The sequence below is a fragment of the Rattus norvegicus genome, chromosome 1, assembly GCF_021556685.1.
Source record: "Rattus norvegicus strain SHRSP/BbbUtx chromosome 1, alternate assembly SHRSP_T2T, whole genome shotgun sequence".
Lineage (NCBI taxonomy): Eukaryota > Metazoa > Chordata > Mammalia > Rodentia > Muridae > Rattus > Rattus norvegicus.
Window position 1 is genome coordinate 226,586,447 of NC_141534.1, and position 266,054 is coordinate 226,852,500.

General features: G+C 37.8%; 2 protein-coding genes across 6 annotated transcripts in view; one reads left to right on the forward strand and one right to left on the reverse strand.

The window, feature by feature from the left end:
• Gna14 (G protein subunit alpha 14) overlaps positions 1 to 11,333 on the forward strand; it is a 182,411-nt gene extending 171,078 nt beyond the window's left edge. For both annotated transcript variants that reach the window (NM_001013151.2, XM_087563755.1), the window contains exons 3-7: positions 151 to 305; positions 3,129 to 3,257; positions 5,624 to 5,753; positions 8,568 to 8,721; positions 9,961 to 11,333. In NM_001013151.2, coding sequence (NP_001013169.1) covers positions 151 to 305; positions 3,129 to 3,257; positions 5,624 to 5,753; positions 8,568 to 8,721; positions 9,961 to 10,151 — 759 coding nt within the window. In that variant the 3' untranslated portion in view covers positions 10,152 to 11,333. The remainder of the gene's footprint in view (positions 1 to 150; positions 306 to 3,128; positions 3,258 to 5,623; positions 5,754 to 8,567; positions 8,722 to 9,960) is intronic.
• Positions 11,334 to 15,896: 4,563 nt separating this feature from the next.
• On the reverse strand, positions 15,897 to 242,513 carry Vps13a (vacuolar protein sorting 13 homolog A). Of its 4 annotated transcripts, NM_001100975.2 has the most exons (72): positions 242,232 to 242,482; positions 229,843 to 229,886; positions 225,681 to 225,723; positions 223,519 to 223,614; positions 223,166 to 223,267; positions 216,965 to 217,074; positions 208,408 to 208,467; positions 206,341 to 206,400; positions 206,000 to 206,080; positions 199,817 to 199,874; positions 192,245 to 192,372; positions 191,956 to 192,062; positions 189,486 to 189,657; positions 187,702 to 187,764; positions 187,129 to 187,258; positions 185,917 to 186,011; positions 185,487 to 185,629; positions 177,864 to 178,050; positions 177,664 to 177,778; positions 164,647 to 164,783; positions 161,360 to 161,492; positions 160,127 to 160,244; positions 158,094 to 158,232; positions 151,506 to 151,584; positions 148,395 to 148,549; positions 147,873 to 148,029; positions 138,689 to 138,768; positions 137,487 to 137,546; positions 137,137 to 137,290; positions 136,290 to 136,406; positions 136,105 to 136,208; positions 130,439 to 130,606; positions 128,209 to 128,513; positions 111,717 to 111,864; positions 107,953 to 108,103; positions 104,219 to 104,343; positions 103,299 to 103,468; positions 102,071 to 102,285; positions 100,947 to 101,179; positions 98,260 to 98,352; positions 97,363 to 97,719; positions 94,918 to 95,019; positions 93,153 to 93,311; positions 92,775 to 93,030; positions 90,473 to 90,633; positions 84,978 to 85,081; positions 80,121 to 80,403; positions 78,000 to 78,395; positions 77,490 to 77,594; positions 77,236 to 77,382; positions 71,144 to 71,272; positions 70,558 to 70,691; positions 65,302 to 65,431; positions 60,534 to 60,766; positions 59,849 to 60,002; positions 58,915 to 59,061; positions 58,378 to 58,459; positions 57,248 to 57,317; positions 55,897 to 56,002; positions 52,185 to 52,298; positions 50,547 to 50,692; positions 49,305 to 49,386; positions 47,104 to 47,217; positions 46,352 to 46,427; positions 46,107 to 46,270; positions 45,768 to 45,813; positions 45,558 to 45,681; positions 40,582 to 40,693; positions 21,715 to 21,800; positions 20,403 to 20,526; positions 20,108 to 20,182; positions 15,897 to 17,436 (listed from the first exon to the last, which is right to left on the reverse strand). In NM_001100975.2, exons 1-72 carry the CDS (start codon positions 242,329 to 242,331, stop codon positions 17,386 to 17,388), a joined length of 9,504 nt encoding a protein of 3,167 aa, NP_001094445.2. In that variant the 5' UTR covers positions 242,332 to 242,482; the 3' UTR covers positions 15,897 to 17,385. The 4 variants fall into 4 exon arrangements, with proteins under 4 accessions (NP_001094445.2, XP_087419904.1, XP_087419895.1 ...); XM_087563769.1 differs by lacking the exons at positions 15,897 to 17,436; positions 20,108 to 20,182; positions 20,403 to 20,526; positions 21,715 to 21,800 and adding an exon at positions 37,453 to 38,034 and having other exon boundaries at positions 242,232 to 242,513; XM_087563773.1 differs by lacking the exons at positions 15,897 to 17,436; positions 20,108 to 20,182; positions 20,403 to 20,526; positions 21,715 to 21,800 and adding an exon at positions 37,453 to 40,408 and having other exon boundaries at positions 242,232 to 242,513.
• Between the last annotated feature and the right edge of the window lie 23,541 nt (positions 242,514 to 266,054).

A 266,054-nucleotide genomic window follows, 5' to 3' on the forward strand; every position in this document is an offset into this window, starting at 1 on the left:
CTCATCCTGCCCAGTCTTCTGGTTTCTGAGGGCTTGGCTGTGTACAGCCCAACACCTGTCAGAACCCTCCACCCCAGGAGCCAGGGCAAGATCATCCCGTCTGTCGTCTTTTCTTTCACTTAAGGGCAGTGTTTTCTTTCCATTGAATAGGAAAATGCCCAGATCATCAGAGAAGTGGAAGTAGACAAAGTCTCTGCGATCTCCAGAGACCAGGTGGCAGCCATCAAGCAGCTGTGGCTGGATCCGGGAATCCAGGAGTGTTACGACAGGAGGAGGGAGTACCAGCTGTCAGACTCTGCCAAATAGTGAGTACCTAGCCCGCCAAAGCTGCCTCGCTCTTCCCATTATGGAGAAGAGGCAGCTGGGCTCCCCTGACTTCCTAGCATGGCTTAGTCTCTTCTCTAACTCTCTGTGGGGTGCCAGATGTCCCCTGGGGTCATCAGTCATTCAATTAAATTGGAGACTCTTTTAGTGGAACTGATTTAAGTTTTGGTGCAGAGGTTATGATTTAAGCAAAGAGCACACCTGCCTGCCTGTGGTTTTTCGTTTTCTTCCTTTCTGTATCCCTCTGGAAACCACAGGCTGGCTTTGCTTAAATCAGTCGCTGATCTTGTTGTGCCCTCTAGTGATAGACATCGGCATCTGCAAGACCAGCACACAGGACTCTCAGCGGGTTTATTTGGCTCTCTTAGAAAGTCAACAGCTTATGTATTTGGGATCTATAAATCTCTAGATTCAAATCCTCAACCTATGAAAATTTCTGTTGCAAACTATCCTGGAGATATCACAACATTTTTCTTTCTTAAGTGTCCCCTAGGATTGTGTGTGACCCACAGATGACTGAACACAGTTGAATTCTTCTTGGGGTTCCTGCTTGTTCATGCTTCTGTAACTTGGTTCCTCCTCCCTGGACGGTGAAACTCCTCAAACCCACTCAATTCCTTTTAAGTGTTGATGTCAGGAAAGGCATGGCTCCTTCCCATGGCCTTTAATGTCTTTCCCTAGACATTTGTCCCAGGCAGTGCTGAGTTCAATCCAGGTTGGCACAATCAATCCAATTACATCAGCAGAGAAGTACGATGTCAGGAAAAGGAAAGAAATTACTAAGATGTCTGCCAGGAACGAGCCTGTGGATTCACATCCATTTGGAGGAAGCTTGCCAGTACTGCTGTAAGATTAATTCAGTGTATATCTTGAGAACAGAAACAAGTCCACTGACAGGCGTGCCAGGGATGGCTGGGGAGGTAAACAGAGCTATACAGAAGACAATAGCATTAATAAACCTTGAGAATCTGTGGATATGGTGTGTACCTAGATACCAGCACCGGGGAAGTGAGAGCAGGGAGGGCAAATGCTCTCAGACATCCTCAGCTATGTGATTTTCAGGTCAGTAGGCGACCTAGGTTAGATCATGTCTCGAAAAAGCAAAGCAAAGCAAAACAACAACCCCTACCCCATCCCAGGTCTATGACATAAGTTACTTAGGCATTTTCTTGGTCCAGTTCAGTGCTTTGCAGTTATCTACTAGTAATGTTTGCATATTTAGATGTCATTTATACTGCACAAACGAGCGTACCAGGTAGTATGCTAAGGGCTATGTGGCCACCAATCAATGCCCTCTAATCTCAGACACTGTGGTGTGCTGGTTTAATCAATCAATCACTGTAGTGTCTCCCTTATCTCCCACCTACCTACTTTTGGACCACTTTCCAGAGTCCCTAGTAGAAGTCCTAAATCACTAATGATATTGCATTCTATTTTTTCTATACATACATAAGCATGACAAAATGAACTTATAAATGAGGAACAGTAAGAGACTTACACAAGCTAAAACTAAAGTAATTCCCTGGGGCACATTAAATTAGAGCTACTCGTTATTGGCAATGTGACCCCCTGAGATGTGAGAGCCGTGACAGCTATTGAGTATGTGGCAGGTGGGCAGTGTACAAGTGTGGCTACACTAGAAAAAGTGTGTTTCACATCTCAGAACAGCCACAGATTTTATCCTGTTACTCGTAATGGCACCAGATTGAAAATTTAGGAATTCTTGCCCATAGCTTTGCAGAACACAAAAATAATTTTCAAGATGAATCTTTTATTTCTGGCATTATTTTCACATTACTTTTGGGTCATAAATGGCTGTGGGTATTTGAAACTGTGGAGTGAAACACTGGATAAAGGGAGAAGATTGCCATAAAGTACAATAATAAACTTGGGAGTGGGCCCAGCATTTTAAATCTCTAGGTTGGACATCTAGGTTGTGCTACAGAAAGCAGCAGAGCCACCAATGCCACTGCTAGTGAAGTCTTTTGTAAGGACTTAGAGTAATTAAGCAAAATTTTAAGACACAGTCTCGAGCCTAGGCTGGCCTTGAACTCTCCATGTCATTCAGCACAACCCTGGACTGATTCTCTTATCTTTCCTCCGGAGTGTCGGGATTGCAGACGTGTCATCACATCTGTTGCAGGAGGCCCTGGGGCTTACCCCAGGTTGTGCGCATGCTAGGCAAGCACTCTGACACCTGAGCTACACAGCATGCCTGAAGGTTTTTTTTTTTTAAAGGAATTCTTTCATTTCACTTTAGAAAAAAAAATAGATGTATTTTAAAGTCAGAACTTAATTACATAGTTCCAAATAGCACGAGACAAATTTTGGATGGTTTTAGATGTCTCATTTTCAATGTGCTTAACAGGAAAATATTATTTTGGCTTTTAGGGAATTTTTTCCCATGGCCTGTTGGTCATCTGTGTATTTTCATATAAGCTGCTCTTACAGAGAACAGGGTCTAGATTATTTCAGGTTCTTGGATGAAGTCAAGTGGGTAGGTCCTTTGGGTGAGGAGCCAGTGTCATTTTCCACTTCTATGGCCTCTTAGGCTGCTGTTTTTCTCATGGCTACATAGATGATGCTCTGAGAACTGAGATGGGGTGACCTGTATCCTCAGAAGGCTCACAGATGTTCTTTTGAGTCCTGGTCTCTTCAGAACTGGCTCAGTAACCTCCAAATATCATTACTCGCTTCCATTTCTTGTGGGTACCCCATGGTCAGGGAGGACTTCTCTTGAGCAAGGAAGGCTATTTTCCCTTCTCAAAATGGAGCCTTGGCATCTTGACTTTTTAATGTCACAGTTACCTGACGGACATTGACCGAATTGCCATGCCCTCTTTCGTGCCAACGCAACAGGACGTACTTCGTGTTCGAGTGCCTACCACTGGCATCATAGAATATCCATTTGACTTGGAGAACATCATCTTCCGGTAAGTCTGTCTCCAAGACATTGTTCTTTAAGGATTTTTCTGTTCAGGGGGCAAGTGCCAAGGTGAGTCTTAGATATTCAATTCCTAAGCCCCTCTTAGGTTGTGATAGCCTTCTGGGCTCTCATGCTCCTCAACAGAAGGACTTCTGGTCTCTTACCAGGAAGAAATCTTCTTATGTGTAGTCACACAGATGTGCGCTCCTGTGACCATACCATCTACTGATGTCTTTCCCTAATGTTGAATAGGATTTTTCTTTTCCCTTATTACCTTGTATGAAATTTATCCTTAAAGAAAAACCAATATAAACATGTGTGTTAAAAGTTTATAATACATGGAGTACTCATAGTTGTATGTGTGTGTGTGTGTGTGTGTGTGTGTGTGTGTGTGTGCGCGCGTGTGTGTGTGTATGTGAGCATACAACACCACTCAGGATGAATAGATATTTCTTGATCTTTGTACAGGAAAAATAAATGAAAGTATAGGGCATTTAAAAAGTATCACAAATCAAAGCACTTTATAAAATTATTTTGTGTTATGTGTGTATTCCTCAGTGTATATGCACGTGCAGCACGTGCGTGAAGCCCTTGGAGACAATAAGGGACCCCTAGGACTGGAGTTACAGGTGGCAGTGAGCCATCATGTGGGACTGAATTCAGGTCCCTTGTAAGTGCAATAAGAGTTCTTAACCAGGGGACACCTCTCTAACCCCTCAAATCTCATGTACATCTAGTATTCTCCTATCCTTTTAAACAATGTTCATGTTACACATGTCTAGCCGTCCCAGATTAAATCCAATCTTGCCACAATTCTGTCTGGGAACTCCTGCAGTGCTGTCAATTGGAGGGGGGAGGGGTGGTGTGAAAACACTCTCTGCATCTTAGTTACAGATGTCCAATTTCAAGGTTGCTTTCTCCCGAGCTGCCTTGTGGATTTAAACCTTTTCAACTTCAAAGGCTGCTTGCAACCTCCCAAACACCTCCGAACCAGAGTTTGCTAAAGCTTTGGTGAACAGGTGTTGCCTTTCCAGAGCCTTAGGACCGGGTTTAATGTGGTTACCTCGGAGTTTGTGGCACCTCCCCCATGCAATCTTTCTGGGTGAAGAATTCTGATGCTTGAAGTGGAGGTCTTTGCAGAATGTCTTCATGCTAGTCGTGATATTTCTGCCCTCTCCCCCAGCTCTGTTCCCCTCTGCCACATGCTGTATGCACAGCATTGCAGGCATGTCGGTACACCTGGAACCTGGCTCAAAGGCCCCTTTCCAACCAGTAGTCACGGGAGCCACAATGAGCCTATAGACGGTCTAAGGAAACTGGCTTGGGGGCTTCAGAAATTGGTGTGTGGACGATGAAGTGTAGGGGTGGTGGGTGTGACCTGGCAGTTTGTGTGCTTTAACTGACCCATATAGTCTGCTAGGGTGTTAGTACAAATATCTACACTAACACTTAAGAATAGATGTTTTACCTAAAACCTAGTTTTCTCTAAAGTGTCCACAGACCTGGTAACAGTGAGCCTGCATCTTCTGCAGCAGCAGCAGAGCTCAGTAACATGTCAGCTATTCCTTTAGACAGGGTACCACTGGACTTGCAATAGTGCTTGGGGCTGTATGGCAGCAGTCACTGCACTGAGTCCATGAATACCTCCCGGTCACAGATAATGTCTTTGGATTTTCATACTGAGCAGAAAGCACATGCAGATGGGAAGAGGGGGTGGGGTCCAGCTAACACAGAAAGGATCTGTGGATAACTGAGATGAACTGTGAAAGCAAGACCAGGATGGAGAGGGAGTTCGAGGGGTGGCTCAGTGGCTAAGGGAGTTAGGTTACCAGTACCCACACCGAATGACTCAAAGCTATCTGTAACTCTAGCTCCAAGAAATCCAATAACCTCTTTTTGGCCTTTAGTGCATCTGCACTCATATGTGTGTCACACACACACACACACACACACACACACACACACACATATAAAAAACAGAATACAAATTATACAGTTAAATATAAGACATGAAGAAAGCAAAGGTACCAGGAAGATGGCTTCCCTGTGTCCCTTTCATGTCCAACCTGACTGTATGTGGGTGGCTGGAGTTAAGCCCAAGTGGATGTTGGTGTTTTTGTGCCAGGACTACTGCAGTAGGTTCTTATCCAGTATCTCCAGGCAGGCAGGCTCCGTCTCAGTCCTTTGCTTGGAAACCACCAGTGTTCTTCAATGCCTGCACATCCAGCACTGTTCTAACACACTAATTCTAAGAGGCCCCTTCCTCTAAAACTCACTGAGGACTCCAAAGACACTAACTCAATGATGCAATGGCTTTATTCTCTCTCTGGAGTTGTGCGTTCCCACCTTTGACCGCCTGCCTCTGTCAAGCAGGATGGTGGATGTTGGTGGCCAGCGATCTGAACGACGGAAATGGATTCACTGCTTTGAGAGCGTCACCTCCATCATTTTCTTGGTTGCTCTGAGTGAATATGACCAGGTTCTGGCTGAGTGTGACAATGAGGTATGCTGCTGGAGGGTGGGGTGGGGTGGCAACTATGGAAGACAGTCTTATTTCTTCAATGTTTCAAGAAGCTAGCTAGGTGAGGAAACAGACCCTCCTTCTCTGCCAGTACTCAGGTGTCTCTTACCAATGTAACCTACAGGTGCCCTGCAGACTTGGGACTAATGTCCTGTGTAACAAATTCAGTCACTTGTCACTTAACAAAATACATTGAGATGATATCATTAGATTTCATAGCCAGGCTTGGTGGCACTTTTAATCCCAGCACTTGGGAGGCAGAGACAGGTAGATTTCTGTGAGTTCCAGGCCAGCCAAGGCTACAAAGTGAGACCCTGCCTCAAAGAAACCCAAACCAAATTAACAATAAACAACAAAAAACCCAAACAAAGAAACAGAAGACTTAATCGATTATTTTATGACTAAATTAGACAGTTTGGCCTACTGCACATCAAGAGTCGTGGACCAGAACACTGGATCTTTAGTTGCCCACTAGAATTTCCTAAGTATCCTTGGAGAAAACTGAATGTCCCGAGTCAAATAGCAGACTCTGGCTTGCTTGATTGACAGTGGCTATGGTCTGAGAACCAGGACTGTTCAACACTCCCCAGGGTAAATGTAATGTATCACGAAGGGTGGAAACTAGGAAAAGGCAGAGTGCTGGGACTGGGTTAGGGAGCTCAGCTTACCAGGCCAGCATTTATACAGTCTTACTGCCAGTGGCATGCTAGAAAAAAATAGTCTTTTGGACTCAATACTATTTACTGTACATATACATATACACAGTATATTTACTGGGTTCCATTGGGGCCAGTTTTATTCCCAATTCCCTTCAGAGACCCTAATACATACAGTGTTGTCTAACAATTCTCTCCCAACCACACCCCTTTTAAGACTGGGTCTCATGTCTTCTAAGATGGCTTCTGATCCTCCAGTCTTGTACTACCTTCCAAGTGCTGGGATAATACCCATGCGCCACTGTATGGTTTGAACCCAGGGCTTCATCACGCTTGGCATCCCCAGCCCAAGCAATACTGTTTCTAATAGGTGCCATGAGCAGACTCCTCACCCTCCAGAGAATGACACTCCCAAACCAAGTTCCTAGCTGAGTTGTCAGGGCTGAGCTGCCCATCAAATGGAGCAGGTCAGGAACTACTTGAGATTGCTTTTGTCCTTACTCCCCGCAAGGGTCTCACACAGGGCATCCAGGGCTGATCCAGCCCAGACAGGTATTGTGCCTCCTGCAAAGACACAAGGTGCTGGCTAGGTCTAGTTCTGTTAGATGCTCTGACAGAAAGTGACCAGGGCTGTCAGTCACTTTGTGAGGTTACTTTCTGAGGAATACCAGTGTCCTCTTAACGGTCTTTCCCTCTGACATTAATGGAAGATTTCTTGACTCTTGTGTCAAGGATGTGAATGTAAATCATCAATGGCTGGGATCTGGTCATGACCCATGAACAAACCTTATGTTTAGTGAAGGTTTCTCTCTGACAAGTGCTACTATATTAGTTAATTAACTCATTTACTTGTGCCTTACTTGTGCCACTAGCTCTCCCGAACAGAATTTCAAAAGAAACACATAAGTTACAAAAAGTAAGGAATTCTTAGAAGTTATTTATGGTATTTATCAGAAAAGTCAAAGGATTGGGTGCTCAAGGGACCACAAGGTCAGTTCGATATTCTTAAAGATTAAATATAGTCTCTTCTCATAAGAAACCACAGGTGTTTGGAGAGAACATAAATGCTGTTATTTTGGCCCTTTCCTTCCAGCTGATACACGTTGGGGCTGTTCACTGTGCTATATAGATTTTTTTCTTTCCTTGGAGGTTAAGATAATACTATACTTCAGAGAGTCTAAGTGGATGAGTTATTTCTCTGATAACACTTCTGGGTCTGTCTGTGGAGTCGGAGAATGCACAGGTCTGGGCTTGTTGGGAAGCAGATTCATGGCACGGCCCTTTGGAGTATTCCGTGAGCTTTGATGTTGTATTGGTTGCTTTCTTCTCTAAAGGAAAGTTTTTGCCTTTTTTCCTCTTAGAAAGACTTAAGAGAAAATGCTGTCAACAGTAGTTGTCATGTGATACATTGTTTCTGAGCTCTTGTCCCCTCAAATTTGAGAGCTTTTAGTATTTCCTTTGAAGGGTGTTATTTAAAATTACTGTCTGTAGCATAATTGTCATCAGACTCACTTCTCTGTGGATTTGGGAAGGTTAAATTTTTAGAATACAATGCTCATCCACCAAACTGGGACAACAATCTTCACATAGCTAAGGTGCTCTGCTATGTTAGTTTACTTCTGACCAGAGTTTAACATGCCTGAGGGCTCAGGGTTGTGTTCCCTGGAGATTTCCTTCTTCCTGAGTTGCAATATACCTGAGGCACTGTTCAGAAGCACACATCCACTTGAAGCTGGTATCTCACCACAATTAAGGAACACAAACACCTTGTCAAATGAGGTAAACTTTCTGGTCCAAGTGCATTTAAAAGGCTTGTTCAGGGGGCTGGGGATTTAGCTCAGTGGTAGAGCGCTTGCCTAGCAAGCAAAAGGCCCTGGGTTCGGTCCCCAGCTTCGAAAAAAAGAAAAAAAAAAAAAAGGCTTGTTCAGGGCAAGAGAAGAAGAGTGCTCTAAAGAGTCGGACCAGGAAAGTCAGTTAGGCAGGTGAGGGTGAAGGGAAATAGAAGCTGGTCTGGTGGGATCACATGCTTTGTCTCAAGAACAGTGGCCCAAAGGGGATAGCTACACTCAGTCACTTAGCGTGCTGTTTCCAAGTCTTGCTTTTCTTCCCGGCTTACCCCAACTTCCTTGTTTCTCCCTAGAACCGTATGGAGGAGAGCAAAGCCCTGTTTAAAACCATCATCACCTACCCCTGGTTTTTGAACTCCTCTGTGATTCTGTTCTTAAACAAGAAGGATCTTTTGGAAGAGAAAATCATGTACTCTCATCTAATCAGCTACTTCCCAGAGTACACAGGTAAGTTACTCATTTGGGAAATGGGGCTTTCACACTGACCTAATGCACTCCTTCTCCAGGATCAGTCTTTAGTCTTCAGCATGGCATTCTGGGGCCTCCCTGATGGGCTCTCACTTGCCAATTCACAGTTCTCATTGCCCTGCTCATGGTCTCACCTCAACATCGGTCACTGCGAGGCCTGAATGCACATGCCAACCCACTTGGCTGACTCCACTTTTTGGGTCCACCTCAGGTACCACACCTAGGAAAAATCTTCTGGCCTTCCTGTATCACAGCCTTCCATTGGTGCCCTGGCAACTCTTTGGAGCAGAGCTGGCTCTTTAGTCAGCTTTAGTTGGCAGACTTGCTGCTTTGTGGGGTCACAGGATGACATCATCTTAGACATAGATGTGTGTGAAGTCTTCCATGTATGCCTTGCTCTAGGAAGGACAGTTCTCACTCTTGCTAATCACTCCCAGCACAAGAGGTCTCGGATAGTATACTCTTGACATTGATATTTAAACGTTGGTATTTCAGTGTATCCCCCTTTCCTTTGATTAAATACTCTGGTATTTAATGGCAATATAATTTAGGACTTGTCAAGCTTTAAAATCAACCTAGTAATATCAGATTTTGCACCATGCCCTGTGGCCCCAACCCCCTGCTGTCTGTCTGTACAAATTACAAAGTATCACTTCAAAAGTGGTTAGAAACAAAACTAGGCAATTAGGTCACTATTTTTAGACAAACCACTTTACAGTATAATTATTAGATAAATCAGTAGACACTTTAAAAAGACCAAATATTGGGCTAGGGGATGGCTTAGTACAAAATGCCAGAAACCACCTACAAAAGCAAGGCACAATTGTGAGGACTTGTAATCACAGAGCCAGGACAGGGAGACTGCAGATCCCTGGGATTTGCTGCCCATCTAGTTGAGTCTAGTTGGTGAGCTGTACGCCAATGAATGACCCTGTCAATAGAGGTGCATGAGTAACATGACATTGTTCTCTGTTCACATGCATGTATACACATGCGTGCACGCACACGCACACGCACACACACACACGCACACACACACAAATGAGAAGCATTTTTAAAATATTATTTTATGGATTCATAATGAAATGTAAATTACTTCAGGTAAACTTTCCATAGATATAAGGTAAGATGGGTCAGAGAAGGATCCTGGATAAGAACAAAAATAGATTGTGAGAGGACATGGTAGTAAGTCTGTATCTTTATTTTTCTCATGATCAGGACCAAAGCAAGATGTCAAAGCTGCCAGGGACTTTATCCTCAAGCTGTATCAAGACCAGAATCCTGACAAAGAGAAAGTCATCTACTCGCACTTCACGTGTGCCACAGACACGGAGAACATCCGCTTCGTGTTTGCTGCTGTCAAGGACACGATCCTGCAGCTGAACCTGCGGGAGTTCAACTTGGTGTAAATGGAGGTCGAGCTGAGCTCTTTCTTCCTGCCCAATCTACAAGTGCTTCTGACCACCTGGACCAGGACCCAAGAACATTACATAGCCTGCAGCACAGAGATGGACAGTGCAATGTGAAAAATACTTTACCAACCCTTTTAAGTGTCTTTAATTCTTGATGGTGTAATTCTTTTCTTACCTTTTGGCTCTACGATTAGGTATAATTTTTGAGTGATTTCCTCCCTTTTTTAAACTAGTGCTCAACAGCTATTAAAAATCACGTAACAGAGGGACTTGTTAATTTACAAATCATGGCTTCAGACCTCTGAGATTCATTTAGGTGCCTAAAACATCTTCATAGGCTTGATAATTTTAAAATAAATTTTAAGGAAACATTTCTAACATTTCTTCCCCTTAATGCTGAAGTATGACTCATGTAACATTTTGTTAAACCAAAAAGCTTCTTTCTATGCCTTTTTTGGGGTTATTTTTTTATTTAAAAACAGGCTTAAGTAGTCCAGGCTGGCTTCCAATTCAATGTAATTGAGCATGGCCTTGGTCCTCCTGCCTGAATGTTCCATGCTCAGCTAGGACTTTTTTTCTGAGACAGGCCTCATGCATTCCATTCTGGTCTCTCACACACTATGTGGTCGAGGAAGACCTTGGACTTCTGATTCTTTTGTCTTCATATACACAACCTATTTAAGGCAGTTCTCCCATGGTTGCTAATTCCTAACACTAAGAGATCTCAAACAGTGTGATTTCACATTGACATTTACAGGTTAGTAATGGTTGGATGTATGTGTCACATAATAATTTAAGTGATGCATGGGATGGGACCCAGGGCTTTGTGCATGCTAGGCAAATGTTCTGCCAATGGAGCTATACCCCCAGTCAAAGATTTAAAAAGCAGTTCTTTTCATGTCAGCTTTCTAATCCAAATTATTATTATCCAAACATTAATTTTGCCACAATTTGATAACACCAACTGTGACATATGATAAGTGGACTCTAGATATTGCATTGTGTGTGTCCTGATGCAACATGGCCGGGTCTTATAGCTTATGGAATGGTTAAAGCATAACTTGTTTAGCAGATGTTATATAAACCTTGTCAAAGCTCTGGTGGCAACCACAAATGTGCTGTTTGAACTGTGTACGCTGTGCCTTTCTGGATACTAAGAATACACTGTTCTACCCTCAACACCGATGATGATGTGCTTCTTAGAGCTCACGGCTGATGGTTCTGTTCAAAAGGAAAATGCTACAGTCTTAACAGCTCAGCAGCTTTCTTGCTTCCTTCTTGAAATGGTCTCCACTCATCATGGTGTGCTGGAGCTCCTTAGTGCCTGGCTCTGTAAACTGTGCAGGTCCTGATCCCCAGGACAGTAGAGTACTTCATACTTAAGGGCTCCGGTGGCTTTTGCTTGGACTGCTTACCCAGAGGAATGTCTGTACTTACTTAGACAGATCCACCTCTCATCAATCTCCAGAGGTCCCCAACTTGAAGTGGTTTAGCATTTACAACAGTGAGAAAGTGACATGTATCCAGTACAAACTGTACTTTGAATTATGATCCTTTCTCAAGCTAGTGATTTTTGGCCTGGTACTGTATTGAGATGATGGGCCGTTGTAAGCTGCAGCTCCCAGTCAGCCATACCATCATGAGGGGAAACATTAACCTCTCCGTAGTGCACTTCTGGACTGGATGTTCCAGAGGGTCAGTCGACTGACTATGCATTTTCAGCTTCAATGCCTTTGGTTGGTGTGGGCTTACTTAGTTAATTCTCAGATTGGCAACATCTGTTGCAGAACCACATGGCTTAACTCCTAGAACTGAACTAAGCCAATCTTCCACCCAGGGATGGGACCTCCAGACTGTCAATTTGTTGGAACAATTGCAAACGTGAAACCACTCTACCAAAGTAGCATTATGTTTTAAAAGTCATGAACAATTGGACAAACGAATGCTAAATCTCATTTGAAGGAATTAGTCATCAAGACAAAGACAAAGGAGGAGCTTTTCAAGATATTAAAAATGATAGAGCTAGCATTCACTTTTGTAATCCCTGTCATTTGCCATGGCTAAAAGTGACTAACTGGGTCTCATTAACCTAATCTAAAAAGAAGCATGCCCATGTAGTCAGGACTAAGGGTGTTAAATAATATGGAATTCTTTTTTCAAGTACTTTCTAGCACTGAGCTATTGAGAATTTAGCTTTTGGTTGATATACAAGAAAATGATGTCTTTTGGGGCAAAAGAGTTGTATGGAATGAATTAAATTTTGGTAACAAATACCTTTTCCAGTTACAAAAAGCCAAACTCTCCACATCAGAGATAACTTAGTAATTTCTGTTGGTATTCATTCTGTTTGTAGACATTCTCCCTTAGCCCTTCTTTTAGAAGAAATCAGCCATCTGAAGTTGGTGGCTAGAAGCTACTGGAAAGTCAGGACACTCATCTCTAGGAGTAACTTAGTTATTAATCTAAAAGTATGACTCTAAGCATTAATTAAATACTCAGATCTTAGATAGGCAGGAGAAGGTGAATGTTCCTGATTCTACTCAATAACAACCAGACCAGATGGAAGCCCAGAAAGCTTTATTGGATTCACATATGGTTAGACTAGGCAGTCATCTTAGCATGCAATCCAAACCTACCCCTTCAAGAAATAATGTTTTCAAGTGTTTGTGAGGATTTCCAACAAAGTTTTAGAAAGAAAAAGAATAAGGTAAGTTTTAAGAATAAGAACCACACTAGAAATGCCTGTGGTTAATAACACTATATCAAAACACAGAACTAAGGCAGCCACTGTGTAATAGGTAATTAGGTCATGGAATACTGAGAATAGAAAAGTGAAGGAAATACGGACACGGTAAAGAAGTAGGTACTTAAAAACTGTAATAACCAATGGTCATGTTTGCACCAAATAATAAACATACCAAAGAAGTGCAGGCTATTTAGTCAATATGAAAATAGTGAAGACACTAGTCTAGACATTTCATAAAAATGGAACCAAACAATTTCAAACCTATGAAGAGAAAGTATTTTCAAAGTTTACCTTCTCTGGCAATTTTGTTAATTGTAATACACTTGTATACATAGATGACCATTTAAAAATTTTATATATGGTGTTCTAATAAGTCCTAAATATAATCTATAATTATTGGTGGTCATGAGTGTATTCTCATTGACATTTAGAACATTGTATTATAAATGACAGTATATTGGTTTTGAAATGTTTTTCTGCCCAAATACTGGTGACTTTTGGACAGTCAATTAATCAACAGTGGTGTGAAGACGTCATCAGAAACACTGATGCTTGACTGCACCATGCTCTGCTCACTTCATAAGAAACACTGATGCTTGACTGCACCATGCTCTGCTCACTTCATAAGAAACACTGATGCTTGACTGCACCATGCTCTGCTCACTTCATAAGAAACACCGATGCTTGACTGCACCGTGCTCTGCTCACTTCTAATCATTAAACCTTTTTACTTTAACAGCCTTGTCACAAAGTTTTACTATAAGGATATTTTACTGATATTGTAAAAATATGTTCAGTGACAGATTCGAAATCAAGGCAATTTGATATACATCACAGTAAGTGTTAAACTATAACCCAAATTTTACATTTGTATAAATTACTCCATTTTGAAAAAAATACTCTATTGACCTATAAAATCTGAAGTTAGATTTCTTATGGGTCAAGCTTCGGGTAACCCAAAGTTTCCTTTTTTACAGAATGTTCTAAGGCTTAAAAAGGAAAAAAAAATCAAGGATCCATAATGTTAACATAAAAATATTTTAAAAGACAGAAGTTATTTTACAAGAGAGGCAATAAAGTAGAAGAGGTACCAATTGAACAAGCATTCGTGGAATTTCTGAGTGAGATGCAGCCCCTTCAAGTTTAGCAAGGCAGCACCTCCTGGGTCAGTGGGGGAGGTCATGCTAGTGAGTATTAATGCCCACATCTCCATGCTACATAGAATAGGTCATAAGGAACAGTTTACCCAACTAACGTAAACTTAGTAGGTTAGCATTACCAATGAAGAATAAACTTAAAAAATACATTAAAATGGTCAGGCGAGGGCAAAGGGTTCCTTTCTAGATGGGGCAGTAATATGTGATTCTATGGAGCATCAATGGAAATCAGACTGATGAGCTCATATTCAAACTGGTGTAAGGCAGTCAAGTCTTTTCCCTTTCTATTTGGGTCATAGGGAAATGAGGACATGCAGTATTTATAGGCTACTGATACTTATATGGCACCCTCTGCAAGTGAGTGCTCTGGCCCCACAAAAACATCTCCTACCTAGCTAGCTACCCATTTTCAGGATATTTTTGCCACCTGCATGATGAGCCAGACAGAAGGCAAATGACAGTAAGGTGCTTGGTAGCCGGGGACTCTACCGCAGCCTGTGGGCTTTCTCGGTGCAATCTGCAGGGTTCATTTTCCTTGTCCTACTGATCTCCTATGAGGGAAGGGAAGTAATAACACTCGTATGCTAGAATAAGAGCTCTCTTGACTGTTCACCCTAAGGATGACTGCTGTGCTCTAAATCTGCTCTTCCTTACCAACCTAAGCCATCCTATTCCCAGGAAGGGGAGCACAGTTCCAATAGTTACCAGATGGCCCATGTTGCTTCCCTAGTCTTTCAGGTTTTTTATTCATTTTTTTAAAAGTGGTTATTCTGCTTTAAGTTATGAACAAAGTTCTTATGTGTTCTCTAGTTCAAGTACTTATTTACATTCCAATTTTGAAATATGATTGTCTTTAGCTATTAAACCCATGGGTTAAGATCTATAATTTGAAAAACACTGCCACTGAAGATTTCACTTGCATCAGAGACACAGAAAAGCCCCCAAAGCAAAGGCCTGCAGCACAGACAGATCTGATCACTCCAGGCACCTCTTCTATAAACATACATGGCTCATGCGTTCTGTGCTTTTGTCTCAGTATTTTTAATGCAGAGGCCTATGCAAGGGAGCAATTGGCACGTGGTGAAGAATCAACCAACATGGCAAGAACACACTACAGGACATTCAGTGCTGAGTATTTTGTTTTTTAAAACCAGGAAGGATTGGACACCACCCTGTGGGATGCTTCTAAGAGATTGCATGCTAGCATAGTGACACTCACTGGGATCCTACTGCTACAGCACATTACCAGAAGAGAAGGAGACAATCATGACAGAGATCATAGGAAACTCCAAGGTATCAGATGCTAGGGAACCCACTCTTGTGCAACACACACACACACACACACACACACACACACACACACACACACACGATAAGCTTGAACACTGTGACTCCAGGATGATTTTTCTAAAAAGATTCTGGATTCTGAAAAAGACTATTGAATGAAATATGTAACCATAAATTATAAGATGTTAAGCTAATGCCTCATTGAATGGCTAGTATTCCTAATTTTCATTGTTTAAACAGATGATCTAAAACAATCATTCTACGGCACAGGCTGAGAGAGTGATGGGTATAAGGATCAAGAGCTATGCCTTGGGTTTCACTGATAAAGGAACAAGCAGGATAGGCATGCAAGCTATGTGTGTGCATGAGTAATACAGCCCGCCCTGCGAGCTGCCAGAAGGCACAGAATTGCTATGGTATTACTTTTGTACTTTATCATGGCATACCAAGGGAGTTATGGGTCTACTGAGCTCATTAAAGAAGTAATCAATGAGGAATTTAACTCTCAGCAGTGACTGGGATGCAAGGAAAGCAATATTCCAGATTCCAATATACCAATATACCAATCTTCACAGGTTTAATCTGGAACCTTGGAGGGGCTCAGCAACAACACAAATGTGCAGCTTACCTGGAAGAAAGGTCGTCTTCAGGATACACAACTACAACAATGTGAGATGTGCCATCGTTCGATCCAATGTTATGTTTAGAAGGGAAAACATTCTGAGGGATGCTACAACAGCACTGTTTTCTTTGTAATGACATAGTACCAATTAGCAGGACTTGGACAGCAACAACGGCAAGTTACTGTCTGGCGCACTATTCATTCTAACTTTCATGGTAAAGCAAAGGCTGGGTGAGCTAAATATCCATTGACCAAATAGACTTTCAACACCAGTTTATAGCAATTTGGTAACATACAATATACATTAAACACTGTGTGTTATTTAATAACCGATTAAGACATTCTGTTTATAGCTCACAATTGGACATCCAGTTCATTCTGTTTAACATAAACAGTCATTAATAGTAAAGAGCAAAGATCTTGGACAGAAGCCAAAGGGGAGAAGCCTTCAGTCTTACTTTTCGATTATTGTAGATCTCACAACTCTTGTAGTGACGAGCTTGTATGTTTAAACAAGCACTTTTCCTTGCCTGGATAACTACCTTAGCCTAAAGTACAGGGTAGGTGACTGGTTAAATTGTAGGGTTTGCAATGTAATTCAACAAAGAGCTCTTCATTTTAGAGCATAATTTATTATAGCTAAGATGCCGGAGTTCCTCATTTTTGTATTTTTAAAATTCTTGTTACCCATAAACAGAAGGTAAACATTAAGGCTTCAAATTTTTAACTTTGAAAACAACTGTCTGTTAAAAAACAAACTGGGTAAATCCATGGAGTTCTCCTGAGGAAGTATTTATAAGGCAAAAAGGATCTGGAGGGGTCTTTATTTTTGGGGTTATGATATTCAGTTTGTAAAGCTTTTCTTTAGTCTATGGCCCAAGGGGTATTATGTTCAATCTCAAAAACAGTTATTTTTCACAGTTATACTATACATGTTTGTATAATCCAAATAATTTGTTTTTAAAAAGGAAAATACCAAAATACTTATTTGTAAAAAGAACTTCATGATTCTGCAGAAATTATCAAAGTCTTGTCACTACTGAGGCAGTACAAGTGCTCCTTCTCCATTACTCTGAAGGAGAGGAAGCAAGCATGAGAGAAGTGCTAACTGGGAAAACTACATTCTGCTTGATTAGACTGTGAACAATCTTTCTGGCACTGCTGAGGAGATCCTGGAGTAAACACTTCTTTTTATAAAATATTAAGAATCGTAACCAGATGCATGATTCAGATTAGGAAACTGAATGGACCATCTGCACTTTAATCACATAGCTGTTTACCCAATTGATTCCTTTTTTTTTTTAAAGCATCTACAACCCATAGGATCCCTGAAATGACTCCTCTTCTCCATAGGAGTTAGGAGGTCCAGCATGGGAACTGTAATAACAAATTTCCATGCCTCTGCACACTGTTCTCTCTTCACAGTCTTGGGGATGGTTCTCTTGCTTCTTCCAGCTTTGTAAGGATCCACTGTTAGGGAGATATAAAGCAAAATTTGTGATGAAACAAAATATAATGAATGGAAATCTAAAAGCCATCATAAAGTTTAGACATAAACTGATAACCAATAGTTAACCTATACACTGTAGAAGAGAACATGGACACAGCCCAGATTCTCTAATATTTGTCTAAGGTCCTTGGAACTGTACTCACAAGAGATAAGGAAAGCAGGTAAGACCAGACCACTTACTTATTAAGTAAGGAAACACAAAGACACTGAAGGAGGACTGCAAGAGTTGTCCATACTACACTGTGCCTCAACTTCAAGCAACTCTGCATAGAAAGAAGTTTCCACTCAGGGGCAAGAGAGTCAGCTAAGCAAAGGCCTTAGACTTGAAGCCAGCCATGCCAGAGCGAAACACTGGTGCCATGGCCACCAGTGCAAGGCTAACTTCTGGTCAATGGTACAATGGAGCTGTGTTAGGTGGCTGATTACAATGACCATGACTCTCCCAACTTCAGGTAGCAGAGCACTAAGCAGGATATCGCATGCTGGGGAACAGAACACAGGCTAGAACAGGCTTGGTCATGACAGACTTAGCACTCACCAGAAACTCAAGTTCCACATGGGCCACATTAAGACTGTATTTATGAATAATTATGTAGATATAAATGGTTAAATACTCCAACTAAAAGACCATGTGACTGACTGGATTAGGAACCCATACAACCCCAAACCCAACTCTAATATGTAATTTGCAAGAAACATTCATCTCGCAGGACATATTTAACCACTTACCATTGTATTTTAACAAACAAGATTAAACCAAACCTCAAATATGAAAGAGAAAGAATCAAAACAGAATAAATGAAGGGAGAAAAAAAATCAATGGAATCCTTGTTCTCTGAAAAGATAAATACATTAGACAAAGTTCTTAGCTAGAATAAAAAGAGTCAGAACCAGAAATGGCATTACACAATGACACCAGAGAAACAAAGTCCATTAGAAGTTATTATGAATAGCTATGTGCCAAAAAATGGTAATCAAGAAGATATAAAAAAATTCTAGATGCACACACCTTACCAAGACTGAGTCACACACATACACAAACCCAGGAAATATAGCTTAATAAAAATTAATGCAATTGAATCAGTAATACAGCAGCATACTCTGTCCTCTTATACCAGGTCACATGTGTATTAATTCTTGAGTGTTTTATTCCTGATTCTTGGTAATTCATTCCTTTCCTATGATTAGCATGCCAGCATTGCCTTTAATCACCACATCTTGATAGAAGTTGCACAGCATGTGCTAACCGGTTCAAGGAGGGGAACAACTAGGGTCTAGAAGAGACAGGTGAACTGGCAGATAGTCATATTCAATGGAAGATGTAGCAAGAAGCCAGGAGGTCAGTCTTTGTTCTGATTCTGGGCACACTGATGAGGTGTCTTCAAGTGAATTCCCTCACGTATTACACTGTAGCTGTCTTCAGACATAGCAGAAGAGGGCATCGGATCCCATTACAGATGGTTGTGAGCCATCATGTGGTTGCTGGGAATTGAACTCAGAACCTCTGGAAGAGTAGTCAGAGCTCTTAACCGCTGAGCCATCTCTCCAGCCCCCCTCACACATTACAATACTGTGTCAATGAATATCTTCACCACAGTTAAGGTGACATCAGTTCATAGCTTTCTTTTGTCACACTTCCCAAAGGATCACTGTATTTTTCAGTTCAGACCATTCCCATTTCAAGGAACCTGAGGTTAGCTGACTTCCCTCAGCTGTTCTAGCAAGCAATAGAGGAAACACTGAAACCTTTTCTGACTATAGGCCTGGCTTTGCTGCCTGGGCATAACTAATGGTTTCTTACTTTCTCTGCACATCACTGTAACTGCGCAGTAACGATATTAACTCTGTGGGGATGGCCTTTCTCTGCTGGAGTGGACAGATTAACATTAGAACAAAATGATTCTTAAGTTTTTGCTGACTTGTAAAAACTGAAGTATTAGAATAAGCATTTAAAAGAAGAACATGCAGAAACCTGTGACTTTAGCTCTTGGGGACTATACAGTAAGACCCTGTCTCAAAAACAAAACAAACAAATGAACAAACAAAAACAAAACCAAAAAACCAAACCCCCAAAACAAAAACCTCAAAAACTAATGAGGAACAAGGAGGGCAACCCTGTAGGAGGACCAGCAGTCTCAATTAACCTGGACCCCTGAGATCTCTCAGACACTGGATCACCAACCGGGCAGCCTACAACAGCTGAGATGAGGCCCCCAACACATATACAGCAGAGGACTCCTGGGTCTGGGTTCAGTCAGAGAAGATGCACCTAAGCCTCAAGAGACTGGAGGCCCCAGTGAGTGGAGAGGTATGGTGGGGTGGGGACATATCCTTCTGGAGACTGGGGGGGGAGGGGGCAGTGAGGAGGTATGAGATGTAGGGTGGACCAAGAGGGGAATAAAATCTGGAGTGTAAAAACAAATAAATAAAAATTAAAAAAAAAGAAAAGCCAGGAGAAGTACTGAATATACTGAAAAGTGTTGAAGGAGATAACATTTAGTTATATGTACTAAGGCTATTAAAAATAAAAGCTATAAACAAAATTCACCTGCTGTGAAAAATAATTCACTTATACAGCTTCAAAGTGAGATGCTTCTATGTAGTTTAAAATAAAAGATTAATTATATTTACCCTAGCATCTTCTGGAGTCTTGAAGTTAATTATTTTTCCAAATTCTTTGGCATGGAATACAGATTTCACCCGTTCCTAGAAACAGAATTCATAGGACAGAATTCATAACTTTATTTAAAAGAAAACCCAGTTGTAGAAACACAGTGGAGAAATGCCTTTTCTCCCTTACAGATGTTTATAACATAAAGGAAAGCTATTCCATGACAAAGCAGCATTTATAAAAGACAGATCAAAGAGGCTGTTTGAATCACTGTTTTAGAACACTAAGCATACAGAAGTCCGTCTACATACATACCTTTGCTTCGATGCGCAATCTTCTCCCATGGACAATGAATGGCTCTTTGGTGAACTCATCAAAAGTGTACTGCCACTCACATGTGAGCTGTCCAAATGTTCCCTTTGTTACGAACAACACACCACTAGAGGAAGGGGAAGAAACAATTCACTTTGAGAACTGAGGAACCTAAGTCAATAATGTGTAAGATTTTCATTCATTTTTAATTTTATATTTTGCGAGCACACATGGAATATTCACCTAGACAAATTGTAAGTCATACTAAAAGCTTATTTTTCAAAAAACTTCTGCGTGTGTAGGCCTGGGTGTATGTATGTAGGCGTGTGCAGAGAGGCATGAAGAGGCCACTGGATCACCCCGGAACTGGAGTTACTGGTGACACCTGTATCTTCTGCAATGGCAGCAAATGTCGTCCTTAACTGTTGAGCCATGTGTACAGCCCCATAACCAATCTTAATTTAATCTACGGCTTATGTGTGCTTCATTTATTATGCTTAGTGGTAAAATGACTGCCAAAAGAGTCAACACACTGAGAATCTTGGGGATTTTCCAGAGAAAATCAAGCCCTGTCACTGCCAAAAATCAGAGAGAATTTTTCTTTTCTTTTCTTTTCTTTTTTTTTTTAAAAAAAAACAAAAAAAAACCAAAAAAACATTTTAGGCCTCACATTTCAATCATTTCTTGTTCCACTTTGGGGGAGAAATTAGAAACATGCATCTCATCTATGATTCTACTTAACATATCCCTCAAAGGACATTCTCCCACAGTTGTTCTTCATAGTTGAGACATCAATTTTAAGTTGATAGCACACACTTTCAGAGACTTAATTTAAGAACAGCCCATGGCTGAGAGAGAAGCCAGTCTCTTCATTTAGTCTTCCTTCCTCATCAGTCTGAGATGCTGAAAACACCCTGCAGTCCTCCGGTCTACAGCCCTTCTGAGAGATGTCATAGCTGGTCATAAAGTGTTCTATTCCCACTGGTATGCCAGTAATGAGAGAAAAATCTATACACTCTTATGAAGAGATATCACCAAGACTACTGGTGATGTCTAGAATCAATTGAGTGGTATTAGAGGATAAAGTCTACCTGTCCAGTCAGTTACACATAACTTCTGTACCCGGTAAAGTGGCTGAAGTATGTATAAACTATCTTATAATTCTGTTTACGTATGACTGTGTTCATCTGCAAGTGCACACTGGCAGGACATGAACATATGACCGGAGTTTACAGCAATCAGTGTGGCCATATAGCACTGATGAACACGAGCACCTGTCACTCATATCAAGTATTGGAGAAGGAAAAGAAGTTACCATCTTGTTATCATGAACATATCAGTTTTATTGACCATGACGTGGGTAAAATACTTGTATTTTGCAAATCTTCCATTTTCCATGACCTATAAAAAATAAGAAAATTAAAATATTCCATTTTATGATTCTCAAAAAAAATTTCAGGTTTCTTAAGGAAATAAATCATTAACATACTTAAATATGTTAAATATGTATAAATTATTTGTTTCCTTTGTAACGGTGTCTATCAAGCTGCTTTATCTGAGATTACACAAATACAGCAATGATAATCTTTAAATAGTAGTCTTTTACAAGATGTAAGTTTACAGGTTCAAACTCAATCTAACAGGTATTACAGTGACTCGTACTACATTTATACAGAGACATTTAAGTGTAGAGATTACTAGGAAAGACACAGGGACCCATCTGTTTTTCCATGCATGATTTTCTTCACCAGTGTTAAGAACTGGTTTAAAAAATATACAGCAGAGTTTCTAGACAAACCTAAAACCTGCCAACAATGTACAAATTATGTTTAAGACTGTTAAACACTATGATATTGTCTGCTAACAATTCTTTGTCCCAGAAAAATACAACTATAACCATAAATAAATAAATGAACATATATATATATATATATATATATATTTGTTTCAACATCATTTGTTCAGAATTCAAGTGCCTTGGCTATTTAAAATATAAATTAGGCCAGACTAATGTTTTAAAGGCAAGCAAAGTATTTGTAACTAAAAAAATCTCATAAAAGATGCATATTAAGAATTTAGGCATGTTAAGAGCCATGCAGAAATCCCAAGGGGTTATAAATTAATAGTGCAGAAAATTGGGTCCCATGAAGCTACATTAAATTAAAAAAAAGATTTAGAAAAAGCTGTAACTTCCTAACATCTTGGTACAGCAGACTGATTAGAGTCTTCCCCTTTATTGGCTAAGGAAAGAAAGAAAATGCCAGGAAGCTGGGCGGGGGAGGGGGGCTTAGCAGTGCAAGTTTTTAACCCTGAGATTATAACATTACAGAAAATATCTTTATTCTCTATTTCAATATGTAAAGCAGTTAAACAGCAAATGAAAGGGGACACAGCCGCAGAGTGAGAAGAAATGGCTATGATTATCAGATAGTTTATAAGTTATGTAAGCAAATTTGAAAACTTAGGTGAAGTAGATAAACAGTTATAAGCTAAGAGAAAACAGCATTAAGTTTTACAGAGGAAGGGTAGAAATTATTTTCAGAGAGCAGTATATATGAAAAATCTAGTAACTCATTTCAAAATGGAGGGGGAAAATCCTCTTTCATAGTGATAAAGGAAAGATAATTTATTCTTGCTTTATAGTTAATATGCACAGCCTTCACAATAAAGCTATAAAACTCCAAAATCCAGCTTAACTTGGTACTGTAGGCTGAAATCGAACTCCCAATCCCCTGCCTTGGTGCCAGATGCAGAAGTGCACCACCAAGCAGCAGAGCATCTTTTACTGATGGGGAAAAAAAAAAAGAAAAAAGAAAAAAAAAAAAGAAAAAGAAAATACATGTGCTATTCTTGGATGAATGTTACTCGTTTTGGGGACTCCCCCATGCATTGGTGAATTTTCCTTCCTTTCCTCACTCTTCCCCTGCCCTTGTTCTCTGGACTTGGAGAGAGAACTGACAGCAGCAGAAATGGTTCTTTCTAACTTTGTATACTGCCATTTGTTTTTATTTGAAATAAATAAGCTTATAAACGCATTCTCTTTGCTTTTATGGCCAAACTCTGAAACCAATAATACAATTTTACACCACTACTATAAAAGTCAAAAGTCTATACAACCCATTAGTAAATAATAACCTTCAAATCACATAGAAGCCAATGTTCAACTCCCAGTACCTAGCTTCTATGTCAGTACCAAGACAGGGTATTGCAATTGAATCTTTCATTGCTTTTCCATTAAGACCAATTCTAAGATGTGCCTGGTTGAATTAAACCAATTTCAATAGTCACCACAGTATCTGGTATAAGTAAGCTACAAATCTTGTACATATATAAATAGTGCAATATTCTCTGTAATTCATCCTTAATTTTGTGAGTAACGTTGGAAGGACAAATGGACATTCTGGTCACAGCATGTTTTGAAACACAATAAACGGTGTCCCTGTTATTACAGCTGATACATTTTAATAAACAATGACGGTCCCTGCACAGCAAAGCTTTGCGGGTGTCTCCATCGTCAATGTGTAAACTGAGTAAGAACAGGTAGGCAGAGTCTAAAGCTTTGAAACTGAGGCGGCAGAAGCAAGGAGAGAATGCGTAGGTGACCAGCCTAGAAATGTATGTTAGCTCACAATATCCTGGCTCATTATTTGACTGAAATATATTCTATATGAAGATCCTTGCTTTCCTAAGCACTTTCAAAAGCCCCACAGACTTTGATATGAAAATTACTGTTCACCTAAGACAATCTTTCCTTTATACACGAAGAGCCTGAGATCAGGTGTTTCAGTCTCCACAATTGTATGGTAAGGCTACAGTGAAATGACTGAGGTGGGGTTAGTTGCACACAGCTCAGAACACTTGTTTCTGGACTTTCAATGCACATTTTCCACTATGTCATGGCACCTCTCACAGTCTCAGTGACACTTTCCTTATGCTACCTTAAACATGTCTTTGGTAAGATTATACATGGACTGACCCTGGACTCTGACCTCATAGGTGGCAATGAATATCCTAGTAAGAGCACCAATGGAAGGGGAAGCCCTTGGTCCTGCCAAGACTGAAAACCCAGTGAACGTGAATTGTTGGGGGGAGGGCGGCAACGGGGGAAGGATGGGGGGGGACACCCATATAGAAGGGGAGGGGGAGGAGCTAGGGGATGTTGGCCCAGAAAGTGGGAAAGGGAATAACAATCGAAATGTAAATAAGAAATACTCAAGTTAATAAAGAAAAAAAGAAAAAAAAGTCTTTGGTAATTCTGGTGAATGCCAGTTATGGAGTCAGACTGAAGCAACTTTAGTTAGGTGAATTTTTAGATCAAAGGTCAAAATTCTATACCCTTTGATTCCAAACAGATGCTAGTTTTAAAAATTTCTACTACAATAGTTTCAGATAGCATGTAGAAAATAAAAGACTGAGTACGATAAAAGTTAGGCACCAACAGATCGAAGACTTAGATAAAAGGTTTGGCTTTAGTACAAAGACTTTACAACAACTGGAACCTTAGGACATAAGTAGTGGAGTGCTGAGTGAAAAACACTTCTGCCCTATTCATTACTTGGTATCTATCACTTACTTATGACTTTCTAAAAGAAACAGACACAAAACTATCTATGTCAGAATTTGAAGGTAGTAAGTCACATGGTTTTTGGTAAAAAAGTTCCTGTCTGAACTTGGAAAAAGACAAGTTTCTATGGTACTTTATTAAATATAAATGAGTAAATCTACACCCAATTAAAATATCAAAATATATTACCCTCATGGAACAGTGTTTCATAATGGTATGGGTTTATGTTTTGTTTTTAAATACAGCAACAAATGAGCCAGGAATGGTGGTACATGCCATTAATCCCAACACTTGGGAACATGGGAAGCAGAGGCAAGTGGATCTGTTAGAGGCCAGCCTGGTCTCCATAGTACTGAGTTCCAGGAAAGAGAGTTACAAAAGAGAGACCCCATCTAAAAAAAACATAAACAAACAAACAAACAGACAAAGATAGCCAACATGTAGGATTAAATGAAGGTACAACATACCCAAACTTATGGGACACAAGGAAAGCTGTGCTAAGAGGAAAACTCATAGCGCTGAGTGCCTGCAGAAAGAAACAGGAAAGAGCATATGTCAGCAGCTTGACAGCACACCTAAAAGCTCTAGAACAAAAAGAAGCAAATACACCCAGGAGGAGTAGAAGGCAGGAAATAATCAAACTCAGAGCTGAAATCAACCAAGTAGAAACAAAAAGAACCATAGAAAGAATCAACAGAACCAAAAGTTGGTTCTTTGAGAAAATCAACAAGATAGATAAACCCTTAGCCAGACTAACGAGAGGACACAGAGAGTGCGTCCAAATTAACAAAATCAGAAATGAAAAGGGAGACATAACAACAGATTCAGAGGAAATTCAAAAAATCATCAGATCTTACTATAAAAGCCTATAGTCAACAAAACTTGAAAATCTGCAGGAAATGGACAATTTCCTAGACAGATACCAGGTACCGAAATTAAATCAGGAACAGATAAACCAGTTAAACAACCCCATAACTCCTAAGGAAATAGAAGCAGTCATTAAAGGTCTCCCAACCAAAAGGAGCCCAGGTCCACACGGGTTTAGTGCAGAATTCTATCAGACCTTCATAGAAGACCTCATACCAATATTATCTAAACTATTCCACAAAATTGAAACAGATGGAGCACTAGCGAATTCCTTCTATGAAGCCACAATTACTCTTATACCTAAACCACACAAAGACCCAACAAAGAAAGAGAACTTCAGACCAATTCCCCTGATGAATATCGACGCAAAAATACTCAACAAAATTCTGGCAAACCGAATCCAAGAGCACATCAAAACAATCATCCACCATGACCAAGTAGGCTTCATCCCAGGCATGCAGGGATGGTTTAATATACGGAAAACCATCAACGTGATCCATTATATAAACAAACTGAAAGAACAAAACCACATGATCATTTCATTAGACGCTGAGAAAGCATTTGACAAAATTCAACACCCCTTCATGATAAAAGTCCTGGAAAGAATAGGAATTCAAGGCCCATACCTGAACATAGTAAAAGCCATATACAGCAAACCAGTTGCTAACATTAAACTAAATGGAGAGAAACTTGAAGCAATCCCACTAAAATCAGGGACTAGACAAGGCTGCCCACTCTCTCCCTACTTATTCAATATAGTTCTTGAAGTTCTAGCCAGAGCAATCAGACAACAAAAGGAGGTCAAGGGGATACAGATTGGAAAAGAAGAAGTCAAAATATCACTATTCTCAGATGATATGATAGTATATTTAAGTGATCCCAAAAGTTCCACCAGAGAACTACTAAAGCTGATAAACAACTTCAGCAAAGTGGCTGGGTATAAAATTAACTCAAATAAATCAGTTGCCTTCCTCTATACAAAAGAGAAACAAGCCGAGAAAGAAATTAGGGAAACGACACCCTTCATAATAGACCCAAATAATATAAAGTACCTCGGTGTGACTTTAACCAAGCAAGTAAAAGATCTGTACAATAAGAACTTCAAGACACTGAAGAAGGAAGTTGAAGAAGACCTCAGAAGATGGAAAGATCTCCCATGCTCATGGATTGGCAGGATTAATATAGTAAAAATGGCCATTTTACCAAAAGCAATCTACAGATTCAATGCAATCCCCATCAAAATACCAATCCAATTCTTCAAAGAGTTAGACAGAACAATTTGCAAATTCATCTGGAATAACAAAAAACCCAGGATAGCTAAAGCTATCCTCAACAATAAAAGGACTTCAGGGGGAATCACTATCCCTGAACTCAAGCAGTATTACAGAGCAATAGTGATAAAAACTGCATGGTATTGGTACAGAGACAGACAGATAGACCAATGGAATAGAATTGAAGACCCAGAAATGAACCTACACACCTATGGTCACTTGATTTTTGACAAAGGAGCCAAAACCATCCAATGGAAAAAAGATAGCATTTTCAGCAAATGGTGCTGGTTCAACTGGAGGTCAACATGTAGAAGAATGCAGATCGATCCATGCTTATTACCCTGTACAAAGCTTAAGTCCAAGTGGATCAAGGACCTCCACATAAAACCAGACACACTCAAACTAATAGAAGAAAAACTAGGGAAGCATCTGGAACACATGGGCACTGGAAAAAATTTCCTAAACAAAACACCAATGGCTTACGCTCTAAGATCAAGAATCGACAAATGGGATCTCATAAAACTGCAAAGCTTCTGTAAGGCAAAGGACACTGTGGTTAGGACAAAACGGCAACCAACAGATTGGGAAAAGATCTTTACCAATCCTACAACAGATAGAGGCCTTATATCCAAAATATACAAAGAACTCAAGAAGTTAGACCGCAGGGAGACAAATAACCCTATTAAAAAATGGGGTTCAGAGCTAAACAAAGAATTCACAGCTGAGGAATGCCGAATGGCTGAGAAACACCTAAAGAAATGTTCAACATCTTTAGTCATAAGGGAAATGCAAATCAAAACAACCCTGAGATTTCACCTCACACCAGTGAGAATGGCTAAGATCAAAAACTCAGGGGACAACAGATGCTGGCGAGGATGTGGAGAAAGAGGAACACTCCTCCATTGTTGGTGGGATTGCATACTGGTACAACCATTCTGGAAATCAGTCTGGAGGTTCCTCAGAAAATTGGACATTGAACTGCCTGAGGATCCAGCTATACCTCTCTTGGGCATATACCCAAAAGATGCCCCAACATATAAAAAAGACACGTGCTCCACTATGTTCATTGCAGCCTTATTTATAATAGCCAGAAGCTGGAAAGAACCCAGATGCCCTTCAACAGAGGAATGGATACAGAAAATGTGGTACATCTACACAATGGAGATAGCTACTCAGCTATCAAAAACAATGACTTTATGAAATTCGTAGGCAAATGGTTGGAACTGGAAAATATCATCCTGAGTGAGGCAACCCAATCACAGAAAAACACATATGTTATGCACTCATTGATAAGTGGCTACTAGCCCAAATGCTTGAATTACCCTAGATGCCTAGAACAAATGAAACTCAAGACGGATGATCAAAATGTGAATGCTTCACTCCTTCTTTAAAAGGGGAACAAGAATACCCTTGGCAGGGAAGAGAGAGGCAAAGATTAAAACAGACACAGAAGGAACACCCATTCAGAGCCTGCCCCACATGTGGCCCATACATATACAGCCATCCAATTAGACAAGATGGATGAAGCAAAGAAGTGCAGGCCGACAGGAGCCGGATGTAGATCGCTCCTGAGAGACACAGCCAGAATACAGCAAATACAGAGGCGAATGCCAGCAGCAAACCACTGAACTGAGAATAGGACCCCCGTTGAAGGAATCAGGGAAAGAACTGGAAGAGCTTGAAGGGGCTCGAGACCCCAAAAGTACAACAATGCCAAGCAACCAGAGCTTCCAGGGACTAAGCCACTACACCTAAAGACTATACATGGACTGACCCTGGACTCTGACCCCATAGGTAGCAATGAATATCTTAGTAAGAGCACCAGTGGAAGGGGAAGCCCTGGGTCCTGCTAAGACTGAACCCCCAATGAACTAGACTGTGGGGGGAGGGCGGCAATGGGGGGAGGGTTGGGAGGGGAACACCCATAAGGAAGGGGAGGGGGGAGGGGGATGTTTGCCCGGAAACCGGGAAAGGGAATAACACTCGAAATGTAAATAAGAAATACTCAAGTTAATTAAAAAAAAAAAAGTGACCCAGCAAGCAGATCTGTTTGAGGCCAGCCTGGCCTCCATAGTTCCAGGAAAGAGAGTTACACAGACAGACCCCGTCTCAAAAACATAAACAAACAAACAAACAAACAAACAAACAAACAAAAGTAGCCAACATGTAGAATTAAAAAGTGACCCAGATGGTGTACATCTGTAATTCCAGGACTTAACAGGATGACACAGGCCAGCCTCAGTTTCCTCACAAGTTCCAGGTTAGGCTCTATTCAGTCCCAGGACAGCAAGACTGTCCCGGGCAAGACAGGAGAGTGAAGGAGAGGAAGAACAGGGACAAAGATAGGTAACCGAATGCTGTGCTCAAAAGAATCTTACCTTTAAAGAAAATTAGAAGAAATAGTACAATTATTAAGCATTTAGGGTTTTAGATGAAAGTTTTACTAAGTCACCTCATAATTTGAAACTTAAATCCATGATAAAAAAAGGAAGGTTATCAACCAAGCTTAGTAATGAATCACGGTAGGAACAAGGACTTTAACGCTCAGAGCTTTCTTACACAATGAACAGAAAGGTAAGTCAGTTAAAATGTGCGGTGTTAATGTTTTTTCATGAGTTATCCTGACTGTCAGCTGAAGCACAGGCTATGGTGATAGCTCAGGTAAGAAAGCTGAGTACAACTCTTTTATGTACAATCAAGCAAAAAGGTTAAACCTCAAGAGATGTGAACTGTTATCAACTATATAGCACATCATAGACAGTCTGGAGAAAGCAAAGAATTACGGAGTAGCTAAATGCAGTGCTCCGGGGCGACTATCAGCTCAACTAATACATTCTAGAAGCACAGCCTGTGCATGGAAATTATGAAGTACAGACTTACAAGAATGTCATTAAAGCTCTTCAAGCTGGACAGCTACTCATCAGTATTTATATATCCTTTCTATACAGACTTGAGATACCAATGCATCTCTTTTACAATACTGTATAATTAGAAACAGTCCATATGAGTTTACTGCTTTTAAACCATTAGTATTTAGAAATTATCATGGTATCTTAACTATTCTACTAACCTTGAAAGGAAAGAAAAAAGATGAGATTTTAATGATGCTTTTATCTTGGCAAAGAGCAGACAAATGAGGAATACATAATTTATTAATGGTGACCAAGAGCTAGCAAAAATTGGTATTCATCTGGAATAATAAACATACAATAGAGTTCTTATTAGGCACAGTAGTAATCATATCCACTATCGTACTTGTTTTAATCTTATCAACAATATCAAGACAACTACAATTATCCATTTTGCAGTGTGGAACAGAGGTCAGACAGGCATAACAAAATATTAAGTTAGTAAGATGAAAGGTTAAAAGTAAATTAAGGTTTATTTGGCTCAAGAAGCCAAGCTCTGACTCAGAGCTACTTAAATCTCTGGGTGAACTTGCAGTGGCACAGGATTTGCGTAAGGCATAAGTCTATTCTCCTATATATCTTAAATCATCTACAGATGACTTATAACTTCAGATTCTATGTATGTGCATTGTAAATAGTTATCATAGTTCTCAGGAACATTAGTGAAGAACATTTGTTTATCATTGATTTAAAGTTTCAATTTTTTAAAAATACTTAGGATTCCAAGGATGATGGGGTGCTGAAACTACAAATACAGAGGTCAGCTCTAACACTGTGCTAACTCATTCTGATATTTAAAATGATTACTTGTAATATAATAAGCCCTTCTGAGGGTCCTGGAACCATCCTCTTTCCATCAAGGGATGACTATTGCATTTTATAGAATATTACAGCAGATACTGTGGAATTCCACTTTGGTAATTTGCTGAGATATAGATTTAAATAACCTAGACATTCTAAGAGGTCTCTTTTAAAGAGCTTCCAAGTTCATGAAGTCATTTCCTGAGATCATCCTCTCTTTGGATGGGTATTTTGTGTTTTAATTCCTATATCCTGTAGAGCTTTGAATTTTAGTGAACAGGATGAGACTGTGAGGAGCGTTATGTTACAGAGCTGGCCTACACCATGGCATATGTTTAACCCCTATCATTTGAATGACTAAGTCTATGAGGGATCACCAAGACTCTGACTACTATGTTAAGCACTGTGACCCAAATTCCTTCCAAAAAACCCCAAATCAAACAACAAAAACAACAACCTCTAAAACAAAAACAAAACCAACAATAACAAGAACAACAACCACCAACCGTAAGATACAAGTGGCAGAGATTCACAGACAGATGAATATACAGTATTAAAACTGTAGATTGCTTTACAGTTTCACATGAACCATGATGCCAAGTCAGGTCCAGAAAAATCCAACTATACACATCTAACATCTTTTTTGTTCAGGTAATTTTAAAATTCAGAGTACCCAGGCAACGTACTCTAGAAAACTTAATTTCACAAAATATATCCAGCCTCTCACCATTGTATTCCAATACTGCAACTACCCTAGAGATTGCTAACATTGTTACTTCCTCAGACTTGAGGTACCACAGACCTATCTAAGCGTGTGTTTCTCTATAGTACATCCCAAAGGGTCCTGTATGATGTAAGACTTATATAGCCCATTAGAATTATCATAAGTGACTAAGATACCAATATCACTGAGTCTTAAAGACTTAATTGAGAAACAAAAAAATGGTATTTCTCTTCACATATGACAAATGAATAAAAGAGGCCCCAAACCAATTTTGTATGAAAATTATTTCATTTAGCAAACCAAAACTACCTTTCATAATACAAGGTGGTGCTCTGACAACCAGTGTGGTAGATCTCTTTGTTCTCAATGAGTTTCCCCATGCAAGACCCTGTCTGTTTCCAGAAACTGAGAAATAACGACCAGACATCTAGCAAAAAAACAGAGGCGTCATGGGCTTGGTTTCAGAATTTTGCACATTTAGCTTAATTGGGGCTAGTTTCTAAACTAGTACTAACAGTAGTGTTTAAACACACACACACACACACACACACACACACACACACACACACACACACACACACACACACCAATTAGAATGTGTAATGTCTCAGAGAAAGAGCTTGTGGGAAGGGCACTATCTAGCTTGGATATAATTCTGGTTGCTACTCTAGCAGACACTTGTCACACCAGGTGCTGGAGAAAGTCCTGCTACATTTGTTTTCAATGAGGAGACCTCTAACTAGAACTTTCTAGTATTGTGTGAAAAGTGCTTTATAAACAAGTCTTTGAAGTTAATTGTGTCATCTTTTGAAGTGATGGCTCCACTTAGGGGAGTTTCCATTCATTTTAATTGAAAATTTATTAATATAAGTTACCTTTTTAAATACAGTAAATAGAACAAGACTATTTGACTTCTAGATCTTTTTTAAAATTTGTTACCACTACAGTTGTTGTATTTGTAAATATAATAAGAACAGGTGAATATAATAGAAATTCAGTACATATTAACATTTTTAAACTCTTGAATGTTAAGCTCAGGTAGGTTCCATTTGAACTTTGCCCTTTTTTTTTTTTTAAAAAAAGGACACATATATAAATGTGTCTCTTCAGTTTTCTCCTTTCATTCAGAATTATCTTTCTGGAGAGGGAAAATTACAAAAAAGGAAGAGTGGAACTAAATAAACTATGTCTCCTACTTCTTGTCCACTTACTCAAAACTTTAGATGAAGCCAGAAGTGTGTCCAGTACTATTCTGGTGGTCTGACTGCTATTTTTTAAGCCCTTTCTTCCAGATTAACTGTACTTTTCTTCCTGAAGTAAAAGGAAAGACCACGACGCTGAAGGTAGTTATCCTCCAATGGCTACTAAGGCAGTGTTGGAAGCTAATTAAACACCTGTAATTCTGAAAGAAAAGACATACAACAACAACAACAACAACAACAAAGACTCCTTCCTACAACTTACACAATTACAACTATTATAACTCTGTACAGAATTCAAAGACAGTATGGATCAAGTAAAAACTCCGAAATGGTAAATTATATCCTATTGTCCCGAGACAACAAAGCTCTCAATGTTTATATACTATGGAAGTATGGACCATATAGAGCCATGAACTCTCAGAATACAATCTAAGAGATTTAATTTTTAAAGGGAAGAATTGTTTTAGAACAAGAAACGTTGAAAGGTAAAAATACACTTAATGAAAAAGGGAAACTTCTATGCATCTCACATTTGGGAATTATTCTATGAGTACAATTTTAAAAAAACTGTTGAGTTAATAATCCTGGGGGGATAACATTTGAAATGTAAATAAATAAAATAACCATTAAGACAAACAAAAAAATTAAAAATGTCCTCACTTAACTGGAAAAAGAATTGTAATACAAACACAAAATAGGAATTCATGTTTCTCAATCTGTATGAATAAAAAAATGTTAAAAAGGAAATAACCCATAAATGGTAAGAAAACACAAAATGAAGAATCTTTTTCAGTCAATTCTTACTTTAAAAGTTGTGTGAGACAGGTTACATATTGCTGGGGGAGGGGCATATGCCATGGTGTGTGTGTGTGTGACAGGTTACATATCACCTGGGGGGGTGCATATGTCATGGTGTGTGATAGGTATATATACTGTCTGGGGGAGGGGCATATGCCATGGTATGTGTGTGAGACAGGTTACATATTGTCTGGGGGGTGAGTCTACGCCATGGTGTGTGTAGGATCAGAAGACAACGTCCCAGTATTGCTTTCCTCTTTCTCTACACTGACTTTACCATACTGACTGGTAATTATGAATATGAAAGCGCTTTCCATATTAAAACCATAAATCCATGAAAATCATGAATTATTCTAAGTTCTCTAATTCAGGGATACTCTGAATCATGTACTTTATTATCTTTTGATTCAGCATTTCCTATGCCTTTTATTCACTTATTTACTAAACTTAGACTAATTAAGCATGTAAGTTTCTAACTGATCGTGGTTTATTACAAAGCAGCAAGGTGAGAATAATGACTAAAACAGTCATTCTTTTTACACACTCATCATTATTTAACTTAATTAATGTCTGTACTTGACAGTATTTTACTTAAGCCTCTTGGACCTTTTATATTTGGAAGCTATGATAAATTCATTTTTATGGAAATCTGTAACAAAAAAACCAAGGCTTGAAAATGCATCAGAAAGAGACCCAGTAAGAATGGTGCCCTGTTCTCATCCTTTTCCATCAGTATGGCAAAGTTTAATGTGGAATTTTACTATAGAATTTAAGCGAGACAAAACAGTAGGAACGACAGTAATAATGTTTTTCAGTGTACATTGACCTTGAGACATAAATACAATAGAATATTTTTCATATCAAGTATAAAATATCACAGTTAAAAGACATCCACAAGGCTCCAGTTTGTAAATTTTATATCATTATCATGATCTTAAATGTGAACCCAGTGTGACACCAATCAATTAATTTTTACTGATTTCACAAAAAGTTGAAGTTTGTTTGTTTGTGTGTGTACCTATGTATCTGTTTCTGTTTAGGCTGGGTAATGTGTGTGGAAGACAAACGTGAACTCTAGGTATCCAGGTCAGGTCATCAGGCTTGGCAGCCAAGTATCTTTACTCATTAAGCCATCTTGGCTCAAGGATAAAACTGGTAAGAGAGTGATTAAACCGAGATTTGTTTTAGCTTCTTGGTTCAAAAAAATATTGAAATTAATGTTATTCTGGATTTGTATTCACCTAACTATAATGCAAGTGCCAAGTGATTTAATTTAAAGGTTCTTAGAAATGTAATTGTTTATATTCATGATGTATAGAATTTCAGAATTTTCATCTTGCTGGTTTTCAGTACATTATTCAAATGCCAGGGAGCCACTCCTGAGAATAAGAATTCTCAATGGTAATCACTCAGGGAAAAGCGATTATTCCTACTTTATTTACAGAAGAGAAGACCATGAAGAAATTTAGAATATAAAGTTAAGCTACATAAAAAGGTACAGTATTACAAAATGAAATTTCAAATATTGCTTTTTTGTAGACTCTCCTACTAGAAACACACTATCACCTATACACTGCCCATCCGTGCTTGTCTACCAGGACCAGCCATCTTGCTCTACTGCTCTGCTTTCTTCCTTCCAGAGGAGGGAAGCCATATACATCTGAACCAGGGAAGTCATCTACAGATGACATCAATTACCATGATGCCTTGGTAAGGTGGGAGTACAGCTCATAGGCAAAACACTTGCATAGCAGGAACCTGTCTCTGAAATGCTACTCTTCACAGATAAAATGATGACGCTGAATGTACGTGGAGAGTTTGTGACTGGTTATTTCACTTTCCTGTAATTTTGTTTTTCAGTGTACTTATGGAAACATGCATTGGTATTTTTTCTTTTGGCTCAATAATATCCCACTTAAAAATTGGAAGAAAAAATTTTCATTTTAGAGGTTAATGGAAATTATATTCACTTTTTCATATTTTTAAACATTGCTTCTATAAACACTAAAATAAAATCTATGTGAGAATGCATTTTCATTTTTCATAGGTGAAAATGGTTAAATCACATGTTTACTGTGTTAAATAATTGTATAACACACAAGTCTATTTTCCAAAGTATGTGTATGTACACTTTTACGATGTCACCAACTTACGACAACGTCCTTCATTTAGGTTTACACTGTATTGGAGTGCATCGTACTGTATTGTATTATATTATGTTGACTGTATTGGTGGTACTAGCTGGCCACAATAATGCTTATTATACATCTGAAGTTCATCTTTCCTAATGAGAAACAACAACGAACATTTTTTAACAATTAAAAAAACACTTGCTCATTATACTGTCATAAAGAAAGAAAGGAACTATTTACCTCATAAGACTCTCAAATGTGAACACTCTCTCTATCATTTAGGTAGGTGCAGAACAATAAAGTACTTGTCTCTCCAGTTCTACACTTCCAACCAAGATGACAGTGGTACAGAGCAACAGAGCGATTTTCATCATTAAACTCTTTCTCTGATAAAAGCAATGCTTTTTAAAAAGTAAAACTGGAAAACCAATTAGCACTTGAAAAGTTTTCACTGTGGCAGAGAAACAGAAAGGGGCGATTATACGGCTAAGGATATACCTAAACTAAAGGGACTAAACTAAATAATGAGGACCCTTAAGAACACAACGATAATGATTACAGACGACTATGATGCTTTTAGTCTTACTGTTAAGTAAATGTGATTCTACTAAAATGGCAAGCCATTGCCAAAATAATCGGAACATTTTCAAGATAGATTCTTAATAGGTTAAGAACATCTCCTTGGAATTGGGACCACAGACATAAGCATCATGGATCGACAATAGGAAAACTTAATGACTTGCAAACCAAGAGTCTGGCACTTGCTGTATGAGAAAGGCCTTATGCTTATAAATCTCCAATAACAGAAAACAAGACATCTTTACTCTTTTCCTCCTTTATGCAAAAAAGGTGTGACAATTGTGTTCTTATCAGTGTCTAGCAGAAGAGGTAGCCTGTGAGGCTGCCCACTGGTTAGGAAGCAGTAGGTGTATGTCAGATTCAGTGTAGTACTGTAGCTGCTACTTTACAGTCACTATACTCACTTACATATTTTCAACAGGATTATTGTATTAAAAACAAATTCTTTGAAATTTGCTTATTTTTAGGTCTAGCCATATATGCACTATTGCGACAAATTTCCAAAGAGCTGACCTTTTCTGCTGTTGTAGAGTGGCCATACTCAAAGAACATAGAAGATAATTATTATAGGAATGAAAGCTTGGTAAATGTAGGAGTTAAATACAGAAATCAAATTATCAGTTAAAAATTCTAAAATATGAAACAGGTTATCTCCTGAAACCTAGTAAGTCCAATATAAGCCAAGTGTTTAGTGTACGTTAAATACTCCTTATTCCTTTCTTGATCAAAAGACAAAATAGTTGTAAGTGATGATGTATCACAACTACTATGACTACTAAACTCAGCTTTGTAGGGCATTTGGTTTTTGCTGGCTTTAGCACATCCAATATACTAGCAAAGTAGGACAAGAGAATTGTCTGTCTGAACTTAAAAAAAAAATTCAGTGCTAAAATATAAAACAAATTTGCTTGTAAAACTAATAGACAAAGATATCCTTTCTTCATAACTTTTTAAAAAATGTCTAAATTTATATTTTATTACACACATTCCATTATCTTGAGTTAATTCATAGTATTTTGATAGGGATATAATATATGGATATTAAGTTAGTTAATAAATGACTATCCAATCAACTTTGTTAGCTCTTTCAGAAGTATATGAGAAAATATGTACTAATAAAACGACTAGTCTTCTATGACAATTCATGGATTTTTATATAGTAGTTCAACTTAGATGATTCTGGAATAGAAAAAAATCCACACAGTATCAATTTATGCAAGTTTATTATGAAAAGAAATTTGACAAAATACCTTTAAGTGCTAAATACATATAAAACATTGAACAGTATTCCTATTCTTTCTCCCACCCACTCTTTTTTCTTTAAACAATGATATTACATTACAGCACAAAATTTCACAGAATATCTTTGTTTTAAAAAAAGATGTTTTACTAACAAATATGCAGATGATTTAGAGTAGAGCTCATGAACATTAAAACTACATTTAAATCTCACTCCGGATCTTAATGACAAACTGTGGGATACAAAGCTAGGATATATAAAAGCAAATTTATAATATGATATACTCCACACATTTTTGATAAATACATTTTCCTGTATGGAAATAATTACTTTGCTTTATCATGATGTTCAGAAAAACATTGTCTAAGGAAACAGTACTAACTTCCCTAACAATGGACACACGGATGTAACGACAGCAGTTACACAAACATTCCAGGGACATGAAAGCAAGCATATGCACTTTCTCAAGTAAGCTCTGACTAAGCCTCTTCCTCCTCATCACTACTGCTACTGTGAGTCAGAATCCATTCCCTGTAGGCCTTAATGTTCTGTAAGCATGGCAAAGGAAAAAGAAGCATAAAGGTTAGTTAAGTAGCAGGAAAAGATGTTAAAGTTATGAAATGTTAAGGTGTTAGAGTAATTTTAAAGCAGATTTTCATCTGTAATTCATGTTGTAATTGTGGTTATAATACTTCTAACTTAACAGGCCTAAAGACAACTTCACATACAAAGTCATTTCAGACCTGGCTCTGTGTATCAATGAGGTGTTCTAAGAATATATTGATAATTCTACTTCTTTATAAGTCATTTAATTGGCTACTAGGGAGCAATGAAATAATATCCTGCTTTTTGGATAGAACGGCATGAAATGAATATATTTTATATTTAACTATAATGCATAAGCATATGTAATTTAGTCAAAACAGAACCTTCTTGTAGAAAAACAGAAAAAACAAGGAGAAACATCAGAAGGTAGAACATAACAGACACTTTCTAAAGCACTGGCACTAAATCATTTAGGTAAATCTAAGCAGATGACATTCCTAGTTTTTAAGACAGGGTCTCATTATCATAGGCTGACCTTAAACTTGCTATGTAGTTTCAGATGACCTTGAAATTCTGATTCTCCTGCCTCCACCTCCCACCTGTCTGGTTTATGTAGTGCTCAAGATAAAACTTAGGAGTTCTTGATTGCTATAGAACTTTACCCCTTTTATTTTATATTTTATTACATTGTATTTTAAGAACTGTGCTAAAAGTTGCAGTTTTATTTTACAAAAGCACTATTACTATTAGAACAGCAACTAACTTTTTAACATCTATAAACAAATAATGCTAACTGTAAACACACTAAGACATCTTATAAATTCCTGTAAGTATTCAAGCTACTAACATGTTTTTCTTGCTGAAAATTATACAAGCTGACAAAGATCATGAGATTTTATTTACTGATACAGAACGTTTAGCAGAGGCTTGTCTACTAAAGATATGTTTCTTTAAATATGAAAAATAGAAATTCATAGTTTTAAATTCCAAAGAAATAAATTAATTAAGGTGTGGGATACACTTTCTTGCCACTGAAGTCCAATTATTAATCACAAGAAACTTTGAATATAATCTGTTCCTGGATAATGAAGACAGTAGATTTCTAAATTCTCCTCACTACAAATTCATATTTTGTAGCAAATGTATTAAAAAAGCTCTTGAGAAATATTCTTATTTTTTAAATTATGTTATGAAAACCATTCAACTTTCAGTATAGTAAAAAGTTAGTATGTTACTTCTTGTCTAGAAAGGGCAGGCAGATACTAGATAGAAATGATTCAACTGGATTAGACAGACAGGACAACTACAACTTTTCTGTCTGTCTTTGAAGAATAATAAACTCTCATAGTAGAGATTGCAGAACACGTCCTTAAGGGACAACCTCCCAAGTTATTACCAATTCTATCTCAATTTGCAAGGATTTTGGCACTTTAATAAGATGAAAAAATCAAGGTAAAAGTTACTTTACTAAATACTACACTTCTATGCTAGAGTTAGATTTTAATATATTAAACAGGAGGTTCAGAGAAGATGTAAAGTACATTTAAAGCAATAATACCTACTCTATGTGCAGTAGTAGTAAAAGTTTCAAATTTTTATTCTGGTGATTTTAAACTTGAGAAGCTTCATGTTTCAATAGTTTATTATTATCATGAATTTTTTCAAACCTATAAAATACTGACTCCTTACTTTCAAGTATATAGCTTAATTTAATATTCCACACCAAGCCCACAGAAATGACCTTAAAATGGCATAACCTGGGATATGAGGTATTATTTCTACCATAATCTAAGTTTTAAAAGATGAGTTATCAAGTAACAAAGTTGTCAGGACTGACAAATCATTCTAGCCTCAGGCTATCTATTGTTACCAAACTGTATTTCCTTGTGAGAAGATACTGCTTGCTGTGAACTGTGCATCAAATCCCACACGGCTCTGCACAAACTAATCAAAGAATGCTTAAGAACCACAGATGATCAATAGTGGCAGTGTTCTCAAGTTTTATTTTCCCTTCCTTCATGAATAAATTAGAAATGAAGATTATATTTCATATAAAAACTAGTAGTGGTACGAAAGGCAGAAGAACCCCAAACAGAAACAAGCTAAGTGGGTAAGTATGTGCTACCAAGTCTAAAGGGCATATAAGGCACACTGGCTTTGCCAGATCTGTAATACTCAAAGCAGAACCAAGACTACTTTATGGAAAGATTAGACTGACTGATGCTTGTAACATAGGCTACCAACACAAAATTTTTTCTTTATGTTCAAAATACTGAAACAGCTGCACAGTTTGTAAAAGTTTAAGACTAAAATCTACTGTTGGCTTTCACTTGCAAAGTCATGCATTAACAGTTTTCACATCAAACTTTTTGATGCCTGTAAAAAAGAAAAAAAACTCATAGTAAATAAATGTACTAAGTAAATAAAAGTATAAATAAAGTTAAATAAGACAAATAAAAGCCTAATCTATCTTAAGGTATTGTGTAACTATTTTTAAATACCCTAAATTGTGAGATTGACTTTAGTTTGTAAAACATTTCTTCACTTGCCTGTAACATTTGATTTCCTGTACCATCGCGCAACCTGTAAGGTCTGATGACTCCATCTTCATTAAAGAACCTGGGAGGTCGTAAACTTTCTACTTCAGAAGTCTCTGTAGCTCTAAAAACAAAAATGAGATTACACATATGACATATATCTTCTTATATGTATATAAATACAGAAAGCTTAATTTTTACAATCTGCCCTTCTAGTTCAGGGAACATCAGGGAAAAAGAAATGGAAAGAATAATAAGAACTGGAATGCAAGGCATTCTGTCGCCTGTGGGACAGCTTCTCCTAGAATGGCTGTAAAAACAAGACTATGACCACCGCAGTATCAATGGACATCTTAATGTAGCCGGGAAAGATTTCTTGGGGTCCCCTCCTAGACAAAGAACTGGTGACTGCTGCAAGAAAATTAACCTCTCCAGAGATAAGCTCCCCCTATTGGTTGTCTACACAGAGTACTCAGCCTTAAAACCAGATCAAACAAAGAATGAGCAAATTGTATTTATATTTATTTGCATATATATACATACATATGCATGTAAAAGTACCGAAGGAAAAGTGGCTGTGAGCTTGAGAGAAGGGGCATAGGAGGAGCTTGCAGGAGGGTAGCTGGGGAGGGCTGGAGGAAAGGAAGTAATATGCTTCTATTTATTTCAATTAAAAACATCAAAAACACTTTAAAACAGTAGAAAACAAGTATGAAAATAATCTTAATAGTAAAATAATAAAAATAAAGACTAAAATGATCTTAGTTAAACAAGAACACCATATAACATATCAACTTTTAAATGCTTTTATGACATAAATAATGTAAATTTCCTAGAAAGAATTATAAAAAAAAATCTGTTAATTTCCTTGTAATAATAACCAGAAAATGGATTTTGTCTTGGTTTATTTTAAAAACGGGAAGTGCATATTTGGCGAAAACCCACATGGATGTTCAATATCATATGCCATTAAGAAACTGCAACTTCAAATGTCAATGAGATACTACTTTATACCTAATAGCTATTAAAAGCAGGCAGAGTGAGCACAGATAAGACCAGAACCAGACAAAATCATAAAATTCTGTAAGGAAGGGGCATGAGGCACAAAAGGTGTTAAACCCTGCTCCTAACTGGTTACAAAGGTCTCTGCTTTGTGACTATTCACTGACACGAGCAGGGAAACCTTTCCATCCTCATGCTGCTCTTGTCAGGACTATCCTACAGAGGAATCAGAAAAAGGCAGTGACTAGGTGAAGAGTGGTGCTTGTCGTATTTGTAGAAAGGAACCTTCCTCAGTCAATGTTACTTGGAGGGAAACTATTCCCCTCACGTTGAAGTATAAACAAGTTAAACTGTGGTTAGTTCCTGCTCATATTTTAACCTGAAATATTCTGTCATAGTTTTTAATCTGAGATTTGGCTAATCCTCCAATGGAATGAATACATTATAATATATAAATAACTTGTTTTGGATAGGGATGTGATGTTTGGGGAGGGGAAATCTTATCCAGTGAGTATTCTGTACTTTCGTAACTTGTTTCTTCTTGCTTTCCCATACGCACCCAGACCTAATCTTTTACCTCCGGCCATTCAGCCACTACCTCCACATCAAGTTCACAATCATTGCTCACTGTCAGCTACCCATCTGAGAGCAAAGGCTTTTCTGAGCAGGGAGTGCTGAGTATGTTTTTGTACAAAGAGCTGGGATACCTGTAGAACTGTGTTTTAGAGAGGGGTGGAAAATCATGGGGAAAGGGAATAATGGAAAAACAGACACTATTTGCCCATAGAAAGCTGCATGTGCATGTTTTCAGTGGCATATGACTAACATGGTTTTGTTTTTTTCCCCTCAAGATACAGTCTTACTGAAACTCATTATGTAGACCAGGGCAACCTCAAACTGTGAGAATTGTCTACTTCCCAAGTACTGGGACTAAGGATATATATGCCAACATCCTTAACCGTGGGTGACAGTCTCAAAAAGTAAACAAAACTTAAATATTCATCTGCTGATTAACAGGTAGCCAAAGATGGTTTAGATAAAGTGTCTCCCATAGGCTCATGCATTTGGACACTTGGCCCTGAGCTGGTAGTACTGGTTGTAGGGGAGGGGTCTGAGATTTTAGGGATGTGGAACACTTTGCAGAAAGTGCATCACTAGAGGTAGTCTTTCAGACCTTATAGACTTGCCACATGTCCACTTCATATCTTGTGGGTAGAAGCGTGACCAGAACCTTCCCACTCCTGTCGAATGTTGCCAGGCCCTCCCCACCACTACATCTGGAACTAACAACCACTGTAAACCAAGGCAAACTCTTCTCTAAATAGCCTTTAGACTTGGTAGTTTATAAGAGCAACAGAAATGAAGCTAAGACAGTGATAGCTCTACATAATAAATCATTACTCAATAAAAGGGAAGTTCTACTTTGGGTACATCATAAATGAACTCTGAAAACTTGTTAGGTAAAAGAAGTCACTCACAAAAGGCTCCATATTGTAGGATTCCATTTACATATATTATCTAAACAGGCAACCCACACACACGAAGGAAATCGTGATGGCGAATGCTAAAGGGAATTAGAAATGGTGAGTGGCTGCTAACAAGCGTGAGAATTCTTCTGGGGAAGGCGAAAAAGGGAATCTGTTAGTGATGGCAGCAGCACAACACTAAAAACTAGAGTATGTGACATACGCTTCAAGTTGAAGATTTTTACAGCATGTTTCCAGAATGTATAAAGAACTCTTACCACTCACCGATAAATGATCAACCACTCCAATTGAAAAACCAAAAAGGGTTTAAAGGCAGTTTTTAATCTAAGTATAAAAAGAACCAGGAGAGATTTTTTTTTTTTTTTTGGTATTGGAACTGTTTATCGTTACTATAGCTGTAGCTACATTAACCTATAAGAATGACAAAAGCATGCACAATTGGTACATAGACAAGTAAATTAGTATGTCAAACTGGGAAATTCTGAATTAGATCAGTAGACTCTGCCAACATCCCTTTTGTCTCATTACATTGTAATTTTACACAATGTCACTGTGGAAAATAGAAAAGGTCTCTATAATGTCTGGATGGTGTATCCACAGAAGTCTAATGTTGTAATCTCCAGAATGAGTGAGTGTTCCTTTATACCTTTGTGGAAGAGTATGTAGTGTGACTGGAGGGGTGGGGACATCTTCCTGGAGACAGGGGAGAGGGGAAGGAGGTGGGATGTGGAACAGTCAGAGGTTAGACCAGGAGGGGGATAAAATCTGGACTGTAAAAAAAAGATTAAATAAAATTTAAAAAATAAATTAAAAAGTTAAAAAAAAAAAGACTGCAAAGTAAGGAAGTAATACAGGTACACTCTAAATGGCACCAAAAATGTCCCTCAAAGAGAGACCAGACACACAAAAGACAAAGGAATATGAAGATGAAGGCAGAAGGCAAAAGTGTAGCTATGAAGCGAGGAGTGCTACCAGACACTAGCACACTCAAGGGACAAATTCTCTCCAAAAGGAATTGTGAGGAAAAAGTCCTCTTTTTTCGCCAGGTCTACGGTAATTTGCTGCAGTGGCCAGAGGACGTACAATGATGTAGGATGGGTGGGGTCCCTCTGCATTATTTCCCACCACTGCATATAAACGCACCATTTGTTAGCTTGATCACAAACATCACTCCCACCACCACCACCACCAAACCCCCTACTACCCGCATGTTCACTGATAGTCCTCGTGTCATGGGAAGAGGGAAGAGTTACTACATTCATAAAAGTTGCATTTTAATAAGAGACAGTAGGTAAAATATATAGTATATTAAATATTGGTCAAAAAACAAGATAAAAATAAAGGAAAAGGAAATACAAAGTATTTTGAGTTAAAGTACAGGTAAACTAAAATTTTAGAGTGGTCACAGGAGTGAGCTGTGTGGGGTGAAGTGAGTTCTCCTTTCTCTTCAGCAATAGTACAAACTCATTGTCTACTTTGTATCTTTAAAATACTGCTTTTGTGATTATCATCCACCTTCCTGACCATTCTGTTTTCTATCTCTTTTGCTGGGTCCTCATTCCTTAACTCCTAAGCAATGTTCCCAAGTCTCGAGTCCTCAGACGTTTTCTCTTCTCCATTTTTATTCTTAAGAACTCACAAACTCTGTTATAAACATTGTATTATAGGACCTAGACTCAATTTTTTTTTTGATTTTGTGAAAAATAAGGCAAAGGAACCTCATCAGTATCTAGAGTTAATCAGATCTAGAATACATGCTAAGAGATCACTAGGAGTAATTGTTAACAGTCAACTTCACAAACACTGTTTAAGTTGGACCATGATAATAAATGAAAACAAGTTTGGAAAGCTTAATATAGTCTGCCAACTTAAAATTTTATATCTTGATGCTGTGTAGATTTCTAGGCTTGAAACAAGTTGTATAGTGCTAAGACTTTTTCTTAATTCATATATATATATATATATATATATATATATGAATGTATATATATTTACTTTTAATGGTACCTTGGGATCTCTCTTCTAAACTCCAGACTCTCACACTAAATAACTTACTTGGCCTTGTGTAGCAGAAATTTAAAGCTCAGTAAATTTACAAGACATCTTTCAATTCTGTTGTTTTCACCCCTTTCCTAGCATATTCACAGAGGAAAGAACATCAAGAATGCGAGGTTTTACCAATGGAGGCAGACTGTGACCAGTCTGCAGAGCTTGCTCCGAGATTTGCTGCTTTATAACTAAGCTGCCACATACAGCATACACTGATGCAGTGAGGTTGAGTCAGAGCTTAGCTGGCCAAAGCATTCCTGACACCAGCTACTGGAAACAGATGACAAAGAGAATGCTACATTTCTGAAATCGCGTAACAGCAACTTAGAATCAAAATTAGTAGGGCACACAATCTACATAGTGTTCATGATGAGAAGCCTGCAAACCAACAGTAGATATATGTTAAGGTTTTGAAATGTTATTCATCTGTCAGTCATAAAGGGAATTTACCTTTTGATTCCCTGAAAGGTACTGCTGGCCATATCTATGATGCCACCCGTTGGCCTTGCCACTGCTCCAACTAAACCTTTTCCAACACCTTTGAAGAACCCCGCTGCTCCTTCCTTTTGAGCACCTATAAAACACAACCTGCTCAAGCAATTGGACCAAATGAAAATAGAACTTATGAGTTATGTGACACAGAGCAACTATAACACTTGCCTTTAATTGGTTTTGTAACAATCCCTGTAATGCCACTTACAAAACCCTGCCGGAAAAGCACAAGTGAAAAGTTATATTTCCATATGGTGCCTACAAGGCCATTTTGCTTCAATACAAAAATTGTACAGTTCTTTCTACCTACAGATCACAATGATTAACACTTCTATTTCCTAGGTGTTTTATTTAGATAATGTTTTTGGAGATCATGGGAACACTTTATATGCCACATTGCAATGGTCAGTCATAATTTAAGGAGACTTGTGTACCTTTTTCTTTACTCATACAATTGTGACTTAAAAGCCATTCCTGCATGTGTTTATAAGCCCAGGGAAATCTTACAGAGACAAGGCCTTTCCCTCCTCGAGTGATGCCCTCTCGAAGGCCAGCAGGCTGCTTATTCATGGCTTCTCTTCTCTTCTGCTGGTAGTCTTCATCCATTGTCATGGCTGCTACCCCTTTAGCCATAGCACTGGTGATTTTGGAGGCGGCGCCAGCTAGTCCACCTAACAGGGAGTAAGCAGTGTGTTAAGCAAAGCTCAGCTGTCACTGGTTCTGGCAGCACTGCTGGGCTTTCTGCTGCTTACCAACGGCTCCGCCAACCAGGGCTTTCAATCCTAGTGCCATTCCCTCCACAAACTCTTCAGGACCCTGGATGGCCCCCTACAGTGACAAAAGGAGTGGCATTAAAGACACAGATGTGATAGTAACAGGAAGAGCAAAGGAAATGATGGCAGCAAAACCACAGCCCTCGGGTAACGTTAGGATACTCAAAGGCTAACAGGTGAGATGGAACATGGCCAGACAAAGGAAGGACAGAGTTTGCTCCTCACCGCCCACTGTAGTGACAGAGCAGCCACAGCTTACAGAGAGTCTAGAAAACTAAAACTTAAAATCCTTATCATTTCGAATTTTGAAATCAGAATGTATAGAAAAATAGTTCTGCTTTGTTTTTGCTACACATTTTATAAGTAGGGACACTAAATATATTCATGAAAAGTTGAAGAGATGTAGAATAATTTTCTACTCCCTTATTAAGACTTTTATATTCCCTTATTATTACATACTTTTGTGCAAACAAAATTACCATATCAGTGAGCTTCCTTTTTTTTTTTTTTTACAACCTGAACTATACTTACTATTATTAAAAATCAACACTTAATATTTGGGATCATAAGAAAATTTTAAGCTGAAATTTTTCAGGAAAAAGAAATTTCTCCTCTGGGTCTCTCAAATGTACATGTTTACATGAATAGTTCAAGTTAACAACTGAAATACAGTATACATTAAGAAGACACTATTTATATTATTCATTAAATAATACAAATAAATATTTTACCTGGTAAGGTTCATAAAAAAATGCTTCTACTCCTTCTGAAAATTCTCTAATTAAGCCAAAGGGATTTCCCAAAACATCAAGTCCAAGAATGAGTACGTACATTTGTTTAATAGCCTAAAAAAGAAAATATGTATATGAGTCAACATCATGAGACTACTATCCTTATAATTACTTAGTATTCAGATCTAGTTTGCCTAGGCTAATGTTTTACTAGAAATTGTAAGGCCCAAACCTTATCACTATTATTTTTGTTTCTCAGTTTATTTTATGTGTATGGTTGTTTTGCCTGCATATATGTTGGTGTGCCACATGCATGCAGTGCCCTTGGAGGCATGATGAAGGTGTCCCATCCTCTGGGACTGGAGGTACAGAAAGCATGGGCAGTATGTAGGTCCTGAGAATCAAACCTCGTCCTTTGGAAGAAGATCAAGTACTGTCAAACCCTTATCACAATTCTTCATTTAAAATACAATGATTAAAAATGAGTATTAGTGTGGGGGTGCATATTATGTGTGGGTAATTATGGAAGGCAGACTTTAGCCTGCCTGAAGTATCATCTTGAGGAACACTATCATTCTTCTTTGAGACAGGGCCTAACAGCCTAGACTGATGTCACATGAACCCCAGTGATCTTGTCTCACCACTCAGTGCTGAGATTTCTAGTATTTACTAGCATACCTGGCATTTTAACATAGGCTCTGGTGATGAAACTCAAATTACTAAGCTTGCAAGGCAAGCCATCTTCAGTGATTGAGCCATTCCTCATAGCCTATTAAATTTTTGAAAAGTAACTTGGAAGAGATAAAACTCTAGATTCTAGAGTCTAGAAAACAGAAAAAGTTCTCGGTGTTCCATTCCTTGTTGAGTTACCACCGTCTGCATCTTACAGATTTCCCAGGGTCACAGAGTGCATGGCAGAAGCAGATGCCTGCCTAGAACTCAAGTCTGAATCCTGAGATTTAGGAATCTTTCTAGACTTGACAAGATCTACAGAAACAAGGCATGTAGCTGACTCAACCCCACAGTAAAAAGTATCTGTGTTCATCACTGACTAATTGTTTCAAGGAACAAAGTATGATGAATTCAATTGTTATAAAAAGTTCATATATTGATAATCTACACCTATTCAGAAAAAATTCTAAAAGTGTTTATTTTTATTTATTGCTTTGTTTTAAGAACAAGGACAAAAAATTCAAATGGTGGTTGGGTTTAAGTTCATGTGAATAAATTTGAGGGTAGAGAAAAACCCAAGTTCAAAATTTTGAAACTTGTTATTTGCTTTCCTGACAAATCTGTACTATACATGCATGGAGAGATGTGGGACAGTGGACTGTGCCGCCAGACAGGAAAACTGGTAAGCAAAGTTCAGAACCCCAATAAAACTCATACTTAAGAACAGCAGGTGTTGGGACTAGCTTCCTTACAGATTCTGGTCCTGTAGCAGTTGACCACAACACCCTACTAAGAGGACCATGACAACCGGTCATGTAGCATAGAGCCTAGAGTTCTCCATGCCAATGAGGAGATAGGTCCCGAGAGGGTTTAGCCAATGAACATCCCTCTCTGGGCATCCCTTCCTGCAAGAGGTATTTAGTCTCTGGTTCACCCTGAGTAAGTTTCATACCCATCAATCTGCCATGAATAAAGCAGTCTGGACAAGAGAGGACTGTCTCCTTTACCAAGGACTGCTGGGAATAGGGCGGGAAGGCTTTTGTAGTCCAGAGCCTCATCTAAGTCTCTCACTGATGGCCCCTCCACACTCTTGGCACTCACTTGAAGCTAAGCTGGATTTCCCCACCCTGCTCATATAGGTCTGTTCCCATCTCCCTGCTCTTCCCAGCAGTGTCTTGGTACACCGGAGGATGGGAGCCCCCATTCTCAACTCTTTGCAGATCCTAGCTATATGTGGGTGCACAGGAGTTTGAAACCCACAGTCTCCATTCCAGCCCCCGTTTCTCACCTGGAGAACACAGGTTGGGACCCCTATTTCACTCTGCATTTTGCTTCCTCTGAACTGTGTGCTGGCGTCCCATGAGCCCAGCACCCAGTGGTGAGGAAGAAAAGCATATAGTGTCATTGTGTTTTGCCTCCACTAGCAGCATCCTGACATCCCAGTGACTCGTAGAAATACAGAAGCACAGGCAGACACAAGGTTTCACTCAGCTTACATCTTTCTCTTTGTAAGATAATCTCGCACTAACCTGTTTGGAATAGTGTCTTATTACTTCAGATTGCAATTCAGATGTTGTATGGAACTGGTAGTTGAGTTGAAAAAAGGCAAGCCTGAAAAAACATATTAACATATATATCTATATAAACATGGTACGCATAGAGGGGGAAAATGTTAACTATTGATTACTTGGTTTTGTTTTCTTTAGAATTTTCTTTTCTAGATCTCTCCCAATATATTTATCCTATACAATTCTTGACATATTCTAGTCAAAGAAATTCTCTAATAATCTGATAAAATCTTTAACTCTTATCCTATGCAGAAAACCACCAAAGACCAAGGCCAAAGACCTCAGGCATGTACCTGTAGAACTATGTCCCAACTTTGCCCTATAAAGGTCCCATAAGAAAATGTTTTGACAAGCTGAGGTGAATGCAGGGCCTGCCTGGGAATGGTCAGTTGCTACAGGTCTCCCTTTGGGAAGCAGAGGTGGCAAATGATGTACTATCTAGAGAGGTATTTTTTTCTGACCATGAGAACAGGAGTATATAGCTCACCTTATTTCAATTCTGTGCTCTTGTTTTTGACTGTTTCCCAGTTAGATTCAGAGCTGCCTCTGATTTATGCTATTCTTCATAAGCAGGCTTGCTGACACATGTGACCTGGGAAGGCTACTCTTTTGTAAAGCAGTCTCTACTCAGACTCTTTGAATCACTTATAGCCATTAACTTCTATTCTGATTCACATTCAAATATAAATAGGCTTTTGTCTGATTCTGGGATGAGCCACTATGTTGTTCATGCTTATCTTGCACTTCTGAACTCAAGTCATCTTTCCACCTTAGCCTCTCGAGTGCTGTGACTATGTGTGTGTCCTATGGTGCCTAGCTGAAAAATCAGTGTTTGACTACAATACATTTAAACCAACCCCTTCATTATACTCTGTCTAGTCACATACTATTTGAAAAGCCTTCCCTTCCTAACACCACATCTTAAGTATCCACTTCTTTTGAGAGATCTTTATTCAAGCTAGAGTGTCTAATGTACATAAAACCGAGTATCTGATACTTCCTTTCCTAAGAAAATACTTAAAAATTATTCTTAACTTAGTTATTAAGGACAGGTAAAATACTTGGCATTACTTTGATTATAATCCACATAAAAACAGAAACCACATTTTTTCCTATAATTTTCAGTACACTTCTTATATTTACAAAAATTTTAAATATAAATAAACCATTCATCAGTTTATAGATTATAAGTATTAAACATACTTAAAAACTACATCTTGTACATCTGTAAGGGTGGCACCAATACTCTTCAGCAAAAGATTTAAAGAATGCACAGGAATTAGTCCTCCATGTTGTTCTGTATCTTTAGCTTCGTCTCTACCAGAGCTCAGTGAAACACTCAAATGCAACTGAAGAGATAAAGAAATACATTAAAGCGCTTCCCCTGCAGCGGAACTTCCAACTTTTACAAAACAGTTTGATATTAAGTTCATTAAACCATAAATAAGATCTCAAAAGTTATCTGAATTATGCCAAAACTTAATAACTAAAAAGTTTAAGAAAGTCAAAATCCAACATAGCTCTGTTTAAAATCCATAATTTAAGATGTTCAGTTAAACATTTAGTTCAACTACACACTAGGATTGAATTCTCCTCCTGTCTATTTTTATGAGACAGGATCTGACTACTTAGCCCAGGCTATTTGGACTTGAATTCCCATTGCCCTAGCATAACAAATGCTGAACAAACACTACCACAAACAGCTTCAACTCTATTCTCTTGGCATTGTGCTCAACCTAAAAAAATATGTGAGAGTGACACTAATAATCTAGATTTTTAAGTTGTTAAAAATAACATATATCTCTGAAAGTTTACAAATTCAACTATAAAAATTAAGTTATCACAATAAAGCCACTTTTGTAGCCAGAAGTGGTGGTGCACGCCTTCCCAGAACTCAGAAGGCAGAGGCAGATAAACTCTGAGTTCCAGAACAGCCAATGTTACCCAAAAACCTACTTCCAAGCAAGCAAGCAAGCACAGGACTTTTACGCTGTATTGTATACAAACCCCATATATTGGATTATACAGTAACTTTAATGTGCTATAAATAACCTGCAGAAATTGTGTTAAGACTTTTAGATAGTACTAGCAAGATGGCTTAGTAGTAGACAAAGGGGCTTGCTACCAAGTCTGACAACCTCAATTCAGTCCCTGGAAATCACATGGTCAAAGGAGAGATCTGATTCCCATATGCCGCCATGCTTACAGTGAGAAGTGTACACACATCAAAAGCAAAATCAAAACTGAGGTTTGGGATGGTGACACGGCTTAGCAGGTAAAATTACTTGGTACATAAGTCTGACAAGTTGAGTTCAAACCCAGAACTCAGAATGGAAGGAGAGAAGGTTATCCTCTAAGTTCCCATCCATTGTGACAAACACAGCCTACACACATACACCACGCACATACACACACACACACACACTAAAACATAATATATTCTGTGCTTTCTGTGCTGCAGTGTACATGTGTGCATGTACATGTGTGTGTGTGTATACATGAATGTGTATTGCTTTGTGTCTCTTAACCCCACTTTATGAATTTCTAACTAAAACATAAAAACAAATTTTTCATAATTTATGAAAAAAATCAAAGTCAAATAACAAAGAATCAAGATATAGAATCAGGTTGTAGGGCATTTCAATACTATTTCTAAAAGGTAAAAAGATTTTTTTTTAAAAAATGTAAGGGATCAATACCTCTTATTTATTATATATAGCTATAAAACTATACAACTACTATGCTTTTAAAGGAGAGAATTTACGTGCTAATTCCCTTCAAAGAGATCAAACCAATCTGCAATTATTTAGTTTATAAAACAAAATGAAGTATTTTTCTTACCTTGATAGGAGATATATGAAAATATTCAAAGAGATTGACTTGTGATTGATCTACTGATGAAACCACTTCAAATTCTTGTTCAAATGCTTCTACATCCCTGTGAAAATATTCCACCTACACAAGGAACACAAATACTGAAAGGACTTGTTTATGTAAGATATTTAAAGCCAATGCCTCTCACATTGAAGAAAATACCTCCTTAATACCCAGTCAGCATCCTTTTATCCCCCCTCACTGGTTGGTTTAATGATTGATTTTCCCTCAAAAATAAGATGAGGAGTTAAATATTTTCCTTTTTTCCCCTTTTATTAGATATTTTCTTTATTTACATTTCAAATGTTATCCCCTTTCCTGGTATCTCCTCTGGAAAATCCCTGTCCCATTCCCCCACCCCCTGCCTTCATGAGTGTGCACCCCCACCAACCAACCAACCAACCAACCAACCAACCAACCAACCAACCAACCCCTCCTGCCTCCCCACCCTGCCATTCCCCTACACTGGAGCATGGAGCCTTCATAGGACCAAGGGCCTCTCCTCCCACTGATGCCAGACAAGGCCATCCTCTGCTACATATGTGGCTGGAGCAACAGCATCCTTAATTGAAAGTTAGGGCCTCAGAATTAACTTGTATCATTACTGCTAGGGAAATCTGTCACAAACCACACGACAGATATACCTTTTATCTTTCTATTAAATGATACCTAGCTTTCCTCATGTGACTACAGATCTTATTTTAAAAGAGCACTAATACATTCCAGCAACATCCTTTGTGGATATTTGCTTCTTTAAACATAGTTCTGTAACAGTCTGTAGCACTTTGGTACTCGTCTTACTGCAATTTAGAATCTAGTAACATAATGTACAAAGGTGACCATACTAAATAATTTCACATGAGGTAGTGGTGGTTTTATTTTTGGTAACCACAAACACTTCTTTTCCAAATATGCACAGACCTAAGCTACTTCTGTGTGCTGAAAAAAAAAAGTCTCAAGAACTTGAGGTTACAGAAATTATACAGATATGCATAATCAATCAATCACCTGTCCATCCATATATGTGAGTGGTATATAAAGTTGTAATTTAGAAAGATAATAGAACTTGGAAAGCTAGGCCTCTGGTCCATCTGGGGCATTTCTATGGACGTGTGATGTAAAGAGCCAACTCTGGAAGTGGCTGTTAGCTGGCTCAGCAGCACTGCTCAGACACTGCCCATTCCTCCATCCTTTATTTCAGACTTGTGCTCTTTTGTGGAAAAACGCACATACTTTTTTATTCCAGAAATCTGTGTTCTGTCTATCCTTTCACCAGCCTTGTTGTTTTTACCATCATGCTTTGTACTGAGTTTTATATTTGGGGTGTGACCCAGTAATTTGTTCTTTTTCAAAATTATTGAGGCTAACTTGAGCCTTTGTGATTCCATTGAATTTTAAAAGCAGTTTGTCAAGTTCTTCAAACAACAGATTATAATTTACAGAGTATAGATTTTGTACTTTAAAATTTATTAGGTATTTATTTTTTGCTGGATTATATGTAGGAAGGTTGTTTATAAAGTTTTGATGTGGGGTCATAATTCTAGTACATAAGAAATAGGACTGATTTTGATATGTTGGTTCTTGTCATTTATAACTTACATAATTCATTTGCTGCCTCTAACTATGTATCTTCTTTTGGATTTTTGCATGTAAGATTAGATCATCTGAGAAAAGAGGTAATTTGATTTCTTTGGTTTTGATGTCTATGCTTTTGCTTTTTCATTCATACTTGGTTTTCCTGAAGCTAATGAGATGTTGGATGAGAACAGGCGTCAGGGGGCTGCTTCTGATCTATAGGGAAGATTTCCAGTGTTTTACCCTGAGATCTTTGTAGTTTTTGACTGTATATATATAATACCTATATTTATACAGTATTGTTCTTATACATCATGACAGACAGACAGACTTGGTTCCTAGTATTTTGCTGAAGACTTTTATGTTCATATTCATGAAAGATGACTCTGGTTTTAGAGTGCAGTTTTAGTTTTGTCTTGGTGTTGGAATAGTAATGGCTTTATAGTACGGGTCAACAAATGTTCTCCCTTCCTGTTTATTGGAGAAATTTGTGCAGTGTTTACTAGTCTTGAGGGGTGATGTAGTTGTGCTAGCATTGCCCTTCAGGTAGATTTAGGATCATGCCTCACATCTTAGGATCATGTAGCTCTAGGGTCACAAATTGTATCTTAGAGATCAAGTAAATTGAGGGTCAGGCTTCACGTCTTAGGGATCAGGTAGATCTAGGGTCATATCTTATCTCTTAGGGATCAGGTAGATCTAGGGTCACACCTCCCATCTTAGGGATTGTTTTAAAAATGCTTCTTCTGAGCCATTTTCACCACTTCTCTGTGACCTTAATATTTTGTCCATTTTTTTAAGTATTATAATTTATTGTCATAAAACTATTGGTATTATTTCTTTATAACTCATTTATCTGGGTAAAGACAGAGGTAAACTTCCTTCTGTGGTTCTTTCAAAAAAATATGTCTTTCACTTTCATTGTTTTTTTTCTACTGTTTTACTCTTTTAGCAAATGACATTTAGAAAGCACACTAAAAGCAGAATAATAAAAGAAAAATTGATTTGTACTCATTAACATTAAAAACATCTATGCCACTAAAATCATGCCAGAACAGTAGAAAACACTTGAAACTGCACAAAGAATCTGGAAATTCAACAGTAAGAAGACAGATACCCCATTACACAACCTGGAGAGCCCGAGCAGAGAAGATACACACACATTATTAGCACATTGAAAGATTCTCATCATAGGCTGAGATGGCTCAGTGGGTAAAGATACATCCTGCCAAGACTGCCAACCCGAGTCTGATGTTGGCACTCACACGGCAGAAGAGAGCCAATGCCTGTACGCTGTACACCAGACTTCCATAGACATGCCATGGTTCTTCTCTACATCTTCTCACAAACAAATGTTTAAAAACATAGCATCATTTCAGCCATACAAGCCACAGTGAGAAGCCAGTTCATACCCGCTAGTATGGCAAGACACAACCCACAAATAATAGTAACTGTTGTAGGGAAGGCTGAGAAATGACAGTGCTCACACGGTAAACAGATGAGAAATGGTGGAGTCACTGTAAACCACACTTCTAAAATGACTGGACATGGAAAATTGTTAGAGTGAATTCGCTGAAAGACTAAATAGATTAAACATTATTATTACAAGACTCAGTAAACACACTCTTAGGTACATGAGAAATAAAAAGCTTAAGTTTACATAAAATATGTATATGCCAAACACCATCATACTTGTAAAATGTAAAAGCAAGCCAGATTTCAAGTGACCAATGAATCAGCAGAGTGTAACAAACTCATATAATGAATTATTACTTGGTCATAAAAAGGAATGAAGTACTAATAATACATGTTACAACATAAGAGAAACCTTAAAAACATGCTAAGTGATAGGGGTATAAAGGGACCTTGAGGGGAAATGGGGATGAATAGGATATATCACTGTATACATGTATGAAATTCTCATAAAGAAAAAATATGAAGTCCTCAACACCACACACTAAGAGTTTGTATATATAAATATTATAGGCAAAGGTTCTTGAATTTCGCCAGGTAATGACAACTTTATCTACAGAGTTTGTAATATTTTCTTAGACCTTCTCTTTTCATAATGTTTTCTATCAAATGCTGTAATTCCACATCTTACCTCTGTTTTCTCAGTCACTTCGGTTTTTGGGACAAGGTCTGCTAGGGCATACACAAACCCAAGATCCAACCTGAGATCCATTTCTTGAATCAACACTTTGAAATACCTGTATTAAAATGTAGGAAACAAACAAACAAAAATAAAGAAAATACACTAAGAGAATTAGATAAGGTAGAAGAGATCAACTTTAGAGCTTTGAAACTTGGGACTAAAGGAATGAGAGCGATGAACCACACTGTAACAGCAAGAAACTCCAAATATGAAAGTAGCCATAGAAAAGAAACTGACTGCTGACAAGAAGTCCAGAACAGGCCATTACAGCACAACAATAATGAACGTACAACTACATGTGATAAATCATTACATTTAAATAAAAAAAATAATTAAAAAAGCAAGTCCTAAAAGTATTTTATAGTTTGAAATATTTTGAGAAAATCAGACATTAACCTAGCTAGCTAGAGAGATGGCTCAGTGGTTAAGAGAATTCACTGGCTGCTCTTCCAGAGGACCAAGGTTGAGCGCCACCATCCATAGAGGGCTTATAATTGTCTATAATTCCAGTCCCAGGAATCACATGTCCTCTTCGGGTCTTAGCAAGCACCTCATATATATAATGGTATGCAGGCAAGACACTCAGATACATAAAATAAAAATAAAGGGAGAAATTAAAATGAGAAAATAAAAATAAGATGTTTAACTATACACATACATAGTAATACTTATTTATTTTAAAATGTTATCTATTTATCAGTGTGCATGTCCCCAAAGAACACTGCAGAGGCAGCGGTTTCCTTCCACCTTTGTATGGGCTCCAGGGGATCAATGGTAGGTTTACTAGGCTTGTGCTGCGAGAGGCTGCATCCATTGAGCCCTCTCACTAGCTCCATAATACTGCATTCTTAAAGTAGGGAAACATATACAGTTCATTTCAGTGATGAGGAGAAAGAAAGACAGAGGGATTATCATTTAGATGGATGCTGTGCTCTAATCTGCTTCTTAGAAGGAGTGAGTCATGAATAAGATGGAAATCTTACTTTTGTCACTGTTCCTAAAACAATGTAGTCATTATAAATAATTTACAACAGGAAAAATGCATATAAAAAGAAAAATAATAAAGTACCTGAGGTCTAGAGACAATTATTGTTAACCTGTACATATATTTTATCCAGAATCTCCTGACTTTCTAAGATTACCAAATACTATAATAGATTTTATTTTACCTTTAAATTTTATTTTCTTACACTTAAATATCTGGCTCACATAAAATTTGGTTTTAACAGCAACAAAATATATTCAAACGATCAAACAAAACAATTAAATAAACACACAGGAACTATATGAAAACACTTACTTAATGCGTGATATTTGGGAATGTCCTGCAGATCTCATGACAATACTGACATCTGTAAATGGCTTTGGTGCTGTGAAAGTTAAAAATACGATTATACTCATCACATTTTAACCCAAAGGATGGGCATTTTCTTTAAATTTAATTTATACATCAATGGAAAATTAATCAGGTAGTAAATCATCATCAGCAAATAAAATTAATGGCATCTCCATGGTCACCTAGTCTTACTTTCAGATCTCAGAACTACCTTTATGAATTAGAAACAAGAGCGAATTGTAAAAATAGGGTCTGGATGCTTGCACAGTCCAGCTTCTAAGTGGACTAGCATCTGTATGTAAGAGGGTGAAAAGACCTGCAAGGAAACTGTAAAGAAAAGCCACTACAAAGTGTGACACCCAAGGTTTATGGTCTGTGGTGGGCACACAGAACAGGGAAGCAAAGAGGTGGAATGCACAGGTGGTAGTGAGCAGAGAGAAAGTACAGTAAAAAGGGTAACAAGAAAGGGAAGAAACACAAAAGAACAAAGAAAGGTTGAAGACAGAGTGCCAGTTACGTTCATTAGAATACAGGACCATTCAGAAAATACTGAATCTGGGTGCTGGAGAACCAGCTCAATGGCTAATAGCCCTTACTGCACTTCCCAGCACCTACACTGGCAGCTCACAACCACCTATAGCTCCAGTTCCAGGAGCTCTGATGCCCTCTTCTGGTTGCTGCAGGCACCAGGCATGCATAGGATGTACACATACATTCTTAGGCATACACATAAGGTAAATGATAAAATCTTAAAAAAACAAAACAAAGCAAACAAACAAAAAAAAAACCACTGGATCTAAATGTTTTCATTGTTTACTCAGTTTCTAATATTTTAAACATTATAGGTTATTAATTAGTTCATGTATCAGTAATATGCCTTAAAATTCCTATTTCTAAAAACTCCAATACATTTTAAAATAACCTTTCTCAAACTCGAGCATTCACATGGTGTTGCGATGAATAACTCCTAGTCCTTCATTAAGCAGTTTTATTATCTATTAATCTATAAAAACTAAATTTGAGAATGCTACTGTTATAGCCAATAAACCAACTAGCCACATAACTGTATACCACAATCTAAAAGTAGCACAAACCTGAGTCCATGGTGACAGACCTTGGAGGTTTAATAGGATAAAACACGAAAGGAAAAATAGCACCATGAATCTGATTTTGGATCTAAGGAAATGAAACAAGAATTAGTTTTAGCATATCACGTACACAGTCTGACTGCAGTCAGACAAGTCAACATGCCACTGGGTACAGAGTGAAGCCTCAGCAGCCCTCCCGACTGCAGCCTCCCTTCTTTCTTTCATCTTCTTCCTTATCTTTTCTTCCCTTTCTTTCTTCTTTTTCTGTTTCTCTTTCTCTCAAACTGACCCTCCCTGATCCATGCCATCTTTCTTCTTAGACAGAGAGTCTCATTACATAGCACAGGCTGGCTTTGGACTCATGGTGATCCTCCTGCCTCAGCTTCTCAAGTGCTGGGATTACAGACATATGTAATTCTGGCTACTTTTCCACTTTGTTTTTACTCAAGGGCGTCCATCTTGTCTTCTTGAGCTTTGTCTGAGATAAAACAGACCAGGGGACACATCTGGGCTTTTACTGTTTTACATACACTTCAGACTCACCTGTATTCTATAAATCTGAATTCTGAATGATGACTGATGCGCAGATGTGTTATATTCTACTTTTAGTGCTGGGAGGTAATTTCTCCGGACAGCTATCACATGTGGTTCCAGAATTTTCATGTCATTGCCACTAGGTGTTAAGAGAACCTGAAAAATATTGCCCCTTCATAATAAAATGGGTTTTTGTTTTGATCATTTATTAAAATTAAAAATTTATATAAAAATAACTTTGAGATATAGTAATTTAAAATGTAAAGTCTACAGAAGAGGGTAGTGAGGTGGGGAAATGAGTAGAAGCAAAGTATAATGATATAGCTCTGAAAGCCATTACTTTGTATGCTAACTTAAAAAATGAATTAAAGTTGAACATGCATATGTGAAATCTCAGAATGCTGGCAGCAGAGACAGAGGATTGCTATCCGCAAGGATAGTTTGGTCCACAAGGCAAGTTTCTGGCCCGCTAGGGCAAAACTAACCAAACCAAATCAAACCCCGAAGAAAAGTTTTTAAAATATATGGTTAAGATTCAAATCTTTATGTTCATTTCCCTAAATTTAGAACAAATATCTATATAAAGATTATAGCTTGGCTATATCACTTTTTATATTTAATTTCTAAAACTGGTTTTAATAAAATAATCCAATCAAAGAAAAATAGTCTTAAAATTAGAAAAATCTTGTTTCTTGTTAGAGAATTAGTTACTAGAATCTTGAGCATGGTTCGATTTCCTAATACAATTTCACCTTTTTTTGTTTCTTAAATGTTCTTTAATACTTTCAATCCAATTGCTTTCAGTTCACTTTTATGCAGCTGATATGAAGTCTATACATTTGTGTTAACTACATGTTTTGTAAGAAGTCCGTTTCTTCTTAAAATTCAAAAGTAATTCAAACGATAGTATACATTACAAGTCACATTAGCATTTTAAACTTACTGGAATGCTATTGTCCAACTCAACAACCTTGTCCTCCAAGGGCGAAGACTCTGTGTACTCCCTGAATTCCTTCTCCAGCTTCTCGGTGTGTTTCACACTCATTGGCTTCCACCTGGACTTTTTCTTTGGTTTTGTCTCCCAAACCACATCAGAACTTACATATAAAAGCAGAAATCACTGTATTAATTTATAACCATTTAAGTAGTAAATTACTTATTCAGTCAGTATTCTAGGTAGAAGAAAAATACTACTGAACATCTCTGACATTCTTCATTTTTGCTAGGGGGTTACAGATAATAAATAGTAATCATGAACAAATCAATTTGAGTATCTGGGAGAGAGAAATGCTTTTGAACCAAGAACATGTATACAGTCTAAAATGGATCTGCCATCTTACCTACCAGGAATGGTAAGAATCATTAAAGTGGTATTTAAAATGAACTAGTCACTAGGCCCCATTATGAAGCTGTCCCTTAAGGGAGACACTGAGGGTAAAAACATTTCAGATACATGAGCAGCTTTACCAAAGACCCTCAAGCAGAGGACGGCAGTGCCCAAAGAATAGAGACTAGCATGACGGGGACACACTGGGGGTAGAGATGATAGAAGCCAATGAGAGGAACAGCAAGGTAAAGCCTTTGAGGGACAGACTGAGTTTTAGTTTTCAACTATGAATGCATCTAACCTTGTAATGCCTATGTAAGCGACTTCTTGCTTTGTATAGTTATTGACAAGTGAGATCCCGACATCCTGCAATGCCAGCACAACTTCCAGCTCCGCTAACTCTGCCTTCTCACTCTCATATGTTACTTTAAACACTCTTGGATCTTCAGTGAATAAAATAATACGCTGCAGGCCTTCAAAGAACGACACTAAATAAATGGTTTTTTTCCCCACACTTATGGGCGTCATCATATCCTAAAAGAAAACAAAAAAGGGAATCAGAGTTTGTACTCTGCAAAGAGCTGCAGATACCAGCAAACAGGAAGTCTATACTTGATATTTACATGATAAGAATACAAAGAACCTTACTGCCTAAGGCTAAGGCAGCAAACCACTTGCATAGGACTTGGAGACAGTTATCCCTCACACGAGCTATTTCAGACAATTCATCACAATCTGTACAATGCCTGGAAGATTTCCTCACTAAAATAACCTCACGTCAGCTGCTACATTATAATGACACTGTTAATCATAAAGTCAAATCAGTTAAATACATTTTAGATCATAATAAACTCTAACTTAAAGTCTTATAGGCTAAATCAATAACATTTTTTTGCTTCATTTGAACTATGGTAAATACAGTACATTAAAGGTTGTTTAAGCCTCATATTCACATTTCCTTACAGCAGAGTAAGAAAGGGTATTTGCTATCCTAGTCACAAGCCTTACAAAGACTGATACAGCCGGGTGCAGTAACTCACAGTCTTCACTCTACACATCTATAACCATTGGACTTGGCAGGCAGAGGCCAAAGGACTGCCCTGAGCTCAAACGAGCCAAGGCTACAGTGGGAGGCCTTGTTTCAAGTTCTAAGACAAATAAAATTCATACGTAACAACAACAACATACAGCACTGATGTTTTCTACAGGGCTTAGGAGACTCCTTTATAAATACTGGGTTAGGAGACAATGAGATCACTCAACAGAAGCCTAGAGACCTGAGTCCATCTCCAAAACTCATGGTAGAAGGAGAGAAATGATTCACATAAGTTGTCTTCTGACCTCCTCATGAAGGCCTGTGGTATATTTGCACTCATATGTATATGCCCATATACATCTCCACATGTATAATAACAGAGATTAAAATTAAAAATTAATGGATAAACAGTGTATTGGTATCTTCTTTAAATTCAATGATTAAAAAATGAAGCAAATTAACAGTTAAGCATAAATTCTAGCTAATAAATATTCTGATCAATAGAAATTTAATATTTAGTTCACATTTATGTTACACAGAAATTAAAAATTGAAGTTACCATAAAATTATTATCTAGGTACTATAGTAGTATCCACAAAAACTTCTAAAATAAAATACATAGTACTGAAGTTCAGACAATTAATAAAACGTATATTTTCAAATCTGAATCTCTAATATACCAAATTTCAGACTTATCTTTATAAATTTCAAATACTCATTATTATTTAACTATGTAATGTGATAATCAAGATATCATCTGAGCCTTTAATCCTTGAGAGGCAGACAGGTGGATGTTGCTCAGCTGATGCCAGCCTGGTATGCATATCAGATTCTAGGACCACAAGGGCTTTTAAGGGAGACTCTCCCTGCCACAAACAAACAAACAACCCCAAAAAACAACAAAAAAAAACAAACAGTAAATTGAATCTAACAAAAGAAAACAAACCCTACTAATCAAGAATTTTTTTAAAAATAATGATGCATGTTATTTTTTTATTATTTTTTAAAGATTTATTTATGATGTATACAGCATCCTGCCTGCATGTATGCTTACAGGCCAGAGGAAGGCACCAGATCCTATTACAGATGGCTGTGGGCCACCATGTGGTTGCTGGGACTTGAACTCAGGACCTCTGAAAGAGTAGCCATTGCTCTTAACCTCTAAGCCATCTCTCCAGCCCAAAAAATTTTAAAGGATTACAGTTAGGCTAATTATATGAAATTTGCTTTAAAATAAAAATCAAATCAACTAATGCCCACATTGAAAGAAAATTAAACAAAAAATCCAACTAGTTCAAGAGGTCTAAGGAAATGGCTACTGGTTAAAACCTCAGGGCGATCTGGAGCAGCTCACAGGCACTGTATGCATGCAGGCTGAAAGGGTCTGGCATCCTTGGGAATCTGTGAGCATATGGCACACATACACAGTACTCAGGCACGTACACCAACACACACAAGTGACTAAAGTCTAAAAAAATACAAGTGTATGCAACGACAAAGAAACCCCAAACCCAGAATTTCTTTTTTTTTTTCTCTTTTTTTTTTCCTTTTTCTATTTTTCGGAGCTGGGGACCAAACCCAGGGCCTTGCGCTTGCTAGGCAAGTGCTCTACCACTGAGCTAAGTCCCCAACCCCAAACCCAGAATTTCTTTTTTTTTTTTTTTTTTATTAACTTGAGTATTTCTTATATACATTTCGAGTGTTATTCCCTTTCCCGGTTTCCGGGCAAACATCCCCCTCCCCCCTCCCCTTCCTTATGGGTGTTCCCCTCCCAACCTTCCCCCCATTGCCGCCCTCCCCCCATAGACTAGTTCACTGGGGGTTCAGTCTTAGCAGGACCCAGGGCTTCCCCTTCCACTGGTGCTCTTACTAGGATATTCATTGCTACCTATGGGGTCAGAGTCCAGGGTCAGTCCATGTATAGTCTTTAGGTAGTGGCTTAGTCCCTGGAAGCTCTGGTTGCTTGGCATTGTTGTACTTTTGGGGTCTCGAGCCCCTTCAAGCTCTTCCAGTTCTTTCTCTGATTCCTTCAATAGGGGACCTATTCTCAGTTCAGTGGTTTGCTGCTGGCATTCGCCTCTATATTTGCTGTATTCTGGCTGTGTCTCTCAGGAGCGATCTACATCCGGCTCCTGTCGGTCTGCACTTCTTTGCTTCATCCATCTTGTCTAATTGGGTGGCTGTATATGTATGGGCCACATGTGGGGCAGGCTCTGAATGGGTGTTCCTTCAGTCTCTGTTTTAATCTTTGCCTCTCCCTTCCCTGCCAAGGGTATTCTTTTTCCTCATTTAAAGAAGGAGTGAAGCATTCACATTTTGATCATCCGTCTTGAGTTTCGTTTGTTCTAGGGATCTAGGGTAATTCAAGCATTTGGGCTAATAGCCACTTATCAATGAGTGCATACCATGTATGTCTTTCTGTGATTGGGTTAGCTCACTCAGGATGATATTTTCCAGTTCCAACCATTTGCCTACGAATTTCATAAACTCGTTGTTTTTGATAGCTGAGTAATATTCCATTGTGTAGATGTACCACATTTTCTGTATCCATTCCTCTGTTGAAGGGCATCTGGGTTCTTTCCATTTTCTGGCTATTATAAATAAGGCTGCGATGAACATAGTGGAGCACGTGTCTCTTTTATATGTTGAGGCATCTTTTGGGTATATGCCCAAGAGAGGTATAGCTGGATCCTCAGGCAGTTCAATGTCCAATTTTCTGAGGAACCTCCAGACTGATTTCCAGAATGGTTTTACCAGTCTGCAATCCCACCAACAATGGAGGAGTGTTCCTCTTTCTCCACATCCTCGCCAGCATCTGCTGTCACCTGAGTTTTTGATCTTAGCCAATCGCACTGGTGTGAGGTGAAATCTCAGGGTTGTTTTGATTTGCATTTCCCTTATGACTAAAGATGTTGAACATTTCTTTAGGTGTTTCTCAGCCATTCGGCATTCCTCAGCTGTGAATTCTTTGTTTAGCTCTGAACCCCATTTTTTAATAGGGTTATTTGTTTCCCTGCGGTCTAACTTCTTGAGTTCTTTGTATATTTTGGAAATAAGGCCTCTATCTGTTGTAGGATTGGTAAAGATCTTTTCCCAATCTGTTGGTTGCCGTTTTGTCCTAACCACAGTGTCCTTTGCCTTACAGAAGCTTTGCAGTTTTATGAGATCCCATTTGTCGATTCTTGATCTTAGAGCATAAGCCATTGGTGTTTTGTTCAGGAAATTTTTTCCAGTGCCCATGTATTCCAGATGCTTCCCTAGTTTTTCTTCTATTAGTTTGAGTGTGTCTGGTTTGATGTGGAGGCAGATCGATCCATCCTTATCACCCTGTACAAAGCTTAAGTCCAAGTGGATCAAGGACCTCCAAAAAAAAAACCCAGAATTTCTTAATTGGTAAAAATACTTTTCACTGAAGAAAAGTCTGTAAAGTAAAAATGCTTATAGAGGGCAGCAAGCCGGCCAGTGGTCAAGGGCTGTAAAACATGATTTCAGGGCCTGAAATGACCATCATTTGTTTTTACAGCTTGCCTCTGAGAAATGAATTCTTTTTAGTTTAGGTACTGTACAGAACTGAAAATCTAGGGGATTGTAAGTATAGGGTATAGATTCTTAAGGAATGAGTGCTGGATGAAGACCACCATCTTTCCTAACAGTAAAAACAGATGAGAAAGAAAGTCAGACTTGCAGCTCTTGGTACTTCTGGAAGAATCAAGTGTCACAGGACTCATTTTCACAAGTACAAGGAAAGCCTGAACTCTGCTGCTTCCTCTAAAGGCCCAGCTTTCGGACACCCCTGCATACTCCTTTACAGAAACAATAGGTGTTTACTGGCTCCCATTTCTACTTAGCTTCTGGCTGGAATTTGAAAAAAGGCAAATCAAAATAAAACAGAAAGTTAAAAACATCTTCAACTGCTTTTAAACTCATTGCTAGCTTTTAAAGATTAGCAGGAAAACAGCCCTTAATCATATAGGTGGTAAAGAAACAGAGAGGCAGCTGAGAACCCCATGATGACAGTACAGACAGTACTTACGTCCTTATGTGTTACTTCACCATAGCTTTGCCCACAGCTCCACTTCAGCTTCCGAGAGCCCACTGGATCAGCCCACGTGTAATATACTGCTTTTCCAGGAGGAAGGGAATCTTCGATTTCACTCAGAGAACTGACATTAAACAGTAAAAATATGTATTAAGTCAAATGCAGTTAACAAATACATAAAAATCCTAAATAATATTTCATTCTTATCCCACTGAGATTTGTAAAAATTCCCAGAAAAGGATTTTTTCCTTATACAATGAAAAGAGTAAGTCAGATTCCTTTCAGAATGTTACACCTCTCCCAATGAAAAACATATATCTAAAGAAAAAATAATGTGAAAGGAAATATTTTTCTGAGGAAATAAAGATCTTCAAGCATCTAAAGTTACTTTTGTTTTATTTTTTTAAAGATTTATTTATTTATTATATATAAGTACACTGTAGCTGTCTTCAGACACACTAGAAGAGGGCATCAGATCTCTTTACAGATGGTTGTGAGCCACCATGTGGTTGTTGGGATTTGAACTCAGGACCTCTGGAAGAGCAGTCAGTGCTCTTAACCACTGAGCCATCTCTCCAGCTCTTGTTTTGTTTTAAAATATAGGAAAATATTCTTATTCACATAAAATCATAGATAGTTCTTATTTCCTAAGCAATGGTGTTGCTGTGTATACTGGGTAGTTTCTGGCACTTGAGACAAATAGAGTCTCTTGCAGAAATACAACCTTAACTGAGGAAGTTCTCCATCAGATTGGCCTATGGGCACGTCTATGGGGTATTTTCTTGATTAATGAATGATGTGAGAGGGCCCAGTTCTTTGTGAGCAGGTTGTCTTGGGCTGTTTAAGAAATCAAAGCAAGCCATGGAGAGCAAGTCAACAAGCAGCATTCCTCAGTTCCTGCTTTCAGGCTTTTGCCCAGTTTTTGCTCTGACTTTTCTCAGTGATGGACTGTGATCAGGATATGTAAGCCAAATAAGTCCTTTCTTCCCCAAGTTAGCTTTGGCCAGTGATTTATTATAGCAACAGAAAGCAGAGTCTCTCTCTCTCTCTCTCTCTCTCTTTCTCTCTCTCTCTCTCCCTCTCCCTCTCCCTCTCCCTCTCTGTAGATTGAAAAATGAATTGTTTTACAATTTTACATACAAGTTAGAGAGCTCAAATGCAAAATGACTAAATGAAAACAGCTACAGCATAGGACAGAAACAAATAAATAGGAAGATATAGGTCAAAGAATACAAACAAAATAGTACAGATGTAAGATGAAAGAGAGGTCTGACGTATACATTTAAAGATTAAATGTATTATATTATGGATTTTATTGAATAAGTAGACTTGAGGTGCTCTCATCAAAGACTAAAAGTAACCATAGCTAGGGATACAGTTTAGTGGTAGGTCGCTACATACAAAAAGTAAGTAGTAAGAAACAGATGTGTTAATCTGCTTCAGTAGACAAAACACTAGATTGCTTATATGTATTCCAAAACACGGAACACTATGCTGCAAACTTCTGCCTTATAGGAGGTATGGGGATGCAGCACAGTGGTGATTGCCAACAACACACAAAGCCCTCAATTCCATCCTCTGAACTAAAAAGGTAGACAAAGTCCTATACAGGAGCTGGGGAGGTGGCTCCTATTACAAGCACATGTAGCTTTTCTACAAGACCCAGGCTTACTTCCCAGCACTCACTTTAGGAGACTCAGAACAACCTGCAACTCCAGTTCCAGAGGACCAAACTCCTCTTCTGGCCTCTGAGGGCCATTGTACACACACAGCATGTACACCCACATATACAGAAAGACAAAAAGTTCTGTAATTCAAACGTAGTGCAGAATTCTGGGTCTGTTACCCAGATTCAAAACTAATCAAACAATATCAACAAAAACTGAAAATTATGAGTTTCACACAGCCATAAATAGGACAAGTTATTTTCCAAATTATTAGAAATGTATGTGATAGAATATTATGGCAAAGAACGGAGGCTATGGCTCCATGAATTAAGTGCTTACAATACTAGTGTGAGGAATAGTTTGGATCCCCACAGACCCTTTCCTAAAACCTCAAACCCAGAAGGCTGAGCGAAGGGATTCCTGGAGCAAGCTAGCTGGAAAGACTAAAAATAATCTTCAAGCTCCTGGCTCAGCCAGAGACCCACCTCAAGAAATAAAATGAAGATCAATCAGAGAGACCACCATTTTGGGCGCGCGCACACACACACACACACACACACACACACACACACACACACACACACACACACAGAGAGAGAGAGAGAGAGAGAGAGAGAGAGAGACAGAGAGAGAGAGAGAGACAGAGACAGAGACAGAGAAAGAGAAAGAGAGAGACAGAGAGAGGCAAGAGATAAAATTTGGTTACAATTATTAAAATGGTTTAAAGATTTCTGTCAAAGGACAAACAACCAAACCACAATGCAGTCCCAGTAATTAGGAGCCAGAGTTTACGACCAGCCTGGGCCATACAATAAAAACCTGTGTCAAAACAACGTAGGGCAACACTGAACTTGGGAAACCAACAAAATTCTACACAAATGCTGCCAAAAATTGTGTTTTGAAACAATTTATGACTGCCATAGTGCTACAACTTTAACAGAAGGCAGGGAGGTAGAGGACAGGAGTACAGAAAGGAATGCTACAGTCACACAAGCTGGGGTTACAAAGATTATGCATTTTTCAATTCACTAGAGAATTAAAATGAACAGCTGGAACATACAAGACATGACAGACTAATTCAACAAAATCCTAACTATATAAAAATCCATCTTACACACTGAAATCAGCTCAATTTTAGTGAAAGCAATTAGTAATGTCAATGGCTGACAGAGCACCCATTCCTTTCCTTGTTATTAACAAGAAATGATACACCTAATTCTGTACATCTCCTAGGGTCTTCTGCACTTGCTAAGGAGGCTCTTTAAACAATCCATCTTACCATTTTTTAAAGAAAAGAGAAGGGAACTGAAGAGAACAAGGGGAACCCAACCTCACTGGCATTCCTCATATACAGAGAAAAGGCATCAAATGTAAATATACTGATGATTAGGCAAATTTGGATTTAAAAATGTTAATGTCGGATTCATTACAAAATATTATTCATGCAAAAATTTAACCAAGTCTTATCTTTGATAGCAGTGTGAATTTAAAGAAAAGGGAAACTAAGAATGTTTAACTATGTATTTGTACACATTTTTTTTTTTTTTGGTTCTTTTTTTCGGAGCTGGGGACCGAACCCAGGGCCTTGCGCTTCCTAGGTAAGCGCTCTACCACTGAGCTAAATCCCCAGCCTCATTTGTACACATTTTAATCATGGAAAAACCCCTAGCATCCTTGCATGGAAAGGTGAAATAAAAAACTATGTACAGCAATTACAGAATCACAAGGAAATTCTTCAGCAGTCAGGCCATCTTGCAGGGAAACACCCAGGAAGTACAGAGAATGCTCAGGAAATAAAGACTTTAGTCTGTGTTAAATAGAGTACAAAAGGGGCACCACTTACAAATGTAGTCTAAAAACAATTTTTAAGGAAACGGAATTTCCAGTATGAAAGTATTAAGAGCTGGCTCTATCAGAAGAACAGGCATTACTTAGGCCATCAAAGCAAAGCCCCGTCTTTTTGCCAGGAGAACCATCTATGAAGATTAGAAGGAAGCATCTAGCTCATGCTCAGTTTGTCCATATTTGATCTTAGGATAGCATCAAAACTGTGGAAATAAACTTCTGTTGTTTATAAATTATTCAGTCTAAGGTATTTTTCTTACAGTAGCCAAAATATATAAAGGTGCGGTTTGTTAGGTTTATAATGTGGATAACAACAATGAAAATCCGGTTTGTCTTCTTTTCCAGTGATGAGCATGAGAGGATAATGTGTAAGGATTAGGCACTCACTAGCTGGACTGGAGATCCTAGTCAATGCTTTTGTCTTCAATCAACAATTGGAACCATAAATGGCAGGAGAAGGAAGTATACATGAATAAGTGTACTGAAGCTAACTAGACCAATGAAAATAAAAAAGAGCCAAGTCAAAGCAAATCCGAGGCAGCCTATGGTCACTCAGTAGGGAAACACACAGCCATAGAAGCTTTAGCAGCACTAAGACACAGCTTCACAGAAGATGTTAGTAGCAGTCCTAAACCACTGACACTTGGTTATAGTATTAGGGAAACAGTAAAAAATGTTTGAAATTTTTGAAAAATTGGCACATCCTATTTTTTCAAACCATGAAAAGCCTTTCAGGGTTGCACTGATGGCTCAGGCAATAAAGTGCTTGTCATATGCATTTAAAAGCATGCACCTGTAATCCTAATAACCAGAGAAGCAGAGACTGGAGGATTCCTGGAACTCAGCAACTACTCAGTCTTGTTGATTCAATGAACTCCAGGTTAAGTTAGAGACCCTGTCCATGAGATGGAGAGACAGAGAGGAAGATAACCAACATCTACCTCTAGCCTCCATGCAAATACACATCTATAACACCAGTCATGTGTACATACAAACATGTTTATATATACATATAGACCACATAATACATGTGTGCTAGACAGAGACTCTTGAGATGAGACATAGACAGAGACAGAAAGATAACACATATAGAGAAAGAGGTGAAGACAGACACACACACATAGACACACATAAGAGACACAGACACATACACACACCCAAAGACAGACACCCAAAGACAGAGAGACAGAAGAGAGAAAGACACATCACAAACAAAAACAGAGAGACAAGAGACACAGAGAAACAAACATACAGAGACACACAAAGATAGAGAGACAGACAGAGACAGAGTAACTTAGCTGAATGTAGTGGTTCACACATGTAATCCAAGTACTTAGTGATCCAAGGCTGGTGAATCTCCTGGGCTTAAGGAAGGGATCAACTCCATACAAAGTTCAAAGTCAGCCTATAGTACATAGTGAGATCCCGACTCAAATGTCACCCACCAAAACAAAACAAAAGACAAACCTTGGATACCCTTGACTGATTCTGATATACTCCTCACAGACTGCACAAAGACTAATATCTGTGGCAAGGACTTAGTTCTTTCAAGTGTCTTTACTCATTTAAAAATGATTATAATTATAAAATCAGTTCCACTTCTATATAACTGACTAAAAGGAATCATTTTAACAAACACAGTAACATTAATAGCAATATCTGAAGGACTCGTTAGAAGGAATTGAGGGTCCCTCATCCAAATATGCAAACCATAAATCACAGTTATCTATCTCCTTACCTTTGGTTGTACTGAACAGGGTCACTCTTGGTATGGTTTATTAATAGGAACGTAGCTGCTCCTTCATGGTAATCTGAAAATGTAATAACTGTAGAGTGCTCAGCCAAATTAACTTCTGCAATAACACCTCCAAGCTTAAAGGGTGGAAAAAATTTTAATGTGATCATTTTGCTCAGAATATTAGTTGACAGCATTTAATAATAAAATTATTCATAACCTTATGATTTACTTTTTGTGAGAGAAAAGGGTTCTCTTTTAGAAGAGAACACAGACTTTTGTCATTTGTAGTTAGTGATAAAACTCTATTATATGCAAGTGAAATTTCAGTATCATATACAAGTGAAATTTCAGTATATTCCAGTGTTTATTCTAGATATGCCTGCTAACTTTCTATATAACGAATTGTTGTACATTTGTTTCACCCTTTCTTTCATAAAAATGAATGACAGCTAATTTTTAGTAAAGAAGAAAAATTATCAGAAAACTATGTTACAAAAAGCAAAGTGTAGCACTAAAATGTAAACATTAGTTTTTTTCAATGATACACACGAAATAATGATCATGAACATCAAGACAAAGCACTCACCTCATTATCCAGTCGCAATAAAATACAACTATCTTGCTTGTTAAAATATATCCTTTTCGGAGGACCTTCACTCCTCTCAACTTGAATAAGAAGAATATCGGAGGCATTCTCAGGCCAAAAGGGGATACACTAAAAATATATTCCACATATTTAAATAGATCTTATCATAAATACCTATGTCATTTAATAGCTTTAGAGACTAGCAAGTAAACTTTAAACATTTCTGAACTCACTGCTGCCATCAAAATAGAACTGCAAGACTCAAAATAGAAACAATACTCATAGAAACCTATTCTCAATGAGGAACTAAATATATTAAAACTGATGTGCATCCTTTTGTTTTAGGATAGAATGTTCTATAAATATCTGCTAAATCCATTTGGTTCATGACTTCTCTTAGTCTGTCTATGTCTCTGTTTAATTTCTGTTTCTGTGATCTGTCCATTGATGAGAGTGAGGTGTTGAAATCTCCTACTATTATTGTGTGAGGTGCAATGTGTGCTTTAGTAAGGTTTCTTTTATGTATGTAGGTGCCCTTGTATATGGAGCATAGATATTTAGGATCGAGAGTTCATCTTGGTGGATTTTTCCTTTGATGAATATGAAGTGTCTTTCCTTATCTTTTTTGATGACTTTCGGTTGAAAATCGATTTTATTCGATAGTAGAATGGCTACTCCAGCTTGCTTCTTCCGACCATTTGCTTGGAAAGTTGTTTTCCAGCCTTTTACTCTGAGGTAGTGTCTGTCTTTGTCTCTGAGGTGTGTTTCCTGTAGGCAGCAAAATGTCGGGTTCTCATTGGGTATCCAGTTTGTTAATCTGTATCTTTTTATTGGGGAGTTGAGTCCATTGATGTTGAGAGATATTAAGGAATAGTGATTGTTGCTTCCTGTTATATTCGTGTTTGGATGTGAGATTATGTTTGTGTGCTTGTCTTCTCTTTGTTTTGTTGCAAAACAATTAGTTTCTTGCTTGCCTCCTTGTGTTGGGCTTTACCATTTATTATCCTTTGTAGGGCTGGATTTGTAGAAAGATATTGTGAAAATTTGGTTTTGTCATGGAATATCTTGGTTTCTCCATCTATGTTGAGAGTTTTGCTGGATACAGTAACCTGGGCTGGCATTTGTGTTCTCTTAGTGTCTGTATGACATCTGTCCAGGATCTTCTGGCTTTCATAGTCTCTGGTGAGAAGTGTGGTGTAATTTGGATAGGTCTGCCTTTATTTGTTACTTGACCTTTTTCCCTTACTGCTTTTAATATTCTTTCTTTGTTCTGTGCATTTGGTGTTTTGACTATTATGTGTCGGGAGGAGTTTCTTTTCTGGTCCAATCTATTTGGAGTTCTGTAGGCTAAACATCCTCAGGCCCAGGTTCCTTTAGAGAGCAAGTTTCATACTGTGTTTTAATGTTTAATAACTAAACATATAAAATAACAATGCAGTGTTATGTAGGGGAACTCTTAAGATTGCACAATATTCCAAGGTTTTTCTGGTTGTTTTTGTTTGTTTGTTTGTTTGTTTTTAACCTTTGTAGCTGGAGAGACTAAGCTTAATAAGACGAAATGATCTTGGCCATACATCTTAAAATAATCATTATAAGTCAAATAAGAATGCAAAATTTTATGCTAGCAAAAGAAAATTTATCTCAGATAAGATTAAAAAGATAAAATAAAAATTGAAAAACACTATAGGGATAGTTTTGAAAGACAAACAGGACACAACAGTATCTGTGAGTGATAAAATATGCAAGATAAAAATGTTATAATTTATAGAAAAGCTATGTCTACAAAGTATAAAGGTAAAAGAAAGCTATAGTAATCACCATAAAGATATATCTAGAATTCTATTTCCAAAAACTAAGAACAGATTGAAAACTTGTTGAACACTTAAGAGAAGTAAATCATGTTAAGTCAACAAACATTTATTAATGTTTAATCATGAATCAAAATCTTTTATGGTTTGTTTTTTATGTTTTGAGACATATCCCTGGCTGTCCTGAAACTCACTATGTAGATGAGGGTAGCTTGAACTCCAAGCAACCTGCCTCTGCCTCACAAGCACTGAGATTAAAGGTGTCAGTCACCACTCCCGGCTCTGTTTATTCACTCATTGTTTTTTCTCTCGCTAGTCATTTCATAGTATACAGCCAGAAAATTCTGCCATGTTAGAAAGGCCCCATTTTATCTTTAAGTTAAATGTTTATGATGGTTACAAAAATCTGCATAATTATACTTTATTCCTTCTATGGCTTTATCTTCCAATTTGTCCCACTCTGTGATGGTTTGTATATGCTTGGCCTGGGGGGTGGCACTATTAAGAGGTGTTAGAGAATGTGTGTCACTGTGGGCATGGGCTTTAAGACCCTCATCCTAGCAACCTGGAAGCCAGTCTTCTGTTTGCTTTCAGATGAAGATGTGGAACTTCAGCTCCTCCTGTTCCATGCCTTTCTGGATGCTGCCATGCTCCCACCTTGATAATGGACTGAATTTCTGAAGCCAGCCTCAATTTAATGTCCTTATAAGAGTTGCCTTGGTGATGGTGTCTGTTCATAGCAATACAACCCTAAGATACTTTCCAATAATATTGGCTTTATCCCCACCCCCCCCAAATGTCAAAAACTCTCCTTTATTAGTGTCTTATTCTGGTTTACACTGTCTCTCATGCTCATTCCCCAAATATCTGAAGTAAGAATTTCTAGTTTCCTTGGAGACTCACTTGTGTCATATGATGCTTTTCTGCAAACTGTCTTATGAGAGAATGTTTTGCTGAGAACAGACACGGGGTATTTTCTGGAAGCTGCCTGGAGAAAGAACATGTGAAGTTTTGCAGGAGCAATGATAGAGAGGACATGTGATATTTGCAGAGTATTAACACAACAGACAGTGGAAGACGTTCTGGCATAGGTTCGCCTTGATGGTCTTCAATGGGCTTTTTAGCTGATCTTTGCAAAGAAGATCATTTGCTATGGCTTCATAGAAAGAAATGCACCAAAGAACTTCTGGTGATATTCTTGTGGCTTCTTGCCACTTCCGTGGATTCCTGTGGACTCCTGCTGATTGGCGGAGCCTCATGGTCTCTTCTGAAACCAATTGCCACTGTTGATTTCGTGGTTGCTGAGTAGATTGGATTGCCTATCTGTGTACAGTGAAAGGCTAGTGGACTAGATTACTGACAATAAAGATTGGAATCACCCTAAAGAACTAATTCTAAACAGGTCCATGTCCTCCTTGACCATTAACCTTTAGTCCTCCTTTACCTTTGGTCAGTGGACTATAATGGAGGTTAAGGTGTTTAAGAACCTACATTAAAGTAGGTTTTGAAAAATCTAAGCCTAAATATATTCATGCTGTCAAAAAGTCTATCTCATGGCCCTAAACCAATTTTTTCAGGGAAAACTTCAGGTAATATGAAAGCTTAACATAGTAAACCTTAGAATGAAGCAGAATTAATGTTTAAAGAGACATTAGTTTTAAGTTTTAGAGGAAGTAGCATAATCCACTGATTGAAAGGAACTCAGGAAAAAAACCAGTAACTCATATACAGACATAGTGATATATTAATGAAAGAAAAAAAGACCATAATGCAGTAGAGAAGAGAGATTTGTTACCTCCTAAGAAACGATAGAATCATAGCATAATTTTCAAGAAAACAGAAACTGAAGATATTGGTAGGAAAGATATAAGATATTAGGACCAGAACTTGACATAAAAACAAAACAAGAACTGACATAAAAGATTATAATTAAAACTTATGTGGACAAAAAACTGTAATAAATAACTTCAAATTCAAACCTAGTAGATATTCTAAAACTTCAAGAATGTGCTCAAGATAATTCTTGTATACAGGAAGGAGTCATGAATAGAAATAATAAACACTTGTCTAATATTTTACCATTTTAGAATAATAGTTCTTTTTTAAAAAAATTATTAGATATATTTCTTTACTTACATTTCAAATGTTATTCCCCTTCCCGGTTTCCTGTCCATAAGACCCCCTCCCCTCTATGGGTATTCCCCCCATATATCCTCCATACTGCCCCCCCATATTCCCCTGCACTGGGGGTCCAACCTTGGCAGTACCAAGGGCTTCTCCTCCACTGGTGCCTCAACAAGTCTATTCTCTGCTACATATGCAGTTCGAGCCCTGGATCAGTCCATGTATAGTCTTTGGGTAGTGGTTTAGTCCCTGAAAGCTCTGGTTGGTTGGCATTGTTGTTCTTGTGGGGTTACAAGCTCCTTCCAACTCTTTCAATCCTTCCTCTAATTCCCCCCCAGAGAGGGGTCCTGCTCTCAGTTCAGTGGTTTGCTGCTAGCATTGACCTCTGTATTGGACATGCTCTGGATGTGTCTCTCAGGAGAAATCTATATCCGGTCCCTTTCAGCATGCATTTTTTAGCTTCATAATCTTATCTAGTTTTGGTGGCTGTATATATATGGGCCACATGTGGGCCAGGCTCTGAATGGCCGTTCCTTCAGTCGCTGCTCTAAACTTTGCTTCCATATCCGCTCCTATGGATATTTTTTTCCCCCTTTTAAGAAGGAATGGGAGCATACTCATTTTGGTCATCCTTCTTGAACTTCCTGTAGTCTCTGGATTGTATCTTGGATAATTCGAGCTTTTTGGCTAATATCCACTTATCAGTGAGTGCACACCAAGTGTGGTTTTTCAGTGACTGAGTTATCTCACTCAGGATGATATTTTCTAGTTCCATTCATTTGCCTATGAATTTCATAAAGTCATTGTTTTTCATAGCTGAGTAGTACTCCATTGTGTAGATGTATCACATTTTTTAAATCCATTCCTCTGTTGAAGGGCATCTGGGTTCTTTCCAGCTATTATTTATAATAGCTTTTGGCTATTATTTATAATAGCTTTTGGCTATTATAAATAAGGCTGCTATGAACATAGTGGAGCATGTGTCTTTGTTGTATGTTGGAGCATCTTTTGGATATATGCCCAGGAGAGGTATAGCTGGGTCCTCAGGTAGTGGAATGTCCAATTTTCTGAGGAACCTCCAGACTGATTTCCAGAATGGTTGGACTAGTCTGTAATCCCACCAACAGTGGAGGAGTGTTCCTCTTTCTCCACATCCTCGCCAGCATCTGCTGTTACCAAAGTTTTTGATTTTAGTCATTCTGACTGGTGTGAGGTGAAATCTCAGGGCTGTTTTGATTTGCATTTCCCTTATGACTAAAGATGTCGAACATTTAAGTGCTTTTTGGCCATTCGATAATCCTCAGCTGAGAATGTTTGTTTAGCTCTGTACCCCATTTTTTAATAGGGTTATTTGGCTCTCTGGAGTCTAACTTCTTCAGTTCTTTGCATATTTTGGATATTAGCCCTCTACCAGATGTAGGATTGATAAAGATCTTTTCCCAATCTGTTGGTTGCCGTTTTGTACTAATGACAGTATCTTTTGCCTTACAGAAGCTTTGTAGTTTTATGAGGTCCCATTTGTCGATACTTGATCTTAGAGCATAAGCCATTGGTGTTTTGTTCAGGAAATTTTCTCCAGTGCCCATGTGTTCCAGATTCTTCCCCACTTTTTCTTCTATTAGTTTGAGTGTATCTGGTTTGACGTGGAGGTCCTTGATCCACTTGGACTTAAGCTGTGTAAATGGTGATAAGAATGGATCGATTTGCATTCTTCTACATGCTGACCTCCAGTTGAACCAGCACCATTTATTGAAAATGCTATCTTTCTTCCATTGGATGGTTTTAGCTCCTTTGTCAAAGATCAAGTAACCATAGGTGTGGAATAATAGCTTTTTAAATCTAGATAATGTATCAACCTCAGTTCATCATTTTGAAAATACCTCCAGCTATCTGACACAAACTGCAAACTTTACTATAACTGACCCTTGCCTTCTTTCAAGAAGCAAGTTAAAGACATTTCCAACAGTTTCAACAAGTAACATTATATGGAAAAAATGTACGATAATTTAAGGAATGTAACATTAAAAATAAAAAGAAGTATGCTTTAATTTGTATACTTCCACTTTACAAGTCAGGCTTCCCTGTGGTATTATTCCTACATTTCTATCATGTACACTGCACACAGGAGTAGAAAGTACATTATGAAATTCAGTTACGCACCTGCTCTAAGTCAAGAGAAAGCCATTTGTCACTTCCTTCTTCTGTCACTGATATATGGTATCTGCTTTTGTTTTTAATCATATAAAAAGGAATGAATGTCACAATTCTGGTAATATTAAAACTGCTGAGATCTATAGTGACACCAACCTATATGCAAAAAATTAAAAATGTTTGAAAAGCATTGTACACTTATACAATTTCAGTATCTAATAGCTACACTGCATTGAAGTTTCTTTAGCACAGAAGAAACTTACTTGATATTCCATTTTCAGGCCTTTGCATTTAATGGCTCCATGACTACCAACAGTATCGATTGAAAACTGATCAGAAAGTTCACTATCAGTTACCATAAGCTGAACCTAGGGGAAGAATTTGAGATAAATTACAATTTATATATCATCTAGCTGTGTGTAGTGTGGAAGGCCTTGCACAGTTTAGCCAAAAATATATTAATAATGTAATACATCTTTCTTAACATTAAATGCTTGCAATATTTCTATGGTTAGATATTTCTGAACAAGGTCTCTTGTGTAACTCAAGCTGGATGTAACTTAGCATGTATGTACACACAGGCCTCAAAATCAACATCTTCCTGCCTCCCCAGTGCTGGGATTAGCTGTAAATGGTACTGTACCCAGCTATACTAACCTTTTAACCGCAAATATAATTTCTACTTGAATTTCAGATTTTATTGTTCAGAGCTATGAAAACTGAAACAGAATGTTTATTTAAAGAGCAAAAGTTAGAAAAAAAATGACACATACCTTATTGTTGTTAAAAAAGTGGTTTGGCTGAAAGGAAAAGAGAACTGGCTTTTTATAATTAGGTGGATGCTTCCGGTGAATCCCATCTGCTTTGTACTGTAACATCCGATTAGTTTTATTGACCATCCAGTATGGACTATGAAATGCCACAACTGTCTGTCCAGTATTGTAAGTCATATGGATAGCAATATCCAAATCACTCTTTTCCATTTCTGTGAGACAGGTAAAGTTGATGAAATTGATGTCTTGTTGGTTAGGATCTATCTGAAATTCACTTTTCCAGTCATGATTAAGATAGTCAAGTAATTTTAAGTGTAGCTTGGCCTGGTCCATTTCTACATTATAGATCTGTGATGAATGTCCTTCGCTTAGAGTACAAACGGTATTCTCAATGCCCTGAAGTAAGAAAGCAAAACAAAAACCGAACTTAAACATGCTTCTGAAAAATACTCTTCCAAATGCATTCATTCTTTCGAAATACCACACAAAATTCTTTTTGAAATAACCGTCAGAACAAGTCATCAGTGTTCTTCAAGCTGTAAATCTACCCCAATGCTTGATCTACATTTGGGCAACTGTACCTATAAAATGGTCTAGATAAATGACTATGAAAGATTAAGATTAAATGATATGTGGAACTTCCCAGCAAGATGTAACTATAATTCCATAATCAGTACAAATAAAATAAGCCCTAACATATAAGATAACAAAAATTTATAAGAACATTGTTATAATCCAAAAACAGCAACACAGCACAGACTGCCTGCCACTTTTAAAACACACCCTTCATCTATTATCAGTTCATGCTGTTTACTGTATACAGAGAAATCATTTATTTTCCTCTATGCACACCTTCATTACCTTACTTCTTATCTCTATAACCTTTCTACAATTTTTCCAGCTTTCTTAGTCTTAAGTAATATCCATTGTTGAACTTTCACATGGGAACAGACTATTTCACAAAACAATGATTGTGGTGCTGGTGTGCTATGTGCCTAATAAATGGCAAACATGTTCTTAAAAGACAAGGGGTAAGTCCTCTACTTACCTATTTTAATTTTCCCCATGACCTACAATACAAGTTTTATCACTATTTCCATTTAATATGAATATATAAATAAAAATATAATCTACCTAAAAAGATAAGTCAGTAACTGATAGTGTTAGGATATAACTAACTCCAAGTCATGTTGGCCAAGTATCAACTACTTATCATTACGGTAATCTGTCACGTTAAAAACACAACCACAAATAAGTTAATTCCTCTTACTTAAAAATGCATCACTGAACTGCAAACCTACTGTATATCACGGAGTTAAATATACCTACAGAGAACAGACAACAGTGAAGAGCTACTTTAGTATATTGATAAGTATTTAAAAATGTTTACAAAAAATTTAGAAAAGAGAAAACCTCTATTTAATCTAAACTACACAGTACTTAATAAGAAAAAAGCATCTTTACACGAAATAAAGCTTTTTGTAAAACATTAATTGTGTAAGTATCACACTTAAAAGTCACTTCGACACCAATGACCATGCTTGTTTGGTAATTCATTATCCATCATATTTAAACATACAACATCTGAACTACATACCAAAAGAAAGGACTGAAAGATAAGTCTTACAAATAAGTGGCATCTTCAGGGCGTGATTATAGGTCATTTATTGTACAGGACTACACACTGTTGTACAAGTTGCATATCATATTTGTATAGAATTATATATAGTTCAATAGATTTCCAAGATAAATTAATAAAAAATCTTTTCTTTTAAATTATCTTTTATGAAAACTTTTTAGTTTGGTTTATTTATTGTGTGTGTGAAAGACAAAGTTCATATACATGTGTGTGTGCACATGCTACCACCTGTTGTGGAGGTCGCAGGAGAACTTTTTAGAGTGGCTTCTCTCCATCATGTGAGTTGTGAACATTCAACTCAGGTTATTAGGCTTGAAGGACCTAAGTTATCTTTTTAAACATATTGAAATTTCCATTTTGTAAATGCCTGTTTTTCAGTAATGCTACAACCTCTGTAATAGCTTTAACCATTTTGTTTCGAACTTTAAATGAATCAAGCTACAAAGTCCAACACAGAACCATACTCAGAAGCTGGGAGGTACCTCAAGGTAATAAGCAATTTTGTAGGGAAGAAGATTCCGGATGAGGATGGGTGGCCACAAGTGCATCACATATGGTAAGTCCCAGCCATCTTCTGAATACGCTGACAGGGAAGCCAAATTGTCCTTTTCTGGGACAATATTAATAACAAACGATTTCTTAGAAGGGCTTATAGATCTACATTTCTTCTTCAGAAGCTGTCCATCATGTTTTATGATTTCTTCAAAGTCGATTCCTTCACATAGCTGGTAGTCCTCATCTTCTGGCTTCAAGGAAAGGGATGATCTACACAAGTAAGTAAATAAAATTTAAAAACATTTTAAGAGACTTTAAATTAGGCCAGGTGGTGGTAGCTTGTGGAGGAGGAAGGGGCAGGCAGATCTCTTGAGTTGAGGTCAGCATAGTGTAGACATAGTCTACAATTCAGGAGAGCCAGGGCTACATGGGGAAGCCCTGACTCCAAAAAACAGACAAACAATAAATAAGTAACAACGAAATCAAACCAAAACAGCCCCTTCCCAAAAAACAAAACCAAACAATCACGACCGCCACCACTGCTGCCACCACCACCACCACCACCACCACCACCACCAGCACCAGCACCAGCACCAAAACCTTAAATTAGAATAAAAGGTTATTGCTTGGGACACTGAATTCCTTCAGTATTGCTGCAATGAGTGTGTTTTTTTTTTATGCTTCAGAATATGCAATCTAAACAATTTTCCAGAGGCTCATCAAATTATTTTGATAATAATTATTGTTATAAGCTTCAATACACATAAATTCAATATTATGTTTGAATTTCAATTTTTTAAGAATATTGTGTATAGCATGTGCATGTATGTAGGATCATGCATTTTCATGTGGAGTGTGTGGTTCATGTAAGTATGTAAGGGTGCATGCATTTGCATGTGGAAACCATAGACTCTCAATACATTTGGAGCTCTGGTTTGGCTACACTGGCTGCCCACAAGCCATAGTCATCTCTCCAACTTTCTCAGTGTTGTGATTACAGACATGCTGCTATACATATCTTTTACATGACTTTCAAGAATTCATGTCTTAGCATTTTATGTATTGATCAATCTTTTTAGCCCTAAGTGTAATTTTTTTCTCCATCTTTATTAAATTGGGTATTTCTTATTTACATTTCAATTGCTATTACCTTTCCCGGTTTCCAGGCCAACATCCCCCAACCGCTCCCTCTCCCCTTCTACATGGGTGTTCCCCTCCCAATCCTCCCCCCATTACCACCACCCCCCAACAATCACGTTCACTGGGGGTTCAGTCTTGGCAGGAACAAGGGCTTCCCCTTCCACTGGTGCCCTTACTAGGCTATTCATTGCTACCTATGAGGTTGGAGCCCAGGATAAGTCCATGTATAGTTTTTGGGTAGTGGCTTAGTCCCTGGAAGCTCTGGTTGGTTGGCATTGTTGTTCATATGGGGTCTCAAGCCCCTTAAAGCTCTTTCAGTCCTTCCTAAGATTCCTTCAACGGGGGTCCCGTTCTCAGTTCAGTGGTTTGCTGCTGGCATTCGCCTATGTATTTGCCATATTCTGACTGTGTCTCTCAGGAGAGATCTACATCTGGTTCTTGTCGGCCTACACTTCTTTGCTTCATCCATCTTATCTAGTTTGGTGGATGTATATGTATGGGCCACATGTGGGACAGGCTCTGAATGGGCGTTCCTTCAGTCTCTGTTCTAAACTTTGCCTCCCTATTCTCTCCCAAGGGTACGCTTGTTCCCCTTTTAAAGGAGTGAAGCATCTGCATTTTGTTCATCCTTCTTGAGTTTCATGTGTTCTGTGCATCTAGGGTAATTCGAGCATTTGGGCTAATATCCACTTATCAATGAGTGCATACCATGTGTGTTTTTCTGTGACTGGGTTACCTCACTCAGGATGATATTTTCCAGTTCCAACCATTTGCCTATGAATTTCACAAAGTCATTGTTTTTGATAGCTGAGTAATATTCCATTGTGTAGATATACCACATTTTCTGTATCTATTCCTCTGTTGAAGGGCATCTGGGTTCTTTCCAGCTTCTGGCTATTATAAATAAGGCTGCTATGAACATAGTGGAGCACGTGTCTTTGTTATTTGTTGGGGCATCTTTTGGGTATATGCCCAAGAGAGGTATATCTGGGTCCTCAGGTAGTGGGATGTCCAATTTTCTGAGGAACCTCCAGACTGATTTCCAGAATGGTTGGACTAGTCTGCAATCCCACCAGCAGTGGAGGAGTGTTCCTCTTTCTCCACATCCTTGCCAGCATCTGCTGTCACCAAAGTTTTTGATCTTAGCCATTCTCACTGGTGTGAGGTGAAATCTCAGGGTTGTTTTGATTTGCATTTCCCTTAGGACTAAAGATGTTGAACATTTCCTTCAGTGCTTCTCAGCCATTTAGCATTCCTCAGCTGTGAATTCTTTGTGTAGCTCTGAACCCCATTTTTAATAGGGTTATTTGTCTCCCTGCAGTCTAACTTCATGAGTTCCTTGTACATTTTGTATATAAGCCCTCTATCAGTTGTAGAATTGGTAAAGATCTTTTCCCAATCTGTTGGTTGCCGTTTTGTACTAACAACAGTGTCCTTTGCCTTACAGAAGATTTATAGTTATATGAGATCCCATTTGTCGATTCTTGATCTTAGAGCATAACCCATTGGTGTTTTGTTCAGGAAATTTTCTCCAGTGCCCATGTGTTCCAGATTCTTCCCCACTTTTTCTTCTATTAGTTTGAGTATATCTGGTTTGATGTAGAGGTCCTTGATCCACTTGGACTTAAGCTTTGTACATGGTAATAAGAATGGATCGGTCTGCATTCTTCTACATGCTGACCTCCAGTTGAACCAGCACCATTTGCTGAAAATGCTATCTTTTTTCCATTGGATGGTTTTGGTTTCTTTGTCAAAAATCAAGTGACCATATGTGTGTGGGTTCATTTCTGGGTCTTCAATTCTATTCCACTGGTCTATCTGCCTGTCTCTGTACCAATACTGTACAGTTTTTTTTATCACTATTGTTCTGTAATACTGCTTGAGTTCAGGGATAGTGATTCCCCCAGAAGTCCTTTTATTGTTGAGGATAGTTTTAGTTTTCCTGGGTTTTTTGTTATTCCAGATGAATTTGCAAATTGTTCTGTCTAACTCTCTGAAGAATTGGATTGGAATTTTGATGGGGATTGCAGTGAATCTGTAGATTGCTTTTAGTAAAATGGCCATTTTTACTACATTAATCCTGCCAATCCATGAGCATGGGAGATCTTTCCATCTTCTGAGATCTTCTTCAATTTCTTTCTTCAGAGGCTTGAAGTTCTTGTCATACAGATCTTTGACTTGCTTGGTTAAAGTCACACTGAGGTATTTTATATTATTTCGGACTATTATGAAGGATGTCGTTTCCCTAATTTCTTTCTCGGCTTGTTTCTCTTTTGTGTAGGAAGGCTACTGATTTAATTTTTTAAAACTAAGCTACATTCAAGAATCATTTTAAGACATATCTTTGTATGTATACATAATTTTTAGTTAACTAATTGTTTAATTATCTAATTATTTTTCACAATGTTGGGGATAAAACTGCACTTACTGTGCAAGCACTTTGCTTCTAAACTAATCCTCTATACATTTCTTTCATCTGTAAATCCAGTTATGGTTCTATCTCTCTAACTATGGATAAGCTGTCAAAATAATCTCTCTCTCTAATTACTTTCCTAACATCTAGCCTTGAAAGTTTCAATATCTTCTCTATGTTATTATATTACATGTAACATTACTGTAACTTGACTCAATGGGACACTGAACCGTCCACTTTGTTGTCCTTCTCCTGACTTCTGGCATTAGTGCTCTGGAGTTAGGGGTGACACTTAACCATGCTCTTCTGATCCACACACTAATGTCAACACAGCTTATTTTGCCTTTTCTACCTCCATATTATCTCTATAACTTTTAATCTACTTTACATTCTGATTTCTAGTATTACATAAAAATTAAATCTCCTCAAATGAAAGCCAACAAATTCATACAGTTTGTCAAAGCATTTGTTTATTTCATTATTATTTATATTAAATTCTGTGGAACAAGGTTTGAAGCCTATAGTCCTGGCTGGCCTGAAACTCCCTATGAACCCTAAGCTGCCCTCATGCATATGGCACTTCTGGGCTCAAGTTCCAAGTGTTGGGATTATAGGTGTGAGACAACATGCCTGGACAGCAAACACTTACGGAATCTGCCTGTTAAGTACCAACCCAAAGATACAACTGAAAACACAACAATGAGTGTGCTCAATCGACGGTTAGCGGTAAGCTATAGTGCTGAATGCTACTGAAGGTTTGGTCCTCCAGTTGAAATTCAATCTCCAATATGATACAAAAATACAGAATGTTAAGTCTTAATTTACCATAATTTATTTTTCTGACAACATAACATTTTCATCAAGTTTAATTACTTTAACTATTTAAGATTACATTACAATTCTTTTCCTAAACTATTAATAGATACATATAAATAAAATGATATTGTTTTCTAAAGCAATTTTTAAAACTTCTATTATAAAAAATTTGAAAAGTAAATATCATTTCATAGTCTATAAATGTAGAAACCAGATCATGTTTCTTTAGACATTTTAAAACACACGAACATATGAATATGTAATAACTGTATTAATCAGTAAAAGTATAAATAATGTACAGATTAAAATGTAATAATTTTTACTTTTGAGAAGATACCTAGGTACCTTGAAATTAAGACTAGATATTTAAGAGTATAGACAATTAAAGTTTGATAATTTAAAAATATCTATAATAAATCTGAAACTGAATATTCTCTAAAATAGTTTAGGGTAAGTAAAAAGATAAAAAGCTCACCGGTAAGATGCTAATGGTATGTTGAATTCATTTTCAGGTGAAGCAATTCCCAATAAAGTATCTCCTTCAAAAACGGAAATTGGGATTGAAAAATGATTCTTAATCTGGAAAATAGCAAAATATATTTAATATTCACATACAAAAAGATATTTTAAAAATATGTCTATCTATATATCAACATAGAAACTATGAGATAATGTTCAGCTTGGTCATATAAATTAGAAGAACCAAACATACAATTATTTATCTTTTCAAAATGAATCTGATTTTATACTTTATAGAATAACTTTAAGCCAGTCAGCATTCCAACATAGACAAGGGAGGAGTGTATAGGATACCACCCTCGCCGGGGAGCTATTTGTCACTGATGGCTGCTAGGGGAGGGAGAGCCACTTTTCTTCAGAAGTGTTGTTCCTGTTCCAATGCATAGGCCTATACAGATGCACATTACGAGCAGTACTACTTGGATTCATTGTGCTATTTAAAAAAAAAAACATAAAAAGGCATGAAGTTGGGAAAGGGATTTAAGAGGAAGAGATTTAGGGAGCATTTAGAGATGGGGTGTGGGATAGATATAGTAAAAATATGATGTATAGAGGCATGAAATTACCAAGAATAAACAAAACTCATATTAAAACAATAATACTATAGCTTATTTTGGCTTATAGTATGTAGGCATATATATATATATTTCCTATGTATGAAATACAAATTAATTAAACAAATTGAGTGATTATAACAAAAAAACCCTGTATGAATGTAAGAAGGGAATGTGTGTGGAACAGGGTGTACAACAGACAGGTGCTGAAGAAGAGAGTTGAGAGATATGACAATTAAAACATACTTTATAAACGCATGAAACTGTGGAAGAATCTGTCCAGTTGTGGAAAGCCAGAGTACTGCCATGAGAGCAGACTGCATAGCCAAGGTCAGAGAGCAGGGTGTGCAGCCAAGAGACACTCGTGTCTGTGCTTAGTCTATAGAGGAACTGTCTCAAGAGGAGCTTTGTGCGCTGACGTGCTTATAAGCTGGAGCTACAGAAATAAACTTTGAGCCTTGAATTGTCTTGGCTCCATGCATCTCTTTCCTCTCTCTCTCTCTCTCTCTCTCTCTCTCTCTCTCTCTCTCTCTCTCTCTCTCCCTCTCTCCCTCTCTCCCTCTCTCCCTCTCTCCCTCTCTCCAATCGAGATTCAGAGAACAACATGAGAAGCAGGAGAGCTGCAGGAAGGAGGAGTACTGTGAAATGCTGGCCTCTGGACATGAACTCACATCTGTAACCACTTATACAAGGTCAAGACAGTTAAAAATGTGATCACATTTGTGCTGGTCATAATCTCAAATAAATTTTATATTAAATTAACTGCTGATGTAAATCCATTCTAAGGCTCCAGTATTGTTAAAAATATTCAGTTAGTTACTGAGGCCTTTGAGTCTGTCTCCTTGTTTCCCAATCAGATTTAATTCGGGAAACATTGGGACGTAAACAAATTTAGTATTTGTGAGCGGCAATGGAGCAAGGTCAGTGGCTCCCCAGGTCAGAGCTACTCTCATGGACAAGGGTTTCATCCCAGCACCCACGTGGCAGTTCACAACCACCTAGAATTCGACTCCCAGGACATCCAATGCCCTTGTCTGGCCTCTGTGGGCATCTGGCATACAAATGCTATCCAGACATACATGCAGAAAAATATCAATATACATAAATAACAATTTTAAAAATCAAAAAGACAATAGCACTGAAAAAAGAGAAAATTCTAAGAAAAAGAAAGGTGAAGAATAGTAGATAATAAAAAATGTAATCTATCCATGCACTCACACACACTCTCTCACACAGATACTAACACAGACACACAACTACAGACACTTACACACACACTGCAGCAATTTCCATTTTAATCTTTTATGCGATTTACTTTTTTATCTGTGACTAATCTGTGACTAAATACTTGACAAGAAGCAACTTAAAGGAGGAAGGTTTCTTTTGGTTTGTACTTTGAGGGGACACAGTGCACCATGGTGAGGAAGGCATGATTGTCGAAGAAGGTGGCCACTGGTTACACTGCTAGTCAGAAGCTGGGTCTCAGATATAAAACCTCAAGATCTTGTCCACCAGGAACATTTTTCTTCAGAGAAACTACAGCTTCTAAAATATTCACAACTTTCAAACAGTGACATCAGTTGGGGGCTACGTGCGCAAACATAATCAAGTCACATCATGCTCCACATTCATACTGTCCTGCTCCTTGATTTTCACTGATGAGGACCCACTGCAAGCACTGCTTGGGAAGCAGAGCATTTAGCTGCAGCTCCCATCAAACACCAGTGCTGGTGCCTCGACTCAGATGACCCAGGCTCTAAAGCGGTAGAAACGAAATGTCTGATCCTTATACACTAATGAAAAATAAGGTTGTAGCTGAGTCATTCTCACTATTCCTACATTTAGGAACATTGACAGCAAAATAGTGTAATCAACATGGACACTAAGGGGATCTAAAGGTATAAAAACCCTAAAACCGAAGCTTGACACTATTAATTACTTGCTGTGTAATCATGTATATAAATTTTATTTTTTACATTATTTTCCCTCTTTATTAAATGCAAGAAATTCATACTTAAAAACATGACAAACATAGTGAATTATAACTGTCAATAATAAAGATTATTTTGGTAATAATCTCTAAAGCATTTTGCTTCTGTGTAACACAGTGCAGCATCACCTTTTGTTAAACAGCAAAGATTGAAGGTGGCTAAACATTTAAAAAAAAACCATAGGTAATCATTTTATGTTAAATTAAAATTATATATAAAATACACAGACACACAGACACAGACACAGACACACGCACACGCGCGCGCGCGCGCACACACACACACACACACACACACACACACACACACACACACACAGAATTTAAGTCATGCCACTTTGGAAGACTATGTTTCCTTCAAAAATTGACTAACAAAAATCCCAGTACCAGGCATAAGAAACATTTTAAAATGTAGGTGAGGCAAGTAACAGAAAGTCCTCAAAACAATACAGGGTATTCTTATTGTCACTGGTGCCTTCCAGAAATAGAAATAACGCCCTATTGCCAAACACCACACACTTAAGACACAGAACTTTGAGGAATTAAGCTGATCTGGAAGTCTCCTCCTAAAGACTGGTTCTCACAGAATAGAAGAGTCCTCCTAGTTGCCGTGGAAGAAAATCCAAATCAATGTTCCTGTCCACCTTAGGCACAACAATGACGACAATGGCAAGACATTTGAAAGATATAATTCTGGGGCTAACCGAAAGCCACCTAACTACCTAACTAGACTAAGGTGTTCTCGATAGGAGCGAATTCAGGCCTGGCACTATAAAAAAACAAAGGCGAACGTATTACTGCCACGTTTCTAAATCAATATAATCTCTTAAATTTTAATGCTGTTCTTACCCTTTGTCAAAGCAACTTATCACGGCATACAAAGATCATTATAGAAAGCCACAATTGATGTAAATGCAGAGGCCAACTGATTGTGGAGTGTCTACCTCCAATTAAAACATAACACAATGTCTACTTAAGGGTCAGGAAACAAAAAACAAACAAACAAAAAAAAAGAACAAAGATTTTAAGAGGCAGAAATTCAGAACATATACTGCAAATAGTCTAGCTCAGAGGTAGAGCGCTTGCCTAGAGCGCAAGGCCCTGGGTTCAGTCCCCAGCTCCGGAAAAAAAGAAAAAAAAAATCATAACAATAGAAAAGACACAAGCGGTGGCATGAGAAGGAGATGGATCTGGGAAGTGCTGGGAGGGAGAAGTGGGGATTGAATGTGATCAAGATACACTATGAAGTTTGCAAAAGAATAATCAAAATATTGTATTACTAAAAATACATAAACAAAAATATTTTATATAGCTGAATTACTTCAAATAAAGTCTGTGGCTTATAGTCATAAAATTATTCCTAGTATAAAGCTATGTTAAAATGAGTAATTATAAATAAGTAAAAAAAAAATAAATTTGCTAACAATTGGAAAATTCCAAACTCAGAATTAGTGTAAGTACTCACTTAATAACCAGTTTCTTAGATCAATTCAAACTATAGTTTTACATTAGATCAAGATCTTTTATGAATATAAATGCAAAAATTTTAAACATAATTTTGGCAAACCAAATCTAAGAGTACTATAGAAATTTAATAATTTTAAGACAAGGATTTAAAATAGGAATATTGTTGTTTAATGTTTGAAAATCTAGGTCACTTATCACATTAATATTTTTATATCCTTTCAATAAATATAAAAATGGCAAGAAAAAAAGATCAACTAAAATATATGGAGTAAAAATGTCTTTATTTGCAAGTATAATTGTTAAAATCTACTAGAACAAGTATGCAACTCTAATAAAGTGGCCATTCTCTATGACTATATTATAATAATGTGTATTCTGAATTATAGTAATAGATAATTAAAGTAAAAAATTAATAATAAAAAGCCCATATTATTTTTTAAAAAGGAAAATACAATAGTTAAAAGAACTTAGAAAAATTAAGGTGGGGTACCATGATTTATTACTCTAAGTCAGAGTAATTAAGAAAGTATGGTATTGGCATAACAATAAACAGATTAGTGAAAAACAGAGAGTGTAGAATTAATCACTAATAGATAAAGCCAGTGACAATCTGGGGAGAAAAGATCATCTGGGAAGGAGCCTCAAACCTCACCTCTACATAAACAAAAGACTCACTCAAAATGTAAAGGTGCTATTCTCCACAACAAGATCTACTTCTCTAACCACTGCAGCTACATATGCAGCTGAATGAAAAAAGCCAAATTCTACTCCTTATTATGCCTATACTAAATTTAGACGAGCTAAATGGATATGTAGGAAGAGAAAGTGGGGACACAACAAAGTTTTTAGAGTATTAAATACATTCATTACCTTTAATGACTATGAAAGTTTCTTAAGTGTATCTTTAAATCAAAACTAAACTTCATGCTGTATTGTGTATATCTCAATAAGTCTATAATATCTTTGATAGTTTTATTAAGATATAAACATGCTATAAAGACTAAGCAAACTATGATGAAGCTTTCGATAAAATACTAAACAGCTGTATAAAGCAGCTGTATAAACAGGGATGCTGTTCCACTACTCATGTCACAGGGGGGACTGATGATGAGAGTCCTAACACTGGCTATGTCTCTGCAAAGGTTCGTAATCTTTTAGCAATGATCTGGTTGAGTATTTCTCTTTCCATTTTTCTGAAACAGAGTTTCTTGTACCCAAGGCAGGCATGAAACTGACTGAGCAAAGAAGGATGACCCCTGCTGCCTTCATCCCTGGGGTGCTGGGACAACAAAGGTATGCCAGTACAGGTGTGTGTGTGTGGTGCTGGGATCAACTCCAGGCTCCCTCAGGAAGGCTGACATTCTAGCAACTGAGCTACATCCCCGCCCACTTCAAACACATGCATACGAAGAGTCTCTACCTTTTGTTTTAACTTCATACCTGCACTGGTGAGCGGATTGTTACCTTCTTACTTCCTTCAACTGTGTCAATTTGACAAATGATAGATCTTTCAACCCCAGATTCTCTGTGTCTTACAGTGTACAGACGGCGTCCCACTTTTGTTAATGGAATCTTGTCGGCGACAGAGTGGTTAGCAGGTGCTAAATTAAATACAGATACTCCAGAGTTAATTAGAATTCGCTACATAATAATTTTAAATGTATTTTAAATACCAGATTATTTACTAAATGAAAAAGGTCTTTGAATATAATCAACATTAAGGGATTGTTTTAAGAAGTCACCTAATTTGATAATATTCACCTTAATCCTTCAAAGCATTTTAGCAAAAACACAACTGAAAAAATTTCTCACTTAGGAATTTAACCTAAAACCATGACAATTAAGAAAGCAAACAGTAATGAGAAGAACAGTTATACAATTCAACAATAATTATTGCGAGTTTGCTGTCATAATAACCACTGTCTCTATCTTCCTGAGACTGAGACAGCAGGGTGAGGACAGTTTTCCCTTTTAATTTTCTAACTCTGACACCTTCAAGATACAACTTAGATTTGATTAAAGAAAATTTCACATACACTTACCAAACTTATATATTATATTGGAAGTGAAATTACTTAACTTGTATAAATTTGACTCCTTACTCTTAAAACTAGTTCTCAGAGACAGGTAAAAGTAATAACACATCCTAGACAATGTTCCAGTAGTGTTCTATCAGTTAAACACTACTTCCTGATGGGAATAACTATATTTTTGTAGCCTTCTATGTCTAGTTAACTTTTCAGATGGCACCCATTCAAATACTGCCCTCAGTATCTTACTGAAATGCCAGAGAATCAGAGTAGATGGGTTTAAAAAAAACCAAAAAAACAAAAAAACAAAAAACCCTACGATTTTACAGCAATTAAGGAAATTACATACTTTTTTTTAACTTCCAATAAAATAATTTGTGGAAAGCACAAATGACTTCCACATCAAAAGGCAAAATATTAAGATTTTAAAGTGGCTAGAGAGATGGTTCAGTAGTTACTAGTACTTGTTGTTCTCTCAGAAAACCTAGGTTCAATTACCAGCATCAAAATAGTAGCTTATAATCATCCATAACCCCAGTTTCCAGGAATGAAATAAGCATGTGGTGTACAATATACTCACAAAGGCAGACATTTGTGCACATAAACTAAGTCTAAAAAAATTACACTATGAAAACCAAGAAAACATCTGTATTAATTCAAATATTTAAAAATCTGTTCACTTTTGTAAAATGCATATTTAGTCACAACGAACACAGTGAGAACATCTGACACTCACACCAATAAGGAAAAGCTAAGTAAGATCTCGCATTTATCATCCTTAGTCAATGTTCTAATAATACCATGCTCTGGACAAGCAAAGTCGGAAATTGAAATACCAAGATTAGAAAGGGTTTACAACACCATAGGAAAAAACAACAATATCAACCAACCAATCCCACCAGAGCTCAGGGACTAAACCGCCAACTAATGAGTACACACGGAGGGACCCATGACTCCAGCCACATACTTAGCAGAGGGTGGCATTGTCTGGCATCAATAGGAGGAAAAGCCCTTGGTCCTGTGAAGGCTTGATGACTCAGTGTAGGGAAATGCCAGGGTGTTAAGGTGGGAGTGGATGGGAGGGAGTGGGAGCATCTTCATAGAAGCAGGGGGAGGGGAGAAGGGGTATTCAAGAGGAGAAAGCAGATAACATTTGAAATTTAAATATATAAAATATCCAAAAAATAAAATAAAATAAATAGATTTCTTAAAAAAAAAAAAAAGAAATACCAAGATTTAATGACCAAAGAAATCAACATACTGGAGAGGACTATAATGTCCCTTTGGTGGTTTGAATGAAATTGTTTTCTCATGGTTCTGGCATTTGAATAAATGGTTCCTACCAGGCAGTGCTGTTTAAGAAATACTAGGAGGTGTGGCCTTCTGGAGGAAGTGATCCACTGTCATTCTGTTCTTTGCAGTTCACCATGTGAATGCTCCCTTGTTATTGCAATCTCCATGCCTGCTGCCTCTACTCTGCCCTCAGAGACTCTCACATTCTGGAACCATAAGGTCAAACAGTCCTCCTGCTGTCACTTGCATCAGGCATACTGTTTTATCTCACTAACAGAAAGGTAATTAATATAGTTTCCAATGTATTAGAAAACATATTGTTATAAAAAAAAACTACTAAGGTACTACAAATAAGTAAAATTGCTTTACAAAAGTGAAAATAACTTTACAAAGCCCCAAGAAGGAAAGATCTCACTTACTAAGGAGAATGAAGAAGAGCTTGCTGCTTAGGCTGGTCATTGCATTGAAATGATCATTGTCCTTAGTTCGGACATAATCCATACTTAAACTTTCTTCGTTTTTCAGTTCATATGATTTTGCCAAAGGAACATTAAGTACGTGAAAAGAATCACTTGGTGAAACAGAGACAGTAAGTCCAAGAGAATTTAAAATCATAAATGGTGCTAGATCTCTGAGGAAGACAGCTGAAGATCCAGTAGCAGCTTCAGTGAATGCCTAACAGGGAAATTGGGGAATAAATGACACAGGGGACAAGTTCATGAGAATAGTAACTAGATAAATAACAACTTCACTCATTGTTTCAATACCTAAAGTTTCAAATACTTGTATTTTCTTACCTCAACTAAATTACTTAACATCACAAGGCCACATTTGGACAGTGTAATGTTTAATTGGTCTCTGGAAAAAAAACTTATGGCAGTCTTATATTCTGGTACTTTGTAGTTCTCTTCTTCACTATCAGACTCAACAATGGCCTCTTTTGCTTTCTTTTTCATCTAAAGGATAAAGTAAAATTAGAAATAAAAGAATTGTCTTTGGAGTATAACATAACTTATCTGTAAAATAACAACAAATATCATTAGAGAGAGAGTTATGGACCCATGGGTTACACTGCCTGATGAAATTTCCTGGACTTACCAAGTAGTGTCACAAAGCTGACAGGAGGAAATACTAAAGGAAAATAAATTCTATACAATAAATTTGATAATTTAGAAGAAAGAAAAACTTTGAAAGTAACTAAGAATATATGGAATCTTCAGGTAAATCAAGAGCATACACTTCACAACAGTCACGGAGACAGTTTAGGGTATTGGTAACGGAAACAGAACTAGGGACTGACACAGTCACACACAAGTAGCAAAGCAACGTGGTATTGGGGAATTTGTAAGATTATGCACTATCTACTTCTTTCAAAAAATGTGGCCCATATACAGTCTAATTTAAAAACTACCAATGAAATTAGTTTAACAAAATCATCTGACATAACCTAAAGAATTAAATGAAATCATTTAAATATGATATGGTAGGCATGCTAAGATATTCAGTTGTTATTATACCTTACTTTTTGTTTTCTCTTGGTTATTCAAGACAGAGCTTCTCTGTGTAGTCCTACCTATCCTAGAACTCGTCTGTAGACAATGCTGGCCTTGAGCTCAGGGATATTTTACATTACTTTAAGGTCCTAAAGATGTGTCTACAAGTAGAGTCCATCAATAGGTAGGAAGCATTGTTATAATTAGATAATTTCTTGCTTTACAAGCACAACTTCACCTATTTAAAGGCACAGATTCTTAGGATTAAATAAATTCACAATTTATTAAAACACATGACATACTATGTTCAATGGGGTATAGAGAGGAAGAAATAGTAGAGGGGGAGAAAATTAGGGAAAGGTAGGGATGAAGGAGGGAGGTACAAAGTAGGAAGGAAAGAAAAAAGGAGAGGGAAGGAGGAGAGAGGGAGGGAGGGAGGGAGGGAGGAAGGAAGGGAGGGAGGGAGGGAGGGAGGGAGGGAGGGAGGGAGGGAGGGAGGGAGGGAAGAAGGAAGGAAGGAAGGAAGGAAGGAATGAATTAGTCCACTCACAGAACAAAGAAAATTTGGGATTGACCATAGCTATAGTGTAGGGCAATAGTCAACATTCTTTCACTTTAAGGAAACCTGTTTCATCTCTGGTCTTATATGGGGCTTAAGAGATGGCTCAGTGGTTAAATACTTGCTTTCTTGCAGAGGACCCAAGTGTGACTCACAGCTCACAATGGTCTGACTCCAGTTCCAGAGGTTCTGATCCCTTCTGGCCTTTGTGGACACTAGGAAGGCGTATGTTGTACAAACATATATTCATACGAATCAACCACCCACAAACAAATAACAAATGAATCAGTAAATAAGCAAATAAATAAAATAAACTGTGTAATGTAGTATGGATATCCTCAAAAGCTCTGGAAAGCTTTTCCTTTTAAGCTCTTTCTCAGACTACAAATATAATTTGATTGAGCCTGTTAATAAGGCTAAATATATGAAGAGGATATATTCAGGAACTATACTTGACAATTCTGTAGCAAACCTGAAACTCCTTTAAGAAAATAACATACATATACATACCTTGATGCCAAGATTCCAAGGTCTAAAATCATCACTCTGATCAATTTCTAAGGGTTCCAGTAAAGGTTCCCAAACACCGAACATTTCATTAAAATAGTGAACCTAAAATGAGAATTTTTAGTTTTTGAAATAAAACATTCTATTATGTAAAATAATTTTAAAGTGCTATCTCTCGCCACCATGCCTTGTGAGTGTGCTAGTTCTTCTGTATCATCTACGTGTCAGTAGCTGTGTATACATACTCCTTCCATCCTTTCTTCATTTGGCTTACCTTTGGAGACCAAATTTCACCTTCACATTTAAGTACAACAGAACCTCCTTTTAACATTCATTTATTTACACATATGTACACATATTTCAGTCAGAAGAGAACTTATAGGAGTCAGTTCTTTCTTTTTCCACCACATGGGTCCTGGGAATTGAACCCTGGTTGCCAGAGTCTTTCTATAAACCCTATAACCCTTTCAAAAGCACACCGTTCATTGCTGCCTCTCCTGTACCAAGCAGCAAGTCCTGCATTCATCTATTACCTATGACTGACACCTGAAAACTTGCCAATCTACTACCAATGACTATGATTTAAGATGCAGTGTGTCTGTGGTACTGTAATGAACTTTCCTGCCCTCCGCTTGATTTCAGTGTTTGAGAGCCCTGAACCTCTTAGATAGCACAGATGAAGTCCTCTACAAAATGCCTATAATCCTAACCACAATTTAAAAACATGCAGTGTTGTCATAATCAGTTACGATTCTGTTAGGACATAATTCTATTTCATTTAAAAATAGAAGCTTTTAAATTTTCACCCTCACTTTTATAATATAGACTATTAGATTATTTTCTAATAAATATGAAGTGAAATAATTTTAATTAAGTATTACTGGAGATAACCATGTAATTTTTCTGTTTCTGCAGCACTGGTATTAAGATTAGTGCTACACATACATATATCCCATGACTGACCTGTATTTCCAGCCTCTTTCATAATTAATTTTATCTGAAATATCCATGAAAATAATTTTATAAATTCTAAGGTAAAAAATATTTACTGTGGTTCCTTTTTTCTCTCGAAAAAAAAATTTTGTGGGGTTTAGAATTAGAGTCCAAGGCCTCGCATATGCTAAGCAACCACTGTATACCTCAAGAATATCCCTAGTAGTGACTCTTTAATAATTAAGAGAGATTACCAGGCATTCATACATTTAATCTACCTTTTCAAAGAAAAAATTCATTTTAGTTCTTAAAAATGAGAATTTTCAACTATCTATTGGTATCTCACTAAAAGATGATTTTCATTTTATTTATATGTACATATGAGTGTTTGTGTCAATATAGCCTATGCCCAAAGAGGGCCAAAGCTGGTATCAGGTTTCCCCAGAGTGGCAGGGGCAGAGTTGCTGGAGGTGGTGAGCTGACAGATATGGGGGCTGGGAATCAGACTGTGATCTCTGGAAGAGCAAGTAGCTCCTCACTGTTGGGTTGTCACCCTCGTCCCCATTGTATTACCTCTGAAGGTTATAAAAACCAGCTGAAACATGTAGTATGGACACGTAAAAGCAATGTGTGTGTGCGTGTGTGTGTAGAACATATATGTGGGATGATGTCACAGGTGAGGCAGGTAGAAGAGAGAATGAGGCCTGTCATTGGACGAGAAGGAAGGATGGGCGGGAGAAAAGTTTGAAGGAAGAGGAGGAGACTGAACGGAAGAGGAGGGGGAGAAAGTAGGCAGAGACAATATGGAGGCTGACGTTAAGATTCCACGCTGTATGGTTTTACATCACAATTATTATTATTGTGGATCTCCTGAAACACTGTTTGTTTTGCCTAGTCCTTTAGGACTATTACTCTCTTATGTTTTAGTTGTTTAATCATTATATAGTTCATGTGGAAAAAAAAAAAAGATTCCACGCTTTACAGGTTGTTATAAATCTTCTTATGGTATGGATGTGTACAGGGCTTTGTATGTTTAGGTGGGCAATTATATCTTATCAACTGGATCAAAGGTTACTGTGCTGTGTGTTCTTTTATGTGACGATTTGAGTGTAGGAAAGTGCGGCAGTTGGTCTGGGCCACCACAGAATTGGAATGTGTGCTTCTAGCAAGATATCCAGCAGATATCTTAGGGCACTGCGGTGCCAGACCTAGTTGGGGTTAAAGACAGTTTTTATTTTTTATAATTTTACAGCAACACACACATATATATATTCACACACACACACACACACACACACACACACACACACACACACACACACACACACACAGCAACCACTCCAGGGCATAAATTTGTAAACTTTTTTTCTAAAAGCGCTAAAGCAGTATCATTATTTATAATATAGTCAATTTAAACAGTGATATAAAGATCCCTTCTTTATATGCTTTATATTCTTTATAGAAGGAAAGATCCCTTCTATGTGAAGCATTATAAAACCTTATATACACACTTACTTCCAGTTCAAGCTGACAGTGAAGGTTTATTAATGTCCTCCAGTTTTTGCTTTCCCCCAAAAAGCTTGACTTTGCCAATAGCATTGGAACTGTTCTATGACCAATTCCAGCCTCAAGAACAATAAAAATAGAATCAATATTTAAGTTCAGTGTCTCTCCTCCTGGCATCACTTCATCTGTGGGAACTACTTTTTCAGTTTCATTTGATTCTTCAAGAAACCACATTTTTAGATTCTTTGTATCCTTCTTGTCCCATAAATGTGCTACATTAGAAGTGCTTTCTTCGGGGACAGTCTCCTTAGTTGTATACAGTGCTGAAGTAACAGTTATTATGGTATTTATGATAACTGGTGAAACCTAAATGAAAAAAAATTTAAAAATGGATCCCATATATTTGCTGAATGAACATGAAAAATTCAATTAAGTGTGAACTAGAAATGTACTATAGACAATAAATGTAATTTTCTATTATAAAAATTTTTAGATAAGTTTGTTAAAATATTTGTTATTATTAAACCAATTAAATATGACAATTGTATGTATACTAGATATCAACTATGAAACAGTCCTTAGTCAATAAAATATAGCAAACATCATGAAGTTTCCATTAATATTTTTTAATGTTAAAATATACACTTCCAAAACTATTTATTCATTTTGTGAGCCAGGGGTACAACCTGGGCCCAGTGAATGCTACAAGTGCTTTACCAATAACTTCAGTCCCGTTTCTGGTGGTAGTAGTAGTGGTTAGACAGGGTCCCACTAAAGTGCCAAGATTGGCTTAGAGCTCTGTACTTCAGACAGAGCCCAAGCACTCATAACTCTTAGACTTCAGCTTCTTGAGTAGCTGAGACAGACCTATCACTAAATCAACGTAAAATGTTTGCTTTAACTTACCTTTAGTGTAAGAGATTTTACTGATATGTCAATCGTTTGTGGATCTGTACCGAACTGAGTAGCCTGATAAAACAAGTCACAAGGCTGCAAAACCTACAAAATAAAAATCATTAAACTCATATTTAAGTTTTAAAATATTTCTGCTTAAACTCTTTTCTAATAATAATTATGTTTTAAAAGTAAATAATAGGGGCTGGGGATTTAGCTCAGTGGTAGAACGCTTGCCTAGGAAGCACAAGGCCCTGGGTTCGGTCCCCAGCTCCGAAAAAAAAGACCAAAAAAAATAAATAAATAAAAATAAATAAATAAAAGTAAATAATATAACTAAAAAGTGAATTGACATACTATTATTTTTATTAAAATAAAATATAAACAAATATATTAGCAATAATATAAATATGACAATGCACAAAGAAGCATTTATCTTCTACACCCCAATTCTGACATTTATTTAAAGAAGTCTAAGAACCTCAGAGCGAATGCTGAGATCTGCAAGAATGGTAACAAAAGTATTTCTGATGTTGGGTATGAGCACGTAAGCTAGTCACACACAGATCAACTGATCTGCAGCAGTTTTACCTCAAACACTACTGGCACACACTAATGACAGGGAGGTTTTGCCATATACAATGGTAACCTATCAGATAGTTCCCAGTGATTGGACAATTACATCAATGCTGCTAGTACTTCAGTTCTTGAAGTTACTGTAGTTCCCAGCATTGATAAGAGCATTCTTTTGGTCATTTACTCTGGCCTAGAAGAAACGATGATAATAAAAGCAGGTCTAGAAAGAACCTGATGTGATAATGGGAGTCTTCTACAAAAGCGAAGAAAATGAGTTCTGAGGGAGATCTTCAGAAGACTAGCACCCTGGGTGATAGCTTTACTGTAATTGCAGAAGAGCTACGAAGCTTGGACTATATAGCTTGCAAATGCTCAGGTCATGACCTTAGGATGCTTCAAGTTATATCCCCTAAGTAAAATGTAGAATTTTTTTCCTGTACTTATTTTCGGAGGATTCAGTCCCACCAGCTAAATAGCACAGCAACTTCATTTTATTTCACTTGTCCTGCTGGTAAGAAGATATACCACTTAATTTACTTCTGAAGGTTCACTAGGTAATCTGAGGGGCTTATCTGACATGCACCAAATTTAACCAAGCATAGCAAACACTGACTTACCAGACTATTAAAGAATATGCTTAAGGGCTGGGGATTTAGCTCAGTGGTAGAGCGCTTACCTAGGAAGCGCAAGGCCCTGGGTTCGGTCCCCAGCTCCGAAAAAAAAGAACCAAAAAAAAAAAAAAAAAAAAAAAGAATATGCTTAAATATTTGAAAAACGCATGAAGCTCTGGCTGCTATGCCATTATTTCACTATACTGAAGTCTGCGATACTATGTGTTCCACAGTAAAATTGATATAAAAAGGCCAACCTTACAGAAAAGTTAAAGTTGCAGAGCACTAAGAAAAACTGTAAGTACAGTAACCTCACTAATTCTGGATAACTATTGAATTAACTTCTTCCTAATTATGGCAAGCAGAACTGTAACCTCTAGGCTCTTGATAGTCGCTTCTCTCCCAAGTAATATCTCACCGTCTCCAAAGTTTCCTGAGAGTCTCATTAGAGAAAGACTGCACAGTCGGTCACACAGTCATATTCTACCATACTCCTTTACACGTTGGGCATCCATTTATGGTTTTCAGACTTTGCTTTCCCTTCATTTGGAAAGTCTGAGAATTATTGAAAGCATTAAGTCCTGCTTCTTTGTTTAAATTTTCTCTTTTCCTCCTAGAATTTTGCTATGCACAGCAAGAAACCAGGAAACTTGTTATTTTCCCTAACTATATATACAAGAATTTTGTCACAAGTTCCACTTTCTAAGTAACAAAAGAAAAACATAAATTGCAAGTTTTCTGTCACTGAGCCTACCCTCCCTCAATGTTCCTATACCATGTTCTTTATGTGCTTTTGCGGGGAAGAGGGAGAGGCACTGTTCTTGGTGATATTTCTACCAAGAGTGTTCTTGGTAGCTTTAGCAGTAACCATCATCATGTTTCTAGAAAGAGAAGTGTATCGCTACTATGCTCTAAAACTGTACAAGGGCAGGTAGACTACTTTGTATCCTAATTTTTAAAACATAAGATCAATACTTCTGTAAGCCAGAATGTATCTGTGATTTACTTATTGGCTGGATGAGCAAGGAGTAAGAATGTAAAGTACAATACACACGCACTCTGGATCGCAGTACCGCCTGCTGCACTTTCCCATTCACAGATTCTGAACTGGTCCACAGCTGCTGTAAACATGTACTGATCTGCTCTTGAGCTCCTTGAATCACGTTAAAAATCTGGCCTATGGTTTAGGCTGCCAGGTCAGGAGCATGAGGATTGTCCAGTCATGGCCTCTCCTTCCTATAAGGGCGTCTAACAGAGCTTTTCAAGGTTATATAGCTATACCCAAGCCAAAAGGGCATGGTGAACAGAAGAACTATAATCCCAAAACAGCCAAGTCATAGATTCCACTTTCTATTTCCCCGTTTTTCTTATTCATGAGCCAGCTAGCACTGAGAACTATAGCAAGTCAATTTTAACAAGACTGAAAAGAGAGACAGTAATCATTTTCTGAAGAGGTTACAGTAATGCGCAAAAGAAATTGCAATTGAGAAGATTATTAGATACTGAACTCACAGTGGTGACTCTGCCCTTTCTCTTGACCGGAAGAAATGGGCATGCTCTGACTTGGAAATCCTTAATGGCAGCAGTCACCGTATTGCTTTCAGGTTCTCCTTTGCAGCAAATTTCACACTGTGTCGTAATGACTAAGGCAGGAGCATCATTTCTTGTCATGTCAGCCACAAACACAATTTCTGGGTTTTTAATAAGAATATTCATTTCCCACTTCCTTAATTCCTGTACAGGTGCTAAAATAAAAGTAAACACATACATTTTGATTACAAATATTACTTATGAAGAGTTTAAGAGGAATAGGTATACTTCATTCAATATGAAAAATTAAAAAAACATCATCTGAAAGGCATTTATTGTGTATTTCTTTTTGAGACAGGACTTATCCTCCCCACGACCCTCTTCATAGGAATGTAAGCTGAAGTAGCTGTGCAAATGCTATGAACACGCTCCTCCAGCAAGCCTCCATTTACTTAGATATGAATCAGAGTATGGGGAAAGTCTCTACTGTTTAATGGTACAATTGGATCTAAGTCAAATTTGCAACCTCAATACTCTTCCAACTATATCATCATGAATATATAAAATATAGAACAGAAAAACTATATAATGAAAGCTAAAAGTGAATGCAAAAATTTATGAATAGTTTAAATTAAAGTAATATGTTTAATTTTAAAGAACAGTTGGGTTTGTTATCTCTCCTGCTTGTTACTGATTGTAGAGAACAATTCACTCAAGTCTCATAATTTCAAATCCCATATTCACACCTTCAAACAATGAAGGCCAGACAGAGCAGTACTTCCTGTCAGCAGGCAGAGAGGAGGAGAGGAGCATGAGGATTAGAAGTTCCTCAGCTTCATCAGTGAGTTTGAGTACAGCATGAGCTACATGAGCCCCTGTTAAAAGTGAGTGTGTAGGGTACATGATGTAAAATTGACAAAATAATTAATAAAAATATTATGTTAAGAACACAATCTACAGATCCCCTTAGAAAACACATTAAGATTTTCTTATTAAGAAAATAGATTTTTAATTTCTTAATGTGTCTACTCTGATCATTGAAAGACTAATCATGGTAACTATAGTTGCAACAATGCAGACATTAAAGTTTTTATTTGGTAACTAACCTTCTCTAGTAGTCCATGTTTGAACACTGGTTTCTAAAGCTGTACTAGTCATGTAGGCATCAAAAAAGACACGTGCAACAGTCATCAGAAACTCCACGCTTGCACAAACATACATCTCTTGGACAACCACATCAGTCACAAAAACATCTCTGATCTGTCTGTACTTCACGTCCACCATGTCCTTCTTGTCAAAGCCGACAGTCAGTCCTATCATTCTGAAAACAAAGCGGCAATGTTTATGTATGGGAACTTAAAAATAACCAAGCATAGGAAAGCTTAAAGACCTCCCTATCGTTACTGAGAGCAAACAAAGGTTCTGAGAACATTTATCTTGGGAATAATGAACTTACAACATTTCTAGAATACAATTGTTTCACAAAGGGGGAAAAAACTATATCTAAAAATTTTCACAGTTCTGAATGTTTATCTTTTCTTCGGGGTTGTAGGATGATGTCATTATGCCGCAAGGTGGGTCCGGCATAAGGCAAGGAAGGAAGGGTAGGCGAGGAAAAGTCTAGGAAGGAGAGAGGAGGAAGGAGGAGACCAAGATGGAGTCTATGGAGGGAGATGGTTCAGATTTAGGTGAACTAGATCGATTTTATCTTGTCTAGGTTGGCAGTTTATATCTTTATCAATTGGCAGTGAATTTATTTTGAGGATTTAACATATAAATTTGATAGCAAAATTATACGTTTTTGGAACTTGGATTTTACTGGGCCAAAGAGAATAGTGTGTAAAAGAAATGACTGCGAGGCACTTGGAGCATGTGGATCTGGTTCTGTTCCCCGTGTGAAGTGAGAATGCGCAGAGCCCACAGAACAAGATGGTGCGTGTAGGAGGGGGGAGGGGCTGAACGACCACCTAGGGGACCACACAGAAGAAAGGGCAGCTGAAAGGGAGACATCTAGGAGTGGGTGGCTTGCGGACCTCATGGCAGAGTAGCAGATGGATCGAGCAGATCGCTTGTGGGAACTGACAGAAAATGTCCCTTGTTCATTTTTACCATAACATAGGATTTCATACATTTCCCATCTAAATATACTATTTATTTCTATATTTTTTTTAAAAATTCATCAACATTCCCAATGTGAGCATGTATCGTGATATAGTGAAGTACAGTTCTCAAACCCTCATGCAGACACTTGGAATGGAAGGCACTTTCTCAGGATGAGTTCTATAAGAATGAGGCAATCTTCCTTTAATAGCTCAAAGTAATGATAATACATACCTAGGAGTGGCTTTCATGACATGTGGCCTTTTATCATCTAAAATACAGTTTTTTAATGAGAAAGAAAAGACCATAGAATCATCTGTGTACACTTTTAAATCACTTATAATATTCTCCAGTTTAAATTCAGCAAGTTCTAGAGAAGGATCACGAACATCTGTAAAGGAGGCCTGTAGAAAAGAAATCCACATAAAATTACACAGATACATAGAACAAAAATACTTTACAATAGGACTATCTACAAGTCATGACTCCGGCCTATATGAACCATCAACTTCTCTATTTTCTTTCTCTTTTAACTTTCATTTATTATTATTAATATGATGATGGTGGTGGTGGTGGCGGGATGGTGATGGTGATGATGATGATGATGTGGTAGTGGTGGTGGTTGCTGCTGCTGCTGTTGTTCAGAGAGGATCCCCTGTATGGCTCTGACTGTCCTTTGTAGTCTAGTCTACCCGTGAACTCTAACAATCCTTCCTGCTTCTGCTTCCCAAGTGCAGAGAATTAAAGGTGTGTGCTACCATACTTGGCCCTTCTCTTTTACTCTTTTCTGGACATAGACTGAACCTAGGGCTTTGTGCATGCTAACCAGACTACTGAGCCCCAAATCCTCAACTTTCAAAGGGCTATCTGAAGAAAAGGTGTTTTTATTATGTGTGTGTGTGTGTGTGAGTGTGTATGTATACATATATATATATTACTTACACTTTTTTCATATATTTTATTATATAAAAGATAAATCAATAAAAAATGTCTAAGATAATTATTGAAAATATCAATCTTTCTTCCAGAGGAACATATACTACAAAATATAAAACATTAACAACAATTAATTCATAGAACTATTAATTAATTCTATATCTTTGATTGAGATAATTTCTTTCCAGATATGAACACAGTTTCTATCCCTCACGTACCTGGTCTGGCCCCGGACTGTAAAGTGTCATGATGAGATGATCGGTCTGGAAACTCACATTCAGGGTTGTGTTGGCCGGGGAAGCCTGTGGATGCACCTCCACCACAGCAGAGGTCACCATAGTAGCTGATAAATTAAAGAGAAGGAGGGAGGAAAATAATCTTAAGAGCAGGAGAAAACAATCCTACGACCGAGTAATCAAAGCACTCTTGAGACCTATCAAATTATTGATTAATGGGTGCAATAAAATGATATTCAAGAAAATTAAGAAGGTTAAAAATTACACATGGAACTCTGGATTAACACTCTTTCATAATAATGGGAGAGAGAATTAAACACTCAGAACTTCTGAGAAACTACAATCCTACTTTCATAAATCCAGAATCATGAACATATACATATACATACACATATATACACACACATATATATAGTATCTAACAGTGTTTACTCAAAATTTTACTTTAAAGAAACTAAGACAAGTTATTTTAAAACTGCTCTAATTTGGATTCAAAACCTTTATTTTCTATATACTTAAATTTTAAATAAAAATATATACACATGGACATATTAATTTAACTTATAATACAAACAAAACAATTTTTTCAGACAAAAATACTACTTCTATTCCAGGTAATTTATATTAACTGAGATAAATTTACTTAAAATGGTATATGTACTAACTGAATAATTTAATAAAATACTTTTAAAAGATTAATAAAATTGAGCCATCTCTCCAGCCCTTTTCTTTCTTTCCATGTATACATTTTATCTCTGTTGCATAAGTTACTCATACCTACTCACACTTATTCCGTATCCTGCTTGAGGTCTATACTATCTATTGAAAACTGATACCAGTAATGTGTGTTCTTTCTTGTTTCAGTATTCTTGCTTGAGGAATTATCAATTTTATCAGTCTTTTCCATAAAGAAATACTTTTTTGGCATTAGTGTGTGTGTGGATACACAATAGCTTCTGTGGACAGAAACTGAGTCAACTCAGGTTTCTAGGATTGCTTGGCAAGCATCTATCTATACACTGGCCACTTGTGGGCCATTAAAAACTCTTCACCTGCTTGATCTTCAGCTAGTGACAATTATTCTCTTATTATTCTCTGTGATTCTGCACATTCATGTGCGGCTTTCAGTACATGAGCAAACAGTCGTAGAACACAGATAGTCCTTGGCCCAGAGAAGGCCACCTACAAGGGTTTCTGTTAGATAACTTTATTAATGTATCTCTCGAATACAAACAGGGTCTCTTATTTAACAGGTAAATAATTTAATACCAAATCACGTAAACTTTACGGTATTTCAGTCCTGTACCTTATTATAGCAGATATTTAAGAACAGAAGCTAGTTTGTCATATACATAGGTAGTTGATTTTTTTATACATATTTTATGAAATCTATGCTGTTCCCCTCCTCTTCCTTTTGTATTATCAGGGATCACAGCCAGAGTCTTGTGGATACTAAGTATCCCTGAGTAGTACTAAGTCTCTTTGTCTGAGAACATTATTCCACTCAGCCTCCCACCCAAGCCTTCAGAATGAGGTGAGTATAATAATCCAACACTGCACTATGAAACCATAAGGCATTGAGAACCCCTTCGCAACCCACTGACTTTCTAGCCACAGGACAACTTTGGGATCCCTACTGTTCTTCAAGGTTACTGTTATTGTTTGATATGTTCTCTTCTTTCCTCAGTCTTCATTTCTCTTGCTGGGATATATTTCTAGAATAATTTCTTTAGAAGAGGATTTGAAAGGATTTGAGTAAACTACAATAGAATTATTTTTGTTTTCATATTTGGGAGTAATATTTGATCATGTTTAGAATCCTAGCTTCAAAATCACCTTGTTTAAAATTTGAAATATTGTTTCACTGTCTTTTATAACCAGCAGTCCTACTTTATCAGGTTTACTGAAAAGGCAACACAACAACAACAACAACAACAACAACAATCAACTGTCCTTTTAGTCTTCTTTATAAGCCTCTCAAGGGCAGACTTTTTCTCTGAAATTTTAAGTCTTACTTGTTTTAGGCATAAAATGTCAGTAAATTGAGTTTCCATATGAGTCTTAGTTCACCCAACTTGTTGAAATCGTGTGTTCTCTATGGCTGAGAACAGGCTTCATAAGTCAACTTTTTATTGCAGGTTGAACTTAGTTCTTTCAAACTTTTTCTTCCATTCTCTGAGGTATTTCTACCACTAAAAATTAGCATACTGTGACAGGAACTTCTGGACTAGAGCACCACTCTTAATTTTATCTCCTCTTTCCATTCATGTTGTTTGATTCTTTATACTATAGGTTATTATCTTGGGTCATATGCTTCAACACTTACTCTGCTTAATGTTATTTAAAAAAAAAAAGAGCAATCATGTACTTTGTAGTCTCCAAGAAAACTTCTATTTTTGGAGAACCCACTTAATTATTATTTTCGCCTCATAGTGAAGTCCTCATGAAGTCCCTGTTGTACTTGTTGACCTACTGTCACTAGAATTCAGTGTGCCTCTTCTTTTTCACTCATAATACAATGTTTTGTTCATCTTTGTTTCTTTTATGTCTGTGCTCTACTGCTTTAACCTCATTTGGTGCTACTCATATTTGACAATAAAGAATGGAATTTTGTATTATATTGACTTTTGTGTAGGATTCTGAGTAGTAATGCTGTAAAATATTTCAGGGTTTTAGAAAAGCAGGCATTGTGAATTAACAGATTTTACTTTAAAACGAGAAATTTGGGATCGCATATAAAGATTAAAACAAGAATTTGATTTTAATTTTGAGCCTCATAACCACCCTAGCACCCTAACTAAGCCTACTGCTCATGGATTGGTGCAGTCAGAATCAGCCATATTTACATAGCACCTTGGCATTAACACTGAAACAAGGTTTGTTGGTTTTTTTCTATTACGATTTCTTTTATTATTTTTCATCCATCCAACTCTCCAACTGTGGTGGTTTAAATAGAAATGGCCTCCACGACTCATATGTTTGAATGCTTGGTCCACAGGAGTCACACTTTGAGGAGGTGTGGCCTTGTGGAGTCGGTGTAGCTTTGTTGGAGGAAGTGTGCTATGTTGGGGTAGGCTTTGAGGTCTCCTACGTTCAAGCTATGCCCAGTGTGGCACACAAGTCTCTTTTTGTCTACTGCCTGCAGATCAAGATGTAGAACTCTCAGCTCCTCCAGCACCATGTCTGCCTACATGTTTCTCATCGTGACGATAATGGACTGAATCTCTGAACTGTAAGCCAGCTCCAATTAAATGTTTTCCTTCATATGAGTTGCCTTGGTCATGGTGTCTCTTCACAGCCATAAAATCCAAAAGACACCAACTTTTGTTAAAAATCCATCATCTACAGTGATTATCCTATTGTCATATTTCTAGTCTTCTGATATTCCTAAACGATCAGTATATAAGAAGCCATCTATTGCATTCGCTATAAAACTGGATATAAGCATTTAAAGGAAGAAAAACAAGAAGTCTAAGTTTTGTCACAACAGAACTAAGAACTTTGATTACATACATACATTACATATAAAATCAGCAGAAAAACTAAAAATACTAACTAAAACCAGATCATTTAAAATTGCCTAAGTGAAACTAACTAGTTAGAGAATTATTAAGTCCTCTTTTACCAACAACTAAAGAGAGAAAAGTTGGGGGATAGAGAGGCAAGAGAGAAGAGAGGAGAAAGGATCCTGAGCGGAAGTCAGGTTAAGCACACACCTCCCGAATGGTAGGAAGTACTGGTGACTTCAGTGGTCATGATCTCTGGGCCTTTATTTACAGAAGATGGAGCGGGAACATCTCGTCCATACCATATATTGCCGTACAATGTTTGAAAGACGGTTGTTAAATCTTCTTGACTGAGAATGAACTGTTAAAAACAAAGTAAGACTTTACAAAAAGAAAATACACAAAAGAGAAGATTTGCTTTAAAAATCGTTTTATGTGTATGGGTGTTTTTTCTGTACAACACATTCATGTCTGCTTCTTACAGAAGGCAGAAGAGAAGGGCATTGGGTCCCCTAGAACTAGAGTTAAAATAATTTATAATCTGCGTGTGAGTACTGGGAATTTCTAGGTCCTCTGGAAGAGCAGCCAGTTCTCTTAACACTGAGACATTTCTTCTGACGCCAAGATTTGCTCTTTTAACAGTCCCACTTTCTAAACTCACAGAAGAGAAATGTATACTGGTTTTCCATAAATTCTTAAGGCTCTATATATTTTTACTGACTGAATATCCAGTCTTTTGCAGAAAAGTGGTAATTAGTAATTTATAAAATATAGATTTTTGTCAATTCCAATAAACTATTTTTATTGATGTCCTATATAATTCAGTCATTTTTAAAATTTTAAAGTGAGCTTTCACCTTTATGTAGCCATGTAACCACTTTAGATTTTGATTTTAATTAGGTGGCGCATTATTGTAAAAATACAGGATAAACAAATGTCTGTATAACGAAAAATAAATTTTACAATATGATTTATATTGTTTTGTTTTTCACAAAAGAATGCAACCTTGATTTTATAAGAAACTGTAGCTAGAGTAAGACACTTTCCCTCTACAAATAATTAAGAACTAATTCAACAAATAACTTCAAATTCTTTGTTTTGAACCTAGCCTTATGCCAACAGCAAAGACCTACCTGAAGTGGCATGACAGATAACTGGGTGTCATGTTGTCTTTGTCATATTAAGTAGTTAAATGCTTTTTCAAACATTAATCAAAATGTTTCTATAAAGGTTACTTTTCGTAAAGGTTAAGTTAATGTTTAATTCAAAAAAGAATGAGTAAACTCCATTACTTTCCACAATGTAAGAGGGCCTCATCTAATCACCTGACGTGTTTTGGTCACTGTTCTCTTGCTGCATGAGATACCATGACCAAGGCAACTTTTATAAAAGAAAACAATGTGATTGGAGGCTTATGTACAGTTTCACAAAGTTTAGTCCATTACCATCATGGCAGGGGGCATGGAGGCCATCACAGTGCTGGAGCAGAGCTAAGAACTATATCCTGCCTAGCAAGCCAGGAGGGAGACTGTGCCTGGCAGGGCTTCTAATCCCATCAGCTCTACTTATTTGTGACTAAGCATTCAGATACATGAGTGTATGGGGCCATTCTTACACAAACTATCATGTGAAGGCATTTACTTAGAAAAAACAGCAAGGCCTGACCTTCCCCAAGCAAGAATTCTGCTAACAGACTGCCTTTTGACTTGGAAATACCTTTCTCTTGTTTAAATATCCTACAGATTAATCCTGCCAATTTTGAACTTCATCAAACACTACTCATGACTCACATACTTTTGTGTTGCTTATGTTTCTCTGGAGATCTGCAATTCATATGAAAGCATAATGTAAAAAGAACTTGCAAGCTTCATTCTTTTGTGTATATGTTTGGGATGGGGATAAATGTGCATACATATGCATATACCTTTTTTGCTTCTTTGTTTTGTTTTTGAGAGACTCTCTCGTGGAAGAGGATCTATCTACCTGTATACCGTCTTAAGAGCTAAGATTATAAACCGTTTGTTTTTTTTTTTTTTACATGGATTCTAGGGATCCGAATTCATCTTAATTTTATGAATTTAATTAAGACAACTTTCTTAACTACTTTATAGTCACATCTACAGTTGTCTAACTTTTTTCTACTATAACACTTAATTGGTGATTACTATGAAACAAGAATTGCACCTAGTAAAATCACAAATTACATCTCTTAATAAGTACAGTCTATTAAATGTCCATCAGATACTGATTTTAGTCATCATTCTATATTCTTGTTAAGCAGCAGAGAGAGATGTTGGAGGGGCTGTAAGGATCCCAGGACCACAGACCTTACACGTAAGAGTAAGCTCTAAGAATAATCCTAAAAACATGCTATAAGCTAAAAACACTCATGAAGTGAAGTAATTGGTGTGCATGCATGAGATTAATAGGTTCAATCCTATTCTGTCATTGACACTCAAGATTTAAGAGGGAGTGATCTAAATATATCTGTTCTTGAATGTACTCAACAGTGGATAACCAATCAGGAATCAGGAAAGAAGGAAGACTCATCTTCCTCACAAGTGTCTTTCAGTGGACAACAGACAGCCAGTTATTTACAGGCAAGTGGCAGCATCACCTCAACATCCTACAAAGGACTTTTCCTGGGAGACTGTAAAGGAAGTAATTCTACTTTACACAAATCTGCTTATTTATCTTTGGTAGGTGACAGACATTCGATCTAGAGTCTGCACAACATAGAGACTTTTAATATTTACCTTAAATAATTCACTCTCTTCAACCACTTAACTGAAAGCACCTACACACTAAGAGCAAAGACTTCTAGTTAGCTTGTATTAGAATCTCAATATAATTCTGACTTAAAAGTCTAAAATTTCTAAAATGTTTTTTCTGAATAAAAACTTTTATATAAACAGAGAGTGAAGTTGTAGTTTGAGGGGCAGAAACAGTCCAGAGTGTGTGCTGCTAATACATTAGCAAAACATGCAAAAATTTTGATTTCTATCTGTTCAATAGGGAAAAATATGAATTTATAGCTATTCTATTAGTGAAGCAATATCAACCAATTACTAAATAAAGTGATACATAATGTAATCTATCTCTTTGTTTCAGAACTCTCTCTCTCTCTCTCTCTCACACACACACACACACACACACACACACACACACACACACACACACACACGGGCTTTGCTAAGTTATTTCATACTTTTCAATGGTGTCAAATATCACTAATGACTCAATTAATTTTGTAAGCCTAGACCGTTCCATAAATTCTTTACTAACATATCAAATAAATTTCCTTCATGCTAACTAATTTCAAATTATAACTTTTAATTGTATATTGTTTTGAATATGTGTGTGGTACTTATGTGTATGTAAGGACACATGCACATTTACATAATGGAGGCCCAAAGTTGATGTTCGGTGTCATCTCAATTGCTCCCTTCTTTATTGACTGAGATTAGGGTCTCTGTCATTAGAAGCCAGTTTGCCCCCAAGCGTCCAGTCTCTACACACTCAGTGCTGAGATCACTGGTGGCCCCGGTACTTGCTCAGCTTCATTTTCCCTTAGGGAATAGAACTTCACACGTTTATTTATATCACTAGTGCTTCAGTCACTGAGTTCTTTCCCCAGACCTTGCTTACTTTCTTCTTCTTTACTTCCCTGCTATAAACTACATATTTTAGACCACCTTCACAATCAACCTAGTTCAGAGTGGTAAATCTCATGAAGACAAAGACATCATAGCACAGCATTTCTGTCAATGTATCTTTACTATCTAGCATAAAGGTTAGCACAGAGCAGGCACTCAAATCAGACAAAGAACAGTGAACACTAAATGAATTCTAGCTTATAAGCTACTATTTTAATTCTAACCAACTGGATTATTCTTAAATCTAGTAAAGAAATTTATATTGCTAAGATAATACTATCCAAACCTAACAGAAATCAAGAGCAGTGAAAATATTACCTCCATGGGTTTTAGCTGAGCTTTTATATTAAAACAAGGAACTTCCTTGTACCATTCCCAAGATAAGTTTCGTTCAACAATCACTTCCAGGTTCAAAGGTAGTAGTAGGTCCAGCACTTCCTGGTATGTATTATTCATAAACTGAGACCTATTGGAAAATATAAGTTGTTTTATATACATTCAGGCAGAAAAACATAGGAGTGTGATTAATTTTAGAGTATTGCTCTTTATTAAATAGAAGACACAGGCAACATTTGTGTATAGAAAAATACAATTTCATATCAATATGAGATGTGTCATCTCACTAGAAACCTAAGTGACTTTCTCTAAACTGTTAGGCATCATAGCGAGGTAAGACTTAAAAATAGGATTTTACAAACAGGGCAAGGTCAAAACCACTAAGTTGTGTAGAATTACCTCAATAAAATCAGTAAACAAAATCAAAAGATCTCATTAAAAAGCATTTTATCTACACATAGCATCACACCACACTACTCTATATAAGAAACAAAGTTGCAGCACATGATATTTCTCTATCTATGGATCAGAACAGTGGAATATGTACAACTTCATACAAAGATGTACCACATGTCATTCCAGATGGTATGGTGAACCTGAAAAGGAGTAGGTCGCCCAATTCCATTAAGGACATTTTAAGTCCACAGAAGCTTCCTTAGGACTGTTTAGTGACAATAATGGTTATTCAACAATAATATCCCTTATATCTTAACTATCTTCAAATCTTTTTTGAAAGGTCAAGATTTTATTGTCTTCATAGCAAAATCGGCTTAGAAATGGATCACTTGGCCCTTTCTCTTCTTGTCACCTCTCAGTTCAAAATGCTTGCATTTCTCAATAGCCGAAACTAGGTTAAGACATGACTTCAACTCACCCTTGATAATATGCTTGTAATTAGGGATCTATCAGAATATCTGGTATGAAGCCATTAGAATAAAGCTATATTTCAATAAGTATAAATAGTTGAAATCTCAATCTAATGGTAGTAAGGAAAGACATCTAAAACCCTACAGGGAAATATACATAGAGACATGAAACTTTGATGTTTATGTATTACACATGGCTATACAATATTATGTGTTTTTGTTTTTCATGAAAATAAAAACTCCATAAATATCTGTGGATAAATTTCTTCTCTGTAGAGAAATATGTGATTGCTGCATAATAAGATTACTTCCTTTGGAAGAAATTTTACTAGTTACTATTCAATAACTTCTATAAACCTTCACACATATCTGGAACTTTTTCATTATATTTGATAAATATTAATAGCATAATTTGACTTTTAAAAACTTATTAATGTGTTGTGTAAGCACACATTATGTGTGCATTATGTGCATGAGTGTAATCATGCATTTTTCTTTATAGCCTCAGAAAGTTTTATGAAAGAAAGGCCATGTGTAGCTTATTCTTACATTATTCTAGTAGTACTTAGCTCATGGCATATGGCTGGCATATTCCATGTAATCAGTAAATGTTTACAATGAGATTAAATAGGTACTCATAAATACAAAGTGTTTTGCTCTTATGTTTAATAAAACAAAAACTAAATTGAATTTTTGAATATGGGTTTTCAGGAAAAATTGGTTCTGATCTGTAACTGATTCCATTTCTAAGAATTTATTATACAGAAATGATTTATCTTCTAATACTGGGCAAAATACCACATAAGTACAAACAGAAAAAGATATCACTCCTGATATTATTGTTACTTATAATAGCAAAAGAAATTGATTTAACTTACATATCTTAACAAAGACAAATGCATTTCTAAAACACTAAACAAAATATTTTTAAATTATATGCTGAAAACACTCTAGAAAAATAGTTATAACCACTGTGAGTTCATGTGTACAACAGTCCAGCATCCCTGTCCCCTCTACCAAGAATATAATTCTGAGTCCATTAAGTTAAATATTCAGATATCTAATTTGAATCAGTTATAAGTGACTAAACAAAATCTCTACATAAAAATAAAAACTTTAAATATGAACTTGAAAAAGCACTGAGAAATATTACGAAAAAATTTAAAACACAAAACTTAAAATATAATTATACTGTTAAATATATATGCAAACAAAACAAAACAAATAAGTTAACTGTTAACTCAGGATAGTTAAAAGAGATAGCAATAGTTTTATAGCCATAAAAACTAAAGTTAATTATTTTGAAGATACAACAAACAACTACTATAATTTAAGTACCTACAAATACTGATATTTAAGCCATGAATCTATTTTGAATGCAGGTCACTTAACATATATCTATCATTTCTTTAAACTAAATAAGACAGTTTTTTCAGTTTAGATTCTCCAGGCTTATAAAATAGCTTTAGTTTGGAGTTAGAGTTATTATTGTATACTATGAGCTGTTATTAATATGGGTTTTCATGGATGTGATGGTGTCTTCTTGAAATATTAGCACTTGAAAGTCTAAGGTAGGAGGATTGCCATGCATTCTGACCTACTATATCACATGCTATCTCAAACAACTAAGCATTGAACAAAAATAAAATAAAAATATCTCACTCTAGGTTTCCTGTAATTTATGGAACTTCTAGAGTTATGTAAACAAATTAGTATAGGTTATTCACTAAATGCATCATTCACTTAATATATCAAATGAAATATGGAGTTCTATAATTTTCAGTGATTTTTTATCATAACTTTAAGAAAAACAACACCCAATTTCGCTACCTTCTACTTATGATACAATCCATCAAAACTTGTCTGAACTCCTCTTTTAAGACAATCTGAATCTTCAATTTAAAAATATTTCTATTTTCTTTTATAATATCACTAAATTCTTGTCTTTTAGTTCTTCTATTTTATTACCCATCAATATAACACTGAATAGCTAAAATCCAGTTCCCATAACTTCAGTAATATTTGCTTATCGACAATTTGGTTTTTCATCAAATCAAAGCTACTGAATTACCAATATGAAGTACTAGAAGAAAAAACTTCAAATTCTATAAATTCATCTTTAGCAGTCCTCAATGCATTCTCCCACATGCCTTCCTCTCTCTTCTATCGTAGGCTATTTTGTTAAAATTTTAAATTATGGATTTTTTTAACTTGGGTTCTGTCTCTGCCTTTTGGTTAGTATGGCTAAGGGTTTATCTTGTTGATTTTCTCAAAGAACCAGCTTCTGGTTTTTTTTTTTTGTTTGTTTTTTTGTTTTGTTTTTTTGATTCTTTGTATAGTTTTCTTTGTTTCTAATTAGTTAATTTCAGCCCTGAGTTCTAATTCTTTCCTGCAGTTTACACCTTTGGGGTGTATTTGCTTCTTTTGTTCTGTGCTGTCAAGCTGCTAGTGTCTCTCCAATTTCTTTATGTAGGCACTCAGGGCCATGCGTTTTCCTTTTAGCACTGCTTTCATCGTGTGCCTTCATTTTCATTAAATTCTTAAAAGTCTTTCTTTTTCTTAAAAGTATTTCTTTATTTCTTCCCTGACCAAGTTATCACTGAGTAGAGAGTTGTTCAGCTTCCATGTACATATGGGCTTTCTGTTAATATTAACCTGAGTAAGGTAACCCAGACACAAAAGAACACCCATGGTATGTATGCACTGATAAGTGGATTTTAGCCCAAAAGCTCAGAATACCCATGATACAACCTACAAACCGCATGGAGCTTAAGAAGAAAGACCAAAATACAGATGCTTCATTCCATAAAGGGAAAACACAATAATCACAGGAGGTAGAGGAAGGAGTCTGGGAGGAACAGAGAAGGGGAGGGAAAGGAGGTAAGCAGCATCAGGTGTTAGAAGGGATAGGAGAGAAATACACAGGATCAGGAAATTGAATAGAAACATGGAGCAGTGGGGGATGGGAACTGGGGGTAGCAACTAGAAAGTCCCAGACCCCGGGAAAGCAAGAGGCTCCCAGGACCCAGTGGTAATGGTTTAGCCAAAACACCCAACAAAGGGGAGAGAGAACCTGTAGAGACCACCTCCAGTAAATAGGTACAGCTCCCAGGTGAGGGATGGGGCAACTCACCCATCTCCTAAGTTTTAACCCAGAAAAGTTCCTGTCCAAAGGAAAGAGAGGGGCATAAAATGGAACATGAAGGACAGGCCATCCAGAGACCAACCTACCTAGAGATCCATCTCATCTGCAGACACCAAAAGAGACACTACTGCTGATGCCACAAAGTGCTTGCTGACAGGAGCCTGATATGGCTGTTCCCTGAGAGGTTCTGCCAGAGCCTGAACAATACAGATGCAGATACAACCAACCATCAGATGAGCTCAGGGACCCTGTGGAAGAGCTAGGGGAAGGACTGAAGGAGCTAACGGAATTACAACCCCATTAGAAGGACAATACCAACTAACTGGACCACCTAAAGCTCTGAGGGACTAAACCACTAACTAAACAGTATACATAGAGGGAGTCATGGCTCCAGATACATATGTAGCAGAGGATGGTCCTATCTGATTTCAATGGGAGAGGAAGAAGGCTTGATGCCCCAATGTAGGGGGATGCTAGAGCAGTGTGGCAGGAATGGGTGAGTTGGTGGAGGAGCACCATCATAAGAGGCAAAGGGGAGGGGTGAGAGAAGAGGATGGGATGTGGAGGGGTAACCAGAAAGTACAAGAAGTATGAGATCATTTGAAATGTAAATGAATAATATGACTAATTAAAAATTTTAGGAGAGCTGAACACCCAGAAGTGAGGACCATCCTGAGACCTCAGGACAGATTGCCACTTCTACCTGCATTAGCCCACATCCCTGGTCAAGAGGAAACTGCATAGTGCCTCTGGACAGAGGAATATAGGAACAGTCAGCTGCAGGTACCTGTGGTTCTGGTCTGCACTTAGAACTGAAGTGAACCCATCAAACAGCTCTCTGCACCCAAATTCCATGGGGGAGAGAGCTGGACCCTCAGAAGTGCAGACACTCCTAAGGAGTCAGAGGAGACTACCCTCTGCCCATAGTCCCCACCAAGGAGGTGATCACCTAGTGCCAGCTGTGCCTCCTGGGCATAGGGACCTAGGAGCAATCAGGGGCATGACCCTTCTGATTCCTGCCCACACCTAGAGCTGAAAGACAGTCTCAGGAGTGCAAACACACCTGAGAGCAGAGCACTTGTTCCAAGAAACGGCTGAATAAAACAGGAAAACATTTCGACAGGAGTCCGGACACAGAGACCTATATGGTGTCTGAGTGTGTGTGTGGGGGGGGGGGGGGGGTCAAACCACTGTCAGAAACATCGAGACAAACAAACACCAGGAACAACCCAGTCACTAGAGGCCAAGTGCAAGACCCTAAGCAAGAGAAAACAAGAAGACTTGGCATCATCAGAGCCCAGTTCTCGCACCAAACAAAACACTAGATATCCAAACACACCGGAAAAGCAGGATTTAGATTTAAAATCACATTTTTTATGATGATGATGGAGGACTTTAAGAAGTTCCTTAAAGAACTCCCTTAAAGAACTCCTTAAAGAAATGCAGGACAATGCAAGTAAACAAGTAGAAGCCTGTAAAGAGGAAATTCAAAAATCCCTCAAAGAATTACAGAAAAATACAAACAAACAGGCAAAGGAATTGAACAAAACTGTCCAGGATTTAAAAATGGAAATAGAAACAATAAAGAAAGCACAAAGGGAGACAACACTGGAGATAGAAAACCTAAGGAAGAGATCAGGAGTCATAGATGCAAGCACCACAAACTGAAGACATGAGATAGAAAAGAGAATCTCAGGAGCAGAAGATAACATAGAAAACATCCACACAACTGTCAAAGATAATGTAAAACAGAAAAAGCTCCTAGCCCAACTTAGACTCTTAACATAAAGGGCGAGTAAATACATTATACAAAATTATAGAAGAAAACTTCCTTAACCTAAAGAAAGAGATGCCCAAAAACATACAAAAAGCCTAAAGAACTCCAAATAGATTGGACCAGAAGAGAAATTCATCCTGTCACATAATATGTCAACATGTAGAAGAATGCAGATCGATCCATGCTTATCACCCTGTACAAAGCTTAAGTCCAAGTGGATCAAGGACCTCCACATCAAACCAGATACACTCAAACTAATAGAAGAAAAACTAGGGAAGCATCTGGAACACATGGGCACTGGAAAAAATTTCCTGAACAAAACACCAATGGCTTACGCTCTAAGATCAAGAATCGACAAATGGGATCTCATAAAACTGCAAAGCTTCTGTAAGGCAAAGGACACTGTGGTTAGGACAAAACGGCAACAAACAGATTGGGAAAAGATCTTTACCAATCCTACAACAGATAGAGGCCTTATATCCAAAATATACAAAGAACTCAAGAAGTTAGACCGCAGGGAAACAAATAACCCTATTAAAAAATGGGGTTCAGAGCTAAACAAAGAATTCACAGCTGAGGAATGCCGAATGGCTGAGAAACACCTAAAGAAATGTTCAACATCTTTAGTCATAAGGGAAATGCAAATCAAAACAACCCTGAGATTTCACCTCACACCAGTGAGAATGGCTAAGATCAAAAACTCAGGTGACAGCAGATGCTGGCGAGGATGTGGAGAAAGAGGAACACTCCTCCATTGTTGGTGGGATTGCATACTGGTACAACCATTCTGGAAATCAGTCTGGAGGATCCTCAGAAAATTGGACATTGAACTGCCTGAGGATCCAGCTATACCTCTCTTGGGCATATACCCAAAAGATGCCCCAACATATAAAAAAGACACGTGCTCCACTATGTTCATCGCAGCCTTATTTATAATGGCCAGAAGCTGGAAAGAACCCAGATGCCATTCAACAGAGGAATGGATACAGAAAATGTGGTACATCTACACAATGGAATATTACTCAGCTATCAAAAAAAATGACTTTATGAAATTCGTAGGCAAATGGCTGGAACTGGAAAATATCATCCTGAGTGAGCTAACCCAATCACAGAAAGACATACATGGTGTGCACTCATTGATAAGTGGCTATTAGCACAAATGCTTGAATTACCCTAGATCCCTAGAACAAACGAAACTCAAGACCGATGATCAAAATGTGAATGCTTCACTCCTTCTTTAAAAGGGGAACAAGAATACCCTTGGCAGGGAAAGGACAGGCAAAGATTAAAACAGACACAGAAGGAACACCCATTCAGAGCCTGCCCCACATGTGGACCATACATATACAGCCACCCAATTAGACAAGATGGATGAAGCAAAGAAGTGCAGACCGACAGGAGCCGGATGTAGATCGCTCCTGAGAGACACAGCCAGAATACAGCAAATACAGAGGCGAATGCCAGCAGCAAACCACTGAACTGAGAATAGGACCCCCGTTGAAGGAACCAGAGAAAGAACTGGAAGAGCTTGAAGGGGCTCGAGACCCCATATGTACAACAATGCCAACCAACCAGAGCTTCCAGGGACTATGCCACTACCTAAAGACTATACATGGACTGACCCTGGACTCTGACCTCATAGGTAGCAATGAATACCCTAGTAAGAGCACCAGTGGAAGGGGAAGCCCTGGGTCCTGCTAAGACTGAACCGCCAGTGAACTAGACTGGTGGGGGGAGGGCGGCAATGGCGGGAGGGTTGGGAGGGGAACACCCATAAGGAAGGGGAGGGGGGAGGGGGATGTTTGCCCGGATAACGGGAAAGGGAATAATACTCGAAATGTATATAAGAAATACTCAAGTTAATAAAAAAAAAAAAAATGTAAAAAAAAGTCAGACCCGGTGAGAGAGAGACCCAACCGCCTGGTCAGCACTCCTGAGGCTGCAGAGCGGAAGAGACCACCAACACTGCTCACCCCTGCCCACATCCCTGGCCCAAGAGGAAACTGTATAAGGCCTCTGGGCTCCCGTGGGGGAGGGCCCAGGAGCGGCAGGACCCCTGCCTGAGAAACCACCGGAACCTGAAAGAAACAGACCTGATAAACAGTTCTCTGCACCCAAATCCCGAGGGAGGGAGAGCTAAACCTTCAGAGAGGCAGACAAGCCTGGGAAACCAGAAGAGACTGCTCCCTGCACACACATCTCGGACGCCAGAGGAAAAAGCCAAAGACCATCTGGAACCCTGGTGCACTGAAGCTCCCGGAAGGGGCAGCACAGGTCTTCCTGGTTGCTGCCGCTGCAGAGAGCCCGTGGGCAGCACCCCACGAGCGAACTTGAGCCTCAGGACCACAGGTAAGACCAAATTTTCTGCTGCAAGAAAGCTGCCTGGTGAACTCAAGACACAGGCCCACAGGAACAGCTGAAGACCTGTAGATAGGAAAAACTACACCCCCGAAAGCAGAACACTCTGTCCCCATAACTGACTGAAAGAGAGGAAAACAGGTCTACAGCACTCCTGACACACAGGCTTATAGGACAGTCTAGCCACTGTCAGAAATAGCAGAACAAAGTAACACTAGAGATAATCTGATGGCGAGAGGCAAGCGCAGGAACACAAGCAACAGAAACCAAGACTACATGGCATCATCGGAGCCCAATTCTCCCACCAAGCAAACACGGAATATCCAAACACACCAGAAAAGCAAGATCTAGTTTCAAAATCATATTTGATCATGATGCTGGAGGACTTCAAGAAAGACATGAAGAACTCCCTTAGAGAACAAGTAGAAGCCTACAGAGAGGAATCGCAAAAATGCCTGAAAGAATCGCAAAAATGCCTGAAAGAATTCCAGGAAAACATAAATAAACGAGTAGAAGCCCATAGAGAGGAGACACAAAAATCCCTGAAAGAATTCCAGGAAAACACAATCAAACAGTTGAAGGAATTAAAAATGGAAATAGAAGCAATCAAGAAAGAACACATGGAAACAACCCTGGATATAGAAAACCAAAAGAAGAGACAAGGAGCTGTAGATACAAGCTTCACTAACAGAATACAAGAGATGGAAGAGAGAATCTCAGGAGCAGAAGATTCCATAGAAATCACTGACTCAACTGTCAAAGATAATGTAAAGCGGAAAAAGCTACTGGTCCAAAACATACAGGAAATCCAGGACTCAATGAGAAGATCAAACCTAAGGATAATAGGTATAGAAGAGAGTGAAGACTCCCAGCTCAAAGGACCAGTAAATATCTTCAACAAAATCATAGAAGACAACTTCCCTAACCTAAAAAAAGAGATACCCATAGACATACAAGAAGCCTACAGAACTCCAAATAGATTGGACCAGAAAAGAAACACCTCCCGTCACATAATTGTCAAAACACCAAACGCACAAAATAAAGAAAGAATATTAAAAGCAGTAAGGGGAAAAGGTCAAGTAACATATAAAGGGAGACCTATCCGAATCACACCGGACTTCTCGCCAGAAACTATGAAGGCCAGAAGATCCTGGACTGATGTCATACAGACCCTAAGAGAACACAAATGCCAGCCCAGGTTACTGTATCCAGCAAAACTCTCAATTAACATTGATGGAGAAACCAAGATATTCCATGACAAAACCAAATTTACACAATATCTTTCCACAAATCCAGCACTACAAAGGATAATAAATGGTAAAGCCCAACATAAGGAGGCAAGCTATGGAATGGATACAGAAAATGTGGTACATCTACACAATGGAATACTATTCAGCTATCAAAAACAACGAGTTTATGAAATTCGTAGGCAAATGGTTGGAACTGGAAAATATCATCCTGAGTGAACTAACCCAATCACAGAAAGACATACATGGTATGCACTCATTGATAAGTGGCTATTAGCCCAAATGCTTGAATTACCCTAGATCCCTAGAACAAACGAAACTCAAGACGGATGATCAAAATGTGAATGCTTCACTCCTTCTTTAAATGAGGAAAAAGAATACCCTTGGCAGGGAAGGGAGAGGCAAAGATTAAAACAGAGACTGAAGGAACACCCATTCAGAGCCTGTCCCACATTTGGCCCATACATATACAGCCACCCAATTGGACTAGATGGATGAAGCAAAGAAGTGCAGACCGACAGGAGCCGGATGTAGATCGCTCCTGAGAGACACAGCCAGAATACAGCAAATACAGAGGCGAATGCCAGCAGCAAACCACTGAACTGAGAATAGGTCCCCTATTGAAGGAATCAGAGAAAGAACTGGAAGAGCTTGAAGGGGCTCGAGACCCCAAAAGTACAACAATGCCAAGCAACCAGAGCTTCCAGGGACTAAGCCACTACCTAAAGACTATACATGGACTGACCCTGGACTCTGACCCCATAGGTAGCAATGAATATCCTAGTAAGAGCACCAGTGGAAGGGGAAGCCCTGGGTCCTGCTAAGACTGAACCCCCAGTGAACTAGTCTATGGGGGGAGGGCGGCAATGGTGGGAGGGTTGGGAGGGGAACACCCATAAGGAAGGGGAGGGGGGAGGGGGATGTACGCCCGGAAACCGGGAAAGGGAATAACACTCGAAATGTATATAAGAAATACTCAAGTTAATAAAAAAAAATAGTCAAAACACCTAATACACAAAACAAAGAAAGAATATTAAAAGCAGTAAGGGAAAAAGATTGAGTGACATATAAAGGCAGACCTATAAGAATTACATCAGACTTCTCACCAGAGAGTATGAAAGCCAGAAGTTCCTGGGGAGATGTCATAGAGACTCTAATAGAATACAAATGCCAGCTCAGGCTACTACATCCAGCAAAACTCTCAATTAACATAGATGGAAAAACCAAGATATTCCATGACAAAACCAAATTTACACAATATCTTTCTACAAATACAGCCCTACAAAGGATAATAGATGGAAAACTCCAACACAAGGAGAGAAACTAGACCACACAAAAAGCAAGAAAGTAATCTCCTTGCAATGAAACCAAAAGAAGAGAGACACAAAAACTTAATTCCACCTCTAACAACAAAAATAACAGAAAGCGACAATCACTATTCCTTAGTATCTCTCAACATCAATAGACTCAATTCCCCAAGGAAAAAACATACTAACAGACTGGATATGTAAAGAGGACCCAGCATTTTGCTGCATGCCAGAAACACACCTCAGAGACAAAGACAGACACTACCTCAGAGTAAAAGGCTGGAAAACAACTTTCCAAGCAAATGGTCCAAGGAAACAAGCTGGAGTACCCATTCTAATATCGAATAAAATTGACTTTCAACCAAAAGTTATTAAAAAAGATAAGGAAGGACACTTCATATTCATCAAAGGAAAAATACACCAAGATGAACTCTCAATCCTAAATATCTATGCCCCAAATGCAAGGGCACCTACATTCATAAAAGAATCCTTACTAAAGCTCAAATCACACATTGTACCTCACATAATAATAGTAGGAGATTTCAACACCCCACTCTCATCAATGGACAGATCATGGAAACATAAATTAAACACAGACATAGAGAAAGTAACAGAAGTTATGAACCAAATGGATTTAATAGATATTTACAGAACATTCCATCCTAAAACAAAAGGATATACCTTCATCTCAGCACTTCATGCTAACTTCTTCAAAATTGACCACATAATTGACCACAAAACAGGCGTCAACAGATACAGGAAGATAGAAATAAACCTATGCATTCTGAGATCCCCATGGACTAAGGCTGGTCTTGAATAACAACAATAACGACAGAAAGACCACATATACGGGAAGTTGAACCACATTCTACTCAATGACAAATTTGTCAAGGAAAAAAAATAAATAAAAGACTTCTTAGAATTTAATGGAAATGAAGATACAATATACCCAAACTTATGGGACACAATGAAAGTAGTGCAAAGAGGAAAACCCATAGCTCTGAGTGCCTCCAAAAGAAAACAGGAGAGAGAATAAGTCAGCAGCTTGACAGCACAGGTAAAAGCTCTAGAACAAAAAGAGACAAATACACTGAAGAGGAGACAAGAAGTAATCAAACTCAGGGATGAAATCAACCAAGTAGAAACAGAAAGGACCATAGAAAGAATCAACAAAACCAGAAGTTGGTTCTTTGAGAAAATCAACAAGATAGATAAACCCTTAGCCAGACTAACCAGAGAACACAGAGAGTGTGTCCAAATTAACAAAATCAGAAATGAAAAGGGAGACATAACAACAGAATTAAAAAAATCCTCAGATCCTACTACAAAAGCCTATATTCAACAGCATTGGAAAATCTGGAGGAAATGGACACTTTTCTATACACCTACCAGGTAAATGGTTAAATTTGGAACAGATAAACCATCTAAACAACTCCATAACTCCTATAGAAATAGAAGCAGTATTAAAAGTCTCCCAACCAGAAAGACCCCAGAACCAAGTGGGTTTAGTGTAGAATTCTATGAGACCTTCATAGAAGACTTTATACCAATACTGTTCGAACTATTCCACAAAAGAGAAACAGACTGAGCACTACCAAATTCTTTCTATGAAGCCACCATTACTCTCATACCTAAACCACAGAGACCCAACAAAGAAAGAGAACTTAAGACCAATATCCCTTATGAATATCAACGCAAAAATACTCAATAAAATTCTTGCAAACCAAATCCAAGAACACATAAAAACGATCATCCATCACATTCAAGTAGGCTTATCCCAGGGATGCAGGGATGGTTCAATATACGGAAAACCATCGACGTATCCAGTATATAAACAAACTCAAAGGTAAAAACCACATGATCATTTCATTAGATGCTGAGGAAGCATTTGATGTAATTCAACACCCCTTCATGATAAATGTCCTGGAAAGATCAGGAATTCAAGACCCATACCTAAACATAGTAAAAGCAATGTACAGCAAACCGGTAGCTAACATCAAACTAAATGGAGAGAAATTTGAAGAAATCCTACTAAACTCAGGGACTAGACAAGGCTGCCTACTCTCTCCCTACTTATTCAATATAGTACTCAAAGTCCTAGCCAGAGCACTCAGACAACAAAAGTAAGTCAAAGGGATATGAATTGGAAAGGAAGAAGTCAAAATATCACTATTTGCAGATGATATGACAGTATACTTAAGTGACCCCAAAAGTTCCACCAGAGAACTACTAAAGCTGATAAACAACTTCAGCAAAGTGGCTGGGTATAAAATTAACTCAAATAAATCAGTAGCCTTCCTCTACACAAAAGAGAAACAAGCCGAGAAAGAAATTAGGGAAATGAAACCCTTCACAATAGTCCCAAATAATATAAATTATCTTAGTGTGAGTTTAACCAAGCAAGTGAAAGACCTGTTTGACAAGAACTCCAAGTCTCTGAAGAAATAAATTGAAGATCTCAGAAGATGGAAAGATCTCCCATGCTCATGGATTGGCAGAATTAATATAGTAAAAATGGACATTTTGTTACAAATCTATAGATTCAATGAAATCCCAATCAGAATGCCAACTCAATTCTTTATAGAGATAGAAAGAGCAATTTGCAAATTCATTTGGAATAACAAAAAACCCAGGATAGCAATAACTATTCTCAACAATAAAAGAACTTCTGGGGTAATCACCATCCCTGACATCAAGCAGTATTACAGAGCAATAGTGATAAAAACTGTATGGTATTGGTACAAAAACAGGCAGATAGACCAATGGAATAGAATTGAAGACCCAGAAATGAACCCACACACCTATGGTCACTTGATCTTTGACAAAGGAGCTAAAACCACCTAATGGAAGAAAGATAGCATTTTCAACAAATGGTGCTGGTTCAACAGGAGGTCAGCATGTAGAAGAATGCAAATCAATCCATATTATTACCCTGTACAAAGCTTAAATCCAAGTGGATCAAGGACCTCCACATCAAACAAGATTCAGTCAAACTAATAGAAAAAAAAAAGTGGGGAAGAGTCTCGAACACATGGGCACAGGGGAAAATTTCCTGAACAGAACATCAATGGCTTATGCTCTAAGATCAAGAATCGACAAATGGCATCTCATAAAACTGCAAAGCTTCTGTAAGGAAAAGGATACTGTCATTAGGATAAAAAAGACAACCAACAGACCGGGAAAAGATCTTTACCAATCATACATCTGATAGAGGGCTAATATCTAAAATATGATATTTAGATAAGTTAGACTACAGAGAGCCAAATAACCCTATTAAAAAATGGGGTACAGAGCTAAACAAAACATTCTCAGCTGAAGAATATCAAATGGCCGAGAAGCACCTAAAGAAATGTACAACATGCTTAGTCATCAGGGAAATGCAAATCAAAACAACCCTGAGATTTCACCTCACAGCAGTCAGAATGGCTAAGATTAAAAAACTCAGGTGACAACAAATGCTGGTGAGGATGTGGAGAAAGAGGAACACTCCTCCATTGTTGGTGGGATTGCAGACTGGTACAACCATTCTGGAAATCAGTCTGGAGGTTCCTCAGAAAATTGGACATTGAACTGCCTGAGGATCCAGCTATACCTCTCTTGGGCATATACCCAAAAGATGCCCCAACATATAACAAAGACACATGCTCCACTATGTTCATAGCAGCCTTATTTATAATAGCCAGAAGCTGGAAAGAACCCAGAACCTATAGAAGAGCATTAAGTGCTCTTAATGGCTGAGCTATTTCTCCAGTTCCTAAATTACTTTTTCTTATTTGTTTGATTGCTTATGAGGAATAGGACACAAGTCCTTGTTAAGGTCGGAGAATGACAGCTGGTTCTCTTCATCCACTATGAAGGTACCTGGTCAAGTCTTCAGGCTTGCAGCCAAGAGCCTTTACTTGCTAGGCCATCTTACTGGCCTTTTCCTGCTTCACTTCTGGGGGTTCTTCTTAAGTAAATTTTTTCATTCCATTGTACTTTAATTTCTGGGATTCATTTATGCATATGAATAGAAAAAGTCTTACATGACTTGACCTCTAAAAACTGCCTAGAGACATATGGCATGGCGAGTACAAAGTCAACAACTATGACACACACTTAAAATAATCCCATAAGTGAATAGCAAAGACTGAAACCAAGTGATTTTTTTTAAGTGTATAATGTAATAGGACACAAAAAATCTTTCATTTGAAACAAAAATTATCTAACAAAATAGCTTTAAGTCAAAAAAAGAGAGCTTCACACAATATATAATCTAAATTATGTGAATTTTTCTTTTTTTATTGGTTATTTTATTTCTTTGCATTTCAAATGTTGTTCCCCCTTCCCAGTTTCCCCTCTGTAAGTCCACATCCTCTCTCCCATCCCCCTGCCTTTAGGAAAGTGCTCCTCCTACCCACCCACACTACCACTCCCACCTCACTGCCATTGCCCTATGATGGAGCACTGAGCCTCAAGACCCAAGAGCCTCTCCTCCCATTGATGCCAGATCTGCGTTACTCATCATGCTTTCTCACATGCTTCAGGCTCAAATGTTTTTATTAAATACTACTCATTCCAACAACTTCAAGGACTATCCATTCATATCTAAGATTTTTTAAAAGAGCTTTCTTTTAATATCCTGAATATACAATCAATTGTCTAGGTGTTTTGAGCTCTCCATTTATTTATTTCTAAGTTATTCTGTCCCTTACATAAACCAGTATTGCCAGTGTACTGTTTTTGGTTTTGTTGTCTTTTCTCACTGAAATGCATTATCAAAAAATAAATTCTGAGTATTATACCTAAAGAGAATTTCCATATCTCCTTTACTCTAACCCCCACATCCACTTAACAGTAAGTTACCATGAAGTTTACTTTTAAACTTCCTGAAACTGGTAAGTTTCTTTATCTACAAAGGAGTATGTTAACGGTAATTCTTATGTAAGTTAGTCAGTTACTAAATTATGTCCCTATCCCTCATTTCTGTATCCATTTGACTACTTTGCCATGATCATTTCAGCACATTATATGTACCTCAACAGTCCAGTAGACACTATCTATCTACACTATACTTGATCCTACCCATTTGTACATTAATACGTGAAAGAATGCTTAAATATTTAACTGACATATGCATTCCCCTCATCCCAGATTAATGAAATGAACCAGATTCACATTCCTTCTTGAAACACATTCTTCCAAAATGGTTGAAAAATCACTGGGGTTGGGGTTGGGGTTGGGCATAATCCTGTAACTTTACTCAGTTTACAATTGCTTTCCTATGAATTACAGCACAAAACCAGTAGAACTTCACGAGAATTTAGAGGGACAAAGGAAGCTGGGTGGAACTACATTTATGGAAGCTTGACTTACATTGAAAAATAAACATTTCAGCTTCCAATTAAAGAAATTTAGATAAAGAAAAATGGTGCATATAACATAATGAAAGAAAAAATAAGATTAAAAAAACAGAAGTTTTGGGGTCATAAAATTAATGTGCTTTGGTTGATTCTGATCAGCAAAAGGATGTAACAAAAATAAGAAATAAAAGAGAAAACATCATAAATATTTTCTTCATTATCTAAGGAATAGTTTTCAAGTATTTCTAGGTTGTTTTTTAAAAGGCTATAATTGATCTAGCTAGAAGACATCTTCAAAAACAAAAATCACAGTACAGTTACAGTAAACTAAAATCACACTATAAAGAGAATTCTAAAGGTATCAAGTCCTTTAGTCTAAGAATTAAGAAAAAGATCATTTTCTTTAACACAAATATATTATGAAAAGCTTACCTGTATAGTCTCATTTTACTCAACTTTATTGTTATCAAATCAATTACAGGTGGAATATTACTCTGGGTCTCTGTTACGGTAACAAATATATTTTTTATTGTAATTAATCCAAAATCAGCAACAAAAACATTCCGAGACACTGGAGACTGTGGAATGAGCACCACTGGAGCCTTGATGTTAACATCCAATGCAAACCTAGAACTCTTTCGGGCCAGTTCTTTTACACCATCAGCAGCCATCCCTGCTGCTTGAACAGTTGCTTCAGCCAAGGCATTTTTAACTGCTTGAAAATTATTTATAAATGCCTATAAAAGTAATACAATTATGTTACATTTAATATTATTAATTATATTACATTTAATAAAACATTAAAATTATAAATATATTAACTGTAATTCTACCTTCATAAAGCAAAAAAAAGGACAGAAAATATAGGTATAAAATAAAAATCTAGTCACAAGATAAATGCCAAAAGGGCTATTTGAATGTTCAGTAGTATTATTTCTTTGTGTACTTTCTCTAAGACCTAATCACGTGTAACAGCCCACTCATGTTTGTAGGTTAGATTTAAAGATCTATGAAGTACTTAAGAACTCTCAGGACTGGTTCAATGGTTCAATGTGTAGAAGTGTCTGCTATCAGGTAAATGCCCAAGCTCAGTCTCCAGGGCACTCCTGAAGGAAGGCCAAAAACTGACAACTGAGACCTCACAGAACTAAAAATTGTACACAAAAGGAAACAAGCAACTGAGTGAAGAGTAAGTCTACAGGATTACTATAGAGAGTATATAAAGAATTAAAAAATGTCGTCAAGACAAAAACCACACAATCAATGACTCAGGAGACCCATGAGATACATCTCTAAACAAAAGGTCTCAAAACAACACATTAAAACAGCTAAAGAGAGCTTATAGTGTTCAATGCCCTTATCAACTAGGACAACACGAATTACACCATCTTTACCCAGTTGGAAAGGCTAAAATCAAGAAAACAACTGAACACTAATGCTGGTGAGGGATGGAGGTTAAAGCCAGGCAGGTGCCATACCACTCCTCTCAGCAGTCAGTAAGAGTATGGAGGGGATGCACAGACAGAGTAGGTAAATCGGAAAGCTGAATGAGACTCTGCTCTAGTGTATAAGGTAGAGAGCAACTGAGGAGGACACACAAACACAAATATAAACATACACAAACACAACGACAACAACAACAATAAAGGGAATAGAAATCGGTATACCAGGAAAATTAAGTATCTGGCAGCGAGTGTACAATGGAAAAAACTTATGAAAAGCAGAACTAAAGAACTCAGAAGTTCTATGGAAAAAAACATTTCAAGATTCAATTTTATTTGTCAAAGTTTATATCTATAAAATGGAATAATCTTGAATCCAAAATATAATTTCCTAATGATGATTTTATGTAAATTTGGAATATAGTTTTTGAAGTGGAAGGCAGAAAATGCAAAGGCTTACATTTATGATTTAAATAGTAGGTTCAATTAAAGTATACCATATTATTTATAAATATATGTATGTATATGCTTATTTTTATATAGTATATGATACATTAGTATGTTAACCAATTAACTAAAATATTTGTCAAAATATTATATAAAAGTACTAAATACAAAAACAATTTTAAAAAAGTACTAAACATTTTGGTTGTTAAGGTATGTAACAAATTATTTTAAATAAGTACATATATGTATTTGTACAAATATTCCTATCTTGATCTCAATTCTGTGTTGGACTTATTTTAACCAAATGTGATGTTTTAACCTGAAGATCCTATAGACTTTTTTATGAAGTATTTTTGTACAAGGGAAAAGCAAAGATGAAGGAATATTCTTTACTTTAGTTTTAATTTGTAATATATTATTATTAGGCCAGATATAATGAAACATACATTAATTTTCAGCACTTGGGAGGCAAAGGTCATTTGGTTTCTGTAAGTTCCAAGTCAGCCTGGTCTATTCTCTAAGTTCTAGACCAGCAAGTGACATATCTTAGGGACATATCTTTAAAAAATTATAAATAAATACACACACACACACACACACACACACACACACACAAACAAAAGTGTGTGTGTGTAAACATGCTTTATGTGCACACATGTGTGTTTACGTACATAACCTAAAATTATAAATCATACCTATTTTAAGATAGGTCTTCATCTATGTTTAAACATAGCAATTTCCTTCTAGAGGAAAATAATTATTAAAATACTTACCAATATAGAATATAGGAATTTTGTGACGAACACTACTTCAATGCAACCAACAGTTAAATAAACCCGAGCATCAACCACACTCATATCTGTGTATGCATAGCCAGCAGTTGCATCCATGTAAGAAATCATTTTGAAGCTGAAAACTTCTTTTCCAGTGATATAGACAGCCTTAAGAGAAGAACCCCAAATGTTACTGTCAATATTTGCAGTAATGTACCCCAAGACCAAATGAAACAAAGCAAAATAATAATAAAATATTCTACTATTTGGAAAATCTGCCAGGAATTTGAGAAAGTACAAATGAGACAACAGTTCCAAATGCTTTATTAGAATTTGTAACTAACATGCTTTCTGTTGTTGTCTTGTGTTTTTATGGAGGAGAAGAGATCCTTATCCCTCTTGGATTTTCACCTTGCACTGCAGTCATCACAGAAACATCTTTAGATAACTTTCAAAGCTGAGATATACCACAGGCACAAATTCCCGGCACTCAGTGTCTCATTCCTCTAGGTCTGAGACCTGTAGGTCATTATTTATCTTTGGAATATCTCAGATTTAAACTTCCCATTCTTCACTGGCTGGGTAAGAATTGTTTTATTTAAAAAATTGCCTGTGATGGCTTATAATTTCCAACTCCACATTACCAGTTAAAATCGTAAGAAACAAGAAACTATGTTTTTTAAAATTTGGAACAAAGTATCAAGTTTACAGTTTTCTTGACTGTTAAATTCTAAATGCAAGAACAGAGGGTTGAAAAGCATCAGGAAAACCAAACACAGAACAACCATTCCTAAGGAAACAAAGTATGAGCAATTTTGGCAGGTAGAAGGACAAAACACAAGAAAGGAAGCCAGGCTTTGGATGTGATGCACAAAGCTAGACTGAAGACCATTTCAAACCTAAAAAAGAATTATTATAATTTTCTCAACACTATTAAAAATATGAAATAACAAGACAACAAAGTATGCTCTCATCTTAGAAAAATCAGGAGAGAATATTATAAGATCCCAAGAGGAAGGGATGGCAAACAGCATGCAAGTTAAGTAAGAACAATTCAGCTCAAGCATAAAGGTTGAGGAACACCAATGTGGGACACAAAGTCCCCAGGAAACTAAAACATAGTACTCTCCTCTACGACAGGGACTTTGTTGGCCCCTGTTGGGAATGCATAAGGAAAAACTAAGGGAAATTAGATTAGGGTTTTTCTTGGAAAAGGTCCTGAAAAAGTGAAAACACTTCTATCCACCCAACTCAAGACCCGTAACACTGGGCTGGCGAGATAGCTCAGGGGTTACCAGAACCGACCACTCTTCTAAAGGACTGGGGTTCAATTTGCAGCACCCACATTGTAGCTCAAAACCACTTGTATCTCCAGTTCCAAAGGATCCAACAACATCTTCTGGCCTCCATGGACACCAGACACAAACACAGTACACCAAGAAGACACACAGACAGATGACAAAATATCCATATATATAAAAATAAATGAATTATTTTAAAAGGCCCAAAGCATCGGTTGGGCGATGAGAGAGGGAGTGGGGAATGGGAGAAAGACACCTTGGACATTTGTGAGGCTCAGATTTCAGTTTGTCTGTAGGGGGTGGGAAATCAACTAACTGAGGAAAGACCATAACTATGGGTTAGGTAAAGAATCAGAAAGCCAGCCGAGTAACAGCATTCTCCTTCCTTTGTGTAGCCCTGGCTGGTCTGGCACCTGCTTAGAACACACTGGCTCTAAACTTAGAAAGATCTGCCAGCTCTGCTTCCAGATTGCTGGAATTAAAGGTGCACCACCATGCCCAGTCTACAGTGGAGGCTACATTGCTGGGATTCTGCTCTGTGCTAACATTTTGACCTCACCTCTACTCATAGAAAGTTGTCTTTTTACTTGTTTGGCTCTTTCCTTAATATTGTAGGTTGTCCTGTATTCCTGATGCATGCAGACTTGGTTTTCAGTATTGAGATTGGTAGATAGGAGGTATATTAGTTATTTTTCTTGTTATTGTGACTGACTTGGATCCCGAGAGCCTACTGAGTTAGATCACTAGGAACACTGCTAACTGTCTTGTTTATCATGGTTGTCCTGCTTCCAAGTTTCCTGCTTGAGTTTCAACTTTGGCTCCCATGGTGACAGAAAACGTTAATTAGAACAAGACCCAGACAATAAAGACCCAGAATACCTGGGACTAACATCCAGGCTGGTAGATGAAACTCTACTAGCTGAGTGACCTCAATAATAAACCTGTATGTGTCTCAATTTTTGTAGCCTTGAAGCTAAAGAATAATATTCAGAGGTAAACGGAATTTATGATAATTATTTAAATCAAAAACTAGTAGCACCCTGTGTACTCATGCTAAGTGCGATACCCAAAAGAAAACCTCTTTGCAGTGTCTTGTACTTAGGCTAAAGGAAGCCTGCCCCAGTTGGCTCTAATTGGGAAATAAAGTTGCCAACAGCTAATGGCTGGGCAGGGAAACAGAGGAGAAACCTTTAGATTTCCTAAAGAAGGGACGAAGGGACGAAGAAGGAGAAGAATCCCCATGATGGGAAAAAGTAGATCAGACTAGGAGCCCACCAACATGTAAGAATCGGGGAAAATGGCCCAAAGAGCTACTCCCCCAATTGGATATGGGGTAGCAGAAATAAAATATACCTTTAGCAAGTATTAATTCAGAAATAACAGAGGAGAGAGTATGATAGCTACAAAGAGGTTTGGAAGTGACTAGCCATTGAACTAGTTAAGGCTATTAAATATGAAGGATGTATGTGTGTGTCTTTCATTCGTGAATCCAGAGCTTTTGGGCAGGTGTAGAGCCATGCCTATACCTGCAGGGAACTCAGAGTAGATTAATAACTTATCATTACAATCAATAGGTGGTAGTAGTAATTTATAATACAGAAAAAAACCCTAAAAATCAATCCTAAGCTTACCATATACATTCTTTGCTAGTACACCAAACATTTAAAAAAGAAATCAACATAAATTTCACACAAATTTGTGGTAGAAAGCAGTTAGCATAAATTAACCCTTCAGAAGACCTTGATTCACAAAGAGACAGTTTGATGGTCAAGGGCAACCATGATCACGTCCAGAAGTAAAACAGCTTAGCCTTCAGGCCAACAAGGAATTTCATTACAGAGATAACTGTGGTGAACAGCATGATAGGATCCTGAAGGGGGGAAAAACATCAATTCCCAAGACCAAAGGGAAATAACAACTTCTAGTGGGCTGTGGGCGGTGTATAAGGAGAGGTATTCCATGTGACCTAGCCAAAGTACAAGGAGCCAGGTAGAATTGGACACAGGTGAAGTTGTATTTCAAAGTTGCTTTCAGTATAGGTGTGAAGAGGTAGAGGCTGAAGTTATAGTTACAGCAAGTGGGGGCTGGGGATTTAGCTCAGTGGTAGAGCGCTTACCTAGGAAGCGCAAGGCCCTGGGTTCGGTCCCCAGCTCCAAAAAAAAAAAAAAAGCGTTATAGTTACAGCAAGTAAGTTCTTTTTAATTATCTGGACTAAGTGAGAGATGACCAGGGGAGTGGCCAATGTGAGCTAGAGAAGACTAATTTTTCAACTAATTTTATGAAGCCATAATTAACCTGATAACAAATGGAGAAACACACATACACACAAAGAAAACAAACAAACCCACAAACATTTGTATTTGTTACCCAGAATAAATAAGCACTTAAAACTCATAATTTCTAGAGGTTGGAGAGATGGTTCAGCAGTTAAGAGAGCACTGGCTGTTCTTCCAGAGGTCCTGAGTTCAATTCTCAATACCCACACAGTGGTTCACAACCATTCAGTGGCTCCTCTTACATGTGTGAAGACAGCAACAGTGTACTCATATACATTAAATAAATAAATCTTTAAAAAAAAACCAAACACCTCGTAATTTCCAAGATACCCTTTATATAAAAAAGAATTTATAAACTAACATCAAGCTGTTTTCTTTTAGTACAATTTCAGGTAGTAATATCAGAAGTGTTTTTGTCTTTACCAATAACTAGAGAACTATTCAACAATTCACTTGTAAATGGAGAATGTTGTTCTAGTACACAATGACTTGGTCTGAAAGTTAAAATCTGTAACAATAATGAGTTTATCAATAAAACCCAAACCCACAAAGGACAATAGTATATGTCTAACACAAAATGATAACAAAACTTAATACAGTGCAAAAGAATTTCTGCTTCTTTGGTGACTCAAAGGAGTAGTTCATTTAAAAAACTACCTACATTGGAATCCAAGGAACATTAAAAGAAAATAAACACTGGAGAAAGAAAGCAGGAGAAAGAAACATTCCAATCTGTGCCTGTTTTATCTTGTAATTTAATCTTGTACATATTTTATAAAATTACAGAAGAAAATTAGCATAATTCATTTCTGGGCTATAACTCATTTCTGGTACTATCTGTATATTTTTTAATAGATAATTTAATTTCTGTGAGCATCACTTTCTAGAAAAATTAAAATGCATGATCTATTCTTCACTGTCCTATAATTACCATAAATCTTAAAGTAAAAATGATAGAAATTAAAGACTTTGAAAAGTTTCTTTTTCCTTGTTTCTGTAAGTCATACATGTTTTGAGACTCCTGCTAAATTACTCTTAATAATATATATGTAGTATATATAAGTATGTGTATACACATATATAAACAAGTATATTTTTGTTTCACATAAAACTCCAGTTGGTGATTTTATCAGTAATGATGACATAACTTAAGAGCACTTACTGCTCTTCCAGAGGACTTGAGCTCAGTTTCCAGCAACCACATGGTGACTCACAACTGTTTGTAACGCTAGTTCCAGGGGATTCATTGCCCTCTTCGGTGGGCACAAGATATGTATGCAGTACAAATCCCATTATGTATAATAAGACACTGTTGATATGTGTATGCAGAATGTATGTATGTATGTATGTATGTATGTATGTATGTATGTATACTAGCATATATATACACGTACATATATATACACATACATTTACATGCAAACAAAACACTCAGACACATAAAGAATAAATGAATAATAATACTGATAACAGACTAGGTCCAGCCATGAAAAGAATTTTCTCTCTTGTCTAAGTGCTCACATCCTGACTCAATGAGCACTGATTCAGGTTCCTCTGATCTCACACTTTAGTATTTGTCACCACTTCTTTCAACACATAATTCCGCATAAAGTCCTAATTATTCAAGAATTACTAACAAAATGATTAGCCATCGACATTGGTTTCAAAGGATTATCTTATTTTAATAGCTATGTATACTAGTGAGCATCCTTGAAAATACACTTGAAACAGTTCACACCTCCTAATACCATGATATAAAATAGGCAGTTTAGAATATTTAAAGAATAGAACATTTATTTTGAAATGAGAAAAATTATTAGCAACACTCCTCCCCAAACCACTCCAAAAGCTTCTTTGTTACAAGAACATTATTTACTTGGGAAAACAATAATTTTATAACTAGAATTTTAAATTACATAACTAAAAGATCATTCAAATATTAAGTATCAAATCTAATAAGTCATTGTGCCTGAATCTAAATCCCATTATGCATAAGACACATTGGTAATATATGACAATTACTATTTAATTAATATGAACATTAAATATTTAACGATGTATTAGTATTCAATAAAAACAAAAATCTCACCTTTTTGTAGACAGCCATTTTATCAGAATCTAACACAATTATATTCCTTAGTTTTGCATTTATTTCGGTGACTAAAGGCTTCATAATCATCTCAGAATCAAGCCCTAAGGAAATAAAACAATGAATAATTGTTCTGTCTTCTTCAATTTGTTAATATTAAATATATTTTTATGAGATGTTATTACCTTCAATCTTAATTTCAGAAATGTTTTGTTTCTGATCCTGAATAAAAATCCGTAAACAAGATAACTCTGCCAAAAGCTGCAAGGTAATAATATCTTCATTCGTGGGTAGCTTTAAAGCTACAAAACAAAAATCACGTTGTAACAACACAAGGAAAGGTTTAGTAATTAGCACACTACACTTAGAAGGCAGATAAAATATCACCTTGAGTAATCAGATTTACAATTCATCTATAAGCAAAAATAAATGATTCACTACTGAATTGAAAACTCTAGAGAAAACAATTATCTAATGAATAGAATACAAGCAGGCCAAGGAATGGTCTAAGAGGTGACCACTCCTTGGTAACTGAGAAACCATGCCAATAACTGACCCTTTGAGACACTGGCATTATGGAAAGCACCGGCGTTCATTATCCTAAATGATAACAGATGGAGTGTCTCCAATGCAAAGTGTCAAATGCTCCGAACTCCAAGGCTTTTGGAGCATCACCAGTATATGCAAGAACATTTGGACTTTAGAGCATTTTAAATCTTAATCTGCACTACGATTAAAAAGAAACCATGATAATACTCTAATGCTGCCAATTACAGTTTTCAAATCTAAAATATCATATACATACTTTAAACTACATCAAATATTTACTTTAAATATCTAATTCTCAAATCTTTTACAGAATAAACACCTTTTCTTGAGCAATAATCAGTTTCCTTTATTGCTGTTTTCTAAAATTAACCTGACATATAATTAATCAGTTTTAAGTTATTTATCTAATTAAAAGCAATATCAGAACTTATAATTACTGTTTCATTTGGAGACAAAAACAACTTAAATTTAAAAGAAATATACCAAGTTTTTTAATGATATCTCCTTTGTCTTCAGGCTCTGCAGCAGACACTGAGGCAGACGTTTCCCCTAATTCCGGGAGAATATTATTAAGATAATTCATTGTATTCAGAAGTGCTTCAGTGTGTAAATGAATATCCAAAGAGGAAAAATTCACCTATGGAACAAAATCAACTTTAGAACTAAATCAATAAAAATTTGACTTGATGGTTTTTAAAATACCATACGTTTTGTGGTATAAACCGCATGATTTAAAATACTTAACTTCAAGGATCTTATGATTCCAATTATAAAATAACTTGGTAAGACATCTAGGCACAGGAATATGGTATCTAATAATTATATAGTCATACCTTAATAAGTTGTAAAACATTGTTATAGGTACTATTCAAATTTGGTGCATTTTTTTCAACCTATCCAAAAAGAAAATGTATCAATTAGAACATGTTAAAAAGGTATTTTATACATCCAATTGCTTGATAGGTGCAAAATTCTCAAGATTTGAACACTATACATAAATTAACCATAAGTGACAGTGAATATTATGTTATATACTTAGTGATATAGGGGTGTGTGTGTGTGTGTGTGTGTGTGTGTGTGTGTAGATCTGTGTGAGTGTAGATGTGTGTGTGTGTGTGTGTGTGTGTGTGTGTGTGTATCATAGCCTGCAGACTGATAATATTGAAAAAGGCACAATTTATTATTTTTGAATAGGAATTCATTTAATGAGCATATAAAACAGCTGCTTTATTAATTTTCTTTAGATTTTGTGTATTCTAAAACCTGACACAAACTTAACAAAAATTTAAAGAAATCTCCACTAAACATGGAAGCAAAAATGGTCTTAAGTACATAAATTCTCTTGGCAAAATTCTTATTACAAAATAATTATTAAAGCACCAGAGGGTCAAAATAAAGAAGAATTCATCAATAGACCACAGCACATAAAGGAGATCCATAAATTTTTTAAAAAATATTATTTATTTATGTATTAGTACACTGTCGCTATCTTCAGAAATACCAGAAGGGGGCACCAGATCCCATTACACATGATTGTGAGTCACCATGTGGTTGTTGGGAAATTGAACTCAGGACCTCTGGAAGAGCAGTCAGTGCTCTTAACCCTTGAGCCATCTTTCAAGTAACCGCTCCAACCCCCTTTTTTAAAATATTAAAATTCACAAAATTTTTAAAAGATATGATGAATCAACAAAAATGAAATGATACTTAAAAAGCAGGTAACTAGACAATGGTAGAAATGAAGTGAATCCGTCCTTTTGTGACACACACAGTAAGACATTGTATCAACTGTAGACATTTCTTTTTCAATACTCTGGTGGAAAAAGTCAATCTAGAGGTCATCTTTTTCTTGGAACACAGGGAACTTACATTGCTCTATGAAGTATTTGTAAATCAAAACATGACAATAATGACAAAACAAAAAAAGACACTTAAGGAAGTGACAAGGTATGTTAAGAGTATGGGTTAAGCACACTAAACTTTGAATTTCAATAGCACATCTATCTGCCTATCAGGTGAGATCACAACTACTTACCCTCATGAATTCCAATGTTAATAAATCTTCCATTGTGTTATCCAGAGTCGTGATCAAATAAACTGGTTTCTTGTGTTCATCTAAAAATAATTTAAAAATTAATTTTTGGTGGGAAAATAAACTAGTAATTATGATTGAAAATTATTTCACTAGAATATCCTCAATAAGGTCCCTTCTTTGTTTTTTTAAACTCAAAAAAGTCATTCTCCATACAATGTACTCTTCCTTTGTACTTTAACACTAAAGTCTCAAGTCTATAACAAAAATAAGTAAGCTGTTAAAGAACCAAAGTAATTTTTAGGGCATGAAGAATTCTAGTATTGAGTCATGACGATGCCTTGAAAGAAAACAGTATCTCTAAAAACACTAGTTGTTGAGATGGACCCAAAAAATGTTAATTTTTCTATATACCAGATAGAAATCAATCTTAGCAGTATAAAATAATTACTAGTTATATTACTAATTCAGTTCAAAACTAAACATTCTATGAGAAGTGCTAGGGAAGAGGTAGCTGTATAGCCTTTAAAACTGTCATTATCAAATTACTTATGGCTACTGAAAATCAGCATCTAGAGACTTAGATAAAGGATCACAAACTAATTACCATGGTCTTGCAGAGAAAAAAGAACAATGTGTATATAGCCCTTCAAACCTAAACGCTTAAGACTATAGGAACCAGTTTCCTATTTTAGGGACAACTAACTACAGTTTTCAACCCTAAAGAAGATCCATGCTTCATTTACACATAATTTTGGCATAACAGAACAAAATGTAACATCTTCTACATTTGATGATCTTGGTGTGACTAAGACATAACTATAACACAGTTCATCATAATCAAGTTTGTGTGACTAAGAGATAATTGTAATAAAATTACACAAATACAAATATACAACTGTGACAATCTAAAAACTCAAGTTTGAGAGACTGAGATAACAGTGACACAGTACACCACACTCAAGTTACTGCAATCAAAATAATCCAGCGCACTCAAGTCTGGGAGACCAAAAAGTAACTGTCACACAATGTACCACACTCAAGTTTGGGAGACCAAGAGATAACTGTGACACAGTCCACCACACTCAAGTTCCCCCAGGCTGGAAAACATAGACTGTGAAACCATACCATGCATCACCTCTGACTTAATTAGGTTAAACTAATTAATTTGGTACATGATTCATAAAAGAGCCAATGAACTTAACAGATGTCACTCACCAAAAAACTTAGGACAAATTGGCACATGAAAGGATTTTCTACATCAAATATAATCAGAGAAATTCAAACTGCCATTACATTCCTATTAGAAGGACTCAAGTCCACACACTAACAAGATGTGACAAGGATATAACAAGCACTTTTATTTATTACCAGCAAAAATGAAAAATTACATAATCCCAGGAAGAGTTTGAAGGTTCATTACAAACGCTACATACTTAACATATAATCTACGTGTTATGCTTCTTTTATATTTACCCAAAGAAAGGTACAGCTTAGCTCTATACCGAAGTTTGTGTATAGATATTTATAGCATCTTTATCCATAACTGCCAAAACCCAGAAGAAATTAAGATGTTGTTTATGAAAGTAGTGGATAGACAACCAATAATGTGTCCAGGAATGGGAGCGTGATTCAGTAAGCAAGAGTAACTAGGTGTCAAGACATGAAAAGATAAGAAGAGATTTAGACATAGATTACTAAAAGAAGCCCACCTTAAAAAGGATGTGCACTGCATTATTCCAGTAAGATATGCAATACACAGGTAAAGTGTGGACAGCAGCGAGATGATCTTAAGCCAGTTACCAGAGAAGTACAAGGGAAGGACTGCAGATACTCAGCACACTGAAGCCATGCTTATAATGATACCACCATAGAAACTTTAAACATTTGTCTAAACACCTAAAAAGTTTAATACAAATGTTTACACCTAATGTAATAACCAATTTCAGGTGATAAAGTGAGTGTGTTCATCAACTTTAACAAACATACCACACTGTTAGGGAAGCTAATAAGTGAATAGACAGGACCTAGAAAAGATTTATTCAGTGAAGTAATCCAGATGCAGAAAGACAAATGTCACTCTCATCTGTGGTTCCTAGCCCCAAATAATGAGATTTAGGTGCATATACAGCCCCCTCATTAAAGAAGTTTCTCTTACAGCAAATGAAGATCAACAGAAGAAAATCACAAAATAGAAATCAATAGATTCATTCACATGAAAAATCCTGCATCTCTATAGCTCAGGGAACATCACAGAAGAGTGAGCATCAAGAGTGTGAGGGCCAAGAAGGCTGCTGAGAAACTCTAGAAATGGCTGCATAAGGAGGACTAGAACAATGGACATGCTAATATGGCATAGGGAATGTTCCCTGGACAAAAACCTAAAGGCATCTAATGAGTGCTGAGAGAGGTAGAATCAGCCATTCCCAGGAATGATCACGCAAACTGGTTATTGAATACAAAAATTATTAAGCCCTGAAGCCATATATAGGCAACAAAAACAGATTCAACAAACTTTATTAATATACTCGTGTAAAAACACATATGTAATATTCAAAAAAAGAGAGGTGCTATTGATTTAAGAGTAGAGGATTTGTAGGAGGGGTTGGAAGGTGAAGGGAAAGGATAAATGATATAATTAAATCTTGAATAAAAATGTATGTACTGAGGGATATGACCTCTGGGAACCGGAAGATAGGGGCACTGGAGCTGCAGGTCCCCTGTGCTCCAGACAAAGCCAGGACCTGAAGGGACAGGATCAACAGTTCTCTGCACGCAAATCCTGTGGGAGGGAGAGCTAAATCTTCAGAGAGGCAGACACGCCTGGGAAGCCAGAAGAGACTACTCTGCCCACATTTCTGACTCCAGAGGAAAAGACCTAACACCATCTGGGACCCTGGTGCACGGGGGCTCCCGAAAAAGGTGGCGCAGGTCCTCCTGGTTGCTGCCCTTGCGGAGAGCTCATAAGCAACACCCCACAAGCAAAGTTGAGCCTCAGGACTGCAGGTAAGACCAACTTTTCTGCTCCAAGTGACCTGCCTGGTGAACTCAGGACACAGGCCCACAGGAACAGGTGAAGACCTGTAGATAGGAAAAACTACACGCCCGAAAGCAGAACACTCTGTTCCCACAACTGACTGAAAGAAAACAGGAAAACAGGTCTACAGCACTCCTGACACACAGGCTTATAGGACAGTCTAGCCACTGTCAGAAATAGCAGAACAAAGTAAAACCAGAGATAATCTGATGGCGAGAGGCAAGCGCAGGAACCCAAGCAACAGAAACCAAGACTACATGGCATCATTGGAGCCCAATTCTCCCACCAAATCAAACACTGAATATCCAAACACACCAGAAAAGCAAGGTCTAGATTTTAAATCATATTTGACCATGATGCTGGAGGACTTCAAGAAAGACATGAAGAATTCCCTTAGAGAAACGCGGGAAAACATAAGTAAACAAGTAGAAGCCTATAGAGCAGAATCACAAAAATCGCTGAAAGAATTCCAGGGAAACACAATCAAACAGTTAAGGAATTAAAAATGGAAATATAAGCAATGAAGAAAGAACACAGGGAAACAACCCTGGATATAGATAACCAAAGGAAGAGACAAGGAGCCGTAGATACAATCATCACCAACAGAATACAAGAGATAGAAGAGAGAATCTCAGGAGCAGAAGATTCCATAGAAATCATCGACACAACTGTCAAAGATAATGTAAAGCGGAAAAAGCTACTGGTCCAAAACATACAGGAAATCCAGGACTCAATGAGAAGATCAAACCTAAGGATAATAGGTATAGAAGAGAGTGAAGACTCCCAGCTTAAAGGACCAGTAAATATGTTCAAAAAAATCATAGAAGAAAACTTCCCTAACCTAAAGAGATACCCATAAGCATACAAGAAGCCTACAGAACACCAAAAAGATTGGACCAGAAAAGAAACTCATCCCGACACATAATAGTCAAAACATCAAATGCACAAAATGAAGAAAGAATACTAAAAGCAGTAAGGAAAAAAGGTAAAGTAACATATCAAGGCAGACCTATTAGAATCACACCAGACTTCTCGCCAGAGACTATGAAAGCCAAAAGATCCTGGACAGATGTCATACAGACCCTAAGAGAACACAAATGCCAGCCCAGGTTACTGTATCCAGCAAAACTCTCAATTAACATAGATGGAGAAACCAAGACATTCCATGACAAAACCAAATTTACACAATATCTTTCTACAAATCCAGCGCTACAAAGGATAATAAATGGTAAAGCCCAACATAATGAGGCAAGCTACACCCTAGAAAAAGCAAGAAAGTACTCGTCTTGGCAACAAAACAAAGAGAAGAAAAGCACAAAAACATAACCTCACGTCCAAATATGAATGTAACAGGAAGTAATGATCACTATTCCGTAATATCTCTCAACATCGATGGTCTCAACTCCCCAATAAAAAGACATAGATTAACAAACTGGATACGCAATGAGGACCCTGCATTCTGATGCCTACAGGAAACACACCTCAGACACAAAGACAGACACTACCTCAGAGTGAAAGGCTGGAAAACAACTTTCCAAGCAAATGGTCGTTAGAAGCAAGCTGGAGTAGCTATTCTAATATTGAATAAAATCGATTTTCAACTAAAAGTCATCAAAAGAGATAAGGAAGGACACTTCATATTCATCAAAGGAAAAATCCACCAAGATGAACTCTCAATCCTAAATATCTATGCTCCAAATACAAGGGCACCTACATACTTAGAAGAAACCTTACTAAAGCTCAAAACACACATTGCACCTCACACAACAATAGTAGGAGATTTCAATACCCCACTCTCATCAATGGACAGATCATGGAAACAGAAATTAAACAGAGACATAGACAGACTAAGAGAAGTCATGAAACAAATGAACGTAACAGATATTTATAGAACATTGTATCCTAAAGCAAAAGGATATACATTCTTCTCAGCACCTCATGGTACTTTCTCCAAAACTGACCATATAATTGGTCATAAAACAGTCCTCAAAAGATACAGAAAGATAGAAATAATCCCATGCGTGCTATCAGACCACCACGGCCTAAAGCTGGTCTTCAATAACAATAAGGGAAGAAGGCCCACATATACATGGAAGTTGAACAATGGTCTACTCAATGATAACCTAGTCAAGGAAGAAATAAAGAAAGAAATTAAAGACTTCTCAGAATTTAATGAAAATGAAGTTACAACCTACCCAAACTAATGAGACACAATGAAAGCTGTGCTAAGAGGAAAACTCATAGCGCTGAGTGCCTGCAGAAAGAAACAGGAAAGAGCATATGTCAGCAGCTTGACAGCACACCTAAAAGCTCTAGAACAAAAAGAAGCAAATACACCCAGGAGGAGTAGAAGGCAGGAAATAATCAAACTCAGAGCTGAAATCAACCAAGTAGAAACAAAAAGAACCATAGAAAGAATCAACAGAACCAAAAGTTGGTTCTTTGAGAAAATCAACAAGATAGATAAACCCTTAGCCAGAATAACGGGAGGACACAGAGAGTGTGTACAAATTAACAAAATCAGAAATAAAAAGGTAGACATAACTACAGAACCAGAGGAAATTCAAAAAATCATCACATCCTACTACAAAAGCCTATATTCAACAAAACTTGAAATCTGGAGGAAATGGACAATTACCTACACAGATACCAGGTACCGAAGTTAAATCAGGAACAGATAAACCAGTTAAACAACCCCATAATTCCTAAGGAAATAGAAGCAGTCATTAAAGGTCTCCCAACCAAAAAGAGCCCAGGTCCAGAGGGGTTTAGTGCAGAATTCTATCAGACCTTCATAGAAGACCTCATACCAATACTATCCAAACTATTCCACAAAATTGAAACAGATGGAGCACTACCGAATTCCTTCTACGAAGCCACAATTACTCTTATACCTAAACCACACAAAGACACAACAAAGAAAGAGAACTTCAGACCAATTTCCCTTATGAATATCGACGCAAAAATACTCAATAAAATTCTGGCAAACCGAATCCAAGAGCACATCAAAACAATCATCCACCATGATCAAGTAGGTTTCATCCCAGGCATGGAGGGATGGTTTAATATATGGAAAACCATCAACGTGATCCATTATATAAACAAACTGAAAGAACAAAACCACATCATCATTTCATTAGATGCTGAAAATTATTTGACAAAATTCAACACCCCTTCATGATAAAAGTCCTGGAAAGAATAGGAATTCAATGCCCATACATAAACATAGTAAAAGCCATATACAGCAAACCAGTCGCTAACATTAAACTAAATGGAGAGAAACTTGAAGCAATCCCACTAAAATCAGGGACTAGACAAGGTTGCCCACTCTCTCTCTACTTATTCAATATAGTTCTTGAAGTTCTAGCCAGAGCAATCAGACAACAAAAGGAGGTCAAGGGGATAGAGATTGGAAAAGAAGAAGTCAGAATAACACTATTTGCAGATGATCTGATAGTATATTTAAGTGATCCCAAAAGAGAACTACTAAACCTGATAAACAACTTCAGCAAAGTGGCTGGGTATAAAATTAACTCAAATAAATCAGTAGCCTTCCTCTACACAAAAGAGAAACAAGCCAAGAAAGAAATTAGGGAAACGACACCGTTCATAATAGTCCCAAATAATATAAAATACCTTGGTGTGACTTTAACCAAGCAAATAAAAGATCTGTATAACAACTTCAAGCCTCTGAAGAAAGAAATTGAAGAAGAGCTCAGAAGATGGAAAGATCTCCCATGCTCATGGATTGGCAGGATTAATATAGTAAAAATGGCCATTTTACCAAAAGCAATCTACAGATTCAATGCAATCCCCATCAAAATACCAATCCAATTCTTCAGAGACTTAGACAAAACATTTTGCAAAATCATCTGGAATAACAAAAAACCCAGGATAGTGGTTGGGGATTTAGCTCAGTGGTAGAGCGCTTGCCTAGGAAGCGCAAGGCCCTGGGTTCGGTCCCCAGCTCCGGGGAAAAAAAAAAAAAAAAAAAAAAAAAAAACCCAGGATAGCTAAAACTATCCTCAACAATAAAAGGACTTCAGGGGGAATCACTATCCCTGAACTCAAGCAGTATTACAGAGCAATAGTGATAAAAACTGCATGGTATTGGTACAGAGACAGACAGATAGACCAATGGAATAGATTTGAAGACCCAGAAATGAACCCACACACCTACGGTCATTTGATTTTTGACAAAGGAGCCAAAACCATGCCATGGAAAAAAGATAGCATTTTCAGCAAATGGTGCTGGTTCAACTGGAGGTCAACATGTAGAAGAATGCAGATTGATCCATGCTTATCACCCTGTACAAAGCTTAAGTCCAAGTGGATCAAGGACCTCCACATCAAACCAGATACACTCAAACTAATAGAAGAAAAACTAGGGAAGCATCTGGAACACATGGGCACTGGAAAAAATTTCCTGAACAAAACACCAATGGCTCATGCTCTAAGATCAAGAATCGACAAATGGGATCTCATAAAACTGCAAAGCTTCTTCTATAAGGCAAAGGACACTGTGGTCAGGACAAAACGGCAACCAACAGATTGGGAAAAGATCTTTACCAGTCCTACAACAGATAGAGGGCTTATATCCAAAATATACAAAGAACTCAAGAAGTTAGACTGCGGGGAAACAAATAACACTATTAAAAAATGGAGTTCAGAGCTAAACAAAGAATTCACAGGTGAGGAATGCCGAATGGCTGAGAAACACCTAAAGAAATGTTCAACATCTTTAGTCATAAGGGAAATGCAAATCAAATCAACTCTTGAGATTTCACCTCACACCAGTGAGAATGGTTAAGATCAAAAACTTAGGTGACAGCCAATGCTGGTGAGGATGTGGAGAAAGAGGAACACTCCTCCACTGTTTGTGGGATTGCAGACTGGTACAACCATTCTGGAAATCAGTCTGGAGGTTCCTCAGAAAATTGGACATTGAACAACCTTAGGACCCAGCTATACCTCTCTTGGGCATATACCCAAAAGATGCCCCAACATATAACAAAGACACATGCTCCACTATGTTCATAGCAGCCTTATTTATAATAGCCAGAAGCTGGAAAGAATCCAGATGCCCTTCAACAGAGGAATGGATACAGAAAATGTGGTACATCTACACAATGGAATATTACTCAGCTATCAAAAACAATGCCTTTATGAAATTCATAGACAAATGGTTGGATCTGGAAAATATCATCCTGAGTGAGCTACCCCAATCACAGAAAGACATACATGGTATGTACTCACTGATAAGTGGCTATTAGCCCAAATGCTTGAATTACCCTAGATCCCTAGAACAAACGAAACTCAAGACGGATGATCAAAATGTGAATGCTTCACTCCTTGTTTAAAAGGGGAACAAGAACACCCTTGGCAGGGAATAGGGAGGCAAAGATTAAAACAGAGGCAGAAGGAAAACCCATTCAGAGCCTGCCCCACATGTGGCCCATACATATACAGCCACCCAATTAGACAAGATGGATGAAGCAAAGAAGTACAGGCTGACAGGAACCAGATGTAGATCTCTCCTGAGAGACACAGCCAGAATACAGCAAATACATAGGTGAATGCCAGCAGCAAACCACTGAACTGAGAACAGGAGCCCCGTTGAAGGAATCAAAGTAAGGACTAGAAGAGCTTGAAGGGTCTCGAGACCCCATATGAACAACAATGCCAACCAACTAGAGCTTCCAGGGACTAAGCCACTACCCAAAAACTATACATGGACTGACCCTGGGCTCCAAACTCATAGGTAGCAATGAATATCCTAGTAAGAGCACCAGTGGAAGGGGAAGCCCTGGGTCCTGCTAAGACTGAACCCCCAGTGAACGTGATTTTTGGGGGGAGGGTGGTAATAGGGGGAGGATGGGGAGGGGTTAGGGGGATGTTGTCCCGGACACAGGGAAAGGGAATAACAATCGAAATGTAAATAAGAAATATTCAAGTTAATAAAGAAAAAAAAAGAAAAAATGTACTGAGGAAAGAAAAAAGAATAACATAAATTTAAATATAATGGCCCTGGACTTTCTTTTTTTTAAGATTTTCAAAATATAAATATATTGATTCAAAGTCTAAGGAACAGAAAATTCTACAGCAGGTAATCAAATTATAAAAGTAATTTATATATTTTAATAGTCTTACCTAAGTATCCTGGACATTTTAACCATAATTCTTTCAAAAAGGCATTTCCTTTCAAGTCAAATTTTCTAATCTCAACTTCTGTTCCTAATCCTAAAACACCCATTTCCAGCACAGGTAGTTCACAGTCTCCCACAAGATGATAGAACTGAATCAACACCTGCAGAAGAAAGGCAAAGTCTACAGGTCACACACGTGCTGAAAATATATAAATACAGACAAGCAGTACGTGGTATACCACAATTAAATTTAATATTGATTTTATATTCCCCCACACATAAAGCATACTTACACTGTAGAATCAGTACTAAAAAACCATGTACTGAAAAACTGACTATAATATACCACTTAAACACTAGTTCTTAAGGAAGATAATCTTAGAAAGAAGATAAACTTTAAAAAACATGGAAGAAAACCATTCACCAAGTCTTTACCTTGGGCAGTGTCTATTAGCAATGAGATTATTTGAGTAAACTATACACAGTATAAATGACAATTCATATAGCCCATATTTATGCAACTTACCTCTGCTACTTCAAATCGCATGCTAAGTTGAATAAAATTCATTGAACCATCTTTCTTTTGTAATTTTTTCCGTCGAGTAGATTCAACTCTACATGACACTTGAGGATACTCTTCCAAGGGACTACATGGTGCATCAAAAAATTCCTCCTCTGAGTCTAAATTCATGAAATATTTTGTTTTAGTTAACAAAAGAAATAACATATGCTTAACATTTTTATAATTTTTCTCAAATAAATGTAAGCATCAAAATGCTATGGGTCTATATTAAAAGTTGAACACAAAAGCTAGAAAAAGAATATAAAAATTACTTTTAAATAAATATAACATTGCAAAGAATAAAATGTATGAAAAATATAAAATATTTAATATTTAGCTTAAAAACAATTTCTTAAGGTTCATTTTTATTTCCTATTATGTGCACATGTATCTGTTTGCAGGTGTATGAGTGAAAGGACCCCTGGGGTCCAAAGAGAGGCCATGGATTCCCTTTAGCTGGAGGGTGAGACTGTAGAGAGCTGCCCCAGTGTGGGTGCTACGCACTGAACTATGATCCTACGCAAGCACAGAATGAACTCTTAACCGCAGAGCTATCTCTCTCAACTCAAAAAATCAACTTTATAAAAAAGCAGTAGTCTATTTCTAAGTTAGATAAGAAATGGTTATAGCAGAAAACAATACCAGTGATTGTGTACAATACGAATACTAAAAGTAATAGGCTACCATGATCACTGTTTTTGGACAGTGTAACAGAATTTAGTTTAAAACTCTGCAATATTATCACAGAGGTCAGGGCCTGAAATGTTAATAAAGCACCACTTTAACTACAGTTTGATTTAGTATAATTTTAGTTATCTGTAATGAGCCATATTCTGAAAATAATACATGAAAAATTGAACTAATCAACTACTTAAAAAATCCAAACAGTTTTTAATTGAGAGATGTAAGGAGTTCTCATACTACCTGCGCCAAACATGACTTATCCGTTTGTCAGTAGATTTATTGTGGGCTAAAAAGAAGCTTCCTTCTGATGTTCAAAGTTCACAAGCTTGCTGGAATGACCTAACTAACCATAGACAGCAGTAAAGATAGAAAATGTGAACTGAGGAAAATCAACCACAAGACTGTGTGGTTGTTCACGTGATCCAATGACGTCCATATATTCACAGCCCTTTTTACCAGGGAGGGAAAGAGGAGGACTGTAACAACAACTTTAGGGAAGACTAAATTACTTAGGTGAATGAATGGGTCCAATGCTTGCTCAGACATTAGCTAGGAAAGCTCTTTGAGAACTAAATGTACCAAATTGATTAACAGTTGCCTATGTGCAAATTCAGTAGAGGTGTGGTGACGTTCTTTAAACTCTCCCTATAGGCAATGGTTAATGAGAATTTAGGAAGAAACTATTGTTAGCTGCTGGTAACTGATTTTCTTTAGCAGGTTAGGCGTGATATCTTACTGAAAGCCTTTCCCATCATCTCTACCAGGACTTTAAAGTGAGCAGGCTGCCATAGTCTCCTCAGAATTTATAGTAAAACTTTGGGATCCAAAACTGTAAAGTTATGAAACAACTTAGTCACACTAGTGGAAGGGGATGGCTAATGGGAAGGGAAAGTCATTCTTTACAGAGATGGCCCCTGCCAGGCTGACCATGCCCGAGAGGACAGCCATGCATTCATGTGAGTACATGTGCTGCCCTATTTGGACTCTGGGGTTATTAGTAATGTTGACAGGAGGCAGAGAGGTAGCCTAAGTCAAGGAGAGAGACAGAATGCTAAGCGCCAGGGGGAGATGGAATGAGTAGTAGTGGATGGATATGATGAAAACACCATAAAGATGGAAGAAATGTTCCATCAAAGAAAAAAATCTAAAAAGAAATTAGTAAAACACAAACACACTAAAGTGAAGTACATCCCTAATTAACTAAACCCGTTAGATCACATAACCTCAGACTTAACCTCTCTTTGCTCACCACATACACATTTTCTCTGGAGAACACAACATTTTCCCTGGTAGACTTCTCTAAAATCTTGAAAATGTAGAAATATATTTTTCCCAAGATGCCATGAAAAAAAGATACTTGATAGTGACATATTTTTAAAAATTAAAAATAAGTTTTGTATGCAAATGCAGATGTTAAATTTTATTTTCTTCCCTTAAAAAAAAAGAAAAGAAATAAGAGGCTTACTATCTCAAATTTCTTCAAATAATACATTTTAAATTAGGCATCTACAAACTTTCTTCTCCTTTCAATTCTAAACTCAATAATGACTTCTGTTACAGATTCTTGGATTAAAATCAGAATTTATTTTTGTCCAAGTGATTCTGCTACAAATGTAACTTTAAAGAATACTTCTATTATTTAAAGAAGTTGAGCAAGAATGTCTCAGCAACTTAGGAACACTGCTGCCACCTGGCATTTTCTGTATTCCCAATGGTGCCCGCCGTCTTGCATAAGGATGCTATTGTGATGGTTGGTTTACAACAGTACAGAGAAGCATCAGCTTCTTTTCCCATGGATTCTACAACACACATAGGAAATTACCTTTGCACTGCTACTACATTTTCAAGACTTTAGGTAAGTCCCTCTATGATAAAGCCATTCTTTTTAAAATATTTAATATTTTAAAACATAATATTTTTATTTCTTTAAAAATATTGAGGTTTTCAGACAACATATTTTGATCAGATTTGCTGTCCCACCCCAAATTCTTCCTAGAGCCACCCATCCACCAACTTTGTGTCCTTTTTTACTTCATCAATGCCAATGTGCTGCCTTCCCCTGAAGCTTCTGGTAAGCCTGCGGACTTTACTCTGCGTAGCCTCACCTCCATGTGCCATTCCTTTCCAAGTCACCTTTCTACAATTTGCCTCCCTCAGCCTAGAAGCCCAATTTTTAATCACTCTTTTGAGTGACTCATTTCTGATTGTCTCCCATGTACACGACATAAATTTTAATACCTTTATTGATTTTTCTTTTATTACTCTTTATAGAGAAATGAAGACGTTTCTACCCCTATACAAAATCATTTGAAGAAAACATCCCTCAAAATGTAAACTACTTCGATTAGACACAGTAATAGAAAAGATTCTATTAGGCAGCTTTCACTTTACCATCTTCAGTAGCAGACTGCTCCAATAAAGGGATTAACTTCTGAGAAATGTGTGACACTGGCATAGTAGATGCTTGAATCTGAAATAGAAGTAACTCACTGTCAATTAGAACACAGACCTTTTATTCAAATTTATATGATAATCTTCAAAAAAAAGCTACTCAATTCAAACAACGTTAGAAGACAACAGGTCCAAAGCAAGAAAATTAATAGCAAAATATGAAAGTTCAAGTGCTTTTAAGTGGTTGGGGTTGTAGCTTAGTTGGTACAGAGTACTTGCTGAAAAAATCTAGATGTGACTCTCCTCCAGCACCACATATCCCCTGACCCCACACCACACAAAGGTAGTCATTGGAGATCATGGCATTAATCCTAAAACTTGGAGACGAGACAGAATGAGAACAAATCTACATCATCTTTGGCCCAGTCTAAAAAGAGGAAGAAGTTGTTTTACAGAGGTAACATGCTCAAAGTATAGTATATACTTGTATGAAAATGGCTATATAATAGTTATTTTTAAAGTACTTTTATAAGTTTGATGGTAAGTATAAACATGGAGTATTGCACGTAATATAATACAGTAAATTCCTTAGGGATCTGTAAGGATTCTGAGATCTGTTTTAACTTGGCAATTTATTATGTTCAGAAACTAGCTCCAGGACATCATTGAAAAACAGCTTAAAGCCTGATATTACAGCCTCTAAAGTCAAGGAGTGTAAATTATTTCAATTTTTAATGATACTTTGGCAAATATACTGTTTTGTGGAAATTAACTAATAAAAAAAACATATAATAAAGTTTAAACAAAACTGACTTGAAAGGCTAGGCAGACAGATCTCTAGAGGTTCCAGGACAGCCAACGGTGCATTGTGAGACACTATGTCTGAGAAAAGTAAATCAAAATAACACAACTGAATCTTGAAACAAACACACCAGTACTTGAAACAAAACATTAATATACCTGACCTTGAAGAATCTTACATATTCTTTGTTGATCACATTCCCTAACATCATCAACCATAATATTGCTTTTATTTGGCTGTTTAAACTTAATCTCCTATAAAAAGACTTTCTAAACAATACAATCCTTTTTAAATGTCAGAAAAGTAAATTATTCCTACATAAACTTTTCTGATATTCTAATTTTAAATGCCTCCACTCAATCTTGCTGTAGGAAGGTACGTAACAGTACATTCCATCCTAAAGAAAGCTCCTTAAGTAGGAAAGCAGAAACTCAAAATAGCTTCAGGAAGTTGCTGAAGCTGACCAGAATCACTGTGTTCCTCCCAGCCACAGTAAGCAGTAAAAGCTGAAGAACCCTTCTCTGGTTGAATAAAGCCAGCTGCAAACACTCCTCCCATAGAGGATGAGCTGCACAGACTGAGACCAGAACAGCTGCCTGAAAAAAAGTAGGGAATATCTGAGATGCATAGAAGAGGTTAAGTCCAAATGAGGCACCTAGAAAGAACATTCTCCAACCTGTTAGCTGCCTATAGGCTTTAGTGTGCTCCAGAATTCCAGCTTTATGAGCTGCCACCCCTGAAGGTGTTGACTTTGGTGGTACAGCTGTCTTTGAGTAATCTCTGCTCCTGTAAATAACTCCTCACAATCCTGAAAATAATTACCAATAAAACTCATGGTTCGCCACATGCGTGAACTCTACTTGGTGAATTGGGCTTTAATGATATCCATTCTTTGGTCTCCTGTGGGCTCACTATCTCAGGTGAGTGAGATACATTTATTCAATCTCCCCAGGAAAAGTTTTGTCACAACAGAAGGCTTACTGATTGAGGACATTTTCTCAATCAGTGACCCAGCCAGGGTGGGGTCCTAGGTTCTATAGGAAGGCTGGGTAGGCAAGTCAGGAAGCAACATTCCTCCATGGACTCTACATTAGCTCCTGCCCCTATATACCTTCCCTGACTTCCTTCATTGATGGACTGTGATGTGAAAATATAAACTAATGACCCCTTTCCTCTCCAAGTTGCTTTTGGTAATGGTGATTCATCACAGCGATTATAACCCTAAGACAAGACTGCTTTGCTTTCCCATCTCCTGTCCCTCAGGAGAGTCCTTTGACTTCACAATGTAGCTGACTGGCACAACAGGGCTAGCTTTCAGCTTATCAGCTCTGGACATGCCTTCTTCATAAAGCTTCATAATAACTTCCAAGATTGTACTGAAAGTGAGAAGCATGAGTATCACTTATTTGAATACTTTGAGGACATGATATGGTTACAATTGGTCTAGTTTAATACTACTGAGTCGCAGGGATTAAAAAACTAACCTTATGAGACTAACATGACTGTATAAGACAGTACATACAGAAAGTAGAATCCAATATCTATCATGAACAAACACAATGCCTCAATGACTACAACATATATGCTGAGAACTTTCAATCTGCAATGTAAAATGCTTCAGAATCCACTAGTTTCTGAAGACAAAAACAGCCCACTTGTGGAACATTCTGCATCTGTCTCATGCAATATATCACAGTCAAAATTCAGCCACACTAAGACATTGCATAAAATTACATCCAGGCATGGAAAATACGGATGTAAAGCATACTTGAGTTCTGTGTTTTGACAATGGGGCCTAAATCTAAAATATCTCATTAGATTTATGTAATATTCCAAAATGAAAAATACAATAAACTGAAGTTCAAAGCACTTCTAGTCACAAGTACTTGAGATAAGGCACATTCACACTGATCTAAATATACAGTATCTGAATTTCTTAGTAACTGACAAAGCATAAGCCAGTAAGTATTTTTACGTTTTATGGGGTTCATTCACCATATACATTATAGAAAATGGAAAATATCATATTTTCATAGAACATATATCATATACATGTTTCTCAGTCCCTACTACTCTCCCCTAAACAACTCACCCTCTTTCTAGTCACCTTCCTCTTCTTGAAACCATAAACATTTTGAGCAGGCATATGGCACTAAAGAAGTTTCAGATTTAAACCACAAAATGTATTTTCTCACTATTCTAGAAGCCGGAAGGAAGGTCAAGAGTAAGATATTCTAAAATGACATTTTTGCAGCATTTACTACCTTCAGCTTGCAGACAGCCTCCTTGCTGCATTGTCACTTGGACATGGCTATGTGTACATGTACCTCTGGTGTGTCTTCTAATTCCCAAATCCCCTTATACTAGTTACCAACCAGTCCCAAATTAGGGTCTATCCTAAAGTATTTGAACTTAATCACTGTATTTTAGACCCTACTTTCAAAACACTCATAATCTAAGGTATAGACATAGGGGTTAAGGTTCCATACATAAATTCAGAGGGGACACAATTAGGGCTTAAAGAATATATACAAACCTAACAAAATATATGTAGTAAATGTATGTTTAGTTATAATTAAATAAAACAAGATACAACAATGCTAAGATTTCTATTCTCCATCATATTATTGAGCAGGTAATTTAGTACTATCTTACTAATATTTAGATAGAAATTGACAACCTGTTATAAAAGTAAAATCATAAAAGCTATTTGAAAACAAAACAAAAAAACTCAAAAATCTTACCCAACCTATTTAAAGTACTTACTATGAAACTGTTATATAATTATGACTCAATGTTACTGGAAAAAAGAAAGATATAAATGGAAATGGTAGACACAGTAATCACTGAAAAAAAACCAGAACAAAGACCTGTGTACATATTTAACATAAAAGAAAATATATAGTTTTCAAATATGAAACTGGGGGCTGTAGAGATGGCTCAGTAGTTAAGAGCACTGACTACTCTTCCAGAGGTCCTGAGTTCAAATCCCAGCAACCACAGGGTGGCTCACAACCATCTGTAATGGGATCCGATGCCCTCTTCTGGTGTGTCTGAAGACGGCCATGGTGTACTCGTTATTTTGTATTTTCTTTTATTTTTCCATAGCTGAGGACCAAACCCACAGCTTTGCGCTTGTTAGGCAAGCAATCTACCACTGAGCTAAATCCTCAACCCTGGTGTACTCCTAGAAAGAAAGTAAGAAAGAAAGAAAGAAAGGAAGAAAGGAAGGAAGGAAAGAAGGAAGGATGGAAGGAAGGATGGAAGGAAGGAAGGAAGGAAGGAAGGAAGGAAGGAAGACAGACAGAAAGACAGAAAGTCAAGTGAAAGATCTGTATGACAAAAACTTCAAGTCTCTGAAGAAGGAAATTGAAGAAGATCTCAGAGGATGGAAAGACTTCCCATGCTCACAGATTGGCAGGATTAATATAGTAAAAAATGGACATTTTACCAAAAGTGATCTACAGATTCAATGCAATCCCCATTAAAATTCTAATCCAATTCTTCATAGAGTTAGAACAATTTGAAAATTCATCTGGAATAACAAAAAATCCAGGATAGCTAAAACTATCCTCAATGATAAAAGAACTTCTGAAGGAATCACCATCCCTGACCTCAAACTGTATTATAGAGCAATAGTGATAAAAACTGTATGGTATTAGTACAGAGACAGGCAGGTAGATCAATGGAATAGAATTGAAGACTCAGAAATGAATCCATCTACCTATGGTCACTTGATATTTGACAAAGGAGCTAAAACCATCCAGTAGAAAAAAGACAGCATTTTCAACAAATGGTGCTGGTTCAACTGGAGGTCAGCATGTTGAAGAATGCAGAATTGATCCATTCTTATCACCCTGTACAAAGCTCAAGGACCTCCACATCAAACCAGATACACTGAAACTAATAGAAGAAAAAGTGGGGAAGAGCCTCGAACACATGGGCACTTGGGAAAATTTCCTGTACAGAACATCAATGGCTTATGCTCTAAGATCAAGAATTGACAAATGGAACCTCATAAAACTGCAAAGCTTCTGTAAGGCAAAGGACACTGTCATTAGGACAAAACAGCAGCCAACAGATTGGGTAAAGATACTTACCAATCCTACAACAGATAGAGGGCTAATATCCAAAATATACAAAGAACTCAAGAAGTTAAGATGCCAGAGAGTGGAGTAATGGGGTACAGAGCTAAACAAAGAATGCTCAGCTGAGTAATTTGAATGGCTGAGAAGCACTTAAAGAAATGGTCAATAGGCTTAGTCATCTGGGAAATGCAAATCAAAACAACCCTGAGATATCCCCTTACACCAGTCAGAATGGCTAAGGTAAAATTTCAGGTAACAGCAGATACTGGGTAGGATGTGGAAAAAGAGCAACACTCCTCCACTGTTGGTGGGATTGCAAGCTGGTACAACCACTCTTGGAATCAGTCTGGAGATTCTGGAGGGAATAACATTTGAAATGTAAATAAAATAAATACAAAAGTCTTTTTAAAAAAAAAATGAAACTGACATATGCCCCAGTGTAGGGGAATGCCAGAGTAGGGAGGAAGGAGGGGGGGGTGGATGGGTGAGCACTCTAGAATCAGCAAGGGGAGGGAGGACTGGATAGGGAGTTGCTGGAAGGGAAACCAGGGAAAGGGGATAACATTTGAAATGCAAATAAAGAAAATATCCAAAAAAAAAAAAAAAACAAATGTAAAAATAGATTGAGTATGTAAAGATCAAAGTAAGAATATTGGCATAAAATTCAGATCCACTTAAATTAAAAGCAACTCTGAGACTACTAAATTTTTAGAAGACACAGGAAAGGCACTCTCAACTTTACTGTAAGACGAAGCTCTCAGAAATAACAATTTAAAAGTTTCATCTAACAAGAAAATAATAAAACCTAGTTGCTCAAAACTCAGAACACATGCTCTTCAACAAAGTTAATAAAACAGAAAGTTCAATAGCACAGTAGAAATGATACTGTAAAACACTTAAGTGATCAGGGCTAACAGGACGGAATGTCAGTAGTTCACTGCCAAATGGAGAGGCAAACAGGGTTTCCCAGACCAGTGTTGCTGCTATTTCCAAATTGTAAATTGTTTGAGTAGAAGAAAATTTAATGATTTTTGAATAATCCAAGGGGGTGGAAATTAAAGAAAAGTAAGTTTAGATATTTTCTTAAAGTATTTTGAAAAGAGAAAAACACATACTATACAGTCATGAAGTCAAAGGTGTGAGAAAATAACTTGACTATGTACAAATTAAACCTTCATGCATAATAAAACTAAATGAAATTATGCACTAAAAATCAAATTTTAAAATTACATAAGACTAATACATTTCCATAATTTAAAAAAACATAATGCACATAATAATAACCGTTTAAAATAAGTAAAATTCAAGCAGTTATTAGTTTAAGGCAAACATGTTCTTTAAAAGGCATACAAATGCAGAAGGCAACATGTTCCTAGAGTAAAATACTAAGAATGGCTAACACTCAAGACTAGTTAGAGTAGAAGATACTCCTTCACTGTTAATAAATTAATCATCAAGGGAAAAGTTGGAAAATTCACACCAAAATTTAAAATTATACATTTTTCCTCCGCTTCACTGTTAGCAATTTATGTAATAAATCTATAATCTAATGTACATGTAATAATCTAAGACATTAAAAGACACAATTCCGCTGAAAATTTAAATAACTATAAATAATTTCACCTGTGGTTATTTCAACTACTACTTTGAAATCTATTTTTCAATGTAATCTTTCATTAATTCTGAAAGAGACAATACCTGGAATGACCTGGCAGGGGCAGATACATCAGTTACAGGTTCAGGTTTTGGAATGCTTTCCAACAATTCCATAATGCCTTGCAGTTTTTTATCCGAGATTCGCAATGAAACAAGAGGTAACTTCCCAAAAATCTTGAATCTATTGTTTAGAGACAGGAATTACTATAGAGTAACTCTCATTCTGGTTTAAGTACACTAATTAATAAAGAGTGGGACTGAGGAGATGAGTCAGCGCTGGGCAAGCAGGAATTCCTGAATTAAATGCTTAGCACCTACCCCATTCCTGAAACAAGGCAGAAAAACAAAGAGGAGCACAGTGAAGCTCTTAAATTCAACAAATATTTAAAAACACAATTTTAAAACTACAACTCACTACAATTTACCTCTTACCTTAAAAACCCTAAATGAATCAGCTTTAATACTCTTCAGAGGGTTATTTTTTAATATTATTTTATTTATTGTCTCTCTAGTATTTCCAAATACAGACATTAATTACCAGTTATTCATGTGACTGTCCTTACAGCTTATGTAGGCTATCAATGCGTACTTGTATCTGCGAGGAGCACAACCCATTTCTCACTCTACGCCTAAGTTCCCATATGTACATGGTTCCTTCAAGGACCCTTAAGCAAGTTCAAACAGCAAGAGAATTTACATCTGAGACATAATTCAAAACTAAATCTAAGTTGTTTTATTTTTAACTCTCTTGCCATCTCCTTTGCTTATGGATAAAATAATCAAGTAAAGAGGAGCTGGGGCCCCAGAGAGAGCTCAGCGGGTAAAGGCACTTAACCTTAAGGGGCACTTGCCCCGTGACCGGAGTTTGATTCCCAGAACCCAGACGTGGAAGGTGAGAAAAGACTCCATCAGGCTGTCCTTTGACTTTCACATGCCCACTGTGGTACCTGCACAGGCAAGCACTCGCACCACTCCAGACACGAGAAATAAATATTTTTTAAATGAAGAGAGGTTGCGAAAATGGTTCCATTGGAAGAGTGCCTGCCAGCCAACCTGAGTCTATGATGTGAGATATCCCAGCACCAACTAAAAGAAGGACATAGCGGTACCATGTGCAGTCTTGACACGTGAATGGGAGGGAAGGAGATAGCCGCATCTCTGTGCTCCCAGACTGTCTAGACAGTCAATGTGCTTTACAGTCAGCACCGAAAAACAAGGTCAAGAGTGACAGGAGATTGATGCCAACCTCTGGCATCCACACATATGTGCATGCACACATGAACAAATATGCATGTACACACGTGTAAAAAATTTTTATAAGTATGGCCTTCATACAGACTGTTTTAACTCATTGCTTTTACTCCCACCTTTTCCCTAAAATTGATTTTTTTTAATTATACATTTTGGTTGTCAAACATTGGTCTCTAAAAATGTACTGGAATTCATTCAAAAAACCATACCTTTATTTCTAATAACCTAAATGTATGTAATTAATCCTATACACTATGGTTTAAAATTGAATGAAATACTGAAAGCACTAAGAAGAAAGAGACTCTTAGCAATAGTAGTAAACTTTAACACCCTACTTTTAAGAATTGATAGAACCAGGCATGGATCAATAAAAATTTTGTATCCAAGAGGACTGCAAAGTATTAATCTTCATACATTTCACAGATGAACAGTGAATACATTGTAAAGTGATAATAAAAATAAGGAAGGATAAACATTATATGATTTCACTGCTACCCAGTCCCTAAAACCAAAAAATTATAAAGATAAAATGTAAAGAGGGTTTGGAAGCTAGGGGCAAAAGGCAGAGGAGAATGCAATGTTACTAGGTAAGGACTATGGACATTACCTGGAAAACCCTAAATAAAATCCTTGAGATGGATGATGGTGATGGCTCCATAACAATGTGAACTTACTATCACTGAGCTATACATTGAAAATAGTGTCAATGGCAGATGGTGTAATATGCATACCATGTAGGAAAGTCAATTAAATAAAGCATTTCTTTCTTTACAGCTTTACTGAGAAAATCTACAAGTATATGAAATGGATAACAGAACACATACTTGGGCATCTTGATATCCATGAACACCATGGCTTTAGAGAGTTCTATATTGACGTGCATAGGTATCAAAATATGCTGCGTGGATACATTGAGCTTTCGTGCTTCTTTCCAATTGTCACCTAACAGACAAACAGTCATGGTTATTATCAGCACATTTCGTAACACACATAACCTACGACTGTCCAAATGACATACAAGTCAGTAAGTCTTTACATCCCTCTTGTTCTTCCCATTTGCTTCACACTGTAAGAAGCAGCATGGTTTTAGTTACACCTACTGTATATCGGTGTTAACAATCACTATGCTAGCCAGATATTACCACCAAAATAATGCCCCTGTGAGGTAATAAAATGGTCAGGATAAAGTGTGTTTGATAAATACTAACAAATGTTCCCACTGATTTAAGATTGTTAATTAGCACTTCTCTAAGCAATGTTTACACTTTCTCACAGGGATTTATAGCCATTACGTTTTAAAAAACAGACTCGCAATTTTCCTATAGTCAAAATGCTAAGACTAAACCTGAAATTCACACTGAGAACTACAAAACATATGACTTGAAACATTCACTGTACTGTTAACAGTCACATGCCCGTGAGCTAATACTTAATTCACAGCTTTAGATGTAAATGTAGCTGGGCTGCCGGGATGACTTGTTTTGTAAAGTACTTGCCCATCAAGGATGAGCACTTGAGTTCAGTCCCCTGTACCCACTTAAAAAAAGATAGGATGGTGGTGCACTCTTGAAATCCCAGCATGAAGAAGGTGGCAATGGACAGATTTTTGGAACTCACTAACCAGTAGTGTAGGCTAAAAAGGGCAAGATCCAGTTCCCAAATAAGAGATAAAATTTTAACTAAATGGACTAGGGGACCAGGAAAACGTTACTAATCATTTTTTAGCTAGTAGTCAATCTTTGTTTTCTTATTTAAATAAAATCACTGTAATGGGCTTATAAATAAAACATCACTCAGCTAGATTTACACAGCCAACCAAATATACATATAATACATCTATATTAGCAAATAACTATTCTGAAATATTGGATCTGTGTTTAGGGTTTCACACTTTCACGATCAATTATATGTTCATTCATTAGGCAATGTTAAATGGCAATTTTAACTCAAATACAAGTAAGTTCCAATGACTTACAGAGACTTACATCTTCAGAGTATCTCAAAAAAACCCAACTAATCACTGGTATAAAACAACCATGAGCATCTCTTGCACTTACCCACTCTGCTGTAAAGCAACTGTATGCTTGAAAGCTGAATATCAAAAGAGTCATATGCCCTATGCATTATATCTTCAAGGCTGGCCCCACTAGGTTTCACATCTGGTAATCCTGATCGACGTTTACTTGTCACCTTAAAGTCAATTTTCATAGTTAGACTATGTAAAGTACTTTGAAATTAAATTACTGTTTAGATATATAAAAAGTTAATAGGACAGGATAAATTCACAGAGAGATACACCTATTAAAAAAATCATTGTCCATGAGACGTGCAATAAAAATAGGTATAACACACATTCACATTGTATATGTATCTTTATCTACATATATATTTGTACCTATGCATATACATAATATACATTTTTACTCTATTACCTACGCTCATGAGAAGTATACTGTCAAAAATTATCTCACCAGGCATAGTTGTATATGCCTTTAAACCTTCACTAAGGAGGGTAGAGGCAGGCAGTGAGTTCAAGGCCACCCTGGTCTATACTGTAAGTCCCAGAATACCAGGACTACACAGTGAAACCCTGTCATAAAAACAAACACATAAAAATAAAAAGATCAGGGATAGACAGGCAACTAAGTGGTTAATACACTAACTGCTCTTCTACAGGACATGGGTTTGATTCCTAGTACCCATGTGGCAGCTCACAACCCCTCCCAAAGCCCTCTTCTGGCCAGCACAAGAATCAGGCACTTACATAGTGCACAGACAGACATACAATGTAGGGAAAATATCCATAAACTTAAAAGTAAATTAAAAACAAATTTTTAAAAAATTAAAAAAAGACTATTCTGAAAGGTAATGAATTTTAGGTAAGAGGTAAAGCAAATTAGCTGCACTATGTTCATAGAGGCCTTATTTGTGATAGCCAGACTCTGGAAATAACCCAGATATCCCACGACAGAAGAATGGACACAGAAAATTTAATTCATTTACAGAGTGGAATACTATTCAGCTACTAAGAATGAGGACATCCTAGCTTTGCAGGCAAATAGATGAAACTAGAAAATATCATCCTGAGTGAGGTAACTCAGACTCAAAAGGACATGCATGGTATGTTCTCAATAATAAATGGCCAAAAAAAAAAAAAGTACAGAATATCCAAGATACAGTCCACAGAACTCAAAAAGGTCAACAGGCTGAAGGGCCCAAGTGAGAACACCTCAGTCCCACTTGGGAGGGAGAAGAAAGCAACCACAATGGGGGTGAGGTTGGGGGAGGGGAACATGATCTGGTATTGAGTAGGGGAAAGGACTGAAGCCCTGAGGGCCAGCAGAAAGAATGGAAACAGACAACCTTGGGAGGAAGGAGGTTGGGAGGACTCTCTAGAATGTACCAAAGACCTGGGAAGTGAGAGACTCTCAGGACTCAAAGTGGGGGACTCTAGATGAAATGCCCTACAGTGGAGAGAGGGAACTTATTGAACCCACCTCCAGCTGAACGACAGGGCATCAAGTAAGGGATGGGGTTGCTATTCCAGTCAAAATTCTGACCCATAATTCTTCCTGTCTGAAAGAAATGCAGGGATGGAAATGAAGAAGAGCCTGAGGAAAAGAAGGTCCAGCAACAGGCCCAAAAGGGGATCCAGCTCAAGGGGGAGACCCCAAGATCTGACACCATTACTGAAGCTATGGGACATTCACAAAAAGGGACCTAATATGACTGCCCTCCAAAAGACCCAACAAGCAACTGAAAGAGTCAGATGTATTTTTTTGCACCCAATCAATGAACAGAAGCTGCTGACACCTCTAGTTGAATTAGGGAAAAGCTGGAGGAAGCTGAGGAGGGCGACTCTGTAGGAGGACCAGCAGTCTCAATTAAACCTGAACACCCCCCACCCCCCCCCAGATCTCTCAGACACTGAATCACCAACCAGGCACCATACACCAGCTGAGATGAGGCCCCCAACACATATACAGCAAAGAACTCTCGGGTCTTGGTTCAGTCAGAGAAGATGTACCTAACCCTCAAGGGACTGGAGGCCCCAGGAAGTTTAGAAGTCTGGTGAGGTGGGGACATCCTTAGGTGGGGGGAGATATGGGATGTAGATGAACCAGGAGGGAAATAAAACCTGGAGTGTAAGACTAAATAAATTTTTTTAAAAGTGGCAAAAAAAATTAGCTAATAACACAAAATTACTCATAACCCTTAAATTCTTAAGATGCCCTTGAAATAATTTCATAATCAAAATCAAGTATGAATAATTAGCTATGCATATCTTCTTATATTTATAATATAAATATATATCCCCTGGTCTACTTAACTACCATGTACAAAAAAAACAGGGAAAGAACAAACTTCTTAGGCAGCCTGAAGTCAGCCTAGCCTTCTGAAGACTTCTGCAGGTATTCTCCCACAGGCTGCAGAACGGGAATGATCGAAATACTCTGCATCTGGACTGTTCAGCACAGTAGCCACTCAGCAGCTCTGAATAGTAAGCACTCAACAGAAGTTGAATTTTTTATTTTTAATAAACTTTTTTAAGTTTAATAATTATATGATGCTAATGGGTATTATACTGAACAATTCAGATGCAGAAATATAAAAAAATGTTTCTACTTAACTTTTGGGAAGAAAATGTTCATATAAACAAAAAGAAAATGATGCAAATTAAGAATCTTTTAACTTATAATTATTTAGATTATTAAGATGGTAATACTTTATATAAACAATTAAAATGTCATGTGTATATATGTAAAAATTTCAGAAAAATAATTACTTTCAGAACTGCCCCCATTTTTAATCATTTAAGATTTAAATTAAAGAGTAAAAAAAACATTAAGAATGACTTTCAAATCTATAAATATAATTCTTACACTTATCACTGGCTTGCACGTCTCAAAAATGTTTGATTTTGAAAATATAGAAATGACATGAGCTATGTGATGAAGTGAAATTTATTCACCAACCATAAGGATTATTTCTCTGCTCTATATTTAACCATCAATAAGTCTAATCAAACTATCTAAGACGTGTACATTCTAGGGCTGGAGAGATGGCTCAGGAGTTAAGAGCACTTGGGGTTCTTGCAGAGAACCTGGGTTCAGTTTCCAACACACACATGGCGGCTCCAAACAGCCTGCAGCTCTAGCACCGGAGCTCTGGGACGCTCTTCTGACCTCCCTGGGCAGTGCATGCATGTGGTATTCCAACATACATGCAGAAAAACACTCACACACAAAAATAAGTTAATCTTAATAAATAAAATCAAAGTACATTTTAAACAAAAGAACATTATACATGGCATATCATCAATTAAATATTTATTAGTATATACCTTTAAATGACCAAGATCCAAGAGAAGTAGATTTGATGTAGGGCTAAAATTTCCATATTGTGGGACAATGACATATGAAGCCTTTACATTAATTCTGAGATCAAGAACTTTCTGTGTTTCAATAATATACAGCAAACCTGTAAAAGGATTAAATCTTTGCAATGAATACTTTTCACAACTTCCTTTATAAAAATTCAACAAACATGAATTGATAATGCAATTTAAAAATACACAAAGCGAGTACTGATTTCAAAGTGCCCTAGAAAAAGCCACATGTGGCAGCGGCACATACCTTTAGGTTGGGGAGACTGAGGAAAGCTGATCTCTGTGAGTTTGTGGCCAGGCTAATCTACAACTATCCAAGTTAAATTCTCAACTATCCAAGGCTATACAGTGAGAATTGTACTGATAAATTTCAAAGTGATATTTAAGTGGTTTACTCTTCAAAAATAAAAAATACAAATGAACAAAACATACCCTAGAGTAAAGAAGAGTGTAAATTTACATCTTTTGCTGGTCAACACACACACAACTAATTAAATAAAAAACATAATTGAAGCACCAGCCCCAAATAATAAATGGAGCCTGAGGGAGGGTTTTAAAACTTATTTTATTTTTACTTATGTTTATATGTCTGTGTGAATCTATGCCTCCAGATCCCCATGGAGGCGAGAGAGAGAGAGAGAGAGAGAGAGAGAGAGAGAGAGAGAGAGAGAGAGAGAGACCGTTGGATGGATATCCTATAACTAGAGTTGAAAGTAGTTCTGGGGCCAGAATTCAAGTCCTCTAGAAGATTATCCAGTGCTCTGAACCTCTGAGCCACAAGGATGGGGACACACATAGCATGTGTACCGAACAGATTAGAGGACAATTTCTGCTGCTAGTCCTCAGACAACTTCCACTTTTGAGACAGGGTCTCTAACAAGACCCAGTATGCTATTCTAATTTCCAGGGGGACATCTTTCTTCCCCACTTCATCTCACTATTGCTGTGACTACAGGGGTCCATGACCACAGCTGGCTTTTTCTATGAGTGCTGTCTTTGTGAGCTAGATACCTTTCTCCCTTGGGATCTAGAGATCCCAACACAAGTCCTCGTGAGTGTGAAGCAAGTGTTTTATCAACTGATCCACATCTACATCCAAAAAAAAAAAAAAAGTGTTTTAAAACCAGAGAGTTAATTCAGATAAAATAAAGAAAATTTTTTTTCATTAATTCATCTTCAACAAAAATCACATGGAAACCAGAAAAGGCGACAAACCCAACTCTCTTATTACTGAAATACTTCATCCACTTAGGCCATCATCTTCTGACTAATTCATTCCTACATAAGAAATTAGCATACAAAGATTAAAACAGAGACTGAAGGAACACCCATTCAGAGCCTGCCCCACAGGTGGCCCATACATATACAGCCACCCAATTAGACAAGATGGATGAAGCAAAGAAGTGCAGACCGACAGGAGCCGGATGTAGATCGCTCCTGAGAGACACAGCCAGAATACAGCAAATACAGAGGCGAATGCCAGCAGCAAACCACTGAACTGAGAATAGGTCCCCCGTTGAAGGAATCAGAGAAAGAACTGGAAGAGCTTGAAGGTGCTCGAGACCCCAAAAGTACAACAATGTCAAGCAACCAGAGCTTTCAGGGACTAAGCCACTACCTAAAGACTATACATGGACTGACCCTGGACTCTGTCCCCATAGGTAGCAATGAATATCCTAGTAAGAGCACCAGTGGAAGGGGAAGCCCTGGGTCCTGCTAAGACTGAACCCCCAGTGAACTAGACTATGCGGGGAGGGTGGCAATGGGGGGAGGTTTGGGAGGGGAACACCCATAAGGAAGGGGAGGGGGGAGGGTGATGTTTGTCCGGAAACCGGGAAAGGGAATAACACTTGAAATGTATATAAGAAATACTCAAGTTAATAAAAAAAAAAAAAGAAATTAGCATACTAATTTAATCTAATTTTTTTCTAAGTTGCTATAGTAAAACACAGAGATCAAAGGCAACTTGAGGAAAGAATTTATTTCATATCAAAGTATATCATGAAAAAAAGTGAGGGTAGACACCAAAGCAAAGGTCATGGAAGATACATAATTACTGCCTTGCTCCTCATGGCTAGCTCAGTTGTCTTTAACACTCAGGACCACCTGCACAGGGGTGGCACCATCCACAATGAGCTGGGCCTTCCCACACATATCATCAACCCAGAAAATACCGCATAGACTTGGCTCTAGGCCAATCTTATGGACACATTTTCCCCAATCAAGATTCCTTCTTGCTAGATAAGTCTCTAGTAAGTGTCAAGTTAACACAAAATTAGTCAGCACAACCAGAATTTCATTACAACCTCAACTGCAATAAAAGTAAAATACTGAAAAGAGTGTTTATTTATCATGTAAGACCTGTTATTCAGCAAATCTTCCAAAGAAATAATTTAATGTTTTGTAACACCAAGTTAATTTATCATTAGGAAGGTTTAAAGTAGAAAATGCATAAATGAAGGAATCGCAGAATATTTAACTTTTAAGACAAAATACTTATTAAGAATGTTTGAATTTAGTCAGGACCTTTAATAAATATGTTATATATACAATAACAGAGAAAAGTAAAGCTTTAAAAACAGATACCCAGTATCAAAAATAATAATGATTAGTTTAATATGTATGTGAAAGAAAAAGAATTAAGTTGGTAATTTTCTAGATGTGATGGTGAATCTCTATAATTCCAGAATTTGGGAGACTGACTGAGAATAAAAGATACTTTTAGGTTAGCCTATGCTACAAGGTATGACTTTGTCTCAAAATGATGATGATGATGATAAATACTTCAAAATAAATGCTTGTATATAAAATATATACTTGTATATGTATAGAATAAGTAGTCTATATTGGGGGAAGTTTTTCCTGAAAATATAAAGAAATATAAAAACTGTCATTTTAAAAAAATTCTAAAGGTTTTTTTTTTCTAGGTGCTTAATAAAGAAGGAACAAAAGTGTCTTAGCATTTCCAATAATATATATAAAGCAGACTGGAATAACAAGTTCTTAAAATGGTGACAGATGGTGAACTAAGGCCAGGGTTAAATGCAGACTGATAGATCAATAAATTCTGACAATCATCCAATAAATTTGGGACATAATAGAAGAACTGACTCAAAACAGTCACATTTCCCCCAATCATTTTCCAGCTTAGAATATTCCCAGGTTGACCACTACCTCACAGACCCTTTAGCTGGTGGACCTGACCAAACTCTACAAGGTCTTCATGTCACTTCAGGATGATATTCTCTAGTCCTGCTTCTGGCAGTAAACCAGGCTAACCCACAGTCTCAATGGGTGTGTCAAAGATTTCTATCCGAGCTAGGCTTCAAATTCACCCACTTGCTTGCTTTTTGGAGGTGAATCTGAGGATGTTAATTTTTTTTCTGTAGCACTGAAGAGAGAACAAAGACTCCACTCCATAGGAGGAAGGTTATCACTTCCTGGGTCAGTGTATTCTCTCAGCAACAGTGAGGCTTTTAGGCCAGGCATGGCAGGAGGACCAAAGCACCCTAGGTCCATTACCCATCTTCTGAACCTCCTCAGGTCATTTTGGATAAAATACTCTTAATGAGACATTGTCCCAAAAACACCTCTCCCATACATGAGGACAGATTTTCAAAAAATTCTGCCAATGTAAAACCACAAAGTCATTTCGTAAGTAACATCTGCGGCCTTCTCCAATAAGAACTGGAGTCAGTCTTTTGGAGGATGGACTATCCTAGTGAACAAAATCTCAGTAGTAACATTCTTTCTAAGTACTCTTCCTGCGACTTTCAAAGTTATTTTTTGGATGAATGAGTCAATCCTCATTCTATTTAATAATTCATTATACAAATAGAATTTTTTCCAATTACTGTTTAGTTTCTGTTTACTGAATGGAGTCTTAAGTATAGAATTATAAAGTTGATCAAAACTAAGGATTACATCAGCCGTACCTAACATGGAATCTGGCAGGTGACTTCCACTTTCTTTCCTGTCCTCAGCTAAACTTTCTCCAGGCTCCTCGTCAGTCCACAGCAGACTGCTTACACAGGCCTTTCTACTCCCTCCCATTCCCTGAGGACTCCTCTAAGCCTTGCTGTGGATCCAGCTTTCCTCTCTTCCTCCCAACTCTGTGTCAGCCACCCATACTCAGAAATGGTCTCAGCCAGACATTCACAGTGGCCACATCTGGCAGACTCACATAAGAGAATTACACTATCCTTCCTGTCACACTACTCTCACTCTCAGCCAATTATCAACCTTCTTACAAGTACCCTCCTCCATTCTCTGGAGACTCTACCTCTTGGTTCAAACCCAGGGTCCACCTAGTGCCTTCATCCCTGTCTCAACAGATAATCTGTGCCTTAATGCAACCTATTTACCGAATCCCCTCTTCCCACCACGCTTCCAGTTCTCTGGGAACCCTAGCTCAAGGTATGAACAACTTCCACTAGTTCTTTCCTGAGGCCCCCTCAGGCTTTTCTACTAGCAGACCTCTATTCCTGTCTACCACCCATCAACCTGAGGAAGCATCCTCTCTCACCTCTACCAGGCAACACACAACCATCATACATTCGTAGGATCCAGAGAGGGCAGCAGAGAGCAAGGAATGGAACACCTACCCAATGAAGACAAAAGCAGATGTCGACACCATTAATCACCTATGCCAGCACAACCCCAGATTCCCAAGACAGTTGTACAAACCACAGCAATGGCCAAGACATGTCTCCATCAGAATCTAGTAACCCCACCACTGCAGACCCTGAGAAACGGAGTGTAACTGAAGAATAAGACACAGAATTGAAAATAACAACCATAGATATGTTTGAGGATGTTAAAGAGGATATGGATAAATCCCTTAACAAAGTCTATGCAAGCACAAACTGTGGAATGAAATAGCAAAATCAAATTCAAGACATGGTGGTATAAATAGAATTACTAATAAAAACCCAGACTGAGATGAAACATTTAGGAGGTCAAACAAAAAAACCTTAGAGGCAAGCATCAACAACAGAGCACAAGACATGGAAGTCAGGTAGAAGACAAGGTTAAAAAAAAATGGATACATTGGTCAAAAAAATTTTTTTAATCTAAAAAATTCCAGGAACAAAAATCCAGAGCACTATGAAAGACCAAATGTACAAATAATAAGAATAAAGAAAGAGAAGAAACCTAGCTTTTAACAAAACATAGAAAATTTTCCTAATCTAAAAAAGGAAGTGCTAATCAAAATGCAAGAAGCATATAGAACACCAGACAGACATGACCAAAAGTAATTCTCCAGAACATGCAATAATCAAAACATTTAACATAAAGAACAAAGATAGAATATTAAAACTTCAAGGGAAAAAGACCAAGTAAAATATGAAGGCAGACCCATTAGAATAAGACAAAGTAAAGCTACACAAAGTGCCCAGACCACTGTATCCAGCAAAAATTCAGTCACAGCAAATGCAGAAAGAAAAATATTCCATGATTTAAAAAAAGCAGTACCTTTATTCAAACCAAGCTCTAAAGAAGGCACTAGAATTCAAACTTCAACCAGAGGAGGATATTACCCTCCACCAAGAAAACAATAATGATCTCAGACCAGAAAATGAAAAGAGAAGAAAATTTCATGAAGTCATTGTTTTTGATAGCTGAGTAGTATTCCATTGTGTAGATGTACCACAATTTCTGTATCCATTCCTCTGTTCAAGGACATCTGGGTTCTTTCCAGCTTCCGGCTATTATACATAAGGCTGCTATGAACATAGTGGAGCACGTGTCTTTGTTATATGTTGGGACATCTTTTGGGTATATGCCCAAGAGAGGTATAGCTGGGTCCTCAGGTAGTTCAATATCCAATTTTCTGAGGAACCTCCAACTGCTTTCCAGAGTGGCTGTAACAATCTGCAATCCTACCACAATGGAGGAGTGTTCCTCTTTCTCCACATCCTCCCAGCCAGCATCTGCTGTCGCAGGAGTTTTTGATCTTAGCCATTCTGACTGGTGTGAGGTGGAATCTCAGGGTTGTTTTGATTTGCATTTCCCTTATGACTAAAGATGTTGAACATTTCTTTAGATGCTTCTCAGCCATTCGATATTCCTCAGCTGTAAATTCTTTGTTTAGCTCTGAACCCCATTTTTAATAGGGTTATTTTTCTCCCTGCAGTCTAACTTCATGAGCAAATGGATGGAACTAGAAAATATCATCCTGAGTGAGGTAACCCAATCACAGAAAAACACACATGGTATGCACTCATTGATAAGTGGATAGTCCAAATGCTCGAATTACCCAAGATGCACAGACCCATGAAACTCAAGAAGGATGACCAAAATGCAGATGCTTCACTTCTTCTTTAAAGGGGGAACAAGAATATCCATTGAAAGGGATAGGGAGGCAAAGTTTAGAACAGAGGCAGAAGGAACACCATTCAGAGCCTGCCCCACATGTGGCCTATACATATACAGCCACCAAACTAGATAAGATGGATGAAACTAAGAAGTGCAGGCTGACAGGAACTGGATGTAGATCTCTCCTGAGAGACACAGCCAGAATATGGTAAATACATAGGTGAATGCCAGCAACAAACCACTGAATTAAGAACGGGACCCCCGCTGTAGGAATCAGAGAAAGGACTGAAAGAGCTGAAGGGGCTTCAGACCCCATATGGACAATGCCAACCAAGCAGAGTTTCCAGGGACTAAGCCACTACCAAAGACTATACATGGACTGACCCTGGGCTCCAAATTCATAGGTAGCAATGAATAGCCTAGTAGGGGCACCAGTGGAAGGGGAAGCCCTTGGTCCTGCCAAGGCTGGACCCCCAGTGAATGGGATTGTTGAGGGGAGGGCAGTAATGGATGGACGATGGGGAGGAGAACACCCATAGAGAAGGGGAGGGGGAGGGTTAGGGGCATGTTGGCCTGGAAACTGGGAAAGGGAATAGCATTTGAAATGTAAATAAGAAATACCCAATTTAATAAAGATGGGGGGGAAAAAGAAAAGAAAAGAAAATCCACACCACCAAAACAAAATAATGTAAACCAACGGACACTGTTCATTGATAACTCTCAACATCAATGGTTCAGTTCCCCAGTAAAAAGATACAGACTAACAAAACCGGGAGAGAAAACACAATCCATCTTTCTACTGAATCCAAGAAACACATCTTAACATCAAGGATAGGTGTTACTTCATGGTAAGAGGATGAAAGAGGATGGTTCAAGTGAATGAACCAAAGAAGTAAGCACATGTAGACATTTTTTAAATAGACTTTAAGAGTTAATTCATCAAGAGATACAAAAGGACCAAAGAAAGAATCCACCAATAGAATATTGCAATTCTAAATATTTATGCACCAAACACAAAGGCGTTCAAGTTCATAAAAGAAACACTAGAGCTAAAGTCAAAAATTGATCCCACACACTGAGAGTGAATGACATCAATACTTGACGCTAATCAAAAGTCAGACCATCCAGACAAAAATCTAAACAGAGAAATGCTGAAGTTAAATAATATAACACAACATTTCACAAATCCAAAAGAGAATCTAACTTCTTCTCAGCAGATCACAGAATTTTGTCAAAATTGACCAAATACTTGGACACTAAGCAAATCTCAACAGATACAAGAAAACTGACCACTAAAGCTAGATAGCAACAACAGAAAACTTACAAATTCATGTAAACTGAACAATTCACTACTGAATAGAAAATGGGTCAAGACAAATTAAAAATTGCTTAAATTGTATAAAATTAAAAGAACATACCTAAATCTATGAGATACAATGAAGGTGGTTCTATGTGGCAAGTTCACAGCATTAAGTATCTATATAAAAAAACTGGAGACATCTTATACTAGTATTTACCAGCATACCTGAAAGCTCTAGAACAAAAAGAACTAACATCCTAAAGAAACATACAGCAAGAAATAATCAAGCTCAGGACTGAAATTCATAAAAATAGAAACACAAATTAATAGACGAATCAATAAAACCATCTTTTGAGAAAATGAGTACTGATAAACCCTTAGTCAAATTAGCTAAAGGATGAAAGAGAATCTCCAAATTATCAAAACTAGAAATGAAAAGGGGGACATCTCAACAAAGAAAACCCAGAGAATCATCAGGACACACTTTAAAAATATGTACCCCTCCAAATTGGAATACTTAAAAATAAATGGATAAACTTCTCCATATATATGTGACTACCAAATTTTTTCAAGATCAGATATAGTCAAATTAATCAGACTTATAACCCTCAGCGATACAGAAACAGTAATTAGAAGCCTCCTAACCGAAAAAGGGGAGGGGGTGGGGGTGGAGGGAAGGACCAGATGAATGCAGCATAGGATTCTACCAGATTTTTTTTTTAATCTGCAATATTTTAAGAATTCTTTTATATTAAAAGAATTTGCAATATTCTTCAAATTATGTAAAAGAGAAACAGAAGAAACATTGCCTAATTCTTTTATTCGCCAACAATTACCCTGAAGGCCCAAAGAAAGAAGATTATGAATTTCCTTTTGAATGTAGGTGCAAATTTTCTCACTAAAATACTTGTAAATCAAATCCAAAAACACATAAAAAAGATCATCAACATGATCAAAAGGCTCCAACCCAGAGATGCAAGGTTGGTTCAACATATGTAAATCAATAAATGTAATCTACCACATAAACAGAATGACTTACAAAAACTAAAGTCATCTCATTTGATACAGAAAAAGCATTACAAATTAAACCAAAAGTTCTCAAAAATGTAACACAAATTACTGAGCACACTTAAAAGAAATGTTCAATATTCTTAGACATTAAAAATGCCAATCAAAACTACTTTGAGATTTCATCTTACATAAATTAAAATGGCCAAGATTGATAAACAACTGACAGCTCAAGGTGGCAAGGATGTGGAGGAAGGGAAACACTCATCCATTTCTGGAGGAAGTACAAACTTAGTCACATGGAAACCAGTGTGGTGGGTTCTCAGCAAGCTGAGAATAGATCCACCTACAAAGCATATACCCAACTCAGCCTTAATTAGAGTTTACTGCTATGAACAGAAACCATGAGCAAGGCAACTCTTATAAGGACAACATTTAATTGGGGCTGGCTTTCAGGTTCAGAGGTTCAGCCTACTATCATCAAGGCAGGAACATGGCAGTATCCAGGCAGACATAGTGCAGGTGGAGCTGAGAATTTTACATCTTCATCTGAAAGCTGCTAGGAGAAGAATGGCTTCCAGGAAGCTAGGATGAGGTCTTAAAGCCCACACCTACAGTGACACACTTCCACCAACAAGGCCATACCTCCATATAGTGTCATTCTCTGAGCCAAGCATATTCAAACCACCACAGTCTCTATATCTTACTACAGAATCATTTGAACAAACATGTTCACAGCTGCTCTATTCATAACAGCAAGAAATTGGAAACAGTCTAGACGTACATCAACAGATAAAAGGAATGTTATTTGGCTATTATAAAAGCAAAACAAAAACAAAAAAAATAGCCTGAAATTTAAAAAAATGCAAGTAAATGGAGCTAGAAAAGAAATCATTCTGAGGTAACCCAGATCCCAAAGTCAAATATGATATGTATTCTCTTTTCTGTAGATGCTAGCTTTTAAGTACCCAAAATGTGTACTATTATGTGAATAACTAGAGTTAGGTACAGAACAAGGAACTAGGGAGAAGGGAAGGCTCTCTCAAACAGATACAAACAGGATGCATAGTCAGAGAGAAACCGAGTAGACTGGAGTGGGAAGATGAAATGAAGTGGGGTTTTGAGAAAAAAAGGGAATGTGGGTGGGACAGCTAACACTCAGTGCCATCTGAGAGGTTATATAGAAGTCCTTTGCAGTAGAATGTTCTTTAAATGTAAACATATATGAAAGAAATCTAAACAGAGTCACAAAATAATGTGGGGAAACAAGGTGCCAACTAGACCTCTCTTGCAATCAAGCGAAACCTCCAGGGCCAGGAATACGTTACATCTAATTGAACTGTTGGTCAAAGGGGTCCAAGGAAACCCCTAAACAACAGAGGCTACTGTCAATGCTATGTCTGTAGAGAGAATCTCTTATAAGCAACACCTGTCAATTTAAAAACAAACAAAAAAGAAACTCTTTATCCAATTTGATGAGGCAGAAAATATGAGATGGGACAGCAGCAGTAAGAGAGGATTCTGGGAAATAGTGACAGGTGTGGGAGATTTGGGTGGAATGCTGAGGAGACAGCCAGCCAGCAAGTGGCTGACCTGAGGATAGAATAAAGACTCACCCCAGACTTGGACACATGAAGCTGAAGAGTGGTAACTAAACATGGACGACATAGAATAGCTTGAATGGGTTAAATAAGTTATGAGCTACTAGGGGACCGAGCCAAAGCTTGTGGCCCAGGCATTTATTGATAATTAGTCTCAGAGTTGTCATTCTGGGATCTGGGGCTAGAAAGGAAAAAACTTTAGTCCTTAAATATTACTCTCCACAAACTAATGGTAAAGACCCATTTCCAAGGACAACACTTCTTTCCATATATCACTGAAGACCGAGAAGTTGAGCTGATTGGTACCTAATTAGAGCCCTCGTCCCAGCTGATTAGTGTTCATAATACTGGAAGGTACTCTGCACACTACTGGAGAAAGTAAATGAACCAACCCTCACTACAAACCCTCCAGTCTACAAGGGTGACCTATTTGTAGAAGATGCTGGCACAATAGTAGCACAAACATTGTGGAAGTAATCAACCATTATCTGATTGGATCTAAAGCCCAATCTAAGAACCCTGTGCCTGATAGTGCTCCAGTGGCCAAGAATCTGAGAGTAGGTAGGCCATGGACCCAGAGGAAAACCAACACTACTGTTCTGTTCAAGTAATGTAGCAGTAAAATTACTAACAACATTCTCTATACCCATAACTCAGTGTTTCACTCAGCCATCATTCGAGAAGCTTCCTCTTGCAGCAGATGGGAACTAATACAGAGTCCCACAGCTGGATAATAAACAGAGAATGAGAGCTTCATCAAATCCTTACCCTCTGGGCTCAGGGAACTATGCTGAAGAGGAGACTCAGAGCCAGAAGGGAGGGAGGATGCTATGGAAACAGTATCTTCTAGACACAACAGGATTGACACACAAGAACTCAGAGACTATTGCAGCATGTATCAGGCCTGCACGAATCCAAAGAAGACAGGGTCCCAACACTGACATGGGGAGGAAGACACAGGCTCCCATTCCTAAGAAGCTATCACCAATTAACTACGGCTAACAAATGATAATTAGTTTCTCCAAGGGAGTCTCAGTGAGTAGATAAGCCACACTTAAAGGCAGGCCCCACATAAGTGAGCACATGACCAAAGTAAAAGGAACACAAACATATCTTTGGAGTTGTTTGTTTGTTTGTTCTCATATTGCTTCACTGGGCATTTTTTTAAATTTTACTGGTCTTTCCACAGTATATTATGATTTCCAATTTTCTATTTTTATGGGGTTTTATTTGTGTGTGTATATCTCTACTGCTGTGTGATCCTAGTTTTTGTTTCTTTTTGTTAGTTTGTTCACTTTGTTTCATTCTTGTTTGTCTTAGTTACTTGCCTATTTTTTTCCTTAATAAAAAGAAAGGTGCAGATTTGGGAGAGTGGAAAGGAACTGGGAGGATATGAGAGAGGGGGCCCATCATGAGAATATATCACATGAAAATAACTCTACTATCAATTTCAAGAAAAAAGAAAAATGAATTATATCCACTTAGATTTCTGCTGTGTGTCCCAGCATACTATGAGCAGCTACATCAACTGACCTCTAAACACTTAATAAGGATAAACACTTAATAAGGAAATCTCGATTACTGCCATCCTACAGTGGTAGACCATGAGGTCACAGTGAGAAAAACACATTAAACAACTGAAAGAAAGGATCTGTTTAAGATCATGGTTGTCCACGACATAGCAGACAGGGAGCAGAGGTAACCTGTGGCTTTCCCTCCTTTCCCCCTTTATTCCATTCTGATTTTCAACTGTCCTTTCACGTGGCCTTCCAGGACAATGGCATCAGCCTTCAGTCAATCCTCTCTGGAAATATCCTTAAATGCACACTCAAAGGTTATGTTCTAGTTTCTAGGGGTCTTCTTCAATTCTAGCCAGATGACAACCAAGAATAAGCATCAAGCTACCAGACAATCTCCCACTTCAAAGTGGGAGGTTTTCCATTTTCTTAATACAGGTTAATGCAACAAAAACTAATAAAGAAGAAAATGAAAGGAAAAAAAATAAACTAAACAGATAAGAGCTCACAGTCCATTCCAAAATAAGTCAGTTTTAGTTTTCTAAAATAAAAAAATATTAAAATATATTTTATACTTTCTAAGATATTTTTAAAATTTGAATTTTATATAGTGGATATCTTCTGATTTAGTACTTTTATAGAATAGTCTTGAAGAAAAAAATTATTTAAATTTGACTGGCTACTGGATTTCAAAACAGTGAGTTTACATTTACTTGTATCTGTCTGTCTCTATACAGTAAGAAGAAATGACAGAAAAAGCCGCTTTACTAACGAATACTTCTGCTTCAGCTTCTACTGCAGACACCACAGTACATGAGCTGGCATAAAGTCCAGAAATTTGAAATATAAATGGCAAACAGCAGAAAAATAAGCACAAGTGAATAATAAAAAAATATGAAAATGTATTAAATTCAAACTGGGGCTCCAAATAATACCTTATATTCTCCTTGAGAACAAAAAGATGAAACTTTGATTCCTCAGCCTAATTCCAAACTCTGGAGTTCATTATAAAAGAAGGAAACCTGGAAGTCCCCTAACACCACAAACAGAGGTCTAAATACCTAAGTGAAAATTTAAATTATTGTGATTATTAAATTGAGCTCTGAGTACAAAAAACAATTTTCCTTATAGCTATCTGGCAAAAGTAGATTACTTTCTATTCAACTATATCCAGGATAGAAATGCATTTAAAGTAAAATTTTAATATGTTACTTAATTCACAAATTACCTGTTGCTGTTTTCTCTCGAAATTCTTCAAGTTTTGTCAAAGTTGCTGTAGTGAGTTGGGCTAGACGGACATCTTTCGGAGGTCTGAAGAACTCCACTATACTATTGACTGTCCTCTGTTGAAACAAACACCACTATCATGAAGCCCAACTCAAAGTGAACGCAAACACACTGAAACTCAGGAATGTAGAAAGTGCTTACTGCATCATATATCATCTCTAAAGGCTCAGCCTCTATGGTGCACCTCTGAGAAACTGTTTCATCTAAAGGATTTATCTCAAATGTAATCCGGAAGAGTGACATATCATCCAATGAAGACAGTAGGTGGGGTTTTTTAAAATCATCTGGCAAGCCAGTAATATGAAATGAATCAATTTTGGTTTCAAATCTGTATAAAAGAACAAAAATTAGGAGTCAATATCATTTTAAAGTTTGTCAACTTATAAAACTATAAAACACAGTAAAGACTTTTTATATTTCCTATAACTCAGTTCACATAAAAGAAAATATTTAATTCCTATGAATTTTAGTAATTATTTGATTAAAAGTCATATTCATCCTAAATTTTATATTAAAGAACTATGATAGCTGATATTTAATATCTTTACTTGAAAGAGGCACACACGCTAAATTTAAAGAGGTAACGTTATAAAATGCTTTTAGAAATATTTAAGATATCCATTCTTCCTTTGTTTAAGGAAAATTTCACGGATATATCAAAATGCAAACACAATAAACTAAGTCTAGTAAACCAAAGCAGGTCAAAATTTAAAATATTTTTGGTACAAGGGAGATGATAAAAAGAAAGAAATATACTGAATAGAAAAAAGTGGAAATATTTTACCTGTGAGGGTAAGGGTATAGCTGGGCTGTTAAAGCACCTGCCTAGGATGTGAAGTGTCTTGGGTTCAATCCTTACAACCCAAAACTCACATAAATCATTGTGGGGGGGGAGCTATAGTTTAGTTTTAATACACTTACCTAGCATAAACATAGCCCTGAATTTGATCCCCATCAGAGAGAATATAAAATATATATATATATATATATGAAGAACACATACAAACCTGTTAACTCAAAATAAGACATACAATTAAAAGGAAGAGGAAGCTTAAAAGTCATTTCTCTAAATAATATATGGACATAAACATAAAATGGTCAATAAACAAAGTAAAATGTTTAAAACTATTAACCATCAACAACATAGAAATTAAACCCACGCTGAGGTAGCACTTTTTACTAAGCTTCCATAATCAGAAGAACAGATAATACTGGTGGGCATATAGAGAAAATGGAAATTTCTTTCACTATACTACCGATGTAAAATAGGCCTGCTTTGGGAAATTATCTGGTACTTCCTCCTGAGTTAAACATTAACAGATGCAATATAAGGCAGTAAGTCTATTCCTAGATATACCCAAATTAAAACCTATACACAGAAAAAACTTTGTCCAAGTTCAGATCTGTATTCATTGTAGTCAAATGATAGAAGCAATTCAATTATCTGTCCATTAGATAACAGACACACAAAATATGGCACAGCTATATAACAGAATGCAGGGAATAAAAAATTACTACAAGTTCATTCTACATGAAAAGACCCTTAAAGGCATCATGCTAAGTTAAAAGAGGGGAATTGTAAAGGTCACATGATAGATAATTTCATATAAAATGTCCAAAATAATACTAATTCTCCGTGCCTCTGTGTCTCTCTGTCTCTCTGTGTCTCTGTCTCTCTCTGTGTCTCTGTCTCTGTCTCTGTCTCTGTCTCTCTCTCTCTCCCTCTGTGTGTGTCTCTCTCTGTGTCTGTGTCTGTGTCTGTGTGTCTGTCTGTCTGAGCTTGTGTTGTATACATGGGTATGCAGGTATGTGAAGAACCTGCATACAAAAAGCAGAGGACAACAGACATCCCCCTCCATCATTCTCTGCCATACTCCTTTAAGACAGGGTTGTTTGATGAACAGAAGCTTACTATTTAGGCTATGCTGTCTAGCAGGTGTACTTCTAGGATCTACCTGTCTCCAAGTTACAGGGCACACATTCATATCAATATCTGTTGTTGTTGTTGTTGTTGTTGTTGTTGTTGTTGTTGTTGTTGTTGTTGTGAGGAGGTTTAGTTGGTTGGTTGGGTTTTTTGTGAGTGAAGAGGAACAGAAGGTCCTTAGGTCCTTGTGGATACATATCAAAACCTCTTACGCACTAAGCTATCTCCTCAACCCCAGAAAAGACAATTTTTCAAAAAATAGAAAACATGGTAGTTGTCAGAGGTAGGCGAAGAGTGCATTGGGAAGGGACTGCTAGTAAAACAGTTTCTTCATGGTATGTTATGATGTCTGAGACTATATAGAGGGATGTTGGCTATACAACCTTGTACATTTTAAATGTAAAAATATATATGAATATAGTTGCAAAAACCCAATGAATTATATAGATAAACTGCAGGTATATGAACTGATTCTCCCTAAACTATTTCTTAAAACAAAGGTTAAACTACAGTAAGCATGTTGGTACACACCTATAATCTATAAACTAAGATGTTTGAGGCAGGAGAATATTAAATTTAAAGGCAGTCAGGGATTAATAGTGAATGTGATGCCACAGCACATGTCGGTGACAATGTGGAGAAAGAGAAACACTCCTCCATTGCTGGTGGGATTACAAACTGGTACAACCACTCTGGAAATCAATCTGGAGATTCCTCGGAAAATTGGAATTAGATCTACCTAAAGACCCAGCTATACCACTCTTGAACATATACCCAAAAGATGTCTCACCAAGGGCACATGTTCCACTATGTTCATATTGGTCTTATCTGTTAATAGCCAGAAGCTGAAAACAACCAGGATGTCCCACAACAGAAGAATGGATACAGAAAATGTGATTCATTTACACAATGGAATACTACTCAGCTATTAAGAACAAGGATATCGGGCTGGGGATTTAGCTCAGCGGTAGAGCGCTTGCCTAGGAAGCGCAAGGCCCTGGGTTCGGTCCCCAGCTCCGGAAAAAAAGAACCAAAAAAAAAAAAAAAAATGCAAGAACAAGGATATCCTGAATTTTGCAGGCAAATGGTGGAATTAGAAAATATCATCTTAAGTGGCTATTAGCCCAAATGCTTGAATTACCCTAGATCCCTAGAACAAACAAAACTCAAGACAGATGATCAAAATGTGAATGCTTCACTCCTTCTTTAAATGAGGAAAAAGAATACCCTTGGCAGGGAAGGGAGAGGCAAAGATTAAAACAGAGACTGAAGGAACACCCATTCAGAGCCTGCCCCACATGTGGCCCATACATATACAGCCACCCAATTAGACAAGATGGATGAAGCAAAGAAGTGCAGACCGACAGGAGCCGGATGTAGATTGCTCCTGAGAGACACAGCCAGAATACAGCAAATACAGAGGCGAATGCCAGCAGCAAACCACTGAACTGAGAATAGGTCCCCCGTTGAAGAAATCAGAGAAAGAACTGGAAGAGCTTGAAGGTGCTCGAGACCCCAAAAGTACAACAATGTCAAGCAACCAGAGCTTCCAGGGACTAAGCCACTACCTAAAGACTATACATGGACTGACCCTGGACTCTGACCTCATAGGTAGCAATGAATATCCTAGTAAGAGCACCAGTGGAAGGGGAAGCCCTGGGTCCTGCTAAGACTGAACCCCCAGTGAACTAGACTATGGGGGGAGGGCGGCAATGGGGGGAGGGTTGGGAGGGGAACACCCATAAGGAAGGGGAGGGGGGAGGGGGATGTTTGTCCGGAAACTGGGAAAGGGAATAACACTTGAAATGTATATAAGAAATACTCAAGTTAATAAAAAAAAAAAAAAAAGAGACCGCCTTTAGACTCAGAGGAAACTTCAGATTTGTAACGGTGTTGACATTACTGGAAATATAGAACTTCTGTAGCTCGCCTGAATGTCTGTTTCAGTAAGAGATAGTCATGAGTCTTTGGGGGCTAAGGGAAGAATGTGATGGTTTGGATATTCAAGGAGTCCTCCAGATTCTTGTATCCTAATATAGTCCTGAATTTGTAACCCTGTGGACCTCTAAAGATCTAACTTCACTCTCCATGTGCCTCGGGTTTTCTCCTTTATGTATACCACTGCAGTGTGACCAGCCCCTAATGTTCACACCACCATATACTGAGATGGTATGACTGTCATCCTTTCTCCACTGTGGTGGATGGTTTCCCTTTAAAGAGTGACACATATAAAGAGCTCCTTTCTCAACCTGATTTTATCAAGTACTTGGTTAGCACTCAGATATCTGAGCTCAGATATCTTATAATACTAAGAAAATTAATCCAGGAATCTGTAGCAAAAACATTGCAAGCTTTTACGTCCTTGGAAATTAAGCTGCAAGCTGATACACGTTATTAGTAGAGGACAGTGATGAGAAAGTTAGAAGCTATTTTTGTTTAAAGTAAAAACATCACATTAAGATTTTTTTTTAAAAAAAGTCAACAGGGGAAATCTCTCCATTAGTATCTATATCCGGCAAAAAATTGCTCATAATAGCTACCTAAACTCCTCCTTCGAGAAACCTTAAAATGTAACTGAATAAAACTCAAAGCAAGCAAACCAAAGGAGGGAGATCTTAAGGAAGGGAAGAGTATGTAAAACTGAAAAGGCAAGCAGATATCAGTAGACAAACATCGTGCTTTAAGGGACCAGCTAGAGGAAAAAGCTCCTAAGCCAAAGGAAAAAGAAAGGGGTGAGGCAGAGAAGGAGAGGCCACGAAAAGGAAGATATAACTATATGGGTCAGTAACTCAACCACTCAAATACAACAGACAATGTCTTAAAGGTATGCTACCAAAGTGCGCTAAGGAAGAAACACTGTTAAGTAGCTATAAACCTTGTGAAGAAAATGGATTCGTAGCTGAAACTTAACAAGAAAAACACAAGGAGCAGAAGGATGTAGTGGCAGAGTCTATCTAAATTGTGTAACGATGTAAACTCTAGACAAAAACTTCAGAAAGGAGCACACCCTGACTTTGTTTCTAAGGCCAGACCCATTGTGACCATAAACTGCACGAGGGACTAAATAACCGTCCCAGACCCTTCACGCTTAACACATAGACAAGATTCCTCAAGATACTTGACAAATTGGATCCAACAAACTACAAACACCAGGAAAGGGGGGGGGGGAATGGAAATACAGAATTACTTCATCATTAGCAAGCTAAGGTATGCAAGGGGAAAGGGGATGACATTTGAAATGTAAATACATAAAATATCCAACAAAAATAAAGTTGGAGCAGACTTAAAAAAAAAAAAAGAAAATATCATCTTAAGTGAGGTATCTCAGACCCAAAAGGACATGCATGGTATGTTCCCACTAATAAGTGGATATAAGCCAAAAAAGTATAGAATACCCAAGACACAATACACAGAACTCAAGAAGGTTAACAAGGCAAAGAGCCCAAGTGAGGATGCTTCAATTCCACTTGGGAGGGACAAGAAAGCAATCACAGGAAACAAAGGGAGGGAGGGACCTAGGTAGGAGAGAGGAACAGGGAGCAGAAAATAGGAAAATAATCAGGTATTGGGGGTAGTGAAGGGAAACAGGAGAGAAGCACTGAGGGCCAGCAGAAAGAATGAAAATAAGCGACCTCAAGGGGTAAGAGATGGGGACCCTGTAAAATGCCCGGGAGACCTGGGAGGTGACAAACTCTCAGGACTCAAAGGGAGGGACCTTAGATGAAATGCCCTAGAGTGGGGAGAAGGAACTTGTAGAGCCCACCTCCAGTAGAAAGTCCCATCAAGTGGAGGGATGAAGTTTCTTCCCAGTCAAAAACTCTAACCCAGAATTGTTCCTGTAAAAGAGCTGCAAGGACAAAAATAGAGAAGAGCCTGAGGGAAAGGAGGTCCAGTGAGAGGCCCAACTTAGGATCCATCTCAAGGGGAAGTTCCAAGGCCTGACACTATTATTGATGCTATGGTGTGCTTACAGACAGAAGCCTAGCATGGCTACCCTCTGAGAGGCCCAGACAGATGCAGATACTTACATCCAACCACTGGACTGAAGTCAGGAACCCCTGTGGTTGAATTAGGGAAAGGCTGGAAGCAGCTGAGGAGGAGGCGTCTCCACAGGAAGACCAGCAGTCTCTACTAACTGAGTCCCTGAAGAATGCATGTGTTGATATGACCCAGCCATGCCATTGGGCTTAGCAACAGCTGCTCAGGAACATGGCAAAAGTGACTGCCCTCTACCCTGAGGATACGGGGAAATTGAGGCTCATAGGGGTAGGAGAGCCTCTGTCTCCTCCATGTTCTGATGCTAAAAGTATATCTATGATCTCCCCCCACATTTGTAGCCTACAGAGACTGCTACTAATGAGCTAAACCTGCCTCCTTAGTCTGCTGCATGGTACCCTGGCCTCTCTGATCAAACATGTACAATAAATGCACTGGGCTTCTGGGGTTATGCAGTTTCTTCACCACAGAGCACAGCTCTCCCAGTCCCATCCTGTCTCTCTGTCTGCCTGCTTAAATGTCTGTCTGTCTTTTCTTCATTCCCTCACCACTCAAGTCAGTCTGGACCTGGAGCTGTGCTGATGTGGCAGCATTTGCTGTTTCTTTCTGCATGGTGCAATACTTCTTTTTAAATTGTCTTAGTGTTCTTCTATGCTTTATCAACACGTTACTTTCTACTGAATATAATACATTAATAATTCAAAAAAATTCCATTACAGTACAGGGGAAAGTCTAGGCACCTAAACACACAAAAGAGTGCAATAAGTCACAAGTCACAGCATTTAAGTCTACAATGTCTGAAAGCTATACTTTTTAAGGCAGAAATGAAACACTGTCCACCTTGGTACTTTTTTAAGACAATGTCTCTCATTGGCACCTAGGGCTCACCAATTCAACTGGACTGGCTGGACAGTGCGCTTCAAGGATCTCCCTTTGTCTACTGCCCCGCTCTAAGATTACAGGCTGCTGCTTCCTCCCACACCCAGCTTTTGACAAGGGCTCTGGGAATCAAACTTAGGTCCTCATGCTTGCGTAGCAGGTACTTTGCCGATGAGGCTATTTCCCAGCACTCCCTACCATACTTCATTGTTGTTGTTCCATATTTCATTGCTGCTGTTGTGTCTTTAAAGAAAATTACTGACAGTGTAAGAACTCTATTACTGAAAGTAGAGTCTTATCCTATTCAAAATGTCCCAAAGCTAACCTATAATTAAAATTTTCATGTGGTTAAAATGATGCTTCAAAAATCTAAGTGCCCCAACAAATCAAGGCAATTTTTTCTGTTTAAACACCAAAACCATATTCAACAACCGAGGATGCTCATGGCACAACATAGAGAGATAAGCTAAATGAAGACAAGGATGAGACCCCACTTCCAGCCTCTCAGTCTTTGACTAAATTCCAGTCACTAAAAAGAACATGACATAATTGTGTTATCCAAAGAAACACTGTGTCACCTGTCAACTGATCCAAACTAGAAAATGGGCCTCCTCATGACATAGGCTGACAAAAAAAAGAAAAGATATAGACTGAGTACGTACCTTACGTAAAATTCTTAGAACCAAATTCCAGATTTGGGGAAAATCTTTTAATACTTGCATATAGATGATGTGATCTCTTTGAGATTGGACCTAGGTCTACGCATGGAATTTTATACTTTATACGTGCATAACATTTATAGTCTAAAGGTAAGTTTATACAATATTTTTAGTGTGCCTGTGATTTTACACCACACCAAATCAAATGTGGGATTATCCTGTCAACAGTCAAAATGTTTGAAAATTCTAAATTTCATTTTCATATTAGTGCTACTTAACCTATAAAGAAAATAAATTTGTACTTACTTTAGGGCTTGTGCTCCTGGTCTTTGCACAATCGAAGTACTAAGTCCTTCCACTACAACATTTAACAGCTCCGGCTTTTGGCGATTTTCTCTTAGAACAATAGACATACTTTTCAAGTGAACAAAAAACTTCAAGGCTTCAAACTAGAGAATATTTAGAATAAAACAGGGTTGGGGATGGGGAGAGGATATGTGTATAAACAAAACAATCTTATTTGGGTAGCTACTGTGTTTTCAAAACCAAAAGCAATCTTTCATCTACCAAAACAATCACTACAATAACAATTTGTCCATAGTTTGGAAATTAAGATAAATGCTATATTTATAAAACACCAAAAAGATCACAGAAAAAGTTAGCAACATATAATCTCTGGAATAATTAGAGCAGGCACATCTAACATAAAAGATATAAAGCAAGAAAAATGTCTTACTGTTTTTGGCAAGGTTGGATCAACTGCTGTTTCACTATAACCAATTGCTTCATAAAGTAATGCTTTTTCTTCAGGTGTCAACATTTCTGCAAGAACTAAAATCATAAATAAGTGCTTTATGGTCTTACTGCTAACAATATAAAACAAACATAATTTACCTAGCTTCATAAATATATTTTAGATGTTTTATTTTAATGTGTGTGTGTGTGTGTGTGTGTGTGTGTGTGTGTGTGTGTGTGTGTGTTCACCACAGAGTGTGTGTGAAGGTCAGGGAACAACTTTAAGGAGTTGACTCTCTCCTATTGTGTGGGATATAAGGATCAAAGTCAGATCACCAAACTTGGAAACAAACACAATAACTGCTCAGACATCTTGCCAGCCCACAAATTTTATTTTTATTTTAATATCTTTTATAAGTAATTCTTATATATTTGTGTTAGCAATGTTAAAAATGATTCTGAAGTTTCTAATCAAAACTTTGGCAAAATAATTTCTTCAATGTCTGTTTTAAGCAAGAACTTACTGGCACTGTGCTAAACAATACTAAGTAGTTTATATACTTTCTTAATTCTCTCGCAATTTATAGATGGGTAAAATACAATTAGTACTCTTAACTTAATCATGCTGCTAACAAGTGATAAAGTCAAGATGTATCATATAGCTAAGTCCCTAACACTGCAAAGCTATGATCTTCATTACTTGAGTAAAAATCATGTTGTCTGTAATCCCAGAAAGACAAGGTGATTAGGCTCAGCTGCAGCAATAAAGACCTCACAGCAAAAACCAAAAACCTGTTTACTTAAAATGGTTAAGGAGTTGAGACAGCAACTCAGGGGTACAGTGCATGCCAGAGTATAAGCAAGGCCCTGGGCTTACTCCACAGCGAGTGTCCCAAAAAGAGGGAGGAAAAAAACCTTCCCAAGAAGCAACTTCTAGAAAGCTTTGTAGAGTTTAGAGCACTGTAATTTGTATTTACCAATTACTCCACGACATGTGCTGCACTGCGTGCACCCAGTGTACAGCTCTACTGCAGCATCAGAAGGGATGGTTCAATTATTTTATTGAACAGATATTTGAAGATAATAGTAATTTTATAATTAGGAATTTATCATTATGAATACATATTTACATATCTGTTTTATAGAAAATTTTTTGAAAAACTTTATGTCAACACTTGATTAACTATACTCATGTAAAATGAAAAGAACATACTTCCAGGTTTAACATCTTGTTGTTGATTAGCATTTGACTCTGACCAAGACCACATCCAGCTAAACCATCCTGCATTATCTTCTGGATCTTTTAATCCTTCTTTGTAAATCTTGTATCCAGCTTTCTTTACCTAAAATAAGAAAATTTTCCAATAGATAAGAAATCATCCTTGCTTTAGCATTAAAAAGAAATGGAAGCAGGATATTTCCAAGATAAATCTATTTTTGAGTTGGATAAATGTAAATAAATGTATATCCTAACAATATAATACAGTAGCTGTAACATTTACCAAACAAGGCTTTGGAATAACAAGATACAGAAACTGCAGGCAGGTGGAATTAGCTTTGCATCTAAATATGAACTCTGTAGTTTTATAAGCCCAATTACATACAAGCAATTTTTGTCTTATTTTACCAAGTGTTACAAAAACTTATAGAACATTTTCTTAACACACAAAAAGCACATCTGAGCTCTTCAGAAAACAGTGTTTTGCACAATAATAATGCTATTACATTAACTGTCATATCAATATATTTGATTTATTTTTATTAACTTAATAATAATCTGAATTACCTCAACTTCTGCCTGTTGTCTAGCTATGGTTATATTAAAAACATCCAAGGTTTTCTCCAACTCCTGAAAATAAAGGGAAAAATGTGTTAACTGTATGTTAAATTTACATATTCAACCTTAGAATATAAGTTATTACAATAAGGAAAGACGATGGGAAACAGAAAACCAAAAACCATCAGTATGTTATCTCTTACATTCTGGGATGCAAGAATTACTAATATAAACATACACTGGTACATACATGTAATAGGAGCTTGGAAATTAAAAGGGAGTAACTTATGAACAGAGATCTTATGGCATGATCACAGAGTTACAATCTTCACAAATACAGATAGAAATTCATTCAAAAAGGTACATGCATGCACTGTGTAAAATGTCCCTCACTGTGGTTTTAATTTCAAATAAAGGTAAACATATCAAAACTATTAACTAATAATGTAATAAATCCTTCATCTTATATGCATAGTTTATGACATTATTAAGATATTTCAAGTAGGTATATGTGTACTTGAAATCTGTTTTAAAAAAACTACCTATAACTCTTTTGCTTTTCCAAGTTGTTACAGCTATGGACACAAACTGAGACAAACTACATTCCTATCACATCTGTGCCCTCCCATGATTACTTCCAAGTTTCAGATTCAAACTTTCTCCTCTACAACAAGCAACTATGGCTTACTTTTCCTCTAGCAAACAACATAACACAGAATTGTGCTATCCAGTATACTTAGAGGATTCTGGTTAAGGCCATAGCTAAGGAAATATGAAAAACACCTACAAGGCCTCTCAACCAAAAGAATTCCTCATTGCTCCTTATTTTCAGAGAGTTATCTATGTTAAAACTGAAAGAAAATGTAAAAATTCAATCTCTGTCAAATTTTCCAGTTTAAATCCATCGAGACTCATAATGGCTACACCTCTTTCAAGAAACAAGCTCCCCCAGGTCCATCCAAACTATACTTTGTCTTAAAGAAAAAGATCCTTATATAAAAAGGTTCTTACTAAGGCTCAAAGTCAAGAGTAATAAAAAGTATTATATAATTTAAGACAGTAAATTAAACATGCTGCTGACAAAGCTACAGGTACCACAAAATTAAGATACACATTACTGTATAGGTAGACAATAAAGACTTTCATGTAAGCATGAAAGACTAAGGTGGAAGTGAGAGAGAGAACAGGCAGGTGGAGCAGAACAGGAATACACAAGCACAGAGATAAGGAGGGGCTTGCACATACAGAGGAAACCCTACTTAAGCACAGTCAGACAATAGCAGAAAGGTCTTCTGGATACCAACAGAGATTAAAAGTGATAGAGTAATTGCTTCTGAGGCAAAAAATATAAAATGAAGAATCACACTATGATGTATATGAATCCAAAATTTTTTTACCTGAAAATAATTTAAATTTCAAAAGATCACTGGATTCGCCAGGCCTTTCATTCTATGACTAAAGCAATAAGTAAAAGTACAAAAATATCCAAATAAGAGAGACAGCATGGTCAGTAAAAAGCAGACTCTGTAATTAAGAAGTAGCAGTCACTAAAACCTGGGCAGAAGGAGCACGGAGGTGGCCCAGCAGCTGAGCCTGACTGTCTGAGCTTGGTCCCTTGATTCACTTGGTAGGAGGGAAAACAGACAAGTTGCCTCTGCCATGCACCACAGTGAACATGCACATTCAAACACAATAAATGTTGAAAAAACAGAAAGAAACAAAGACAGACAGATGACAGACTAAGGAGAAATTACACACAGTAAAATATTCGATGATTGTTTTAAAATGCTAACCTCCAAAGACATGAGAATTTCAGGAGATGGCTTCTTATTTGTTAACTTTTTCTTATAAAATTCTCTGTATTGTTTCATTTTGTATCTATGGTTTTTAATATGTTCCCATGACCACATCCGTAAACTGGGACAAACATTTACTTCAAGAATACCATGTATAGCATAAGCCCACCTAGTTAAAAAGAGAGAGAGAGAGATGCCATACTTACACACAAATCAACATTACCAAAACAACTTAATTTGTTTTCTCCAACATGAATAACAACTACAGTAAGGAGACTATGAAAACAGTGCACTATCTAAACAGTCTATTTATGGTAACATTCCACTGATTATTATTTCTAACAACATAAAAATGACAGACAAAACATTCAATTTTGTTAAAAAAAGAAAAACCTGTTTAAGAAGACAAAAGGGGAAAATTTGTCTATAATTATAGAAAAAGTTATCTAAAAGAGGGACTAAAAGTTCTAGAAATTGAACTATAACTTAAAATAAGATTTTAAAATTTTTAAAATGAAATTACACAGAGAAAACTCCCAGAACCATCTCAGGTACTAAAGTTCAAGCTGAGTTAATACGGGTCTAAAGTATCAAATAGGGGAAGCCTGGAGGGAAAAAAAGGAATTGGGAGGGGGAAACGCTGTACTGATCTTTCTATAGTACATGAAAGTATAGTACTTTAAGATTTCTAGTTGTAACCAATGGCTTATGCTCTAAGATCAAGAATCGACAAATGAGATCTCATAAAACTGCAAAGCTTCTGTAATGGAAAGGACACTGTGGTTAAGACAAAACGGCAACCAATACATTGGGAAAAGATCTTTACCAATCCTACAACAGATAGAGGCCTTATATCCAAAATATACAAAGAACTCAAGAAGTTAGACCGCAGGGAGACAAATAACCCTATTAAAAAATGGGGTTCAGAGCTAAACAAAGAATTCACAGCTGAGGAATGCCGAATGGCTGAGAAACACCTAAAGAAATGTTCAACATCTTTAGTCATAAGGGAAATGCAAATCAAAACAACCCTGAGATTTCACCTCACACCAGTGAGAATGGCTAAGATCAAAAACTCAGGTGACAGCAGATGCTGGAGAGGATGTGGAGAAAGAGGTACACTCCTCCATTGTTGGTGGGGTTGCAGACTGATACAACCATTCTGGAAATCAGTCTAGAGGTTCCTCAGAAAATTGGACATTGAACTGCCTGAGGATTCAGCTATACCTCTCTTGGGCATATACCCAAAAGATGCCCCAACATATAACAAAGACACATGCTCCACTATGTTCATAGCAGCCTTATTTATAGTAGCCAGAAGCTGGAAAGAACCCAGATGCCCTTCAACAGAGGAATGGATACAGAAAATGTGGTACATCTACACAATGGAATATTACTCAGCTATCAAAAACAATGACTTTATGAAATTCGTAGGCAAAAGGATGGAACTGGAAAACATCATCCTGAGTGAGCTAACCCAATCACAGAAAGACATACATGGTATGCACTCACTGATAAGTGGCTATTAGCCCAAATGCTTGAATTACCCTAGATGCCTAGAACAAATGAAACTCAAGACAGATGATCAAAATGTGAATGCTTCACTCCTTCTGTAAAAGGGGAACAAGAATACCCTTGGCAGGGAATAGAGAGGCAAAGATTAAAACAGAGACTGAAGGAACACCCATTCAGAGCCTGCCCCACATGTGGCCCATACATATACAGCCACCCAATTAGACAAGATGGATGAAGCAAAGAAGTGCAGGCCGACAGGAGCCGGATGTAGATCTCTCCTGAGAGACACAGCCAGAATACAGCAAATACAGAGGTGAATGCCAGCAGCAAACCACTGAACTGAGAATAGGACCCCCGTTGAAGGAATCAGAGAAAGAACTGGAAGAGCTTGAAGGGGCTCGAGACCCCATATGTACAACAATACCAAGCAACCAGAGCTTCCAGGGACTAAGCCACTACCTAAAGACTATACATGGACTGACCTTGGACTCTGACCTCATAGGTAGCAATGAATATCCTAGTAAGAGCACCAGTGGAAGGGGAAGCCCTGGGTCCTGCTAAGACTGAACCCCCAGTGAACTAGACTGTGGGGGGGGAGGGCGGCAATGGGGGAAGGGTGGGAAGGGAAACACCCATAAGGAAGGGGAGGGGTAGGGGAATGTTTGCCTGGAAACCAGGAAAGGGAATAACACTCAAAATGTATATTAGAAATACTCAAGTTAATAGAAAAAAAAAAAGTAAAAAAAAAGACTTCTAGTTGTAAATTCCATTTTGAAGAATTTCTTGAATCAGTTCATTAACACATAAACCTACATATATTTCTAGCCCCAAATCAGTTTGTACCAACTCTTAGAATAGCTTTAAAAAGCATAGTAAATTTAGCTTTGATACATTCCTAAATATTGGAAATAGTGAGCATTTGCTAAACCTCCCCAACAACCGAAGTGCTTACCACTCTTCGGCATGGAGGTGGAGAGGCACGCTGGGCTTGAACTTTCTGTACGGCAAGTTTTGTGTCATCATGTCAATTGACTCGAGAAGTTCCATGAGACTAAAATACTAGGAAAAGACAGTTAAAGCTCTTAATTATTTCTGGGTTCCTGTTCAGCCACTCAAGGTGAAAGTTAAATTTTTGAGTTTTTAAGGAAATATTATAAAACTCTGAATTCAGAAAACATTTAAATCTTAACATTGCCTTTATCAAACAATAATTCAATATAAATGTCATCAAAGAAAATCACCTGTGGTTTATTAAACTCAATTACTATGGTATGTAACTCAATATCCAGATTTATTTTGGGGTCAGAAAAGTCAAAATCTGATCGTCGATTCATCTGAAGTTTGGCATTAGCAGATATAGGTCGAAAAACTGAAAAATAATACAAATTGAAAACCATTAGAGTTCTATTTAAAACCTCTTCAAGCACTAAATAGATCAACAATAAAGATCTTTACACCTCTAGCACAGCCTCTCCACAATCCCCAATACCCACACTACTTTGTTTGGTTAGACAAACTCTTCACAAGTTACTTGTGAATATTAGAAACACTAAGATTGTACTTATTACTGATTATACTTCATGATAATCTCTCTGTAAACTCCTATTCTTCCTTTCAATTTGCACAAACATGGGTCCAGGATAAGCAGCAACAGTATAATCTGGACAAGGTCCAATACTGAATCATAATTTAAGTTGTATATAAAAACAATACACGTTTGTTTTAACCACCCAGTACACCTTTTGTACATTAAACACAAATCCATTATGCATCACTGATTTGCCAACTCTCTTCTACTCTTCACCTTTGACTTATATACTCAGTTCCAACCTTACTCTGCTAAAATTAAAGCTCATTTTATTTCTTCCTTATTTTTAATAGATATAAACATAAAAGTTACACATGTTAATGTGATCCATGTACTATTTTGACATGTATACCTTATAATTATACACTGGTATAATTATATTAATTAGTATAATTAAACATTAGTTAATATCAATTCAAACATATCTGTTTAACTTTATATCATTTTTTATGATAAGAATTTCAATAATCCCAGGGTCAGTCCATATAGTCTTTGGGTAGTGGTTTAGTCCCTGGAAGCTCTGGTTCGTTGGCATTGTTGCTCTTATAGGGTTGCAAGCCCCTTCAGTTCTTTCAATACTTCCTCTAATTCCCCCCAAAAAGGTCCTGTTTGCTGCTAGGATTCACCTCTGGATTTGACATGCTCAAGATGTGTCTCTCAGGTGAGATCTATATCCAATCCCTGTCAGCATGCATTTTTTTAGCTTCATTGATATTATCTAGTTTTGGTGGAGATGGTGGAGATATATATATATATATATATATATATATATATATATATATATATATATATATATATATATATATATATATATATATATATATATGGGCCGCAGGTGGGGCAGGCGCTGAATGGCCAATAATTCAGTCTCTGCTCTAAACTTTGCCTCCATTTCCCCTCCTATGGATATTTTTGTTCCCCCTTTTAAGAAGTGGTGGGAGCATCCACATTTTGGTCATCCTTCTTATTAAGCTTCCTGTGGTCTGTGGATTACACCTTGGATTATTTGAGCTTTTGTGTTAATATCCACTTATTAATGAGTGAATACCAAGTGTGTATTTCTGTGATTGGGTTACCTCACTCAGAATATTTTCCAGTTCATTCCATTTGCCTATGAATTTCATGAAGTCATTGTTTTTGATAGCTGAGTAGCTATCTCCATTGTGTAGATGTACCATATTTTCTGTATCCATTCCTCTGTTGAAGGGCATCTGGGTTCTTTCCAGCTTCTGGCTATTATAACTAAGGCTGCTATGAACATAGTGGAGCATGTGTCTTTGTTGTATGTTGGAGCATCATTTGAGTATATGCCCAAGAGAAGTATAGCTGGGTCCTCGGGTAGTTCAATGTCCAATTTTCTGAGGAACCTCCAACTGCTTTCCAGAGTGGCTGTACCAGTTTGCAATCCCATCAACCATGGAGGAGTGTTCCTCTTTCTCCGCATCCTCGCCAGCATCTGCTGTCACCTGAGTTTTTATCTTGGCCATTCCGACTACTGTGAGGTGGAATCTCAGGGTTGTTTTGATTTGCATTTCCCTGATGACTAAGGATGTTGAACATTTCTTTAGGTGCTTTTCAGACATTTGATATTCCTCAGCTGAAATGTTTTGTTCATCTCTGTACCCCATTTTTTAATAGGGTTATTTGGATCTCTGGAGTTTATCTTCTTGAGTTCTTTGTATATTTTGGATATTGGACCTCTATCAACTGTAGGATTGGAAAAGATCTTTCCCCAATCTGTTGGTTGCCAGTTTGTCCTCATGACAGTGTCCTTTGCTTTACAGAAGCTTTGCAGTTTTATGAGGTACCATTTGTCGATTCTTGATCTTAGAATATAAGCCATTGTTGTTCTGTTCTGGAAATTTTCCCGAGTAACCATGTGTTCAAAATTCTTCACTTTTTTTTCTACTAGATTGAGTGTATCTGGTTTGATGTCTAAGTCCTTGATCCACTTGGACTTAAGCTTTGTACAGAGTGATAAGAATGGATCTATTTGCATTCTTCTACATGCTGACCTCCTGTTGAACCAGCACCATTTGTTGAAAAAGCTGTCTTTCTTCCATTGGATGGTTTTAGCTCCTTTGTCAAAGACTAAATGGCCATAGGTGAGTGGATTCATTTCTGGGTCTTCAGTTCTTTTCCACTGATCTAACTGCCTGTCTCTGTACCAAGGCCATGCAGTTTTTATGACTATTGCTCTGTAATACTGCTTGAGGTCAGGGATGGTGATTTCTCCCAAAGTTATTTTATTGTTGAGTAGAGTTTTCACTATCCTGGGATTTTTGTTATTCCAAATGAATTTGCAAATTGCTCTTTCTATCTCTATAAAGAATTGAGTAGGAATTCTGGTAGGGATTACATTGAATCTGTAGATTGCTTTTGGCAATTTTTAGTATATTAATCCTGCCAACCCATAAGCATGGGAGATCTTTCCATCTTCTGAGATCTTCTTCAATTTCTTTTTTCAGAGACTTGAAGTTCTTGTCATACAGATCTTTCACTTGCTTGGTTAAAGTCACACCAAGATATTTTAAATTATTTGGGGCTATTATGAAGGGTGTCATTTCCCTAATTTCTTTCACAGCCTGTTTATCCTTTTGAGTAGAGAAAGGCTAGTGATTTGTTTGAGTTAATTTTATACCCTGACACTTTGCTGAAGTTCTTTATCAGGTTAAGTAATTCTCTAGTGGAACTTAAGGGGTCACTTAAGGATACTATCATATAATCTGCAAATAGTGATATTTTGACTTCTTCCCTTCCAATTTGTATCCCTTTGACCTCCTTTCGCTGTCTGATTGCTCTGGCTACAACTTCATATACTATATTGAATAAGTAGGGAGAGAGTGGGCAGCCTTGTCTAATTCTGGATTTTAGTAGAATTGTTTCTCTCCATGTAGTTTGATGTTAGCTACTGGTTTGCTGTATATTGCTTTTACTATGTTTAAAAATGGACCTTGAATTCCTGATCTTTCCACAACTTTTATCATGAAGGGGTGTTGAATTTCGTCAAATGCTTTCTCAGCATCTAATGAAATGATCATGTGGTTCTTATCTTTGAGATTGTTTATATAGTGGATTACGTTGATGGATTTCTGTATATGAAACCATTCCTGCATCCCTGGGATGAACCCTACTTAATCATGATGGACAACAGTTTTGATATATTCTTGAATAGAGTTTGCAAGAATTTTATTGAGTATTTTTGCGCCAATATTCATAGGGGAAATTGGTTTGAAGTTCTCTTTCTTTATGGGGTCTTTGTGTGGTTTTGGTATAAGAGTAATTGTGGCTTCATAGAAGAAATTTGGTAGTGCTCCATCTGTTCCTATTTTGTAGAATAGTTTGGATGGTATTGGTAAGAGGTCTTCTATGAAGGTCTGATAGAATTCTGCACTAAACCCATCCTATTCCGGCTGTTTCTGGTTGGGAGACTTTTTTTTTTTTTTTTTTTTTGGAGCTGGGGACCGAACCCAGGGTCTTGCGTTTGCTAGGCAAGCGCACTACCACTGAGCTAAATCCCCAACCCCCTGGTTGGGAGACTTTTAATAACTGCTTCTATTTCTTTAGGAGTTACAGGATTGTTTAGATGGTTTATTTGTTCCTGATTTAACTTTTGTACTTGGTATCTGTCTAGAAAGTTGTCCATTTCCTCCAGATTTTCCAGTTTAGTTGAATATAGGCTTTTGTGGAAGAATCTGATGACTTTTTGAACTTCCTCAGTTTCCGTTGTTTTATCTCTCTTTTCATTTCTGATTTTGTTAATTTGGATTCTGTCTCTGTGCCCTCTGCTTAGTCTGGCTAAGGGTTTATCTATCTTGTTTTTTTCAAAGAACCAGCTCCTGGGTTTGTTGATTCGTTGTAGTCCTTTTCATTTCTACTTGATTGATTTCAGCCCTGAGTTTGATTATTTCCTGTCTTCTACTCCTCTTGGGTTTATTTCCTTCTTTATGTTCTAGAGCTTTTAGGTGTGCTATCAAGCTGCTGATGTATGATCTCTTCTGTTTCTTTTTGCAGGCACTCAGAGCTATGAGTTTACCTCTTAGGTCCGCGTTCATTGTATCCTATAAGTTTGGGTATGTTGTATCTTTATTTTCATTATATTCAAAGAGGTCTTTAATTTCTTTCCTTATTTCTTCCTTGACCAAGTTGTCATTGAGTAGAGCGTTGTTGAACTTCCATGTATATGTGGCCCTTCTGTCGTTATTGTTGTTATTGAAGACCAGCCTTAGTCTGTGGTGATCTGATAGGATTCATGGAATTATTTCTGTCTTCTTGTATCTGTTGAGGACTGTTTTGTGACCAATTATATGGTTGATTTTGGATAAGATACTATGAGGTGCTGAGAAGAAGGTATATCCTTTTGTTTTAGGATGGAACGTTATATAAATATCTGTTAAATCCACTTGGTTCATAACTACAGTTAGTTTCTCTATGTCTGTGTTTAATTTATGTTTCCATGATCTGTCCATTGATGAGAGTGGGATGTTGAAATCTCCTACTATTATCCTGTGAGGTGCAATGTGTCATTTGAGCTTCAGTACGGTTTCTTTTATGAATGTAGGTGCCCTTGAATTTCGAGCATACACATTTAGGATTGAGAGTTCATTGTGGTGGATTTTTCCTTTGATGAATATGAAGTATTCTTCCTTCTCTTTTTTGATGACTTTTGGTTGAAAGTCAATTTTATTCAATATTAGAATGGCTACTCCAGCTTGTTTCTTCTGACCATTTACTTGGAAAGTTGTTTTCCAGCCATTTATTCTTTATTCTGAGGTAGTGTCTGTCTTTGTCTTTGAGGTGTATTTCCTGTATGGGGCAAAATGCTGGGTCCTCTTTATGTATCCAGTCTGTTAGTCTATGCTTTTTTATTGGGGAATTGAGTCCGTTGATGTTGAGAGATATTAAGGAATAGAGATTGTCGCTTCCTGTTGTTTTCGTTGTCAGAGGTGGAATTATGTTTGTGTGCCTCTCTTTTGGTTTCATTGCAAGGAGATTATATTCTTGCTGTCTGTATGGCATAGTTTCTCTCCTGGTGTTAAAATCTTCCATCTATTATCCTTTGTAGGGCTGAATTTGTAGAAAGATATTGTGTAAATCTGGTTTTGTCATGGAATATCTTGGTTTCTCCATCTATGTAATTGAAAGTTTTGCTGGATATAGTAGCCTGAGCTGGCATTTGTGTTCTCTTAGTGTCTGTATGATATCTGTCCAGGATCTGCTGGCTTTCATAGTCTCTAGTGAGAAGTCTGGTGTAATTCTTATTGGTCTGCCTTTATATGTCACTTGATTTTTTTCCCTTACCGCTTTTAATATTCTTTTTTTGTTTTGTGCATTTGGTGTTTTAACTATTATATGATGGAAGGAATTTCTCTTCTAGTCCAATCTATTTGGAGTTCTGTAGGCTTCTTGTATGTTTATGGGCATCTTTTTCTTTAGGTTAGGGAAGTTTTCTTATATAATTTTGATGGATATATTTACTGGCCCTTTAAGTTGGGAGTCTTCACTCTCTTCTATACCTATTATCCTTAAGTTTGATCTTCTCATTGTGTCCTGGATTTCCAGGATGTTTTGGGCTAGTAGCTTTTTGCGTTTTATATTATACTATATTACATTATATTATATTATATTATATTACATTATATTTGACAGTTGTGTCAATGTTTTCTATGGTAACTTCTGCCCGAGATTCTCTCTTCTATCTCTTGTATTCTGTTGATGATGCTTGTATCATTCATTCCTTGTCACTTCATCAAGTTTTCTATCTCCAGGGTTGTCTCCCTTTGTGCTTTCTTTACTGTTTCTATTTCCATTTTTAAATTCTGGCCATTTTTCTTCAATTTTTTGTTTGGTTTGTTTGGTTGTGTTTTCCTGCAATTCTTTCAGGGATTTTTGTGTTTCCTCTCTAAGAGCTTCTACTTGTTTACTTGTGTTGTCCTCCATTTCTTTAAGGGAGTTATTTAGGTCCTTCTTAAAGTCCTCCATTATTATCGTAAAATGTGATTTTAAATCTAAATCTTGCTTTTCTGGTGTGTTTGGATATACAGTATTTTCATTGGTAGGAGAACTGGTCTCTGATGATGCCAAGTAGCCTTGGTTTCTGTTCCTTAGGTTCCTTTGCTTGCCTCTAGGCACTGGGTTATCTCTGGTGTTCGCTTTTCTTGATATTTCTGAGAGGGTCTTGACCCTTTTGTAGGCCTCTGTGTCAGCACTCCTGTAGAACTGTTTTCCTGTTTTCTTTCAGTCTTTTCTAAGAACAGGTGCTCTGATCTCAGGTGTGTAGGCGCTCCTGGTGACTGTCTTTCAGCTCTATGTGTGGGCAGGAATCAGAAGGCTCCTATCCTTGATTGCTCCTAGGTCCTTGTACCCAGGGGGCTCAGTTGGCACTAAGCGATTCTCTCTTGTGTCTGGAATGTGGGCAGAGGGTAGTCTCCTCTGATTTCTCAGGATTTCCCAGGAAATCGCACTTCTGAGGGTCCAGCTCTCTCCTTCACGGGATTTGGGTTCAGGGGAGCTGTTGCCCGATCCTTTCAGTCCTGGGCGTATACCAGAACCCCAGGTACCGGTGCCTTACTGTTCCTATATTCCTGTGTCGAGAGGCACTGTGCAGTTTCCCCTTGGACCAGTGATGTGGGCAAAAGTGTGCAGAAGTGGCAGTCTGTCCTGCGGTCTCATGATGTTTGCACTTCTGGGTGTTTAAGTCTCTTCCCCACGGGATTTGGATGCAGGAGAGATATATCTTTAATTACAGCATTTACGTAAGGAAGGTAGACTAGTAAGTTTGATGCAAGCCTGGGCTACTGAATGAGACTTTGTCTCAAAAAAAATATATATTTGGATACCTTATAAACAAATAGCTCAAAATACTACTCCAGCTATAGCAGCTAACTATATTAAACTGTACCTATGATTGTGAAATGTCTTAATAAGCATCACTATAAAACTGAATTGTCATTAAGATTTAATAAAATTCATTAACATTCTCTTGTGTTAGATGTATTCTTCTTGTTTGGAAATTTAACCAAAAGTACCAACAATAAAATATGTAGAAATGATTATATTTTGATTTTATTACGTTGAAAAGTATGTGCGTATTTATAAGTATACATGTAAATTTAACTAGGAGAAAATTTAATATACAATAACTTAGTATATTATATCAGAAATGTTAACATAATAGTTTGTACTAATTTTCCTAATTATATTTTTACTTTATCTAGCAACTTACCAAAATCATAACCTTCTGGAATAATATTTTCATTGACAATACCATTTTTCAAAGCTTCCTATTAAAAGACAAATACATGTTATTTACATTTATGCAAATATACCTTTATCGTACAAATTTATATTATCTACACGAGTATTTAAAAGCAACTAAAAAATAATTCAAAGTAAATCAGGATAAAATTTTTAACTGGCTAAGCAACATATTATTAAGTATTATGAAAGAATGTTCCCACGCACAGGATCAGAGGAGAGCAGGCCACATAATCTGCCCCAATACCTATCCTTTAAGTCTGAACCAGTGTCCTGAGCAGTTCTTGGATACTGGCTCCACACCAAGTAAAACACCAAGAGGAAGCTGGACTCCCAGGTGCTCTAACATGGCAAGAATCAGAGGTGCTCTGAAATCCCAGGATCACATGATCACAGAGGAAGTTCGACTCCCAGGAACTCTGACAAAACCAGGATCTCAGGATCATAGGATCCCAGAATCATAGCATCACAGAGACTACTGGATTCTGAGTAGTTCTGACACAATCTGGATCACAATCAGGAGGGGCAGGCTGCAGTCAGAGACAGCAAGCGCAGTTAATACTCAAGATAACCAGATAGTGAGAGGCAAGCACAAGAACCTAAGCAACAGAAACCAAAGCTACTTGGCATCATGAGAATTCAGTTCTCCCACTACAGCAAGTCCTCGATACTCCATCACAATGGAAAAGCAAGATTTGGATTTAAAAATCACATCTCATGATGACGATAGAGGACTTTACACAAATAATACCATTAAAGAAATACAGAATAAGGCAGGTTAACAGGTAAAAGCCCTTAAAGAAGAAACACAAAAATTCCTTAAAGAATTATAGAAAAACACAACCAAACAGGTGAAGTAATTGAACAAAACCACCCAGCATCTAAAACTGGAAACAGAAACAATAAAGAAATCACAAAGGGAGACCATCCTGAAGATAGAAAACCCAGGAAAGATATCAGGAGTCATAGATGCAAGCACCACAAACAGAATGTAAAAAATGAAAGAATGTCAGGGACAGAAGATACCATAGAAAACATGGACACTACAGTCAAAGAAAATACAAAATGTAAAAGGTTCCTAACCCAGAAATCCAGGAAATTGAGGACACAGTGAGAAGACCAAACATAAGAATAATACATATAGAAGAGAATGAAGATGCCCAACTTAAAGGGCCATTAAATATCTTCAACGAAATTATAGAAGAAAATTTCCCTAACCTAAAGAAAGATGCCCATAAACATACAAGAATTCTACAGAAATCCAAATAGATTGGACCAGAAAAGAAATTCCTCCAGTCACATAATAGTCAAAATACCTAATGCACAAAACAAAGAAAGAATATTAAAAGCAGTAAGGGGAAAAGGTCAAGTAACATATAAAGGTAGACCTATGACAATTACACCACACTTCTCACCAGAGACTATGAAAGCCAGAAGATCCTAGGCAGATGCCACACAGACCCTAAGAGAACACAAATGCCAGCCAAGGCTACTATACACAGCAAAACTCTCAATTCACATAGATGGAGATTTATATTTGATGACAAAACCAAATTACACAGTATCTTTGCACAAATCCAGTCCTACAAAGGATAATACATGGAAAACTCCAACACAAGGAGGGAAATTACAGCAAAGAAAAAGCAAGAAAGTAATCTTTCAACAAGCCCAAAGATGATATCCACACAAACAAAATTCCACCTCTAACAACAAAAATAACAGGAAACAAGAATCATTGGTCCCTAATATTTGTCAACACCAATGGACTTGAACTCCAATTAAAAGACATAGACTAACAGACTGGATACATAAAGAGTACCCAGCATTTTGCTGCATACAGAAAACACACCTCAGTGACAAAGACAGACACTACCTCTGAGTAAAAGGCTAAAAAAAAATATTCCAAGCAAATGGTTCCAAGAAACAAGATGGAGTAGCCATTACAATGTGGAATTTAAAATTGACTTTAAACCAAAACTTATGAAAAAGACAAGGAAGGACACTTTATACTTCTCAAAGGAAAAATCTACCTACTTATCCTTCAATTCTGAACATCTAATCTCCAAATGCAAGTGCACCCACACTCATAAAAGAAACTTTACTAAAGCTCAAAGCACACAATAATAGTGGGAGACTTCAACATCCCACTCTTAATAGATAGATCATGGAAATAAAAAGTAAACAGTGACACAGTGAAACTAACAGAAGTTATGAACCAAATGGATTTAACAGATATCTATGGAACATTTCATCCTAAAACAAAAATATATACATTCTTCTCAGCACCTCAAGGTTCTTTCTCCAAAATTGACCATATAATTAATTGGTCCTCAACAGATACAAGAAGACTGAAATAATCCCGTGTATTCTATCAGATCACCACGGACTAAGGCTGGTCTTAAATAACCACAAAAACAACAGAAAGCCCACACAGGGAAGATGAACAACATTCTGGTCAAGGAAGAAATAAAGAAATTAAAAACATTTTAGACATTAATAAAAATTAAGGCACAATATACCCAAACTTATGAGACACAATGAAAGCAGTGCTAAGAGGAAATCTCACAGCTCTGAGTGCCTCCAAAAAGAAACCAGAAAGAGCATACACTAGCAGCTTGAAAGTAAACTCAAACGCTCTAGAACAAAAAGAAGCAAATACACCCAAGAGGAGTAGAAGGCAGGAAATAATCAAACTCGGGGCTGAAGTCAATCAAGTAGAAACCAAAAGAACTATACAAAAAAAAAAAAAAATCAACAAAACCAGAACCTGATTCTCTGAGAAAATCAACAACATAGGTAAACCCTTAGCCAAACTAACCAGACGGTACAGAGACAATTTCCAAATTAACAAAATCAGAAATGAAAAGGAAGACATCACAATAAAACTGAGGAAATTCAAAAAATCATCAGATCCTACTACAAAAGTCTATATTCAACAAAACTGAAAAATCTGGATGAAATGGACATTTTCTAGACAGATACAAGGTACCAAAGTTAAATAAAGATCAGATAAACCATCTGAACAGTCCCATAATCCCTAAAGAAGCAGTCATTAAAAATCTACCAACGAAAAAAAAGCCCAGGACCAGATGGGTTTAGTGTAGAATTCTATTAGACCTTCATAGAAGACCTCATACAAATACTGTCCAAACTATTCCACAAAATAGAAACAGAGGAGCACTACCAAATTCATTCCATGAAGCCACAATTACACTTATTCCTAAATCAAACAAAGACCCAACAAAGAAGAGAACTTCAGACCAATTTCCCTTATGAATATCGATGCCAAAATACTCAATAAAATTCTCACAAAGCAAATACAAGAACACATCAAAATGATCATCCATCACGATCAAGTAGGCTTCATTCTGGGAATGCACATATGGTTCAATATATGAAAATCCATCAACATAATCAATTATATAAACAAACTCAAAAGAAAAAAAACATATGATCATCTCATTAGATGCTAAGAAAGTATTTGACTAAATTCAGCACCCCTTCATGATAAAAGTCTTGTAAAGAGCAGGACTTCAAGGTCCATACCTAAACATGGTAAAAGCAATATAAGGCAAACCAGTAGTCAACATCAAACTAAATGGAGAGAAACTTGAAGCAATCCCACTAAAATCAGGGACTAGACAAAGCTGCCCACCTATTCAATATAGTACTCAAAGTCCTAGCCAGAGCAATTAGACAAAAATAAGAGGTCAAATGAATATAAACTGAAAAGGAAGAAGTCAAAATATCACTATTTGCAGATGATATGATAGTATACTTAAGTGACCCCAAAAATTCCACCAGAGAGTAGCCTTCCTCTACTCAAAGGATAAACAGGCTGAGAAAGAAATTAGGGAAACAACACCCTACACAGTAGTCATAAATAATATAAAATACCTTGGGGTGACTCTACTCAAGCAAGTATAAGATCTGTATAACAAAAACTTCAAATCTCTGAAAAAAGAAATTGAAGAAGATCTCAAGAGATGGAAAGATCTCCCATACTCATGGATTGGCAGGATTAATAATGTAAAAGTGGTCGTCTTACTGAATGCAATTTACAGATTCAATGCAATCCCCATCAAAAGTCCCACTCATAGACTTCATAGACATAGAAAAAACAATTTACAAATTCATTTGAAGAAAATACCCAGGATAGTGAAAACTATTCTCAACAATAAAAGAACTTCTGCAGGAATCACCATCCCTGACCTCAAACTATATTACAGAGCAATACTGAGAAAAACTGTATGATATTGGTACAGAGACAGACAGGTAGATCAGTGGAATTGAATTGAAGCCCCAGAAATGAACACACACACACCTATGGTCACTTGATCTTTGACAAAGGAGCTAAAACCATCTAATGGAAAAAAAGACAACATTTCCAACAAATAGTGCTGGTTCAATTGTAAGTCAGCATGTAAAAGAATGCAAATGATCCACTCTTATAGTCCTGTACAAAGCTCAAGTCCCAGTGGTTCAAGGACCTCCATATAAAACCAGATACACTGAAACTAATAGAAGAGAACGTGGGAAGTGTCTCCAACACATGGGTACTGGGGAAAATTTCCTAAACAAAACACCAATGGCTTATGCTCTAAGATCAATAATTGACAAATAAGACCTCATAAAACTGTAAAGCTTCTACGAGGCAAAGGACACTGTTAATAGGACAAAACAACAAACAACAGATTAGGAAAAGATCTTTATGGGGTTGGGGATTTAGCTCAGTGGTAGAGCGCTTGCCTAGGAAGCACAAGGCCCTGGGTTCGGTCCCCAGCTCCGAAAAAAAAGACCAAAAAAAAAAAAAGAAAAAAAAAAAAAAGAAAAGATCTTTACCAATCCTACATCCAATAGAGGACTGATATCCAGTATATACAAAGAACTCAATAAGTTAGACTCCACAGAATCAACCCTATTTAGAAATGGAAAATTGAACATTGTACTACCTGAGGACCCAGTTATACCTCTCCTGGGCATATACCCAAAAGATGCTCCAACATACAACAAAGACACATGCTCCACTATGTTCATAGCAGCCTTATTTATAATAGCCTGAAGCTGGAAACATTCCAGATGCCCTTCAACAGAGGAATGAATACAGAAAATGTAGTACATTTACACAATGGAGGATTACTCAGCTATCAAAAACAATGACTTTATGAAATTCATAGGCAAATGGATGGAACTGGAAAATATCATCCTGAGTGAGGTAACCCAATCACAGAAAAACACACATGGTATGCATTCACTGATAAGTGGCTATTAGCCCAAAAGCTCAGAATTTCCAATATACAATTTCCAGACCACTTGAAGCTCAAAAGGAAGAAAGACAAAAGTGTGGATGCTTCAGTACTTCTTAAAAGTGGGAATAAAATACTCACAGGAGGAAATACAGAAACAAAGTGTGGAACAGAGACTAAAGAAAAGGCCACCCAGAGACTGTCACACATGGGGATCCATCACACATGCAGTCACCAAACCCAGTCACTACTGGGGATGCTAAGAGATGTATGCTGACAGAAGCCTGATATGGCTGTCTCCTGAGAAGCTCTGCCAGAGCCTGACAAATACAGAGGCGGATGCTCACAGCTGACCATTGGACTGAGAACTCCAATGAAGGAGTTAGAAAAAGTCTGAGGTAGCTGAGGGGGTTAGCAAACCATAGCAAGAACAATATCAACCAATGAGACACATCAGAGCTCCCAGGCACTAAACCATCAACCAAAGGGTACACATGGAGTCACTCTTTGCTCTAGTTGCATATGTAGCAGAGGATGGCCTTGTTAGGCATCAGTGGGAGGAGAAGTCCTTGGTTCTGTGAAGGCTCGATGCCCAGTGTAGGGGAATGTCAGGGTGTTGAGGTGGGAGGGAGTTGGTGGGTAGGTAGGTAGTTGGGGGAAGCATCTTCATGGAGGCAGGGGGTGGGAGGATGTGATGGGGGGTTTTCAGAGGGGAAACCAGGAAAGGGGATAACATTTTAAATTTAAATAAAGAAAATATTCAATAAAAGAAAAAAGAAATTTCCAATTAATTGTGTTTGTAAAACTGCTGGATTTTGTTTAAAAGCAGTACTAAATCTAGAATTGGTGTGAGCTAAACATTATACAAATTATAATACAACAAATATGCATATAAATTTACTTACCAATGCGTCGTCATAATCATTCAGATAAAACATCTCAGAATTCACATTCCAGTAAGCAAAGAGATTATCTAATCGGATTAGCTGAAAATAAAAGGTTTATTGTCAATTACTTTTTTAAAAGAATTTTTAATTCTTGCTATGCTCAGAATTCGCAAGTAGTTGACTCTTATCCTGGGTAAAGCAAATAGATATAATATACATGTTTATACACACAAATACACACACACACACACACATATACCACCACCGCTGCCGCCACCACCACCACCACCACCATCATCATCATCATCATTTGTCTAAAATTCCCTCTTATCAAGTCTATGGGATAGAATTCACTTTACCTTCCGAACTAGTTTTTCAGTATCATCATGTAAACATGGAATCCAATATTGATCAGTTGTCTAAAGAAGGGAGCAGGAAAAGAGCATTATATATAATAAGCAGGTTTTAATCATACCCTAAGATTTCCCATGAAAACGCCTTTGAAAACTTATCTATCATTTAGTAAAAAATAGTATTATCAGACCACTAACACTAACCGTTTGCTTTCAAAGAACTCACTGGTCAAAAACAAACAGAAATGAGCAATTTCAAAGGCCCAATATACATCAGACAAAACATGGCAAAAAAAGAAAAAAATCAGACTCAAAGATGTGCCGTATATAATGACTAACCTAACCCTTGTTAAGAGGACTCCCTTCAACATCCTTATAATCACCACAGTCCATACACCATGAATAAACACTACCTAGTGTATGGCAAGACAAAAGAGTTGGTTCTGTTAGCTTGTTTGCTTTGGTTTTGTTTGTTACATATTGACTGGTTTTGTTTGGGGTTTGTTTTTGTTTTTGTTCATGTTTTAAAAGAGGCCCAAGATATGGCCAGAGAATAAAACACAGGAAGGAAAAATGAAAAACCAAATGTTACTTAGGGTCAGATTTCAAAGATTTTATACACACTATAAAGACAAGATTTTAAACTTAGAATAATCAAAGTCACCGAGGACAAAGCCGGGTACATACTGAAGAACACTTATCAAGGAATGCTGTAGAAGGCTTCCAGGTTCAAACCAAGACACTTAAAAACCTTTAGAAATAAGAAATGGTAAATACCATAATCAAATCTTTATTTGTATATGATTTTTTTTTCCTTTCAAAATAGGGTCTGGTTTTGGAGCCCAGATGGCCTTGAGCTCATGATACTGCTTCAGCTTCCAGAGTGTTGAGTAACACCTTGCCAGATCCTTGATATTAGAGAGATGGTCCCACTGCTGTGTGAAGAACTGACTAGAAGAATGGATCCTAAACTTTAGCAAAAATTTTGATTGCTAGGGGTGACTTTTAAGGCGTAGATTTCACACTAAAGAAGTGGCTTGGTGGTAGACTGCTTATCTAACTTGCCAAGTCCCATCATTGCAACAACTAATAATAAAAATCATACAAGGAAACAGACATCACAATGCCAAGCCAAGAAAGAGTATGTGTAACTGTATGAGTCTCGTATGGCACACAAGTTCTCAGGAACCTCCAAAGTTAATAATTAAAGGCACTGTCTGTGGGGCTGCAGAGATGATCCAGTGGTTAAAGTGAGTATGACTGTTGCAGAGGACCAGAGTTCAGTTCCCAGCAATGATTCACAATCACCTGTTCCTCCAGTTCCACAAAATCTACCACTCCCCGCTCTGACTTCTGTGAGCTCCTGTCATGTGTAGACAGGCACAGGGGTTGGGGATTTAGCTCAGTGATAGAGCGCTTGCCTAGCAAGCGCAAGGCCCTGGGTTTGGTCCCCAGCTCCGAAAAAAAAAAGAAAAAAAAAGAAACTCAGGCACACACAAATACACATAAAATATTTTCAATAAATAAAACTACTGTTGCTATTGTAGCAATAATTTTCATATTACTAAATATAAATAGTAATTCTCTATATTTTTCAATCTGTCAGCAGCACTGACAACAGACACCATTCACTGTTACCTAGTAATAACTATGTCTGCCCCTCAACCCCTGACCCTTTCTTTCTTACTTGCAGAACCATGTTTTAAAAAAACAAAAAACCCAAAACAAAAACTATACAAAAAAAAAAAAAACAACCTAGAAGATGCAATACTGAAGTGGAGTACATATGAACTGCATTATATGTAGCTACAAAGGAAAAGTAAAAAACACAGTAAAATAAGAAGTAACTTACAGAAGAACCATGTAAAGCACCTGAATCAACTTAAAATGCTAACTGACAGTTTTAGAAATGAGCATGTACTTACTCCTCATTCCAACCAAGTCTAAGGACTTCCTAGACCAGTTCTACACAGCCAACCGATCACAAACCTGGCATACTTCTGATACTGACATAAGCATATATCTAACTATACTACACAATTTAAAAGTTACATTTTCTTTTGAACCAAGTACCTGAAGGCTGAGATTTTGAAGAGAAATGCCAAAAGAGAGGGGTTTCTCTCGATTTGTGATCTGAAGAAAAACAAAGTAAATTACTTAGATGGGTTGCCAATTGGACAAAAATCACTTCATAGAAACAGTTAAATATCTGAGAAATATCGTATTTCAAATATTCAAAAACATTATTTTTCAGGACAATTCTGCTCCATTTTTTTTTCTAAAAACAGAGTTGTGTGTCACCAAGTAGAGAAAGTAAAAGAGTAAAAGAGGCCAAAGTAAGCCTGCTTTGCTTTAGAACTTGAACCTTTGGATAGTGCTTTACTCCATGCTCCTCTTTGATAACTTCTATTCTCCTTAACAACAAATCAGGCAAAAATGCAAGGCCCTGGACTCAGCAGCAGATGGCATCTAAGCAAACCGAGGTAGGAAATCGCCATCACCACCTGCACAGGCACAATTCAGAAGTTCCTGCCTCATCCAGGGATAGACTGAAACTTAACACTTGGGACAGCTACTGTTTGCAGCCCCAACTTCTGCCAGAAAGAAAAAATATTCTATTTACACATAAATTCTCCAGCAATGTGTTTTAAAATATCAACTCTATGCACTTTAGAATGTAAAATAATAGTAAATACTTTAGACTCAAAGACATTCTATTTTGAGCATTTTTTTAAATACACTTGGTCTTTCCATTTATACACTGATTTTGTTGTTTTGTTTTGTTTCAATCTCAGGCTCTTCTACCATGTTTTAAGCAGCAAGCATCTGGAAGCTCTCCCATATCCATAGCTGTTGAGCGCCTCTCACAGGTGTGAAAGTATTAGTTCATGAAACTTGTGTTATAAGAATAACTTTATTTTAAAAGGAAAAAGGGACATGCAAAGAATTATGTATATTTTCATTGTAAAAATCCAACTTTTGTTAAGTTTTAATTGTTAAAAAAATGTTTGAATCCAAGGAGGCTCTTTAAAAGAGTTGTTTCTTCCAAGAACCAAGAGAAAGCCAGGTCAAAGACATAATTTTCTACGTTGCATGTACTGTAATTGCACCTTTTCTACCACACAGGATTTAGTAAACTTGTCAAAAATGTTACAGCTTTTAAAAAATGATGCAGCAACATTTAATGCAAATGGAATGGTTATCTTTAATTATGAACTTGACAGAATCTGAAATCACCTGAGCAGAGGATCCCAATGAGGAACTGTCAGGTTGCTCTGTGGGCATGTGTAGCAGGACAAAGTGTGTGTCGGGTGCAGTGATTATCTTGATGATGTTAACTGGCATGCAGCCCTCTGTGGGTAGCATCATCCCCTGGGGTTTGAGTCTTTTGCTATGCTACAGTGGCAAAAGTGATCTGAATATAGGCATGCATATTCATTCTGTCCCTGCTTTGACAAGGTGGATGTAACTCTCTGCTTTACATTCCTGCCCCGACTTTCTGCAATAATGGACTGTGACCTGAACTGTAGCGAGTAAAACATTTCTCTCTTAGAGATGCTTTTGTCAGGCCCCTATACATGTGTAGCAGATGTGCAGCTTGGTCTTCCTGGGAGCTGTCTCTGACTCTGTTGCCTGCCTGAATCCCCTTCCCCTAGCTGGACTGCCTGACTGGGCCTCAGTGGGAGAGGATGTGCTTAGTCCTGATGTCCCAGGGCAGGGTGGTACTCAAGGCTGGACTTCCTGTTCTCTGAGGAGAAGGGGAGAAGACAGTGAGGGGAGGAATTTGTAAGGCTAGGACTAGGAGCAGAGGAGGGAAGAGGGCTCCAATCGATATGTAAAGTAAGTAAATCAATACAGAAAGAAATGAAGTGGGGAGAAGATGCGTTTGTCAGGGTATTTATCACAGCAATATAAGAAAAAAACTAGAACAGCACCTTAATACATACTTAAGAAAACTGAAGAGCAGAAGCTAAGTCAGATCCACTTAGTCTTAAGCCAGCGCTCTTTGCTGGAGGTAAAAATCTGTAGAATTCATTAACTCCCAAGACACTGCCTTCATAACCCAAAGTTCAAACAGCTTAGCAAGATCTAATCAGGCTCCCAGACCCGGTGAGAGAGAGACCCAACCGCCTGGTCAGGTGGGCACTCCTGAGGCTGCAGAGCGGAAGAGACCACCAACACTGCTCACCCCTGCCCACATCCCTGGCCCAAGAGGAAACTATATAAGGCCTCTGGGCTCCCGTGGGGGAGGGCCCAGGAGCGGCAGGACCCCTGCCGGAGACACCGCCGGACCCTGAAGGAAACAGACCTGATAAACAGTTCTCTGCACCCAAATCCCATGGGAGGGAGAGCTAAACCTTCAGAGAGGCAGACAGGCCTGGGAAACCAGAAGAGACTGCTCCCTGCACACACATCTCAGACGCCAGAGGAAAAAGCCAAAGACCATCTGGAACCCTGGTGCACTGAAGCTCCCGGAAGGGGCGGCACAGGTCTTCCTGGTTGCTGCCGCTGCAGAGAGCCCCTGGACAGCACCCCACGAGCAAACCTGAGCCTCGGGACCACAGGTAAGACCAAATTTTCTGCTGCAAGAAAGCTGCCTGGTGAACTCAAGACACAGGCCCACAGGAACAGCTGAAGACCTGTAGAGAGGAAAAACTACACGCCCGAAAACAGAACACACTGTCCCCATAACTGACTGAAAGAGAGGAAAACAGGTCTACAGCACTCCTGACACACAGGCTTATAGGACAGTCTAGCCACTGTCAGAAATAGCAGAACAAAGTAACACTAGAGATAATCTGATGGCGAGAGGCAAGCGCAGGAACCCAAGCAACAGAAACCAAGACTACATGCCATCATCGGAGCCCAATTCTCCCACCAAAACAAACATGGAATATCCAAACACACCAGAAAAGCAAGATCTAGTTTCAAAATCATATTTGATCATGATGCTGGAGGACTTCAGGAAAGACCTGAACACACTTAGGGAAGCACAGGAAAACATTAATAAACAAGTAAAAGCCTACAGAGAGGAATCGCAAAAATCCCTGAAAGAATTCTAGGAAAACACAATCAAACAGTTGAAGGAATTAAAAATGGAAATAGAAGCAATCAAGAAAGAACACATGGAAACAACCCTGGATATAGAAAACCAAAAGAAGAGACAAGGAGCTGTAGATACAAGCTTCACCAACAGAATACAAGAGATGGAAGAGAGAATCTCAGGAGCAGAAGATTCCATAGAAATCATTGACTCAACTGTCAAAGATAATGTAAAGCGGAAAAAGCTACTGGTCCAAAACATACAGGAAATCCAGGACTCAATGAGAAGATCAAACCTAAGGATAATAGGTATAGAAGAGAGTGAAGACTCCCAGCTCAAAGGACCAGTAAATATCTTCAACAAAATCATAGAAGAAAACTTCCCTAACCTAAAAAAAGAGATACCCATAGACATACAGGAAGCCTACAGAACTCCAAATAGATTGGACCAGAAAAGAAACACCTCCCGTCACATAATTGTCAAAACACCAAACGCACAAAATAAAGAAAGAATATTAAAAGCAGTAAGGGAAAAAGGTCAAGTAACATATAAAGGGAGACCTATCAGAATCACACCAGACTTCTCGCCAGAAACTATGAAGGCCAGAAGATCCTGGACTGATGTTATACAGACCCTAAGAGAACACAAATGCCAGCCCAGATTACTGTATCCAGCAAAACTCTCAATTAACATTGATGGAGAAACCAAGATATTCCATGACAAAACCAAATTTACACAATATCTTTCTACAAATCCAGCACTACAAAGGATAATAAATGGTAAAGCCCAACATAAGGAGGCAAGCTATACCCTAGAAGAAGCAAGAAACTAATCGTCTTGGCAACAAAACAAAGAGAATGAAAGCACACAAACATAACCTCACATCAAATATGAATATAACGGGAAGCAATAATCACTATTCCTTAATATCTCTCAATATCAATGGCCTCAACTCCCCAATAAAAAGACATAGATTAACAAACTGGATACGCAACGAGGACCCTGCATTCTGCTGCCTACAGGAAACACACCTCAGAGACAAAGACAGACACTACCTCAGAGTGAAAGGCTGGAAAACAACTTTCCAAGCAAATGGTCAGAAGAAGCAAGCTGGAGTAGCCATTCTAATATCAAATAAAATCAATTTCCAACTAAAAGTCATCAAAAAAGATAAGGAAGGACACTTCATATTCATCAAAGGAAAAATCAACCAAGATGAACTCTCAATCCTAAATATCTATGCCCCAAATACAAGGGCACCTACATATGTAAAAGAAACCTTACTAAAGCTCAAAACACACATTGCACCTCACACAATAATAGTGGGAGATTTCAACAACCCACTCTCATCAATGGACAGATCATGGAAACAGAAATTAAACAGTGATGTAGACAGACTAAGAGAAGTCATGAGCCAAATGGACTTAACGGATATTTATAGAACATTCTATCCTAAAGCAAAAGGATATACCTTCTTCTCAGCTCCTCATGGTACTTTCTCCAAAATTGACCATATAATTGATCAAAAAACGGGCCTCAACAGGTACAGAAAGATAGAAATAATCCCATGCGTGCTATCGGACCACCACGGCCTAAAACTGGTCTTCAATAACAATAAGGGAAGAATGCCCACATATACGTGGAAATTGAACAATGCTCTACTCAATGATAACCTGGTCAAGGAAGAAATAAAGAAAGAAATTAAAAACTTTTTAGAATTTAATGAAAATGAAGATACAACATACTCAAACTTATGGGACACAATGAAAGCTGTGCTAAGAGGAAAACTCATAGCGCTGAGTGCCTGCAGAAAGAAACAGGAAAGAGCATATGTCAGCAGCTTGACAGCACACCTAAAAGCTCTAGAACAAAAAGAAGCAAATACACCCAGGAGGAGTAGAAGGCAGGAAATAATCAAACTCAGAGCTGAAATCAAACAAGTAGAAACAAAAAGGACCATAGAAAGAATCAACAGAACCAAAAGTTGGTTCTTTGAGAAAATCAACAAGATAGATAAACCCTTAGCCAGACTAACGAGAGGACACAGAGAGTGTGTCCAAATTAACAAAATCAGAAATGAAAAGGGAGACATAACTACAGATTCGGAGGAAATTCAAAAAATCATCAGATCTTACTATAAAAACCTATATTCAACAAAATTTGAAAATCTTCAGGAAATGGACAATTTCCTAGACAGATACCAGGTATCGAAGTTAAATCAGGAACAGATAAACCAGTTAAACAACCCCATAACTCCTAAGGAAATAGAAGCAGTCATTAAAGGTCTCCCAACCAAAAAGAGCCCAGGTCCAGACGGGTTTAGTGCAGAATTCTATCAAACCTTCATAGAAGACCTCATACCAATATTATCCAAACTATTCCACAAAATTGAAACAGATGGAGCCCTACCGAATTCCTTCTATGAAGCCACAATTACTCTTATACCTAAACCACACAAAGACACAACAAAGAAAGAGAACTTCAGACCAATTTCCCTTATGAATATCGACGCAAAAATACTCAATAAAATTCTGGCAAACCGAATTCAAGAGCACATCAAAACAATCATCCACCATGATCAAGTAGGCTTCATCCCAGGCATGCAGGGATGGTTTAATATACGGAAAACCATCAACGTGATCCATTATATAAACAAACTAAAAGAACAGAACCACATGATCATTTCATTAGATGCTGAGAAAGCATTTGACAAAATTCAACACCCCTTCATGATAAAAGTCCTGGAAAGAATAGGAATTCAAGGCCCATACCTAAACATAGTAAAAGCCATATACAGCAAACCAGTTGCTAACATTAAACTAAATGGAGAGAAACTTGAAGCAATCCCACTAAAATCAGGGACTAGACAAGGCTGCCCACTCTCTCCCTACTTATTCAATATAGTTCTTGAAGTTCTAGCCAGAGCAATCAGACAACAAAAGGAGATCAAGGGGATACAGATCGGAAAAGAAGAGGTCAAAATATCACTATTTGCAGATGACATGATAGTATATTTAAGTGATCCCAAAAGTTCCACCAGAGAACTACTAAAGCTGATAAACAACTTCAGCAAAGTGGCTGGGTATAAAATTAACTCAAATAAATCAGTTGCCTTCCTCTATACAAAAGAGAAATAAGCCGAGAGAGAAATTAGGGAAACGACACCCTTCATAATACACCCAAATAATATAAAGTACCTCGGTGTGACTTTAACCAAGCAAGTAAAAGATCTGTACAATAAGAACTTCAAGACACTGAGGAAAGAAATTGAAGAAGACCTCAGAAGATGGAAAGATCTCCCATGCTCATGGATTGGCAGGATTAATATGGTAAAAATGGCCATTTTACCAAAAGCAATCTACAGATTCAATGCAATCCCCATCAAAATACCAATCCAATTCTTCAAAGAGTTAGACAGAACAATTTGCAAATTCATCTGGAATAACAAAAAACCCAGGATAGCTAAAGCTATCCTCAACAATAAAAGGACTTCAGGGGGAATCACTATCCCTGAACTCAAGCAGTATTACAGAGCAATAGTGATAAAAACTGCATGGTATTGGTACAGAGACAGACAGATAGACCAATGGAATAGAATTGAAGACCCAGAAATGAACCCACACACCTATGGTCACTTGATTTTTGACAAAGGAGCCAAAACCATCCAATGGAAAAAAGATAGTATTTTCAGCAAATGGTGCTGGTTCAACTGGAGGGCAACATGTAGAAGAATGCAGATCGATCCATCCTTATCACCCTGTACAAAGCTTAAGTCCAAGTGGATCAAGGACCTCCACATCAAACCAGACACACTCAAACTAATAGAAGAAAAACTAGGGAAGCATCTGGAACACATGGGCACTGGAAAAAATTTCCTGAACAAAACACCAATGGCTTATGCTCTAAGATCAAGAATCGACAAATGGGATCTCATAAAACTGCAAAGCTTCTGTAAGGCAAAGGACACTGTGGTTAGGACAAAACGGCAACCAACAGATTGGGAAAAGATCTTTACCAATCCTACAACAGATAGAGGCCTTATTTCCAAAATATACAAAGAACTCAAGAAGTTAGACCGCAGGGAAACAAATAACCCTATTAAAAAATGGGGTTCAGAGCTAAACAAAGAATTCACAGCTGAGGAATGCCGAATGGCTGAGAAACACCTAAAGAAATGTTCAACATCTTTAGTCATAAGGGAAATGCAAATCAAAACAACCCTGAGATTTCACCTCACACCAGTGAGAATGGCTAAGATCAAAAACTCAGGTGACAGCAGATGCTGGCGAGGATGTGGAGAAAGAGGAACACTCCTCCATTGTTGGTGGGATTGCAGACTGGTAAAACCATTCTGGAAATCAGTCTGGAGGTTCCTCAGAAAATTGGACATTGAACTGCCTGATGATCCAGCTATACCTCTCTTGGGCATATACCCAAAAGATGCCTCAACATATAAAAGAGACACGTGCTCCACTATGTTCATCGCAGCCTTATTTATAATAGCCAGAAGCTGGAAAGAACCCAGATGCCCTTCAACAGAGGAATGGATACAGAAAATGTGGTACATCTACACAATGGAATATTACTCAGCTATCAAAAACAACGAGTTTATGAAATTCGTAGGCAAATGGTTGGAACTGGAAAATATCATCCTGAGTGAGCTAACCCAATCACAGAAAGACATACATGGTATGCACTCATTGATAAGTGGCTATTAGCCCAAATGCTTGAATTACCCTAGATGCCTAGAACAAATGAAACTCAAGACGGATGATCAAAATGTGAATGCTTCACTCCTTCTTTAAATGAGGAAAAAGAATACCCTTGGCAGGGAAGGGAGAGGCAAAGATTAAAACAGAGACTGAAGGAACACCCATTCAGAGCCTGCCCCACATGTGGCCCATACATATACAGCCACCCAATTAGACAAGATGGATGAAGCAAAGAAGTGCAGACCGACAGGAGCCGGATGTAGATCGCTCCTGAGAGACACAGCCAGAATACAGCAAATATAGAGGCGAATGCCAGCAGCAAACCACTGAACTGAGAATAGGTCCCCTATTGAAGGAATCAGAGAAAGAACTGGAAGAGCTTGAAGGGGCTCGAGACCCCAAAAGTACAACAATGCCAAGCAACCAGAGCTTCCAGGGACTAAGCCACTACCTAAAGACTATACATGGACTGACCCTGGACTCTGACCCCATAGGTAGCAATGAATATCCTAGTAAGAGCACCAGTGGAAGGGGAAGCCCTGGGTCCTGCTAAGACTGAACCCACAGTGAACTAGTCTATGGGGGGAGGGCGGCAATGGGGGGAGGGTTGGGAGGGGAACACCCATAAGGAAGGGGAGGGGGGAGGGGGATGTTTGCCCGGAAACCGGGAAAGGGAATAACACTCGAAATGTATATAAGAAATACTCAAGTTAATAAAAAAAAAAAAAAAAAAAAAAAAGATCTAATCAAGTACTCACTGAAAATGTAACAACAAAACAAAAAGATCTCATGGTCATCAGCTCTCTGTCCTCCCTCCTCCCAGCAGAGCAAAGCCACACACAGTCACATACGTGCATGAGGGTAAGATACTTACGTCATCTTCATAACGGACATGGATACTGGAAATCTGCACTTGAAGATTCTTTATGATTTGAGTAACTAACTTTTCTGCAAAAGTGTCTTGTTTTTCCTCCCGAGGATTTTCTAAAATTGCAAATATTCCTTTTTAAACTGAATGAAACACAAACTATAATTATCCATATATTAAAGTAACATATTGCCTTGTTAAAGAAAATGTAAAACACTTGAATAGATGACTTGAGATTTCCAAAATCTTTCGTATCAAAGATCGTTCTCTCGCTCTCTCTCTCTCTCCCTCCCTCCCTCCCTCTCTCTCTCAAAAGCAACTAAATACAAAGTATTTAAAAGCTAGTCTTTTGCCTCGTTGGACTACAGCCAACTATGTTAAATTCACTGATACTAAATTTTATAGCCTGAATGTAAGGGCCAGATGACAAGGACATCTGCCATGACACAGTGACTTTTATAAATGTCATAAAACCATAATAATATGATTGCCTAAACAAAATCTTCACAAGAACAGCATCAGCTGGCATGCCAACATGGATAGGGGAAACTCAGAAGGCCACACCCCTACATCAAGACCTACAGAAAACCAATGACTGCTTAGAAAGGGAGAATCAGTGTTTTCCTGGGAAAAGTCTCATGAAAGGTTATCCAATTCCAACATGTCAGTCCTGAACACATGTATATCAGAGTGACTTTAGATAGATTAAGAAGGTTGCATTTATTATTCCACACACATAAGAATTATTACTTAATAATATATTTATTAAATTTTATATTATATTACATTTATAAATATTTTATGTTGCATATAATATGTAAGCAAATATATATTTCTAAAAAGTTTTAATTCAATTATTATTTAATAATTTAATAATTTTGATAATAATTTAATAATAATTTAAAATATTACTTAAATAATAATTATTATTTAATTATCATAATTAAGATAATAATAATTATTATAGAAGTCATATTTGAGACATAGTAGGAGCAGAGGAGGATAGGGAGGAATGAAATGATGTTAAAAGTCTTTGTTTTAGCCGAGAAAGAAATTAGGGTAACGACACTCTTCATAATAGTCCCAAATAATATAAAATACCTCGATGTGACTTTAACCAAGCAAATAAAAGATCTGTATGATAAGAACTTCAAGCCTCTGAAGAAAGAAATTGAAGAAGAGCTCAGAAGATGGAAAGATCTCCCATGCTCATGGATTGGCAGGATTAATATAGTAAAAATGGCCATTTTACCAAAAGCAATCTACAGATTCAATGCAATCACCATCAAAATACCAATCCAATTCTTCAGAGACTTAGACAGAACAATTTGCAAAATCATCTGGAATAACAAAAAACCCAGGATAGCTAAAACTATCCTCAACAATAAAAGGATTTCTGGGGGAATCACTATCCCTGAACTCAAGCAGTATTACAGAGCAACAGTGATAAAAACTGCATGGTATTGGTACAGAGACAGACAGATAGACCAGTGGAACAGAATTGAAGACCCAGAAATGAACCCACACACCTACGGTCACTTAATCTTTGACAAAGGAGCTAAAACCATCCAATGGAAAAAAGATAGCATTTTCAGCAAATGGTGCTGGTTCAACTGGAGGGCAACATGTAGAAGAATGCAGATCGATCCATGCTTATCACCCTGTACAAAGCTTAAGTCCAAGTGGATCACGGACCTCCACATCAAACCAGATACACTCAAACTCATGGAAGAAAAAGTGGGGAAGCATCTCGAATACATGGGCACTGGAGAAAATTTCCTGAACAACACACCAATGGCTTATGCTCTAAGATCAAGAATCGATAAATGGGATCTCATAAAACTACAAAGCTTCTGTAAGGCAAAGGACACTGTGGTTAGGACAAAACGACAACCAACAGATTGGGAAAAGAGCTTTACCAATCCTACAACAGATAGAGGGCTTATATCCAAAATATACAAAGAACTCATGAAGTTAGACTTCAGGGAGACAAATAACCCTATTAAAAATGGGGTTCAGAGCTAAACAAAGAATTCACAGCTGAGGAATGCCAAATGGCTGAGAAACACCTAAAGAAATGTTCAACAACTTTAGTCATAAGGGAAATGCAAATCAAAACAACCCTGAGATTTCACTTCACAGCAGTCAGAATGGCTAAGATCAAAAACTCAGGTCACAGCAAATGCTGGCGAGGATGTGGAGAAAGAGGAACACTCCTCCATTGTTGGTGGGATTGCAGACTGGTACAACCATTCTGGAAATCAGTCTGGAGGTTCCTCAGAAAATTGGACATTGAACTACCTGAGGATCCAGCTATACCTCTCTTGGGCATATACCCAAAAGATGCCCCAACATATAACAAAGACACGTGCTCCACTATGTTCATAGCAGCCTTATTTATAATAGCCAGAAGCTGGAAAGAACCCAGATGCCCTTCAACAGAGGAATGGATACAGAAAATGTGGTACATCTACACAATGGAATATTACTCAGTTATCAAAAATAATGACTTTATGAAATTCATAGGCAAATGGATGGAACTGGAAAATATCATCCTGAGTGAGGTAACCCAATCACAGAAAAACACACATGGTATGCACTCATTGATAAGTGGCTATTAGCTCAAATGCTTGAATTACCCTAGATGCACAGAACACATGAAACTCAAGAAGGATGACCAAAATACAAATGCTTCACTCCTTCTTTAAAAGGGGAACAAGAATACCCTTGGGAGGGAATAGGGAGGCAAAGTTTAGAACAGAGGCAGAAGGAACACCTATTCAGAGTCTGCCCCACATGTGGTCCATACTTATACAGCCACCAAACTAGATAACATGGATGAAGCAAAGAAGTGCAGGCCGACAGGAACCGGATGTAGATCGCTCCTGAGAGACACAGCCAGAATACAGCAAATACATAGGCGAATGCCAGCAGCAAACCACTGAACTGAGAACGGGACCCCCGTTGAAGGAATCAGAGAAAGGACTGGAAGAGCTTGAAGGAGCTTGAGACCCCATATAAACAACAATACCAACCAACCAGAGCTTCCAGGGACTAAGCCACTACCTAAAGACTATACATGGACTGACCCTGGACTCTGACCTCATACGTAGCAATGAATAGCCTAGTAAGAGCACCAGTGGAAGGGGAATCCCTTGGTCTTGCCAAGACTGAACCCCCAGTGAATGTGATTGTTGGGGGGAGGGCAGTAATGGGGGGAGGATGGGAAGGGGGAGGGGTTAGGGGGATGTTGGCCAGGAAACCAGGAAGGGGAATAACAATCGAAACGTAAATAAGAAATACTCAAGTTAATAAAGATAAAAAAAATCTTTGTTTTATACACTTATTTATTTGAGAATTTCATACATGAGAACTGTATTCATAATCTCTTATCCATTCTCTCTAAGTCTCAAAAACACTCCCTCAGCTCTGTACTTCTGGCACACCTTGCCTTAAAATTTGGAAGTAAAGCTAAGGGAAGATAACTCCTTTTCGTGTATTATTATTAAAAACCATTCCATGCTAGCTCCAGCTACTATCTGGCCTCGGTGGTCTCCCCACCCCCATCTGCCCCCTGTGACAAGCTGTCACAACCCCTCCCCACCCCGCAACCCAGTAAAATCAAAACTCCAGAGGCTTATAAATTATCAGTCAGATTTATAACAGTAAATTCTCAACTCACAAAACACCCACTCAAAGAACTCAAAACTCAATTGATATAAACACAAACTGGCCACTTAGATTGGACAAACTGCCCTATATTATTCTACTGGTCTTCTATGATGTTCATAGCTACCTGTGGCTATTTCAAGTCACATGGATTCAGGTTCGTCCTCTCCATTTTTCTCTGTCCTTTTCTCTTTCTCCTTTCTGTCCCTCTCCCGTCTCTAAAACTGCCAGCCCACTTCCTTGTCCACTGCCCAATCAAGGCTCTACCCTTATCTTTTACCTGCCCTCACCTGGGCATCAACGGCAATCCACAACTCCTCTGTTATCACCACTTGATCCCAACTATTGTTAAGGTAACGCATGGCCCAGATGTCAAAAATACTACGATAACTCTTACATTAGCTGATATCCCATCAGGATCTGGGATATTATCTGCTTTTAATATGGCTCCTTTCCCATGCAACCACAAACTTCAATTTCCCTCTCTTCCTGCCATCCTTTGATAGTCTTCAAATGTCTTCTTCCTCTGTACAACCACTAGGTGGCAGGCTTCCTTAAAACTTAATCCTAGAATTATTTTTCTTCTCATTCTATACTGTTGCTTCAGGAAACGTCATTCACATCCTAAAATATTTAACTGCTACCCTAATGTTGAAAACTTTCAAAAATACTGAATACAAAAAGTAAAATGCAAAAAATGATCATCGGTCATCATTACAGAGCTTCTGGGACACAAGTCTACCGAAAGTGATCATTTTTGGAAAAGACGGGCTGAGTTCTTATAGAAATGAGCTGCTGCTGCAATTTGCTTACTCATTTTGGAAGGGAAGAGATATCCTCACAAAACAACAACAACAACAAGAACAAGAACAACAACAACAACAACAACTAAACCCTGGAATATACCATCCGGTGGAAGAACTACTGTCATCAAATACAGGAGAAACTGAGACCTTGGGTCTCTTTATATGATGCCCGTGGACCATGAATATTTGACCTGAAGCTACAATGAAGGAGACAGGAAATCCTGCATGAAGATGTGCTGTGCAAAGCAGTCAACAGGAGTTTTTGAAAATAAGTACCAATGAAATAAAAAGTCAAAAAAACAAAAGGTAAAATTCGCAGTGGGGAGAATGTGAGTTGGTAAACTATGGAGCAGTCAGCATGGCAGGGGGCGAGGCTGTAGGATGCAGAAGTAGGAATGAGGGATGGAAGCAGACAGCGTCCAATGTGAGCTTCTAATACATCTTGCTGAAGCACTAAGGCACTATCCTGATACTGAGGCAACATCAGGGTTTTATATTATACAACATTAGTATTTTGGACCTAATAAATTCTCATTAAGCATGGTTTATATTGTATGAATTTCCGTTTTCCAGTAAGGCATCATTAAAGAAATAAAGGAAAAGAAAACAAACAAAAATGGTAAATCCACAATGCCAGAAGAAGGTAAAAGACTTGGAGAAAGCAACAAAAAAACCAACGGTTTCAGCCAAACTGAAGAAGAAATTTAAATCCTAAATAACCCAGGATGGTGCTGTCATTGAAACCTAAGAGTTTAAAACCAGGATTCTGAAAGATTCAGGGACTTGAAATCACACAAAACAAAAACGGCAATCTGGGAGCATCCTTAAGGGATAAGGCTAGAGAGATGGCCCTGGTTAGGAGCACTGGCTGCTGTTTCTGGTTGAGTTCCCAGACCCACATGGCAGCTCACAACTGTCTGTTACTAAAGTTGCAGAGGATCTGATGCCTCCTTCTGAGATATGCAGACACCATGCATGCAAATGCTGCACAGACATATTTGTTGACAAAACACCCCTAGTGTAAAATAAGTTAAAATTATTTTAAAGAATTGGTTTAAGATCTGTATAAGCAGTCAATATAAGTCAGTATATGGTAGGGATATTTAAGTCACCATTTATAAGATTTTAAAATATATAACTACTCAGTGAAGAACAAAGTAGAAGAAAAACAGATAAGTGGAAAAAAATTTAACATTTTTAATAAGAATAGGATATAGTATGTTTATAAGCTACAAGATCTACAGAGAAAAGATGTGAGAATAAAGATATAGAAAGTCCCTAGTGATAGTAACAAGGGGATAGCTGAAAAAATTAGGTTTCTATGGGATTCCCCTTCCATTGATGATCAATGGATTATAGTCATGTGACCTACAATGAACTGAGGCAGGGTTGGGGATAGATAAAAGTAAACACAAGCACATTAAAGGTCTCAGTATATTCGAGAGTAAATAATCAGTACAAGGGGAATATAAAGACACAGACTAGAAAGGAAAGAAGGTGTACTTGGTAGACTTGCTAATGTTTAAAACTGACTTTATCCTCACAGTAAGTATTTGCCTTAAATTTATGTAAGGTAAAATGTTTGCATATATAACAAAACACACAAACCATGCAACTTTCTAGGTAATGAGATGGTTTCTTGTTTGTAACATAATCTCAGTATATCCAGCCAAAAACAATATGCTATTATAATAAATTTACATCCTTTACTACCAGTTTACTGATATTTTACCTTGATCAACTACTTTCTGTTTTGCTTCTTCTATTCTTTTTAGTTCCTGTTGTTTTGCTTCCATGAGTTGCTTTTCTTCTTTGATAGGATCATACTGTATTCCTACAAAAATTATATAAAATATTCAACTACTTTAAATTTAAATATACTCAATTTCAAAAATTAGCATTGAAAATAATAATGCTAACAAAATCTACAGAGAATTAAAACAAACAAACAAAAAAAGCAATTCAAACTGAACCAAAAAACCTAAATTATCTTCACTAAGAGTTCTTGGAACAAAAATATAAAATATAAAGATTTTTCCATCTAAAATTAAGGATAATTTAAATTATAAATTTTAAATAACTTACTAGAAGACGGCACTATGAGTAAATAAATTTCTTCCAAAACAGCTTCAACTGGTTGAGTATAAAGGTTTTTCCATGGAATTTTAAGTTGAAGGCTACCTACATTAAAATAATAAAGATAAGAATATTGTTCATTCAACATACATCTACCAATCAATTACTATAAAGCATTAGAAGACATCTTTGAAAGAGATCCAGAACAAATAATAGTGTCAGAGGGACCATACAGTCCTATAAAATTAACTGCACTTTTATACAACTCACGTAGAAATGGGTGCTTTGTTATTCAACGAATATATTAGGAAATATAGTGTCATATAAAACAATAAATACACAAAGTGTTAGGAACACAATAAAAGTAACATATACAAATAAAATATATTATTAAAGGATGCAGGTACTATGTGAAATATATACAATTAACATCTTAATTGATTTTGTCTTCTGAACTGCCTATTTTTAGTATCTGAAAATTAACTTCTTGTCATATTTTAAAAAGGGAAAATAAAAAAACAAGCTCTTAATAAAATGTCTATCTACTGCTCTTATGTACAGACATATACTTTGTTTTATATACAGTTTTGTATGATGATGCTGGAATCAACCCTGAGTTGATTAACACTGACTATCAACTTGACAGGATTTACCTATGAAACGAGCCTTTGAGAATGCCCATAAGATCATTTCTAGAAGAGATTAGCAGAAGATGGAAGACCTAGTCTAAAGGCAGCAATACAAACTCAAGGGCTAGAGCTCCACACTGAGTAAGGAGAAGAAAGACGCATTCCTTTCCTCTTCCTGACGAAATGTGACAAACGTGTCATCTTCCTGCTGTCAGCCCTTCTTTGTCATGATGACCTGCATCCTCAAACCGAACTAATCCAACCCTTCCTTCTCTCAGGTGCTTGTGTCAGGCATGCTGTCACAGCAATGAGAAAACATAACTAGTCAAAATCTCAACCCTTCTCGGTATATTTTTAAATTTTTGTTCAATTGAGATTACACTGACTTACACTAAAATTCAAAATCCATCAGTGTAAAACTTAAGTAACTTCTGGCAAATGTTTAAAAACAACATATAACACATTTATTTGTAAGGCTGTTTTATGAGATAATATGATTATTCCACCCAAATATATATTCCTTAGATTACTGTCATAATAAAGCAAATCAAATCAAACCAACTTAGATTACAAAAAAATCCTTACACCATGGTTACAAGCCTTCAAAACAACAACAACAAAAATTACCAATCCAAACTATTAGAAACAGCCAATAACTAATATGTCAGAAGGAAAATTACTGGTGCTATTGTCCACTTTTTACTTATGCTAAACTGTCATTAAAGGAACAAGACAGAATTTACATTCTAACAATGACAAAAGGTTTTCTGTGGTATATACTCTAGTAGCAACTGTAAGTATAATACACAAAGTTGGAAAGACAGCCATCATAGTTTTATGTAAGTTTCTCAGATACTCTCACAGCGTTAACACTACACAAAAACAACTACATAACTAAAAAAACCTAAAAGTTCCAACTTAAGACATTATGATCTCAATCAACCTCTATGACATTTAAATAAACACACAACATAATAAGGTATGAATTTTAATAGACAGCTTTATTATACATGTTAAATTCTTACGTTTCATTTATGTTCTACCAATGCATGAAAACATGAACTACTAAGTTCATTCTTTATCTAATTTAAATTCATACTTTAGTTAATTACAAACATGGATAAAGTAACCCAAAACACACAAACAAAAAGCACTTTATTTTCTAGAATAAAAAACCTGGAAATTCTTCTATAGCACAATCAAGCTTTCATTTTGGTCCCTAGATCTAGTGTCTGCGTGATCCAAACCCTTGATGTTATGTACTTTGAAATAATGTCAAACATAAGTAGTCAGAACACAGAAATAGACATAGCTCCTTAAGGTCTGTTATAGGCTGCTTTGACTCTAAACTCAACATCAAGATCTACTAAAATGAGCAATTATTGTTCAAATACTACATACACCAAGTTCTAAATGAAAGCACACAAATATATTTTCAATTAATGCTCATAAGCATTAGGAAAAATTACATTCCACAAATAAGTTTTTTATTTACATTGTATGTCCAGCAAGAACAACACTCCAAGGATAAATATTGCTTACCTATACGACCAACTTTAACTTTGAATGGTACATCCAATTCATGCTATAAAGAAAAGTAAATTTATTTAAACATTATTCATATAAAGTTCAAAAATATAATTATTTTCTTCCTAAACTGATTTAAAGGTATTTCAGTTACCTTACATATTATCTTCAGTATTCATTTAAATGTAATGGTTTAATAATCAAAAGTTTCTCTTTCCAAAGTAAATGGTTAAATATATACTTAAGTAATACTAAACAGAAGAGCTTTTATATAGATTAAGACTTTATTTCCTAAAATTGGCATTTTACAAAACAATAATTTCAAAATTGTTTTTCCTGCTAATTGGGAGAAAGAGGGCTCTAACAATAACTGGTGCTAGGGAACATGGGTAGCCAATAATAAAAAAAGTATCAGAAATAGTAAAAATAGTAGCAGAAAGTAGGGTCTATAACATATATAAACTATAACATATATAAAACTCAGCAGGGATCAACTGAACAGAAGAACTAAAGCTTTATTTATAGTTTAGAGGAAAATACAAAGAAAAAAATCTGCATGGAAATGATAACAAAAACATAAGCAATGTAAAATGGGTAAATTGTCCTTCCCCAAATTAAAAATATTTATACATCAAAGAACACTATCATTATATTAGCCAAATATCAGAAGAGGGGAAATACTATAAATCAAGAAGCTGATCAGGTATCATTATACAGAAAAAAGAGCTCAAAAACTTTAATCACACCAACAAAATCTCCTTTTTAAGAACCTGGATCTCATAAAGATCCTTGGGCCTCTGCCTTGAGTGCAGAGACTAAAGGCATCGGCACCAGCCTTGTTTGTGAAGACAGGCTCACAAAACAGCTCTAATTGGCCTGGAAAGTTCCAGGTAGTACCGACTAGCTTCAATCACTAGTGCTGGCAGTTCAGGCGGAAACCAGGCAGTTGCAGTAAGGGGTGGGGACGGGGGGTTGGGGGGAGGACTAGGAGGAGGACTGATGTTGATGATGATGATAATGATGATGATGATGATGATGATCTCTTCAATATTAAAATAGAAAAACAAAATAATCTTTCCTCCAAATATTTTTTTTAAAATATAGGACTTAGAAAAAGATTATAGTCAGCCCCTAACAATAAAAGTATAATCTACTTGTTTACATATATTAAAAGGTTTCTTGAAGAAATGGGTATTAATTAAATGAACAATTACAGTTTTTAGCCCACCATGAAAAATATGAAAAATTGTTATTTATAACAGGTTATACCAACCATCTCTTGATTTGTCATTTTTTTCTTCTGCTGCTGTGTTTGTAGCCACATAAAAATATCTGGAGCAAATATCCCTTTGCATAGAGAGTTAAGAATACTGGGAAAGTTTGTACAGTTTCTAGTAGCCTCTCTATATAGGTTATTTTTTTCAACTTCTATACATAGAGGTAGTATATTTTGACTATTGGTGAATACATCCTGTATTACAAGACAAGGGTGTAACTGTCCAAATAACGTTGAATATTCAAGTGAGACCACCTCTTGATGATGTTGGTGAGGATCCTGACCACTACCTATTTGTGTTATGATAAAATGGCTGGCCATATTTGATTTTACAAACACAGAGTGTAAGAAAGAGTAGACATTTTTATTGTGTTATATCATCATTTTAAACCTTTATAGTTACCATTGTGTTAAGTCCTTTACAAAAAAATACATATCTAGAAATGGCTTTATAGCAAAAACACTAAGCAACTTTGCATTGTGATGTGTAGGTGAATGGTATATATGAGTTACTAGGAATCATAAAGTCTTCCCTAAGGAGAAAGTTTTAGAATTCCACTAGAGATCAACACGAATTTCTATTTGGCTCATCCTCACTCATTTAGTTATAAACTGTGTGATTCCACATGGGACTTTTAAATTGAAAATATTTTATATTGTGATGTCAATATTAATAGCTAATTTTGACTATGAACAAGAAAGGTTGTAGCTTAACAGCAATGTGTTTGTATATCAAGATGACAAGTGGTCAGTTACACTGGCTAGTTTTATGTCAACTTGACACAAGCTAGAGTCTTTTGAGAGTAGGGAACCCCAATTGAGAAAATGACTCCATGACATCGGGCTGTAGGCGAACAGGTTTTTTAATGAGTGATTGATGGGTGAGTGCCCAGCCCATTGTGAGTGATGCCATTATTGGGCTGGTGGTCTATGTCCTATAAGAAAGCAGGCTGGAGCAAGCTATAGGAGGTATCCAGTAACCAGTACTCCTCAGACTTTGCACTAGCTCCCGCCTCCAGATGTCTGCCCTATGTGAGCTCCTGCCCTAAGTTCCTTCAATGGTGAATAGTAACATGGAAGTTATCTAATCTCCAAAAGTTGCTTTGGGTCATAGTGTTTCAATAGGACACTCACAGATGAAGATGACAATGCACCACACAAAAGGTAAGGAAATAAACCTTATAATTATGAAAGTTAATGTATATATTTTTAATACATGATCAATGTTGAGTCCTCTGCATGCAACAGAACACTCACTAGTAGTATTTGAATATTTGTTATTTGAAAACCTTAATTAAGTTAAATTTTGGTGCATAGTAGTTATAAATGATTTCATATTTAAATAGTAAAAATGCAATGAAATATACTATAATTGAAACATAAGGGTAAACATAGGAGTAGAAACAGTATATATTTCATGTCTTGCTTAGAGAATAAAATGTCTTTTTTTTAACTGTTCTAACTAAATAAAGCTAAATCAATACTATAATTTAAAATACATTTTAAATCTCTGTACTAAATTTGTTCAAATCCTAGCAAATTCTATATTGCTGATCACATAGAACTTTGTGGGTAGGTTTAAATACATTTTATATTCCTATTTTGGAAAACAAAGGCAAACTGGGTTTAATCCCAGCACTTGGGAGGGAAAGGCAGGAAAGTCTCTAGGTTCAACACCAGCCTGGTCTACATAGTGAGTACTAAGCCAGCAAAGACAACTAGTGAGACCATCTCAAACACACGCACATACACACGCACACACGCACATACACATGCACACACGCACACATGCACAAAGAATTTAAATAGAGATCTCTTCAAAGACTGTAGGCATACAGTAACAAGTATATAAGATGTTCAACATCATTAGCTATTCAGAAAATAGTAATTATTTGAGAAGTGCTGATCAATGAAGATGTCAAGATACCACTTCATATCTACTAAGATAGTGGTTAACATGTAAAATATGAAGTAATTTTTCCAAGATTTGAGAAATGTCAAAAAAATTAGCACTTGTTTGGGAGATAATATAAAGTGGTTTCTCAGCTGCAAGAAAAACCTTTGGGTCATTCTGGAAAAAGCTAAATGTATTAGAAAAGCCAAACATTGACTCTTAGGTATATACTCAAAACTCTGAAAGCAGGCCCTTCAACATCTACGTGAGCATAAGTATCTGCTGCAGCTCTTTTGAAAGAACCCAAAGCAGACACAACCTAAGTGTTCATCAAAAGCTAGAGGGAAAAATAAGGCTGACTGGAAAACTAAAAAGGTGACATAGAAGGAGACTATTCAGTCATAAAAAAAGTGGAACCATGGTACATGCTACAAGCTGGATGGCCCAAGAAAACATTATAGCAAGTGGAACAATCCAGAAGCAATGTATGAATATGACATGGTATCATTTGGATGAAGTAAATTCATAGGGATAGAAGACGAAGTTTAGAAAATTCTTTGGTGAATACAGCATCAGTGTGCACTGAAATATCCCCAAGGCCAGTGGAAACCAAGAGCAGAAGCTATTCAATATGGTTAGGAGTTTCTCTTGGCAGTGTGAGTTGTAAAAATAGGTGTTGGAAGAGTTACAAAAGTTGTGAATATAATTCACGTCACAGAGTTTAATATACTTTGTGTTGAATGTTAAATAAACTAGAAGACAGGTTAAATAGTACATAGATGTTAAATACCACATGGAAATAGATGAATAGAAATATTTTAAATGAGAAAACAGTACACTGTTTCTATCTTTTAGGATTTAAAGATTTACTTTGCAAATTCACATTTTATGAAAATAACTTTCAAAATCTTTCTCATACTTAAGCAATTTATGGTGACATGTTAAATTAGAAACAAGTGCAACAATTAAATGCACAAATATCATAAATTTCCATAGGCAAGACCTACCAATGCATTTTCTTTAATTACAAGATTCTTGAGGACCACAGCTCCTTAAAAAAAGAAAAGAAAAAAAATGATATATTCAACTGTATTACATTTTTAAATTAAATATACTTCTTTTTAAATACAACACCTGAGGGGGAAATGTACATATTTTGACCAGCTCATGTTCATTCTTCTGCCTAGTCTAAGAAGGTCTGACAGGAAAATATCCTTCCCACCACCAGCCTCGACACAAAACATCCCAGATGCCATTTATCTGTCTCAGGGGGAAAAGGCAGAAAGCAATAGGGAAGGAAGGATGCCTGACACCCTCCTTTCTCCTCTGAGTTCACACACACACACACACACACACACACACTCTCTCTCTCTCTCTCTCTCTCTCTCTCTCTCTCTCTCACTCACTCCTCTGAGTTCACAGAGAGAGAGAGAGAGAGAACCCACGCATATGCACAGTATGCCCTCACACATAAAATGAGAACACGAAGTTACTCCCTATCACTAGCTACACACAAATGGTTTGGCAGGCAGCAAACATCTGTAAATCTTGTACTTTGGAGGCCAGAGGCAGAGGAACCAATGTGTAGCAAGTCTGAGACCAGTTTGAGCTACACAGGCTGGGACAAAGCTTAGTGGTAGAGCACTTGCTCAACATGCACAATTCCCTGGGCTCAATTACTCTCCAACAGATATAAACTGGCAGGATGGATTCAAGGAACCAGACAAGCAGCATCTAACAATAAACTGTAAATGACTCTCGCTGCCTCTTAAGAACACACATTAAGCTAAAAAACAAAATCATAGGAAAAGAAATTCCAACCACAAAGACAAGTGGGGGATATGACTCAGCAATTGTACTTCTAAGTAAGAATTCCTCAAAGCATCTGAAAGCACTGAGGAAAAGAGAAATGTTCACATTCATACCAGCATTATCCCAAAGGCAGGAACAACTCACCTACTCATCAACAAATGCAGGGAGGAAAAGCCAACAAAAACAGGGCAAATACAATCTCTATCATAGTCTGGAGATAGAGTATGAGTAATTACTGCTTAATGGGTACAGGATTTGACTTTTGTTCTACAGGTAAATTGTTGAATGCTGTAACATATTGTGAATTTAGTGATAGTTACATGTGAAAGGTTGAGGGAGTGTCAACCAGGGATACTCAAACACGTGGACAGCAGGAATTCCTCCACCCCATGCAAGCCCCTCCCACCCTGCCACTGCTCCCAATCTAGTGCCATAAAACCAGCTCCCCCACCATCAACCATATTTAGAATCTATTACCATGACAGTTATCAGACTTCATTCCTTGTTTGACCTTATAAGGTCCAGTCTTCTCCTACCCACCCCACCCCCAGCCCCTGAACATGCATGCAGATGAAGCACCTTCCAACATCCCTGCTCTGGCCAATGTTACTAAACCAAACAAACCTGCCACAGAGACCCTGCCACCTCCCCAGAGGCATAAATAACTGGCCCCCACCCTTGTTCCCAGGTCTGTGCATTACCAGTACACTCATTGTTGAGATCCTGCACTATACTCACCCATACCAGGCAAGCTTGCCTCACTCCGTCCAGGAATTGGATGTGGAGTGTAGTTAAGAACATAAACACTGAGACAGCATGGTGGCACACACCTTTGACCAGTACTTGGAAGGCAGAGCCAGGTGGATCTCTGTAGCTTCAAGCCAGTCTGCCCTACACTAAGTTTTAGGGCAGCCAGGACATAGTGAAACGCTACCTCCGAAAAGAAAAAGTGTGTGTGTGTATGTGTGTGTGTGTGTGTGTGTGTGTGTGTGTGTGTGTGTGTGTGTGTGTGTGTGTGTGTTCTTTCAAATGGGGCAAACCTCTGAAAGAAAATTAAAAATTCCCAGATAATTAACAAATAACAGGAAATGTTGCCAGTAGATCAGTAGATTCCTTTAAAGGAAATACTAAAAAAAAAAAAAAAAAAGTAAAAGAAAAATTAAGCAACCAGGGTAAAATCAAATCTTTTATTTTCACTATTCTTAAATAAGCTAGTGGAAAGTTGTTTGCTCCAAACATTAACAGCAACAATGCACAGACAATGCACAGGCTCACTCCTCAGGTGAGCACGAACCCAGGAAGCAACAGAGTGTTATTAGTATGGACTCAGATTATACTATAAACTCCAAACAGCTTTTTAACATATTCTTGATATGTAAGAAAAATAGCTATACAAAATGCTCAATGAAAACCAAAGAAGGCAGGAAATAAAACTTAAAAAAAAAAAAAAAAAAGGAAAGAGTCCCGGCAAGCAGCAAAACTCTGCAGTCTCAGCCATGTGATCCTCTTAACAGCTGAGCCATCTCTCTATGGGGGCCAAACCTATTCAAACCACCACAGGGAGCTAAAGATGGGATTTCATCAATTGGAAAAGATAACACATCAAAAATTCCATTCAGCCTAGATAAAAAGGAACCCATCAGGTATTTCCAACCTCTTGTTGGATAAAACTCAGTAGATAAAACTCTTTTATATGTCTCACCTTAAGGTTGTACTCATGCCTGAGCATACAAACACAAACTTCAAAAAGGCAGGGTGATGCTCATCTTTAACTATGTTGACAAGTACCTCATTCAAGTTAAATCCTTTTATAGTTAAATATTTTTAAAATGAGATTTGGGGATATATTTTCCTAAATTGTAGGTATAATATATTGGTTTCAGTGAAACTACAACTAGATGCTTTATACTGTCACCCATCATGTTGTGCTATGACTGACGTCTCATCCAGTCTTACTTTGCTTGAATAAAACCTTTGTGTTTAAAGAGATACCAATTATTCACTATCATCGTAAAGAGAATCCTCCCATACTTAGTATAACTTGAATTTTTAAATACAGCTTTCAGACTGTTGGAGATTGGTTATATTTGGGAGGTAACTTTAAATCCAAACTCCTACTATCGAAAACAATAGAATTTCTTCCAACTAAGAAAAAGGGAAGAATATTAACTGTGCATAACAACTGTATTACTCTTTGATATTAAAATGCTATCATACAACGAACTAAAGATTCTGGAAAGCACGTGTCCTTTCTAGATCACACACTAACTATATTGACTCTTATTAGGATTTTGGGTTGATCCTTTTTATTCAAAAGCTGTCTCCAAGGGCAATAGCATTCATGCACTAAAACTGGCCAGACGCCAGAGCCCAAACTTCTCTGGAGGCATTAATATTCAACTAAAAATTTCTTAACATGCCAAATTTGCTAAAAGTCATAACAAAAGTTACACTCTTAAAAGAATTACTGCTCAAATATAGGACAAATAAACTGTTTTTCAAACTAAGGAACTTTTAACCCAAGAGACTATACTTTACGAGTCCATGAGTGTCATGGGCATGAACACTTGCCAGGGTGAAAACCATACTAAACATTAAGATATTGATGATGAAAAGTACATGGACATCATAAAATAATTTCTAATGGAGCCCCATTTCCATTTCTTACTATAAAATGAGAAATACAATTTTATCATACTCAAAAAATATCTGTGAAACCCTGATTTCCTACATGTCTGGCCTTTTGTTTCTAGCCCTGTTGCTTTAATATTTTATGCATGAGAAAAGGTCAATTTATTGAGGAAAAAAACTAAAATAATACTATATTAGTATCTGGTTTCTTCTACAACTTAACTATATAATTATTTCTACAAACTGGCATCTGGTAAAATACCAAAATAATATGATGGGTAAAATTATTGGTTAAAAATTAATAATTATAATAATTTGAACAATAAAAATATTTCCTACATTAGAACCAGTCATTCCACATGAAGTTAATTATAAAGTGAAATTGACGAAAAGAAGACTAAAATTAAAACAATAATAAATTATTTCAAATACTTGAAACATCAAATATTTCATTATATATAAATAGCAAGTATACACATGGAAAAAAAAAACAGTCCAATCAAAGGAGTATGGTTGCCAAAACTGCCTGTTTTTCCTTAGGTCACAATATGGTCTTGACTAATGTTAGATATAATATACTCCTGTAATATGTCCACACGAATGCCATGTCAGACACAGGATAAAAAAAAATCAGATTCAGGTCAGAATTCCAAATAATGTTAAGATGATCCTGGGGCCTGTTCCATTAAACATTTCCCTCCCCTGCCTCCTCAGTCTAATTAACCCTAGCAATGGGCTTTCTTCTTGCTAGAAACAGACTCCACGTGCACAAGAGCCTCATGTGACTGTGGCCAACAGCAGAGCTGCAAACCTAAATGAGTGCCTCCAAAAGGCCACAACGCTGAATTATAAATAACTGGAATTTGAAGATCATAAGCTAAATTATCTTAAGTTATTTTCTAGTCCTCTCAATTGCCATTCATTGCTAACCTGTATCTAACCTAACATCCTCTGGAGTTAGTTTATGGTCCACTAGTTTCAATCAAACCCCAAACTAAGAAGTTATCAGATAAAATGTAAACTCTCTAGCTGAAGGTACTCCTCCTTTAGAATCCCTCCCATTCTCAGGGGTTTTCCGTACTTTCCCTTAATAAAAGCTATAGCCAAATTTTCCACGATTTGTTGTTAGATGTCTAGCTAATATTCTCACCAGTATGTTGTAAATACATTAATTTATGGTTTTCTTTTATCTTAAACTATAAAAGTTCACATAACTGTATCCACAGTGAACACGTTATTTGAGGCAACCAGAATCTATGTTCTTAGGCCAAGGGTCACTCATATTTGGCTCAGAATAAACTCTTGTTTCCCTTTGAAATAAGAACTGTGTTCTACGTGAATGGTAGACTTGCATGGATTCATTTCTTTAGTCTGCCACTGGTATCATATTTGGAATGAATAAGCATTTTTGACATCTCCCAGGGAAAGTCAGGTAATACATTCCTTAATGTGTATGTGTCTGACAACTGTCAAAATATGTGAGTCAAAAGGATAGATGTACAATTGGAAAAAGGCAAATCCACTATTACTGTCAGAGACCTAGAGAACTATTCTCGGCTATACACATATTGGGGGGTGGGGATACAGACACAATTAAATTAAACATCATTCAAACCCTGGATGTAACTGACATTTGCGGAACATTTCATTAGACAGAAGATTACACTTACCTCTGGAGCACAAATGCAACACTTACAAGGTAAGATTTACTCCAGCCTATAAGACAGTCCTGTGTCTGAGTCAGTGTGAAAGATCATAATTTACATTCAGATCACAACACATATGAACTAAAAGTCAGTCTAATGGGAAGAAAGGGTGAGGGACAAAGCACAAAACATTTCAGAGTTCTAGGTCTGAATTATGCCACGTTGAAGAAGTCATAAAAGGTATTGCTCAATATAGGAAAATACAGTTTATTAAAAAAAGTAAGTATAGTAACAGCAAACCTTACAGAGAATGCTGCGACACTGAAAGCAGACATTAAAAAAGACAAATCTACAATAAAAATTCTCATTTTCACTTTAGTGCAGGCATGATGGCACGCTTCTTTAATCCCACCACTCAAGAGGCAGAGGTAGGCACATCTCTAGGAGTTTGGGGCCGCTTTGGTCTACATGCTGTGGTCCAACAAACAGAAACCGAGGGAATGCATCCAAACTTATCTCTGATGCACGCACTAACCTAAGACCAAAATCAGATGAGGAATTACAAGAGACTAACATGAACGGATGCGAAGACTCTAGTCAAAAGAACAGAAGATACCATAATGGAGTATAACAGATCACAAATGCACTCTAATTCAGCAAGTGGAAAACAACACATATAATCTATAATTATCAACACGCTAAAGCAGATCTGGATATCAACAAATGCAGAAGACAATCTGACAAAGTCCAACATTCCTGAAAGAGAAAAAACACTCTTACAAATACATAAGGTGTGATAGTGCACAACTATAATCATATCCTTAGGAGGGTGAGGCAGGAGGATAATTTCAAATTCAAGGTCAGCCATGCTACTGAGTGAATTTGAGACTGGTCTACGCAGCATAATAAAAACCTTGTCTCAATAAAACAGAGTGTGTATGACTTGTTCTTAAAAATCTAAAGAGTAACTGCCTCTGGGGGTGAGTACGAATTTGGAGGAAGAGTCAGGAAAGGATTTTTCCAACAACAATCATGTTCTATTTATTGGTTGGGTTTGGGTGAAAGAGGAGTCGACGGAGAGAGAAGAGACTGGAGGAAGCCAGCCAGCACTTGTTCATTTCTCCACAGTCACTTCGTAAGACACAAAGGAGACCACTGAAAAGCAGTGGCTTATTATAACGGGTGGATGTGAGAGAATGCTGAACTTCAACAGTAAACAAAGCTAAAGAGATTTCCAGTAATATAAGAGAAAGTGAAAGAGGCAGAATGTGGGGAGGACGAAGGAGGAAATCTCAGCACCTGCCCTACCACAGGATCTGGCACCTAAAATACCACCTCAACAGACAAAAATGATTTGAATCTGCATAGCAAAGAGGTTTTGAAGACGTTCTCTGCATTCATAGCATATTTTCACAGAACTTAAAGGGAGCCATCTCATGTAAGATGGTCCAAATCAGTCTTCTCTGAGCTTATAACTATGGGAACTAAAAACACCTGTATTTTCTCATCTCCAGGTCTTCACAACACAATACAGTGGACTCAATGAGCAATTTCTCTGTGGTAGAAAAGTGGATTGCTATACATAATGGAATAAAGAGATGCTTCCCCTTCAAGCTCGCAATTAACAAGACTGTTCAAGGGGTTGGGGATTTAGCTCAGTGGTAGAGCGCTTGCCTAGCAAGCGCAAGGCCCTGGGTTCGGTCCCCAGCTCCGGAAAAAAAAGAAAAAAAAAAAAAAAAAAAAAAAAAAACAAGACTGTTCAAAAGCTAGAGGGAAACGGTCTAAGGTGCTTTCTTTTTTTTTTTTTTTTTTGATTTTATCTTTCTGTTTACTATTTCTTTTTTTTATATTAGTAATATTACAATTATATAACATATTAATAATATATATTCAAAATAAAATAAAATATACTAAAACCCCCCCAAAACTGTCATATTAAAGTTGGACAGGACAAATCAATCAAAGGAAAAGAGGTCACGAGAAGGCCTAATAATCAGAGACCCATGAGTTCGCACACTCAGGAATCCCATAATATCACTAAACTGGAAGCAATGATATATATGCAAATGAACAAGCAAAGCAATGATGAAATGACTCCTAATGATATTCTGCTCTTCTCATCAATAGGGGAGCTAAGTTTCTGCATACTAGACTAACAGGAAATGAACTGCCTAGAGACCTCCTAGCACAGGCACCAAAGACTCCATAGTCCTCGCTGTCAATGTGCACAGAAATGGAGACATTGACAGTGCAGCACAACACTACATCTGCCCTGGGAAGATACAGTAGGAGGGCTCTGGGAGAGCCTGAGCCATATGCATGCCTGCACTGACTTGACACACTAAACCTCAGCACAGGCTCAGTTCTGCACTATGCAACTGGAATAACTAGTCAGCTGGCCTAGGCAGTTGTACATTCCTCCCTCACTCATTCAGGTGTGCTGGGGAACTCAAAGGTATCACACAGAGGTACAGCCATAACTACCCCAGGTGTTTGAGCACCACCATAATGAAAGAGAGAACCCGCAGCATTCAGTTTCTACAGGGGACCCCCCCCTCAAGACAATGAAGAAAATGCTTATTGGGATAAGTATAACTGAACATTTTGACAGAACTTGTTTTTGAGACAAGACCTCATGTAACCCAGACTGGCCCCCACTCACTATGTATTAAGGACAAACTCCTAATCTTCCTGCCTCACCTTCCAAGTGCTGGATTACAGATGAATAACAACATGCTGAGTTTATTCTGTGTTGGGATCAAACTCATATGCAAGGACCGAATTTGATTCTCAAATTTGCAAAAAGTATATAGTAAAAATAAATGAATAGACAAATAAACATAATATATAAAATCTCTGGGATGCCATCAAGCACAAACATGTGCATACTTAGAAAACGTAATGAAGAACTGAAACACAGAAAACCGACTCAGCCAAATAAGAGCAGAAAAGCTACCAAACCATAAGAAAGGTCTAATAATATCAGAACGGAAGCATTTAGAACTCCTAGTCAGAACAAAGGACCCCAACCTCCCGTAGTTAAACTGTCAAACGCATGTCAAAGAATGAAGAATGAACGTGAAATGATACGAGAGAACAGCCAAATCACATTTAAAGAAAAATCAAGGCTACGGAAAAAGGTCACTGGTAGTTCTTCCTATGCAAGCATAAGGAGTGGAGGGCGTCTGAGACTCAATATCTGAATGTACTTCTTATCCAAACACTGAGGAAGCAGAAACTAATGGGACTGTTAGGCTCACTGGCAAGCCAGCCTAACCTATTTGACATGCTCCAGGTCAAAAACAGGCGGCATTGGCTCAAGAAGAAAAGAGTGGATGATGACTCTTCAGGCTGACATCCTATAATGACTTTACATACAGTCCACAGACATGTTCACATGTGCGCACACACACACACACACACACACGAAGACAATCCATAAGAATTGTGGATTTCTCATCAGAAACTCTAAGGTCTGAGACAACATGTAATGATGCATTTCTGTACCCAGAAATACAAAAATAATACAAAGATCGTCCACAACTGGCATGGATGAAGGGAATCCATGGCCGCTAGCCCAGCATTACAAAGGAACCCTACATCCAGGAGAAGATGAAATAACCATGACAGTATGAAAATAACTCTCAGAAGAGAAAATGAATAAAAATGAGAAATCAAAAATTGTTATAGAGTTAACCATTAGTAGGAAAAACAAAAATAGTTGAAACCAGAAGAAAAAGAAAATTGTAAGAACAAGTAGATTATCTTTCAATAATAGCCACAAAATGTAAATGCCCTTAATTTTCTTTTTACACAGACTGGCAGGCTGGATTTTTCAAAACACCCAACAAAATACAGCTTGCAAAAACCTCAACTCAACAATGACAAAAAACAAACAAACAAACCATCCAAATTAAAGGTGAAAGGATGAAAAATTATATTGTAAACAAATGGAAGGTGAGAGCAGTAGCTATCCTCATATCTGACAAGTGAACTTCAAGGTACAAGAGTCAAAATGAGCTACCAAAATTATAAAGAGCACTATTCAACCAGGTTATTTGGATTATAAATACATATGCCTCACAGTAATCATTTTACAGAATACTACTGGACCTAAGGACAGGTCTCATTACACTTACAGTGGGTAAGTCTAATACCTCACTCTCACCAACAGATAATTCAAGCAAAAATAAAAAAAATCTTACAAGACATATTGTACTTGGAGCTGGTGGATGGCTCAGTGGTTAAAAGCTGCAGACTTTGGACTCACAAGCTATTCCCACTGGTGCAACAGTAGCAGGAATATTGTAGGAGTGGCCAACTACTCTCTGATGGATCTAAGGCCTATTCTATGAGACGGAGCTCATACCAGGCACTGTTATAGCCACCCAGAACCTCTATTACCTTGGTCATAGGTCCCGGAAGAGCACCAAATACTATTACTCTGCTAAATGTGTATGTGTATGGGATCTTCACCATAGCTGGTGAAGTTATACACATCCCTAGCCTTGGTTTTTCTTTAAATGTGATTTGGCTGTTCTCTCGTATCATTTCACGTTCATTCTTCATTCTTTGACATGCGTTTGACAGTTTAACTACGGGAGGTTGGGGTCCTTTGTTCTGACTAGGAGTTCTAAATGCTTCCGTTCTGATATTATTAGACCTTTCTTATGGTTTGGTTTGGACGTATTACTAAAACAACTCCTCAGTGTCAAGGTGTATTAGTTGAGTTTAAGGGGTGGATCCTTGGTGGGGAGGGTACCATAATAAAATGCTTGAGACTGGTTCTTACAGATAGAATAATAGATTTGACTCGCTTTGCAGGCTGAAAATTCAAACAGCTTAACAGCAGCTATGGTGAAGATCCCATACACATACACACACACACACACACACACACACACACACACACACACACACACACGGTAGGGAGAGGGAAGGAAAGGGGAGAAGGAGGGGGAGGGGAGGGGAGGGGAAAGGAGGAGGAGCGGAAGGGAAATGGGGAGGGAAAGCTCAGCTCATAAAAAGAAACTGAAAGCCACAGGGAGAGGCCACTATAACTTGTTAGGCCTACTTTTAAAAGACCCAGCACCCCTCATCATCACTGGGGGCTAAGCTTCCAATATAGAACTTTTAGGAGACACAGTCAGACCTTAACCAAATCATATCATTTTACTTCTCAGAAAGTTACAAATTTACTTCCCACTCACAATCCCACTGTTAGGTATTTACTCCAAAGACATAATTTATGTTCACACAAAAACCTAATGCAGCTTTCCTTTTAACTGCCAAAAAGGAAATATTGCAAAAATGGCAAGCCTATGTTTATAACACAGCCATAAAGTGAAACACCACTCAGAAGTGCAGGAATGGCAGGACAAAGTGATGTATGGAGTACATGGATGCTACATGGACGACTTCTCTGCATTCTGTTAAGAAGTCTGACTCAAGACACTACACAGAAGTCAAGTGTGATGGCACAGGCCTTCAACCGGGCAGCACTCGGGAACCAAAGCAAGAAGATTCTAAGTTCCAGACTAGCCAGGGCTACATAGTGAAACCATATCTCAAAAAGAAAAGGCTACACAGCCAAAGGATTTCATTTATAACAACACTCTTAAATACAAAAGCAAATTAGCAGATTGTAAACAGATAAGTAGTTGCCACTTGAGGAAGAATCAATTACAAAGAAATAGAAGGGGAATTTCCTAGGCTTGAAGTCTTTTTGTATCATTATGGGATAGTTGAAATATTCTTAATGTTTATTAAAACAAAACTATAAACAAGACTCAATTTTATTCTAGGTAAACTTTAAATACATAAATTTGATGACTTATAATCCACACAACCTGCCCCTTAAATGTAGAAACATTTCATTACAAATCAAACCACTGTTCAGGTCATTTTTCTTTTTTTTTTCTTTTTGATTTTTATTTTGTGCATATGAGTGTTTTGCCTGTGTGTATGTGGGTGCACCACATGCTTGTGTGCAGTGGCCCCCAGAGCCAGAAGAGAAAGACATCAGATGCCAGGAGACTGTAGCTACAGATAATTGTTAAGATGTCATGTGGATACTAGGACTTGAATCCAAGTCATCTGGAAAAGCAGCCAGTGCTTTTAACCACACTCCAGGTCCCAGCTCAGATATTCTTTAAGGCTTTTTTTCTGAGCTCTGGAGTTTGGTCATTCTTACTCTGCAACTGAGAAGCAGCACAGATTAAGCAACCTGCAAAGCATCTGATCTCAAAGAGGCTGTGCTAGCACTTACAGATCAGTGTTTGTCAGTTATCAGGGAAGAAGGTAACTAGCTACACGAGGGCTTGTTTGTTTAATAAAACTAATTTACTTGCTTTCATTACTTCAAAAATGAGAAGTCTTAAGATAAACGAAAATTTTTAGAAAGCTTTAAGTAAGTTCATATAAGAGAATACACACACACTATTTACACAAATAATTAACCCGAACTGTGGCCCGGAACGTTCATTTCAAAAAGGCCTCTAATTGCTAATAGCTACTTAATAAGCAAGAGCGTAATACAAAACAGGTGGAAGCACTAAAAATAAGACACTGTATTAGATAAAGCATTGCAGTGAAGGGGTAGATGCAGCCGACTGACTTCCCATCTAAGGAACAGAGGGGAGTACTCATCATGTCTTCTTCAGGTCGGCCGAGAAACTGAAAAGCCCAATTTACATTTTGATTGTCTGTTTTCCTGCATTTTCTTTTCGTTCCATTTTTAATAACTCAGGTCTTACTCGAGCCCACAAACACCCACCTTCCCACATGGTCAGGCTGCGACCTCAAAACAGAAGTAACTCTGAGATACTCTGAAAGAGGTATTCCTTTTCTTTTATTCCCCTATCCTTTGCCACCCCAGCTAAGCAACACCCAAGTCCAAGTTCAGTGGCATGAACTCGCCTAGAAAGCACGGTGAAGTGAGGTAGGAAAGGGACGATGGGTAACATCGCGGACAGCGCCTGGCCTTCACGTGCAAGTCGGCGGGCGACTCGCCATGGGCTCGCTGGAGCCTTTCCTTACAGCCCAGGGAGAAACTGCCAAGGATGGCTCCCTTGCCCAGCAGAGGCCAAGGGTCACCAGCACCCGGCCGCACGGAGACGCAAGGCTTCAGTCACCGCCTCCCCCAACCTCACGGCTCGTGCCGCCCGCCCGGGAACCGCCGCCCCGCTTTACATAACTTGAAGGGCGAGGCGGGCAGCTGCAGGTGGCGGCGCCCGGCTGGCCAAGGACCGAAGCCACCAGAAACCATGCCGCCGTCTCCCGCGACCCTGGAGCGGCGACCCCGTTACCTTTCCAAATGCCCAGAGAGAGCTGGGACTGGTCCAGGTTCACCACATAGTCTCCGAGGAACCGGTTCAACACGTCCACGACCACCGACTCGAACACCATTTTCCTCAGCCACGGAAGGCACGGCGGCACTACCCGCGCTGCTCCTCCCTCGAGACGCCTCGGCTTACCGGCTCCCGGCCCGCTCCACCTATGGTGCGGGTGCTGCGGGTTCCCCCAGCCCGACCGCGAGCCCCACAGAAGGAAGGTAGCCGCTCGCACGGCGCGTGCGCAGCTCGAACTGCGAGTGGGGGCGTGACCGACCCGGAACTGGAGGCGCGGCCCCGAGCGAGAGCGAGGGACAGCGGCTGCGCAGCCGCGGGCCCGCCCTTGCCCTGGAGCGGAACGCCCGGCCACTCCAGCGGGCCGCGCCTCTCTCGCCGGCCCCGCCGCCTATCCGTCGCTTAGCAACAGAACACCAGTCGCGCGCTGGAGACCACGCCCCGGAATGACCCTCTGTCGCAGCCGCAGGGTGCTTTCGGTGGGTGTCAGGGCGTGGTGCTAACCGACAGGAACGCCCCTTCCGAAAGAAAAAACTAAGGTCGCAAGTTCCAAAGACTGGAGGGTGTACAGTCCGGGCGTGGTTATGAAAAGTTTCCCGAGGCTGTTTCCCAGGGCGCTTTTCCCCATTATTACCGGTTGTAAGGTTCGGCCAGCCTTAGTGCTTGGGATCCTTCTGAGGTTGTCCTGACAAGAATGCGAACTGTCCCTTCACTTACTTCCTCCGCTGTGAATCTGTGCTGAGGAGGGGCGAGGGAGAGTAAAGTTGGGAGATGAATTCCAAGTTCTTAACGTGCAACTGCTCTTGACACCTTTCTCAGTCAAATCACTTATGTGGAAGCCGCCAATCACGTTAAAGAGTAGCACGTTTGAGCCAGTCCTGAGACAACAGAGAGCCCGCCAAGAACTAAGGGAGACACCCCTGAGCCTTAGTGCCCTATCTAAAATAAATAGAACGTCCTCCACTCCACTCTTGGGCTTATAGAAAATCAGCCCCAAATCCCTGAGGTCACAAGACAGATGTGCGACTTAAAGAGCCGACATTAATCCTCTGAAGATTTCAGAGGCAGCAGTACACTTTAAACTTTTTCTCTTCCCATGACATCTCCTGATTTGACAGTGCATTTTGTGCATAGTCATCATGTATCTCAAATGTATAAGCTTAAGACTGGCCTTTGGAAAAAACGAGCAAAAATAGTGTGAACATTTTTTAGCTTTTAAAGAACATATTAGCATGTATTTTACAAAGTAATGGTTTCGTTATAACACCTTGACAGATGTGTATATTTTGGTCGTTTATCACCCATGAACCTTTCTTGTCCTTTCTATTGACTGGTTCCCTTCCTTCTTCCCGAAGAGGCCCCTTCATGAATTTTCTATCGAGATTCTAAACGTATGGACTTTTATTTAACACAATTTTAAATTTCACTTGCGTGTATAAGTGTTTTGCCTGCGTGTCTGTCTGTGCACCACATCCATACTTGGTATCCTCAGGAATAATTGCTAATCTCATCCCAAGGAAGATATAAACCACTGTACTACTGGTTCTCCTAGGATCCCCAAGGACAAACGGAGGCATGGTTATACCAAAAGTTCACTTTGGAGAACCAATGAGTTTGCTGGGCTTCCTTAAAGAGCATAGCTGAGGAGTTAGTTACAGGGGTATGGCTGTGTGTTGTTACAGGGCTGAAGGCTTCTCCTTTGTAGCTTCATAGATGGAGCCCTACTCCTCTAGTCTTCCCCATCCGAAGCCCTAGTACATCTGTTCTCAACCTGTGGGTATCCACCCCAAGGGTCCTGAATGAACCTTTAACAGGGATTGACTAAAACCATTGGAAAAGAAAGATATTTGCATTACAATTCATAGCAGTAGCAAGATTACAGTTACGAAGTAGCAACGAAAATAATTTTACGGTTGAGTCACCATTACATGAGGGAACTGTATTAAAGGGTCTCAGCAATAAGAAGGTTGAGGTCATGTGGAATTCAGGCAGTGTCGCATACCGCAGGTGGTAGTATGGCAAAATACACCCCTCCACCAGCTAAGACAACCCTTTTGCAAGGAGCTACAGCTGAACTTTCTGCAAGATGGAGGCTGCTTGGCTAAGAGGACAGTCACACAAGCTCTGAGGATATTTGGGGCATGTCGTGTGCTCATTTTGAGGCAGGGTCTCACTATATATTCCTGAACTCTGTACATGGAGTTGGCTTCAAACTCATGTATGTGCCTGCCTCTTACCTCTCAAAAGCTGAGAATGAAGGCAATTATCACCACCCACGGCATATTTAACATAGTTTCACATAGTTTTTTTTTTTGAAGGGTCTTTATCTCCATAAAGTTCCTAAGTCAACTCCGTGATCTCAGTGACACTGAGGTTATTAGGAATTTTTCTAAAGTCACAAACGAACTGGGACTTCCTGATTCACCACACCTATTTCTGAGACAACAACAACAACAACAACAACAACAACAATAATAATAATAATAATAATAATTTGTTTTGACTTATTGCTTCCATTTTAAATGAAAGAAAACAAAGCTTGTTGGAAAGACAAGCAAAGGAAAAAATTTAAAGAATCTTACAGTCAATTTGATGGTAATATAAATAAACCCAACCTTTCTAAATGCCAGCTTGTAAATCCCCACAAGCTGATATATCCATGTGTGCATTCACTAGTGTTTATATACTTGCATGCATGTATGTATATGAATTTTGGCTCTGCAATCCTCCCAGAGATTAAGTTAAGAATAACAAAAGAAAAAACCTTATCCTTAAAAAACAGTTATTAAATCTCTGCTTATCGAAGCAAACAATATTCGTTAGTATAGAAGGTAGGTAAATTAACATATACATGCATACACTAGGTTAACGATGCAGGAATTAAAATGAAAAACAGACTTTTTTTTTCTTTTCTTTTCCTTTTTTTCGGAGCTGGGGACCGAACCCAGGGCCTTGCGCTTGCTAGGCAAGTGCTCTACCACTGAGCTAAATCCCCAACCCCGACATTGAAATTTTTAATGCTAAGTCTGAATCTGTTCTTCTAGACTGGCAAAGAAGAGTTTGTCACAGTTGTTATTGCATCCTATGCCGTTTGATAAACTCTTTGGGAAACTACATGGAAACACTCTCTCCAGAATTACATCCAAGAGACATACATGAGCACAGTCCAAACCTCATGGAAGAACTGATATGGAATTGGATTTGGAGTCTCAAACGTCTGCCTAAGAACCTGACTAGAGCAGATATTTTTCCAAAGACAGCATATAAATGCAAAAATAAATCTTGTTCAACATCACTAACAACTGGGGGAAAAAAATTAAAGCTGCAATCATACATGTGACTTTTTCCATAATTAACCCATCAACGAATTTTTAAAATTAGTGAAAATCTCTAAATGTTGGTGAAACTATTGAGAACCAGGGTCAGTCATTAATATACTAAAAATGAGACTGTGAAATGCTATAGCCACTTTGAAAAAGATCATTTCTGTAAAATCTAAGCAAGCATGACCATACAAACTAGCAATTATAAGCCTAGACATTTATCCAAAAAACGTGAAAGCAACTGCCAGTATATAAATAGGTAAAAGAGTCGAAGAGTCAGGGACTAAGGGTCAAGAGGAAAGTGAGGTGGGTCAATGAAGAATGAGGAAGATAGGCCATCCATCGGAAGCACTAAAACTCATTCGATTGTCTGGTGGCAAAGAGCAATGTTCAGTAGCCCACTGTGAATTGAACCCATGATCAATACTGACTACTTTGCTCATTCAGTCTAACCAGCCTCCACGTTTGCGTCAATATTAATTTATCCGGACGAGAGGTCTTCCAGAAATGAAATCTCCGCTGACGTGCACTTTTGAATATTGACAGCAATCTCAACTTCCCTTCCCTGTTCATGCTCCTTCCTCTGTGATAATGTAAGGGGGAAAAGTCTACGCCATGTAGAGGTAGCTTTTGTCCTTCATGCGGAATTCATGTGCAATGTCAGCCATAAAAAAATAAATTCATAATTTTAAAAAATGCTATTGATGTATTGGAACTTCATGAATACTCTTAATGTGTTTTGCTTGGAAGGTTTAATCCAAAGATCAGTATCTACTAATGTGTAGAACACCCCATTGTTGATAAGACATAAAGATCTTTCCTAAGGAGCACATGCGTGTTTCCAGAATCTCTGCCTGGAAGCAATACGCGATTGCTGCTCGGGAGACCCATCACAGTTAACCGCCATGTTTATACTGTTCTCACACCGTCTATTCTCCTCTTTATATCTGAGGAGATTCAGAGTCAGACCACTAATTCGGTTTCATTAAATGTTAAATTAGACATCAGTTACTGATTCAAAGTGCACGGATCCTCCTTCCAGGAAGTTAAAAGAGCACCATCTAGTGGAATGTTGTTGAAAACTCCTTCCAGCACTTTAAACTGAAGCAATCGCCTTTAAAATTGTGGTTGCTGTCATCATCATCATCATCATCATCATCATCATCATCATCATCATCATCATCATCATCATCAATAACATAATATTAAAGGGGTCCATTTACATATCCTTGGCTGGCAGTGATCTACCTGCATCTGCCTGCTGAGCTTGAGGATTCTTTAATTCGTTTAGTTTGTACCACCACGCCTGTCTATAATCATCAATTTAAACTTCCTTTTTAAATGATGGTGGTATACATAAATTTTTATTTTTTATAAAATAAACTTGAGATATCTTTTAAACTAAACTTCAAATCAGAAGGCCAACATTAATATAATTTACGACATTTTAATTAATTTTTACTGCTTGCTTTTTTTCTCCCTTGAACCATTATGTTTCTCATGTAGAATTAGGGAAAATCTTAATTGACTGCAACTTTGTGATAATAAACATAAACCTGACTTCATTGTTTTGCTTCAATACTGTATGGTTATCAGATTATTTTCCAAACAAAGTTTTAATTCTTCACTTGTTATGTTAGGCGTTTGTACACTTCTTTGAGGTTCAATAGAGAGTGTAAGGTCCTTTCATAGCAAGGCTTATGCTTAGTAGGGGAAAACAATCACTTTCACTAAAACCAGAAATAGGAGAAGCATGCCCTCTCTCTCCACGGGTATTCACCAGGTTTGAATGAGAATGGCCCCCAAATGGTTATATAGCTGCAGACTTAGTCCCCAGTTGATCAACTTTTGGAAGAATTAGGAGGTGTGGTCTTGTTGGAATAGGTGTGACCTTGTTTGAGGTGATGTTTATCTAAGGATAGATTTTGAGGTATAAAAAGTCATGATCCAGGTTCCAGTCTCTCTCTCTCTCTCTATCTATCTATCTATCTATCTATCTAATCTCTCCTTTTTCCTCTCTCCTGTCAGCCTGCTGTCTATGGAGCAGAATACAAAGCTCTCAGTTACTTCTCTGCACCATGCTTTCCTGCCTGTGGCTCTGTTCCCTCCATAATGACGATGGACTAATAACACTCTGAAACTGTAAGCAAGCCCCCAAATAAATGCTTTCTTTTATATCAGTTGCCTTGCTCATGCTATCTCTTCACAGCAATAGAATAATAGCTAAGATATACAGAATTTTTGAAATCTTAGCTACAGCAGTAAAGCAAGGGGAAGCAATAAAAGGTTTCACAAAGAAAAAGAAGTCAAAACTCAGAAACTCTTGGAACCGACAGGCACCCAGCAACTGACACTATGCCAAAATGCCAAAAAGTAAATAACGGGGAACTAGGAAATGCTTCAGTGAATCAAGTGAAGACCTGCATTCATAAACCCAGACCCCCAAGTAAAAAGACCAATATGGCAGCACATGTCTGTAATTCCAGTGCTTGGGAGGGCAGAGGCTGGTGGATTCTGATGACTCACTGGAGCCAGTCTTCCAAAATGGCAACGTTCATGTTCAGTGAAAGATCACAACTCAAAAAAGTTGAGTGTCATAGAAACATTGATGTGTGCATGCGCAGGCAAGTACCTCTCACCTGCATCCACCCAAATCCAGGGAACGGTGACATCAAACTTTAGGTTGGATCTTCTTACATCAATTAATATAAAGACATCCCTCACAGGCATGCCTACAAGTCAACCTGATGAAGACAATCTCTTATTGAAACTCTCTTGTTATGTGATTGTAGAATGTGTCTTGTTGCCAATTAAAACCACAACATCTGGCAAAAGACTGATGTCTAGAATGTAGAGAGAATTCAAGCACCTAAAAAAGAAGTCTACCAATAAATAAACCAATAAAATGAACCTCAAGTAAGTCTCAAGAAATGAAATACAAATGGCTAATAGACACATGAAAAACTGCTCAGCCTCCAAAGCTATCAGGGAAATGCAAATCAAAATCATATTGAGGGTGGGATGTCTTGAATAGAAATGGCCCCCATAGACTCGTGTGTGTGAATACTTAGAAGATAGGGAGAGACACTATTAGAAGGTATGGCCTTGTTGGAGTAGGTGTGGCCTAATTAGAGGAAGTGTGTCAACTTGGGGTAGGCTTTGGGGGATCTTACAAGTTCAAATATGGCCAGTATGTGACAGACATTGTCCTGCTGCCTGTGGATCAACATGTGAGACTCTCAACTCCTTCTCCAGCACCATGACTGCCTGTGTATCTCCATGTTTCCTGCCATAGTAATACTGGACTATAAGTCAGTCCCAATGAAATGTTTTTCTTTATCAGAATTGTGGTGGGCACGGTGTCTTTTCACAGCAATAGAAACCCTGAGAGAGTGAGGCGTGCATTTCATTTGGTAGAGTGCTTGACTGGCATGCACAAAGTCCAGGATTCACTAATTTTTGAATGCTAGTGTAATCCTGGCATTGGAGAGGTAGAGGCAGCAGGATCTGAAGTGTGAGATCATCTTTGGTTAGATTTAGGAAGTCAAGACCATCATGACATACATGCGACATTGTCTCAAAACAACTACCTACTGTACAGGAATTTTAACCCAACAACCTGGCTGCTTTGTCAAGGGATCACATCCAAAGACATATGTCTATGTGATCCAGATGGAATGCAGCCTTGCCATACACACACATACCTGTAATCCCTCTGGCTGGAATAGAGGCATGCCTGCAGTGCACAGCTATAAGGTAATATTAGTTTGTAGAAGGAAGCAGCCATGTTTGAAAGTGACATGTAATTGAGGGACAGACAAAGTGACAAACCAGAGAGAGAGATTGAACAGAATGAGTCAGAGATAAAATACTTCCAACTCTGATGAAGCTACTTAAAAACAGTGAAGAGAGAACCAAGTCAGTTCAGTTGAGTGAAGTAGAGTGGATAGGAGTGCAATATAGTTCAGTGCCGTGCAGTGCAGTAGAGTGGAATTTGTTGCTGAGTTCATGCAAAGGCAGTTAAAGCCAGAGAATCAGAAGTCTGAAGAGTAGAACAAATTACCAGAGTTAGTTTGAGCCCAAGTAGGGCAATTCGGTGAGAAGCCAGACTGAATCAGTCAGCTTGGAAGGAGTTTGAACCATAACAGTTGAGTTGAACCAGCCAGCCAGAGTTCAGAAAGAAAGAGAACTAGAGTTCAGAAGGAGAAATAGAAAGGGTGAGTTTAGTGGCAGTAAGTCCTAGAGGCTGAAACATTCTAGACCTAGATTAGATTGTACGGAGGCTTGCTTCCAGGCACAGGCCATGGAAAGACATGCTCTGCACTCAGCCCAATCTGTATTTGCACAGCTTGGGTATGACTCTCAACTCATCCCCTCACCTGAGGAAATATTCTTGACATTTACATTTGCAACCTACATTGAGGTTCCTTCTTACCCCAATTTGAATGCCAGTGATCAGGAGAACAAACACCAGGAGCTAGAGGAATGGCTCGGCAGTTAAGACAGCTTGCCAAGAACTGGGTATGAAAAGGCTTGATTCCTAGCAAGCACATCAGCAAGGCCACAGCTGCCTGTAATTCCAGCTCCAGGGGATCCCATGCCCTTTTCTGGCCTCTATTGGTGTCCATAGACACAATACATACTAACATGTGACACATACATACACATGAAAAAGGTAAATGCATATTTGAAAAGGAAAATAACAGCTAGAAAGCATGTGGACAGACTATTGTAACTACCGCCCCCTGGTGACAAGAATGTGAACAAGCTCAGCCACTATGGAAGTCAAGATGGTGGGTTCCCAAAATCTAAAACTTAAATCTCCTCTCTTGGATACTTACCCACATGACTCCATGTCAGTGCATCCCAGAGACACCTGCACACCAGTTTTATTGCAGCACTACTCATAATAGCTAAATTTTGGAATGACCTAGGGAATCCAGCAACAGAGGAATCGATTAAAGCAAATGTGCCTTCTGTAAACACTGAAGCCTTTTTACCCATAGAGAAAAATAAAATTATGTTGTTTTCAGAAAAGTGAATACAATTGGAAATGATCATATTCAGCAAATTAAGCCAGACTCAGGCAAATCCCTTCATTGTCATCCCAGATTTTATGTTGATAAATACAATCATAATCACAGATGTACAAACGACACGAAATAGAAGTGAAGCTGTCTAGGGAAGAACGAAGACTACAGAAGTGGGGGGAAGGCAAGGGAGGGAGGGAAAGTGGGAGCTAGTTGGAGCAGCACGCGCAAGACACACCATGCATTTATTAAAACTTCAAAAATAAACCAGGCTGTTTTAAATAAATGAATAATTTTTGTTTCGCCTCCAACTGAGTCTATTCCTATCAAATTATTTTTAATATACCACGTATTAAATTATACTCTGAACCAGGTATTGCAGTGGGCAATTCATACATAACAAAAGTTTAAATGACAATTTTAAGCAGATGTGATCACTGACTTATAATTAAAAAAAAAAACAATGAAAAGAAAGAGACAGAAGAAAATAAAAATTTAAGCAAGAATGAAAAAACCTAACAGCTGGGATAGGAGTTTATGTGCAAATCTTTTGTACTTTTAAAAAAGTTAGCATGTGTACAAGTTTATAATGGGAATATAAAGGAATGTGGGAAACAGCATTAATTATCCTTAATAAATGAATTATTACCTAAATTTTGCCCATTCAAATAATCATTTCAATTTTAAAATAAGGTACATTTGAGTTAAAAGATTGGTAAAAAACTGGTGCCAGTGTCTGACATATTTTATATGCAGGGTCTCGGGCACTTGTCCTCTCGACGACGTATTTGAATAGAAAAGCAAGAGGGGGGGTTGGGGATTTAGCTCAGTGGTAGAGCGCTTGCCTAGGAAGCGCAAGGCCCTGGGTTCGGTCCCCAGCTCCGAAAAAAAAAACCAAAAAAAAAAAAAAAAAAGAAAGAAAAGAAAAGAAAGAGGGGAATTGTGCTAGAAAGTCACCGTCTGTCTGCAGGTGACGTGGTTAAGGCAATTCGGCATAGTCTTTTTCACATCTCTAGATCATTGAATTTGTTTAATTCACCATGTATCTCTCTTGCCAATAAGGGAAAATTTTTTTTCAGAAGAAGAAATGATACAAAGAGAAAAGGAGGGGAGAGATGGAATCTTGCAAACTGCGTATTAACAACAACAAAAAAGAGTGAAGCAATTCACATTGCTTTGATACACATGTAAGCTAGGAGAGTGTGCTATGCTTGCCTTCCAAAAACGCTTTTGAAATAGTGCACTACAACTCAAGGATGAACTGTGAAACATATTATATACTAAAGCCTGCACAGTCATCATTTAGTTTTCAAAACACTTGAAATAGCAAAATACTCAAAAAAAAAAAAAAAGGAAACAAAATAACAAGAGGAAGATTTCTGGATTTCTGGTTCCCCTGATGCATTTGCACATGCAACCCAGACTTCTTACTCTTTTGCTTTGTTTCTGAGGCACGACTGTCCATGACAGCTATAGTTTTTGTTTACATACAGACCCACTCATTTCTTCCTTTCTGGTTCCATGGCTGTAGACCACAGGTATCGTTTCCATCCATTGTTGTTTCCCTAGAGCTCTGTCTTGTTTGATGGACATAATCCTCACAATCCTCACATTCTCTCTATCCCCACTGGGATTTGGATGACTAATATTTTCTCCTGAATAGAACAATAGAACCCAAGTCCTATCTCCTGGCCTTTGCCTTGCCTGTCACTGTCTGCAGGACATACTTCTTTGATACTTTTGGATTGGGTCAATACTCCTGAGTTCCATAGTTTATAATATCTATCTCATCAGTTTCCCATGGATTAATCTAATGGGAAAATACAGACCACGAGGGCAGAGTGAGGAAGACAATCTGGAAGAGAACGTCTGCAGTGCTTCAATACAAAGAGCTTTTCCTTACTTCAAGTGTTGGGTAATATCCCCTTAAGGACAAATGGCCAAACCTAATCTTCACTCAAGATATTGACAGAGATATTGAAGTTCATAAATCTAGACCACTTTGTACTTTGATGAATATTTGTCAAGTACCTGTTGAATTTGATTACACCTAGATATAGAGACATACTCTCTTTCAAGCAACATTGAATCTGTAGGGAGGAAGGCATTGGAATCAATTATGGTATAATATGCTCATGGCAAAAACAGATGCATGTCCAATGTGCAATGCACCTAATGCTACTTGAGGAAAATGGGAAGATTTCATAAAACTGGTCAAAGTTGGTTTTGGTTACAAGGAGAAGGAGGAGGGAGAAGAAGAGGAAAAGGAGGAGAACAACACGAAGAGAAACGAGAACAAGAAGAGGAAGAGGAGAAGTAGGAGGAAAGACGAGAAGAAGAAAGAGGTGAAGGAGGAAGAGAAGACAACAGAAATAAAATAAAATCTCTTTTGTGGCCTTTTCTCAGAAGATATGCAGTCACAATCCGGCATTCTGCAAGACTGCGGGGTTCATGCATGGCTCATGGTGTTGAAGCGTAAGTAGGCAGAATGTCAGGAAGGGACAGCATCCCTATCAAAGTACACGGTGGATAAAGCTGAGATCTCAGCTTAAAAATCACAGACTGGGCAGAAACCTGCCTTCAGTGTAAAGTAGTCATATTAGTTCTAGGTATTGGGGCCTTAAAAAGTAAAAGAAAGTTCTAGATTAAAGATGAGTTAAACTTGAACGAATTAATTTAAGCATTTCTAGATTTCCTTAGAAGAAAATCATGGAGACAAAGAGATCACTCAGTTGCTTTGAGAACATACTGCTCTTTCAAAGAATCCAAGTTCAGTTTCTAGCACCCACATTGGATAGCTCATAGTAGCCTATAACTTCAACCACAGGGGGATCAAATGTCTCTAGCCTCAGCATGTACATCCAGAGTTTTGTGGTTTTGTTTTGTTTTCCAAGACAGAGTTTCTCTGTGTAGCCCTGGCTGTCTGGAACTCCCTCTGTAGACCAGGCTTGCCTTGAACTCAGAGATCTAGGAAGATCTTCTTCCAAAATGATGGGACTAAAGTTGTCCATCATCACCACCCAGAAAGATAGATCTTAAAAAACAAAAAAACAAAAACAAAAAACTGGAATAAGAGGAAGACAGCAATGGTGACATTCAGCAGGGTTTGATGATAGAGTCCTATAATCCCAGTGCTTGGGACACTAGTGTAGGAGCAGTGTGGGTTCCAGGTCAGCTTGGGCTACAAAGCAAGACTCTACCACAATCAACCACCCATCAAAGGCTCATCTCAGTTCTTACGTTTTGTCTTTTGAACAGTAACCACATCAGCTCCAAGCTTCCACAGCTAGCCCCATGATCCATGAATGTTCAACTGTATGTCATTCTGTTATGACATTGTCATCTATGAAATAAATGCTTGAAGATCACACAACTGAGTTACACAAACAAAAGCCTCCAGAAAATTAAGTTGATGATTTTGTAGTGGGCCACATTCATAGCTGTTTTGGACCTCATACGATCTACAAGGCTACAGGTTGCTCGCATTCTAAAGGCTTTTAGTGATTATGGGATTGATTTTGCTATCCTTCCATTTATCCATTCAATGCACGTTTGTTGCAACCTGTCACTATATGCCAGAAGTTGTTTTGGGTCTGGGGACACCAATACAAGTCTTGCTCTCCTGTTGTCAGTAGGGTAATAGCAATTAATTTGTAAAATCAGCAGTCCTTGAAAACTTAATGAGCACTATTTTTTATTTTAATTGTTGTTTGGGTTCAGATTTTATATGTGTAGCTGACATATGTCAGTGTGTGTGTGTGTGTGTGTGTGTGTGTGTGTGTGTGTGTGTAGGTCAGAGGACAACCTTGTGGAGATAGTTCTCTTTTTCTGCCTTTACATGGGTTCCAGGGATCAAACTCAGGCTTGTACACCTAGTGTTTTTCTCAACTGGGCCATCACCATCTCTCTCACCTCCCTCTTTTTTAAAGTATATACATTTCTAGATGTGCTTAATAATGCTTAAAGGAAACAATAAATATAGCAAAAATAAAATATAGATAAAATGTGTTGTCATAATTATTTTAATTCTTTCATTTGTCTGTCATAGTTGTTTTAATACACCTTCACCTATCTCAGTGTTTTCTCCATTAGGAATTTCATTCAAAGATTTCATCCTGAGAATCTGGAAAAGTGTTTGAACACTGTTGTAAATAAATGGTATTTACTCCAATTTATTTTTCTGTTTCAATGGACACCTAATTAAATGATACACACACTAGATATATAATTTAATATTCTGATTATTTCAAATGCTAAGTTTTAATATTATTCAAGAAACTGGGTGCTTAATCACTGTTGAACTCGGCCATAATTTCCACCTCAATCTTTAAATCTCTAATTTCCCAAATGACCTACTTTAAAGCTTTATTTTCGGCATTAAAGAGGCCATTAAACACATTTATGCAGGCAATTAAAAGGCATTTCATAGGACGGGCAGAAAACCATGGGTACGTCCAATTGCCCTAGCTTTAAATCAATCAGCCAATGTGAGTCGGTAATTAACACCCATATGGCGGGAGAGCTTACCTTGGCTAGAAACCCAGGCTACTTCTGTTAGCTCTGGACTCAAGATGAATGAAAGTCAATCATGTTTCTCCTTTGTATGAGAATCATTAGGGCAGCAAGGAGGAGGAGCAGCTGAGAGCATCATGAGGAGAGCCAGAGGCTGCATGTCAGTCATTATGATGGGAGGTGAGGGATATGTCAGGGATTAGGAGAGCCGCGTGGGAACCACGGGAGGCGCTTTCCTGGAGAAAAGACTGCTGCTTTTGTCCCTGGTTGCTTCATCTTACTGCTATCTGTCTGCCTTGAACACCTGGTCCTCCAAATACAATATTTAGACTAATCCTTGTTTATTCGTTCACAACCGTCATCCCTTTTACACAAAAGGGGTGAACGAATTGAACTTAGTACTTGATTTGCCTTGTTCACAGTAACTCATCCTAGTCATTACATTTTGTTCTGTATTTGATCCAAGAACGCAAAATAAAGGTCTAAGAATAGTTACTTATGACCCAGTAAGGAAATGGAAATAACTATCATAAAACAAACAGACAGATAGGAAATAGAAAGGAAAGAAGGAAGAAAGGAGAAATAAAGATGATAGGAGAGGATGCTGCAGGGAGCCATCCACCGGGAAGAAGGCAGTCCTCAACTTCTGGGAACCACCAGTGGCTTATATATGAGATGCCCTTTGCACATTACCTGGGGCAGAAGAGAGCTGTCTCTCCCAGACCAATGGCCTTCCTCCCCAGGAAGAGCCTACACCTGCTGACTGGTTAATGCCGGGACACAGAGGTTCAGCTCTCACATGTTGACGGAGAATGTCTTCTGAAAGGCTGTCCCAGTTTCAACGCCTTCGTTGGCCCAGCAAATATCTCGGTTGCAACTGCTCAGCAATTTATCTTTGCCCTCTGCCCTGTAACCCTTCTGAGCTCCCCTATAAAAGGTGTTAAGATTTGGTCTTTTCATAGTACCCTGGATTCCTTGGACGTTTTGTGTCATAAACTTTTTAGATTTAGCGTTTTCTTTGACCCATGTTCGCTTTCTTCAATCATACCTTCTACCCCTAAGATCCTCTCTTCCATCTCTGGTATTCTGTTGTTGATGCTTGCGTCTGTTATCCCTGTTCTCTTCCTTAGGTTCTCTAGCTCCAAACTCCACCAGTTTGCATTTTCTTTATTGCTTCTATTTCCATATTCAGTTCTGGAACTGTTTTATTCACTCTTGTCACCTGTTTGATTTTATTTCTCTTGTATTTCTTCAAGGGATTTAGTCATTTCCTCCTTAGAGGCCTCTATCATTTTTATCAGATTGGATTTAAGGCCATCTTCTCGTGCTTCCCCCATAGACTCATATATTTGAATGTTTGGTCACCAGTTGGTGAAACTGTTTGGGAAGGACTAGGAGGACGGCCTTGTTGAAAGCGATGTGTCAAATGGGGGTGGGCTCTGAGGCTTTAGTTCTCAATATGAGACGCCCATTTAGTTCTCAGCTCTCTCTGCCTTGTGCTTGTGAATCAGATGTGAATTCTCAGCCACTGCTCTAGCACTATTCCTGCCTACTTGCTGTCATGACCCCGGCCATGAGGGTCATGGACTCACCCTCTGGAACTGTAAGCCCCAACAAACTTTTTTTTCTATAAATTTCCTTGGTAATGATATCTGTGGAAGTTTGAATAGATGTGGACCCCTGTGAAAGTTTGGCCTATCGGGAGTAGCACTATTAGGAGGTATGGCCTTCTTGGAGGAAGTGTATCATTGTGGGGGCAGACTGAGTCTTATAAGCTCAAGTCTTGCGTGTGTGACTCAGTCTCCTCCTATTGCTTATTGCATCAAGACACAGAATTCTCAGTTCCTTCTCCAACATTATTTTTGTCTGCATGCTGCTGTGGTGATAATAGACTAAACCTCTAATACTGTAAGCCAGCCCCAATTAAATGTTTTTCTTTTTAACAGTTGCCATGGTATTGATGTTTCTTCACAACAATAAACCCCTACCTAACACGGTATCTTAGCACAGAAATTAAAAAAAAATAACTAAGACATGAATTAATAGGATCTAGGTAGATGTTAGGGGATTTTAAAATATTTCTCCCTGTTGTGTGATTATTTCTATTAAATGGAAACATTCCATTCCCTTCGAGACAGGAGTATCTCATATTGAAGTGATCAGAAGAGACTATCTCCTGCCTCTAATCAGGTTCTTATCCCACTCTCCTCCAGATTATTGTCAGTTCAGGACCAACAAGCTTAATAAACCAACAGATTGTCAGGCAGGACTTAAATGAAATGGATTTGAACTCTTGGTAGCAGAAAGATGATGGCAGATAGCCATTACATTTCTGAGAAGTGTTACAGCTTTGGGAAGTGTTGAGATCTTGTAGATCTTCAGAGCATTTTAAGACTCAAGCCTAAAGCTGCAGTTCGGAAAGAGGGGATTTCCCTCTCCTGTGATCATAGTGAAGTCTTGGCTGCTTGCCTAAGTGAATTCCCTGCCCAGGGCAGAAGCCTCAAGAGTGAAGAAGCCTTGGAGGATTCTGTCTTCACCGACTCTTGAGGCAGTTTTAATCTTCTGGTTTCATCCTCTGGAAAGAGAGGAGTCATCCGGGTTCAGGGTCCCCAGCAGCTGGGTTCCAAAGGCTGTCTCCAAAACCACAAGGTGTCCAAATTTATAAGGAGCATCCAGTTGGGTCTTAACTGAGGGAATGTAGGAAGTGAGGTGAAAAAGAAATAGACCAACTAGAGAAAAACTGTCCAATCCTGTGGGGAAGAGGAGAAACTGTGAGCTTGCTAAAAGTTCAAGGTCAGATCTCCAGGTCTCTATGCACAGATGGGGAAACTTGTAATGAAGTTTCCTTTGTTCCCAGTTGCCAGGGTGAAGCTTCCAGCACACTTGTTCTTTTCATGCTTGAAAGAAATGGCTGTCATTTTATCAACAGTCTGTTCCTTGAGGCTCTGTTACTCTTAGCCCTTGAGAGGCTGGGTTGTCAGGAAATGCTATATAGGTAAATTTTCATTCTTGGTGATGGGCTTTTTAGTGGTGTGTAGTACTTTCCATGAGAATGACCCTTATAGACTCATAGATTAAAATGCTTGGTCCCCAGTTGATGGAACTGCTTGGGAAGTATTAGGGAAGTATGGCCTTATTGGAAGAGGTGTGTCACTGGGAGTAGACTCTTTGAGATTATAAAATCCCATGCCATTCTGAATTAGTGATCTCTCTCTCTCTCTCTCTCTCTCTCTCTCTCTCTCTCTCTCTCTCTCTCTCTCTCCTCTCACCTTCCCTCCCTCCTCTTTTCTTCTTAAGGTTATTGTCTCAACAGGCAAACTGCTAGGTACTGCTGACATGCCATGCCTGTTGCCATGATCAGGGACTCAGTCTTTGAAATTAGAAGCCCAATTAACTATTTCTTCTACGGGTTGCCTTGGTCATGGTGGCTTAGCACAGCAATAGAAAAGTCACTAAAATAGCGATCCATTGCCTTTGAATTTGCATGCTCATGTAACTCTCACTCATGCTTCCACGAACGGTCCCAATAAGTCCCACTGGTTCACTAAGTGAGATGTGGATAGAATCATTTCTTTGCTCTGTTGTTGGTGTCCTATATGAGACACATAGACATTGGCTCACACACACACACACCCCTAACAAAAACACCAAAAAAAAAAAAAAAAAACCAAAAAAACCAAAAAAATAAAACAAAAAAAACCAAACCAAAACAAAACAAAAAACCAAGTTCACACACCCCCACCCCAGGAAAAGTCAAGCAGTCACAACCTAAACAGAGACTGAGGAAACCAAGGGTGAATTGGGAAGTAATGGTTACATTGTCCCTGTAGTGGGTGCTGATTTATGCAACTGGGATTGATTTATGTGTGGGTGGAAGTTCCAGGGGCATCTCAATATGGCTATGCTTCCCTGTGTGATATGGAATGGTGTGCCTTCTTGCTGTAGTATTGAGCCCATGCTCCTTGTAAGAGGTGGTATGATATGTGACTAAGGCCAGGCCATGTGAGAGCAGAGTATCCTTGCACTCAATCACAGGCTAGCCATCCTTCTCATAGCATGCCACTTTAATGAATGAGAACTGCCACCAAGTACAGACTACACCCAAATCTTTGATGGACTAGAGAATATATGAACATCCCTGAAACAGGCAAGCATGAGATTGGATTGCTAGCAATCTGTGGTATCACTTGTGTGTGGTGGCCTTTGTTATGGGTGATAAGGCACGCAACTGAGGCTCAGCTATTTTCTCAGAATGAACTTATCCATATAAGAGAGGAATTAAAATAGGAAAAAAACACTGAGATGCTGTCTACTGTATTAGCATCTGATTTCACAGCAGAAGTAGGAAAGGGGGAAGAAGAGGTGGAGGTATTGGCTTGCCATTTCTTACCCTGGATAGAGCCAAGGAAAAGGAGTGCAAGTTATATCTGTCCTAAAGAACCTTTCCTTGGATCAAAAAACTTGGAACCTATGGGAAGAAGTAGCGAGAAAGAAGAGAACATGGTGGAAGTGATAGAAGGTTCTTCTCATTCCCAGTCTTTAGTAAAGAGAAGGGAAAAATCTGCAACTCAGCATGCAAATGGAGCATCCACGATAGCAATGCAGGGAAATCTGTTGATTGGGAATGCACTGCATTTGAACTGCTTGAATAGGGAGAGACTGTTAAAGAAGCAATGAAGAAAATATCCTGGCTTGTGAGGCTATAGAAATGGGAGTAGATAGAATTTAAAACTGAACAAAGCTATCCATTCATCATGGGACTGCATAACCTGAAATGACACGTAGAAAATCAGTCTTGGATAAACTGGTTCCTATGAGCTCTTAGGACCACAGGCTGACTGACACCTCTATGAATGTCAAGGGCTAGAAGACAACAGAGCAAAGCCAGGAGTTACTGATCAAACGGGACACAAGAGAGGCTGTGTTTGATGCCCAGTTTGCTGGGCCAGGTATAAGAGTTAAGGAAGAGGTTGACTCAGTTCAAACCTAAGGACTAGAATGGGGATTTATTGGCTTTGCTGAGCTCCATGACAGGACATGATTTCTATGAGGTAGGGTAAACATCAGTGGATCTGAACAATTTAGATTGGGATGTAAATAAGTCTTGTGAAATGTTTAGGCAGTTGGGGTGGGGTGGGTAAAGGTAACACGTTCAAGTGGGTCTGCCTGAACCACTTAAAGACAAAGGTGGCAAAACTAAAGTTCCTTGGGGGAAATTAGAAAACCCCTAAATGCTGTGTTAGCTTCTGGAGAGCTGGAAAGCCTGTGCAACAATCCACAGGAATAATACATTATTAAACAGTTAATACAGATAACATGTTGCCTTACTACCTTTCCTATCAATTAATTAATTAATAATTAATCAATCCTTAGCCATTTAAGATCAACTGACTTGCTTGGAGCAGCCAATGCTAGGCCTTCAGAGATGCTGAAGAGTTTTGTTATATAATACAACATCAAGCATTGAATGTCTTACAGACTTGAAAAAAAGCATTTAAATAAACAGTAAAACCAATGAATTTGAATGAATATATCCTAAAGAAAGAAAAAAGTACTCCCAAGAGACATACGGCTACTGAATGAATGTCTCAGGGACAGGGGTATGCTACCTCCCTGTGAGTTGTTGGTCAGTGAGGCCCCTGAGGGTATTGCTAATGTTATTTTCCAGAGTTAGTTGGTCAGTCTCCTTTGCCAAAGACTTAACACACTTTGGCTAAAGGACATGGAGAAATCAAGCTGTGACTGAGCTGGAAGCTCTCTCCCATCTGAAAGGCTTTCATAATGTTAAGGGGTACCACGCAGACTTGGGGAGGATTGTCACTACAAGTCCTTCTTGGTTATGGACCTTGCAGGCTATGGTGCCAACCTACCAGAAAAGATGAACCTGCTCGGGCAATAGTGGCATAACTCTTGTGGGTGCAACCAACTGCTTGCTGACTGGACTCAGGGTCTGTGCCACAGAAGGGAACTCACAACTGATACTGTAAGCAGGGCAAAATTCTATGACTAAGCAGGTCATTCATCCCAGTAAAGTAACAACTGCTATAATTTTGATGTGATGTGCCTATCAAACTGCCTTCTAAAATATTTGTGTTTACACCTTTGGACTACTATTGTTGTCAATCCTGGCCATGGAGGGAAACTTGTTTTTTAGTCTTTGGGTTTTTCCCCCCCCAATGGGCAATAATTACTGCAGACATTGGCCAAGCTTCTGAGAATAAGTGACTCTTTTGGCACTGGGCCCAATGCTCAGTAATAGATGAAGAAAATAATCAAACAAATAATCAAACATTTTTATCACCCACTCCAAGAACAAGGGAACCTTATGAAAAGAGAAAGTAATCGATGTAAAAGCCACAGGGCAGAGTGCAGTGTTGTGTAGATATTTCCTCTTTGTTCAAACATTCCCTCCTCTGAGGAAAGGGGAAGTTCATCAGACTCAGGAAATAAATGAAACTTAGAAGACTCAGGAAGTTCCTAAAATTTACAAGACTACAAAGACTCTCCACAAAGGTATATAAGCAGTAACAGATTCTAAGGAAAGATGAATATCCGGCTGGTCCACTTGCCTGTGACCTGTGTAGGGAGCTCCAGGATGGCAAACTTTGAGAGCTGTTGTTCATTCTAGCTGAGCTTTTTGATGATGCTGTTGCTGGTTCATGAAAGCTCCCATAAGGATCCCCCTTATCTACACTTCTGGAATCTATTCCAATAAACCCTTAAGCTATACTTGGGTGGAATTTTCTTTGATCTGTTATCAGTGCCTCATCCAGGGTAAATAAACATTTGTTGCTAACTCTTTAGGAAAATTCATTCAAAAATAGCCTCTTAAATTTTCTTCCAAGTAAATACTTAATGTATTGTAGACACTTTTTAATTCTTTTACCAAAAAAGCAAAACATTAGGATAATGTAAATGAAACTTTTCATGTGATCTGTGTTTTCTCCTCTTCATTTTCTTCCTACCAGCCTGCTATCCTGCATCTTTGCTTACATTACTTGCTTCTCATTTATTTTCCTTTTTTCCTTTTTATTTGTTTTTTTTTCTTGTCTTCTGTTTTCAGCATGCTGGCACATACCTGTAATGCTGGAAGGCTGAGGCAGGAGGTTCATGTGTTTGAAGCCATCTGGGTTACATGATAAGACTTTATCTCAATGTTTTAAGAAAAAACAGTGTGCAACACATATACATGCTGTCCTTCTATGATTTATATACATGTGTGTGATAAAGCACTCTGATTATACTCACCTCATTAACTTCTCTGACCCTGCCTGTTTCCTACTGCTTCCTTCCACTTTCCAAATAACCCATCTTTCATTCTCACACCTTTGTTTTTAAATCTAAATCCCACACAAAAAAATAAAATATTATTTTAATGATTATATCAATTATTGTCATATAATTTTCACAAGATGGAATTCAATAGAGATTTCCAAGTCAACCTTCTGGTCTCAAATGAAGCTAAACTCATAGGGACTTGTTCATAGTCATACAGAACTAGAATTTTCTGGCCTAATCTATCACTTCTCCTCTTCTCTTTCATTTGCACCCCATCCCATGCTCTTCCTGGTCTGGTGTGTACTTTTGTGTCTGTTGTCATTATTGTTGTTGTTACTGTTCTTGTTGTTGTAGTTGCTGCTGCTGCTGTTGCTGCTGCTGCTGTTAATAACACATGCCATATGTGAGTGCAAACATTGAGAATTTTCTGAGTCTAACTCATTTCAGCCAACACAATGATCTTTAGTTAAACCCATTTTCCTAAAAGCATTAAGTTAGGAAGTTTGAGAAGAGGTTCTGAGTTAAATTGTCTCTCAGGTAAGAGGCTTATTCATATCAACAGCACCACAACCGAGAGGGGTGATGTAGTGTCGGTCCCACAAGACAAAACAAGCAGTGCTATTTTAAGGTTCCTTGGGAGAGGACAGAGAGAACCTAATCAATACATGGTCTGTGTTGTATGACAGAGATAGGGAGAGTTGGGCACTCATGACTTATAGCAAGTGACAGGGTCTTACTTAGGGTTTCCATTGCTGTGAAGGGATAGCATGACCAAGGCAACTGCTAGAAAGGAAAACATTTAATTGGGGATGGTTTACAGATTGAGAAGTTCAGTCCAGTATCATCAAGGCAGAGTCCAGACAGTCATGGTGCTGGAGGAGCCAAGAGCTCTACATCTTGATCAGAAGGCAGCCAGGAGAAGATTGGCTCCCACAAGACTAGGAGGAGGTTCACTAAGCACATCCCTCCAATGACACACTTCTTTCCACAAGACCACACCTCCTAATAGTGCCCCTCCTTGGGCCAAGCATATTTAAACCACCACACAAGGGTCACTTTCTGGGTAAGGGCATAGCACTTAGTTAAAAGGTGATCATATTACTGGACAAATAACTTATTCCACCTGTAGTCAGCCATTTAAGGCTCAGTTACTTGGAGACTATGTTTCTAGGAGGGGCCTGCTCCTTGCCTCTGTGGCATGACGTTTACATTTCCAGCCTTTTTGTTTATTAAAAAAAAAGAAAGAAAGAGAAAAGGACTGGTGGTCTAGAGGTTAGAGACATTGAAAATCTCTTTAGATGTTTCTTGTTGAACTGAGCCATCAATGGTTTAAGAGGCCTCACTTTCCTTTAGGTAAGAGGGCTTTTAATACTAACAGAAATGTGGTGGAAGTCTGGTGTAGTATGCCTATACAACAAAGTTAGGTCTTTAGAGGCCCCTAGGAGGCGTTAAGGAGAGCCCATTAGTATGTGACCCACGCTATATTACAGTGCTATGAAAACAGGGTGTACATAATGTAGGTGATGTGACAGAAACCACTTTCTCTGGATTAGTGAGTGCAGCTTAATTAACATGTGACCAAGATTATGTGACAGGGGTCATTGTCCTGTGTGTGATTATCTGGCAATTTAGGACCTAGTTACTTGGAGAGCCTGTTATTCAGAAGGACAGTCTTCCCTGCCTGTGAATAAATGACATTTATACGCTACTTTATCCTTCTACTTGGCTGAGTAATATTCCATGTTCACACAACCCACATTTTCTTTACACACTCATTAGTTCCTAGGCATCGAGGCTGAGGCCATAATTTGGGGGTTATGAATAATGCCATGCTTGTTGAGTTCATTTATATATGCACTGATTGGGAGTAGAAGTCCTCTTTGGCCTCTATGGGTACCGTGTGCACACAGTGCACAGACATACACACAAGCAAAGCACCCATACACATAAAATAGATAATTTTCAAAGTTATCGTTGACTTAATTGAATGATACAATTCCTCTACCCTGTCTTAAAACTCTGATATCCTGCCCTTCATATGATCCTCTGCATTGGTAAGACTTCCCACTGAGATTCTTATTTGAGTTGTTGCAATTTGCATTTCTAGCATGTGTTGTTTGAATGAAAAAAAATGCTTTTCATAGGCTCATGTATTTGAATACTTAGTTCCCAGTTGATAATGGTACTTGGGAAAGTTATAGAATCTTTAGAAAATAGAGCCTTGTAGGTTTATGGGGATTCAGCATCTGCTCTGCCACAGGGCTCAGCCACTTGGGGAAGGAAGACACGAGTTGTTGACCATCAGCTTTAGGAAAGCTGTGGGGGGTGGGGAGGCTGGAGAGATGGCTTAGTGGTTAAGAGCACTGATTGCTCTTCCAGAGGTCCTGAGTTCAAGTCCCAGCAACCACATAGTGGCTCACAACCATCTGTAATCGGATCCGATGCCCTCTCTGATGTGTCTGAAGACATGTACAGTATACTTATATACATAAAATAAATAAATCTTTAAAAAAAGGGGGGAGGCTGAGGGACACCACTCAGGGCTGGGGAAGCACAGTCTAGGGCATGGGACACAGCAGGAGCTGTCTAGGGGTGGGAATGGGGTGGCAAGGAGGCTGGGGCCTTCTGAGTCTCAGGATCTTGGGCATCCAGGCACCACTGGAAGCTGTGGAAGAGATGAGAACTGTGTAGGGGCCTGTTGGGAGTGATGCCCTTAAAACACTCCATTTTTGATGTTAATATTATAGTTACAGTCAAGTATGACTGGGTTCATGGAAAATCCCCAGCCAGCTGCAGAAGACTAATACAAATCCGGGGCTCAGGATGAATAATGATATGACAAACTTGTGACCTTTCTGAGAAACCAACATCTTGTTGACATCAGCTGACCACAAAAGCTCTGTGTCCTTGGCTTGCGTAGATGTTTCCCACTTTCCCCTTCCCTCTGTTACCCCTGCTATGGTATAAATTCAACCTTGGGAAAAAATAAAATTGTCACCTTGATCAGATTCTTGTCTTGGCATCCTTCTTTGCACCTCTTGTCCCCCATTCTCTTCCAGGTACCCTCTGCACCCTCGTTGATTGTCCTGCAGGACGGAACAACTGGACGGGACAGGAGCCTGCAGGCTGGATTTAACCCTGGGCTGAGGGAGAAAGAGGGGGCACTAGCTGGTCCCACAGCGGGCAGAGGTGGGGTGTCTTTGGCTTGACAGTGGTGGCTTGATGTGCAAGGAGGCCATCTATGGAAGATTAAATGGCAGCTCTGTAGGTGAAGGCCTTCTCTGTGGCTCCCCATAGCAATCCTGATGAAAAGCAGCAGTATATGGCTTTAAGACATTTTTTTTTCATGGCAGAAAGTGGATGAGTAAAATGGTACCCCAATGCTCAGGGTGGGGCTGAGATTAAATACCTTTTGCAGGGAGGAGTGTCTGGGAAGGAAAGTTCATTGACTAAGCCTCCAGGCCTTTAGGTACCTCATTAAAATGGAAATCTGTCTTGAGCCTAAGTTACCTGTGGAAGGGCTTGGTGTGTTTCCCTTACACGACTGATAGCCACAAATCTATGGAGGGCTGTGGCTAGTGGGGAATCAGGCTGCCTTTTGTGGTCCCACAAAGCCTTGCTGGACAAAGTATGTCACTAGG

What these genes read in the sequence shown, in the direction of transcription:
- Vps13a (NM_001100975.2), bottom strand. Translation starts at nt 242,331, where the DNA reads ATGGTGTTCGAGTCGGTGGTCGTGGACGTGTTGAACCGGTTCCTCGGA. An exon ending in ACTCATAGTGCCGTCTTCTA is followed by an intron (nt 223,268 to 223,518) that starts GTAAGTTATTTA and finishes TAATTTTTGTAG; the next exon opens with GAATACAGTATGATCCTATC. An exon ending in TCCCAAATATCACGCATTAA is followed by an intron (nt 56,003 to 57,247) that starts GTAAGTGTTTTC and finishes ATTTTAATACAG; the next exon opens with GTATTTCAAAGTGTTGATTC.